Source organism: Chlorocebus sabaeus, chromosome 2, assembly GCF_047675955.1.
Source record: "Chlorocebus sabaeus isolate Y175 chromosome 2, mChlSab1.0.hap1, whole genome shotgun sequence".
NCBI classification, from domain to species: Eukaryota; Metazoa; Chordata; class Mammalia; order Primates; family Cercopithecidae; genus Chlorocebus; species Chlorocebus sabaeus.
In genome coordinates this window covers 54,264,339-54,513,475 of record NC_132905.1, presented here as the reverse complement: position 1 = coordinate 54,513,475, position 249,137 = coordinate 54,264,339, and the positions used below count along the sequence as shown (strand labels likewise).

The following is a 249,137-nucleotide window of genomic DNA, read 5'->3' as shown; positions in this document are numbered from 1 at the left end:
ATGAAAATCACCCATCTGAAGTATTTAATTCACTGATGGTAAATTTACAGTCTTAAAGTTTTTAAAAAATGATTTTACAACCATCCTCACAATCTAATTTTAGGATGCTTTTATTACCCCTGTCTCTGAATTATGATACAGAAATTGAATATATAGTGTGTTTCTATTGAAATTAGTTTTTTTTCACTGAGCGTAATTCACCTCAGGCTCATTGGACTTGTTGCGTGTATCAGTAGCTCCTTTTTATTGCTGAGCATTAAATATTCTATGAACATACCACCTGTTTATCTCATCATCACTTGATGATTCTGTTGTTTTCATTTTTTGCTGTTATGAATAATACTGCAGTGACCATACTTGAGCAAGTTCTTGTCTGGACATATACCTGAATATCTCTTGTATGTATACCTAGGAGTATAATTACCAGGAATAGGGTACATTTGCACTGAACTTTTGAGAAGCTGACTAGTTGTTTTCCCAGGTGGCTGTACCATTTTATATTCCAGCAGCACATTATGAGCGTTCAGATTCTCCACGTCACTGCCAACTTACTGTCTTCTTGATGTTAGCCATCGTAATAGGTGTGAAGTGGTATCTCATTTTGGTATTTTTTTCTTTTGTTTTATATTTCTCCAGTGACTCTTGATGTTGTGTTACCTTTCACTTTTTCTTTTTTAAACAGGGTCTCACTCTGTCACTCAGGTTAGAGTCCAGTGGCATGATCTGGGCTCAGTGCAGCCTCAACCTTCCCGGCTCAGGTGATCCCCCTGCCTCAGGTCTTGAGTAGCTGGGACTACAGATGTGTGCCATCATACCTGGCTAATTTTTGAAAAAAAAATTTTTTTTTTTTAGAGATGGGGTTTCCTCAACGTTGCCCAGGCTGGTGTCATACTCCTGGGCTCAAGCAATCCACCTGCCTAGGCTTCCCAAAGTGCTTGGATTACAGGTTTGTGTTATCTTTCAGTGTGCTTATTGGTCATTTACGTATATTTTTTGGAGTAATGTCTATTTAGATCCTCTTCCCATTTTAAAATTGGGTATATCTTTTTATTATTGAGTCAGAAGAGTGTTTTACATGGTCTCGATATAAGTCCCTAATTGATTGATGATTTAAAAAAAAAAAAATGTGTGTGTGAGACAGGATGTCACTCTTTCATGCAGGCTGTGGTGTAGGATTTGGGAATATTTTCTCCAATTCTAATAATTCTACATTATTCTTAATATATAAGTTGTCTTCTCTCTTTCTTGGTAGTATCGTTTTGAGGCAGAAAAGTTTTTAATTTTGAGAGAAACCAGATTATTCTCTTGGCACTTGTGCCTTTGACTTCACTTTTTTTTTTTTTTTTTTTTTCCTGAGACGGATCTCGCTCTGTCACCCAGGCTGGAGTGCAGTGGCGTGATCTTGGCTCACTGCAACCTCCGCCTCCTGGGTTCAAGCAATTCTCCTGCCTCATCCTCCCAAGTGTCTGGGACTACAGGCACGTGTCTCTATGCCCGGCTAAATTTTTGTATTTTTAGTAGAGATGGGGTTTCACTCTCCTGACATCGTGATCCACCTGCCTTGGCCTCCCAAAGTGCTGGGATTACAGGCATGAGCCACCGAATCCAGCCTTGACTTCCTATTTAAGACACCATTGCCTAACCCAAAAGCATGAAGATTTTATTTTGTTTTACTTTTATTGTGTGTGACATGTCTATATAAGTGTCTGCCCATTTAAAAACTGTGTTCTTCTTTTACAAGTTATAGGAGTCCTCGATATATTCTGGATGCAAGTCTTTTATCAGAAATAAGAGTCTGCACATATTGTTGCTGTCTGGCTAGTTGTTTCATTTTCTTGGTGGTATCCCTTATAGCTCAAAAGCTTTTGCTTTGGTGAAATTCAGTTTTTCAAGTTTTCCTTTTATTACTACGCTCTTGGTGTTGTATCTAGATATGGTGAGAATCTTTGTCCAACCTAAGGTCACAAATGTTTAAACTCAGATTTTTTTCCTGAAATGTATAGTTTGATCTGTTATGTTTAGGGTAAGATCCATTGTAAGTTATTTTTTGCACATATTGTGAGGTAAGAGTTTAAAGTCATCATTTTGCACGTGATGTACCAGCAGCATCTGTTGAAAAGACCATTCCTTTTCCACTTACTTACCATAAAACCCTTTTCAGAAATCAACTCGTGGGCTCAAATAATCCACTCAGCTTGGCCTCCCAAAGTGCTAGAATTACAAGCATGCAGCACCGTGCCTGGCACTAGTTTGTATATTAAGGGATTTATAGCTTATATGTTCCTTTAAGCGCTTTAACCTGTCTTTAGGTTATATGTGGGGCCCAAAAATTTTAATCTATGAAACACAATTTTACATTGTTGAAAAATAGTTGATGTCTCTGGGCTTAACCTCTTGCAGAGGATGAGAGCCAGTTGTTGGTTGTGTTCTATCTGAATTTTCACTGTTGCAGATCCTGGCATCGTGGGGCTTTTAACTGTGCTTTCACATGAGTTCAAAAAATATCTTCCGGCTCAGTGTGATGACTCATGCCTGTAGTCTCAGCACTTTGGCAGCCTGTGGCATGTGGATGGCTGGAGCCAAGGAGTTAGAGACCAGCCTGGGCAATATAGCAATACTCCACCACTATAAAAAATACAAAAATTAGACAGGTGTGGTGGTGCATGTCGGTCACCTCAGCTACTCAGGAAGCTGAGATAAGAGGGTCACTTGGGTTCAGGAATTGGAGACTGAAGTGAGCTAGGATTACACTATTGCATTCCAGCCTGGGCAACAGAGCAAGATTCTCTCTTTAAAAAATAAAAATGTATATTCTACAGTGAATTTCAGGTTTAAGATTTATCCAGAAACACAGGATAATTTTATAAAAAATCTTAATTCATTTTCTCATATTATTGAACTAACTAGAAATAATGTATCATCTGGGTATCTCATGAAAAAGCAGCAGAAATCCTTAATATAATTGGTTGCAATATTATTATTGCAAATGCCAACCCATTATTGTCTAATAGTGAACCACTAGAAGCATGCTTCATATGAAAAAGATACACATTCCCCTCAGGTACTCATCAGTTTCCTAGATGTTTAAACCAGTGCAGATTACTTGTAAATAATTAGAAAGTAAAGGGCACATCTTCTTTTGCAGGTTATATGATTATATATGTAGGAAACCAGTCAGAATCATTTAGAAAATAAATAAAATCCAAACATTTATAATCTGACATTACTACAAGAAATGTTAAAATCCAGATATAATAAGACTTTAGGTTAAAAACAGGTGAAAAAAAAATACACTTCAGTTTCTTTAAATGTATTCTATGCACACATTTGACCAAAAATCTAAATGTTTTGTATGGCAAAACCAACTAAAATGTGTCAAAGGCCATGTAAGAGAAAGGGTAGGCTATTTGCAAGAAGATGACAAAGGGTTCGATTTACAAAGAACGAATCCAGGCTGGGCACAGTGGCTTACACCAGTAATCCCAGTGCTTTGAGGGGCCAAGATGGGAGGATTGCTTGCACTCAGGAGTTTGAACCCAGCCTGGGCAACAAAGGAAGACCCCCTCTGTATAGTCTTTTAAAAGAAGCAATCCACAAAATAAATGAGAAGAGACTCAAGAAATTCTCAATCTAGTTAAAGAAGTGGAGCTAAAAATCTAAGAATTAAAATGTTTGACACCTAGTAGGTTGGCAGACGGTAAATTTTGCTTATGCTCAGTCTTGGCAAAGGGTTTGGATAAAAGGCAGGTGAAGACATTGTTTATGTGCATGTGGACTATAACTATCTTGTGGATGGTACTTTGATGAAATCTGTTATTTTCAAGATACATATATTCTTTAACCCATTGCTGCTTTATAAAAAAGATAATTAACCTATAGTTCCATTCTGGAAATTCTATTCATGTTGCCAGTAAACACGAAGTGATGGCTCTGTTTATATTCATATGGAAATACCTGTAAGATAGACTACAAGAGAAAAGCTTGATATAGAAGAGAGAAATAATATTGTAATTCTTTTACATTTTTGTTGTAAAATCAGTTACAGTTTGAAACAATTTCAAGCAAACAGAAAGCCCCCAGAAAGCATCTATGTACATGGTGCAATAAACTTTTTCCTGTACTATTTGACAGTAAGCTGCCAGCACAATGCCCTATCTCTCAGCTACCTCCATGTGTAATTTTTATAAACAAGGACATTGGCCTGTGTAACCACAATACAGTCAGCACAATAAGGAAAATCATCTCGTGCATGCACACGTTTACATCTGTATTTATCTGTATTCTTACACAGGTTGAAGGCCAAAAGCTCATACTTGTATCTTCACTTCTGTTCTTAACATCCAGGGCTTGTTTTTTGTTTGTTTGTTTCTTTCTTTTCCTATTTATAATTCTTTCTTTCATAGAACCATACCACCCAGATATTCTCAACCTGTTGATTTATTCCATCATTTCCGCAGTGTTTATCTTGTGTACTAGTGCCACCATCAAGCCTCCCGCTGCTTGACCTATGTCCTTTACTCACATGGAACACTCCTTGGTGGGCGGTTACCACCTTGCCTGCCCCTCATCTGCCTCTGTCTGCCCAGGGCCTTGGCAACTTCTCCTGCTCCTCCTGAACCTTCTCATCCTGCTGTGCTTCCTGGGGCAACCACCTGCCACACTTAGCACCATGTAATGGCATCTGGAATGAATTGCTGGGGAGAGGGGAAGGACTGTGATAACATGAGTGTGTGCATGCATGTGAATGAGCTTTTATGTATGTAAGTGTATTTTGGGAGAGCTGCAAGAAACCATAGAAGTATTATTATTTTTTGTTTTGTTTTGAAACAAACTCTCACTTTGTTACCCAGGCTAGAGTGCAGTGGTGCGATCTCAGCTCAGGGCAACCTTCGTCTCCCAGGTCCAAGTGATTCTCCTGCCTCAGCCTCCTGAGTAGGTGGGATTACAGGTGAGTGCCACCATGCCCAGATAAGTTTTATATTTTTAGTAGAGACTGGGTTTCACCATGTTGGCCAGGCTGGACTCATACTTCTGACCTCAAATGATCCACCTGCCCTGTCCTCTTCCAAAAAACTAGAATACTAAGGTGTCTAAGGAACAACTCTAGGCCATGGCTGCCACTGTGCCCACTCTCCTTTTGACTTTGGAGGTGGGATACTGTGTGGCTGGCACTGGCGGCTTTGGGGCATAGTGAAGCTGTCGGTAGTGTCAGAGGCATTGCCAATCAGATGCATATCTTGTTATTGGAGGGCCTTCCTTCACCAGGCAGAATGAGGGTACCAAGGAGTGACCTTGATGGGATTAGGGTGCAGACAAGGAGACAAAAAGAAGGCACAGATCCCTCTGCCTTCTCTGGCCTGTTGTCTCCACATAGTGTGTTCTTGTGGCAGAGACTCACACAAAGCCAGTTGCTGTGCAGAGCGCAAGCTTCAACAGAAACCCAGAGGATGGGTTTGCAGCTGAGAGACATCAGCTTTGATGGCTAGCCACGGCTACCCTCTTTGGCTACTCAGGAAATATACACACCCTTCCCTGCACATGTGACTTTCTGTACAACACAACTGTTCCATCCAACAAAGTGCAACTTCCTAGAGATAAATCACTTTTTACCATCTACTCAAAATGAGGAGATGTAGTGTTCCAACAGCCACACCCATTTCTGGGAGACTGACTAGTCATGAGGCGTATCACGTACTCTTCAAATTCAATCCTAGCCTATTTGAGTAATCTCTAGTTTAATGGACAAATAGAAAAGAAACCTCCAATAAAACTTCTGTAAAATATTGCACAAAAGAAGGGAATAGTTAATATATGCAAATACATAATCTGCATACAAACACATTCATAACAGGAAAGGAAGAGAATATGTATAGTTGCTACAGCCTATGTTTCTGCAACTTCCAAGACGTTTTTTTGGATTTAACCTTTTTAATTCATACATTTGTACATATTTATAGGGTAACTGTGGTATTTGTTGTATGTATCATCTGTGGCATGATCAAGTCAGAGTAGTTGGGGTGTCTATAACCTTGAGTATTTATGATTTCAAGTTCTGTCTTCTAACTAATTTGGAATGTATAATGCAATGTTGTTAACTATAGTCATTCTAATCGGCTGTCAATTGTCACAAAAATTTATTCCTTATTTAGTTTACTACCTTACATTAACGTTTTTAGTTGTTGTTTTTTTTTTGAGATGGAGCCTCGTTCTGTCACCCAGGCTGGAGTGCAGTGGTGCAATCTTGGCTCACTGTAAACTCCACCTCCCAGGTTCACGCCATTCTCCTGCCTCAGCCTCCCAAGTAGCTGGGACTATAGGCGCCTGCCACCATGCCTGGCTAATCTTTTGTATTTTTAGTAGAGACAGAGTTTCCCTAAGTTAGTGAGGATGGTCTTGATCTCCTGACCTCGTAATCCACCCACCTCAGCCTCCCAAAGTGCTGGATTACAGGCATGAGCCACTGTGCCCGGCTTTTCAGCTTTTTTTTTTTCTTTTGAGACAGTCTTGCTCTGTCACCCAGGCTAGAGTGCAGTGGCACAATCTCTGCTCACTCCAAGCTCCACCTCTGGGGTTCATGCCATTGTCCTGCCTCAGCCTCCCGAGTAGCTGGAACTACAGGTATGTGCCACCATACCCAGCTACATTTTTGTATTTTTAGTAGAGACGGGGTCTCACCATGTTGGCCATGCTGGTCTTGAACTCCTGACCTCAGATGATTTGCTTGCCTCGGCCTCCCAAAGTACTAGAATTGCAGGCATGAGCCACTACACCCAGCCTAGATGTTCAATAACAAGGATTTTGTTTGCCTATTTTGACTTTCATATGAGAGACATTACCCAGTATGTACTCTTTTGTATCTGGCCACAAAAGTCCGTTTCAAATTACCTGTCCTAATTGTGGACAAAGCTTTATGCAGAAAGGTGTGCTTTGTCCTCTTGTTAATAAAAGAGATTTATGAGGAGGAAAAAAAAAGCAACGTATCTCATCATTGAAATTACCAAAAATTATACCATCTCTACTCTGGAATATTGAGTTTTTTGTTTTGTTTTGTTTTTTGTTTTGAGACGGAGTCTCGCTCTGTCGCCCAGGCTGGAGTGCATTGGTGTGTTCTCACTTCAAGCTCTGCTTCCTGGGTTCATGCCATTCATTTTCCTGCCTCAGCCTCCAGCCTCCCTAGTAGCAGGGACTACAGGCACCTGCCACCACGCCCAGCTAATTTTTTGTATTTTTAGTAGAGACGGGGTTTCACCATGTTAGCCAGGATGGTCTCAATCTCCTGACGTCATGATCTGCCCGCCTCAGCCTCCCAAAGTGCTGGGATTACAGGCGTGAGCCACCACGCCTGGCTGAAATATTGAGTTATTAAAACTGATGTATATAAGGGTTTTTCAATGGTTTTAATAATAGTATTTTTAGTATTCAGTGAACGTGGATTGTGACTGAATTTTCTTTAATTCTAAAGATAAGAATTTGCTGGAGAAAAAAAATTAGCAAGTAATTGCAGAATATTAATATGTGGCTAAAACTTTGTCTTGATTGGGACTATAGGCGATTCCTACACTCTGCTACCTAGCAAACTTTTGTCCTTTCTAAGACTTTTAAAGTCTTTATTTAAAATGGGTATACATTGCTGTATTTATAGGGAGCATGGAGAGGTGTTCCCTACACAATCTAGCTGAAAGCCCTGACATGCAATCATATAATTTCATTTGCTTTTATAGGCATTTCCCTGGAAGTGGCAGCAGTGACAGTAAAGGAAGAATCAAGATCCTGATTATGATTTATACCACATTCAAGGTAATAAGGGTTAATGCAATTTTTTTATAAAAAATATTTGTGGTTAAAATTAAAGTTTATCAGTTGCTTTAACTTCTAAAGTAGTATTTTATCGATTAGTTCTTGATTGACATGTGTATTTGAAAATCAGTCACTGGGATAAAATATTTTTAAAATGTGGATATAAAGTCAACTCACACAATTCAGAGGATATGTAAAGTAGTCATTCATGTTTGTAAAAGTGTAAACAGAAGTTGTGGCACAATTTAGAATTCAATCCCAGTCTCTAGTGTTGCAAAATAAACCTATTAGGCAAATGCCGATATAATCAGCTTAATTTTTTGTCAATGCTTAATTATAGTAAATTAAATATTTAAAGTATAAAATCCAGTTAGTTTTGAGATGCACATACCTAATAAACCATCTTCATTGCAACCAAGATACTGAAATATCCATACCCCCAAAAGTTTTCTCATGTCCCCTTGTAATTCATGACCCTGCCCAGTATTCAGGCAACATGCTGATTTTCCATTTAAGCTTAGTTTGCATTTTCTAGAAAGTCATATATATGATATATGATATGACAAAATGTGGACTATTTTCATGGGGTGAGATTATTGTGGCTTCTTTTACTTCACATAGTTGTTATGAAATTCATCCAGTGTTGCATGTATCAATAGGAGATTCCATTTTGTCATTGATTAATACACTGTTGTATACCTGGGTCAAAATTTTTCATCCATTTGTCTGTTGATTGCCATTTGGGTTCTTCCAGTTTGGGGCTAATGCAAATAGAGCTACTATGAACATTTGTGTACAAGTTTTTGTGTGGACATAGGCCTTCATTTCTCTTGAGTAGATATCTGGAAATGGAACAGCTGGGGTCTATGGTAGGTATATAACTTTTGAAGGAAGTGCCAAACTGTTTATTTTACATTTCCATCAGCACGGTATGAGAGTTTTGGTTGACATTCTTGTGAATACTTGTATGGTCAATCTTATTTTTACCATCTTAAGTTGATATGCAGTGATTGCTCATTGTGGTTTTAATTTGCAATTGCCTAATAGGTTTATTTTCTCTCAAAGGATAGATTTATGAGGTCTAGAGAACACTGAAAGTGTTTTGAGTAAATCTGGCTCATAATTATGTGAGTATGTGTATACACATATTAAGCCATGTCCAAGTGAATTTCATGTTTTTAGCAGTTTTCAGTAATTTACTGCTTGTGACATTAGGAATTAATTACGTTCTTTTTTTAATAAGTTGGTAAAATATGCCAGTGAAACCTTCTGGGCCTTGAGGTTTCTCTGATAGTAAGTTTCCTAACTCCCTTTGTTACAAAAATTACCCTCATCTGGGTGTGCACCCTATTGTCCCAGCCACTCCCCAACCTGAGGTGGAAGAATCACTTGAGCCTGGGAGTTCTAGGCCAACCTGGGCAACATAGTGAGACTCCATCTCTTGGGAGGCTGAGGTGGGTGGATCATCTGAGGTCAGGAGTTCAAGACCAGCCTGGCCAACATGGTGAAACCCCATCTCTACTAAAAATACAATAACAACAACAACAAAAAATTAACCCAGCATGGTGGCAGACACCTGTAATCCCAGCTACTCAGGAAACTGAGGCAGGAGAATCACTTGAACCTGGGAGGTGGAGGTTGCAGTGAGCCAAGATCTTGTCATTTCACCCCAGCCCAGGCAACAAGAGCAAAACTCCATCTCAAAAAAAAAAAAAAAAAAAAAAAAAAAAAAAAAAAAGTTTTAATCGATACAGGGCTATCAGTTTTCTCTTCTGTGAATCTTGTAATAAATCTCAAAATGGATACATGACACATTTTCCTATTTAAGGTAAAGTGCACATTTATACCTTAGAATAGTCAGAAGTCAGGTTCTTATTGTATGATTAGTAATGCACATATTGATAAGGTCATGTTGATACTTAGTATTGAGAAGAATTCTGAAATATTCACTTGTTCATCTGTAAGTTTCATGAATTGATTACCTTTTTTGGAATTTTTCCTAGTGTTCCCAAACTTGATACTTACAGGCTATTTGTAACAGCTCTTACTTCGATCTGCTCTGGTTTTTAGCACATGAAATGGATTTTCATTAGGTTCAGCGTATAACATATATTCAGTTGTTTATTTCAGATTTTAAAAGAACAGAAAGGACCTATGGAATCATTGCTTACTTTGAAACCAGCCGGGTAGTCCCATAGAATAAACAGAAATTTAACCCTGCTGTTAAAGCTTGAAACTTGTATTTATCTGCCTTCCCTCAAAAAAAGACCTTCAGGAAGTATCAAAGAGCTGAAACTCACCAGATCACAGTGCCAGATGCTTCCTTGCTCTTCCCTAATTCCTGTTTTCTTATACAATGTTACATTTCTTCCTTCCAAATAGACTCCCAGTTTTAGTCAGTGAAGGAGACGGATTTGAGACTGAGCTTCCCTCTCCTTGGCTGTACCACCCGGGTTACAGCCTTCTTCCTTAGCAATACTTGTCACTGGGTTTCTGTGCGGTGAGAAGCAGGACCCAGACCAAACCCCTTTTGTTTCGATAACAACATGAACGACCATCTTAACTGTTACTCTTTACTGAAAAATTTTACTTTTCAACTGCTGGCTCATTTTTCACTCTCTCTCCTTCCTTTGACCTCACATCTCTTTTTTCTTTTTGATTTTACAGTCCAGAACTTAATGCTCCATAAATTCAAATTTTAAGGTTAAAAAAAGAGGAATAACTAATTTACACTCCCAGAAAATGTAGTGCATATACACCATAGAATACTATGCAGCCGTAAAGAGGATGAGTTCATGTCCTTTGCAGTATGAAGCTGGAAACCATCATTCTCCGCAAACTAACACACAAACAGAAAACCAAACGCTGCATGTTCTCACACATAAGTGGGAGTTGAACAATGATAACACATGGACACAGGGAGGGAAACATCACACACGGGGGGTTGTGCGAGGTGGGGGGCTAGGGGAGGGATAACATTCAGAGAAATACCTAATGTAGGTGACAGGTTGATGGGTGCAGCAAACCACCATGGCACGTGTATACCTATGTAATAAACCTGCATGTTCTGCACATGTATCCGTTTAAAAAAAAAAATCTAACTCAGGAGATTGCTTTGAGGATTATATAAGATAATGCACATTAGAAAGGGAAAGAAAGTGTGTGTAGAGAAAGTATATTTTTTAATGAACTAAAGGTTGATTCATAGGTATATGTTTATAGATTTACCTAGAGTTTTGAGTTCATGTGCAGTTTTACAATGTAAGTGGAAAAGAATCTGAAGGTCATTGTGACATAATAAAGCTAGATATTGAAAGCCAAAAAGATTTGGCCTCAGTATGGCACTTTGAATACTAATCGCTGAATGACAGTTTTTCAGACTAATCATTGCTCTTCAAAAATTAAGAGGAAATATATTTATAACATTTCTATTACTTTTATCACAATTTCTGAATTTAGTTATCAGTAGATAAGACAAAATAGATAAGCATCTGCTTCCCTGCATTCTTACTAAGATGTAATATATTTTTATTCATACCTGAAGGCAATGTTTTTCAATCTTTTCCATGTTTGCAGCTCAGGTCTTTAAGGACAGAGGATGCATATTGGGGCAGCTTGCATTCTGAATCCTAAGTAGCTCTCTAATGTCTTAAGTTCTTTCTTTCCTATTTGTGAGAATTCGGGAGATAATGTATGCAAACTGCATGTTACTAGTATTGTTGGTTGTATTAAGAATCTGCTTTGTAATGTGAAAATCTCCTTTGTATTAAATAGTCCTGGCAGATGATCCTTGACCCTTATGTGGAAAGTACCCATTGTCTAGTGAAAACATGTACTGCGCGTTCCTAGCTGTGAGACTTTGAGAAAGATACTTGACCGTTTTGAGCTCCTACCTCACAGACATTCATGGAGCTCAGTGAGATAATGGCTATAATGTATCTAGCACAACTGATAGGTAATATATGCCATTCCATTTCTCTTTGGTTTTTAGAAAGGATTGACTTAAAATGTGTAAAATTCAGTGGCATTTAATTACATTCACAAGGTTTATAAGCATCATCACTATGTATTTCCAGAATTTTCCATCATCCCAAACAGAAATTCTGTACCCAATAAGCAATAACTTTCCATTCTTTCCTCCCTGACACCCTGGTAACTTCTTAATCTAATTTGCATTTCTGCAAATTTGCTTATTTGGGTACCTCACATAAAAGGAATCATGCAATACTTGCCCTTTTACGTGTGGCTTACTTCACTTAGCCTAATACTTTCGAGGTTCAGCCAGGTTGTAACAATATGTCTGATAGCATTGATCAGAACTTCATTCTTTTTCATGGTTGAGTAATATTCTATTGCATGTATATGTCACATTTTGTTTATCCCTTCATCTATGGATGGACACCTGGGGTGTGTCCACCTTTTGGTAATTGTGATTTAATGCTGCAGTGAATACTGTCCTCAGACTTCCCTTTTTTCTCTTGTCTCCAGCCAGCATCAGCAGTTGCACGTCAGCACTCAGCATGTTTCTGAGTTCATTTTTGCAGTTCTTTTGGGTATACACCTGGAAATGGAATAGCTTAGTCATACGGTAATTCTGTGTTTAACTTTTTGAGAAACTTCCAGACTTTCACAGTGACTGTACCGTTTTACTTTCCTACCAAGAATATTCAGGCGTTCTAATTTCTCCACTTCTTCGAACCAGCACTTGTTATCTTTTAATATTATTATAGCCACCCTAGCAGGTATGATGTGATATCTCATTTTAGGATTGATTGTCTTCCCCTAATAATGAATGATTTTGAACATTTTCTTATATGCTTATTGGCCATTTATATATCTTTGGTGGAATTACTATTTAAGTCTTTTTTTTTTTTTTTTTTTTTTTTTTTTTTTTTTTAGACGAAGTCTTGCTCTGTCACCTGGCTGGAGTGCAGTTGCTTGATCTCGGCTCACTGCAGCCTCCACCTCCTAGGTTCAAGTGATTCTCATGCCTCAGCCTCCCGAGAAGTACTGGGACTACTGGTACACACCACCACGCCCAGCTAATTTTTGTATTTTTAGTAGAGACAGTGTTTCACTATGCTGGCCAGGAATGGCCTCGATCTCTTGACCTCGTGATCCACCTGCCTCGGCCTCCCAAAGTGCTGGAATTACAGGTGTGAGCCACCATGCTTGGCCTACTATTCAAGTATTTTGCCTGTTTTAAAGTTTAAATCATAAACTCTGGTCAGCTATATGATTTCTAAATATTTTATCCCATTCCATAGAGTGTCTGTTCTCTTACATTTTAGAGACAGAGTCTTGCTGTATTGCTCAGGCTGGAGTGCAGTGGCACAATCATAGCTTACTGTAATCTCAAGCTCCTGAGCTCAAACAGTCCTCCCATATCAGCTTCCGGAGTCACTGGACCTACAGGCGCACACTACCCTACATGGCTTAATTTTGTTTGTTTTTGTAGAGACAGAACTGCCTCTTTCTTCATAGGTAGGGGAGTGTTCTGTAGTAAATATGACCTGGTGATGGATGGATCCAGCTCCCTATTGGATGCAGCAAACATTTGAGGGCAGTTGCCATATTGTGTTCTTTCTTCCAGTCTAAAGTGGTCCCAGTTCCTTTAGTCCAAGGGTTAACACATTAAAGGCCCAGATGCTAAATATTTTAGGCTTCAAAGACTAAGAGACAAAACCAAGAATAACATGTAGGTATAATGAGATAAAACAAATTTCCACAAAATTTTAATGAATGAAATTCAAAATATAAATGAGTACAGCGTTTTGTAATATAGCTCCATTATGGAGAAGAATTGGGTTGTTTGTGGGGGATGGGGTAGGAAGTAGGGGGTAGGGAGATCTACAGGAAGATCTTGTGCTAGAAACCTAGGACTAAGACCAAATATTAAAACAAAAGATGCTCCTATCACTTCTATCATTGAGGACTTTATAAGAGCTTTAGAAGCTCTGTGCCAGGACCAGGGGCAGAGACCAAATGTGTCTTCCTCTTCGTTTGTTTTCTGTTTTTGAGACAGAGTCTCACTCTATCACCCAGGCTGGAGTGCAGTGATGTGATCATAGCTTACTGCAGCCTCAAACTCCTGGCCTCCAGCAATCCTCCTGCCTTAGCTTCCTGAGTAGCCAGGACTACAGGTGCATGCCACCTACGCCCAGATCATGTTTGTATTGTTTATAAAGATGCAGTCTTGTCAAGTTGCCTAGACTGGTTTCAAACTCCTGGGCTAAAGCAATTCTCTCATCTCAGCCTCTCATGTAGCTGGGACTGCCTGTGCACATCACAACGACTGGCTAAATTCATTATTACTACCATTTCTGTACAGGTGGAGTCTCACTATGTTGCCCAGGCTGGTCTTGAACTCCAAGCCTCTAGCATTCCTCCCACCTTGGCGTTCCAGAGTGTTGGGATTACAGGTGTGAGCTACCATGCCAAGCAATCACAAGGGTCTTTATGATAGCAAGAGGGAGGTAGAAGAGTCAGAATTGGAGGAGATGTGATAATGGAAGCAGAGGTGAGATGCTCCGCTTCTTGCTTTGAAGATAGAGTTAGGAGCCATGAACCAAGGAATGTGGGTGACTTCATGAAGCTGAAAAAGGCAAGGGAACACATTCTCTCTAGGCCCTCCAGGAGGAATGCAGCCCTGCTGACGCCTTGACTTTAGCCTTGTTATGCCTATTTTGGATTTCTGAGCTTCAGAACTGTCAGATAGTGGACTTGTGATGTTTTAAGCCACTCAATGTAGGGTAGTGTGTGAAAGAAGCAAGAAGAAATGAACACAAAGCCAGGCACAGTGGCTAATGCCTGTGATCCCAGCATTTTAGGAGGCTGAGGTGGGAGGATCAGTTAAGCCCAGGAGTTAAAAACCAGTCTGTGCAACATGGTGAGACCCTGTCTAAAAACAAAAAACAAACAAACAAAAAACAGTCATGGTAGCACACACCTGTAGTTTTAGCTACTAAGGAGGCTGAGGCAGGAGGATTGCTTGAGTATGTGAGTTCAAAGTTGCAGTGAGCTGTGATTGCACCACTTCACTCTAGCCTGGGTGACAGAGGGAGTTCTTGTCTTAAAAAAAAAAAAAGAGGAGAGAAAAGAAAAGAAATGAGTAAGCATGGTGGGAATGGGGACAGATGGCAATATTAAATAGAGTGTTCAGGGTTGTCCTCATAAGTGAAAACTGAACAAAGGCTTGAAGGAGGGAAAGGAGCTGGCCAAGGTGCTTAGGGAAGAGCATTGCAGGCAGAAGCAACAGAATGAAGATGTTAGGAGGGAACTCCTTGGTGTGTCTAAGGCTCAGGATGGAGTCCAGTGCAGCAGAGAGAGGGAGGAAGAGAAGCAGGGGAGGAGGCCAGGGAGGTGTTGGGCTGAGATCACTACAGGTTGTTAAGCCCTGGGAGGTTATTGCTGGGGCTTTGACTTTTACTCTGACTGAGATGGGAACTACAGGAAGGTTCTGAGCAGAGAGGTGACATGATCTGTCTCCCTATTTAAAAGCACCCCCTGGCCGCTGATTTGGGAAAGACTATCGGGAGATTTTGGTAGAAGCAGGGAGGCCAAGCTGTCACAACATCCAGGTGGGAGAAGATAGTGGTTCTGACCAGGGTCGTGGTGGCGGTGAGAGATGGTCAGAACCTGGATACATGTTGAAGACTATCAACAGGATTTCCTGAGAGACTGGACGTGGGGTATAAGAGAAGGCAGGGGTCATGGTTGAGTTTGATTCAAATTGAATTATTAAGTAATTTAAAAAAAACACTACTGCCTTTCCCAACCCTACTAAGTAAAGGATGCTAGATGAAAGAAATCTCATGTCAGGCCAGGTGCAGTGGCTCACACCTGTAGTTCCAACAGTTTGAGAGGCAGAGATGGGAGTCTTTTAAGGCCAAGAGTCAGCAGCCTTGGCAACATAGCAAGACCTCCTCTCTACAAAAATAAAAGAAATAAATTTAGTAAAATAAATGTAGCCAGGCTTGGTGGTATATGCCTATGGTTTCAGTTACTCAGGAGGCTGAAGTGGGCAGATAACTCTTGAGGCTAGGAGTTTGAGGCCAGCTTGGGCAACATAGCAAGACTTCTCTCTCTACAAAAATTAAAAAAAAAAAAATAGCCTGGCATGGTGAAACCTGCCTGCATTCCCAGGTATTAGGGAGGCTTAGGCAGAAGGATCTCTTGGTGTCAGTTGGTCAGGGCTGTAGTGAGCTGTGATTACACCACTGCACTCCAGCCTGGGTGATGGAGCAGAACCTTGTCTCAAAATACAAATACAAATAAAATGAAATCTCAAGTCAGACCAGTCCCATCTAGGCTATGCAGGCCTTTCAACTGCATAGCCACATGATTGGGTTTGTGTGGCTGTGGATGAGAAGACCGCTGCCCAATTATTGTTGACTGTATAATCAGTTTATTTTTAAATGTAGTAGTAATGGTCTTGATGGTCTCAGATATGTGTGGGTTTTGGAATTCTCCTTGGGACAAGTTTTAACATCTAATTGGTTCCATCATTTCATACTTTTTATCGGATCAATTTTTTGTGTTTGTTTTTTTTGAGACAGAGTCTCACTTTGTCACCGAGGCTGGACTACAATCTTGTCTCACTGCAACCTCCACCTCCCAGGTTCATGCGATTCTCCTGCATCAGCCTCCTGAGTAGCTGGGATTACAAATATGCACCACCACTCCCGGCTACTTCTTTGTATTTTGGAGTTTTACCACATTGGCCAGGCTAGTCTCGAATCCCTGCCCTCAAATGATCCACCCACTTTGGCCTCCCAAAGTGCTAGTTTTATAGGAGTGGGCCACCATGCCAGGCACTTAACAATTTTTAATAAAATCAGAGTTGATATTACACTACCTAATCAGTTTAGATTAATGAAAAATGAAATTGTGTTGTTTGCGCTTTATCCAAGATTGGGGTCATATTGGCTAAATCAGATCAACGCTTGAAGAGAGGCAAAATTAGAGCTTCTTTATCACGCAACGTTATGTTGTTCTTGAAGAAGATGCCATTTCTTTTTTGTAGTCTTTATAATAAACAGCTGCTATCATTGCAAACTTGCTGTTTAGGCACTTAGGAATTTTTCACTAGAAGGCATGTGAAGAAAGAGCAAGACCATTTGTAATGAATTTAGCATTCATTGTTTGACTGCATGACTGCCCCGGAGCTGTAACTTTACTAATGAATTTTTCAGAACCCACTTGGCTAGCAACTGAGACTAACCAGTCACTCACCCTCATTATTCAGTGTTCTTTTATTCTTATCTATTCCTTCTCAAACTTGGCTACACTCACAAAGTGATAAAAACTTGCATTTCTTTTCTTTTTTATTTTTATTTATTTATTTATTTTGAGATGGAGTGTTGCTCTTGTTACCCAGGCTGGAGTGCAGAAGCGTGGTCTGGAATCACTGCAACCTCCGCCTCCCGGGTTCAAGCGATTCTCCTGCCTCAGCCCTCCTGAGTAGCTGGGATGACAAGAATCCACCACCACACCTGGCTAATTTTTGTAATTTTTAGCAGAGAAAGGGTTTCACCATGTTGGCCAGGCTGTTCTCAAACTCCTGACCTCAGACGATTCACCTGCCTCAGCTTCCCAAAGTGCTGAGATTACAGGCATGAGCCACCACACCCAGCCCGTTTCTTTTCTTTGTACAGACAGGGTCTTGCTCTGTCACCCAGGCTGCAGTATGGTGACATGATCATGACTTATTGCAGCCTCAAACTCCTGGGCTCGAGCAATCCTCCCACCTCGGTCTCCCAAGTAGCTGGGAATACAGACGTGTGCCACCATGACCAGCTGAATTTTTTAATTTTTTATTGTAGAGGCAAGATTTCGCTAGGTTGCTCAAGCTGATCTCAAACTCCTGACCTCAAGTGATCCTCCTGCCTTACCCTCCCATCGTGCAGGGATTACAGGCGGGCATGACTACCTGTGCCCAGCCCCTTATTATTATTTTTTTAAATAACGGCTTTATAAAAATATAACTCATGTGTCATGCAATTTATTTGCTGAAATCTGCAATTCGGTGGGTTTTAGAGTATTCACAGAGCTGTGCACCAATCACCACAGTCACTTTTAGGACCTTTCCTTACCCTGTAGAGAAATCCGCACTCCTTAGCCACTGCGTCCTACTCCCTGCCACCTGTCTTTGCCCTCAGCCTTAAGCAACCATTGATTGGTTTTCTGTCACTGTATATTTGCCTAATCTGGACAAATAGAATTGTACAATACGTGATCTTTTGTGGCTGGCTTTTTTTCCTTCTTAGTTCAATGTTTTCAAAGTTCCTTCATGTTGTGGCTTTTATCAGTAGTTCATTCGTTCTATGGCTGAATAATATTCCATGGTAGACACACTGCATTTTGTTTATCCATTCATCAGTGGTGGACATTTGGGTTGTTTTCGTGTATTGGCCATTATGAATAATACTGCTATGAAGATTCCTATACAGATTTTTATATGGACATATGTATTTTTTTCCTCTGAGATACATGCCTAGGAGTTAAATTGTTGCATTATGTGATGACTACACATTTAGGCTTTTGAGAAACTGCCAGACGTTTTCTAAAGTGGTTAGACCAGTTGGGTACGATGGCTCACACCTGTAATCCCAGCTATTTAGGAGGCTCAGTTGGGAGGATGACTTGAGCCCACGAGTTCAAGACTAGCCTAGGCAAGATAGGGAGACCCTGTCTTGATTTAAAAAAAAAAGATCAAATTAAAATAACAAGAAAAGAAATTCCCAGTGTGGTTATGCCATTTTATGTTCCCACCAGTAATGTATGTGGCTCCAATTCCTCTGCATCTTCACTGACATTATTTTTTTCTAGACAGAGGATTGCTCTGTCTCAGGCTGGAGTGCAGTGATGTCATTACCGTTCTCTGCAGCCTTGACCTCCCAGGCACAAGTGAACCTCTCATCTCAGCCTCTTGAGTAGCTGGGAATTACAGATACACAGCACCATGCCTGGCTAATTTTTATATACATTTTTGTAGTGATGGGGTTTTACCACGTTGCCCAGGCTGGTTTCATGCTCCTAGCCTCAATGATCTGGTCACCTTAGCCTCCCAAAGTTCTGGAATTACAAGCTGAGCCCCTGTGCCTGGCCTTCACCAACATTTGTTATTATCTGCATTTTTTTCCTTTTATACCTTAAAGCAGTATAAGAACAAGTGTCTTCAATAATAGTAAACAAAAATATAATCCCAGAGCATTGGGAGGCTGAGGCAGGGGGATATCTTGATGCCAGGAGTTTTAGATCAGCATAGGCCACCTAGCAAGACCTTGTCTCTACAGAATATTTAAAAATTAGCTGAATGTGCTGGTGCCTGCCTATAGTAGTCTCTCTCTCTCTCTCTCTCTCTCTCTCTCTCTCTCTGTCTCTCTCTCTGTCTCTCTCTAACTTTTTGAGACATGATCTGCCTGTGTCACACAGGCCAGAATGCAATGGTGCGATCATGGTTCACTGCAGCCTGAAACTCCTGGGATCAAGTGATTAGTCCTCTCACCTCATCCTACCAAGTACTGCGGACCACAGGTGCATGCCACCCGGGTCTTGCTATGTTGCCCAGGCTGGTCTTGAACTCTTGGCCTCATGTGATCCTCTCTCCTAGGCCTCCCAAAGTGCAAAGATTATAAGTATGAGCCACTGTGCCTGGCCCCCACTCTGCCTATTGAGAACCGAAAGAAGGAACTAAATTCTTCTTAGCTCAAGTCCAGCCATTTCCTGATTTCTTCATCAGGAAGGAACTGGTTATGGGGCTGTCCAGGTCTCTCAAGCAGCACGGGAATGAGGTGAGTGCATTTTCCTGCTGCTCCACTCTGCAGAGAGTTGGAGTATGTTTACTCATTTGCAGAGAGAGATGCCGTGTAGGAACCTTAGGATGGAGAAAGCCCTGATTCCAACGTCCTATATGTGTATATATATATATATACACACATACACACACACACACACACTCTTTATGTTCTAGGGTACATGTGCACAACATGCAGGTTTGTTACATATGTATACATGTGCCACGTTGGTGTGCTGCACCCATTGACTCGTCATTTACATTCAGAAACAGGGTCTTGCTGTCACCCAGGATGGAGTTCAGTGGAGCAATCATGGCTCTTTGTAGCCTCAACCCCCCAGGCTAGCAGTCCTTCCTCTGCCATTCGAGTATGTGGGACTACAGGTAAGCGCCATGACGCTCAGTGAATTTTGAATTTTTTGACTGTGTTGCCAGGACTGGCCTTGAACTCCTGCACTCAAGGGATTTTCCTGCCTAGGGTTCCCAAAGTATTGATATTACAAACATGAGCCATTGTGCCCACTCTCTCTGGTTCTTAACTTCCTGCCTCCCTCTTCCATATTTAAAGAACCCTTGCAATTCCATGGGCTCACCCAGATACTCCAGGACAATCTTGTTTCAAGGACAGCTGATTAGCAACATTAATTCCATCTGCACTCTTAATATCCCCCTTCCTCTGTAACTGTGCTATGTAACACAGGACTTGAGCAATTGGTAGGAGGCATTACTTTGGCCACCACAGTGACCAAAGTGATTGGTGTGGGACATGTTAAAGATACAGGGAAGTTTGAGGAAGAACTGACAAGTGAGGTTCCAGAGAGGGTAGGAGAAGAGGATTCCCATAGGGGGATTAGATTAGCACTTTCTTTTCTTTTTTTTCTAAGACAGGGTCTCTCTCTGTCACCACCACTGGAGTGCAGTGGTATGATCTTGGCTCACTGCAGCCTAGAGTTCCCAGGCTTAAGGCATCCTCCCACCCAGACTCCCAAGTTGCTGGTACTACAGTTGTGCACCACCACCATTCCTGGCTAACTTTTTTTCTTTTTTTGGTAGACACAGGGTGTCACCATGTTACCCAAACTGGTCTCCACCTCCTGGTACCAATTGATCTTCCTGCTTTGGCTTCCAAAATTGCTGGGATTATAAGCCTGAGTCACTGTGCCTGGCCTCTGCTAGTTGTATATTCTCTAGAGTTGTCTTTATTTGTGCTATGGTGTCCCTCATCATGCTGATCCCCTGTTACAATTAATATTTCTTTATATTAAATTTTACATATATATTGCATAATTAATTAATTAATTTTGAGACCAGGTCTCACTCTGTTACCCAGGCTGGAGTGCAGTGGCACAGTCCCGGCTCACTGCAACCTCCACTTCCCAGGCTCAAGCAATTCTCTTGCGTCAGCCTCCTGGGTAGCTGGGATTACAGGTATGTCCCACCATGAACGGCTACTTTTTGTGTTTTTTGTAGAGACGGGATGGGGGTGAGTTGCTGTATTTTCCAGGCCAGTCTCAGACTGCTAAGCTCAAAGTGATCCACCCACCTTGGCCTCCCAAAGTGCTGGGATTTCAGGTGTGAGCCACTACACCCATTCCAGTTTAAACATTTGAGAGGTTTATGTCTCCTGATTGAATTTGGGCCTAGGTTTTGTTATCCAAGGAGCAGTGCCCAGCTCCTTCCCAGCGGGATATGGAATGCTGGTGATTTCCAGGAAGTGACCTCACAGTGACTCAAGCTACCATGTGTTGATTGTGATGAAATGCCAGCTGAGGCATATTCCCTGGGAGCTACAGGGTGCTACACTTGACCACTGCAGCAGTAAAGATGACTCCGAAGAATGGCATGGGATGGATCCTTTCAAATGAACTTGAGCAGGGGTCTCCAGCCACAGGGCCACAGAGCTGGAGGTGAGCAGCAGGTGAGTGAGGGGAAACTTCATCTGTATTTACAGCCCCTTGCCATCACTCACATGACCAACTGAGCTCCATGTCCTGTCAGATCATCAGGGACATTAGATTCTCACAGGAGTGTGGGGCCTATAGTGCCCTGCGCATGCAGGGAAGTTAGGTTGCACAGTGTTTATAATAATCTAATGCCTGATGATCTGTCACTGTCTCCCATCACCCCCCCAGATGGGACAATCTAGTTGCAGGAGAACAAGCTCAGGGATCCCACTGATGATACATTGTGATGAGATCTATAATTATTTCATTATATATTACAATGTAATAATAATAGAAATAAAGTATATGATATAGGTAATGCACTTGAATCATCCTGAAACCATTCCCTCCACCCCCAGTCTGTGGAAAAATAGTCTTCCACAAATTCACTCTGGTTTTTTTGGTAGATACAGGGTGTTAATATGTTGCCCAGGCTGATCTGAAGTCACTGGCTTCGAGCAATCCACCTTTCTCTGTTGGGATTCACTCAGGATGGCGGCAGAAATGTTAAAGGGAAATATTAGGGAAAGTTAGAGGAAATGGTCACAAACCTTTAGGAAGGCCGAAAGGTTACCTAGCTTGTAATAATTGAACAGGCTGAAGGCAGCCAGTTCTTACCTTAGAGCATTAGGTCATAGAGTAAATACTAGGGATGGTAGAGGCTTCCCCAGTTAAGGCTGTTTACCCTACCTCCATTAACTAACCTTTGAGCCAAAATGCCCTCTCAGGGGGAGGTCGACCCTGGAGATTGCCCCCTGATGGTATTTACTTTAAACCACTGTACCTGAGCTGTAATCATTCTTAGAACTACTCTCTTAACCATGTTAATTATCCAAAAGTGTGTTGACTCAGAGCTTCTGTTGTTAATTGTATACTAAATAAATGTCTGGAGTGTGAGCTGCTCAAGGCCAGCCACAGTGACAAACCTCTCTTGGTGTACAGGCCGTCAGACACTCAGCTGGACTGGCACAACAGAATATCTGTGTGTTGGTGTACGTTTTATTCATCTGTCGTTTGGGTCTGGGTCTGTGGAGAGAACCCCACAGCTAATACCTTACCTTCTGATGAGGAGCTTTACCTCAGCCGGTGCCCTGTGTGAGGAGAAATACAACACTTCTCAGCCTCCCAAAGTGCTGAAATTACAGGGATAAGCCACCTCACTCAACCAAGGCTGAGTTTCCTAAACCAAAGAAAAATTAGGTGAGATTACTTGAGCCCAGAAGATCGAGGCTGCAGTGAGCCCTGATTGCACCACTGCACTCCAGCCTAGGTGACAGAATGAGACTCTGTCGAAAAACTAAAATAAAATAAAAATTAAACTTCTATGGCATTCTAAGTAGCTCTTTCCCTTTGAAGTGTTCCCCAGAAGCCTTTGAATTTTGTTTCATTTTTACATACCAGTAAAAACTTTCAAGTACTGATGTTTGTCTGTGTCATTCCTTTTTTTTTTTTTTTTTTTTTTTTTTTTTTTAAGAATGTGTTTGTGTCCCTCCAGCTGGATCAACCATGAAATACTTCAGAGTCCAGGAAGAGAGACTGACTGGGCAGCATGTTATTCAGGTATTAAAAGACTTGGACAACAACTCAAAAATGGTCAAATAATAGTGTATGCACCAAATGCAACAGGAAGCTCTTCTGGAGTGTGAGAGAAGCTTCCAGATAAGGGGACATTGAAGCCGAGTCCTGAAAGATGAGGAAGAGTTGTATGAGAGTGGGGAGGGAAAGTGGCGGTAGAGGGTGGGGAATGGGCTGGGATGGAGTGAGCTGCCCAGGTAAGGAAACCAGCACTAGAAAGACCTGGACAATCAAGGTGGCACATTTTGTTCAGGGAATGATGAATTAAATGTTGCAGGAATGCTTTGCAGAGAGATTAATTTGCTTGTATGGAATTTCTCACGAGACCTCATTACAGTTTCTAATCTTTGATGTTATCATCCATCACCGTCCTTGTTAAATAGTTTGAAATAGTTATGATAATCACAATAACATCAAGTGTAATATTTCACTAATCCTCAAAAACACAGGTAGGTATCACAGTTAGCCCCATTGTATGAATGAAGTGATGAAGACTTGGGAGTGAAGAGTGATTTGCCCAAGCTCACATGGATACTAAGACTGAGTCAAACATTGGGTCTTGTCTGACTTTAATGCATGCTTTGTTCATGAGCACCATGTATTGTCTCTACTTTGCAGTTAAGCACGTAGACAGGTAAAAGAAAAGCCTGTATTTCTGTCTGGGCGCACACTTCTGACTGAATGTGTGTTTGGAGTTTCTACACGAAGTTCTCCAATGCTCTGGATATTAAGTGGGTATCCCCCAGTTTTCTTCTGATGCTACCTGGAGTTAGTGCAGACCACACCCATCAGGGGCTCAGTCCCACAAGACCACCCTCACTTCAGATGCCAATGGCAAGTCCTAGGTTGTCACCTGTACTTTTGACCAACCGGTTACAAATCAGGGGTTCCCGTGACTCCCTTTTTGGGTTTCATCATTTGCTAGAACAGCTTACGGAACTCATAAAGCAGTTTATTTTCTTTTTTTTCTGAGGGACAGAGTCTCATTTTCTTGCTCAGGTTGGTATACAGTGGGGCAATCATAGCTCACTGCAGCCTTGACTGCCTGGGTTCAAGTGGTCCTCCCGCCTCAGCCTCCTTAGTAGCTGAGACTGTATGCTTGCATCAATGCATCTGGCTAATTTATTTTTTTTTATAGAGATGGGGTCTTGTTATGTTGCCCAAGTTGGCCTCAGATTCCTGGGCTCAAGCGATCCTCCCACCTTAGCCTCCCAAAGTGCTGGGATTACAGATGTGAGTTACCGCATCTGGCCAGTTCATTTCCTATTACTGGTTCATGGTAAAGGATACATCTCAGAAACAGCCAATGAAAGAGACGTACATGCTGGATGCAGTTGCTCATGCCTGTAATCCCAGCACTTTGGGAGTCTGAGGTGGGCCTTACCTCAGGAGTTTGAGACCAGCCTGGGCAACATGGTGAAACCCTGTCTTTACAATTTTTTTTAAAAAAATTACTGGGCACAGTAGTGTGCACCTGTAGTTCCAGCTACTGGGGAGGCTGAGGTAAGAGGATACCTGCAGCTGGGGAGGCTTAGGTTGCATGAGCTGAGATTGTGCCACTGCACTCTAGGCTGCACAACAGAGCCAGATCCTGTCTTCATAAAAAAGAAAGATGCATAAGGCAAGGCATGTGGGGAGGGGCACAGAGCTTCCATGCCCTCTGTCAGGCTCAGCACCCTCCCAGCACCTTCTTGTGTTCAGTAACCCGGAAGCTCTGCAAACCCTGTTGTTTTGGTTGTTTATGGAGGAACAAATAAATGTGACCTTTTCCAGAGAACTTCAGATGATCCCACTGTAGGCATCAGATCTTGAAAACCCAATGCAAGAGGCTGTATTTTATGTCATTATCCTGGTGCACCCAGCAGGTGTGGGTGGCGTAGCACAGCGGGACAGCCACCCTTTCCATATACTGACAAGCAAGAAATGTTCCTGAGCCACCGTTTCTCTATCTAGAAAACTATTTCACACTATAGTTTACTATAATCAAACTGAAATACTGGGAGAGCTTGTTACCGAAATAAATCATGATGGATTTGGTAAAAATAAATATCCTACTCCTAAAACATTGGGAATCCAAGTGTATATTCATGTGTACAATTTACTTAAAGTGGTATTTACCCATAAACTAATTGTCTTATACTAAATGTTAGGACAAGAACTACCTACTTTCATTTGCTGTGGATATGCTTTGCACTTGATTTTTCCTTTGGTTTGTTTTTTAGGTCTGTAGAAAAACATCCCATAGAGCTATAGTGACGATATGCCTGTGTTGTGGAAATTTTAAGGAATCAGAGAGACCGATGGGGTTCAGGAGGATATTTGTTTAGGTGCACCAGCCCAGTCGGATTAACATCCAAAAGACTGAGCCCCTAACAAAGAGCCAAGCTCCCTTTTAAGTGTTTCGTGGCGGGAGATACATGCAGGGGGAGATAGTGCGCTAAAGAAGCAAGAAACAGGCAGTTAATCAATTGAGGCATGCATTACATCATTTCTTGTTTTCCAAGGAAAACATGTTTTGTGACTGAGGCTTATCTGTCTTGTGACCTTTTAACTGTATAGCGAGGGAAACAGGGTCCTCACAGAATGCCTGGGAAGGGAGGAGAGATAAGGTTCACTAACTACAGAAAAACAGGCAGTTAATTTTTGAAAGACTTTAGCTCTCTCTCTCAGGGGGTTGGTTTCAACATGTAACTGAGTTTCTGCTGAATTTATGATTTAGACACTTTTTAATTTCCTATTTCACCTGTAGTGGAGATCTTAATTCTGTTCTTCTACTGTTTCTATTCCTCTCTTTTTTTTTTTTTTTTTTTTTTGAGATGGAGTCTCGCTCAGTCGCCCAGGCTGGAGTGCATTGGTGCACGGTCTCTGCTCACTGCAAGCTCCGCCTCCCGGGTTCATGCCATTCTCCTGCCTCAGCCTCCCAAGTAGCTGGGACTACAGGCACCCACCACCAGGCCCAGCTAATTTTTTGTACTTTTTTTGGTAGAGACAGGGTTTCACCATGTTAGCCAGGATGGTCTCAATCTCTCCTGACCTCGTGATCCACCCGCCTTGGCCTCCCAAGGTGCTGGGATTACAGGCTTGAGCCACCGCACCTGGCCTCTATTCCTCTCTTTCCCAGTACCTTCCACCAGGTGGATACAGTATGTTCAGTTCAGTGTGTGGGGGGCTGGAGATGCTGGTGTGACTTCATATGTGAATGCTGTCTTCCAGCAGCTGCCTGTGCAACCTGGCCTCCCTGGAGGAATTTCCTTCATCTGTCCTGTTTGGTATGATAGATAATATATGTCTTGCCTGAAAATTGTTTTATGCTTTTTAATTGCTTTCAGAATTGGCTAAAACTAGCCATAACTAGAGGCAATTTAGTAGCTTCTCAAATCTATATAGATGTGTTGTTCATACTCACACATTTTAATAAATCTTCTGTTGTAATAAATTGCCTGTATTACAGATAGACTTGACCTAATGTGATTATTGAACTCCAGAGTTATTCTCAAATTACATTCCATAAAATTGCTAACATACTTGATATTTTAGAAATATGCTCCAGCCTGGGCAACACACTGAGACCTCATCTCTACAAAAAATATAAAAATTAGCCAGGCATGGTTGCCGGTACCTGTAGCCCAAGCTACTCAGGTGGCTGAGGCAAGAGGATTGTTTGAGCCCAGGAGTTCAGGTCTGAAGTGAATAGGGATTGTGCCACTGCACTCCAGCTTGGGTGACAGAGCGACACCCTGTCTCCAAAATATATGTATATTCTATCTCAGAATTTCATAATAATGTGATAGTAGCTTATAATATGGCAGTAATTTTGAGAGTATACCATGTATAATATGTTGTACTTATTTGTTGTAGAGATCCTGGTATTGCTAGGCCAGTTTTTTATAATCAGGTTTAAATAGATGATTTGTTCGTAGTTACACAAACAAGACAGTATTGAAGCTGAGTATCTGTAGAATTGTAGCCATGTTCACACACACACAGTATTCTAAAACAGCAGTGTACACAAGGTGCTCATATGTACATCTGTCGAGGTTTGTGTGAAGCAGTAAAATGTTTCTAACAGTGTGTTTCTTTTCCTTCAGTACCATGCTGTTTTGGTTACTGTGGCCTTGTAGTATAGTTTCAAGTTGGATAACATGATACCTCCAGCTTTGTTCTTTTTGCTTAGGATTGTCTTGGCTATATGGGATCTTTTTTGGTTCCATAGGAATTTTAGAGTTTTTTTTCTGTTTTCTAATTCTCTGATGAGCAGTTTAATGGAAATAGCATTAAATCTATAAATTACTTTGGGCAGTTTGGCCACTTTCCAGGAAATGTCACTTCTGGGCATGGAGTTTCAGAGGCTGTACGTTTGTGTGTTTTGATCGAAGACTGAGAGTACTTCTAAGGAAGGATACTTCACGGTATGGCCAGCTATGTCTCCACTAGTATTTAAGTGTCATGTTTGTGATTGGATGTGAGCTCTGACTCTGTAGTGACCAAATACAGTGGCAGCAGCTGAGGAGTTAAACCTGAATTTTAGGTGAGGTTGAAATTTCACATCCGATCCATTCACAGTGCCTTGCAAGGAGTGCACTGTTGGTCTGCATGGATAGAGAGCCAATTTATGCTTTACCTGTGGCACTTTAAAGAGCACAAATGTCCTAAAATCCCTTCACATTCTTGGAAGAAGCAAATTCACCATCATTGCTGAACATTTCTAGCAGCCTTTGCCCAAGAATTCAAAGTAGAATGAAACCCTTGAGATAGTATTGACCCAATCAGAATGCCGAGTACTGCTTATAAGACAGCCATCATATCTTACCCAGAGCAGGAGTTCCTGATGGGAACTGATTGTAGAAATTGAATTAGGAGGACCCTCGTCAAATAGTGCTCTGTGCTTGAGCTACAATTCTTTAAGCAAAGCACAGTGTGGCATCCCACTCAGTCTCTGCATTGTCTTCATACAGTGTAATGGATCACTTAGCATTTATCAGCCTCTGAAGCTCCATGCCCAGAAGTGACATTTCTCTGGATTCAGAGCCTTTGAAAGCTTCGCGGAGTGCTCGATGAGATGGGTGGGTGATTTGTGAGACCTCTGGGCTATTTGGAGTTTCTCTGACTGTGGAGCAAATGTTACGTGGTGCCCTGGATGAGGAGAAATGATGGTCTCATAGGAGCTTAATCTCAGAGAAAGTCTGTCTCAGTTTGGTGAGCTGTATAAACTCTTTGGTGTTGGGCAAAGTTCTTAATATTTTATTTTTTGAGAGAGAGTCGTGGAACTCTTGAAAATTTGATAAAAGCTTTGGACTCTTGCAGTAGAAAAATGCATTTGCACATAATTTTTCGTATGGTCCCTCATAAACCCTTAAGTCCGTGGGCTCCAGACTAGTAATTGCTAACATCGAACATGAATAATGCATATTGGAGGAACTAGGAGGCATCCTATGCCTAAGAGGCTTGTTGAATAACGCAGTTTCATGCCCTGCTTTTGGCTTTTCTGAGCATACATTCCACTGATACTGGAGAGGTGCCAAAGGCTGTGTATTCATGGTCAAAGCAAGTCAAAGTTTGTGCTCAGGCGAAAGGCCTGAGAATTTTTCTCATCTGTGGCATAGCCACATGGGTGATGTCTGGTGTTTTTCTATTTTATTACAAACATTGCCATGTAGCTTCTTTTTCTGTCACTGCATAGAAACCAGTCTTGTCAGATTTATCCACATCCTCAATATTTCCAAACCTGACATTTTATTCTTCCTCTTCCATGGCAGCTTAGCAGCATCTGACATAGTTCCTTCCTTGAAAGTCTTCTCATTCTTGGCTTCCAGTAGGGTTTCCCGCTGCTTCTCTGCCCTCTTCTCCTCAGTCGTCTTTGTAGGCTCCTCCTAAACTGCCTGCATCATAAAGGTTGGGGTGTCCCAGCCCTTTGACCTGAGATATTACTTCATCTCTATCTTTATTTATTCTTTAAATGGTTCCATTGCTGTGAAAATCTCCTGGATGCTAGTAATTCCAGCCCGGACCACTAAACCGAATTTTAACTCATATGTCCAGCCACTTACTTGAAAACACCACTTGAGTGAATAAGCATCTCAAAATTGATTTGTCCAAATGAAGTTCATGAGTGCCATTTTTGTGAAGTGCCATTTGGGGTTCAAGGAGAGAGGTGACAAGCTACCATCTAAACATTTACAGAACACCCTTGATATATTTTCCTGACTTTGACCATCCGATTTATCTGAAAATGCAGTCAGAGCTTCATCTCCAATATAGATCACCTTTGCATTGGCTTTCTCTGTTTTTGTTTTTGTAGATCACATTGCCTTTTGCTTTTTTTATCTGGTGTAAGGCAGTAGCTTCCTCAAGGGTCTCTCTGCTTCCTCTTTCACCCGTTCGTGTCATTCTTCCACTGGCAACTACAGTGACTTTTCAGGCTTTCATTTCCACCTAAACCCTATCGGGGGATTCTGACTTCAGAATGAATAGGCTCTTTACCATCTGTGGCCCTTCATTGGCTCCCTGTCTCCTACCCTCAGCTTCCACGCTATGTTGTAGCCAGGCTCAGTGGTTTTCTTTCTGTTTTCTAAATATGTGAGGCTCTTTCCTTCTTTGGAACTAGAGGAGGATTATAGAGAAAATATGACACAAATTAATTTTTACATGTAAAAATTATCTGACTCAGATTACAAGCTCCTTGAGAGCAGAGACCCAATTTAATGCATTTTGTCTCCAACATTCCTGCCTTTGTCTCCAGCCTCCTCCTCTGCTGTGTCTGGGACAGCAACTTGTACTAATTCATTTGACACTATCTTCTCTTCTCCTTTACTCCCCTCCCCTCCCCTCCTCTCCTCTCTTTCCCTTCTCCCTCCCCCTCCTTGCCCTCTCCTTTCCTCCCCTCCTCTTCTGTTTCCTTTATCTTTTCTCTGTTGCCCAGGCTGGAGTTCAGTGGCATAATTTCAGTTCACTGCAGCCTCCACCTCCTGGGTTCAAGCGATACTCCTGCTTCAGCCTCCTGAGTAGCTGGAATTACAGGTGCACGTCACCATGCCTGGCTAATTTTTGTATTTTTAGTAGAGACAAGGCTTCACCATGTTGGCTAGGTTGGTCTTGTACCAACTTAGTGATCCACCTGCCTCGGCCTCCCAAAGTGCTAGGATTACAGGCATGAACCACTGCATCTGGCCTGACATTTTGTTTCCTGAGCTTTCTATGTATCAGGTTATGATTAAGTGCTCACAGTTTAATAGATGTTAGATTTTGAGGTTGCTTCTCTCTTAGTTTAGAATACAAGCCATCACCGGATGAGGATGGGAGTAAGGAGACACCTGTGGCGAAAAATGAGAGGTGTGTCTGTGCAGATTTCAACTTGGGTAGAACTTCATTGTTCTAATGAATTTTGAAAACTATTATGGGCTAACATTATTGCTTTGGATTAGTAATTGACTAAATAGTGCCTTCCTTGCTTGTGAGAGTAAATGTAATTTCCCAAAGTGATCAATTCAGTCCTAGTCTGTAGCTGAGAGAATCAAACCTAATGGAAACTAATGATATTCCTAATAGAGTAGACAGCAAGCAAGGTAAACCCCTACTAATCTTCCTCTCCCCGATAAACATCATCTACTAAGAGTTTTGTCTGAAATGCAGTAGAACAGTAAATCAAAGCACATTAAAGAGAGAAATACTACCCTTTTAGCAATAGACTACTTTCAGATTTAAACACAACTACTGCAAAGTGTTAGGTGTGAGGTTACGTCTGTTCAGGTGTTAAACTTAGATGTGGAGAATATACTGTTTATCCTTGCTTCAAGGCTTTGTCTCAAAAAAAAAAGCACCATTTAAAGCAAGTCTTGCTAGGTCATCACCGAAAGCTTCTTTGCTAACGCAAGTGGAATTAGGTACCAGATATAAACATTGCATAGAAGCTTGGCTGTCAGAGTTGAGTAAGCAAGCTTAAACATTTCCTGTAAATTTTAAGTGATAAATTATAAAAGAGCAGAGCAACTTGGCATCTTAGGTGGAGTGAAGATATTGTATTCTGATTAAAAACCGTAAGGGGCTTACAGAAATGAGTGGCATGGTGTTAGTTATTTTGAAAAGTATATGTTTTCGTTTTCTGCTAAAAAATGTAATCAGAGGAGAAAAATATTCAACAAACATGAGTTTTTTGATTTTGTTTTTCCTGTTAGAAGAGTGAAGACTGTATACCCAGGACCTTTTTCCCCCCCTACAATTTTTTAATTGTGGTAAAAATATATATAACATAAAATTTATTATCTTAGCCATTTTAAGTTTCCCATTCAGTGGCAATAAATACATGTATAATGTTGCACAGCCATCACCATCATCTATCTGCATATCTCTCTTCATTTTCTAAAACTGAAACTCTGCACCCGTTAAACAATAACTTTCCATTCCCTTCTCCCCCAGTCCCTGGTAACCACCATTCTACTTTCTGTCTCTGATTTTGACTAATGTTTTAAGTATCTAATATAAATGGAATCATAAAACATTTGTTTTTGTGATTGGTTTATTTTACTCAGCATAATGTCTTCAAGTTTCATCCATATTGTAGATGTGACGGGATTTTCTTTCTTTTTAGGACTGATGATCCATCGTCTGTGAAGACCACGTTTTGCTTATCCATTCGTCTGTCAATGGACACTTGGATTGCTTCCACATTTTGGATATTGGGAGTAATACAGCTGTAAACGCGGGTGTACAAATAATCTCTTGAAGACCCTGTTTTCAGTTCTTTTGAGTATATACTGAGAAGTGCAGTTGCTGGGTCACATGGTAATTCTATTTTTAGTTTATTCGAGAAACAACATACTGTTTTCTACAATGGCTGTACCATTTTACATTCCCACTAACCATGCAAAAGGGTTCCAATTTCTCCACATCCTTGCCAACACTTGTTATTTTCTATTTTTATTTTATTTTATAGATGTCATCCTAATGGGTATGGAGTGGTATCTCATTGCAGTTTTGATTCACGTTTCCCTAATGACTAGTAATAATGAATATCTTCTCATACTTATTGGCCATTTTCTGTCTTCTTTGAAGAAATATTCCTTTTAAGTCCTTTGCTTATTTTTGAATTAAATTGTTGTTTGTTGTTGAGTTTTAGAAGTTCTTTATATATTCTGGATATTAATCACTTTATTTGCGAGTATTTTCTCCCATTCTGTGGGCTGCATTTTTACTTTGTTGATAATGTATTTAGATGCACAAAATTTGTAATTTTCATGAAGTCTAGTTTGTCTGTTTTTAAAATTTTGTTGCCTGTGTTTTTGGTGTTATATTCGAGAAATCATTGCCAAATGCAACGTTGTGAAGTTTTTATCTTATCTTTTCTTCTAAGAGTTTCATACTTTTAGGTTTTACATTTAAGTCTTTGATCCATTTTAACTTTGTATATGGTATTAGATAAGGATCCAATTTTCTTCTTTGTAATGTTGATGTTTAGTTTTCCCAATGCCATGTGTTTAAAAATGACATTTTCCCTATTATATGGTCTTAGCACTCTTGTTGAAAATCATTTTACCATATATGTAAGTATATATTTTGGGCTTTGTGTTCTGTTTCATTTGTCTATATGTCTGTCTTTATGCCAGTGTCACACAGTATTGATTATTATAACTGTAGAAGGTTTTGAAATAAGGAAGTGTGAATCTTCCAGCTTTGTTTTTTGGTGGTTTTGTTTTGTTTTGTTTTTTGTTTTTTGTTTTTTTTCAAGATTGTTGTAGTTATTTGGGGTTCCTTGAAATTCCTTATGAATTTTAGAATAGATACTTCTATTTCTGCAAAAACTCATTGTGATTTTTATGGGAATTGCATAAATCTGTAGATTGCTTTGGATAGTATTGACATCTTAACGATATTGTCTTCCAAGCCATGAATGTGGATTGTGTCTCCATTTACTCATGTCTTCTTTATAGTGTTCATTATACAAGTCTTTCATCTTCTTGGTCAAATTAATTCCTAAATATTTTATTTTATTTTTGGGAAACCCTGTGATGAGGGGTGAACCAGGACTAGAGATCAGATTCCCAACTATTCGTTCCCACACCTTGACTGTTGCTTAGCTCAGTTGATCCACTAGATTCCAGTCACTAGCCACAAGTTTCTGTCAGATGGGTCAATTTTAAATTACAGGCAAAAAGCAGAAAAGAAAATGGGATAACTACTTTGTAGCAAGCAGGATTTTATTCATAGTTAGATTTATCTTTTCTTTGTATTTGCTTCTGTCTGTGAATTCTGTTTCAGTGGAAAGGAGGTGTATTAAGTTTTGACCTAGTGTCAGTATCTGAGTAATTGACCTAATGAGATTTGGATTTGGCTGGGAGATTAGCTGCTGCACTAAATATGATGAACAAATAAAGGCAACTTTTCTCCTCCTGAAATTTCTAAAAACAATTTCCTCGCTCAATTTTTTTTTTTTTTTTTTTGGTTTTCATGTTTCATTCACCATGTGAAAGGCTGTGACTCCAGTGTTATGAGGAACCCCTTGTCCGAAGCAGTTGTTGCTCATGGAACAGGCAGATCTCTATACAGGAGCACTCATTTCTAGAGAGCAGCCTTGTCATTGCTGTGAAGGAAAATCCTAATGCTCAAACCAGGAGCTACTTAGGCTTTCCCAGAATGGCCCTTTCTTAGATTTTGTAATTAAATTGAAGAGGTAGATACTCTGTCCTTAAACTAGGAAATCACATCCTCTGAATTCTGTCTAACTTAATTGAGTCCTGCTGTGTTACTAATCCACGTTAATATGGTCTTTTTCCTTTAACATAGTTTCCCTGGATGCTGAACATGGAGCCTTACGGTTTCTAGAATGGCTTGGCAGAATTTCTCTTTGGGAATTGGTGAAGATGGGTGAAGTATAGATCCAGGAAGGGGAAGGGTCCCCACAAAAAAAAAAAGTGCCCTCATAGAAGACTGTGCACTTCGTGTCCTCATATACAATGGGCAACGCACACAGGCCCCTGCTATTCTTTTATGAGGGACAGGTTGGGAGGGTCTCTGCAGGTGGTGCTTGCTCACTGGCCACCAGCCTCTCCCCTGCTCTCTCTGCCTCCCTTATCATCCACACTCACCTTCATGGTGCAGGACACGTTGACTTTGTTCTTTGACCTCATTTCATTCTGAATTTTTAAAGCTTAATGTAGCTGGCTTTATCCCTTCAATTTGAAAAATTATTTTAGAAATTGAAATAATTATTGCCACATTTTTCTTAGATGTTTAAGAACGTGGTTACCTGCTTTATTTGTAGACATTGTATAGAGATAAATGCTGGGGATGAGGGTGTTTGTTTCTAACCTTAATGTGTTTGTCTGATCTCTGAGTTCTAGGGGTTGTGGAAAAGGAAAGTGGTATAAAGTAAAGGACACAGTGACAGAAGAATTCGACCTAAATAATGAGATTCCGGAGTGTGAATGCTTTGGTGAAGAATATAAACCAAAATTTTATGATCAAGGTAAGGATATACAAATGGATAGCTTACATTAGTTTTGGTTTTTAATTTAATTTTCTACAAAATTGGAAGTAGGATTCTTTAAATTAAAAATAGAATAGACTTTTTCTGGTACTGCTGCTCTAGCTGTAGAACCGTGAGTAGGTGGGGGAGGGGAGGTGTACGGTAAAGTAATGAAATGAGTATCCAAGAGACACTAATAAATAAAGAAATCTAACTTTAAAACTAGTTTCAGAAGTGGTTGTCCACTAAAATCTTCAAATGTCTGTTTCACTTACATAGGAGCATAATTAATTAGAGAATGTATTTTTTAGCACCTGTACTTTTAATACCATATTCATTAGTGTGGCAAAGCAGTCTTTACCTCCAATCTCCCCACTCCCAGGGCAAAAAAATATATATATCAGGAAAAGTACATCAAAAACCCAATCACAGTTAGCTATTTGAAAGCCATTTTGCAGAGATCTTAGCATTTCTTAGCAAATAATTTTGAGATATTCTAGGGGCATTTAGAAATTTCTTCCTGTATTAGATTCACTATATTAGAGTTCTATATTATATTATGCCACTGTAATCATGCATTCAGTGCTAATTTTTAAGGGTTAAATAAAGTATTATTGCCAGAATTCACCCTAATATCAACCTCCAAAGGAGGGATTGATTTTATCACCAGAACTGAGGTCCCCTAACTTCCACTCTAAGCAGTAAACTATAAAAAAAACCCTCCTCGTTTTACTTACACTTTGCATTTAACACATTTAGTGAGTAGTTACTTGCTGGATTCTCGGGCCCTTTGTTTTAGATTGTCAAGACAAGAAAATCTTTTTTATTTAGACTTCTTAGTGCTGTGCTGTAAAGCAAACACATATACTTGTGTATGTCAATGATATAATCCCGCATGCTCTTCCACCAGGAAGGTCTGATGAGAACGCCGGGGGTCACCAAAGAAGACTCGAGTTAGCTGTGTACAGCAGGAAGCTGAGGACTTCTCACTGTAAGTTGCTTTTCAATTGTGAATACAGAATATCGGAGACAGGTCTCAATGAATTTGGAAAGTTTAGTTTGCCAGGGTTATGGACGTGACACAGCCTATGGAGGTCCTGAGGACATGTGCCCAAGATGATTGGGGTACAGCGTGCTTTGATACATTGTTGGGAGTTGTGAGACATCAATCAATATGTGTAAGATGTACATTGGTTTTGTCCAGAAAGGTGGGACAACTCGAAGCATGGGCGGAGGCTTCCGGGTCATAAGTAGACAAGACAAATGGTTGCATTCTTTCGAGTCTCTGATTAGCCTTTTTCTGATTACACAATTTACATGTGAGAGGACGGTAAAAGAATCTTCACGTATGCCTTAGTCTAGCTTAGTGAAGTGATACAGCAGAAGAAGCAGTAAGATGTGCGTTTGTGTCAGGTGAGCAGAGAGATGGCATTGTGCTCTGTTCATCCTTTGCCCACAAGGAAATTCCCTCAGGGCAAATGGTGAGGGAGTTACGGAGCTTCCTTGTCTTTGTAGCATCTTATTTAGTAATATATTGGGAGCAAGTTTGCTGGATGCAGTTCCCAGCTGTCTTCCTTTTGGATTAGTGAAGATTTATTTTATTGCATACCAAAAACTTGCTGTGTGATTTAGTAGGTGTTAGTGTGATATTTGAGAATGTAGTCTTTGGGATTTGAAGATAATTAGCTAAACTAGAGAGAAATTCCTAAACTAATTCTAAAAGGAAAATAAATAAATCCCTTTTCTTTATTATTGCTTCCTGGTCATTATTTCCTTGGCAATAACTTACTTTGTATTTAGAAACATGCACATAAGTTAGTGCCTTCTAGAATTGAGATTTTAAAAAAGTGTACACTTGAGGTTCTTTTAAACATGTTGGCGTCATTTATTGAATTCCACTTCATGTCCAAAACACAGCACTGTGCCGACACTCTCAGAATATTGTCGCTCTTTAAAGACCCTGCTGTCAGTGAATTTGCCTTTTAATATATTGTATCAGGAAAGTATCTGATTTACTTTTTCATGTAAAACTGTGTTTAAGTATGGTTTATTACGTTTGAAAACTTTGTTCAATAATTATTATGAGACTTTGCATGTGTGGCTCTAAAATGAGTTTGTTTCACTGCTCTTGAATGGTCGTAATGGCTGGAAAAGAAACCTCACAATAACATGCAGGAAGAATTGATTTTCCTGCTTCCTAAGTTATGGTACTCAGTTTTAAATCCCACATGCCAGTTAAGTTAAAATTTGTCCTGCAAATTTTTAATTTTTTATAATGTTGCTCGGTTCTCCAAAGTAATCGAAATATATTTTTATTTATTTAATTAAAACATTATTATTCTGTATACTGGATGAGGTGCAGTTTGATGTTTTGACACAAGTAACACATTGTATCATGATCAAACAATTTAAGTCTCATATCCTGTTCATGTGAGTTTGGCAAGTTTTAAAACTACTAAAACAATAGCCACTTTCTGTTAAACAAAGTTTTCTGATCCTATCTAGTCAGCTCCATCTTCAGCAATTTTTGTGTCAGTCGTCTCCTTGGTCCCATGGGCCTGATAATGCCTGGATGTCTGTTCTAACCCAGCTGATTTTAAAAGGCAAGAAGAAATGACTATTTGGAGAAAATGCCTGTTGGAATATACTAGGTAAGAATCCTGTGAAAAATTCTAAAGGGGAGAATTCAGGTAGATGTCAGAGTGTATCTGGTAGATCTAGAGGTACTCCCGCTGGTCTTTTTCTGGATTCGTTGTAGGCTGCAGAGATAGGTGTAGAGCTAGTGCTAAGGACACAGATGCGAATCCACACCAAGATTGGCCAGCACCATCACTGAGCCGCTGTGTGATGTGAGATGACACCAATAAACAGAGGCATGGGGACTAGGCAGTAAGGAAGTACATTGGTGAAACTAACTTATCTGGTGAGAAGAACAATTGAACACTCATAATCATTGGGTAAAGACTAACAGGGTGATGATAGACATTATTTATTGTATACCTCCTCTGAGCCACATGCTTTAAGCAAATCTTCAATTCTGAAAAGACTCGTGGAGTGGTGGGTTGTTATTTCCATTTTTCGGATGGAAAAACTGCAGTTCAGAAAAGAAGTGAACAGCCCGTGTCATAGAGCATGCATTTAAATTCAGAACTAGATCCGGCCACTGTACTCCAGCCTGGACGACAGAGTGAGACTCTGTCTCCCACTGTCGCCCAAGCTGGAGTGCAACGGTGTGATCTCGGCTCACTGCAGCCTCTGCCTCCCAGGTTCAAGCGATTCTCCTGCCTCAGCCTCCCGAGTAGCTGGGATTACAGTTGCCCGCCACCACACCTAGCTAATTTTTTGTATTTTTGGTAGAGACAGGATTTCACTATGTTGATCAGGCTGGTCTCAATCAACATAGTCTGGTCTCAAACTCCCTACCTCAGGTGATCTGCCCACCTCGGCTTCCCAAAGTGCTGGGATTGCAGGCTTGAGCCACCGCGCCCAGCCTATATTTCTTCTTCAAAACTAATTACTCTGCCAGGCATGGCGACTCACACCTGTAATCCCAGCACTTTAGGAGGCCAAGGAGGGCCGATCACTTGAGGCCAGGAGTTTGAGACCAGCTGGGTCGACATGATGAAATCCCCGTATGTACTAACAATACAAAAATTAGCTGGGCCCACTTGGTTGAAATCCACTTGGTTGAAAGCTACTCAGGAGGCTGAGAGACATGAGAATTGCTTGAACCCGGGAGGTGGAGGTTGCAGTGAGCTGAGATCTTGCCACTGCACTGCAGCCTGGGCGACAGAGTGAGACTGTCTCAAAAACACAAACAAAAAACCAGGCTGGGTGTAGTGGCTCACGCCTGTAATCCCAGCACTTTGGGAGGCCAACATGGGCCGATCACCTGTGGTCAGGAGTTCAAGATCAGCCTGGTCAATGTGGTGAAATCCTGTCTCTACTAAAAATACAAATATTAGCCAGGCATGGTGGTGCATACCTATGGTCCCAGCTGCTTTGGGAGGCTGAGGCAGGAGAATCACCTGACCTGGGAGGAGGAGATTGAAGTGAGCTGAGATCAAGCCACTGCACTCCAGCTTGGGTGACTCCGTCTAAAAAAAAAACAAACAAAAGGCCGGGCATGGTGGCTCATGCCCATAATCCCAGCACTTTGGAAGGCCAAGGTGGGCGGATCACCTGAGGTCAGGAGTTCGAAACCAGCCTGGCCAACATGGTGAAATCCCATCTCTACAAAAAAATCAGCTGGGCATGGTGGCAGGTGCCCGTAATCCCAGCTTTTTAGGAGGCTGAGGCAGGAGACTCACTTGAACCCAGGAGGTGGAGGTTGCAGTGAGCCACGGTTGCACTACAGCCTGGGCAACAGAGCAAGACTCTGTCTCAAAAAAAACAAAACAAACAAAAAAAGACCCTAATAATTCACTTTGGGAAGCTAAGCCCAAGAGTTTGAGCTTGCAGTAAACCATGTAAACCATAACTAAGTCTCTGCACTCCAAGCAGCCTGGGAGACAGTGCAAGACCATTTCAAAAAACATGATCCACAAATTTAAGTTACAACCTTGGCTATGTCACTAGAATACCCTTGACATTGTGGCCAATAGACAAGTATGTATTTAAAATAATTCATTTAGTCAGGAGATTGATTAGATAATCAAGTGCAGAAGGAACCTGGGTGGAGAGATACAATTTCATCTGCCTAAATCAGGCAAAGGTCACATGAGTGTTAAAATTAATTACATCTGGGCCGGGCGCGGTGGCTCACGCCTGTAATCCCTGCACTTTGGGAGGCCAAGGCGGGCGGATCACGAGGTCAGGAGATCGAGACCATCCTGGCCAACAGAGTGAAACTCCGCCTCTACTAAAAATACAAAAAACTAGCCGGGCGCGGTGGTGGGCACCTGTAGCCCCAGCTATTCGGGAGGCTGAGCCAGGAGAATGGCGTGAACCCGGGAGGTGAGGCGGAGCTTGCAGTGAGCCAAGATCGCGCCACTGCACTCCAGCCTGGGCGACAGTGTGAGACTCCGCCTCAAAAAAAAAAAAATTAATTACATCTGTATGAAATGGGCTTAAGTTTCCCATTGTCCTAGTGATATGGGGGGGAAAAAAAGGGCCAGGCACGCTGGCTCACGCCTGTAATCCCAGCACTTAGGGAGGCATACAGGAGAGGATCCCTTGAGTCAGGAGTTGGGGACCAGCCTGGACAACATGGCAAAAACCCAACTCTACAAAAAATACTAAAATTAGCTGGGCCTGGTGGCACGTGCTTGTAGTCCTAGCTACTCAGGAGGCTGAGATGGGAGGATCTCTTGAGCTCAGAAGGTCAAGGCTGCAGTGAGCTGTGATTGTGCCACTGCACTCTAGCATGGGTGACAAAGTGAGACTGTTTCAAGAAAGAAAAAGCCCAGGCAAGGTGGCTCATGCCTGTAATCCCAGCACTTTGGGAGGCTGAGGCAGGCAATTCACTTGCGGTCAGGAGTTCGAGACCAGCCTGGGCAACATGGTGAAATCCTATCTCTACCAAAAATATAAAAAATTAGCTGGGTGTGGTGGTGTGCTCCAGTAATCCCAGCTACTTGGGAGGCTGAGGCAGGAGAATTGCTTGAACCTGGGAGGCGGAGGTTGCAGCGAGCCTGATCGTGCCATTGCACTCCAACTTGGGTGACAGAGTGAGACTCCATCTCAAAAAAAAAAAAATATATATATATACACACACATACACACACACATGCACACACACATATATACATACATATATATAGAGAGGGAGAGTGCTGAGAACGCGCCATTGTACTCCAGCCTGGGCAACAAGAGTGAAACTCTGTCTCAAAAAAAAAAAAAAAAAATGGAAATGATAAATGCTTGAGGTGCTGGATTACCCCAATTACTCTGATTTGATTATTACACATAATATGACTTTATCAAAACATCACATTTGAAGCCCCAATCTCTACAAAAAAAAAAAAAAATTTTTTTTTTTTGAGATGGAGTTTTGCTGTTGTTGGAGTGCAATGGTACGATCTCGGCTGACCACAACCTCCACCTCCTGGGTTCAAGCGATTTTCCTGCCTCAGCCTCCCAAATAGATGGGATTATAGGCATGCGCCACCACGCCTAGCTAATTTTGTATTTTTAGTAGAGACGGGGTTTCTCTATGTTGGTCAGGCTGGTCACAAACTCCCAATCTCAGGTGATCTGTCCATCTTGGCCTCCCAAAGTGCTGGGATTATAGGCGTGAGTCACCACACCCAGCCCCCAATTTTTTTTTTTTAATTTAGCTGGGCATGGTGATGTGCACCTGTATTTCTAGCTACTTGGGAGGCTGAGCTGGGAGGATTGCTGGAGCCCAGGACTACAAGGTTACAGTAAGCTATGATGATGCCACTGCAATTCAGCCTGTGGGACAGCATGAGAGCCTGTCTCAATTAAAAAACCAAACAATTCTACTTGCTGTAGATTTTTGGGGACAAAAAACAAAACCAAACCACATGTATCTGATAAACATAGACATTTAAAATGTATCCTTAATAATTAAAAATCCACATTGGTAAAATGCATTCAGTTTTCAGTTTAGTTTTCTAAGTATATTCATTACCTTTTTGGCTCTATTTCAGGCTCTATTCCTCTGTCCTTTGAGAGCAAAATGATGAAAGGGGAATTCATTTACATAGAAAGTTCATGAACCAGAGTTAGTGAAGTTTTGTAAAGTGAATGAAAAGCATATTATGTTTGTGATATTTTCTTTTGTGTTAAGAGATAGGGTCTTGCTCTGTTGCCCAGGCTCGGGTGAAGTGGCACATGATTCTAGCTGACTGCAGTCTTGAACTCCTGGGCTCAAGCTATCCTCTCATCTCAGCCTCCTGAGTAGTTGGAACTACAGACATGCATCACCACGTCTGGCTAATTTTTAAATTTTTTTTAGAGACAGGGTCTTGCTATATTGCCCAGGCCGGTCTCAAACTCCTGGACTCAAGCAATCCTCCTGCCTTGGCCTCCCAAAGTGCTGGGATTAGAGGTCATGAGTCGCCATGCCTGGGGATATTTCCTTTTAAACATAAAAAATACTCATTTCAGGAACCTGATTTCTCCAAACGGTGTTGATGATCTGCTAAGTTGCCATATTGCCTCTGAGCAGAAAACTATTTGAGGGATCTTAAATCATCAAGTGACTTAGAGCTTAAATCCTTTCTCTTTCCAAACAAGAAGTCTAGAGGTTAAGGTCAAATTCTGTCATGTCATGTTCCCAAACAAACGAGAAAAACCAAGTGTCACTTTCATGCTTTCATTTTGCACAAGAAGTCATAATACTGGAATTACCGGGGGGGCAGGAAGAGACAGCAGAGGTTAGCTTGCTTTTTTTCTGACATATTATGCTTCAATTTTCTGTGATGATTTTTTCTTTTTTTGAGATGGAGTCTTGATCTGTCACCCAGGCTAGAGTGCAATGGCATGGTCTCAGCTCACTACAATCTCCACCTCCCGGGTTCAAGTGATTCTCCTGCCTCAGCCTACCGAGTAGCTGGGATTGCAGGCACCTGCCACTATGCCTGGCTAGTTTTTTAATTTTTAGTAGAGACAGGGTTTCACCATGTTGGTTAGGCTGGTCTTGAACTCCTGACCTCAGGCAGTCCACTCCCGCCAGCCTCCCAAAGTGCTGGGATTAGAGGCATAAGCCACTCCGCCCGGCCTCCAGAGCGAGACTCCATCTCAGAAATAAAATAAAATAAAAAGAGGATCTGAATTTTCAGGAAAAGGACTAAGAGAGTATTCTAACTACGAAATAACTGTTGTTAATAATCCTCTAAGATAAACCCTACACCGTCTGCAAAGTTAACCTGAGAGGCAAAACCACTTAACATCTATATTTTCTCTAAATAATTTTGTTTAGCAAGAAGTTAGCTCTTTTGAAGATTAAATATTTGCCAGGCGTTTTACAGACGTTATATCGTTTAATCTTCACTATAGCCCTACTGAGCCTTCATTCATCAATTTACTTAGGGTCCACTTGGGCAGACATGCCCTGCTACCCTCTAAAAATTCAGTAGTGAGCATTATCTACCTTCCTCAGGCTCAAGCAGCTTAGACTAGCTACTAAGTATGTCCTCTTTTAAATCAGGAAATGAAAAATCCGCTCTGAGGTTAATTTGCTTGTTCAAGGTCACACAGTGTTGAAGCACCTAGCTACACTAATCAAGGCGCCTCATTTCGAATCTTTTCTGCCCTCAATCATTAGACCGTTAAGATTAGACGGTAAGATATTTTGCTTTGAAGAGTTCTTTCCAATTTTTTTCCACCATCTAGGAGGAAACCTCTCACAGTACTGACCAAAGAACAGTGGCTAATTCATGCTCTAATTACCAGGCATCTGGAAGACTTCAGGGGAGAGGAGCCAGGTCCCAGGGGGAAGGGGGACTTTTTTTAGTGGGGGGTGTTTTTTTCCCCCCCAAATTCTTCAGTAATATTCAGGAAGGGGAACTTTTTTGAAGGAACGGTAGCAACCCTGACACAAGAGGTGATTAAATTCGGGGCACAAAGCTGATTCCATGCCAAGGGAAGCAGAGTTTATCTTCTCCACCTTTTCTTTGCTTTCCTCCACTATTTCCAAGGTTGTTTCAAAGATCGACAGTGCAGACCGCGCCATTGGCTCCAAATGACTAGGAAACCTATTTTTATTATCTCCCCCTCTCCCCCTACCCCTAAAGGTCTCTTCTGGCCTTCTGATACACTTTTCCACTTCGTCTCCACCCTTAGCGGATAATCTGAAGATCGCCGTTTTAGCCTATCGCCATAACGACTAGGTTGCCTTATGGCGACCTTGACAACCATCCGTGAGGCCGGAGCGGGGGCGGTCGGCTGTGCTGGGGGAATCTTCAGATGGCCTTGAAGAGGCGCCACGAGGGAGAGGCGACCGCGGAGCTCCACTCAGCGAAGAGTTCTCTGAAAGATTGACAGGTAGCCTACCAACTGTCTTTACCCTAGAGACCCGCTCTGTCTCGCGAGATTTAGGTGCTTACGCGAAGTGGGAGTGAAAGGCGCCTCTCTGAATGGGGGATGGGACTGTCTATGGCGCAATCATTGCGCGAGATTGGGCTACAGTCGCTGGAGCTATACTTAGATCTCGCGATACTTCGGCCTCTCCGATTTGCTGCTTGGGGCAGCTTCTCGCGAGAGCCCGTGCTGAGGGCTCTGTGAGGCGCCGTGTGTTTGTGTGTGTGTATGTGTGCTAGTGAATGTGAGTACAGGGAAGCAGCGGCCGCCATTTCAGGGAGCTTGCCGTCACTGTCGCAGGGGTGGATCCTGAGCTGCCGAAGCCGCCGTCCTGCTCTCCCTCGTGGGCTTCTCTAATTCCATTGTTTTTTTAAGATTCGCTCGGGCCTAGCCGTCCTTGGAGCCCGATATTCGGGCTGGGCGGTTCCGCGGCCTGGGCCTAGGGGCTTAACAGTAGCAACAGAAGCGGCGGCGGCGGCGGCAGCAGCAGCAACGGAAGTCTCTTCCCGAAGACGAGCACCACAGGCGTCCGAAAGCCGGAGCAGGTACAGGGGTGTTGCGGACCCGCGTATTATCCCAGCTTTCTCGAGGTTTGGCTCCCTTTTGGGCTGAGGGGCGCTGTTGGCGGTCTTTAGCGACCGGGGTGAGGGGTGGTTTTCGAGAAATCGGCCCTGTTTCAGTGACCGCGCCCTTATTTTCCGGTCGGGTATAGTCTGGATTCTTGGGGTGGCAGGGACCTCTGAGAGGCCTCTGTAGATTGGTGACCTGTCTCCTTCGAGGCCTGGGCCGGCCGCGACCTCCCAACATGGCGCCAGTTGAACGCTGCCATGGCTCATAACCCCTCCCAATGGAGGGAGTTTCCCTTTGCCCCTAAAATGGCAGCGCGGGTTTTTTCGCGGACAGAGGCGCTCTCGTTCGGGTCTCCCAGTTTCTGTTTTTGGAGTTGATAGCAGGGTTTTAAATATTGGACATTGAAGTCTTCATTTTCGTGTCTTTGGTGTAAGAGGCGTTTTGGATTTGCTTACATAAGCCAAACCTGGTTAAAGTGCGTGTCACTTTAGTCATTCATTGTAGGGCTTTTGGAGGTTTTTCTTAACTTTTCCAGTGTGTCGGCTGAGAAAATTCAGTCGATTTGAAAAGCGTTTACCAGGCCGGCCGCGGTGGCTCACGCCTGTAATCGCAGCACTTTGGGAGGTAGAGGCAGGCGGATCACTTGAGGTCAGGAGTTCGAGACTAACCTCATCAACATAGTGAAACCCCGTCTCTATTAAAAATACAAAAATTAGCCGGGTGTGGTGGCAGGCGCCTGTGACCCCAGCTATTCGGGAGGTGAGGTAGGAGGATCGCTTGAACCCGGGAGGCGGAGCTTGCAGTGAGCCGAGATCGCGCCACTGCACTTCAGCCTGGGCAACTAGAGCGAAACTCCGTATCAAAAAAAAAAAAAAAAAGACAAATAAAAATGTTTACTCACCGAATCGTCTTGTTCTTTTCCTAGGCGTTTAGAGAAAATGGCAGACGATATTGATATTGAAGCAATGCTTGAGGCTCCTTACAAGAAGGTAAGAAAAAACATGTCGGTGAGGTTTATAATTTCTTAATTTAGCATTATTCACGAAACTACTGCTGAAATGTAAACTAACCTCCCCGGAACCCTCTTGATTTATCTTATCAGAGATGCATTACGTGTAACTTACAAAAGTAAATATATGCTATTGATGTAATAACATTGTGCAGTAGTTTCACTTCAGCGTGATGAATAAATGCCCATCTCTCTCTCTTTGTAGACTTGCCTAACGATATCTCACCTCTACTCCCATGAATTCACCTTTGATTCCAGTGTGAACTGTCAATCATAAGGTAGTAATTGAGTGACTTATCGCTGTACCGTGGTCCCCTAGGTAAAATGACTCAACTAAGAATTACCAGCTCCAGTTTGGTATAGCAAAAAGGTGAATGTAGTGGTTTGGGAAAAAGCAGGGGTCCAAGAATAAAAAAGCATAACCAGTCTATGGCAAGTTAAATCTTCTAATAGTCTTAGGAGAAGAAATGGGTGAGATTTTAAAATTTATATATCTATGTAAGACTGGTGATAGTAAATCTTAAACAGTCCAGTGGCAATCTGCTACTCAGTTAATAATTACTAAAATTCTTGGATCCCTGAATAGAAATTAAAAAAAAAAAAAAAATACAAGAGGCAGTATCACAGCTTAGAGTCACTTGATAACTGTTTTACTGTTCTCCATATTGTTTTATTTTTAATTAGGCCCTGCCATATAGTATTTCACACTAAAAAACAAAGGAATTATTTTGGCTAATATAGTCTTTGACTCATTTCGGTATCGCAGTAAAAGTAAACTGTCTTTTCATTGTTTCACCAGTTGGTGGTGAAAATAGCAGTATGCATGCATTATCACTGGTGTCACAAACTGTAAGCTTTGTAAGTTAGCACTTTACTCCTATAGCTGATGTAATCAAACTTTAAAATAAACATTTTGCTAAACCTTTTAAAAATAATACATTTGTTTTGGATTGTATAGCACGACCATGTGGTACCAATTTGGATGAATTCTTGATAGATTTAAATAGTGTATGTAATTTTGTAATGCTTAGACTCTTGAAGAGCTACTTTCTGTTTTAATGTTAAGATTCTTGTATCTTAGTTTTTTTAACATGGATGTAATTCCATGTAAACAGGTATGGAAGTAGGAAATGTTTAGGCTGGACTTGGTGGATTATTAATTGACTTTCTTGGGTTCTTGGGAGTCAACATTACTAAAGCAGTGTGAATCCCTGTTTGCTTCAGGGCGAGATGTGTGACAGAGGTGGCATCAAGCTCTTACAGTCCCAACCCTCCAACGGAAATGGACGAAGATCTCAGGAATGGCATCGGTCACAGGAAATCGATAGTGGCTGGCTGCTAGCATGGCCATTTGGGGCTTAGGCAGAAATAGAGCCATGGTACTGACCAAAGGGACCATAGCACATAGAATAAAACTCAAAACAGGACTTCATGTTTTATGGAAATTGTATTTAACCACTTCAACATTGTAAATCTGGATAACTTAATATCTAAACTATATAAGAAAGTAAAATTTAACATGTTAATATGGAAATATTTTTTTATTTTTGTATCTTGATGACTTAAATGTAAGCAACAAAGTGGTTAAACACATACCCATCTAAATTTTTTTATAGCCTTCCATGTTAAACTTTAAATGAATAATTAGTTTTAAAATTGTTTTGTATTTTCTTATTCCTGTTCCCTTTACCCTTTGACAACTTGAAATGTTACCACTTCGTCCTAATGATGTTCTTCTATCAACCCTGCTTAGGATGAGAACAAGTTGAGCAGTGCCAACGGCCATGAAGAACGTAGCAAAAAGTAAGTTTTAAGAAGGGGCCTGGGGGAGGGTGGTGAACTTTTTTGTGGTTTTAGACCTTAAGTTGTGTTCCTGTGGCTGAAGTATACAACGTTCTCTTCGGAAACTTTTTTTTGCTGCTTTTAGAGAATTGGTTCTTTGTCTTTTGGGATAAACTCTTGGAGGAACTGTGGATTTTTGCTTAGATTTCAGAATATAGTTTCAGATGCCTTCCCCTCCAAGTCCATCATGACAATCTGGTGACAAGTTCTGTAGTAGAGGTTGTCTTGTTTTAAATTTGTTAACTTTGGTTTAATATTTGGTTATCTTACTGATAAAACTATTATATCCATTGATCTTAAAAGGGAGAGTTAAATTAGGTGATAACTAGGCCATGGAAAGTATTGTTTGCCCTAAATTGCCAAAGGAGTCAAAGCTGTGAATTATTTCTGCACCTTGCTGCTCAAAGGCCCTTTTGGAAGTGATGCAACAGAATACTTAAGTACTTCTTAAGGTGGCTTTTATTATCTTAGGCCTTTCAAACTCCAGACTTAGCAGGGTGGGGTTTTTGGAAATTATGAATATATCTGTATACTTTATTTGGATAAGATGAGTGACTCTGTAGAACTCTACTATAGTACAGAAAACAGTGTACGAAAAGTCTTAAGTAACAGACATGACGAGATCCACTTTTTTTTTTTTTCTTTTGAGACGGAGTCTTGCTCTGTAGCCCAGGCTGGAGTACAGTGGCACAATTTGGGCTCATTGCAACCTCCGCCTCCTGGGTTCAAGTGATTCTTTGAATTTTTTTTTTTTTCTTTTGAGATGGAGTCTCTCAGTGTCACGCATGCTGGAGTGCAGTGGTGTGATCTCTGCTCACTGCTGCCACTGCCCCCCCCGGATTCAAGCGATTCCCCTGCCTCAGCCTCTCATTAGCTGGGACTACTGGTGCATGCCATCACGCCTGGCTAAATTTTTTTGTATTTTTAGTAGATCTGGGGTTTCACCATGTTAGCCAGCGTGGTCTCGATCTCCTGACCTCATGATCCTCCCTCTGTAGCCTCCCAAAGTGTTGGGATTACACGCGTGAGCCACTGCGCTCGGCCTTTTTTTTTTTTTTTTTTTCTGCGATCTCAGCTCACTGCAAGCTTTGCCTCCCAGGTTCATGCCATTCTCCTACCTCAGCCTCCCGAGTAGCTGGGACTACAGGCGCCCACCACCACGCCTGGCTAATTTTTTTGTATTTTTAGTAGAGACTGAGTTTCACTATGTTAGCCAGGATGGTCTCAATCTCCTGATCTCTTGATCCGCCCACTTCGGCCTCCCAAAGTGCTGGAATTATAGATGTGAGCCTTTTTTTTTTTTTAAAAAAAAGACATAATCTCGCTCTATTGCCCGGGCTGGTGTGCAGTGGGGCAATCTCGACTCATCACAATCTCCGCCCCCACCTGGGTTTAAAAGGTTCTTCTGCCTCAGCTTCCCAAGTAGCTGGGACTATAGGCGTGCACCACCATGCCTGGCTGAGTTTTGTATTTTTAGTAGAGAGGGGGTTTCACTCTGTTGGCCAGGCTGGTCTCGAACTCTTGACCTCATGATCCGCCTGCCTTGACCTCCCAAAGTGCTGGGATTACAAGGGTGAGCCATTGCACCTGGCGCCAAGGGATTCTTCTGCCTCAGCCTCCCAAGTAGCTGGGAATACAGGCACGCGCCACCATGCCTGGCTGATTTTTGTATTTTCAGTAAGAACGGGGTTTCACCATATTGCCCAGGCTGGTCTTGAACTTCTGACTTGGTTACCTGCCTGCCTCGGCTTCCCAGCATGCTGGGGTTACAGGTGTGAGCCACCCGTGCCCGGCCAAGAGATCCACTTTATAAGGTTGGGTTTTATCAGTTTTTGAAGTTTCCTTTTAGCTCTGAGGTTAGTGATTCTAAATATGTGGTCATGTTGCAAACATTAAATTGTTTTATTAGTCTATGGTGCCATTTTAAAACATTTTATCCGCCAAGCTGTGGTGGCTCATGGCTGTAATCCCAGCATGCTGGGATGCCGAGGCAGGCAGATCACTTGAGGCCAGGAGTTTGAGACCAGCCTGGCCAACGTGGTGAGACCCTCTCTCTCCTGAAAATACAAAAAGTAGCTAAATTATGGAGGCTCGTGCCTGTAGTCCTGGCTCCCCAGGAGGCTGTGGCAGGATAATTGCTTGAACCCGAGAGGCAGAGGTTGCAATGAGCCAAGGTTGCACCACTGCACTCCAGCCTAGACCACAGAGTGAGACTCTGTTTTTTTTTTTTTTTTTGAGACAGAGTCTTGCTCTGTCTCCCAGGCTGGAGTGCAGTGGCGCAGTGTCAGCTCACTGCAAGCTCCGCCTCCCGGGTTCACGCCATTCTCCTGCCTCAGCCTCCCCAGTAACTGGGACTACAGGGGCCTGCTACCATGCCCGGCTAATTTTTTTTGTATTTTTTTAATAGAGACGGGATTTCACCGTGTTAGCCAGAATGGTCTTGATCTCCTGACCTCGTGATCCGCCCGCCTCAGCCTCCCCAGCCGCTGGGATTACAGGTGCCTGCCACCGTACCTGGCTAATTTTTGTAGTTTTAGTGGAGATGGGGTTTCACCATCCTGGCCAGGCTGGTCTTCAACTCCTGACCTCGTGATCCACCCTCCTCGGCCTGCCAAAGTGCTGGGATCACAGACATGAGCCACCATGCCCAGCCAAGTTTTGTATTTTTAGTAGAGACAGGGTTTCACCATATTGGCTAGGCTGGTCTTGAACTCCTGACCTCAGTTGATCTACCTGCCTCGGCCTCCCAGAGTGCTGGAATTACAGGCGTGAGCCACGGATCCAACTGAGACTCCGTCTTAACTCTGGGCTGGGCGCGATGGCTCACACATGTAATCCCAGCACTTTAGGAGGCCGAGGCGGGCGGATCACAACGTCAAGAGATCGAGACCATCCTGGCCAACATGGCGAAACCCCGTCTTTACTAAGAGACTGCCTGTGGGATCGTACTTGGCTGTCCTCCACGTAGAAGCACCTAGACCCAGCACTTTGGAATGCTGAGGCAAGATCACCTGAGGTCAGGAATTCGAGACCAGCCTGACCAAAATGGTGAAACCCTGTCTTACTAAAAATACAAAAATTAGCTGAGCATCGTGGTGCACACTTGTAGTCCCAGCTACTTGGGAGGCTGAGGCAGGAGAGTCATTTGAACCTGGAAAGTGGAGGTTGCAGTGAGCCGAGATCGTGCCATTGCACTCCAGCCTGGAGACAGAGCGAGACTCCGTCTCAAACATAAAAATCTGTCATACTTATGACCTTACATAAATGAAAAATGAGAGAAAAATAGCCACTTGATTTCTTTTTGGCTCTTTTCCTCCTAAAATCCCTAAATGCTTCATAGTAAATGCCTCAGTCGTTCTCACTACATTGTGTTAGGTAGGTTGATAAAATTTCATAAAATAGATGAGAAAGTTTTATATAACTTTATTCAGTGCTTGCTAAGCCAATGTTTTTTTGTAGTTCCCCTAAAATAATGTGGTAATAGGTTAAAAATGATGTAATTTGTAGAAGACGTCCTCCTCTTTTCTGGTGTAAGCTTGGATGGGAGTCATTTATAGTTCTTCACCAAACACAAGAAATTGTGGGGATCACATTGGGTTTAGTCTTGATGTGGTCTGAGGCAACCAACCAGAGGCATGGTTTATGTCGTCTGGTTTTAGACCTTCTGCCACAGTAATGGTTTTCTAATGTTTCTATTTTGCAATTCTCTAATCAAAAGAAAACCCGGGAAGATGTATCCATATAAATTGACATAAATTATCCAATCTAGGTGTCAGGCCTAGTGGCTGAAGATATCACTTCAAATGCCAGAAGGATGAAAACATAGACTTTTGGGTACAGACCTTCGTTATTGTACCATTGTCTCGTGTCACCCTTTGCCACTAAGGTCACTTCTGGTTTCTTCTTGTTTTTATTCTGTATATGAGTTGATTAAGGCTACAAGCTTTTATAAGGAAGCTGAGCATCAGGTTCTCCATGTGTGATATTCGGTGGCCTTTATCTAATGTGGAGTCCCACAGGACTAAATAGAAGAATGGACAATTTCTTTAACCGTGAGATTGTCTAAGGGAAGATCCTTTCAAAACACTTTGGTTATCTTAAAATACTTTCCAGTCAGACTTCTCGTCAGTTATAGTTGATAAGTAAATGGCTCCTTTGTTCAATCAGGACTCTTAATTTCTGAAGGAACTTTATGTTTCAAATTAATTTTAAAGTTACCTGGAAGAAAATTTTTGTATTTAAATATAGATATAAAACATTGTGTCTTTGCTTTAACCTTTAACTAAATTAAATTTCTTAACCAAAGGAAAGTGCCACGTTGCATTTTTCATTCTAAAACTTCATTGTCTTAAGCCACATTGAGGTATAGTTTGTTAGGTAGTAGAAAAATGGCGTGTACTGAGAAACAGTTGACTGAGTATACATTTTTTTTTAATTGTGTAATTTTGATTCTCAACATACGCTTCGTTGTATCCTAGAATAGGAATAAAGTTTATTGTGACACAAACTGGTTGTCAACCTATTTTTTGAAGAGCTATGAACCTGAGTTTTTGCATACGTCAAGGTATGCATCTTAAGTGCGTGAGCTTGCTCTCATGGGAATATTATTTGTTAGAGTAACCAGTTTTGCAAACTCTAAATCAGTGTCCATTCCGTTAAGCTCTTTAGAGAATTACTCAATAAAATTTAACATTGAAGTGACACAGTGGAAATATATTGGCTACTGTGGTGTGGATTATCTATAAAGTTTGGAATAAATGACTTCTATTTTTTTTTTTTTTTCCAGAATACTTTGCATTTAAAATTTAGATCTTCTTACATGGAAGAGGTCAAATCCAGTTATAGCAAAACACCTTTACTGCAGAGGCCATATAACCAAAAAGTCCAAAGGCCCAGCCCAGTGGACCATTTACTTCAATGATGTTCAGTACAAAATTTCACTGCCATTAAAGACTTTGGAAAGTCCCTTTTAAGTTGTAACAGGATTTGACTATTAGTGTGGATTTCGATAACCCTTCTTTAGTTCATGTAATAAATGCCCTTTGAAACTGGAAGTATACTGATTTCTTGCACCCATATAGCTTTCTCTGGGCTTTTATGCAAAAGATTGTATTTTCTGAATGTCTTAATATGTTGCTGTCTTTTTACCTGCCTGGGGTTGCCTTCAGATGTGGTTGGGGACTTGTTTATACAAAAAGTCCTAGAAGACCTTAAGTTAAAATTAGCTCTCCAATTTTCAAGTATTTTCTTTTGGCAGAATAAGTTTTGGGTCCTATGAGAGGTAAATAGGTTGGTTGCCTCTCTTGCTATAGCCCATCTATGAGCAGAACAAAAACTTTGTTTTTTAGGGGGATGGAGTTACTTTTTACCTTGTTCCCTAATGGATTATATTTAGGACTTCAGGTTTTAGAAATCTCACAGAATTCTATAATTAGAATAGTGTCACAGAGATAGTGTTAGGTTTTTCAGGCAACAAAATTGGAGTGTTACCTGTTGCCCATCTGGGCGTGGCTTTGATGAGTTCTATATAAATAATGAGTGTAGCCTAATTTTCTGTCATGTGCTACCTAGCATATACATTTCTGACAGTCAGGTGGATTATCTTGAAATTTTAGACAAACTTTCTGCCTCCTTGGAAAGCTCTACATCTCCTTGTGATTGGAGTGTGGGTTTCAAGATTCCAGAAGGTGGGTGTCTTCATTTTCTATTTTCAATGCACTCTAAAGATGACCTGCTTACAGGTTCTCTGAGGCAGACCTCAGTTGCTCTTATGATACGTAACTTTGCTTTGAAAAGGAGTAAACAATTACATATCCAAATACAGAATTGTCAAAATGTTTAATCATTAAGCCACTACAAATTGACATTTTAGTGAAATAAATTGATTTTGAAATGTTTTTCAGTTTATATTGAAATATCTGAAGGCACCTCTAAAATTTGGGTGATGACGCAGGTATAGATTAAAAGATTTAATTATGAATGGGTAGTATACTGTAAAGACTACAGAAGTGAACAGAAAGATATGACTGGTTTTTTTGGTTTTTAGTTTGAGATTTTAAAAAGATCTGTGAAGGTCAAGTTGATCATTGGTTTTGATTGCATCCCACAGGCTTCTATAAACTAGCTTAAAAATGGCATACTCCATTTTCTGGTATATTCTTTGTAACTTCAGGAAGTATTGAAATGGTCATATTCAAGTCTAGGAATGTCAAAATGTATTTTAATGCATTAGTTCTTTTTCTTTTTGTTTTTGGAGACAGTTTTGCTCTGTTGCCCAGGCTGGAGTACAGTGGTATGATACCGGTTTGCTCCAACCTCTGCCTCCCAGGTTCAAGCAATTCTCCTGCCTCAGCCTACGCAGTAGCTGGGACTACAGGCCTGTGCCACCACGACCCGCTACTTTTTGCATTTTTTTAGTAGAGATGGGATTTCACCATGTTGACCAGGCTGGTCTTGAACTCCTGACCTCAGGTGATCCCTACCTCAACCTCCCAAAGTGCTGAGATTACAGGTGTGAGCCACTGCACTTGGGTTTTTTTTGTTTTTTTGTTTTTTCAAATGGAGTTTTGCTCTTTTTTGCCCAGGCTGGAGTGCAATGGCGTGGTCTCAGCTCACTGCAACTTCCATCTCCTGGGTTCAAGCGGTTCTCCTGCCTCAGCCTCCCAAGTAGCTGCGATTACCAGCATGTACCACCAGGCCTGGCTAATTTTTATATTTTTGGTTGAGAGGGGATTTCACCATGTTGACTGGGCTGGTCTCAAACTCCTGACCTCAAGTGATCTGTCCGCCTTGGCCTCCCAAAGGGTTGGGATTACAGGCGTGAGCCACTGCACTGGCCTTCATTAATTCTTACTGTCCTTTGTCATTACGGTTTTGCCCATGAAAACCAAAATGTTGCTGTCTATGTGACCCTTTGAACGTATTAAATATTTCCATATGTAAATGGGGGCAAAATGGACTTAATGGTAAATTACTATATTTGATGAAAATTTTTATAAATGAACCAGTAGTAGTACTTAAATGTGAACATATTGTATTGTAAGTTTGTTTTATTAATGTATCTTGCAGATTACAGTAATGCTTTTGTTGGCCTTTTATATGACAAACTACATTTAAAGGTTCACATTTTGATTTGTATTGCCAACAAGCCCTTTTCCTTGTTGAAGCTGTAGCTAACTCAGGAGATCGTTGCAGTTCCTAGTCGTAGAGGATGGTGTCTTTCAAGTAATGTCTTGTCTGCTGATTTTCAGTAATGTTAATATAAGGCAAAAGGGATATTGCTTACCATACGTAGCAATTTTTTTTTTTTTTTGGACAGAGTCTTACTCTGTCGCCCAGGCTGGAGTGCAGTGTCAGAATCTTGGCTCATTGCAACCTCCGCCTCCCGGCTTCGAGCAGTTCTCCTGCCTTAGCCTCCCAGTTCTCCTGCCTTAGCCTCCCTAGTAGCTGGGACTCAGGTGCACGGTACCATGCCCGGCTAATTTTTATATTTTTGTTAGGGACAGAGTTTCACCACATTGGCCAGGCTGGTCTTCAGCTCCTGACCTTGTGATCCACCTGCCTTGGCCTACCAGGGTGCTGGGATTACAGATTTTTTTTTTTTTAAGTGTAATTATGTAGCATTGTATCATAGTAAAACTAGCCAAAAATATGAAAGGATAAAAATATGATTCTGACCATAAAAGGTAGTATATTATGGTGGGTTCTTAAGCAAGCATGATAATGGCGAATTTGTTAACTTCTCAGGAGGAAAAAAAGCAAGAGCAGAAGTCGTAGTCATGAACGAAAGAGAAGCAAAAGTAAGGAACGGAAGCGAAGTAGAGATAGAGAAAGGAAAAAGAGTAAAAGCCGTGAAAGAAAGCGAAGTAGAAGCAAAGAGAGGCGACGGAGCCGCTCAAGAAGTCGAGATCGAAGATTTAGAGGCCGCTACAGAAGTCCTTAGTATGTAACTATAGTTACGATTTTGGTTTGAGGGTTATTCTCTGGGTATTCATATAGCAATTAACTTCAGTGATTTGAATTGTGAAATTTTTTTTAATGATTGGTTAAAAAGTATTGAATTAAGGATATTGGCATTGAATGCTAGTAAAGTGAAAAGTACAGTGCATAGACAAGTAAAAATTTGCTTTTACTAGTCATACCAATTATTTTCTGTTAAACTATCAAAGTTTCTAAATTGTATGCTAATCAGCGCAAACTGGATGAAAGCACTAGAGTGCTTGAAAAAGATGACATTGTAGTGCCCAAATACTTGAGAAAGCTTAACAGTGTCTGGGCTGTTACAGTATTTGCTAAATACATATTTACTTAAAATTGTAAAGTTCTGATGAATACAAAGTTACACATGTATAGTTAACAGTAAGTAAAAAATCTTGTCACTGTGGCTGTTTTTAGCTGAAATGTCAGGCCAGTTGTGAATTTGTTGTGTATGCTCCTTGATAAAGATTCTTTTTTGGGCTCATCTGTATTTAAGGTTTGTTAATAGTAAAAGGTATTCTAAATTAAAAGTGTTTTGAAGATTAGGTCACTAGAAATTTGGATGTGGATATTTAAAGTTGGAAATAAATTTATTACAGTTATTAAATATATTAATCACCTACAGTTCTAAGGATTGAATAGCAATCTTTAATGCTTTGTGAGGTTAATTCATCTTAATAAACACACTGCTGTAAACTCTGGGATATATTAAAAATAGCCGTTCTAACTTTAAGATTTGAATGGTTAAGGATGGAATTCAAAGACAGACAGACTTGAATCACTTGGGCAAGGTACTTAACCCCCTAAGCTAAGCATTTGTTTTCTAACATTTTAAGGAGATAACAAGTTTCAGATAAGCTATTAATGAGTAATGAATGAGAAGAAAATGAAAGTGCTCAGAGGACTTAATGGATTCATGAAATGTTTTGGCATTACATGAATTCTGATTCTGGCTCTTTTATCTTTAAAATAAAAAGAATTAAACTGCATGATGCTGGATTCCTCCAAGCTGCTTATTTCATTAACTTTTTAATAGCCGAAAATGGGACCACAATGCTATTTTAATTCTGAATGCTGTGCAGCATTAGGAAATTCTCTGCTTTTGTCCCATTTATCAAGATTCTGAGCATTCTTAAAATGGGATTATGTTAAATCTTTTTACCTGTATGAACTAAATGAGGGGAAAGGAATTAGCTTAATTCCTTTTGAGTGATGAATACTTTCTGTTTACTGGGATCCTGGCCTAACTTTAATAGAAAATTACTTAGTTCTTATGTTGGGTTTGAGGCTGTAACTGAGAATATTTTATAATTAAAGGGGAAAGAAAATAGCTTATAACTAATTACTTGAGAACTTTAATACATCCAGTAAATGATTCTCAGTCATCACCATTAGTCTGAATTGCAAAGGACCAATTTAATATAAAGTGTTTTATTTGGAAATACTTGCATGTTGTAGGTAGGCATAGTGTTCATGAAAACTAATTCAAATGTGTGGATCACAGGCCGCTACATATTTATTTATTTTGCTGTTCTTCTGGAATAAGATAGCAGGATGAGCACTAAGGGACAACTGGCTAGTCCCTTTAAGTTAGCCTGGTCTTTAAAGAGTCACAAAAACTGTTATTACAGAATAATTACCTTTGTGATCTTTTTGAAAACACTCTGTTAGTCATGACAAGTCCTTAAAATTTTTCAATAGAATTCGTAAATTACCTTCAGATCTTCACGATGGAATATTTTGCAACAAACAACTGAAGTATAGTGTGTTAAGTGGTGTCATGCTGTCCAAGAGTTACTGGTGAATGGGAGAATACCTAAGTTGCATGACTAAAGAATTCACTTTAGTTTTTAAAAGCCTTTCAAAAAGAAGACTTGTATGAAAATTGTGTACATACATGTACACACATACATTTCCAGGAGAGGATACACACCAAATTGTTAACCATAGTTACTGCTGGTGTGAGGAAAGTTCAGAGGGATTTATTTTTTATATGTGTGTGTGTTTTTTGTTTTTGTTTTTTGTTTTTTTTTTAAATTCTCAAGACTGTATATATATATACATATATATATAGCTTACAAAGATATTTATAGTCTGAAAATGGGTGTGTTCATTTTCAGAATCTAAAAATTTTGAGGCTGTAACCTTTGGTCTTGGCACCTCTCAGTGGTCCAGGATGGATAAATACAAGGGCAGCTTGCCTGGGATAAAGTTAAGAGACATCTAAGTATTTTTGTTTCCTCTTCATAACTGAGGTGGAAAAGCAGCAGCCTAAACAATGTTAGTCTTGCTGGAGAGCGCATGAATGCGATCTTAGCAAGACCCTAAACCTGTAACTAGTGTAATTTTGTGTTTCCTTTTTAGCTCCGGACCAAAATTTAACAGTGCCATCCGAGGAAAGATTGGGTTGCCTCATAGCATCAAATTAAGGTTTTTAAACATACTTCTGAATTGTTTAAATTGTTTTTCAAGGAAGTAACATGCTGTACTTGTTTGGATAACTTCTGAAACTTTTTAACTTTGCAGTAGACGACGTTCCCAAAGCAAAAGTCCATTCAGAAAAGACAAGAGCCCTGTGAGGTAGTTTTCTTCTTTAAAGCCTTTAGCTCTTAAAAAGCTTTTGCAGCTTATGGTACTGTTAACTTTGATGGTATTTAGTAATTTGGACCATATTAAATCTTGCTTTTGCTTCCTTTTACAGTTCTAGTACTTTAAAGTCAAGTGAATTTCTACTGAGTTTTTAGTAGTTTTCACTTTAATTTCATATAATTAAAAAGAAGCAAAAGTTATTTATTTATTTATTTATTTATTTTGAGATAAGAGTCTCACTCAGTCACCCAGACTGGAGTGCAGTAGTGCAATCTTGGCTTACTGCAACCTCCGCCTCCTGGGTTCAAGTGATTCTCCTGCTTCAGCCTACCAAGTGTACCTGGGATTATACAGGCATGTGCCACCATGCCCGGCAAATTTTTGTGTTTTTAGTAGAGACAGGGTTTCACCATGTTGGTCAGGCTAGTGTTGAATGCCTGACCTACCTCATGATCTGCCTGCCTCAGCCTCCCAAAGTGCTGGGATTACAAGCAGGAGCCACCACGTCCAACCTAAAGTTATTTTAATGTGATCTTATTTTCCTATTTTGATTAAAATAAGCTTTTTTTGCATTTCTTATTTTTAATGGACATATGATTGTGTATATTTATGGGATACAGTTGTATTTTGATACATGTATGCAGTGTAATGATCAAATCTGGGTAATTAGCATATTCGTGTCATACATTTCTTTGTGTTGGCAACGTAGCAGTTACAGAACACTTTACACTTATTTATCTTTGGTATTAATAAATAATGAGTTATTTGAAATACCTCATGTGGAGAAGTAGTTGTAAGAGTAAGTTTTACTGTTTGGCTGTCCTGAGGAAAACTGTTTCATCTCAAAAGTCTTAGTGATTTGAATTGTTACTCCTAGGTTCTTAAATGTTTACATGGATTATTTTATTCTTTAAAAATAAGAATTGTAGGCTGAGCGTGGTGGCTCACGCCTGTAATCCCAGCCCTTTGGGAGGCTGAGGTGGGTGGATGACACGGGGTCAGGAGATCGAGACCAGTCTGGCCAACATGGTGAAATCCTGTCTCTACTGAAAATACAAAATTTAACTGGGCATGGTGGTGCACACCTGTAGTCCCAGCTCCTTGGGATGCTGAAGCGAGAGAATCACTTGAACCTGGGAGGCGAAGGTGCAGTGAACTGAGATCGCGCCACTGCACTCTAGCCTGGTGACAGAGCGAGACTTGTATTTGTTCAGTCTACCATTTTGGTTCAAGGAATATTTTGTCAGGTGGTAGCATTGTGGTTATTTATTTGTTCTTTTTTGAGACGCCCGGCCAAAAAGCTTTTACTTTTTTATTTTGAGGCGGGATTTCACTTTGTCACCCAGGCTAGAGTGCAGTGACGAAATCATGGCTCACTGCAGTTTCTAACGGCTGGTCATAAGCTATCCCACCCAACTTAGCCTCCTGAGTAGCTGGGACTATACAGGTGCAGCCACCATGCCCTGCTAATTTTTCTATTTTTTTTTTTTTTGAAGAGACAAGGTTTTGCCATGTTGTTCAGTTTGGTCTGAAATCCAGGGCCAAGCAATCTGCACACTACTCCCGGCCTTAAAAGCTTTGTGCCTGGCGTGGTGGCTCACACCTGTAGCAATAAGGTCAGGATATTGAAACCAGCCTGACGAACATGGTGAAACCCCATCTCTACTAAAAGTACAAAAATTAGCCAGATGTGGTGGTACGTGCCTGTAATCCCAGTTACTCGGGAGGAGAGGCAGGATAATTGCTTGAATCCAGGAGCTGGAGGTTGCAATGAGCCAAGATCACACCACTACACTCCAGCCTGGGTGACAGAGTGAGACTGCGTCTCAAAAAGCTTTTGTGACAAATCTTACAGGTGAAGTGACCACCCCTCATCCTCCATACATCCTGAGAGTGTCCAAAAAATGGAAAAGAACATGTTTAGGCTTACATCTTAAAGGATTGGCTTAAAATATTAATTGATATTTTGCAACAGAGATGATCTTAATAGACACTGTATCTCAATTTGTAAAGTAGAATTCTTAGAATCATTGAGGGTTTCACTTCAAGTTTGCCATTTGTGATTGTCAAACTTAATTTCACTTTACAATTACATGGTTTTGTTGTAAATGATCATCCATTACACTGATTTTGGATCAGTCTGGCATTTGTGATTGGTCTGGTGATATGTTTTATGACTGTGGTTAAACTGTCAGGCTTCTGGTTGACCCTTGCTTTAGAAAAATTACCCCTTTTGGGCCAGGCGTGGTGGCTGAAGCCTGCAATCCCAGTACTTTGGGAGGCTGAGGTAGGCAGATCATCAAGGTCAGGAGATCGAGACCATCCTAGCTAACACATTGAAATCCTATCTCTACTAAAAATACAGAAGATTAGCCAGGCTTGGTGGCACATGCCTGTAGTGCCAGCTACTTGGGAGTCTGAGGCAGGAGAATTGCTCGAGCCCTGGAGGTAGAGGTTGCAGTTAGCCGAGATTGCACCACTGCACTCCAGCCTGGGCGACGGTGAGATTCCATTTCAAAAAGAAAAAAAGAAAAGAAAAATTTTACCCTTTGTGAGATTGTAAGGCCAGTAGACTTCTGTACTAACATGTAAGATGTGATTACAAGAAACAGTAAACCTTATTCTTTAGAAGGATTTGAGTTACATTGAGCTTTATGGACGTTTTTGGTCAATAGATCTTACTGCAAATGGGCTTGGGCTGACTGGGTGTGGTGCCTCACGCCTGTAATCCCAGTACTTTGGGAGGCTGAGGCGGGCAGATCACCTGAGGTCAGAAGTTTGAAACCAGCCTGGCCAACATAGTGTCTTCATCTGGAAAAAAATAAAAGAAAAGAAAGGAAAATGTTCTTGGGTATATGACAAACTAGTTTCATAGCCTATTCTGGTTTTTTTTTTTTTTTTTTTGAGACGGAGTCTTGCACTGTCGCCCAGGCTGGGGTGCAGTGGTTGGATCTCAGCTCACTGCAAGCTCCGCCTCCCGGGTTTACGCCATTCTCCTGCCTCAGCCTCCCGAGTAGCTGGGACTACAGGCGCCCGCCACCTCGCCCGGCTAGTTTTTTGTATTTTTTTAGTAGAGACGGGGTTTCACCATGTTAGCCAGGATGATCTCGATCTCCTGACCTCATGATCAGCCTGTCTTGGCCTCCTAAAGTGCTGGGATTACAGGCTTGAGCCGCTGCGCCCGGCCAGCTTATTCTGTTTGCTGAACATGTTTGAGAATTATTTTAGGCCAGGCGTGGTGGCTCACACCTGTTATCCCACCACTTTGGGAGGCCAAGGCAGGTGGATAATCTGAGGTCAGGAGTTTGAGACCAGCCTAGCTAACATGGTGAAACCCCTTCTCTATGGGGGTGTTTAGGACAAAGGGATTGCTTGAGCTCAGTAGTTCAAGACCAACCTGTGCAACATAGCAAGACCCGATTTCTAAAGATGAAAATATTGGTGTGGAGTTGGGAAAGGAGTTGAGGGTACAGTGTATACTGCTCAGGTGACAGGTACACTCAGAATTTACCACTAAAGAACTCATCTATGTAACCAAAAACCACCTGAAAAACTGTTGAACTATATGAAGAAATAAAAAAGACAAAAATTATTTTAAAATCTGTTACGAAGTTAATTTTATATTTTTTACTTCTATTAGGGAACCTATTGATAATTTAACTCCTGAGGAAAGAGATGCAAGGACAGTCTTCTGTATGCAGCTGGCGGCAAGAATTCGACCAAGGGATTTGGAAGAGTTTTTCTCTACAGTAGGAAAGGTAATCTTAACCTGTTTAGGGAGTTCAAGTAGGTAGAAATTACAAGAGAAAACATCTAAACATCAAATATTTCATTTGATTTAGTACCAGTATTTATTTATGGTAATGTTTCCACAAACAAATTTTGCATCTTATAGTATTGAAGTTGATAAATGTTACTACAAATTGGTTCAAAGATATAGATAGGATATAGGAATTGTCCCACAGATTTACTTTTTCAATGAAATTTTTTTTTTTTTTTTTTTTTTTGAGACGGAGTCTTGCTTTGTCGCCCAGGCTGGAGTGCAGTGGCACCATCTCGGCTCACTGCAAGCTCTGCCTCCTGGGTTCACACCATTCTCCTGCCTCAGCCTCCGAGTAGCTGGGACTACAGGCACGCACCACCATGCCCAGCTAATTTTTTGTATTTTTAGTAGAGATGGGGTTTCACTGTGTTAGCCAGGATGGTCTCGATCTCCTGACCTCGTGATCCGCCTGCCTTGGCCTCCCAAAGTGCTAGGATTGCAGGCGTGAGCCACCGTGCCTGGCCTCAATTAAATTTTTAAAAATGCCTTCATCCTTCAACATTAATGTCTACTTGAAATATATCTACATGGCTTACAGTGGATGATTGCACAAACAGAACTGTGTTTTCTTCGTAGGTTTGAGATGTGAGAATGATATCTGACAGAAATTCAAGACGTTCCAAAGGAATTGCTTATGTGGAGTTCGTTGATGTTAGCTCAGTGCCTCTAGCAATAGGATTAACGGGCCAACGAGTTTTAGGAGTGCCAATCATAGTACAGGCATCACAGGTAATTTTTTTGTTGGTTAAGAGTTTGATTATTGATGGTGTTTAAAGCCTCTTGTTGCATGGCATACTGCTGTTGTGTTCTGTGACTGCTACTTACTACGTTGAGTCAGATGTTCTCAGGACCTTTTTTTTAACTTTGCCTTCATTAACATTGGTACAGTTTTCTCAAGACTGTCATCCTATCTTTTCTTCTTGTGTTTGAAATGTAATGATTTTGCCTTTTGTTTTGTTTTGTTTTTGAGATGGAGTCTCTATCACCAGGCTGGAGTGCAATGGCATGATCTCGGCTCACTGCAGACTCCACCTCCCAGGTTCAAGTGATTCTCCTGCCTCAGCCTCCTGAGTAGCTGGGATTACAGGAGCCTGCCAGCACACTCAGCTACTTTTTATATTTTTGGTAGAGATGGGGTTTCATCATGTTGGCCAGGCTAGTCTTGAACTCCTGACCTCAGGTGATCCTCCTACCTCAGCCTTCCAAAGTGCTGAGATTACAGTCGTGAGCCACCACACCCGGCCTTGTTTTTGAGATAAGGTCTCACTCTGTTGCCAGGGCTGGAGTGCAGTGAGATAATCACAGATCACTGTAGCCTTGACCTGCTGTGCTCAAGCAGTCTTTTCTCCCCAGTTTCCTGAGTAGCTAGGACTACAGGTGCATGCCACCACTCCCAGCTAATTTTTAAATTTTTTGAAGAAACAGGGTCTTGCCATGTTGCTCAGGCTGGTTTCAAACTTTTGGGCTCAAGTGATCCTCTGGCCTGGGCCTCCTGACGTGTTTGGATCATTTGAACCACACTGCACTTTGACAGCATTTCATATTTTAGTTTTTTGGCCAGGCGCGATGGCTCACACCTGTAATCCCAGCACTTTGGGAGGTTGAGGTCAGCGGATCACCTGAGGTCAGGAGTTCAAGACCAGCCTGGCCAACATGGTGTGAAACCTTGTCTCTACTAAAGTAAGAAAATTAGCTGGGCATGGTGGCAGGCACCTGTAATCCCAGCTTCTTGGAAGGCTGAGGCAGGAGAATTGCTTGAACCTAGGAGGCAGAGGTTGCAGTGAGCCGAGATCACGCCATTGCACCACAGCCTGGGCGACAAGAACAAGACTCTGTCTCAAAAAAAAGAAAAAAGAAAAAAAATTACTCAAATTATTTCCTATGTTGGAAGACAAACTTAGTAGCTGGGTATGGATTGGCCGGACCCAGGGCTGAGAAGTAGCATATTAAATGAAGTTTTTAATATGCTCTATAACAGGTTGTTACCTGTTGTAGAGCAGTACTACCCAGTGTACTCTAGTTTGTTACAAGAGAAGCCTGTGTTAGAATGCAAATGGACAACCTTTTTTTTTTTTTTGAGATCTTGGTTATGGAGGGATGACAGCTGACTCAAAATGTTGACTTGGTGATACAGTTTACGTTATGGCATATGCCCCTTATTTTATCACAAACAACTGTCGCTTGGTTATACCAATCTCAAGAGTATTTTAACGAATATTGATTGTGTCTAACAATTCCAGGAAACATTCTTCTCTGTATTTAGTATGTGTGATATCAGAATGCATCTTAAGATTGTTGTCAGAATGTAGGTTCATGATACATTTTAGGTGTTAAATGAATCATGAACTGGCATATGCCCTGAAAACATTCTAAAATAAGCAGGGTGTGATGGGGTGTACTGTAGTCGCTGGCAGTCTCTAGTGGCTGAGAAGGAAGGATGATCACTTAAGTTTAGGCGTTCAAGACCAGCCTGGGAAACATAGCGTGAGACTCTGTCTCAAAAAAAAAAAAAATTTTCATTGTGGTTTTATACACATATATTTGGCGTTTCAACCATTTTTTTTAACCATTTTTAAAGGGTACAGTTCAGTGCTATTAATTACATTTATAATGATGGAGTAATCATCCCCACTAATCATTTCCAGAAGTATTCATTGTCTTGTATAGAAACTGTACTCTGAGGGGGAGGGATTGCATTGGGAGTTATACCTGATGTAAATGACGAGTTGATAGGTGCTGACGAGTTGATGGGTGCAGCACGCCAACATGGCACAAGAATACATATGTAACAAACCTGCACGTTATGCACATGTACCCTAGAACTTAAAGTATAATAATAATTAAAAAAAAAAAAAAAACTGTACTCTGAGATGGACTCTCGCTCAGTTGCCCAGGCTGGAGTGCAGTGGCACAGTCTCGGCTCACTGCAAGCTCTGCCTCCTGGGTTCATGCCATTCTCCTGCCTCAGCCTACCAAGTAGCTGGGACTGTAGGCGCCCGCTACCATGCCTGGCTAATTTTTTGTATGTTTAGTGGCGGGGTTTCACCGTGTTAGCCAGGATGGTCTCAATCTCCTGACTTTGTGATCTGCCCGCCTCGACCTCCCAAAGTGCTGGGATTACAGGCATGAGCCACTGCGCCCAAGACTCTTGGCGCACAAGAGTCACAGGTTCCAGGGATCAGGATGTGGACATCTTTGGGAGCCATTATTCTGCCCACCACACCTAAAATTTAGGAAATTAAGAAAAAAGGAACAATCACCAATAACCTATAACTTATTTTTTCTTCCGGTCTTTACCAAAAGAATCAGTGGCTAGGTACCATGGCTCATGTCTCTAATTCCAGCACTTTGGGAGGCCGAGTCAGGAGGATCACTTGAACCTGGGAGTTTGAGACCAGCCCAGACAAACATAACAAGACCGTGTCTCTACCAAAGAACAAATTAGCTGGGTGTGGTGGCTTGCACCTGTAGTCCCAGGTGCTTGGGAGGCTGAGTAGGCAGGATCACATGAGCCAAGGAAGTCGAGGCTACAGTGATCCAGGTTTGTGCCACTGTAGACCAGCCTGAGTGACAGAGTGAGCAAGACCTTTTCTCCAAAAAAAAAAAAAAAAAAATTAATAATAATTAATGAGTTTCTTTTTTCTTTTCTTTTTTTTTTCCTTTTTTTTTGAGACACAGTTTCACTCTTGTTGCCCAGGCTGGAGTTTAATAGCGTGATCTTGGCTCACTGGAACCTCCACCTCCTGGGTTCAAGTGATTCTCCTGCCTCAGCCTCCCGAGTAGCTGGAATTACTGGCATGCGCTACCACACCTGGCTAATTTTGTATTTTTAGTAGAGGCAGGATTTCTCCATGTTGGTTAGGCTGGTCTCAAACTCCCGACCTCAGGTGATCCAGCAGCCTCAGCCTCCCAAAGTTCTGGGATTATAGGAATGAGCCACCACGCCTGGCCTTTTTTTTTTTTTTTTTTTTTTTTTAAAGAGACAGGTTCTTGCTGTGTCACTCAGGCTGGAGTACAATGGCAGAATCATAGCTCACTGCAGTCTTGACCTCCTGGGCTCAAGCGATCCTCCTGCCTCAGCCTTTTCAGTAGCTGGGATTATAAGCCTAAGCCACCTCATCTGGCTGTGTGAGAGTTATAATGTGAGCTCCATGTGGTACAATTTTGCATCCCACCTTTTTATGTAATATATTGCAAGCAAATCTTCATAAAATGTGCTGCTATTACACGTTAGATATGAGTATCGCTTCTGTGATTTTTTTCCATATTCATTTATTGCAAAGAAAATGTTCCTGGTAGGAGGCAGGCATTGCTGTGGCAGTGCTCTGGCATTGCTTGGGCAGTGTGGGCTGTCAAAAGCCAATGTATCGGGCTGGATGCAGTGGCTTGTGCCTATAATCCTGTAATCCCAGTACTTTGGGAGGCCCAGGCAGGAGGATTGCTTGAACCCAGGAGTTTGAGACTAGCCTGGGTAACGTAGATGCTGTCTCTGCAAAAAAAAAAAAAAAAAACCAAAAAAAAAAAACCTGGGTGTGCTGATGCATACTTTTGATTCTAGCTACTTGGGAGGCTGAGGCAGGAGTATCGCATGAACCCAGGAGTTTGAGGCTATAGTGAGCTATGATAGCGCCACTGCATTCCAGCCTGGACAACAGAATGAGACCCTGTCTAAAAAAATTTTTAAAAAGTCCAGAGTTTAGTGGGAGGAAGGAGTTAGGCTGGAGTTAGTCTGCTGTAGAGAGGTGGTCTGTTCAAGTGCCCTTAGAGCTCAGAGTGGCTGCATGTCCATCAGAACCACCACTAGCTCCTCTGATAGCATTCAGGACTCTGCAGATTAGTAGATTAATTACCTCAGTGATGCCAAGAAGTGTTCTTCTTTTTTTTTTTTCTTTCTTTTTCGAGATGGAGTCTTGCTCTGTCACCTAGGCTGGAGTACAGCGGCGTGATCTCAGCTCACTCCAACCTCTGCGTCCCGGGTTCAAGCTATTCTCCTGCCTCAGCCTCCCAAGTAGCTGGAATTACAGGCACCCACCACCGCACCCGGCTAATTTTGTATTTTTAGTAGAGATGGAGTTTCACTATGTTGGCCAGGCTGGTCTCGAACTCCTGACCCCGTGATCCGCCCGCCTTGGGCTCCCAAAGTGTTGGGATTACAGGCTTGAACCACCGCACCTGGCCAGAAGTGTTCTTTTATGGGGGCCACTTTTCCTGTAAATAGCCTAATCCAGTACACTGTTTTTCCCCTCAAAAGGAAATTGGCTTTACTGTTTGGTTCTCTGATCATAAATATACATTTTATTCTTTAGAGCACAAGTACACAAGACAGGATTGAGAAAGGAGAGATTCAAATTGTGACTTCAGATTCAAAGGCAATTAAAGGAATTAAACGATAATATTTTGTACTGTTTAATTGTTTTATAATAAAGAAAATCTGGGTAAAACTTATAGGAAAATACAAATGATCAGAAGGGACTCAAGAAGTAGGAAATATAGCTGGGCATGGTGGCAGGTGCCTGTAATCCCAGCTACTTGGGAGGCTGAGGCAGGAGAATCGCTTAAACCCGAGAAGTGGAGGTTGCAGTGAGCCGAAATCGTGCCATTGCACTCTAGCCTGGGCGACAAGAGCGAGACTCCTTCTCAAAAAAACAAACCAATAAACAAAAAAAGAAGTGGAAATATACATAGATCAAAGAAAGTATAAACAATTCCGGGCACAGTGGCTCATGCCTGTAATACCATCACTTTGGGAGGCTTATGTGGGCGGATCACTTGAGGTCAGGTGTTTGAGACCAGCCTGGCCAACATGGTGAAACCCCATCTCTGCTAAAAATACAAAAATAAGCTGGGGCGGGGGGGGGAGGTGGTGGCGTGCACCTGTAGTCCCAGCTACTCAGGAAGCCAAGGCTCCAGAATTGCTTGAACCTTGGAGGCAGAGGATGCGGTGAGCCACCACATGGCGCCACCACATTCAGTCTGGGTGACAGAGTATGACTCCATCTCAAAAAAAAAAAAAAGAAAAGAAAATATAAACAGACCTTGTACAGCCTTCCAAAAGTAGGACCAAGTATTAGTATCTCAGCTTTTGTTTGCTTCCTTTGTTTTTAATTTTTTTGTTTTTAAGAGGCGAAGGTTTGCTGTGTTTCCCAGGCTGGTCTCGAACTCCCGGGCTCAAAGAAACAACCTGGCTCTGCCTTGCAAGTAGCTGGGACTATAGGCATACATTACTGTGCCTGGCGTTTGTTTGCTTCCTTTGTAACTCTTAAATTTCATTGCAATTACAGTTTGCAGTTATTTTATTCATCAGTTTACTGGCTAAATTTTTGTGTTTCCCTGGTAGACTGAAGGGTTCTTGAGGGCAGGAACTGTGTCTCTTTTGGTCTTGACTGTTTCTTAAATAGTCACTGAGCAAATATTTGTTGAATAATGCATCAGCAGATGACTGAATTTAACTGCGAAAGCAGTTGTTTTTTTGTAGTTCTGAGGGGTGGCCCTTGTAGGTGAGTCTTTGGTAAGCAGTGTTGAGGGAGGGTCTTCTCAGTTCCGGAAACTACAGGAAGCTGCACGATGGAGGAGTAGGAACCAGTGGAAGGCACACCTGTGTTAGAATGAGGGCACCAACAGGGTTTCATGGAGCTTTGTGTTTTGAATAATGTCTGTTTGGTTTTTATGTGTAGTGAACGATGCTACACTCTGGGCAGACTTTGCCTAAGTTTCATAAATATTTAATTGGCTTTTTCAGGAGAATAAAGGCAGCCCCGTTGATGACTGAAAATGACAAAGCATCCACCTAACAGACGAGGAATCAGCTTTGAAGTGGGAGCCCAGTTGGAAGCCCGGGACCGTTTAAAAAACTGGTACTTTTACATTTTTCTGTTAATTAAAGCCCTTCAGTAAAGGATTTTTGCCAGCACTGATAGAGTGGTAGCTTAGGCTTTTTTTGTGGTGTTTTTCTACTCCCTGACTCTTGGAAGATGCGAGGAAACTTCAGTCTTTTCTCTTTGATGTAGGGATCCTGGTGTCAGGGTGACTGTCCTGTAATCTCCTGTTCGTATTTGTTTCCCCCTTTTGCCTGTTCATCTGAAAGAGTTCTGGGAAAAAGAAGCATGAATGGCCACAGGGAAGGGAAGGGTTAATAGTGGCAGCTCTCTTGCTCTTGGCTGCCTGTCTGAAAAAAGAGGAGAGATAGATCAGGGATGGAATAGTGAAGAAAAAGGGGTTTGATTGGAGCAGCTCATGTGTTGTGAACACCCCATCCTGTTTTCTGGGCATGATGACTGTATGTTGAAATAGAGTCATCACATAAGGGCATACTGTCAGGGTGATTAGGTTCAGAAGCTGAGGCGTTATAGTCCCAACTGTGTCATTGACTTGTGACCTCTGGCTGGTAATTAGCTGCTTTGTGCGTTGGCTTATCTATAAATGTGGGTATTGGTAATATTGACCTCATAGGGTTATTCTGAGAATCAAATGATGGAATATTTAGGGAAAGACCTTATAGTCTGTGAAGTGATTGTTGTGGTTGAGGGCATCCTAGAATTTGGTCATTTGTTGGTGCTCAATGTGAGGGGTGTTTTCAGAACCTACACCTCTCTAAGGGGTTTTTTTTTTTTTTTAAACAGAGTCTCGCTCTGTCACCAGACAGATATTGGCTCACTGCAACCTCTGCCTCTCAGGTTCAAGCATTTCTCATGCCTATGCCTGCCGAGTAGCTGGTATTGCAGATGTGTGCCATCATGCCTTGCTGGTTCCTTTTTTGAGTTAAAGAAGGAAGAGTTTAACCCTTTTTGAGATTCTTTCAAAATAGATTGACCAGCTCTTCAGGTGTAGGAAGATAAGACAGGAGAAGAGAGGAATGGAAGCAGTTGGTGCAGAAAACTGTCTTTGCTATTAGAATTAGGTACACTTGGCCGGGCATGGTGGCTCACGCCTGTAATCTCAGCACTTTGGGAGGCTGAGGTGGGCGAATCATGAGGTCAGGAGTTCAAGACCAGCCTGGCCAACATAGTGAAACCCTGTCTTTACTAAAAATATAAAAATTAGCTGGGCATGATGGCGCACGCATGTAGTCCTAGCTACTTGGGAGGCTGAAGCAGGAGAATCACTTGAACCTGGGAGGTGGAGGCTGCAGTGCACCAAGATCACGCCACTGCACTCTAGCCTAGGTGACTGAGCGAGACTCCATCTCGAAAAAAAGAAAAAATAATTTTTTTTATTATTGAAAGTGTAGTTAGGTACACTTTCAACACAGTTGTTTTTGGGCTATTTTTTTTTTTGTTCGACACAAGAGTCTTGCTCTTTCATTCAGGCTGGAGTGCAGTGGTGTGATCTCGGCTCACTGCAGCCTTCGCCTCCTGGGTTCAAGCAATTCTCCTGCCTCAGCTTCCTGAGTAGCTGAGATTATAGGCACGCACCACGACGCCCGGCCAATTTTTTGTATTTTTAGTAAAGACAGGGTTTCACTATATTGGCCAGACTGGTCTCCAACTCCTGACCTCAGATGATTTGCCCACCTTGGCCTCCCAAAGTGCTGGGATTACAGATGTGAGCCACCAAGCCTGGCCTGTTTTTGGGCTGTTTGTATTATCTATAATTAGTTCCTTTTTTGGTTTTAGTATATATATGTGTGTGTGTGTATATTATATACTGTGTGTATGTATATATTATGTAAGTAGTATCATATAGCTTGCTTTTTTTCCTGTGTCTTTGTTTTTTTATATTCAGTATATTTTTGTGATTTACCCATACTTAACTCCGCACTCACCCCCCTGACCCCTGAGATAGGGTCTTACTCTATTGCTCAAGCTGGAGTGTAATGGCACAATCATAGTTCACTGTGGCCTCCAACTCCTGGGCTCAAGTGATCCTCCTGCCTTAGCCCTCCATGTAGCTGGGACTACATCTTAACTTCTGTATAGAGTTTTATTGTATGAATATACCACAGTTTGTTTAGTCCCTTACTAATGGGCATTTGTTTATTTGTTTGTTTGTTTATTTATTTATTTATGATGGAATCTAGCTCTGTCACCCAGGCTGGAGTGTGGTGGCACAGTCTTGGCTCATTGCAACATCCACCTCCTGGGTTCAAGCAATTCTCCTGCCTCAGCCTCCCGAGTAGCTGAGATTACAGGTGCCCACCACCTTGCCTGGCTAATTTATGTATTTTTAGTAGAGACGGGGTTTCACCATGTTAGCCAGACTGGTCTCAAATTTGTGACCTCAGGTGATCCACCCACCTTGGCCTCCCAAAGTGCTGGGATTACAGGAGTGAGCCACTGCTCCTGGACCGTTTACTTATTTTTTATTTTTATTGTATTTTTTTTTAATTTTAAATGGATGCTTAAATTCCAGTTTTTCACCTGAGACACAGTGCTGCTGTGAATGTCTCTTTGTGCACATACACAGACTTTTACTTAAGCAGTGGCTTTTGACTACAACCTACAGTAAGAAATATATTTTAAATCCAGTTTGGTACTCACCCATATGTACATAAAAAATTATTTTTATTTTGGTTTTATTATTATTTTTTTTAAACGGTGTTGAGACAGCATCTCACTTTGTTGCCCAGGCTGTAGTGCAGAGGTGTGATCTTCGCTCACTGCAACCTCCGCTTCCCAGGTTCAAGTGATTCTTGCGCCTCAGCCTCCTGAGTATGTGGGATTACAGGTGTGCGCCACCATGCCTATTTTTTTTTTAAATTTTTAGTAGAGCCAGGGTTTCACCATGTTGGCCAAGGCTGGTCTTGAACTCCTGACCTCAGGCGATCTGCCCAACTTGGCCTCCCAAAGTGCTGGGACCACAGGCCAGAGCCATTGCGCCTGGCCTATTTTTATTTTTTGAGACAAGGTCTCACTCTGTTGCTCAGGTTGGAGTGCGGTGGTGGGAACACAGCTCATTGCAGCTTTGACCTCCCTTGGCTTAAGCAGTCCTCCTGCTTCAACTGGGACCACAGGCATGTGCCACCATGCCTGATTAATTTTTAAATTTTTAGTAGAGATGAGGTCTCACTATGTTGCCAAGACTAGTCTCGAATTCCTGGTGATCTCTTTGGCCTCCCAAAATACTGGGGTTACAGGCATGAGTCACCATACCTGACCTATATACATTTAACTGAAATACAAATTTTATGAAGTAGTATTTAACCTTAATACATGCATTATACTCTGGTATTTTTTTCTGTTCTTTTTTTTTTGTTTGGGACAGAGTCTTGCTCTGTTGCCCAGTCTGGAGTGCAGTGGCTCACTGCACTCACTCACGATCTCAGCTCACTGCAACGTCTGCCTCCCAGGTTCAAGCAATTCTGCCTCAGCCTCCCCAGTAACTGGGATTACAGACGCCTGCCACCATACCAGCTAATTTTTGTATTTTTAGTAGAGATGGGGTTTCACTGTGTTGGCCAGGCTGGTCTTGAACTCCTGACCTTGTGATCTACCCCCCACTTGGCCCCCCAAAGTGCTGGGATTACAAGCATGAGCCACCATGCCTAGCCTTTTTTTTTTTTTTTTTTTTTTTTTTTTTTTTTTTTTTTGATATAGTGTCTCACTCTGTTGCCTAGGCTGGAGTTTAGTGGTGCAGTTACAACTCATTGCAGCCTTGACTTCCAGGCTCAGGTGATCCTCTCACTTAGCCTTCTGAACAGATGGGACTACCAGCACATACCATCATGCTAGGCTAATTTTTTGTATCTTTAGCAGAGATGAGGTTTCACTATGTTGGCCAAGCTGGTCTTGAATTCCTGACCTCAAGTGTTCCACCTGCCTTGGCTTCCCAAAGTGCTGGGATTACAAGCGTGAGTCACCATGCCTGGCGCATATTTAGGGTTTTAATCCACCTGGAATTCATTTTATGTATGGTATGAACTTGTATCTAATTATTATTTTTTAATTCAGTGAATAACCAGTTGCCCCAATATCATGTTTAGAATAGTCCATCCTTTCCCCACTGATCTGCAATATCACTTGTAATTTATTAAGCTTCATATATACATAGGCCTGTTCTCAGCTCTTTAGTCTATTACACTGATTTATGTTTACTCCTGTGCTTATAATAACACATTATTTAATTGATATTGCTTTAACATCACTCTTGATATCTGGTAAGACAGGTTTTATTTTATTTGTTGTATTCTTAGACCTTTACCCTTTAATATGAATTTTTGTAGTATTGTTGAGTTTCTTGAAGTGTTTTTGGAGTTTTGAAATACATTGTATTTAAGTGGTATCTTGATAAAAAGTTTTCATTCATGAAAATGTATCTTTATAGTTATTCATGTTTTACTTTATGAACTTTAGTGATGTTTTGTAACTGCCATAAAGATTTTGCATATTATCTGTTAGATTTATTCCTAAGTATTGTCTAGTTTTTGTTGCTTTTATGAATGGATCTTTCTTTTTTTTTTTTTTGAGATGGAGTCTTGCTCTGTTGCCCAGGCTGAAGTGCAGTAAAGCGATTTGGGCTCACTGCAACCTCCGCCTCCCAAATTCAAGCAGTTCTCCCTGCCTCAGCCTCCCGAGTAGCTGGGATTACAGACACCTGCCACCACGCCTGGCTAATTTTTGTATGTTTTAGTAGAGACGGGGTTTCGCCATTTTGGCCAGGCTGGTCGTGAACTCCCGACCTCAGATGATCTGCTCACCTCAGCCTCCCAAAGTGCTGGGATAACAGGCGTGAGCCACTGCACCCGGCTGGATCTTTTTGTATTATGTTTTTTCTCTTTGGTTATTGCTGGCCTGAAGGAATATTGTTGTTAATTCAGTGTTGAATTCAGTGTGTGGATTTTATACAGTTCGAAAACAAAAACAGAGTGCTTAAAAAAGATTTATGACATTAATGAGATTGTTGGAAGTTTGAACATTGATTGGTTATTTGATATTAAAGAATCATTGTTAACATTTTAGAATTGGAAATGATATTGTAATTTTGTGTTTTAAGAGTTCTTGTTTCTTAGAGATTATATACCTACATTTATGAATAAAATGATATGTTGTGATTTGCTTCAAGATAATATGAAGATTCTGGATTATATAGGCAGTAGGAAGGAAAAGGAGATAATATGAAGGGGGAAAAGGGTGGGAAGATAGAGGAAGCAAAAGCAGCCAAACGGCCATGTGTAATGGGTACATGAGTCTTTATCGTTATTGAGTCTTGTATCTGGTCTTAAACAGAAACCTTTCTCCATTTTCATGTTCATCTTAATGGTTCTTTTGGATTTTCTACATAGACCATCATGTATCTGCAAACAACTATTTTGCCTCTTCCTTTCTAATCCTCTGCTTCTCATTTCTTTTCCTTCCTTCCTTACTTTTTTTCTTTCCTTCCCATTTTCCCTTCTGTGTTCATTGACCAGGATCGTAGCAGCAAGATGTTAAATGGTCGTGATGATAGCAGCTTTCCATAGTTTGTTGTTTGACTTTAACGGGAACACATCCGAGATTTCACCATTAAGTATGATGTTTATCATAGGATCATGGTAGATGTGTTTAATCAGATTAAAGAAGTTTCTGCCTAATCCTTGTTTGCTGGAAGTGGTTTTTTTTTTTTTCAGCCTGAGTAATGTTGAATTTAATGCTTTCGAGCATCTAATTAATTGACCATGCCTATTTTCTCCTTTAATCTTTATTATTATTATTATTATTATTATTTTTGAGGTGGGGCCTCACCCTGTCGCCCAGGCTGGAATGCAGTGGCGCATCTCAGCTCACTGCAAGCTCTGCCTCCCGGGTTCATGGCGTTCTCCTGCCATTCTCTTGCCTCAGCCTCCTGAGTAGCTGGGACTACAGGCACCTGCCACCACGCCCAGCTAATTTTTTCTATTTTTAGTAGAGATGGGATTTCACCATGTTAGCCAGGATGGTCTCGGTCTCCTGACCTCATCATCCACCTGCCTTGGCCTCTCAAAGTGCTGGGACCATAGGCATGAGCTACCGTGCCCGGCCTAATCTTTATTTTTAAAAATTTTGCTTCCCCTTTATTAGTATGGTATATGACATTAACAGGTTTTGTAATGTTGAACAATTCTTTCTTGTGTTCCTGGAAAAGCCTTTTAGGTCATTTATATAATAAATTATTAGATTTAGTTTACTAATCTTATTTGGGATTTTGATATCCATGTTCATTATACTTTTGGTTTTTGATCTCTTCTTGTGTAGTCTGTATTCAGTTTTAGTGTAGTATTATTATACTAGTCTTAGAAAATGAGGAGGGTAGTTTTTTCCATTATTTTCTGGAACACTTTCTTTTTTTCTTTTCTTTTTTTTTTTTTTGATACGGAGTCTTGCTCCGTTGCCCAGGCTGGAGTGCAGTGGCACAATCTTGGCTCACTGTAACTTCTGTCTCCCGGGTTCAAGGGATTCTCCTGCCTCAGCCTCCCAAGTTGCTGGGACTACAAGGGCCTGCTACCATGCCTGGCTAATTTTTATATTTTTAGTAGAGACGAGGTTTTACCATATTGGCCAGGCTGGTCTCGAACTCCTGACCTCAGGTAATCCGCCTGCCTCAGCCTCCCAAAGTGCTGGGATTACCAGTGTGAGCCAGTGCACCTGGCCCAATTTTTTTTTTTTCTTAACCATGTCTTTACTGGAAAAGAGGAAAACATTATGGACATCTTGTACAAATTTCTAGGAACAAATTTTAAACTTAACATTTGGCCAGATGTGGTGGCTCACACCTGGAATCCCAGCATTTTGGGAGGCCAAGGCTGGTGAATCACCTGAGGTCAGGAGTTCGAGACCATCCTGGCCAAAATGGTGAAACCCTGTCTCTACTAAAAGTACAAAAATCAGTCAGGCATGGTGGTGTGTGCCTGTAGTCCCAGCTACTTGGGAGGCTGAGGCAGGAGAATCGTTTGAACCTGGGAGGTGGAGGTTGCAGTGAGCTGAGATTGTGCCACTACACTCCAGCCTGGGTGACAGAGCAAAACTTTGTCTCAAAAAAATAAAAAAAGATAATCTAGCTGGGCATGGTGACTCATGCCTGTAATCCCAGCACTTAGGGAGGCTGAAGTGGGAGGATTGCTTGAGTCAAGGATTTCAAGACCAGCCTGGACAATATAATGAGACCCTGTCTGGAAAAAAAAAAAAAAAAATTCTGGGCATAGTGGCACATGCCTGTAGTCCCAGCTACTTGGGAGACAGAGGCAGGAAGACTGCTTGAGCTCAGTAGTTTGAGGTTGTAGTGAGCTGCAATTGAGCTGATAGCTGCAGGTGGCAGTCAGATGCCTAGGCAGATAGGGACAGTTCCCTAGTGAAACCTGACTGTCAAACCAAGGACAGTTTGTTTGTTTATTTTTTGAGATGGACTTTTGCTCTTGTCGCCTAGGCTGGAATGCAGTGGCGTGATCTCGGCTCACTGCAACTTCCGCCTCCTGAGTTCAAGTGATTCTCCTGCCTCAGCCTCCCAAGTAGCTGGGACTACAGGCAGGTCCACCACACCCAGCTAATTTTTGTATTTCTAGTAGAGACGGGGTTTCACTATATTGGCCAGGCTGGTCTCAAACTCATGACCTCAGGTGATCTGCCCACCTCGGCCTCCCAAAGTGCTGGGATTATAGGCATGAGCCACTGTGCCTGGTCTCCAAGGATAGTTTAAAGCCTGAAAGCCAAGCTACAAGTCCCGAGTAAATCCATGTACTGGATTGAGAACCTCTCTTCCCATTTGGCAAGGTTTCCTCTGATTGATCCCCACCCTTCACCTATTTTACATGTACTTACCCTTCCCTGATTGGTTTTTTACAGTGTCATCTCCACCTTTGAGTGATGCCTTTGTTTTAGCCTTTTTGGCATACTCACAAACCAATCAGCATGCATTCCCCATTCCGAGCCCATAAAAGCCCTGCCACACTGAGAGGGAGACTACCCATCTTCAGGTGGGTGAGTACCCTCACGTGGGTGCTCTTATGAGCCTCATTTTAGCAGTAAGAAAAAGGAGACTCAGAGAGGTGAAGTTATTTGCCCAAGGTCACACAGTGGTAGGACTAGGGTTTGAATCAAAGTAGACTGGGTTCATAGCATTTTTGTAATAACCAAATTTTTCCTGAGTGTCTGAATGTTCCTGACTCCTAAATTAAAAAACAAAACAAAACACTGGAAAACACATTCTGATAATGTTCACCTGATTTCCTAATCTAGAGTACTGGACATTGTTTGGTAAAATCTTTGACTTTGAATGCTTTGCCAAAAATAATGGAGAGTTTGTTTTATTATCTCTAGACTGAAAGTGGTTATCTTTTCACCCTGATAAGTGATTTGTTTACATTATAGTAGGTAGTATTGCTGCAAGGTAGAGCCATATTTTTTTATGTGTGTCTGTGTCTCTGTATGTGTATGTGTGTATTTTCAGTCCATCGAAATGAAATGTGTGGGAATTAGGGTCCACTTTTTTTTTTGAGACAGTGTCTTATTCTGTCGCCAGGCTGGAGTGCAGTGGCGTGATCTTGGCTCACTGCAACCTCCGCCTCCAGGGTTCAAGTGATTCTTCTGCCTCAACCTCCCGAGTAGCTGAGACTACAGGTGCACGCCACCACTCCCAGCTAATTTTTGTATTTTTGGTAGACATGGGGTTTCACCATGTTGGCCAGGATGGTCTCGATCTCTTGACCTCATGATCTGCCCGCTTTGGCCTCTCAAAGTGCTGGGATTACAGGCGTGAGCCACTGCGTTGGCCTAGGGCCCACTTTTTAATTACTTATTTCCGTGTGACTTTTTGCTTCTGAATCCTTGAATTGTTTGTTCTTATTTTTGGGCCCTAAAGTAACTAAGTCCCAGCTTTTTTTTTTTTTTTTTTTTTTTTTGAGATGGAGTTTTGCTTTTGTTGCCTAGGTTGGAGTGCAATGGCACAATCTTGGTTCACTGCAACCTCCACCTCCCTGGTACAAGCAATTCTTCTGTCTCAGCCTCCCAAGTAGGTCGGATTACACGCATGCGCCACTACGTCCAGCTCATTTTTTTTGTGTTTAGTAGGGATAGGATTTCATCATGTTAGGTTAGTTGCGAACTCCTGACCTCAGGTGATCCACCCGCCTCGGCCTCCCAAAGTGCTGGGATTACAGGCACGTGCCACTGTGCCCAGCCCAGTCCCTGCTTTTTAATTAAAAAAATTTTCTAACATAATGAAAAATTGAGAGAACATTATACCTTCCCCCTGTATTCACTAATTGTTAACCCATTTGCTTTATATACTTATTTAACTTAGCAATAATTATATAATATCTAATATCCAGAGATATTCAGATGTTCCAAAAATGTCCCTTATAGTGTTTTTCCAGACAAGATCCACATTACTTTTTTATTTTTATGTCTCTTTAGTTGCTTTGATTCTGTGATAATCTTTCTCCCTTCCCACTTTTTTCCCCTTCACAACATTGTTTATTTATTTATTTATTTATTTATTTATTTATTTATTTATTTATTTTTTTGAGACGGAGTCTTGCTCTGTCGCCCAGGCCGGAGTGCAGTGGTGCAATCTCGGCTCACTGCAAGCTCTGCCTCCCGGGTTCATGTCATTCTCCTGCCTCAGCCTCCTGAGTAGCTGGGACTACAGGCGCCCGCCACCGCGCCCGGCTAATTTTTTCTATTTTTTGTAGAGACGGGGTTTCACCATGGTCTCGATCTCCTGACCTTGTGATCCGCCCGCCTCGGCCTCCCAAAGTGCTGGGATTACAGGCGTGAGCCACCGCGCCCGGCCTGTTTATTTAATTTTTAAGAGTTCTGAACAGTTGTTGTTTAGAATGTCCCACATTCTGGTTTGGTCACATTGTTTTATCATGGTGAGTTTAACTTGTTTCTTGTATTCTCTTCTATTTCCTGTAAACTGGAAATGAGGTCTAGACTTCAGATTAAACATTTTTTTTGCAGAGTGTTTCAGTGGTAATGCCGTGTGTTTCATATTGCATCACATCGGGGGACACATAAAGCTAGGTCGTCCCACTGTTCCGTGTATCACTTGGATAAGGTAATGACTTCCATCTCTCACCATTATAAAGGTGTATTTTTTCCTTGTGCAAGTAGTAGATAATCTGTGGGGATTCTGTGGGGATACTGTGGTATGTGTCAGTATCCTATTATCCCCCCACACCATTCACCTAATGATTTAGCATCCATTGATGATCTCTGCCTGAATCCATTATTACACTGGAGATGGAAAAATGGTAATTTTCTAGTTTTGTCATTCTGTTATATTAGCTGATGTTCTTCTGTAAGAAGAACTTTCATTTTTATTCTTTTAAAGTGCACTTAGGGATAAGATTATTCAGTGTGGTGGTGTAGTCACTTCCATTCATTATTAGTGTTATTTTTTGTGCTAAAATTATCCTAAATTTGGCCAGTGGAGGCTGTTTAAACTAGCTCCTTTGTTCTTTTGACACATTCCTGCTAGTCCCTTAGCATTTTCTTGTTTTCTGGCACTATTAGAAACCCCAAATTTACCTTCTATTTTTCCTATTCCAGACCCTGGATGCAGCCGGTTCTCCAAGGCTTGGTTTCTTTAATTAGGAAAGGGTATTTAGAAATTGACCTCTGAGCTGGGCATGGTGGCTCATGCCTGTAATCCCAGCACTTTGGGAGGCCCAGGTGGGTGGATCACAAGATTAGGAGTTCCAGACCAGCCTGACCAACACAGTGAAACCCTGTCTCTACGAAAAATACAAAAATTAGCCACGTGTGGTGTCACGCACTTGTAGTCTCAGCTACTCAGGAGGCTGAGGCAGGAGAATTGCTTGAGCCTGGGAGGCGGAGGTTGCAATGAGCCGAGATAGTGCCATTGCACTCCAGCCTGTGTGTGAGCCAAGATCATGCCGTTGCACTCCAGCCTGGGTGACAGAGACTCTGTCTCAAAAAAAAAAAAAAAGAAAAAAAAAGAAATTGACCTCTGAAGTTGAGGCTGCAGTTAGCTATGATCACACCACTGCTTGGGTGATAAGAGCAAGACTCTCTATCTCCAAATAAATAAAATAAATAAATAAAATAAAACATTGGTTTTAAAAAAAAGGAATTTAGCTCTGGGCACTGGGTGTGTTTACTGCTGCTAGGATGTCATTGTCTTAAAACGACTTTTTAGTAGATGGAGGTAAGAGATCTATTTTTTGAAAAATTGTGAGTTCACTTTGATGTTTCCAATTTATTTATTTATTTTTTTGAGATAGTCTTGCTCTGTCGCCCAGGCTGGAGTGCAGTGGTACAATCTCGGCTCACTGCAACCTCCACCTCCTGAGTTCAAGTGATTCTCCTGCCTCAGCCTCCCAAGTAGCTGGGACTACAGGCACATGCCACCATCCCTGGCCAATTTTGTATTTTTAGTAGAGATGGGGTTTCCACCCTCTTGGCCAGGCTGGTCTCGAACTCCTGACCTCAAGTGATCTGCCTGCCTTGGCCTCCCAAAGTGCTGGGATTACAGGCGTGAACTGCTGCGCCTGGCCTATAATGTTAAATTTAAGTTGGAAATATCAGGCCTGGGTAACAGAGTGAGACACTGTCTCAAAAATAAATAAATAGGCCACGCATAGTAGCTCACGCCTGTAATCCCAGCACTTTGGGAGACCAAGGAGGGTGGATCACCTGAGGTCAGGAGTTTGAGACCAAACTGGCCGACATGATGAAACCCTGTCTCCACTAAAAATACAAAAATTAGCCGGGTGTGGTGGCAGGTGCCTGTAATCCCAGCTGCTTGGGAGGCTGAGGCAGGGAAATCGCTTGAATCAAAGGAGGCAGAGGATGCAGTGAGCTGATCCAGCCTGGGCGACAGAGGGAGACTCCGACCCTCGTCCCCCGAAAAATAATAAGTAGTAAATAAATAGATGAAACAAAAATAACTAACAAACAGAATATGCATAGTGTAACTATGCTAAATGAAACTCAAAATATGGCCAGGCGTGGTGACTCATGCCTATAATCCGGGCACTTTGAGAGGCTGAGGTGGGCAGATCACTTGAGGTCAGGAGTTGGAGACCAGCCTGGCCGTTATGGCGAAACCATGTCTCTACTTAAAATACAAAAAATTAGCTAGACATGGTGGCATGTGCCTGTAATTCTTGTTTTCTTTTTCTTTTTTTGAGACGGAGTCTTGCTGTGTTGCCCAGGCTGGAGTGTAGTGTGAGCGATCTCAGCTCACTGCAACCTCCACCTTCCTGGTTCAAGCAATTCTCCTGCTTCAGCCTCCTGAGTAGCTGGGACTACAGGTGCATGCCACCACGCCTGGCTAATTTTTTGTATTTTTAGTAGAGTCAGGGTTTCACTGTGTTAGCCAGGGTGGTCTCGATCTCTTGACCTCGTGATCTGCCCGCCTTGGCCTCCCAAAGTGCTGGGATTACAGGCGTGAGCCACTGCGCCTGGCCCAGAAATCTTTGTTCCTAATCATACTTTAACCTATTTGCCTTATTCTGTGTTACATGTGAAATAGTTTTAAAGTTACAATATTAATATTACTGTTAACAAGTACACTGAGTGAAGTTTAAGGTTTTTGTGACTTTTGAAAAATGTGTGGTGTTTTTTTTTTGTTTTTTTTTTTTGAGGCGGTGTCTTGCTCTGTCGCCCAGGCTGGGGGGCAGTGGTGCGATTCTGGCTCACTGCAAGCTCCGCCTCAGCCTCCCGAGCAGCTGGGACTACAGGCGCCCGCCATTAAGCCTGGCTAATTTGTTTTTTTTTTTTTTTTTTTTTTTTGAGACGGAGTCTCGCTCTGTCGCCCAGTCTGGAGTGCAGTGGCTGGGTCTCAGCTCACTGCAAGCTCCGCCTCCCGGGTTCACGCCATTCTCCCGCCTCAGCCTCCCGAGTAGCTGGGACTACAGGTGCCCGCCACCTCGCCTGGCTAGTTTTTTGTATTTTTTAGTAGAGACGGGGTTTCCCCGGGTTAGCCAGGATGGTCTCGATCTCCTGACCTTGTGATCCGCCCGTCTCGGCCTCCCAAAGTGCTGGGATTACAGGCTTGAGCCACCGCGCCCGGCCTTTTTTTGTATTTTTATTAGAGACGAGGTTTCACCATGTTAGCCAGGATGATCTACTTCTCCTGACCTTGTGATCCGCCGGCCTTGGCCTCCCAAAGTGCTGGGATTACAGGTGTGAGCCACTGCGCCTGGTGAAAAATGTACATCTTACTCAGGATAAATTATATTTGATTTATGTCACATACTTTTTTTTTTTTTTTTTTTTTTTTTTAGTTTTTTTTTTTTGAGACAGAGTTTCGTTCTTGTCCTCCAGGCTGGAGTGCAATGGTGCGATCTCTGGTCACTGCAACCTCTGCCTCTAGGGTTCAAGTGATTCTCCAGCCTCAGCCTCCCATGTAGCTGGGAATACAGGTGCCTGCCACCACGCCCAGCTAATTTTATTTTGTATTTTTAGTAGAGATGGGATTTCACTATATTGGCCAGGCTGGTTTTGAACTCCTGACCTCATGATCCGACCTCCTCAGCCTCCCAAAGTACTGGAATTATAGGCGTGAGCCACTACGCCCGGCCGATTTATGTCGTAAACTTAATCCAAAATTAAATGAGTTTTTTTTTTTTCTTTGAGATGGAGTCTTGCTCTGTTGCCCAGGCTGGAGTGCAGTGGTGCAATCTTGGCTCACTGCAACCTCTGCCTCCCGGGTTCTAGCGATTCTCCTGTCTCAGCCTTGTAAGTAGCTGGGATTACAGGCGCGTGCCACCATGCCCAGCTAATTTTTTGTATTTTTAGTAGAGACGAGATTTCACCATGTTGTTCAGGCTGGTCTCGAACTCCTGACCTGCCCTCCTCAGCCTCCCAAAGTGATCTGCCCTCCTCAGCCTCCCAAAGTGCTGGGATTACAGCCATGAGCCACTGTGCCTGGCCATGAGTGTTTTTTTTTTTTTAAATCTGTTATATGAACTAACAGTTCTTTAAAAAAACAACAACAACAACAAAAACTCCTGCAGTCTAATTTTATTTCTGCATTTATTTATTTATTTATTTATTTATTTATTTATTTATTTAAGATGGAGTCTCATTCTGTCACCCAGGCTGGAGTGCAATGGTGGATCTCGGCTCACTGCAACCTCTGCCTCCTGGGTTCAAGAGAGTCTCTTGCCTCAGCCTCCCAAATAGCAGGGATTATGGACCCCCACCACTATGCCTAGCTAATTTTTGTATTTTTAGTAAAGACAGGGTTTCAGTAGGTTGGCCAGGCTAGTCTTGAACTCCTGACCTCAGGTGATCCACCCACCTCGTCCTCCCAAAGTACTGGGATTACAGGAGTGAGCCACCGTACCCGGCCTATTTTGCATTTAAATTATTTTTGGGGCCAGGCATGGTGGCCCACACCTATAATCCCAGCACTTTGGAAGGGCAGGGTGGGCATATTGCTTTGAACTCAGGAGTTCAACAACAACGTGGGGCAACATGGCAAAACACTGTCTCTACAAAAAATACAAAAGTTAGCTGGGTGTTGGTAGCTCCTGGCTGTAGTCCCAGCTATTCAGGAGACAGGCTGGAGAATCGTTTGAGCCCGGGAAGCGGAGGTTGCAGTGAGCCTAGATCATGTCACTGCATTGCATCCTGGGTGACAGAGTGAAACCCTGTCTCAAAAAAATTTAAAAAATAAAATTATTTTTGGCTAGGCGTTGTGGCTTATGCCTGTAATCCTAGCATGTTTAGAGGCTGAAGTAGGCAGATCACTTGAGCCCAGGAGTTCAAGATGAGCCTGGGCAACATGACAAAACTCCATCTCTACAAAAAATATAAAAATTATATTTTTATAATTAAAGTGTACATTTAATTATAATTAAATTACAGGCGTGGTGGCTCACACCTGTAATCCCAGCACTTTGGGAGGCCATGGTGGGCAGATCACTTGAGTTCTGGAGTTCGAGACCAGCCTGGCCAACATGGTGAAACTTCGTCTCTACTAAAATTACAAAAAAATTAGCCAGGCACGATGCCGCACACCTGTAATCCTAGCTACTCAGGAGGTTGAGGTGAGAAGCTTGCTTGAACCCAGGAGGTGGAGGTTGCAGTGAGCCGAAATTAAGGCACTGCACTTTAGCCTGGGTGACAGAGCAAGACTCTGTCTCAAAAAACAAAACAAACAAAAAATTAGCCAAGGTGGGAGGATTGCTTGAGCCTTAGAGGTTGAGGCTGCATCGAGCCGTGATCCTCCTACTTCAGCCTCCTGAGTAGCTGGGACTACAGGCATGTGCTACCACCCCTGGCCAAGTTTTGTATTTTTTTGTAGAAATGAGGTTTTGCCATGTTGCCCAGGCTGGTCTTAAACTTCTGGGCTCAAGCAGTGTACCCGCCTCGTCCTCCCAAAGTGCTGGGATTACAGGCGCGTGGCCTAGCATTTTTGAGACAGAGTTTTGCTCTGTCACCTAGGCTGGAGTACAGTGGTGCGATCATAACTATAGCCTTGAACTCTTGGGCTCAAGTGATCCTCCCACCTCAGCCTCCTGAGTAGGCTGGGACTACAGGTGCATGCCACTGCACCTGGCTCATTTTCGTATTTGTTATAGAGACTGAGTCTCGCTGTGTTGCTCAGGCTGGTCTCAAACTCTGGGCTCAGTGATATTCCCACCTTGGGCTCCCAAAGTGTTGGGATTACAGGCATAAGCCACTGCACTTGGCCTATATTCTAATTTTTAATCTACCACTTTGGGGTGAACTTTCAGCATATCCGTTTTCTTCTGTAATCCTGCCTTCCCTGTTCTTGTTTTGCTTTGTTTTGAGGCAGTCCTGCTCTGTTGCCCAGGCTGGAGAGCAGTGGCAGTATCTCAGTTCACTGCAGTCTCCTGGGTTCCAGCGATTCTCCTGCCTCAGTCTCCCGTGTAGCTGGGATTACAGGCATGCACCACTACACCCAGCTAATTTTTGTATTTTTAGTAGAGACATGGTTTCACCATGTTGGACAGACTGGTCTCGAGCTCCTGACCTCAGGTGATCTGCCTGCCCTGGCCTCCCAATGTGCTGGGGTTACAGGCGTGAGCCACTGTGCCCAGCCCTGCCTTCCCTGTTTACTTCCTGGGTTTTATAGATGAACTAAAACCTGAGAAGCTGCAGTTTCCTAGTAGTGATGCTTGGTGGATAGAATAGAATCTGCTTGCTCTGCTGCCTTCGCCTTCTTCCTGTCATCTGTCAGGCATGTGCCATCTGTTCCAAGCAGTAGGCTGGCCTTCCCTGTTCTTGCTCCAAACACAATGAAAAAGCTCCTTCTGTCTGTTGCTTTCCTGACACTCTGGTACCTTTCCACTACTGTGTTTCTATTTAAGTTGATCGTAGTTTACTTTCATGTCTTGTACAGAGGATTTAAAAATTTGAGTTTCATAATGTCCTTAAATCATTTTTTGTTTCTTTTTCATTAGGATTATTTGTACTGATCACATCTGAGTTTCTGGTTCATACCTCTTTACTTCTTACACCATCTGTGTGTGTGTGTGTGTGTGTGTGTGTGTGTGTGTGTGTGTGTGTGTGTGTGTTTTGAGACGGAGTCTCGTTCGGTCCCTCAGGCTGGAGTGCAGTGGCGCGATCTTGGCTCACTGCAAGTTCTGCCTCCCAGGTTCACGCCATTCTCCTGCCTCAGCCTCCCGAGTAGCTGCGACTACAGGTGGCTGCCACCACGCCCGGCTAATTTTTTGTATTTTTTAGTAGAGATGGGGTTTTCCTGTGTTAGTCAGGATAGTCTCGATCTCCTGACCTCGTGATCCACCCGCCTTGGCCTCCCAGAGTGTTGGGATTACAGGCGTAAGCCACTGCGCCCGGCCGGAATAAGTACTTTCAAGTGGTAGAGAGTGCCTCTGTGTGTGTATGTGTTTTGCTTTTTTAATATACAACGTGAACAGAGGAGATCTCTCTGACAGTGAGACATTTAAATAGAGTCCTAATGTAAGTGAGGAAGTGAGTCATGTTAGTATCCAGGGGAGAGAGGGTTGCAGACAGAGGCAGCCAAGGCACAAGCCCTGGCGTAGGAGCAAGCAGGGCATTTAAGCAATAATGGGTAGGAACATGTGGCTGGGAGGGTAGAGAGTGAGAGACCAGAGGTAGGAGGTGAGCCCAGAAAGGTCAGCAGGGGCCAGATTGGCCATAATAAGGAGTTTGAACTTTATTCTAAATGTGATAGTAAGTCATTGAAAGGTCTTAAACAGGGAATCAATGTTATCTGATTTCAGGTATTAAAAGTGGCTGTGGGCCAGGTGCAGTGGCTCACGCCTGTAATCCCAGCAGTTTGGGAGGCCAAGGTGGGTGGATCACTTGAGGCCAGGAGTTTGAGACCAGCCTGGCCAACATGTACTAAAAATACAAAAAATTAGCCTGGCGTGTTGGCACCTGTAATCCCAGGTACTTGGGAGACTGGGGCAGGAGAATTGCTTGAACCCGGGAGGTGGAGGTGGGGGATACAGTGAGCTGAGATTGTGCCACTGCATTCCAGTCTAGGCAACAAGAGTGAAACTCCGTCTCAAAAAAAAAAAAAAAAAAGGTGACCGTGAGCCTGGGCAACATAGCAAAATGCCGTCTCTACCAAAAATACAAAAAAATAGCCAGGCATGGTGGTGTGCACCTGTGATCCCAGCTACTTGGGAGGTTGAGGTTGGAGAATCACTTGAACCTGGGGGGCAGAGTTTGCAGTGAGCTGGGATGGTGCCACTGCCCTCCAACCCAGGTGACAGAGCCAGACCCTGTCTCAAAAAAAAAAAAAGTTGCTGTGGTTATTGTGTGTAGTATATGCAACCATGGGCAGAAACAAGAAGAGCAAGGATCTTTTGTATTAGTCCATATGAAAGATGATAGTTGTTTGAACTAAAAAACAGTGGGGGAGTTGATGAGAAGTGATCAGAGTCTGGATAATTTTTGAAGGTACAGCTGACAGATTTGCTGACAACATTGTAAGAGATAGAGAAGAGTCAAGGATGACTCCAACGGCTTTTTCTCTCGGTACCAGTAGATGGAATTACCACATGTTGAAATGGGGTAGACTTCAGTAGAACCAGGTTCTAGGGAGAAGAAAAGCAGTTTGGTTTTGGGCATGTTAAATATATGAGATTCCTTTGAGATGACTAAGTGGAGATGTTGAATGGATAGTTGAATAACTAAGTCAGATGTTCAAGTGTGAGCCCTAGCTTAGAGATAGACATCTGGGAGTTGGGCTGAGTGCGGTGGCTCACGCCTGTAATCCCAGGACTTTGGGAGGCCAAAACGGAGGATCGCTTGAATCCTGAGATCGAGACTAGCCTGGGCAACATAGTAAGACTGTCTCACAACACATATACACACAAAAAACCCAAGAAACCTAGCTGGGCATGGTGGTGTGAACTTGTGGTCCCAGCTACTGGGGAGGCTGAGGTATAGGAGGATCTCTTGAGCTAGAGAGGTCAAGCCTGCAGTGAGCTATGATTGTGCTACTCTCCTCCAGCCTGGGCAACAGCAAGACCCTGTTTAAAAAAAAAAAAAGTAAAAGAATTTGGGAGTTGGTAATAAGTAAATGGGATTTAAAAAACAGACTATATTTTAGAGTACTTTTAGGTTCACAGCAAAATTGAGCAGAAAGTACAGAGTTCTGACTGAGCACAGTGGTTTATGCCTGTAATCCCAGCACTTTGGGAGGCTGAGGTAGGAGGATTGCTTGAGCCCAGGGGTTTGAGACCAGCCTGGACAACATTGCAAGACCCTGTCTCTACAAAAAAGAAAACAAATTAACTGGGGTTGGGGGGTGGCTTGCACCTGTAGTCCTAGCTACTTGCGAAGCTGAGGTGGGAGGATTGCATGAGCCCAGGAGTTGGAGGCTTCCGTGAGCCATGATTATGCCACTGCATTCCAACGTGGGTGACAGAGCAAGACCCTGCTTCTAAAAAAAAGAATGGACCGAGTTCCCATATTCCTATGTTCTCCCTCCAGCCTCCCCTACTTTCAACATCCTGCACCAGAGTGGTCCGTTTGTTACAGTTGATGAACCTATATTGACACCTCAGTACCATCCAAAGACCATAGTTTACATTAGGGTCTGCTGCTGGTGTTGTATTGTTTATGGATTTTGACAAATGTATAACATATATGTGTACGTTATACATTTGTCAAAATCCGTATGTGTACGTTATACATTTGTCAAAATCCATAAAAGGTACAAAAGTACGAGAAAAGTACAAAATTCATAAAAAGACAACTTGATGCTCAAAAAGTTTTGAATTTTAGGTGTTTGGATTTGAGATGCTCAACCCATAGTAAAATTCGCTGTTTTCAGAATACAGTTGAGTTTTGCCAAATTCAACAGTTCACGCAAGCCCCACCACAATCCAGATATAGGCCAGGAATGGTGGCTCATGCCTAAAATCCCAGCACCTTGGGAGGCCAAGGTGGGAGGATTGCTTGAGCCCAGGAGTTTAAGGCAAGCCTAAGCAACATAATGGGACTTCGTCTCTCAAAAAAATAAAATAAAATAAAATAAAATAAAATAAAAAAATAATAATAGCTGGGTGTGGTGGTGTGTGTCTATAGTTTTAGGTACTCAGGAGGCTGGGGTGGGAGGAAGATTGCTTGAGTCCAGGAGGTCAAGGCTGCAGCAAGCTGTGATTGTACCACTGCACTCTAACTCCAGCCTGTGTGATAGAGCGAGACCCTGTCTCAAAAAAAAAAAAAAAAAAAAAAGAAGGGGGAAGAAAGAAAAGAAACAATATAAAGCACTTCTGTTACCCACAGAATTTTCTCATGTCCCTTTGTAATTAGCCTCTCCTGGCACCTCCAGCTCCTGTCACCCACTGATCTGTCCTTTGTCTATACAGTTTTGCCTTTTCCATACTGTGTTATAATGGAATTATTCAATACATAGCCTTTTGGATTTGGCTTCTTAAACTTAGCATAATGCATTTGAAAGTCACCCGTATGTTTGCATGAGCAAAATACTTGCTCATGCAAGGTTGCTTTTAGAACCAAGTAGTAAGTATTCCATTGGATGGATATACCACAGCTTATCTGTTTACGTGTTCAAAGATTGTTTCCAGTTTTGGGTTAATATAAATAAACATTTGTATATAGGTTTTTGTCAGAATATAAGTTATCATTTCTCTTGGATAAATACCAGTGAGTTGGATTGCTAGGTCATATAAGTGTATGTTTAACCACGTGAAAAACTGCCAAACTTTTTCAGAGTTGCTGTACCATTGTGCATTTCCACCAGCAATGTATGAGAATTCCAGTTGCTCTGCATTGTTGCCAGCACTTGGTGGGATTCTTTTTTTTTGCCTCCTTTTTAAAAATTAATTGTTTTAAAAAATTGAAATTGAAATATGGTTTACATGTTATAAAATTCACCCTTTTAGGATGGGTGCGGTGACTCATGCCTGTAATCGCAGCACTTTGGGAGGCTGAGGCAGTCAGATCACGAGGTCAAGAGATCAAGATCATCCTGGCCAACATGGTTAAACCCCATCTCTACTAAAAATACAACAATTAGCCGAGCATGGTGGCACTTGCCTGTAGTCCCAGCTACTTGGGAGGCTGAGGCAGGAGAATCGCTTGAACCCAGGAGGCAGAGGTTGCAGTGAGCCAAGATCGCGGCATTGCACTCCAACCTGGTGACAGAGTGAGACTCTGTCTCAAAAAAAAAAAAAGAAAAATTACCATTTCAAAGCATACAATTCAATAATTCAATGGTTTTCAGTGTATTTACAAAGTTGTACAATTGTCACCACTGTTTAATTCCAGAATTCTCATTATCCCAAAAAGAAACCTCATATACATTAGCAGTCAGACCCTATTTCCTCCCTACCCTTCCCAGCCCTAGGCAAACACGAATTTACTTTCCCTCTCTGTATATGCCTGTTCTGGACATTTCATAGATATGGAGTCATACAGTAGGCGACTAGCTTCTTTCACTTAGGATGCTATTTTCAAGATTCATCTATGTTGTAGAACATATCAGTACTTTATTCCTTTTTGTGGATGAATAATTCCATTATATGAATATACCATATTTTGTTTTTCCATTCATCAGTCGATGGGTATTTACAATGTTTCCTCTTTTTTGGGTATTACGAGTACACATTAGTGTATAAGCTTTTTTGTGGACCTATGATTTTACATCATATGTGTATATACCTAAGATAGAATTGTTGGATTATATGGTAATTCTGTTTAACCTTTTGAGGAACTGCTAAATTGTTTTTCATAGTAGCTGCACCATTTTACACTCCAACCAGTAATGGGAATCCTGTTTGTTTGTATTTTGAAGAGATGGGAGTCTTGGTATTTGCCCAGACTGGACTCAAACTCCTGGGCTCAAGTGATTGTCCTGCTTCAGGCCTCCTGGGTAGTTGGGACTGCAGGTGCATACCACTGTGCCCAGCTATTTTTTACATTCAATAAGAAGTAAAATTATCAGCTGATACTGAGATCAGGATGGGAAGGGTTAGGTTTGAGGAAAGAAGATAAGGTATGAAATATTTAGGAGTTCGCACACCCTCCTCAGGCTCCGCTGTAGTCAGTAGCTAATGATAGGCCTCAAACTCCTGGTCTCAAGTTATCCTGCCTCGGCCTCCCAAAGCATTGGGGTTACAGATGTAAGCTGCCATGCCTGGCTAAAAACTTTTTTGAAATTAATTTTCCTAGCTTCTTACAAGTGTAGAACATTGAATTAAGAAGAGTGCAAAATTGCTACTCTACAATTAGGTTAATTATTTTTAGAGAGGGGGTCTTGCTTTGTTGCCTAAGCTGGAGAACAGTGGCTATTTAAGAGTGCAATGAAAGCACACTATAGCCTTCAATTCTTTGGCTCAAGGAGCTCTCTTGCCTCAGCCTCCTGTGTAGTTGGGACTATAGGCATGCACTGTAGCACCCAGTTCTTATACTTTTATTTTAAAAATATTCTTTGTTGAGTTTTAATTTATAGTAGAGTGTATAAATATTTTTTTTTTTTTTTTTTTTTTTTGAGATGGAGTCTTGCTCTGTCGCCCAGGCTGGAGTGCAGTGGCGCGATCTCGGCTCACTGCAAGCTCCACTTCCCGGGTTAACGCCATTCTCCTGCCTCAGCTTCCCAAGTAGCTGGAACCACAGACGCCCCGCCACCACGCCCGGCCAATTTTTTTTTGTATTTTTAGTAGAGATGGGATTTCACTGTGTTAGCCAGGATGGTCTTGATCTCCTGACCTCGTGATCCGCCCGCCTGGGACTCCCAAAATGCTGGGATTACAGGCGTGAGCCACCGCGCCCGGCCAAGTGTATAAATCTTAAGTGTGTAGCTTGATGAACTTTTACACATGTATACACTTCTGTAACCACCACCCAAATCAAGAATATGGACCATTATGGGTGCTCAAGAAGCTTTTTCATCCCTCTCCTACCCCCAAAGATAATTACTATTTAATTCTTGTTTGCAGATATGCATTTTATGTATGTATGTATGTATGTTTGAGACAAACTTTTGCTCTTGTCCCCCAGCCTGGATGACAGTGGCGCGATCTCAGCTTACTGCATCCTCTACCTCCTGGGTTCAAGTGATTCTCCTGTCTCAGCCTCCTGAGTAGCTGGGATTACAGGTGCCCACCACCACACTTGAATAATTTTTGTATTTTTAGTAGAGACGGGGTTTCGCCATGTTGGCCAGGCTGGTCTCGAACTCTTGACCGCAGGTGATCCGCCTGCCTCAGCCTCCCAAAGTGCTGGGACTACAGGCGTGAGCCACTGCACCTGGCCTAGACATGCATTTAAAGTGAGACCCATCAGCATGTTGAGTGTTTTCTCTAGCCACATTTAGCTGTCTGGGTACAGAAATGGAGAATGTGGAGTCTGAAATAACCAGGGTTGGGTGGCAGTTATGATGAGGAAGAGAGTTGCCAGTAATTTGAGGGCATATGCAAGGAAGTGAAATTAAAGAATAAGAAGTTTTCCAGGAAGAGAGTGGCAGGGGAAGAAGGCAGAAGGAATAACATCAGCAAAATATTTAGGGCTTGAAAGAACTTGGTGTGTTCTGAGAATCCAGAGAGATAACAGGAGTGGTGGGAGATTGAACTAATGAGTGAGAATTTAAGCAGGGGAGAGACATGTTTTGATCCTTCTTAGTAACAGAAAAGTGGCAGTGTTCATTCTGTCATAAGATATTTGCTGAGTGGCTCTGTGTCAGGCATTCTGCTGGGTTCTGATAGAGGGGGTTTAGGGATCATTTGTATATACTGACTGTTCAGTTGTTGCTGGTGAGAAATGATTGAGATAGAGAGGAAAGATGCATTTAAGACCTTTCTTTTATCAGATGTTGATTAATGGAAGTGGTGAAGGGGTAGGGAAAGAGTTAAGGCATTCAAAACAGCAGTTTTTCTGCAGTTTAATAGTCAGCCTTTTGTTTTTTACTAAATATATCTTCCATCCCCATCTCCTCTCCAGCAAAGGCTGGTGATGGCTTAAAAATGTTACTTTTGTGCATAGAAGTATTTTGCTTCTGGTGTGTGCCCTGGGCCAGGAATAGAGGCAAGCTCTGATTCTTTTTTTTTTTTGAGACAGAGTTTCGCTCTTGTCGCCCAGGCGGGAGTGCAATGGTACGATTTTGGCTCACCACAACCTCTGCCTCCTGGGTTCAAGCGATTCTCCTGCCTCAGCCTCCCAAGTAGCTGGGATTACAGGCATGTGCCACCGTGTCTGGGTAATTTTCTGATTCTTGAAGTAAAATGGATGCTGTATGTCTGCAGACACACTGTTTATATAGCAAAGAATCTGGAAGCAGTCTGAATGCTCAACGTCTGGGGGAAAGTTTAGTCAAATTCTGGGCTAGCCACCAGTTAGGGAGACTATTAGGTGGCTAAGACAAAAGACACCCATGTGGATGTGGTCACTACAGGAATGTTTACATGTGGAGTCCAGTTAAGAGCAGAAGGCTCGTAGTCGGGCGCAGAGGCTCGCGCCTGTAATCCCAGCATTTTGGGAGGCTGAGGCAGGCAGTTCATGAGATCAGGAGATCGAGACCATCCTGGCTAACATGGTGAAACCCTGTCTCTACTAAAATTACAAAAAATTAGCCAGGCGTGGTGGTGGGCACCTGTAGTCCAGCTACTTGGGAGGCTGAGGCAGGAGAATGGCGTGAACCTGGGAGGTGGAGCTTGTGGTGAGCCGAGATCACGCCACTGCATTGCATCCTGGGCGACAGAGCTAGACTCCATCTCAGAAAAAAGAGCAGAAAGTTCTTCACTGGATTTAGAGTTAGATGTAGATATTGATCTTGACTGTGCCTCTTCCTAGTCACTCTCTTTGAGGCTCCATTTCCACAAACGTAAAAAGGGGGCAGTAATAATAATGACTCCTTAAGTCTTCATGGCATGATCAAGTGAGATACTTTAGATAAAGATAGTTTACAAACCCTAGAGTAAGCTGCACTCATTAGTTTTATTTATTTATTTATTTATTTATTTATTTATTTATTTATTTCTGAGACAGAGTTTCGCTCTTGTTGCCCAGGCTGGAGTGCAATGGCATGATCTCGGCCCACCGCAACCTCCACCTCCTAGGTTTAAGCAATTCTCCTGCCTCAGCTTCCCGAGTAGCTGGGATTACAGGCGTGCGCCACCACGCCCGGCTAATTTTGTATTTTTAGTAGAGACGGGGTTTCTCCATGTTTGTCAGGCTGGTCTCAAACTCCAGGCTTCAGGTGATCTGCCCGCCTCGGCCTCTCAAAGTGCTGGGATTACAGGTGTGAGCCACTGCACCCAGCCTCATTAGTTATTAATAGCTATGTGGATGAACGCTGATGAGTTGTAGTGGGAATTCAGAAGGAAATTGTCATCCTTTCTGGTTTTTTCTCCCCTGCCCCATGATGTTTCTTTAGTTAGTATTTCTGGTATGTAGCGGGGGACAAAACAGATTCCTGCCAAGCACTGTCTGGGTGCTCTAGTTTAAACACCTGCACGGTGTGTAGTATAAGGCAGCTTAATTTTACACAGATTCAGCAAGACTCTGAGCGGCAAGCCTTCCTGGGGCTTAAGGGCATATAGTGCAGGCATGTCAACACTGTTTCCCTGAATTAGACCTGCACTATTCTCTGCTTCTGGCCATGCACATGGGGTCATGCCACCAGTGGCAGTGCTTTACTGTCTTACAGCCCTCTCCTTCCCTTGGTGGAGCCCTGGGACATACTGGCTTATCTTGTAGCTTAGAGCAGTGTTTCTTAAACCTGAAATCATGAGGACTGGCACCTCTAACCTATAAACTATTGATAGACTCCATTTCTAGACACCAAAGCAGTGTAGCAAAATGCTACTTTGTTAGCTACTTAGTGCTGTGTAACACATTTTCTCAACATTTAGTTGGTGGCCTAAAACAATAAACATTTATTCTTCTCTAGGTGTCTGTGGGCCAGAAATTCAGGAGTGGTGTAATGGGGGGTCAGGGGGGCTTCTGGCCCAGGGTCTCACAAAGGCTGCATCCAAGGGGGCTCACTCACGGGGCTGGCAAGTTGATGCTGGTTCCTGACAGGTGGCTTCAGTTCCTTGTCATGTGAACCTCTCCATAGACATCTAGAATATTCTCACGATGTAGCACTTGACTTACCCTAGAACAAGGAATCTGAGAGAGTGTGAGGCAGAAGCAGCAGTGCTTTGTGTATATATGCTTGTGGTAAAATACATGTAACATAAGATTTAGTATTTTAATAATTTTTAGGTGTACAGTACAGTTCTGTAGCATTAAATACATTCACACTGTTCTGCAACCATTACCACCATCCTTCTCCAAAACATTTTCTTTCTTTCTTTTTTTTTTTCTTTCTTTTTTTGGTGACAGGTCTCACTCTGTTGCCAGGCTGGAGTGCAGTGGTGTGATCTCGGCTCACTGCAACTTCTGCCTCCTGGCAAAGTTGCCTCAGCCTCCTGAGTAGCTGGGATTATAGGCTTGTGCCACTACGCCTGGCTAATTTTTGTATTTTTAGTAGAGATGATGTTTCACCGTGTTGGCCATGGCTGGTCTCAAACTTCTGACCTCAGGTGATCTGCTGGCCTCAGCCTCCCAAAGTGCTGGGATTACAGGCATGAGCCACTGAGCCCAACCTAAAATTTTTCATAGTGAGAGAAAGTCTCATTATGTTATGTTGGTCTCAGACTCCTGGCCTTAGCCATGTGCCATGGCTCATGCCTGTAATCCCAGCACTTTGGGAGGCTGAGGCAGGCACATTGCATGAGCCCAGGAGTTTGAGACCAGCCTGGGTAACATGGTGAAACCCTGTCTCTCCTGACCTCAAGCAGTCTTCCTCCCTGGGCCTCTCAAAGTATTGGCATTACAGGTGTGAGCCACCATGCCCAGCCCAAGGTTTTTTCTTTTTCTTTTTTTTTTTTTTTTTGAGACGGAGTCTCGCTCTGTCTCCTAGGCTAGAGTACCGTGGCGTGATCTCAGCTCACTGCAACCTCCGCCTCCTGGGTTCAAGCAATTCTTCTGCCTCAGCCTCCCGAGTAGCTGGGACTACAGGTGCCCGCCATCTCGCCTGGCTGGTTTTTTGTATTTTTTAGTAGAGATGGGGTTTCCCCGTGTTAGCCAGGATGGTCTCGATCTCCTGACCTCGTGATCCGCCCGTCTCAGCCTCCCAAAGTGCTGGGATTACAGGCTTGAGCCACCGCACCCGGCCTACTTTTTGTGTTTTAATAGAGACGGAGTTTCACTGTGTTGCCCAGGCTGGTCTCGAACTCCCGAATTCAGGCAGTCCACCTGCCTCAGCCTCCCAGAATGCTGGGATTACAGGTGTGAGCCACCGTGCCTGGCCCAATGTTTTCATCTCTCCACACTGAAACCCTGTATCTATTAATCAACAACTGCCCCCTCCCTTTTCCCCTTAGCTCCTGGTAACCTCTATTCTGCTTTCATTAATCTGGCTACTCTAGATAGCTCATATGAATGGAATCATGCAGCATTTGTCCTTCAAATGGCTTATTTCACTTAGCATAAGTGCTCAAGGTTCATCTGTGTTGTAGCATGTATTAGAGTTTTATTCCTTTTTAAGGGTAAATACTATTCCATTGTATGGATATACCACCTTTTATCTATCCATATGTTAGACACTTGGGTGGCTTTTTGACTATTGTGAATAATGCTGTGTGAATTCTGGAGTACAGACATCTGTTTGAGTCCTTGTGTTCAGTGTTTTTGGATATATACCCAGAAGTGGAATGGCTGCAGTGCTTTTTTTCTTTTTCACATCAACTTGGTAGTTAGATAATCCATCACTTTATTAATTCAAAAGATTGCTTTTTTTGTTTTTTTTTTGCCTTCCACTTTAAGTTCTGGGGTACATGTGCGAGATTTGCAGGTTTGTTACATAGGTAAATGTGTGCCATGGTAGTTTGCTGCACAGATCATCCCATCACCTAGGTATTAAGCCCAGCATCCATTAACTCTTCTTCCTGATATTCTCTCTCCCCCGTCCTGCTGCAGTGCTTTTTATAACCCAGCTTTGGAAGTCCCACGCTATCACTTTTGCCACATTCTGCTTGTTAGAAATGAGGCCATATTCAAGGATAAAACAATTAAAACCTACCTTTTGAAGGAATGAGTGCCAAATTTGCAGACATGTAGTTGTTCCAGCTACTATTTGGGAGTGATTTTATAATGCCAGGTTAGTTACAAATATACACACTAAAGTTATTCCCTCCCTCCCTCCCTTCCTTCCTTCCCATTTATTTATTTTGGGTCTCACTGTATCACCCAGGGTGGAGTTCAGTAGTGTTATCATGGCTCACCACAGCCTCAACCTTCTGGGCTCCGGTGATCCTCTCACCTCCGCCTCTTGAGTAGCTGGGACTACAGGCGTGCATCACCACGTCTGGCTAAGTAAAAATTCTTTTTTTGTCCAGAGAGATGGGGTCTCCCTATGTTTCCCATGCTGATCTCAAACTCCTGGGCTCAGGGGATCCTTCTCCTTCAGCCACCCAAAATGCTGGGATTATAGGCGTAAGCTATTGTGCTGGGCTGATTAAATTTTTTTAAAAATAAGGTCTCACTCTCTTGCCCAGGCTGGAGTGCAGTGGTATTGTGATCATAGCTCACTGCAGCCTCGCACTCCTGGCCTCAAGTGATTCCCCAACTCCAGCCTCTTAAGTAGCTAGGACTACAGGCCTCGCTAATTAAAAAAAATTTTTTTGTAGAGACAGAGTCTTCCTCTGTTGCCCAGGCTGGTCTTGAACTCCTGGCCGCCTGCCTTGGTCTCAGAAAGCACTGGCATTACAAGAATGGGCCACTGCGTCCAGCCTCACACACTAAAATTTTCTAGGAGTTCTTGATTATATGGTGGTTATCTGGCATCTCAACGTTCTTCATGTCATTGCCCACTGGTAACCCATTTGTGGCACCTCAGCTGGGAAGCTTTGATAAAGAGGGTCCAGATTACTGAAAAGCACAATATAATATTCTTCATTCCTCATGGAGACCTTGTGGACCAGCAGCTCTGTGTTCACCAACACGCAGTTGGTGTATTGGTTGCCACGCGTGGACTGCTCTTGGCAAACATTCATTTAGGGCTCAGCAGTCCATCCATAAGATCCTCCATGGCCCCTCAAACGGAGTTGTTGTTTCCTCCATCCCCTTGAATTTCCTTGTCCTCTTTTGTGCTTTCTTTCCTCTGTACTGTGCTGGTTTACTCCTATTACATCCTCTCCCAGAAACTCTCCCCAGCTTCACTGACTCCTTGATCAGCTGGAAAATGCCTACTCATCTTTCAGAATGGAGATCAAGTGTCTCCTTTTCCCCAGGGTTGTCTTGGGCCCTCCTCTCACTTGGTCCTCTTCCTCTCCCTCTCCCCTTTTGCTCCTCTGTATCTTACTCTACCTTAAGGAGTCGTCTGTTGTTGCACCTGGTATACTTTATTACAATTATTTGTACCTATAGACATACTTACATACTTTTATTCCCCCAGACGATACTGTAGTGATTAAGAGACAGATGCCTCTAGCAGTGCCTGTTGTCTCTTGGGGAAGCAGGCCACAAACACAAACAAATGAAATAATAACAGATTGGGGTAAATGCTATGAAGGAAACATGTAGGAAACTGACACAGACTGGAAGGAAATGGGAGCTACTTGAGGTAGTGTAGTCAGAGATTCTGAGGCTATAGGAGGATAAGGATGTTCCCTGGGAAGAGTGGGCAGGGGTTGTTGTTTCAGGTAAAGGGAGTATACTTGGTATGGGAAGGTGTGTGGTGTGTCTGAGGAATTGAAAGTCTACTGTGGCTGGGCGCGGTGGCTCAAGCCTGTAATCCCAGCACTTTGGGAGGCCGAGACGGGAGGATCACGAGGTCAGGAGATCGAGACCATCCTGGCTAACCCGGTGGAACCCCGTCTCTACAAAAAGTACAAAAAAACTAGCCGGACAAAGTGGCGGGCGCCTGTAGTCCCAGCTACTCGGGAGGCTGAGGCAGGAGAATGGTGTAAACCCGGGAGGCGGAGCTTGCAGTGAGCTGAGATCCGGCCACTGCACTCCAGCCCGGGCGACAGAGCAAGACTCCGTCTCAAAAAAAAAAAAAAAAAAAAGAAAGTCTACTATGTCTTGTAACATAGGGCCTGTCATCCTCTGCCAGTTGCTGTGATCACACATCTTAATAGATTTGGTTCTGGCCAGATGTGGTGGCTCATGCCTGTAATCTCAGCACTTTGGGAGGCCAAGGCGGGTGGATCACGAGGTCAGGAGTTCGAGACCAGCCTGGCCAATATAGTAAAACCCTGTCTCTACTAAAAATACAAAAAATGTTAGCTAGGTGTGGTGGTGGGCACTTGTAGTCCCAGCTACTTGGGAGGCTGAGGCAGGAGAAACACTTGAACCCGGGAGGTGGAGGTTGTGGTGAGCTGAGATTGCACCACTGTACTCCAGCCTGGGTGACAGAGTGAGACTCCGTCTCAAAAAAAAAAAAAAAAAAAAAAAAAAAAAATGTGGTTCTGTATTTCTAAACCCTAGTATACTTCCTGGCCCAGAGTAGGTACTCAGAAAATGTTTGTGGAATTATCGTTTAATGAATTTTTCTTCTGCTGATTTCTGTTCATTCTCTTTGTCCTTTTCCATTTGACATTGGCTATACTGGTCTTCTGTGGCTTCTTGGTTGGCTTAGTGACTAGTTATATGACTTGCTTAAATTAAGCTCATTATGGTAACCTTGTTTATTATGAAGTTTTGCTTATCTGTCCTTTCCAAGTTGAATTTTAGATAAGAGTTTTTGATACTTTTTGGCCTTTGGAAAACAGTTTTGTGACTAATTTTGTCATGGTGACCACCATGTGCATGTATCCCCTCCAAATTAACAGTTCTCATGCTGGGGTATGTTTGTCCTCCTGACATCTACAACATGGATATCATTGGTTTATTTTGATGATTCATCTTGGTTTGTTTATATATTCCTATTGCTGTTTTGTGGCTCCAAATCTTTTTAAAAAGTACATCTGGTGAACCTTTATTGGATGTCTAATATATGCAGGATACCCTGCAGATTCAGACTCGATCTCTGAAGGTTTGATCCAAAGGCTAAGTCTTCTCTGAAACCGTTCCCAACCCTCTAGTTAGAAAAAATGGGACTCTGATGAAAAAGTTTATCGTGGGCTCTAGAATGAAGAGTTAAAAAAAATAAAAAATAGTCCCGGATCAGTGACTCATGCCTGTAATCCCAGCACTTGCGAGGGTGAGGCGGGCAGATCACGAAGTCAAGAGTTCAAGACCAGCCTGGCCAACATGGTGAAACCCTGTCTCTACTAAAAATACAAAAACTGGCCAGGCGTGGTGGCACACACCTGTAATCCCAACTACTCAGGAGGCTGAGGCAGGAGACTTGCTTGAACCCGGGATGCAGAGGTTGCAGTGAGCCGAGATCGCACCACTGCACTCCAGCCTGGGTGACAGAGTGAGACTCCGTCTCAAAAAAAAAAAAAACATAAAATAAAAATAAAAAGAGGGGAGGATTTATTCAAGTGCTTTAGAAGGGGGCAGTGAAGAGCAGCAGAAACCCAGACTGTCCAGCCTGGGCTGGACATGGAGGAGAGATAATGCCTCTCTTTCCTCTAGTCCTGGTTATGGGATATAGGCAGGCTGGTTCATTCTAGAGCTATGCTTTTTTTTTTGTTTGTTTGTTTTTTGTTTTTTGGTTTTTTGAGATGGAGTTCCGCTCTTGTTGCCTAGGCTGGAGTGCAATGGTGTGATCTCGGCTCACCACAACCTCCACCTCTCGGGTAAAGTGATTCTCCTGCCTCAGCCTCTCAAGTAGCTGGGATTGCAGGCATGTGGCACCACACCCAGCTAATTTTGTATTTTTAGTAGAGATGGGGGTTTCTCCATGTTGGTCAGGCTGGTCTCGAACTTCCAACCTTGGGTGATCTGCCCGCCTCGGCCTCCCAAAGTGCTGGGATTACAGGTATAAGCCACTGTGCCCGGCCAGCTATGCTTTTTTTCCTCTCCTTTCTTCCTGAGATCCAGAGTGTTCCTGATCTTTTTGCTTGTGGAGAGGAATGGGAAATCCCATAGGCTTAACAAATTTCTCTTTGGGCTCTTGCCACCCTGGGGGCTCTGATGATTGGTCATCTATTCTGTGTCTCCAGGACCTAGCAGTTTGTTTGTCTCATAATACAAACTCAGGAGTGTTTGTTGAATAATGAAGTTCATAGGGCATAGTTCCTGCCCTGTAAAGTGCTTAGCAGCCTTGTGTTTGTATTAGCCATTTAAAAATCTTGTTTGTGACTTGAGTTTGAAACATTTTTGTTGACTCTTGAACTCTTTCTTCCAAGGAAAACTATTGATTTTTGAACATTTAAGTTGTACCTGATTATCATTTCAAACTCTCTTATCAGTGTAGGAAAAATGGACTGAAATGGACTCAAGAAGAGGTAGGAGGCTGGGTGCGATGGCTCATGCCTGTAATCCCAGCACTTTGGGAGGCTAAGGGGGATGGATCACGAGGTAAAGAGATTGAGATCATCCTGGCCAACATGCTGAAACCCCGTCTCTATTAAAAATATAAAAATTAGCAGGGCATGGTGGCGGGCGCCTGTAATCCCAGCTACTCAGGAGGCTGAGGCAGGATAATCACTTGAACCCAGGAGGCGGAGGTTGCAGTGAACTGAGATCATGCCACTGCACTCCAGCCTGGGTGACAGAGCGAGATGCCGTCTCAAAAAAAAAGAAGAGGTAGGAAACTTAATCAGACTAGTGACCATAGAAGTGATGGGAAAGGTAGACAAAGAACTACCTTCTAAGGAGGCCCTCAGAGTAGGTGGTTTCATAGAAAATGAAATAAAGCATTCTAGTTTGTCTGTGAGGTTATCATAGCCTAATAAACTGGGCAGGAAGGGCATAATACAAGGAAACTTGGACAGATCTCATTTATAAAAGAGGTACAATTCTTGTCAATAAAATCCTGAAACACCAAGTAGAGACTTATTAAATGAATGTGCATGAAACCAAATATGATTTATTCTAGCAGAGTAATGATAACCTAAATTTAAGAAATCGATCAGTTCATTATATTTACAGAATAGAAGAGGCTGGGTGCAGTGGCTTACACCTATAATCCCAGCACTTTGAGAAGCCAAGGCAGGTAGATCACTTGAGGTCAGGAGTTTGAGACCAACCTGGCTAACATGATGAAACCTATCTCTACTAAAAATACAAAAAATTAGCCAGGTATGGTAGCATGCACCTGTAGTCCCAGCTACTTGGGAGGCTGAGGTGGGAGAATCACTGGAACCTGGGAGACGGAGGTTGCAGTGAGCCGAGATCACACCACTGCACTCTAGCCTGGGTGACAGCATGAGACTTCATCTCAAAAAAGAAAAAGATAAAATAAAAGAGAAAAGTTTTATAATCTTCTTGACAAAGGCTGAAAATTCTAAAAATGTATTATTATTATCTGTTTTTTAGATGGGGTCTCACTCTGTCCCCAGGGTAGAGTGCAGTGGCACAATTATAGCTCACTGCAGCTTTGAACTCTTGGGCTCAAGTGATCCTCCCACCTCAGCCTTCTGAGTAGCTGGCACGCACCCCTACTCCTAGCGAATTTTTTTTTAACTTTTTTTTTTTTTAGAGATGAGGTCTTGCTGTGTTGCTCAGGCTGGTCTCAAACTCCTGGCTTCAAAGTGATCCTCTCATCTTGGCCTCTCAAAATGCTGGGATTATAGACATGAGCCACCATGTCCAGCCAATATTCTTATTTTCCTCTTCTATAACACAAAAGATGTCATAAGATACACACTATTCTGTAACTTGTTTTTGAAAAACTTAATGTGTCATAGAAATCTTTCCATATCAGCTCTTAGAATGTGTCTTCATTCTTTCTTATGGCTGTATAATATGCCAATTTGTGGGTATGCCATAGCGGTACATAAACATAATATTCATGAAGATATCGGTTGATATCTTTAAAAAAGTTTTTTAAACTTTTAATTTAAAAGTATTTATTTTTGGCTGGGTGCAGTGGCTCATACCTGTAATCCTAGCACTTTCAGAGGCCAAGGCCAGCGATCACTTGAGGCTGAGAATTCGAGACCAGCCTGAGCAACATGGCAAAACCCCGTCTCTACAAAAAACCCCGTCTCTACAAAAAATACCAAAAAAGTAACTTATCCAAGCATGGTGGCGTGAGTCTGTAGTCCCAGTTACTCAGGAGGCTGAGGTGGATCACCTGAGCCTGGTAGGTCGAGGCTGCAGTGAGTGGAGATTGCACCATTGTACTCCATCCTGGGTGACAGAGTAAGACCCTGTCTCAAAAACAAAACAAAAACCAAAAACAAACAAACAAAAAACAAAACCCAAAACCCCAAAAAGTACTTAATTTTTGCTTATAAAGTAATATTTAACTAAATTAAAAAAAAATTCACACTAAAGCAAAAATCTCTTAGCTATTCCTAATCCCTGTCCCCTCCTAAGAGCTAATTTTTGTTATTAGTTTGATTGTCTGCCCCTTTCTGGCTAATATTCCCATTGATTGGAAATGTAACTCCCAGCTGCAATGTTAGTTTGGAAACTAGAGTCTCATCAATGGCTCTTAGTTACACATGGAAGCTAGAAATTCTTTCTTCCTTTTTCTGTCTGTACAAATTCCATTCATATCTCTTTTGTTAACCCTGTCTCATCATCTTCAGCATGCTTTATGGTTGTCCAAATATTTAGATTGAACCAGATAAAATTGCTATTTTGGTAGGTAAAAAGTAGTTGATTATCAGCAATTAAATGTGGTTCAACCTAATAGTTTTTTTTTTGTTTTGTTTTTTTGTTTTTGAGACGGAATCTTGCTCTGTAGCCCGGGCTGGAATGCAGTGGCCGGATCTCAGCTCACTGCAAGCTCCGCCTCCCGGGTTCACGCCATTCTCCTGCCTCAGCCTCCGGAGTAGCTGGGACTACAGGCGCCCGCCACCGCGCCCGGCTAGTTTTTTGTATTTTTAGTAGAGACGGGGTTTCACCGTGTTAGCCAGGATGGTCTCGATCTCCTGACCTCGTGATCCGCCCGTCTCGGCCTCCCTAAGTGCTGGGATTACAGGCTTGACAACGTAATAGTTTTAAAGCCTAATCCATTTATGTGTCTGGTTCTCCTCAAGGGCAGGGGCCAGAACACATGTTTGTATAATCCCTTCCAAGACCTAGAATTGACTGGTCAGATCAAAAGCACTTAGTAAATTCCGGTTGACTGATGAAGCTAAGCTGTCCCCAAGGCAGGCAGAGTTGTGATCTACTAAGTCTTACCAGGTTGATCTCTAAGATGGTTTTTGTAGCCTCCCTCTTCTCTGAAATGTAATTGAGTCCCCACCGCCATAAATGACTTGCATCTTTGTCATACTTTAGGGAAGTGGGGAGGACCACTTAATCTTTGGAAAATTTTGCCCCTTGGCTACTATTGAGCCTCTTGGAGGGGTTTGTTTAGGTCTGCAGAGAGTGGGATACGTGTGCCCAGTAAAGTTTTTTTGAATAAGGGAGAAGCTTTCTTTATATTAGCCGAGGACACAAAGACCCTTCAGAGCAAGTGGAGTTGGTGGCCTAGGAGTTCACACTTGATTCTATGAATCCTGACTTCCGACCAGTGCATATCCAAAATAATTTAAGATTTGCCCTGAGGTTGCCAACTTTTAATTTTGCCAAATAAGTACGTTTAAAATAAGTATGTAATTATGTACTTTTAATAGTTAATATATGTTCATGGTACAGCATTTAAAATGTCCAAAAGGATATACAGCAAATGAAATGAGTCTCATACATCCTCTCTAGTTGCTTAAAACTATTCAGTTCCCCTTCCAGGAGGCAAAAGGAGGTTACTTGATCCTCCTTCCCGAGATAGCCCACGCATTTAAAAACAGGTATGACTGTATTGGCTCTCTCCCTTCCCCCACATAAATGGTAGTGCATTCAAATACTGTTTGACAGCTTGAGTTTACCCCTACATTTCTTAGAGATCTTTTAAAATCAATACATTAAAAAAATTAAAATCAATACATAGAGCTGCCTTATTCTTTTTGAAGGCTGTGTAATATTAGGAAGGGTATTAAAAACAAACAGTTGTTATCTTTTTAACTTAAAAGGTATATTTAAATAGTAAAAGAAAGAATGCAATTTCAAGCAGGGCGTGGTGGCTCATGCTTGTAATCCCAGCAATTTGAGAGGCTGAGGCAGGAGGATACTTGAGCCCAGGTGTTTAAGACCAGCCTGGGCAACATAGTGAGACTGTACCTCTACAAAAAAAATGACAAAAAATTAGCTGGGCGTGATGGTATGAGCCTGCAGTCCCAGCAACTCTGGTGGCTGAGCTGGGGGATCACTTGAGGTAAGGAGTTCAAAGCTGTAGTGTGCCATGGTGGCACCACTGTACTCCAGCCTGGGCAACAGAGCAAGACCCTGTCTCAAAAAAAAAAAAAAAAAAAAATGATTTCCATGTAAAGAAAATTTCCTGCCTTAGTCCAAGGACCCTGTGTGAGAAAACTGTTGCTAGAGATAGTAAACCATTAAAGAAAGTGGTTTAAGGCCAGGCGCAATGACTCATGCCTGTAATCCCAGCACTTTGGGAGGCCGAGGCGGGCGGATCACGAGATCAGGAGATTGAGACCATCCTGGCTAACACGATGAAACCCCGTCTTTACTAAAAATACAAAAAAATTAGCCGGGCATGGTGGTGGGCGCCTGTGGTCCCAGCTACTTGGGAGGCTGAGGCAGGAGAATGGCATGAACCCAGGAGGCGGAGCTTGCAGTGAGCTGAGATCGCTCCACTGCACTCCAGCCTGGGCGACAGAGCGAGACTCCATCTCAAAAAAAAAAAAAAAAGTGGTTTGAATAGGAATGTGTTAGAACAGATTGTGTTGTTTTAGAGAGGTTTACTAGCTTCAGGTAGGCTGAATGAATGAGAGGGTAAGAGATACATAATTGCCATATTGATATCCTTCTCCCCATTTTGCAGAGAGAAGTGGATTTAGGGAATCCTCTCTTGTCTCCTACAGTTGTACTATTTCATTTGTCAGATCAGACAATTAGCCAGTCTGCTGTCAAGATGTCTTGTGTTTATAGCAGCTGTCAGTTGGATTGGAGTAGGAAGACTAGTTTCAGGGCTGTTTATGTCTTTTGTTAATATTTTTGAGCAATTAAGGTATGCATAGTAGCAATTAGGAATTATGGAAAACATACTCTTCCAGTCCTCTGTGAGGATTATACACATGAAGTGATGGGGGCCTGAACTTGAGGAGTGGAATTGGAATAGGTTGCTAAAGTCTGAGAATGTTGGAATTAAAAAAACTGACAGAATACATGACCTTTGGGAAGAATAAGAAGAGTGGAATTCATTTGCTAAACATTTATTGAGTACCTAGTATGTGCAAAGTACTGCGATACGTTAATAACGCCAAGCAAACTGCCTTAGAGGGTGCTAGTGTAGGGCTGAAAAGTACACAGTATACAGACACAAGAAAGCAGGCCTGTTCATTTAGGTAGCATGTGTTTATTAGGACAGCACTGTACTAGGTGCTGGATATAAGAAAGGAAGGAAATGGTACAAACCAGGTTGCAGGGAGAAAATACGGATAGAATGTAAACTTTGTCAGTCTCAAATAGCTATTTGATTAATATAAGTGTTTTCAGAGAAAAACTCCATACAATATTTTTATTTATTTTTAACCCTTTATTTTTTGGAATGAGCAGTACCTTTATATAGTTGAAATAAAAAAGCATTATAAGGTATACTGCAAAAAGTCTCCCTCCTATTTTTGCCCCTCCCCGCCTCTTATCCAGATATCTCTCTTGTGTCAGGAATAAATGCTGGAAAAAGAAACCAGCCTGAGTATTTTAACCACAAAAGGATTTAACGTAGGGAATTGGGTACTACATTGCTGGAAAGGCTGGAAGGGTGGGACTCAAGGAGGCTGCCCTTAGGGTATCATCTTGAAAGGCCCACAATTGTAGCTGTGATCTGGAGGTCAGGAAATCACTACTGGCACTGCCATCTGCACCACTGCTGCCTGACATGCATGAAGCTGATGATTAGACATTAGGCTCTGACTATTGCAGAGCAGCAGCAGCAGCAGCAGCAGCAGCAACATCTGGGAGCTTGTGAGAGCTCTTAGGCCCCAGCTTGGCCTACTGAATCAGAATTTTCATTTCAACAGGATACCCTGATGATTTACATGTATGTGGAAGCTTGACAGGCCTTGTGCTGGACCTGGCCACTAACCCAAGGGTTTTTACGACCTTGGCCACCAATTGTAAGGAAGTCAGGGAAATGTAGTTGTTGATTTTCCCAACTCTCAGTCTAGAAAGAAGGTTAAATGGAGGTTGAAAGAAACTATCTACTGAACTGGCCACACTTTTCCACAAGTAACCTTTGTTGTTTCTTGGGCATCCTTCCAAATACTTTTTGCATATATAAGCATATGTGAATACATATCCTTCTTTCTCTTCTTTAAAAAAATAAGTCAGGTGTGGTGACTCATGCCTGTAATTCCAGCATTTGGGGAGGCTGAAGTGGGCAGATAGCTTGAGCCCTGGAGTTTGAGACCAGCCTGGGCAACATAACAGAACTCTGTCTCTACAATAAATACAAAAATTAGCCTTGTATGGTGGTGTGCGCCTGTAGTTTCAACTACTTGGGAGGCTAAGGCTGGAGGGACACTTGAGCTGGGGAGAGGGAGGTTGTAGTGAGCTGAGATCATGCCACTGCACTTCAGCCTGGGTGACAGAGTGAGACCCTGTCTCAATCAATCAGTCAATCAGTCAATCAATAAAACAAAGCAATAGCTTAACATATACAGTGTTCTGCATCATGTAACTGTATACCTTAGAAAAGCTTTCCATATCTTGACAGATAAAAATCATCTTGTTCTTTTTAATAACTGTGTAGTATAAGGCCAGGCGTGGTGGCTCATGCCTGTAATGCTAGCGCTTTGGGAGGCTGAGGCAGGCAGATCATGTGGTCAAGAGATCAAGACCATCCTGGCCAACATGGTGAAACCCCGTCTACTAAAAATACAAAAATTAGCCGGGCGTGGTGGCGGGTGCCTGTAATCCCAGCTACTCCGGAAGCTGAGGCAGGGGAATCTCTTGAACCAGGGAGGTGGAGGTTGCAGTGAGCAGAGATCGCGCCACTGTACTCCAGCCTAGCGACAGAGCGAGACCCTGTCTCAAACAAACAAAAAAACCCCTGCATAGTATTCCATTATGTTGCTTACAAAATGCTTAAAATTGAGACTGTCAGATACAGTCTGGGTTGCATGGTCATTCTGCTTTATTGGCACACGTAAAATCTAATCTAGTTGTTAAATGTTTTCTTCTTGCCTCTTGGTGTGCTCATGTCTTTTGTGTATGTCATCTTGTTTAATCCACACTACAACCCAGTGTGCTTCTTCCACTTTACATGAGGGAACTCAGGCTCTGAAAGTTTAATTTAATAGTTTATAAGCTGGCCGGGCATGGTGGTTCACCTTTGTAATCTCAGCATTTTGGGAGGCTGAGGCAGGCAGATCACCTAAGGCCAGGAGTTTGAGACCAGCCTGGTCAACATGGTGAAACCCCATCTCTACTAAAAATACAAAAATTAGCCGGACATGGTGGCAGGCGCCTGTGATCCCTGCTACCTGGAAGGCTGAGGCAGGGAGAGTCACTTGAACCCAGGAGGTTGCAGTGAGCCAAGAGCACACCACTGCATTCCAGCCAGGGTGACAGAGCGAGACTCTGTCTCAAAAATAAAATAAAATAAAATAGTTCATAAAATAAGGAATATGCAGGTTGGGATTTGGATCTCAGGTCTATTACCTTCCCTAATTTGTGATTTGACCCAATTACACGGAGTCTCTAAACGGTAGGCCTGGTAACCTTCTCCTTTGGGAAGAGGTTTGGAAATACACCATTATGGATATTTGGATATTTGGGGTGGGTATTAAAGGAATGCCAATTTTTTTTTTTTTTTTTTTTTTTTCTGACTCAGGTATCCAGCTCACATAGAAGACATTGACTATGAGGAGGGAAAAGTACTCATCCATTTCAAGCGCTGGAACCATCGTTATGATGAGTAGTTCTGCTGGGACAGTCCTTATTTACGCCCTTTAGAGAAAATACAGCTGAGGAAAGAGGGCTTGCATGAAGAGGATGGATCTTCTGTGAGTAAGAAATCTGGGAAGTTCTATAGTACGCAAGGTCAGCCATTGGGCTGTTTGTGTTTCAATCTTTGATGTTCAGTAGCAGCTGGGGACCAGTTCTTATTTAGGCCTATAGTTGTAACCCTGAGATCTCAATGACACCTGGGGCTCTTGAAGAATCCCAGTTTTTTTGTTTGTTTGTCTGTTTGTTTTTTGAGACAGAGTCTTGCTCTGTTGCCCAGGCTGGAGTGTAGTGGTGCAATCTCTGCTCACTGCAACCTCCACCTCTCGGTTTCAAGCGATTCTCATGCCTCAGCCTCCCTAGTAGCTGGGATTACAGGTGCCCACCATGGCTAATTTTTGTATTTTTAGTAGATATGGGGTTTTGCCACATTGGCCAGGCTGGTCTCAAACTCCTGACCAATTTTACAGCACTGTATCCCTAACTTCTAGAACACTGCCTGGCACATAGTAGATCTTCTGATCTTTTGTTAAGCTATCTGATCTTTTGTTAAGTGATCATTCCGGCCAGGCGCGGTGGCTCACACCTGTAATCCCAGCACTTTGGGAGGCGGAGGCGAAGGTGGAGGCGGGTGAATCACAAGATCAGGAGTTTGAGACCAGCCTGGGATACCCCGCCTCTACTAAAAACATGAAAAATTAGCTGGGTGTAGTGGAGGGTGCCTGTCATCCCAGCTACTCGGGAGGCTGAGGCAGGAGAATTGCTTGAACCCAGCAGGCAGAGGTTGCAGTGAGCCAAGATGATCACGCCACTGCACTCCAGCCCAGGTGACAGAGTGAGATTCCATCTCAAAAAGAAAATAAAGTGATCATTCCATGTAGAGCATTGTACTAATCTCATATGCAAGGTATTTGTTTTTCTTTTGAGACAGGGTCTCGCTCTGTTGCCCAGACTGGAATGCAGTGGTGCGATCATGGCTCACTGCAGCCTCAATCTCAGGCTGAAGCAATCTTTCCACTTCACCTTCCCGAGTAGCTGGGACCATGGGCCCACCACACCCGGCTAATTTTTAAATTTTTTTTATACAGACAGTGTCTCACATTGTTGCCCAGGCTGGTCTTGAACTCTTGGGCTCAAGCAATCCTCCCACCTTGGTCTCCCAAAGTGCTAGGATTATAGGGGTAAGCTCGTCATGCAAAATCTTTTATAAGCCCTCAAAGAACTTGGAATTGATTGGACTGTATTCCATTTTTCTCAATTTTATCTCTATGCCTGGAGCTTTTATTGACTTCAAAATGCAGTATGAAGTTTCAAGGTTTTTTTGTTTTGTTTTGTTTTGCTTTGTTTTAAGCAATGAAAGCACACATTTACTGAAATGAAAGTACACTCCATAGAGTGGGAGCGGGCTCGAGTAAGTAGCTCAAGAGCCGTGTTTTTGTTTGTTTGTTTTTGAGATGGAGTCTTGCTCTGTCACTCAGGCTGGAGTGCAGTGGCTCGATCTCAGCTCACTGCAACCTCCGTCTTCTGGGTTCAAGCGATTCCCCTGCCTCAGCCTCCCGAGTAGCTGGGACTACAGGTGCATGCCACCATACCTGGCTAATTTTTTGTATTTTTAGTAGAGAGAGGTTTCATTGTTAGCTACGATGGTCTTGATCTCCTGACCTCATGATCCGCCTGCCTCAGCCTCCCAAAGTGCTGGGATTACAGGTGTGAGGCACTGCGCCCAGCCTGTTTTTTTGTTTTTTTAAAGAGACGTTTTCTTGCTCTGTCGCCCTGTCTGTAGTGCGGTGGTACAGTCTTTGCTCAATGTAGCTTTGACCTCTTGGGCTCAAGCAATCCTCCTTCCTCAGCCTCCTGAGTACCTGGGACTATAGGCATATACCACTGTGCCTGGCTAATTAAAAATTTTTTTTTGTAGAGACAAGGTCTCATTATGTTGCCCAGGCTGGTCTTGAACTCCTGGCCTTAAGGGATCTTTCTGCCAAAGAAAGAAGATCCTTCGTACCTCCCAAAGTCCTGGGATTTTAGGCGCATGCCCTTGTGCCTGGCCAGTTTTAAGGTTTTTAAACAGGCATTGAGACATCTATAATAGTCCTGCTACTTTTAGATCTGACTCAGCCCTGCCTTCTATTTTCTTTTTCTTATCTTTTTTTTTTTTTTTTTTTTTGAGACAGTCTTACTCTATTGCCAAGGCTGGAGTGCAGTGGCATGATCTTGGCTCACTGCAACCTCTGTCTTCCAGGTTCAAGTGATTCTCGAGTCTTAGCCTTCTGAGTAGCTGGGACTACAGGTTCATCCAACCACACCTGGCTAATTTTTGTATTTTTAGTAGAGGTGGGATTTCATCATGTTGGCCAGACTCCTGACCTCAGGTGATCCACCTGCCCCAGCCTCCCAAAGTGCTGGGATTACAGGCACAAGCCAGTGTGTCTGGCTTATTTTCTATTTTAACCCTATTAGGGAACTTGAACTCTTACTGGCCTTTTTTTTTCTTTTTCCCAATTAAGGATTATTCAGTATTGTTCCATTTGACTTTTCAGTGTTCATTCTACAATTTTTTTTTTTTTTTTTTTTTGAGACAGAATCTCACTGTGTCACCCAGCCTGGAGTGCAATGGCATGATCTCAGCTCACTGCAACCTCCACCTCCTGGGTTCAAGTGATTCTCCTACCTCAGCCTTCTGAGAAGCTGGGATTACAGGCAGCTGCCACCACACTGGCTAATTTTTGTATTTTTAGTAGAGAGGGGATTTCACCATGTTGGCCAGGCTGTTCTCTACCTCCTGATCTCAGGTGATCTGCTCACCTCGACCTCCCAGAGTGCTGGGATTACAGGTGTGAGCCACTGTGCCTGGCCCGTTGTGCAAAATTTATCAGTGCAAACTGTGTGCTGGGAAAAGTGTATAAAATATTAAAGGTGAATGGTTGCTTTCCCTGGCTAAAGACCCTTTAGAAGTGTAGGTGGCATTAAATGCTGCTTCCCTGAGTATGAAGTAGCCTCATAATCTTCTAACTCCTATACTGGATGTGTATCCTAGTAGTCCTGGCCTCTTAGACTCATTTTCAGAATGTATGTTGATTAGGGTGGAATTATCATCAGTGCTGTGCCGTGCCTGCCCAGACCTCTTGGGCTTATTGAGGTCTTGTGTCCCAGCCCTTTTGTTTTGACTCTTGTCTTAGTCTTTTTTGTGTTGCTATAATAGAATATCTGAGACTAGGTAATTTATGAAGAAAAGAGGTTTGCTTAGCTCACAATTCTGCAGGCCGGGAAGTTCAAGTGCATGGTACTGTCTTCTGGCATCAGCTTTCATGCTGCATCATACATGGTGGAAGGTCAAAGAGGGAGACAAGTGTGAAGAGAGGGAGCTAACAGGAGGAGGAGCCTTGCTTTATAACAACTTGCTTTCTTGGGAATGAATCCATTCCCAGGAGAGTGAGAAGTCACTCCTGTGAGACAGCATTAATCTGTTCATGAGGGATTTGCCACCATGACCCAAACACCTCTCATAGGCCCCATCTCCAACTCTGTTGCCCTGAAAACGTTAACTTTTGGCGAGGACAAATGGCACCGAATTTATAGCAACTCCTGGTGTTGAACAACAGAAATATTTTCCTCCATCCCAATAGCTACTTTCCTTTCTCACTCTCTTATCAATCCCAGCCTCTTTTATGAGATCTGGTACAGTGCATGTCCTGTGAAATTAGGTTGGTAACAGGATCTTTTGTTTTTTTTTTTTTTGTTTTGTTTTGTTTTGTTTTTTTGTTTTTTAGGAATTTCAAATAAATGAGCAGGTCCTTGCTTGCTGGTCTGATTGTCGTTTTTACCCGGCCAGAGTCACTGCTGTTAACAAGGATGGTAAGGCATTTGAGTTGTAGTTGTTTTTACTCATGATTTAGGTGGTGGTGGTTGGCGGGGGGGATGTTTGTAATGTTAGAGCATGATAGTATATTTTCAGTATTTCTTTACTGCCTAGGTATCTGCTTTATTCAAGTTAATCACTATGTCAGGAGTTGGGAAGAAATTATAAGTGTAAAGAAAACTGGACAAAAAAGGTAGTTTGACTTTTTACCCCCTAATTTTCAGGCATTGTTTTCTAAAACAGTCACAGTTCATCTGTCACTCTTCCTGGAAGTATGCAGGTACTTGCTGTCTAGGAGTTCCTAATAAAATTGATGAGATAGCCCTGAATATTTGTGAATAGCCTAGAAATTAAATGAACACTAACAAACTTTTAAAAATGTGCTTTCTTGATGCAAGGTGATTGAGGGTGGTCTGTAACATTGGAGTTGGCTAGTGGAAACTGGGATGCTGGAAGTTAGAGCACTGAGTTGGGTTTCTTTTGCCAGAGCTGAACATGTGGAGACAGAATGGGAAACTTGACTAATAGAGGCTCATTTTGCTAGTAAAAGGGCAGGCAAAGAGTTTTGAGGATAATACGTATGGTCAGAATCCTGACACCTGGAGAACAGAGTCTAGGTCCCAGTGATACCGTTGTAAGCACGTTCCACCAGGGTATGTGTGGTCTCCATGGTCTCTGAAGTGAATGTTTAGGGAAGTCAGGCCTCTTGATGCCACTGTAGGGTTGACTCTTAGGTCAGTCTGAATTTTCATTTGATGAAGTTATTCAGGTATTTATTAATATTCTACTAACTGCTGGGCCTCAGGCTGACTAAGTTTTGTCTGAGAATGATTTTTTTTTTTCTTGTTCTTTTTTGAGACAGAGTCTTGCTCTGTTGCCCAGGCTGGAGTGCAGTGGTGCCAGCTCAGCTCACTGCAGCTTCCATCTCCTGGGTTCAAACAATTCTCCTGCCTCAGCCTCCCGAGTAGCTGGGATTACCAACGTGCACCATGGTCAGCTAAATTTTGTATCTTTAGTAGAGACGAGGTTTTGCTAGGTTGCCCAGGCTGGTCTCATGTGATCTACCCACCTCAGCCTCCCAAAGTGTTGGGATTATAGGTGTGAGCCACCATATCCAGCCGCAACTTTTTAGAGAAGTATTTTTCAGGCCAAACACCATGGTTCGTGCCTATCATCCCGGCAGTTTGGGAGGCCATGGTAGGAGGATCAGTTGAGGCCAGGAATTTGAGACCAGCCTGGGCAACACAGTGAGACCTCATCTCACTATGAAAAAATTAGATGAGGGTGGTGGCATGTTTCTGTAGTCCTAGCGACTCGCATGGCTGAGGTGGGAAGATCCTTTGAGCCCAGGAGTTTGAGGCTGCAGCAGGCTATGAGAGTGTCATTGTACTCCAGCCTGGGCAGCAGAATGAGACGGTCTCTTTAAAAAAAAAGTATTTTCAGTTGTGCTTCCTCCATAAGCTAAAATTATAGGAGGGAGAGTCTCAAGGCTATGGTAGTTCCTAAAATGGTCATTTGCAATGCTAATATATTGTTTCTGAAGCTCCATATTCTGTCCAGTGAAATTTAGTTAATTGAAGGACGTGAAAATGAGTGGAAATTTCTGCCAAAACCTGTTTTCCTGAGGTTCTCGGGTCTGAAGTCCTATATTACGCTGACACACTGACTGGTTTTTGGGACTAACTGGATGAGGGAGGAGAGAATATGGGAGAGGGGCAATCCTGAAACAGAAAGTTAGTGGGACAGGCCAGGTGGTACTATTGGCCACCCAGATTGTGAAGGAAGGCTAGCCTTTGTAGGAGCTCAGATCTATGTCTGATTTGGAGATGAAGATGATTAATGCCTCTAAGAGGGGTGGGAAGATGTGTTGGTGGAGGCAATGAAGGCTTAGTAATCTACTGTTTAGATCTACTACCTGCAGAGCCCAGAGCTTGGCATCATGGAATAAGATAAAAGAAGACCTGCGGTAGAATGAAGTAGGTGCTGAAATAGAGCTACCAGGAGGAGGCAGGGCAGGATGGTGCAGGTTAATCATGGTAGGCACCTGTCTCTATAAGGTTTTGTGTTTGTGTGTGGGATGGGTCAGAACCTCTTTGAAATAATTATTTCAAAAATGTTAGGTTTGGATTAGTGCTAATGATCAGTTTCTGCTTCATCACGATTCACTGTGGGATTACTTGTGGGATTGGGAGCGACAATGCTAGTCTCTCTTTTCTCTCTTTCCCTGGTCTTTTCTGCTGTGCCTTAGGTTCATCCGTAGCAGTGACCACCAGCTTAATGGCCCTGTGAGGAGCAGCTCTGCTGGCAAGGCAGCATGTTTATTTCCTGTAAATGTCACTTATGTCTTGTTGGTGCTGCCAGGAGGAGGCAGGGGATATAGTGAAGTCACGCCTTGTAGATTTATGTTTAGAAGGCTTGGTGTGATTTTCTTGCCACTCTTAATCTCCTTGGATGTTTTGCTAAGGCTGATTGTTGATCTGGCTGGTGGATGGGGACTCTAGCCAGAGTGGAAGTGGCAGCTGCTGGCACTGAGGAGTCTGGCATGATTGAATCAGAACTAAATAACAACTTTAGTTTCTTAAGGGAGTCTGTTAGCACTTGGAAAATAGGGCATTTAATGCCATATTATTTAGCTTTTTTCACTTGGACTGGTTCTTCAGCAGTGGAGATTAAGCATTATTTAGTGTGAAGGCAGTGGCAGTTGGTAGTCTTGTTAGACTCTCAGTCTATGTTGTTGTAAAAGACAGTAAAAGATGGGTGTCTACTTTCAGGGAATCTTTGTTTGGAAGCCATCTCTGGTGAGCTGACCTCACCTCTTTGCTGGGGCTGCCTAGCTTCCCCCTCCCTTTTTTTTTTGTTTGTGACAGAATCTTGTTCTGTTGCCCAGGCTGGAGTGCAATGGCGCAATCTCTGCTCACTGCAACCTCTGCCCCCGGGTTCAAGTGATTCTCCTGCCTCAGCCTCCTGAGCAGCTGGGACTACAGGCACACGCCACACCACACTTGGCTAATTTATGTGTATTTAAGATTTCAAATGTACTTTATTTCTTCAGTAATGCCATATCTTAATGGGTACACAGTGCTTTAACTTGGCATCAATTATGAGCTGTTTTTTAAACAATTCATTATTACACCAGCTGGTATGATTACTGTTCTCTCCATTTTGGGGGGTGACTCTGCCAACAGGGGACAGGCTCCATTCTATTCTGATTTGTGTTGTTACATATGTCCATAGAGCAATACAGAAAGTGGCTCCACTAGCTAATACAGTATTACCATATTTGTCATGAAAATCAGGTGTACGTTTCTGGTGGCTCTGCCATCATTGTTTGCTGAATGCTTCGACCTTGGAGACGACTTAGTTTGTTTTTGACCAAGGGAAACGTCCTGAAGGTGAAGATAGAACTGCAGCAATGAAGCTGCTGCTTTAATTTTTGCATTTTTAGTAGAGACGAAGTTTCACCATATTGGCCAGGCTGGTCTGGAACTCCTGACCTCAAATCATCCACCTGCCTCAGCCTCCTGAAGCTCCTCTTTTTTTCACATGGGGAGTAGCAGAGTCAATTGTCTGTCAGGGCTTTCTGCCCCCAGTAGTGTACAACTCTGCTCTGTGATTTTCTTTAAGGAAACTACTTTGTAGGTTAGCATTTATGACAAAATGGGGAATTGTTCCTTTCTGTTGATCTGTGGTTCTTTAATTTGAATAAGCAGGTAAATCAGCTCCTTCTTCCTAAAAACTATGCATATTTTTGGGTCATGTCCCCTACCTACCCCGCCAGTTTCTCTGGGGCAGCGACTGAAGTCTGCATTTATAACAGGAGATGCTATGGAAGTGATCTTGTTTCTAGAGTCTCTGGCTGAAGCTGCTCTTATTTTTTGTTTTCTTCATGCTGTAACTGATTCTACATTTGAAATGTGGGGAGGTTGATACTATGTGAACAGCTTTGTAGAAAGAGAAAAGGAAGATTTAGGCCCACACATGCAGGTGCTAACTTGGCTGCTGTTTTCTTCTGGGGGAAGAGGGATTGTGCTTCCCGCCACCCCCCACTTTTTTTTTTTTTTTTTGCCTAGATAGCCTTTAAAGATGTCAATGGCTGGCCAGGCGCAGTGGCTCATGCCTGTAATCCCAGCACTTTGTGGGGCCAGGGCAGTGAATCACCTGAGGTCAGGAGTTGGAGACCAGCCTGGCCAACATGGTGAAACCTAATCTCTACTAAAAATACAAAAATTAGCCAGGCATGGTGACACACACCTGTAGTCCTAGCTACTCAGGAGGCTGAAACAGGAGAATCACTTGAACTCAGGAGGCGGAAGTTGCAGTGAGCCAAGATAGTGCTATACTGCACTCTAGCCTGGGCAACAGAGCAAGACTCGTCTCCAAACAAAAAAAGAAAAAAAAGGTTGTCAGTGTGCTGTGCTTCCCTTTTAGGGTGACTTGGTGGTATTGATCCCTTGGTCTGTGACAGACCCTGTGCTAGGTTATTTCCATATCTTATCATATTTAGTCTTTACACAAACATGGAAAGGTTATTGCCATTAACCCCATTCTTATTTTGCAGATGAGGAACTAAGCTCACAGGGGGAAACTGCTTTAGGTTATAAAGCGCTTGGATGGTAGAGCTGAGATCTGCATAGAGGTCTGTGGTTCTCCAGAGTCCCTAAACTGTCGTTCCCATAGTACCAGGCTGCCTCTTTGGAGCAGGGTTGTTCTAAGAGGGCAGGTGTTGTCAATTAGGTCCAGGTGTTCACTGATGGAATGCGAGAGTGGATGTAGTGGTCTGCACTTTCTGGAGCCTGGTGTTGTCTTGAGAACCATGGTTGGGAGACAGGGTCTGGTCCCAGTTCCTGCTCAGTGATTATGGGTGTTCACTGCCTTTGCTCTGGACTCTTTTGAGCAGTTAGAAGTCAAAGAGGGAATGGAAATAGATGAGTGTTGTATTGGCCACAGAACCTAAACCCAATATGTAAAATTGCTGAGAAGAAAATACTTAGAGGGAGGGGAAGGCGTGCCCGCAGACATACGCACATCCTCACTCCTCAACAATCTGTGGAAGCCTAAGGACTTCAAGAAAACTTTTTTTGTTGTTGTTGTTGTTTGAGATGGAGTCTTGCTCTGTTGCCCAGGCTGGAGTACAGTGGCTTGATCTCAGCTCACTGCAACCTCTGCCTCCTGGGTTCAAGTGATTCTCCTGCCTCAGCCTCCCGAGTAGCTGGGATTACAGGTGCGTGCCATCACGCCTGGCTAATTTTTACATTTTTACTAGAGAGGGGGTTTCATCATGTTGGTCAGGCTGGTCTTGAACTCCTGACCTCATGATCTGCCCACCTCGGCCTCCCAAAATGTTGGGATTACAGGCATGAGCCACCGTACCCGACCTGACTAGTCTTTTTTTTTTTTTAAAGGGCCGATCTGGGTATGGTGGCTGACGCCTGTAATCCTAGCACTTTGGGAGGTCAAGGCGGGTGGATCACCTGAGGTCAGGAGTTCAAGACCAGTCTGACCAACATGGTGAAACCCGTCTTTACTAAAAATACAAAAATTAGCCGGGCGTGGTGGTGTGCACCTGTAATCCCAGCTACTCAGGAGGCTGAGGCAGGAGACTCACTTGAACCCAGGAGGTGGAGATTGCAGTGAGTGGAGATCACGCCACTGCCACTGGACTTCAGCCTGGGAGACAGAGTGAGACTCATCTCCAAAAAAAAAAAAAAAAAAAAGACTAGTCGAAAGCAGTCGTGAGAAGGAGGGAAAGAGTAGAATAAGAAGTTGGATCTGTAACTGACTGTGAACAATCAATTGAGATAACTCACTACTTTCAGACCAGCCTGAGAAAACATGTTTGAAAACCCTCTGTTTTTCATCTGTGGCTTTCTGGAATAATCTGACTTCCGAAGAGTGAATGAGATAGAAAAGAAGCCCTGGACGCTGGGCATGATGGCTCACATCTGTAATTCCAGTGCTTTTGGAAGTCGAGGTGGCAGGATTGTTTGAGGCCAAGAGTGTGAGACCAGCCTGGGTAACATAGACCCCCATGCCCTGCTATCTCTACTAAAAATTAAAAAATAAAAAATTGGCTGGACATATTGGTGCTTGCCTATAGTCCCAGCCACTTGTGAGGCAGAGACAGTAGGATTGCTTGAGCCCAGGAGTTTGAGGCTGCAGTGAGCTAGGATCATACCACTACACTTCAGGATGGGTGACGAAGACCCTTTTTTTTTTTTTTTTTTTTTTTTTTTTTTTTTTTTTTTTTTTTTTTTTTGAGACAGTCTTGCTCTGTCGCCCAGGCTGGAGTGCAGTGGCACAATCTTGGCTCGCTACAACCTTTGCCTCCCAGGTTCAAGTGATTCTCCTGCCTCAGCCTCTCGAGTAGCTGGGATTACAGGCACCCACCATCATGCCCGGCTAATTTTTGTATTTTTGTAGAGACGGGGTTTCACCACGTTGGCCAGGCTGGTCTTGAACTCCTGACCTCAGGTGATCCACCGGCCTCGGCCTCCCAAAGTGCTGGGATTACAGGCGTGAGCCACCATGCCCGGCTGATGAAGACCCTGTTTCTAAGAAAAAAAGAGGCCCTGGAATATTAGTTGTGGTAGATTTCATGAGCAACAGAAATCTGTCCAATCCAAAATCACCCTTGTGGTATCCCTATGTCTTTGGTCCTAGAGAACATGAGCTTGTTATGCATCTCTAGTTTTGTTCTTAGAACCTTCTACTATTACTGACTGCTATAGGATTGTCTGCAATGCTCAGTCCTTAAACCTCAGAGGGGCAAGGCCAGGAAGCTTTGTTTCATATTAAAGTCTAAGGACAAAAGCTTCTCAAGGGAGTCTGAGGCAGGTAGCCCTTCTGTCAAGTTAGAGCAGATAGAACAGGATACACTTACTTTGAGTTCCTTCATTTACATGTTTGTTAGATAGTGTTTGTGGCCACAGAAGAACTACTAGTCACCTAGTAGGATTCCATGGGAAGATAATCTTTTAGTAATATACATGAAACCATTAAAGCAAAATTTTGGCCTCTCTGTTGTCCATTATTGTCTCTGAATTATTGAAGCCCAAGTTGGGCTGTGTTTAGCATGGTTAAAGGAGAAAGTTTCAAGATGATCCTTGGTAATCCTTTGGAAGTTAAAAGGATCAAAGACCTAGATATATCTAAGGATAGTCGTCCCTAGCACCTTTGGCCGTAGTTTGGGTCATTTCAGAGTGGCTGGTGCTACTCTGGGTCTGTGGTTTGGAATTAGGTTGAGGAGCCTGAGCAACAGGCAGTGTGGGGTGCTGGGAAAAAATTGGTCAGAGGTCAGTAGACAGGTTTGGATTCCAATGATAGCAGTCTCAGACTTAATCATGGAACTCAGGTTCCTTTTATGTAAGTCCTCCTTCTGGAATCTGCCATCAGGAGTAAGCTTCAAAATTAACTCCAAATAGCTGAAATTGTTGGAACGTTACTTAATATTGACTTTTGGATGTTGGAAATGCCTGTAAAAACGACAGTTTTCATTTTTATGTAACTAATGCTGAACTAACTTTGTTAATAAAATAGTTGAAAATATAGTCTTGGGTGACTTGTCAGCACACATAATATTTAAGATTTCAAGATAACTGGAGTCTTAAAACTCCCATCCCCCCATCTCTGTTCCCAGACTTGCCAGAGTTGCACCATGGTTGCTTGAGAATGGTCTGTTTGGAATTCCATAGCATTGTTTATCATAACTCCTTTGCTTGCCAACACCCTCACAATATAGTCAGGGAAAAACAGGAACCCAGACTTTTGTTGTAAGTACTTGTAAGTCATTGCTGAGCTGCCTGTGTAGATAATTGTTTATGCTCTTATCCTTTTATGCTCTAATCCTTTTATCATAGCCTGTTCATCTAATTGGTGGTGTCATCTAATTGCTGATGTTTTAACCCAACCAGGCATAACTATATATCCTTATATCTTGTTTGCTAGCCAGTTTCTTTTTTTATATTTTAAATTTTTTTTTAATTTTTAATTTTTGTGGGTACATAAGTAGGTGTATGTATTTATGAGTTACATGAGAGATCTTGATACAGGTATGCAATGTGTAATAATCACATCAGGGTTAGTGGGAGTATATATCACTCCAAGCATTTATCCTTTGTTACGAACAATCCAATTATGTAGTTATTTTATTTTTATTATTTATTTTTTTTAGACAGAGTTTCACTCTGTCACCCAGGCTGGAGTGCAGTGGTATGATCTTGGCTCACTGCAACCTCCACTTCCTGGGTTCAGGCGATTCTCTTGCCTCAGCCTCCTGAGTAACTGGGATAACAGGTGCCCACTACCACACCTGGCTAATGTTTTTTGCATTTTTTCAGTAGAGACAGGGTTTCACCATGTTGGCCAGAGTGGTCTTGAACTCCTGACCTCAAGTGATCCACCCGCCTCGGCTTCCCAAAATGCTGGGATTACAGGTGTGAGCCACCACGCCTGGCCAAGTTATTTTAGAATGTACAATTATTTTTTACTATAGTCACCTTGTTGGGCTAGCAACCTAGGTCTTATTCATTCCTTCTAACATTTTTGTACCCCTTAACCATCGACATTCCCCCCCCCCCCCACCTACTACCCTTCCTAGCCTCTGGTAACCATCCTTCTACTCTCTATCTCCATAAGTTCAATTGGTTTAATTTTTAGCTCCTACAAATAAGTGAGAACATCGAATTTTGTCTATGTCTTGCTAGCTAGTTTCGTTCTGTATTGGTGACACCTGTGACAAATAATCACCTTTATTTTGTAAATACCAGGAATAAAGGTCAGTAGGTAATTACTAATTGTCTATGGCAGTGGTTCTCAGATTTTGGTGTACATCAGAATCACCTGGAGGACTTGTTAAAAACGCATATTCCTGTTCCCTGTTCCCAGTTGCTGATTCAGTGTATCTGAGATGGGACTGGTAACTTGCATTTCTAATGAGTTCCCAGGAGTTGCTCATGCTGCTTCTGCTATGGGACCACACTTTGAGAAGCACTGGTCTACTCTGAGGCAGGTACTGTGTGTGGAAGAAAGTGGTCTAAGATGTGGTGTCTGGCCTTGAAGAGCCTGCTTTTGAGTTGCGATCTGTACTTATATGAAGGTAGACCTAAGTTTGAAGCTCTGTAGGCTGGTGCCAAATGAGCCTAAGAAGTTCAGATCAGGAGGTAATCTTTAGTAGCTGAAAAGCCAGGAAGCTATTACAGAACTGTTGTGGGTATTTGAGCCGGGCACTTAAAGATCACGGAATGGCACATTCTCAGAAGGAAAACAGTTTAATACAGATATGGAGATAGAAGTGTCACTGGCAGTTTCAGTGGGTAGCTTGTCACTTTGAGTTGGTGGGTATTGGATGGTGGTAATGAGAAATAAGGTTTGGAAAATTGTTGGACTCAGATTGTGTTGGACGTTGAATACTTTTGGACTTCATTTGGTAGCCGTGATTAGCCATTGACTAGGCCCTGTTGAGGACTGGCGGTGGAGGGGTGTGGGAAGAGAATGTACCAGAAGGAGAAAACCAGTTCTTAACTTTGTTGTTGCAATCTTCGGCTCCCAGACCTCAGGGTTTTTTGCAGGGGTTGGGGGAATTGGTTCTAAACAGAGAAAAACCTGTTAACTAGTGGAAACCATTATGTGATTACCAATGGTTTACTGAATCTTGACAAGATTAACTGTGATTATTATTTTAAATCCCTGGGGCAAAAATGGGTGGGGCATGAATTGGTTCTAAGATGCAAAATTTGAAAGTGTTGTTTGGGTGCGACTAATGAGAACTTCTGTAGTTGGACACCTTATTTGGGAAGATAAGATTATTTGGGTTTCGGCCGGGCGCGGTGGCTCAAGCCTGAAATCCCAGCACTTTGGGAGGCCGAGACGGGCGGATCACGAGGTCAGGAGTTCGAGACCATCCTGGCTAACACGGTGAAACCCCGTCTCTACTAAAAAATACAAAAAGCTAGCCGGGCGAGGTGGCTGGTGCCTGTAGTCCCAGCTACTCGGGAGGCTGAGGCAGGAGAGTGGCGTAAACCCGGGAGGCGGAGCTTGCAGTGAGCTGAGATCCGGCCACTGCACTCCAGCTTGGGCAACAGAGCAAAACTCCGTCTCAAAAAAAAAAAAAAAAGAAAAGAAAAGAAAAAAATAAAAGATTATTTGGGTTTCCAGCTTAAGGTTTTTAGCAGGGAGGGATCTTTTTTGAACAATTTTTTTTCTATTGGGAAAAAACTAACAGTGTAACAAAATAAAACTAACAATGTAGCAGCAAGCATTTTGTGTTTTGGCCAAGTCTCTATTTTAAAACATTGTATCATGAAGATAATTCAAATGGATTTTGAGATGTGGAAATAGAACACATCTCTAGAAACACAATACCTTTAGCAGAATATGATGTTGCTTTTTTTGTTCTTATTGTTGGAGACCGAGTCTTGCTCTGTTGCCCAGGCTGGAGTACAATGGCAGGATCTGGGCTCATCGCAACCTTTGCCTCACAGGTTCAAATGAATCTCCTGCCTTAGCCTCCCAAGTAGCTGGGATTACAGGCACCTGCCACTAAGTGCGGCTAATTTTTTGTATTTTTAGTACAGACAGGTTTCACTATGTTGGCCAGGCTGGTCTTGAACTCCTGACCTCGTGATCCGCCTGCCTCAGCCTCCCAAAGTGCTGGGATTACAGGTGTGAGCCGTGATTTCCTTTTGAAACTTAAGAGCTATTACTGCTCCCGATCCCAGAACATAAAGATTAAATTATAAAAGTGAAAAATTCACCAAGGAGTAAGTCTGCATTTTCCTCACATTCTTAATTGTTTTACTGCTCTTTGTTCTTCACTTAAATTTAGTGCAATTTTTTTTATTTTAATGAAGCATCTAAAAGTGAGTTTATTTTTTTGATGGATTTTAATTTAGGTAGGTAGAAAACTGTGTAATCTTAATTAAGAAATGAAGACAAGCATACTGTTATCTTGGACATAAGTAAGACTGAATATGATACTTAAACAGTTTTAAATGCCTATGAGATTAATGTAGTTGGAGATCCCTTATGTTTATACTTTGAAAAGTTACCACTTTCATGAAATTGTGAGTTAAAATCATGATATCTTCTTGAATTTTAGGTACTTACACTGTGAAATTTTATGATGGAGTAGTTCAGACTGTCAAACATATTCATGTCAAAGCTTTTTCCAAAGATCAGGTGAGAAATGTGGTTTTGTGCTTTGTGTTATGAATAATGATAACATTGTAGTTTTGTTTCCTCAAATAAAGACATTACATTTGTTTATGATGGCAAGTGTTTCTTTCCTCCATCTGACACAATTTCACCAGAAAATAATACACAAGTTTTCAGAAGTTGTAAATATTTGTCTCTTTGCTGTTTCCTATTTATTTATTTAGAGACAGAGTCCCGTTCTGTCACCCAGGCTGGAGTACAATGGTGCAATCTTGGTTCACTGCAACCTCCACCTCCTCGGTTCAAGCAAATCTCCTGTCTCAACCTCCTGAGTTGCTGGAATGATAGGCGCATGCCACCATGCCACCATGCCTGGCTAATTTTTTTTGTATTTTTAGTAGAGACGGGGTTTCACCATATTGGTCAGGCTGGTCTCGAACTCTTGACCTCAGGTGATCCACCCACCTCAGCCTCCCAAAGTGCTGGGATTACACATGTGAGCCACTGTATCCGGCCACTGTTTCCTTTTAACAGAGATTTTTTTTTCAAAAGTGCCAAATACTTGGATACCATTGCCTATATTCTGTTTTCGTCATCTTTTTTCAACAATGTCTAGTCATTCTTGTCTTCTTTCTGTGCCCTGCCCCGCACAAGAGCTGTTAGCCATCACAGGGAACTTATTGAATTGCTTGAGACCTCCAGTATGTTTTCTCTCCATCTAGCTCTGTCTTTTAGCTTAGGACCATTACTTGGTTGTTTACAGAGCTATCATTTGGCACAGATTGGACAGCCACTTGTTCTAGATGTGCCTGGTTTGTGAATTTGGTATCCTGTCGTTCCAGTCACCATGCATGTATTTGCCTGAGCATGGGGCCTCAGTTTTGATACTGGAAATACGGTTTGCATAAATATGGGCCATCTAGAAGTGTTGCCTACTTTCTTCATGATTTTTCCCCTTTTGTCTTTTTTGTGTTTATGTATTAATAGTTGAGGGGAAAATAGAGATCAAAATTTGGATACTGGTATTTTTTAAAATCCTGATTATTACTAATTTCAGCTGTTGAGACAGCTAATTTAGCAATTTTGTAAAGGTTTTACCACTGAGGCATGGTAACTGGTTACTCATCTACTTGGATGACAGTTGATGTGACAATATTTGGTGATGCTATAACCTGTTGTGTTTTTGGTTTTTTTTTGAGACAGAGTCTTGTTCTGTCGCCCAGGCTGGAGTGCAGTGGTGCAATCTTGGCCTAGTGCAACTTCCCTGCCTCCCCAGTTCAAGTGATTCTGCTGCCTCAGCCTCCCAAATAACAGAGACTAGGTGCGTGCTACCATGCCCAGCTCATTTTTTGTATTTTAGTAGAGACAGGATTTCACCATGTTGTCCAGGCTGGTCTCCAACTCCTGAACTCAGGCAATCTGCCCCCCTCGGCCTCCCAAAAGGCTAGGATTACAGGCATGAGCCACTGTGCCTGGCCCTCTGTTGTGTCTTTGTGATGATGAAATGATTCTACTTATCACAGATTCTTAATGAATTCTTCTGTATGTATATTTGTAGGTTTTTTTTTTTTTTTGAGACTGAGTCTCTCTCTGTCACCCAGGCTGGAGTGCAGTGACCTGATCTCCGCTCAGTGCAAACTCCGCCTCCCAAGTTAAAGTGATTCTCCAGTCTAAGCCTCCCAATTTGCTGGGATTACAGGCGTGTGCCCCCACACTTGGCTAATTTTTGTATTTTTAGTAGATGGGGTTTCACTGTGTTGGCCAGGCTGGTCCTGAACTCCTGACCTCAAGTGAGCTGCCCACCTTGGATTCCCAAAGTGCTGGGATTACAGACATGAGCCACCGTGCCCGGCCTAATCGTAAGTTTCTAAAGATTTTTTTTTTTGAGATGCAGTCTTGCTCTGTCACCCAGGCTGGAGTACAGTGGTGCAATCTAGGCTCACTGTAACCTCCATCTCCCGGGTTCAAGCGATTCCCCTTCCTCAGCCTCCCGAGTAGCTGGGACTACAGGCATGTGCCACCATGTCCAGCTAATTTTTGTATTTTTAATAGAGACAGGGGTTTCACCATGTTGGCCAGGCTGGTCTTGAACTCCTCACCTCAGGCGATCTGCCTACCTTGGCCTCCCAAAGTGCTGAGATTACAGGGCATGAGCCACCATGCCTAGCTGCTTCAAAGGATTTTGATACATGATACCTTTGAGGTAACCTCAAAGGTTACCTTTTGCTGATTGGCCTTTTGCTGATTTTCTTCTTCAGAAAATTAACAACATTATTACATAAAGCTTTGGCCCTGATGATGCTTTTTCTTTGATCACTTGCCTCTCGTAAGGAGCCATATAGTAGTCTAAAACATTATTTTGGCCTTAAATTTGGCAATATTTGTGTTAGGTTTGTGGAACGAGTTAATACAGAGGATATAATTATAAACTTGTCCAGAATTGGCAGATTATATCCAGAACCTTCCCAAGTGGAAGTCCAGGGCTCCAGATAACAATTGTTCATCTCTTTACTCTGTGTTTCTCAATAAATTGATGGATAGCATTCACAGTGCTTTGGCTTGGAGGTGGTGCCTTACCCAGTGAGGATTTTTGGGTGCCATGCTTCATTTCTCATTTCCCAGTGGCCTCTGAGTGTCTGACCTTAGCCCAGTAGGCCCTTAAGCACAGGCCCGTGGCTCCTGGACTTGGCTTCTTTTCCAAGAGGGTACAGTGGTTTGGCTACAGTTATCTGTCATGGGCGATTTCAAAGGTTTTTTCATATACTATTAGAATACATGGAGATATTTTTTTTTTTCTGTAGGACTGCACTGTCTTATAAATGTTTTGATAGTCTCTATATTAGCAACACTTATGTTTTTAGCTTACTGTAGAAAATTAGAAAAGTACAAAGCACAAAGAAAATAAAAACTCTATTATTCCATCAAACAGATATAATTGTTCTTAACGCTTTGATGTATAACTTGGCTTAACAATTTGGTGTATATATCTTTCTGTGTTTTTTATTAAACATATATATGTGTGTGTATTTCTTTTCAAAATTGAAGTTGTGGTACATTAATATAGTACTGTTCTTTTCTTTTAACTAACATTTCCTCAAGTTCCTTAATATCCTAAGAATATGATTTTTCACAGCTATGTAGTGTTCTCTAATATGTATGGAACTGTACTTTGTGTAACCAAATCCCAAATGGTCATTAAGGATATTTGTCAGTCCGGGTACACAAGTCTGATTATTCTTTTAGCTAACTTTATTTCTAGGGGTTTATTCTAGTTCAAAGGTATAACGTTTTTAGTTTTGACTCAAATTGCCAACTCCTCCCCGAGCCCCCAACAAGAAGGGCAATTTCAATTTATATTTCTGCTGGCCATTACCGGAATGCCTGTTCTCAAACCTGGCTACTTTCAGAATAATTTGGGGGACTTGAAAAAGTATTTCCTTGTTTATTATTTTTCCCTGTAGAACAAATTAAACTTTTATTTGTTGAGTATTTAGGTACTGCTTCCTGCTTCCAGTGAAAACCTATGTGCCTAGTGTGTGCTAGGTGCTGGGGATCCCATATGAACATAGTATGGTGGTCTCTGGTCTTTTGAGGTCCTAGAAGAGAGATATGCACACAAATAAACTTAATTATAATTTTGGAATCTCCAGAGCTTTCAGACCTGGCATTATTATGAAACAGTCACAGTAGAGGACCTTCGATTTTTAGTGTGAATTTTAAAGAATGTAATGTAGGGAGAACGTAACTAAGAAGCAGTATTTCCTACCAATAGGCAAAAACTCCAAGTAGCTCAGGAACCTGGTAGGTGGTTTGTTAAACTGAGCACAGCCTTTACCTGGTAGAGGAAGCAGAGACCCTGGTTCTGGGTTGGATAATCTTTATAGTTTTCCTATTCAGCTTCCAGTTATCAGTTTTGTGTTTTCTCTAAACAAGACATCAGCACATGCTGGCAAACTGATCAGTTTTGTTATTTCTCTACACAAGACATCAGCACATGCTGGCAAACTGAACCAGGCCTCTGAAAAGCTCTGGGTTAGTATAGTCATGCTGGGGATAAGGACAGAGCATGAAGGCGTTTTCTTCGAACACCTTTGTCAGAAAGATTGCTTTCCAGAATTTTAAGGCCAGGCATGGTGGCTCTTGCCTACAATCCCAATACTTCAGGAGGCTGAGGCAGGAGGATTGCTTGTGCCCCGGAGTTTGAGACCAACCTGGGCAACATAGGGAGATCCTATTGCTACAAAAAATAACAATAAAAAACTTAGCTGGGCATGGTGAAACATGCCTGTGGTTCCAGCTACTCAGAAGGCTGAGATGGGAGGATCGCTTGGGCCTGGGAGGTCGAGGCTGCATGAGCCATGATTGTGCCACTGCACTCCAGCGTGGGCAACAGAGAGAGACTCTGTCTCAGAAACAAAAACAAACAAAAGCCCAGAATTTTATTTTCTAGTGACTTATTCGTCATAATAAGGGAGACTGCACTGTCTCCAGAATAATTGAATTGTTTTAAGGATTGGTTCTCAACTCTTTGTACAGGTGAATATTGTCAGTGGTGCTTTGTGTATGTGACCTGGCATATGTCCTGTTTTAATTTCTTTGTCTTCATACGTTTGTAAGAAATTCCTAATTTTGTATTTACAAGTAATCACGAAGTGTTTCATCGCTATTTTGCTCATTTTAGAATATTGTGGGTAATGCTAGGCCTAAAGAAACAGATCACAAAAGTCTTTCATCATCTCCTGATAAACGAGAGAAGTTTAAAGAACAGAGAAAAGCCACAGTGAATGTGAAGAAAGACAAAGAAGATAAACCCTTAAAGACAGAAAAGCGACCCAAGCAGCTTGATAAAGAAGGAAAGTTAATCTGTTCTGAAAAGGGGAAAGTGTCAGAGAAAAGACTTCCCAAGAATGAGAAGGAAGACAAGGAAAACATTTCAGAAAACGACAGAGAGTATTCTGGAGATGCCCAAGTGGATAAGAAACCTGAAAATGACATTGTGAAGAGTCCACAAGAAAACTTGAAGGAACCCAAAAGAAAACGAGGCAGACCCCCTTCCATAGCTCCTACTGGTGAGTTTTTCAAGTGGGCTCTGCAATGGGCAATGCCAGAGTATTCTTCTGTGGCCCTTTGTGGTTCTTTGTAACTTGTATACTTCAATCCTTTGTTTTTGTGACTGATTTTGAGTTTTCTTATGATCTGGAAACAATTTGTGTTCATGAAGCTGAATTTAAGTGAGGCCTATATCCAAGTTGGGAATCTAAGTTGGGAAGTGTGTTCGTAACTGAGCTTCCTAAAGTAGTGGTTAACTGTTGACTGGATACTTCAGCTTATATGATAAACCAAGGCCTTTTGCTTGTGCTTTTTCAAATGATCTCAGTTTGAGTCAGCTTAATAGAACCTGGAATCAGGAAATAGTGTTCTAATGAGACAGATGTGAAAGAAAAGTAGTAAAAAGGTATGGGCTTCTGAAGGAGACGAGGACAAAGGAACATTGGAGCTAGAAAAGCATGGGTGCATTTTGAAACTGAGCGCTTTGGAGAGTGATTATTGATTAGAAATTTTCACAGTCTAAATAAAAAGCCGAGATAGCTAATTTGTAAGACTCAAGGTTACAGGGTATAGATTTAGGGAAGAATGCAGTTATTAAAAAACTTAAAATTTGGACTTCTTCTAGAATAACCAAGAATGAAACAAGCCCTGATTCCTTCCTAAGTCAAACGCTCGTTCTCCAAATCAATTCAGTGGCATGAAGAGTCCCCTGGGTCTCTAGACTGAGTGTGCCATTGATTAAATATGTGCAGTTATCTTCAGACATTCTTGATTGTGTATTCTTTGTGTGTTCAGTTGAAACTGTGAATCCCCTAGCACGTTTTAAAGCAGTATTTATCTTTTTCTCACAAGTTTAAATAGCTGCAGTGGATATATTTAAAATACAAAACATGAAGGCTGAGTGCGTTGGTGCATGTTTGTTGTCCCAGCTACTCAGGAGGCTGAAGTGGGAGGATTGCTTGAGCCCGAGATTTTCAAACCAGCCTGGGCAATGTAGTGACACCCCATTTCAAAACACACACACACACACATACACACACACGTATTTTCATCAAAACTGTGGAATTACAGAGCAAGCCTTTTCATTATTCCCCAATGATGTAGAGAATGCAAAGCCACTCTTCTCTATAAATCAGACTATCAGACTTAATTTCTGTGGAAAAAATTTTAACTTACGTCACATAAGTATATTAGTACTCATTGTAAGCTGGGAAATTATATAATAGGTTGCTTTGTCTCCATAGGAAATAAGGGATCTTCCTCTCTAGTGCTTGTAACTGGGTTTTGCCCTCAAGAGCTGAGGGTGCTACAACTGTCCCTAGGCCTAACTAGGGCCTATACCTCTGCTGTCTAGTATGGTAGCCACTAGCCGCATCGGGCTATTGACTACTTGAAGTGTAACTAGTCTGAATTGAGATGTGCTGTAAGTATAAGTAAATGCTAGATTTCAAATAGTACAAAAAAGAATGTAACACACCTCAATTTTAAAATATTGATTACAGCCGGGCCTGTAATCCCAGCAATTTGGGAGGTCGAGGTGGCTGGATTACTTGAGGTCAGGAGTTTGAGACCAGCCTAGCCAACATGGTGGAACCCCATCTCTACTGAAAAAATATAAGGAAATATTAGCCAGGCTTGGTGGTGGGTGTCTATAATCCCAGCTACTCAGGACGCTGAGGCAAGAGAATTGCTTGAAACTCAGGAAGTGGAGGTTGCAGTGACTGAGATTGGGCCACTGCACTCCAGCTTGGGCGACAAAACAAACAAAAAAAATTGATTCCATGTTGAAATGTTTTTAGAAGCTGAAGCTGAGTGCAGTGCCTCATCCCTGTAATCATGCCAGCACTTTGAGAGGCTGATGAGAGAGGATCACTTGAGCCCAGGAGTTCGAGACAAGCCTTGGCAACATAGTGAGACCTCATCTCTACAAAAAACGAAAAAATTGTTTGAGACTGGTGGCACGTGCTTGTAGTCCCAGCTATTCCAGAGGCTGAGGCAGGAAGATTGCTGAGCCCAGTTTAAAAAAAAAAAGAAAGAAAAAGCAAATTTAGGAAAGGTATTGGATTAAATAAAATAGTATTTAAATTAACTTTTTAAGTTTTTTTTGACAGGGTCTCACTCTGTTACGTAGACTGGAGTGCAGTGGCGTGATTGTGGCTAACTCCATTCTCCACCTTCTGGGCTCAAGTGATGCTCCTGTCTCAGCCTCCCGAGTAGCTGGGACTACAGGCACATGCCACAATGCCTGGCTAATTTATTTTTTGTAGAGTCAGGGTTTCACTATGTTGCTCAGGTTTGTCTAAATCTCCGGGCCTCAAGCAATCGTCCTGCCTTGGCCTCTGAAAGTGCTGAGATTACAGGCATGAGCCACCATGCCTGGCACTTAAAAACCAAACCCTCTTATGTGATGAGCAAAAAATTTAAAATTTGCTAGGTATGGTGGCTCAGGAATTTGAGACCAGGCTGGCCAACATGGTGAAACCCTGTCTCTACTAAAAATACAAAAATTGGCTGGGCATGGTGGTTCACGCCTATAATCCCAGCATTCTGGGAGACGAAGGTGGGCGGATCACCTGAGGTCAGGAGTTCAAGACCAGCCTGGCCAACATGGTAAAACCCCATCTCTACTAAAAACACAAAAATTAGATGAGCCTGTAATCCCACCTACTTGGGAGGCTGAGGCAGGAGAATCTCTTGAACCCAGGAGGCAGAGGTTGCAGTGAGCCAAGATCACACCACTGCACTCCAGCCTGGGTGACGAAGTGAGACTCCGTCTCAAAAAAAAAAAGAAAATTGCATGTGGCTTGCACTCTTAGCATATTTCTGTTGTACAGCACTGGCTTTATGTTCACTGGCTTTCTCAACTGAGTTCTAGGAGAGAAGCCACAATACCTAAGCCATCCTTGATCTGTGATGGATTGACCTTAGTGCATTGAGAATGGTAATAGCTGTATACCACCCTTACGAAAACAGAGAAAATGTATCTCTGTTCAGATGAGGAAACCCAGTTGAGAAAATCTGGAAATTTTAAACCTCCAGGCAGAGCACCATGTTAAGATGTGGGATGAGTGAGAGGCAGGCCCTTTTATGTAAAGTGGGAGAAGGGCAGTTAAAAGCAGTTATTATACAAGGAGGGGTGGAAAATGTAAACTGGCAGAAATCTGACATGTCCTTAGCTTAGTTTAGGAAAGAGTATGTGTGAGAACTGAGTGTTTTGAAACTGATTCTCCTTTAGCTATTCATGCCCTGGCTTATACCCTCCAGAAAGTACGTACAGGAGTAGTTGTACCCCAATAAGCAGACTGCTCCTTTGAAGCCACATGACTCCATTGAGATAAGAAAAAGGACATTTGGTTTTTATATTTTTATAAGTGTAGGATTTCATAACGAGTAGGATAAATGTAATATAGAAAGGATGTTTTCCAGGTTTACAGTTAATCCTTGCCCAAGGCATTTGTATAAACAGATTCCAGCGATGTCTCAGTTCTTTCCCAGTCAGACTGTCTGGATGGGAACCTGGGAATATGAGTTGTTAACAAGCTTCCCAGATGACTTATACTGTAAGAAGAGTTTGGGAAACACTCAAGTTCTGTATAGTCAGCCCCTGTTTATATACAGTATCAAAGGGAAGAAGACTTGCCAAATATCCTATATATTGTTCAAATCCCCTTAAAACATTACTTGGAATAAGTTCATTGATTTGTAGAGCCTTCCTTTAACACCCTAGATTGTATAGACTTGATTGGGAACAGGATATGAGATATTTAGAGAGGATTGTTTGTATTTTTTTTTTTAATTTTTATTTTTTTGAGATGGAGTCTCTGTCTCCCAGGCTGGAGTACAGTGGCACGATCCCGGCTCACTGTAACCCCTGCCTCCTGGATTCAAGTGATTCTTGTGCATCAGCCTCCCGAGTAGCTGGGACTACAGGAGCATGCCACCATGCCTGGCTAATTTTTTGTATGTTTAGTAGAGACAAGGTTTCATCATGTTGGCTATGCTTGTCTTGAACTCCTGAGCTCAGGTGATCTGCCTGCCTCCGCCTCCCAAAGTGCTGGGATTACAGGCGTGAGCCACCACACCCAGCCAGCCTGTTTGTATTTATGTTTAACATGGAATGTGTGGGATTTCCAAGTTCTGCCAGTTGGAACAAAATAATACTGGCACATTGGGAAGCTTGAACACAGGAAGAACCTTGGAGTTCAACGGTCTTCTGGTTTGCTTCCTCACACTTCAGGCCTGTGTCTTGTTGAGCCATTTGACCTACCTGAAGCTACAGGTCTTAGATGAATCTTTTCTGTCCCTCTTCCCCCTTCTTATCTTTCTCCCTTCCCTTCCTCTTTTCCTTCCATTTACTTCTCTTCCTCCATCTTCCTTTCCTCCTTCCTCTTCTCTCTCCTCATTTTACCCTTCCTGAGACCCCTTAGCCTTGCCTTCCTGCCCAACTTCCCAGTTCCTTCTGCCTGCCTTTTTGATTCTCATCTTTTCTGATTTGGGGAGAGCTTCTTAGGTGGTAGGTTTAAAACTAAATAGTAAGGGCCAGGCTCAGTGGCTCACGCCTGTAATCCTAGCACTTTGGGAGGCCGAGGTGGGCAGATCACCTGAGGTCAGGAGTTGGAGACCAGCCTGACCAACATGGAGAAACCCTGTCTCTACTAAAAATACAAAATTAGCCAGGCGTGGTGGTGCATGCCTGTAAACCCAGCTACTTGGGAGGCTGAGACAGGAGAATCACTTGAACCTGGGAGGCAGAGGTTGCAGTGAGCTGAGATCGCGCCATTGCAGTCCAGCCTGGGCAATGAGAGTGAAACTCCATCTCAAAAAATAATAATAATAATAATAGTAAGTACTATGCCGGGCAGGTGGCTCACGCCTGTAATCTCAGCACTTTGGGAGGCAGATCACTTGAGGTCAAGAGTTCAAGACCAGCCTGGCCAACATAGTGAAACCCCATCTCTATTAAAAATACCAAAAAAAAAAAAAAATTTGCCAGATGTGGCAGGCACCTGTAATCCCAGCTACAGGGAAGGCTGAGGCAGGAGAATCGCTTGAACTCAGGAGGCAGAGGTAGCATTGAGCCAAGATCGCGCCACTGCACTCTAGCCTGGGCAACGGACCAAGACTTCATCTCAAAAAAACAAGCAAGCAAGCAAGCAAGCAAACAAACAAACAGAAAACTAAATAGTAAGTACTCTTCAAAGGCTTAGCGTCTGTACTGCTAAATTATGTCAGAGCTGGGTTTGCTGGGGACCAGCAGGCTTGCCTGGATCATTAACTATTAAGTAGCATAGTCTCCCAATAATTTTTTTAGGATTGTGTTTAAGAAAATACAAATTCTTGGCCAGATCTCATGGCTCATGCCTGTAATCCCAGAACTTCGGGAGGCCGAGGCGGCTGGATCACTTGAGGTCAAGAATTCGAGACCAGCCTGACCAACATGGGGAAACCGTGACTCTACTAAAATTACAAAAATTAGCCGGGTGTGGTGTTGGGTGCCTGTAATCCCAGCTACTCTGGAGGCTGAGGCAGGAGAATCGCTTGCACCTGGGAGGCGGAGGTTGCAGTGAGCAGAGAGCACAATTTTTTTTTTTTTTTTTTTTTTTTTTTTTTTTTTTTTTTGAGACACAGAGTCTCGCTCTGTCGCCCAGACTGGAGTGCAGTGGCACAGTCTCAGTTCTCTGCAACTTCCGCCTCCCAGGTTCAAGCGATTCTCCTGCCTCTGCCTCCTGAGTAGCTGGGATTACAGGCACGCGCCATCATGCCTGGCTAATTTTTGTACTTTTGGTAGACACCAGTTTCACCACGTTGGCTAGGCTGGTCTCAAACTCCTGACCTCAGATGATCCGTCCGCCTTGGCCTCCGAAAGTGCTGGGATTACAGATGTGAGCCACCATACTCGGCCCCCAAATTTAAAAATAAAAAATAAAAGTTCCATCTAGTTTACTGAAATTTTGGAATAAGGCAGGACAAAATCAATGGAGTCTTTCTTTACCCCATCCTCACTGATCTCTATTGAAGATTGTTGCTAATTGGCTGGGCACGGTGGCTCACGCCTGTAATCCTAGCACTTTGGGAGGCTGAGGTGGGTGGATCGCCTCAGCTCAGGAGTTAGAGACCAGCCTGAGCAACAAAGTGAAACCCTGACACTACAAAACGTACAAATTAGCCAGGCGTGGTCGCGTGTGCCTGTGGTCCCAGCTGCTTGGAAGGGTGAAGTGGGAGAATGGCTTGAGCCTGGAAGACAGAGGTTGCAGGTAGCCAAGATCATGCCTATGCACTCTAGTCTGGGTGATAGAGCCAAACTCTGTCTCAAAAAAAAAAAAAAAGATTGTTGCTAATAATAAGCCTTTCAGTTCATCTCCTCACCTCAGATTATCTCCACCTCTCCTCAGTGATGAGGGCACATGTTAGATTTTCATCACTTAAAACTGATTATATCTGAGATCCTAAACAAGATTCTCAGGTAATAGATTTTGAGGCTCACTGTTCTAACAAGCAAGAAATAGCCCTTGCCTCTGAAACTGGTTGCCAAGTAATAGCTAGAACTTCATTTGTCTTTACTCATTCCACATCCTCTATGCCCTTAGTGTCATAACTACTGAGATAGTGAGGGCTCTTGTCCTGGTGTGATGACTCAGAGCTTCATTTCTAAGGTATCTGAGTCATTGTTGGTATGTATAGGATTGCTTTAGGCTTCTTTTACCTCAAGGAGGTGCCACAGGGTGGGTAAAGAGAAAAAAAAACTGGCCGGGCGCGGTGGCTCAAGCCTGTAATCCCAGCACTTTGGGAGGCCGAGACGGGCGGATCACGAGGTCAGGAGATCGAGACTATCCTGGCTAACACGGTGAAACCCCGTCTCTATTAAGAAATACAAAAAACTAGCCGGGCGAGGTGGCGGGCGCCTGTAGTCCCAGCTACTCGGGAGGCTGAGGCCGGAGAATGGCGTGAACCCGGGAGGCGGAGCTTGCAGTGAGCTGAGATCCGGCCACTGCACTCCAGCCTGGGCGACAGAGCGAGACTCCATCTCAAAAAAAAAAAAAAAAAAAAAAAAGAGAGAGAAAAAAAACTTGCTCAGGGTCCTACAATCAGTAGATGGGGCCTGGCACAGACATTATGATATGTGAGTTGAGTATCCCTTATCCAAAATGCCTTGAACAGCCTAGGTGTGGTAGCTCACGCCTATAATCCCAGCACCTTGGGAGGCTGAGGTCGGTGGATCACCTGAGGTCAGGAGTTTGAGACCAGCCTGGTCAACATGGTGAAACCTTGTCTCTACTAAAAATACAAAAATTAGCCGGGCATAGTGGCACAGGCCTATAGTCCCAGCTGCTCGGGAGATGGAGGCAGGAGAACTGCTTGAGCCCAGGAGGCGGAGGTTGCAGTGAGCCAAGATTGAGCCACTGCACTCCAGCCTGGGTGACAGAGTGAGACTGTGTCTCAAACACCCCCCCCCCCCAAAAAAAAAAACCAAAAAAATGCCTTGAACCAAAAGTGTTTCAGATTTTGGATTTTTTCTGATTTTGCAATATTTGCATTATACTTGCTGTTTAAGCATCCCAAATCTGAAAAATGTGAAATCTGAAATGCTCCAAAACCCCAATCTTTTTGAACACGGACTTGATGTTCAAGGGAGATATCCATTGGAGCTTGTTTATGTATGTATGTGTCCATGTATCCATCGACCCATCCATCCATCTATCCATCCATCTGTCCTTTGTCGCTTCTTCCAGGAGCCCATTGGAGCATTTTGGATTTCAGATTTTTGAATTTGGGATGCTCAACCTGTAATGGGAAAGCAAAGGTTTTAAAATCCTTTCCCTATTATTCACTTATTTAGAGGCAGGGTCTTGCTGTGTTGCCCAGGCTGGACTCAAACTCTTGGGCTCAAGCAGTCCTCCTGCATTAGCCTCTCAAGTAGCTGGGACTATAGTTGCTTGCCACCACTCCTGGCTCTTTATTAGATGTGGGGATTTTAGAATAGTTACTTAACTTCTCTGAGCCTAAATTTCTCATCTATAAAGAAATAAAGTCTGGGTGCGGTGGCTCACACCTGTAATCCCACCACTTTGGGAGGCCAAAGCAGGCGGATCACCTGAGGTCAAGAGTTCGAGACCAGCGTGGCCAACATGGTGAAACCCCATCTCTACTAAAAATATAAAAATTAGCCAGTCCTGGTGGCGGGCGCCTGTAATCCCAGCTACTTTGGAGGCTGAGACAGGAGAATCACTTGAACCCAAGAGGTGGAGGTTGCAGTGAGCTGAGATTGCGCCACTGCACTCTAACCTGTGTGATGAGTAAAATTCTGTCTCAAAGAAAAAAATAAATAAATAAAGATATCTAGGCCGGGCGGGGTGGCTCACACTTGTAATCCCAGCACTTTGAGAGGCTGAAGCTGGCAGATTACTTGAGGGCAGGAGTTTGAGACCAGCCTGGCTGACAGGGAAGCCCTGTCTTTACTGAAAAATACAAAAATTAGCTGGGCGTGGAGGCATGTGCCTAATAGTCCCAGCTACTCAGGAGGCTGAGGCAGGAGAATCACTTGAACCTGGGAGGCGGAAGTTGCAGTGAGCTGAGATTGCACCACTGCGCTCCAGCCTGGGCAACAGAGCAAGACTCTTGTCTCAAAAAAAAAAAAAAAGGAAGAAAGAAAGATATCTACCAGAAAGAATTGTTACGAGGATTAAACATAAAGTGCTGAGATTATAATTCCTGACAGAGTAGGTGGCCACCTTTTCTCCTTTCCCTTTCTAGCCATTTGGTATCAGACTCATTTCCTTAATTTGAAGATGGCTAGTTTTTCCTTGTCAATCCTCCCTCCTACTCATATGACTAGGAAAGAGGCAAAAATTATTTACTGCAATTTATAAAATCCCTACTAGCCTTTTGAAAATATTAATAGCTTTTAGTACCAGTATGGGATCTGGCAACCCTACCATTTGTGCAGATGCTGGAACTGCAGGCCTTAGATCCCCAGGAGGGAACCTGTCTGTGTAGCTGAGGGATCTGGAGATGGAGTTTTCCACCAGAATCGTAGTTTTCTTGTATATGTTATACAACTGCTCACTGGCAAGGACTTGAGACATTGAAAGTGGAGCAAAAATGGAGTCTCCAGAAGAATGCATTAGATCCCCTAATACGTGGAAGGTGAATGTCTACTGCCGTGATGCCAAATCCTGAGTCACCCTGGAGCAGCTTACTGTCCTGCACAGCATTATTGCCCGAGCCTGCATTGGGCCTAGCTGATAGGGACAGCCTTCTCATTTAATTTGTGTCTTCGTTCGTTTGTTGGTGTAAAAATTGCGTTTTTCTTCATCTTTAAAAAAATTACATAGGGCTGGGTGTGGTGGCTCACACCTGTAATCCCAGCACTTTGGGAAGCCAAGGCAGGGGGATTGCTTGAGTCTAGGAGTTCAAGACCAGTCTGGACAACATAGTGAAACCCCTGTCTCTAAAAAAAATTTTTTTTTAATTAACAAGGCATGGTGCCACATGCCCGTTGTCCCAGCTACGTGAGAGGCTGGGGTGGGAGAATTGCTTGAGCCTGGGAGGTTGAGAGCCATGATTGTGCCACTGCATTCCAGCCTAGGTGAAAGAGTAAGACCCCATCTCAAAAAAAAAAAAAAAAAAAAAAAGGAACACTAGGTGAACGCCTGTCACTTTGGACTTGAGGGCGCCTTAGGCCTTTCTCTGACCCTTTCACAGGCCCACCCATGTGGAGTCATATTTGAATAATTCCCATCTTGAAGTGCATTGCTTTCTAGTGAGTGAATTAAAGTAGGGAATAAAGTGGGTGAGTTGAAAAAACAATTTCAGGAAATCACCATTTAACTGGGAGAAAAGAACAAGTGGAAATAGGCTAAAATGGCTTTCTTTAGATGGAAAGACTATGAGTAAATTATCTGTTCATTATTCTGTGATTTCTGTATTTTCTTTTTTTTTCTTTTTGAGACAGAGTCTCGTTCTGTCACCCAGGCTGGAATGCAGTGGCTTGATCTTGGCTCACTGCAACCTCTACCTCCCGGACTCAAGTGATTCTCCTGCCTCAGCCTCCCGAGTAGCTGGAATTACAGCACCTGCCACCACACCCAGCTAATTTTTGTACTGTTAGTAGAGACAGGGTTTCACCATGTTGTCCAGGCTGGTCTCGAACTCTGGACCTCAGGTGATCCTCCCACCTCGGCCTCCCAGTGTGCTGGGATTACAGGTGTAAGCCACCGTTCCCAGCTGATTTCCGTATTTTCTTCTTTTTTGTTTTTTGAGACAGGGTCTCACTCTGTCGCCCCAGGCTGGAGTGCAGTTGCGTGATCTTGGCTCACTGCAACCTCCGCCTCCCAGGATCAAGCGATTCTCCTGCCTCAGCCTCCCGTGTAGCTGGGATTACAGGCGTGTACCACCACACCTGTCTAATTTTTTTTATTTTTAGTAGAGATGGGGTTTCTCCATGTTGGCCAGGCTGGTCTTGAACACCTGACCTCAAATGATCCACCTACCTCGGCCTCCCAAAATGCTGGATTATAGGTGTGAGCCACTGTGCCCGTCTGATTTCCATATTTTCTAAAGTGAGCACATATTGCTTTTATAAAAGGGAAAAAGCTGGGTTTGTTTTGTTTTGTTTTTAAATTTTTGAGACAGAGTCTTGTTCTATTGGCTAGGCTGGAGTGCAGTTGCCAGATCGTGGCTCACTGCAACCTCTGTCTCCTGGGTTCAAGTGATTCTCATGCCTCAGCCTGCTGGAGTAGCTAGAATTACAGGTTTGTGCCACCACATCCAGCTAATTTTTGTACTTTTAGTAGAGATGGTGTTTCACCACATTGACCAGGCTGGTCTCGAACTCCTGACCTCAGGTGATCAAGCCTCAGCCTCCCAAAGTGTTGGGATTACAGGCATGAGCCACCATGCCCGGCCAGGAAAAGGTTTTAAGTTGCCATTTTAAATAACTGATAAATAGTAAAGTTCAAATAAAAAGTAGCCACAGTTTATAGTGTTATTAATAAATAAGCAAGGAGTAGATTCCAGTTAGGCCAGTATTTTGAGAGTTAAGTGGGGACCATGAAAGAGAGAATGTAGGTGCTGGCTGAAACTCACTGTGTAAGAGTCAAACTACCTCATCCCCTTTTGAAATGTGACTGGTATAAAAATAAACCAAAAAAATTCAACTTCTGGGCATTAAGTAGCTCATTCAAGTATATGGGTGCTTGGGATCTGACAAAAGAACCACTGTCCTATAGGGAGGTCAAACATCATCAAGCTTGTGGTCTCTAGGTGGTTCATACTTTTAGAATATTCACAGTTAGCGTGTCGGGTTCATAGCCTGAGGAGTGTTCTCAATAGACGTCCCCTGGGTCTCTTGAATAAATGATAAGAGGGCTTTTTTGTTAGTCTGTTCTAACTTAGGCGTAGCTGGGAGCAGGATTTATTTCAGTGAGTTGGCAAATAATAGCTAAAAGGTAGCCTGGGACACATACCCTCTCCATAGGTAATTAAATCAAAATCATGTCATTCTATCTCTAGAAGGTAAACAGAACAGTGGATTAATATAGTACACTAGGCTGGGCGCAGTGGCTCATGCCTGTGATCCCAACACTTTGGGAGGCTGAGGTGGGTGGATCACCTGAGGTCAGGAATTCAAGACCAGCCTGGCTAATATGGTGAAACCCTCTCTCTACTAAAAGTACAAAAATTAGCTGGGCATGGTAGCAGGTGCCCATAATCCCAGCTTCTCAGGAGGCTGAGGCACGAGAATCGCTTGAGCCCAGGAGGTGGAGGTTCCAGTGAACCACGATTGTGCCTGTGCCACTGCACTCCAGCCTGGGCGACAGAGCAAGACTAGGTCTCAAAAAAAAAAAAAAATATATACACACACACACACACACACACACACGTATATATTAGACTGATATCTTTGGAAGGCTTTCTTGATTCCCACCAATCAGACATAATTGCTTCTCCTTTGAATTCCTATGGCCCTTCTTTTTATTTATCAATTTATAGATCAATGTCATCTCTACTCTTTAGAGGCAGGGACCCTTTTTGTATCTTCCACAGTGCAATGGTTACTCAATAAATGGTTATTAAGTGTAAATCCCCAACTCTGAATTAACATTTTTCCTGACTTGATAGGTTTAGGGCCAAGACCAAAGGATGATGCCTGAAGCTGTGAAGTCTAGGTGGGAATCACTTTCCTGCAATATTGAGTATTTGCAGCCTATCTCCATGGCTTCTTGCATGGTGGGATAGAAGAAGAATCTGTAATTCATTACCCTGCTTATCTCTCTCCAACTTGCCTCTTCTCTCTGAACTCCCCATTCTGCTCTCCCTCTGTATTAGTTCTCTATTACTATAGATCACTCTAAAACAAAATTATTCTCTCTCATGGTTTCTGTGGGTCAGAAACTTGGGAGCAGGCTTGGTAGGGTGGTTCTGGCTTAGAGTCTCTCATGTGGTTGCAGTGAGATGTCCCTGGGACTGTAGCCATCCAAACTCTTGACTGGGGCTGGAGGATTCATTTGCAAGGTAAATCATGCATATGGCTAGCAGGTTGGCACTGGCAAGTTGGTTCCTCTCCACATGGGCCTCTCTAGAGGGCTGTTTGAGTGTCCTGATGATACGGTGGCTAGCTTCCCCCAGAACTAGCAGTTTATAGTGTCTTGAAGCAGAAACTGTAATGTGTTTTATGATGTAGCTTCAGAAGTCACCTATTGTTGCTTCCTCCATATTCCATTAGTTACACAAGCCATCCCTGATTTATTTGGGTGGGGGATTATACATATGTGTGAATGAATATTAGGAGTCAGGGATCACTGGGCTTGTTGAAGGCCATCTTGGAGCTGACTACCATACCTTTCATCCACTGCTGTGATTCCCCAAATGAGGATTAGTAAGCTTAGCCTTGGTTCCCACCTCCTTCATTCCCACTGCCATTCCTAATTCAAGGCGTCATCCTGCAGTAATAACCTTCAATTTTTGTCCCCGCTTAATCCGTCTTTCAGTCTGTTCCAAGCATAGCTTTGAGTATGTTGTTTCTTTATCCATCTTCAGTAATTAAAATGTGCGCTCCATGAGAGCAAAGACTATTGTATTAATTGTATTAATCTGTTGCTGCATAAAAATATTACCACAAATGTAGTAGCCTGAAACAACACATATTTATTGTCTCACAATTTCTGTGGTTCAGGAGTCTGGTGTGGGTTGTGTAGGTCCTCTGCAACATGGCGATCAAGGTGTCGTTCAGCTTCTGATCTGACACTCAGCTGGGGAAGGATCTGCTTCCAGGCTCCTGTTGTTGGCAGCATTCAGTTCCTTGCAGATTGTTGAACTGAAGGTTTCAGTTTCTTGCTGTCTTTCTGCTGGAGGCTGCTCTCAGTTCCTTGTTACGTGGCCCTCTCACAGCACATCAGCTTGCCTCTTCAGACCTAGCAGGAGAGAGTGTCCCTCAGCAAGACAGATGTGAAAATACTATATAATGTAATCATGTAAAGTCACTCATATACATTCCATCACTTTTGCCATATTCTAATGGTTAAAAGCAAGCCACAGGCCCTACCCACACTCACTGGGGGGATTATGCAAAGGTGTGAATACCAGGAGGCAAGAATCCTGCAGACCACGTTAGTGTCTGTCTGCCGTGACTATGCGTCTTTAGCACCCTGAGCAGGGCATGGCACAGAGTTAAGTCTCATATTTGAATGAATGGGGGTACTGTGACTATTATGTTTCCAACTTCTGGCTTAAGCCTTTTTCTTCACTTCTTTCTTTTCTGTTTCAGAGTTACGAATGTAGTCTTGAGACTCCTCTACTCTCGTCATCTGACGTCATGGTTGAACTTCAGGATATTCAGCTCACAGAGATCAAACCACTTCTAAATGATAAGGTAAAGACTTCTCTGTTTTCACTAAAATATGGACAAGCCTCTTCTTCTGATAGTATTTCATTTTCCGTATCATCTAAATAGTAACTTAAAACATGTGGCTTGATTTTCAATGAAAGAAATACTTTAAACAATCTATTTCTTTTTTTTTTTTTTTTTTTTTTTTGAGATGGTGTCTCACTCTGTCCCCAGGCTGGAGTGCAGTGGTGCAATCTCGGCTCACTGCAACCTTTGACTCCCTGGTTCAAGCGATTCTCTTGCCTCAGCCTCCTGAGTAGCTGGGATTACAGACACACGTCACCATGCCCAGCTAATTTTTGTATTTTTAGTAGAGACAGGGTTTCATCGTGTTGGCCAGGATGGTGTTGATCTCCTGACCTCGTGATCCACCCGCCACGGCCTCCCAAAGTGCTGGGATTACAGGTGTGAGCCACCATGCCAGGCTAAAAAAATCTATTTCTTAAGCATCTTTTTGATGTTTCCCCCTCTTTTCTTTCTTCCTACTTCTGTTTCCATGAGCCACATTCAGTCAGGTTATCTTTGATATTTTTGTATTTTACAGATAGAGATGTTAAGGGACAAAATAATGTGGCAATGTTAAGCAGAAAGTATGAGGGTGGGGCTGGGCCCAGTGGCTCACACCTGTAATCCTAGCACTTTGGGAGGCCAAGGCAGGTGGATCACTTGAGGTCAGGAGTTCGAGACCAGCCTGGACAACAAGGTGAAACCTTGTCTTTACTAAAAATGGAAAAATTAGCTAGGTGTGGTGGCATGCACCTGTAATCCTAGCTACTTGGGAGGCTGAGGCAGGAGAATTGCTAGAACCCAGGAGGCGGAGGTTGCAGTAAGCCAAGATCACACCACTGCACCCCAGTCTGGGTGACTCAGTGAGACTCCATCTCAAAAAAAAAAAAAAAAAAGAAAGAAAGAAAAAGAAAGTATGAGGGTGGAGTTTGACTCAGAATCCAAGTGTCTTGACTTTCAGTTTCAATAAGGAAAATTTACCATCCATGACTGGTGATGTATGTGGGCTACAGTGTTCTCCCTAAAGTTTGCCAAGTCTATGATGTGATCCTTCTGTCAGTATCAGTTTTTATCAGGGAGGACTGGATGTCAGTCATATACCACATTTTTATGTTAGTGTCAGAGAACTACACAAGGAGCAGATGAGCAGCACAGTTGATGACCGCTAGACACTGGTGTGATATGATTTACCAAAAGGAAGGTGGCCAGGTGCAGTGGCTCACGCCTGTAATCCCAGCACTTTGGGAGGCCAAGGCTGACGGATCACTAGAGGTCAGGAGTTTGAGACCAGCCTCGCCAACATGGTGAAATTCTATCTCTACTAAAAATACAAAAATTAGCTGGGCGTGGTAGTGCAGGCCTATAGTCCCAGCTACTTGGGAGGCTGAGGCAGGAGAATCACTTGAACTCAGAAGGCAGAGGTTGCAGTGAGCTGAGATCATGCGCCTGCACTCCAGCCTGGGTGACAGAGCAAGACTCTGCCTCAGGAAAAAGAAAAGTTTGTTTTCTCTCTTGTTCCTTAGTGTTCAGTAAATGTGCCTGAAATTCCTTCTTTTTTTTTTTGAGACGGAGTCTTACTCTGTCACCCAGGCTGGAGTGCAATGGTACAAATCTTGGCTCACTACAAGCTCTACCTCCCGGTTTCAAGTGATTCTCCTGCCTCAGCCTCCTGAGTGGCTGGGATTACAGGCATGCACCTGGCAAATTTTTGTATTTTTACAAAACTGACCTTGTGATCCACCCGCCTTGTCCTCCTAAAGTGCTGGGATTACAGGCATGAGCCACCGTGCCCAGCTGCTTGAAATTCCTTCCTTTCCACTCTATTGTTTTGGTTTATTTTCATTGTCTCTATTGAAGTACTCCTGTAGCTTTGTGTGAGTGAGGTCATGCCATCCTTTCCTGAGGGAGTGTTGATGGAGTATGAGGATAAAGATGGATGGATGGGGGGGACGGGGAGGGGATGTGCGGGTGACACCAGGAGATAATCTGTTGCTTATTATTTTTATCTGCCCAAGGCAAGGCCCTTCACCTGCAGCCTCTGGAGCTGCTGACGTCTTATGTGTTTGCTAGTTTGCTTTGGAATCCTGCCACCCCCATTTTCATCCCTGTGACCTCTCCATTCCCACTCCCACCCCTTCTTTTATCTTTCACCAGACTTCTCTCTCCCTTGGCAAGCTGCAGGCTTTTTTTTTTTTTTTTTTTTTTTTTTTTGAGACGAAGTCTTGCTTTGTCACCAGGCTGGAGTGCAATGGCATGATCTTGGCTCACTGCAACCTCTGCCTCCTGGGTTCAAGCGATTCTCCTGCCTCAGCCTCCCAAGTAGCTGGGACTACAGGTGCGCACCACCACACCCAGCTAATTTTTGTATTTTGACTAGAGATGGGGTTTCACCGTGTCGGGCAAGATGGTCTCGATCTCTTGACCTCTTGATCTGCCCGCCTCAGCCTCCAAAAGTGCTGGGATTACAGGCGTGAGCCTCTGCGCCCGGCCACCGCATGCTTTTTTAACCTCCATTCGGTTTCTCCTGCTACTTCCCCTCATATTTCCAGAAAACTCTCTCCTTTAAGTACTATTTGTGTATGTGTGTATGTGAGGGCTGTTCCAAAAATGTTGTGCCTAGGAGAGGAGGAAGGAAATAAAATCTGAGCCAGGCACACACCTATAATTCCAGCACTTTGAGAGGCTGATGCGGGAGGATCACCTGAAGCCAGAGGTTCAAGACCAGCGTGGGCAACAAAGGGAGATCCTGTCTACCAAAAAATTAAAAAAATTATCCAGGTGTGGTAGCAGATGCCTGTAGTCTCAGCTACTTGGGAGGCTGAGCTGCGAGGATCACTTGAGCCTGGGAGGTTGAGGCTGCAGTGAGCTGTGATTGTGCCACTGCATTCCAGTCCGGGCAGCAGAGTAAGACCCTGTCTCAAAAAATAAATAAATAGAGAAAGAGGCTCTCTTTCTCTCTCCCTTCCCCTGCCATATGGGGACACAGCAAGAAGGCAGCTGTCCACAAACCAGGAAGAGATTCGTCATGAGAAACTGAACCCTTCTAGAACCTTAATCTTGAACTTTGCAGCCTTCAGAACCGTGAGAAAATAAATTTCTGTTCTTTTAAGCCATCAAGTCTATGTGATTTTGTTATGACAGCCCGAGTAGACTAAGACACGAAGCAGTGTCTCACTTCCTAACATCTATCCGCTCCTCTTCGATAGGCCTATGCTGTTCCTACCCACCTCCCACATTCCACCTTACTCCTCTCTCTCCCTGAGGTGTAAGTGCTCCTGTGCCATCACTATTCATGAGGACTCTCTCGTCTCTTGCCAAGCAGGTAGATAGGCAAGAGGCCCTCTTTAGATCATGGCGCTTCCAAACAAAGACTTCTGTCCCATTAGCCTCCCTCTCCCCCTCCCCAGTACGTGAATGCTTCTGTCTGCCCAGCAGGTGGGTGGTTTTGTGTATGTGGTAAACGGTATAATGATAATAATGCCTCTCATCCATTACTTCATTTGAACCTCCCAATAGCTTGATGAGGAAGAGAGCACAGATAAATTTATTCCCACATTGCTAGTGAGTGAACAAAGGCTAGAAAAGGTGAAGTAGCTTACTCCTATTGAATATCAAAGAATGCCTGCTGTATGGCAGGATTTCTCACTGTTGATGTTTTGGATTGGATCATTGTTTGTTGTGGAACACTGCTCTGTGCATTGTAGAATGTTTAGCAGCATCTTTGGCCTCTACTCACTAGATGCTAATAGTACTCCCCAGTGGACAACTAAAAATGTCTCCAGACATTGCCAGATGTCCCTGGGAGGCAAAATTGCCTTGGTTGAGAACCACTGGTGCAGAGGAAAAGCCTCCAGATTTGCATAGAAGTAGATGGCTTGAGGGTTTTATTGTTGTTGTTTTTGCCTGTCCTGCTGTGATTTATTTATTATCTTTTATGTGCCAAGTGCTTTACATACATTCTCTCTAATTCTCAGAATATCCCTTTGAGGTAGATAGTAGTATTCCTACTTCACAGATTAAAAACCCGAATGAAATGCTGGTTTGCCTAGTAAAGAAGTGGCAAAGCCAGACGGAAACCAAAGTCTTTCCTACTCTTAAAACCTGAGCCGTTTCCACTGTGTTAATCCTATAGATGTTTTGGCATCACCTTTGTGGCTTGCCCTGTCTCTTTTAAGTAGAAGCCTAAAAATGTGCAGTATTTCACCTTATCCTTCTGTCCATTATCCTTATAAATATACTTTTTGCTAAAGACATTGCTGCATCCTCCAGGCTTCAGGAAGCTAAAGGAAGACTAGAACCAACGTTTTACCGTGAAATTTGTCCTGAGATGACTGTAAGGAGGCATTCTCAATATAGTTTTGAGCAAGGCTTATGTTAACTTGTCTCAAGTCATTTGTTGGTACTTTTCCCATTTTATTTTAGTATGCCTGTAATTTTGTCTATGGCTCAGAATTGTCAAGAAGTGGATAATTTTGCCATACTTGTTTTGGCTCCAGTGATGAAAAGAAGCAACCACCAGTACTTTGTTTTGCAGGACAGAAATTCCATGGGCATATGAAATGATTTTTAAAATAGCATTTAACTATTTTCAGAGCACTTTCACAAATAATATCTTATTTTAATCTTCCAGTCTCTTGTAAGTAGTTGAAGATATTTTAACTCCATTTTACAGATGACACTGAGAGGTTATGTGACTTGTTCAGAGCTAGTGTCTGTTAAGTTGGTGAAGCCAGGATAGAAGCTACGTCTTTTGACTTTGACCTGGACCTGGGGGTCTAGGGTTCTTCCCACCATCTGCTGCCTCTTGCTCCACTCTCCTCACCCAAAACACCTTGTAATAAACAGGAGAGTATACTGTTTTGCTTCATTTTCTCTGCCTTCCTCTACCTACTATTGGTTCAGATACTGCTGAACCCTGTGAAAGCAAAAGGTGAGGCTTGAGAAAACAAGTAGAAGGCCACACTTAGCTTCTGAAGAATTGAGGAAATAGCAGAAAGGGGAATAAATGTTTAGTAGAGAGAACAGAAATAAGTTATGTACTTTGTTTTGGTTGTTACAGTAGAAAGTGAGGTAAATCTTTTTTTGTTTTGTTTTGTTTTGTTTTTTGAGATGGAGTCTCGCTCTGTTGCCCAGGCTGGAGTGCAGTGGCATGATCTCGGCTCACTGCAACCTCTGCCTCCTGGATTCAAGTGATTCTCCTGCCTCAGCCTCCCAAGTAGCTGGGATTATAGACACCTGCCACCATGTCCAGCTAGTTTTTGTATTTTTAGTAGAGACGGGGTTTCGCCATGTTGGCCAGGCTGGTCTTGGACTCCTGACCTCAAGTGATCCGCCCGCCTTGGCCTCCGAAAATGCTGGGAATACAGGTGTGAGCCACCGCACCCACCTGAAAGTGGGGTAAATTTTACTGCAATTTAAGTTTTCCTTTTCTACTAATCGCAACATGTAAACAGAGGAGGGAGGAGGGTGTTACAACTAGAGGAGGGAGAACCCTGGGAACAACATTTTGTAACCTCCAGGACAACAGAGATAGCCAAAGCATTTGTGCTCAGGGCTTGCTCTGTTGCCCAGGCTGGAGTACAGTGGCACAATCATGGCTTATTGCAGCCTCCCGGGCTCAAGCGATCCTCCTGCCTCTGCCTCCTGAGTAGCTCTTGCCACCCTGCCTGGCTAAGTTTTATATTTTTTTTAGAGACCAAGCTTTGCCATGTTGAAATTCCTGGGCTCAAGCCATCCACCCATCTTGGCCTCCCAAAGTGCTAGGATTACAGGCATGAACCACTGCCTTTTCTTTTCTTTTCTTTTTTTTTTTTTTTTTTGAGACAGGGTCTCTGTCGTCCAGGTTGGAGTACAGTGGCATGGCCATGGCTTGCTGCAGTCTCTACCACCTGGGTTCAAGCAATTTTCCCACCTTAGCCTCCTAAGTAGGTGGGACCACAGGTGTGCGCCACCATACGTGGCCAATTTTTAAATTATTTGTAGAGAAGAGGTCTCATTATGTTGCCCAGGCTGGTCTCAAACTCCTGGGCTCAAGCAATCCTCCTGCCTCAGCCTCCCAAAGTGCTGCTATTATAGGCATGAGCCGCTGCACCCAGCTCCAAGGTTGTTTAAAAAAAAGAAAAAGAAAAAGCGAGGGGAAGAGAGAGAAAAGAAAAAGCAGCTGTAATTAAAAATAGATTTATTGACATTTTCATCAAAGAATATTCATAAAGTGCTACATCTAGTGTGGACTAGAGAGTGGGTGTCCCTTAATGTACTAAGACATGAGTGTTACATCTGTTGTCATCTGTTGCTGTAGATGGGACTGCGGCAGGAAATGGGTTCCCAAACAAGTTGTCATGCCACCGTTACAGACCAGATGACCCTTAACCAGTTACAGGAGGCAATAGGTGATCCATGTCTTAGCCACACCTTAGCAGAGTGCCCATGGGATTTTTAGAGTGGAAATTCTACTTTTTCAGCAATCTACAGGGGATTATCTGATTGTAGATAGTTTTATCTAAGTATCCAACCTCTTTATAAATTTCTTTATGAAGTCTGTTTCTTAGTATATTTTGAAGGTAATGATTGCTATAGATACTTATATATATATATGTATGCACGTATATATAGAATTTTCATTCTTGTCCCTGGATTATCAGTTTGAACTGATTTCTACTTGAAAATGATTTGCTGGGCCAGGCGCCGTGGCTCATGCCTGTAATCCCAGCACTTTGGAAGGCTGAGGCGGGCGGATCACCTGAGGTCGGGAGTTCGAGACCATCCTGACCAACGTGGAGAAACCCTGTCTCTACTAAAAATATAAAATTAGCCGGGCCTGGTGGCACATGCCACCTCAGCTACTCCAGAGGCTGAGGCAGGAGAGTGGCTTGAACCCGGGAGGTGGAGGTTGCTGGGAGCCGAGATCGTGCTATTGCACTCCAGCCTGGGCAAGAAGAGCAAAACTCCGTCTAAAAAAGAAAGAAAGAAAGAAAATGATTTGCTGATGATTTTTTTTTTTTGAACTGGAGTCTCGCTCTGTCACCCAGGCTGGAGTGCAATGATGCGATCTCGGTTCACTGCAACCTCTGCCTCCCAGGTTCAAGCAATTCTTCTGCCTCAGCCTCCCGAGTAGTTGGGATTATAGGCGCCTGCCACCACACCCTGCTAATTTTTGTACTTTTAGGTAGAGATGACGTTTCACCATATTGGCCAGGCTGGTCTCTTGACCAGGCTGGTCTCGAACTCCTGATCTCGTGATCCACCTGTCGCAGCCCCCCAAAGTGCTAGGATTACAGGCGTGAGCCACCGTGCATGGCCCTGCTGATGATTTTAATACACTGATTTATTATACTAATTGATTATATTAATCTTTATTATTAAAGAAAAACGGAGTATTTTCTGAGCTTATCTAACTCTTTGCTTGTACAATCCCCCATCTTTGTTTCTACTTTTTGTTGGGAAGGATTATCTTTTTTGTGTATGGCTTTTTAATACAAACAGTCATATTTTATTCTCTTTAACAGTTTTTTTTGTTTTGTTTTGTTTTTTGAATCAGCTTATTTCTGAAACCTTTTACTATTGCAACAACTCACTTTCTCCACTTTAGTCCCTAGCATGTCAATTACATATAACCTTTCCTCTTTGGTATTTGTTTCTTCCTCAAATCAAGTATCTCTATTTTGAGATGTTCAAAACCTCTACAAAATGATATTTGTTACACTCATTAAGTGTCAGGACCAGGAATAGAGCGGTGAATCAGACACAGACCTTTCCTTTACATTCACAGAACAGGTAAATTCACCCCAAATCTCTTCCTATTGATAGTTGGTCTAAGGTCTTATCTATCTCTTCTTTCTTTACATTGTGTCTGTTGCTTCTGTCTTTTGAAACTATGCCTGTTGACCAGATCTCATGTTAGGAAACGACATGTCTCTTCTCCCTAGGAATGACTTGTTTTTGAAACATTTCTCCCTTTCACACCCCCCTTTCTTTTTTTCATAATTCACTTTAATCTTTGACCCGTTCTAGTTTATTTTTGCTAATTCTCTAAGCTTGTAACTGTGAGGCTTACTTGCTGTAATTTACCTTTTGGGTTACTTTATTTACCTTCTACATATGGCCACTAGGTTCCATCAGAAAACACCCCTGTTAGCTGGCTTCTACTTTGACTGCAACTTTCAGTAATAATTAATGGCTTTCCTTGACTTTTTTCCTCTTCAAATTATTCTGTTGTTTTAATTTTTTCCTTGAATCCCTTTCTGCTGCTTAAGTCTGCTTAGTGTAGGAATTTCTCAGAATATGGACTTAATGGCATCTTCAAAATGGACAGAAAAAAGAAAGTACCCATAGCCTGAAATTTCTAGAAGTTTTGTTAGAATGGAACCATATACTGTGAACATCAGAAACAAACAAACTGAGGCAGGAGGATTGCTTGAGCCCAGAGGTCAAGGCCACACTGAGCTATGATCATGCCACTGCAACTTCAGCTTGGGTGACAAAGCAAAACTCTGTCTCAAAAAGAAAAAGAAACAGGATAGGTGCAGTGGCTCATGCCTGTAATCCCAACACTTTGGGAGGCCAAGGTAGGAAGATTACTTGAGCCCAGAAGTTGGAGGCCACCTGGGCAACATGGTGAAACCCTGTCCCTGTTAAAAATACAAAAATTAGCCAGTTGTGGTGGCACGTATCTGTAATCCGAGCTACTCTGGAGGCTGAGGCAGGAGAATCGATGGAACCCGGCAGGCGGAGGTTGCAGTGAGTGGAGATTGCGACACTGCACTCCAGCCTGGGCAGCCTGGGCAGCAGATCAAGACTCAGTCTCAAAAAAAAAAGAATTAGCCAAGCAGGGCAGCACACGCCCGTAGTCCCAGCTACTCAAGTGGCTGAAGCAGGGGGATCGCATGAGCCTGGGAGATCAATGCTACAGTGAGTTGTGATCATGTGACTGCATTCCAGGCCGGCTGACAGAGCAAGACCCTATCTCAGGAAAAAAAAAAAAAAGAAAAAGAAAGAAGTCTCTAGGGAAGGTCCCCAGAAGGTATTCAGCCTTTTAGAATGCCCCCATTGACTAGTATTGAACTTTTAATGAGTATAGAGAATAAATAATATGGCCTCAGTTAACCACAGTTGAATCAAGGACCGGCTAATGATCCCCATTCAGAAACTCTGGAGCCAATTACTGTCACATAGACCTAGTCATTCCCATTTTCCAGGGTGATTACTCATGAAACTGGAAGCCTTTCTTCAAGAGGGTTTGGGATCTGTCTCAAAAAAAAAAAAAAAAAAAAAAGCTGGGTGCGATGGCTCACGCCTGTAATCCCAGCACTTTGGGAGACTGAGACAGGCAGATCACGAGGTCAGGAGATCGAGACCATCCTGGCTAACATGGTGAAACCCCATCTCTACTAAAACTACAAAAAAAATTAGCCAGGTGTGGTGGCGGGCACCTGTAGTCCCAGCTACTCGGGAGGCTGCGGCAGGAGAATGGCATGAACCCAGGAGGTGGAGCTTGCAGTGAACCGAGATGGCGCCACTGCACTCCAGCCTGAGCGACAGAGCGAGACTCCATCTCAAAATAAATAAATAAATAAAAAGCCAGGACAACAAGTGCTAAATAGTCTTCCCTCAGTTATTGGTACCTTTTATCTGGGAGTATAGCTATGAAGATGGGATTGAGAACACAGAGTTGTTTTTTGCTAGGTACTCAACAAATAAGACATAGCTTGAGGTTATTGAGGGCATTGCCTTTCTGCTTTTGGCATGCTCCTTTGTGCTCATGTCAGGAACTGAGGGCTTTACAGAATGCCTCATGGTCGTGGTCACATCATTGTAAGAAGGGAGAATTCATGGATACAATGACAGCTGCTTCCCAAGGAGCTAATCAGAATTTGTGGCTCTATATTCTATGACTGAGATTTTAATTCAATCTAGAGTGATTTTTTCTAATCTTTCTAAATAATCGCTAAAGGAACCTCTGGGACTTCTGTTAGATTGAAGTCCTAATATGGTCTGTTTAGACATCATTATAAATCATTCCTCAAAAGGTGAGGTCAATCTTTAAATCTATTTATCTATTATTATTTTTTTGAGATGGAGTCTCGGTCTGTCGCCCAGGCTGGAGTGCAAGTGGCATGATCTGTGCTCACTGCAAGCTCCGCCTCCAGGGTTCACACCATTCTCCTGCCTCAGCCTCCCAAGTAGCTGGGACTACAGGTGCCCGCCACCACACCCAGCTAATTTTTTTGTATTTTTAGTAGAGATGGGGTTTCAGTGTGTTAGGCAGGGTAGTCTTGATCTCCTGACCTCATGATGCGCCCGCCTCAGCCTCCCAAAGTGCTGGGATTACAGGCATGAGCCACTGTGCCCGGCCACCTGTAGTTTATTCATGTGTCCTGCCCCAGCTAGTGGGAAATGGCGGTAAAGCAGGTATTGTAAAACTTTGGCAACCTGGAGGTTCATTCTGCTTTTTCTGAGACCTTACATTATCTTGTTACAGGAACATGACATAGAAACAACTCATGGTGTGGTCCACGTCACTATGAGAGGCTTACCCAAAGGAAACAGACCAGTTATACTAACGTATCATGACATTGGCCTCAACCGTATGTGTTTGATTTTACACCTTCCCTTCTTATCATACTTGATCTTTGTATATTAAAAACCAAACAACAATAATATTCTAATAGAGCAGAGGTTTTCCCCTCTCTGTGGTAACCTTCCCTCCTTGTTCATTTGTTAATGGTATAAAGTTCCTGGGAAGTGTGCAGGGGAATATATTTTGGGGATACTGGAATCATATCTCGCCTTCATGTCTGCTAAAGGATTGAAGATTATACAATGAATTGCTTAAGAAAGTAGAACTCAAATCCATGTTTTCAAGCCTGTACTTTGTTTTTTTTGTTGTTGTTTGTTTGTTTCAGGTTAGAAAATTCAGAGTTGGAACTTAACTTTGTTGTGAGCTCTTCAATGAATTAGTGAAAGAGTTCTTGCTAGAGTCTGTCACCAGTGACTTTAAGTGGACTTTTCTAGATGGTAGTGTAAGATTCTGACCCCAGCCATGGACACACAGAGTCTGCATACATGTGTTTTCTTTCACGCTGCTCTGGCTTTCATAAATGCCCTGCATTTGAGGCTACGGTTGAGTGTTAAAGCTTTTGTAGCTGCCTTGGCATGAGAAGTGATTTAAGCAGGTGTACAAAGAGGGTAGAAGTGGAAGCAGCAGCACCTCCCTGCACCCTGGCAATTTTGCCGAGAGGCAAACTCCCATGAGGTGAATGTGAGCAGCTCAGGACATTCACTCCACCTGTGCTCTTGGGATATAATCAGTGTCTCTTTGTGAGATAGAGGAATAATGTCCATGAGAAATGACAGCATTATGGGTGTAAGATTATTTTGTGCAATAATCGGAAGCCACCAAACATTAACAAAGTAATTTCTACTTTGCAGACATTATTTAGAATTGAGAATTATTTTCAATATGTATCTCAATATGAGATGTCTTATATTCAGCCTTTAGGGCAGCTTGAATCAGACAGATTGTTCAGACACCTCACTTTGGTGGATTGGTGGTTAAAAAGCAGTGAAAGGAGGTGATGATAGGCATTGACTGAGTGGAGGAAAATTGAGGAGATATGGAGAGCCTGTGACTTATGGGTATTTTTATTCTTATAGATAAATCCTGTTTCAGTGCTTTCTTTAACTTTGAGGATATGCACGAGATCACCCAGTACTTTGCTGTCTGTCATGTGGATGCTCCAGGCCAGCAGGAAGGTGCACCCTCTTTCCCAAAAAGGTAAGGCCACAAAAAGATCATCTGGGAGATAAGCACTCAGAGCAACTGGCTGAGCTCCAATGGGAGAAGTGGTTTGTGCTTCCCTTTGATTTTATTACAGTCTATAGGTTATACTTATTGACCATCCATCCTCATATTTTCTCTTCTTGGGCTGAGAGGACTGGTATTTACAGTTTTTTTTGGGGAAACTGTATGTTTTCCCATATCCAGGAGTGGCTCTCCGTAGCAGGTGCCTGCTTTCCTGTAATCTCAAGGCATAAGTGTCTGGAACACCTACTTCTCACTGTCTTTATCTTTCCCTTCCTTATCTATTTGAAAGCTGTCATTTTTTAGCCAGACGTGGTGACTCACACCTATAATCCAAGCACTTTGGGAGGCCAAGGCAGGAGGATTGCTTGAGCCCTGGAGTTCAAGACCAGCCTGGATAGTGGGCCGAGTGCGGTGGCTCATGCCTATAATCCCAGCACTTTGGGAGGCCAAGGCAGGCAGATCATGAGGTCAGGAGATCAAGACCATTCTGGCTAACATGGTGAAACCCCATCTCTACTAAAAATACAAAAAATTAGCTGGGTGTGGTGGTGGGTGCCTGAAGTCCCAACTACTTGGGAGGCTGAGGCAGGAGAATGGCCTGAACCCGGGAGGCAGAGCTTGCAGTGAGCCAAGATCGAGCCACTGTACTCCAGCCTGGGTAATGGAGCAAGAGACTCCGTCTCAAAAAAAAAAAAAAGAAAAGAAAAAAAAAGACCAGCCTGGATAACATAGGAAGACCTTGTCTCTACAAAAAAAATTTAAAAATTAGGCAGCCAGGCATGGTGTCGTTCACCTGTGTTCCCATCTGCTTGGGAGGCTGTGGTGGGAGGATCACTTGAGCCCAGAAGATTGAGGCTGCAGTGCCTGGGTGACTGAACAAAACCCTGTCCCCAGAAACAAAACAAAACAAAACAAAACTGTCATTTTTGTGTCCTTCCTCGAAACTCCCAACTACCTAGGTCCAAATTCAGGTCCTCCTGAGCTTTCCTGGGAGCATCTCCCCATCCTGATAATGGAAATTTGACTATCTGTGTAACTATTTATTCTGAGAGGCTGTCCTGGCAGATAGAGGTGTGGGCCGATTGATTGGCTTTGGCACTCTCAGCTTCCTCCTACGTCTGCTTTGCAGGGCAGAGTTACAGGCTCCCTACCTGTTTGTTCCCTGGACGGTGTGCTTATCGAGAAGACCTTAGGAGGAGTGAGCGCACACACTGTGGAATGCTAATTCTTCTCCTCTCCTTTCACTCATCTCCAGAGCTGCCTTTGGCCAGTGACTGCTGGGAAATAGACAATTGCAGACAAATAATAGCTAATACTTAAATAGTACTCAAACCATGTTCCAGACACTGCTTTAAATGCTTTACATTTGTTAACTCATTTACTCCTCATAACCTTATGGGATAAGTTTACTATTATTCCCATTTTATAAGTGAGGAAACTGAGGCCCAGAAAAATTAAGTAACATGGCTAACATTACATAGCAAATAAGTGGCAGAACTAAGATTTGAACCCAGACAGTCTGGTGCCAGAATCTGTGCTGTTCTGACTCTATAATGCAAATTGGCCATTGGTCAGTTTATATCCAGCAAGATTTGGATCCAGTTCCTTTTTTCTATTTTGTGCACAAATGGTTCCACAGCACACCATCCCTTAAGTGTTCAGGCAGAGGCAGGCTGACTTCCCTGTCAGCTGTAGAACAGATACTGCCTCATATATAAGTGGTCATCTTAGGATCAATTCCATCTTCAATTCTGTAATCGCTTTTTTTTTTTTTTTTTTTGAGATAGGATATTGCTTTGTTTCCCAGGCTGGAGTACAGTGGTGTGATCATGGCTCACTGCAGCCTCAACCTCCTGGGCTCAAGTGATCCTCTCATCGCAGCCTCCCTACTAGCTGGAACTACAAGTGTGCACCAACACGCCTGGCTAAGTTTTGTATTTTCAACACGTCCAGCTAATTTTTGTATTTTCTTTTTTTTTTTTTTTTTTGAGACGGAGTCCCACTCTCTCACCCAGACTGGAGTGGCGAGATCTCCGCTCATTGCAAGCTCCACATCCCGGGTTCACACCATTCTCCTGCCTCAGCCTCCCAGGTAGCTGGGGGACTACAGGCACCTGCCACCACTCCCAGCTAATTTTTTGTGTTTTTAGTAGAGACGGGGTTTCACCGTGTTAGCCAGGATGGTCTCGATCTCCTGACCTCGTGATCCGCCCTCCTCGGCCTCCCAAAGTGCTGAGATTACAGGCGTGAGCCACCGCGCCCAGCCAATTTTTGTATTTTCTGTAGAGACAGGGTTTTGCCCTGTTGCTCAGGCTGGTCTCGAACTCCTGGGCTCAAGCAATCTGCTTGCCTCAGCCTCCGAAAGTGTTGGGATTACAGGCGTGAGCCAACGCTCCCAGTCAGATGCTTACTACTTTTCTAAGAATTCTGATCTGGGTCTGTTCCTGGGCTTGCTTGAACATCTTAGGATCAGATGGGTCATACTATGAACCAAATTCAAAAACAGTAAAATAACCATGCCAGACACAGTGGCTCACACTTGTAGTTCTAGCACTTTGTTAGGTTGAGGTAGGAGGATCACCTGAGACCGGAAATTCAAGACCAGCCCTGGCAACATAGCGCGACTCCATCTCTACAAAAAATTGAAAAATTAGCCAGGCGTGGTGGCACGCGCCTGTAGTCCCAGCTACACAGGAGACTGAGGCAGGAGGATAGCTTGAGTCCCGGAGTTCAAGGTTATAGTGAGCTGTGATTTCACCACTGCACTCCAGCCTGGGTGACAGAGTGAGACCATGTCTCTTAAAAATTTAATAATAAATTTTAAAAAATAACTATATTATTCTATGCCTAAGTGAAACAAATAGGCATTCATGCTAGGGTTTGTAACTGTGTGCCCATAACTAGAAAACCTTTGTTTATTTTTGCATTTAGTTGTCTAAATATAGCAGTAGACCAAGACCCACTTACTGAGTTGACTCTTACTGCCAGAGGTTTACTGAGCCTGGACTCCAACTGAAGTGATTGTTAGAGGTTTGGAAATACCCTAAGAGAGAACCGTGTTACTTATTCTTTTCATGTGGCACCCTCTGGTCCCAAGGGCTGCTCGTTAGGATATAGAAACAGTGGATTCTTTTACTTTCTCCTTAGCATGGCAGTTGTAGAGATTTACACAATATGCCACAATCATTTTCAGGTACCACATCACCTCCTTTGAGCCTTTGGTAAAAGGAAATGCTTTTATTTTTTTTTTTTTTGGAGGGGGGCAAAATTTCGCTCTTGTTGCCCAGGCTGGAGTGCATTAGCGTGATTTCTGCTCAATGCAACCTCCACCTCCCAGGCTCAAGCGACTCTTCTGCCTCAGCCTCCCGAGTAGCTGGGATCACAGGCACGCACCACCATGCCTGGCTAATTTTGTATTTTTAGTAGAGATGGGGTTTCTCCATGTTGGTCAGGCTGGTCTCGAACTCCTAACTCAGGTGATCTGCCCACCTCGGTATCCCAAAGTGCTGGGATTATAGGCATGAGCCATTGTGCCCAGCCTTTTATCTAAGACTTCTGTACCTTTCCAGCTGTTCTAGTAACTGGGAATTGTGAGTACTTTCTAATTCAGGAGATATCCTTCTGGATTTCAGGTATCAGTACCCCACAATGGATGAGCTGGCCGAAATGCTGCCTCCTGTTCTTACCCACCTAAGGTAGGTTCATTCTGTAGTCTTTCGTGCAGTTTTTATTGACTTTCTATGGTGAATTCTTTAGTGTCTGTTTCAGAGGATACGATGGTTAGGAAAACAATAGTCACTGTCCTTCTAGAGCTTAGTGGGGTAACAAGTAAGCAAACAAATAATAAAGTTTTATAAAATAAGTCAGTGGGGGTGTTGTGATAGAGAATAAGGGCAGGATCTACATTAGTAAGGCTAGTGAGGGAATTCCTCTCTAGGAAGGTGGCACATACGCTGAGACCTAGAAGATTTAGAAATCTACCTTGAGCTGGGCCCAGTGGTGGGAAGATCACTTAACGACAGGAGTTTGAGGCTACAGTGAGTTGTGATCCCACCCCTGCACTCCAGCCTGAGTAACAGTGACACCCTGTATCTAAAAAATAAAAATAAAGCTGTTTAAATTTTTTCTAAAGGGTTCATCTCACTATGAAGAGAATGCTTTGGAGAGGAATCAGAGAGAGAAAGCAGGGAGAACAGTTAAACTTAACAATAGTCCAGGCAAGAGATAATGAAAGCATAGTATTGGATGCTGCTGTTGGGGATGATTGAAGTAGATAGTAGTAGATAGATGGATATATTCTGGAGGTGGACTCCACTGACTTGCTGATGGGTTGGATACTGACAGTAAGCTACCAAGGATAACTCCCAGGTTTCAGTTTTATATATATGTATGTGTGTGTGTGTGTGTATAAATATATATATACACACACACTACTTTTTTTTTTTTTGAGATGGAGTCTGATTCTGTTGCCCAGGCTGGAGTGTAGTGGTGTGATGTTGGCTCACTGCAACCTCTGCCTCCCAGGTTCAAACGATTTTCCTGCCTCAGCCTCCCATTTAGCTGGGATTATAGGCGCAGGCCACCATACCTGGCTAATTTTTTTTGTACTTTTAGTAGAGACAGGGTTTCATCATGTTGGCCAGGCTGGTCTTGAACTCCTGACCTTCAGTGATCCACCCGCCTTGGCCTCTCAGTCCTGGGATTATAGGCGTGAACCACCGCCCCCAGCCTTAGTTATATTTTATTTAACCATTAAAACCAACTTGAAAGTAGGTTGTGGGATCGTTGTTGTTGTTGTTTTTGAGACGGAGTCTCACTCTGTCACCAGGTTGGAGTGCAGTGGCGTGCTCTTGGCTCACTGCAGCCTCTGCCTCCCGGGTTCAAACGAATCTCCTGCCTCAGCCTCCTGTTTAGCTGGGACTACAGGCGCACACCACCATGCCTGGCTAATTTTTTGTATTTTAGTAGAGACGGGGTTTCACCATGTTGGCCAGGATAGTCTTGATCTCCCGACCTCGTGATCCACCTGCCTCAGCCTCCCAAAGTGCTAGGATTACAGGCAGGAGGATTACAGGCATGAACCACTGCACCTAGATGGGATCCTTGTTTTTTTTTTTTTTTTTTTGGAGACGGAGTCTCGCTCTGTCGCCCAGGCTGGAGTGCAGTGGCCGGATCTCAGCTCACTGCAAGCTCTGCCTCCCAGGTTTATGCCATTCTCCTGCCTCAGCCTCCCGAGTAACTGGGACTACAGGCGCCCGCCACCTCGTCCAGCTAGTTTTTTTTGTATTTTGTAGTAGAGACGGGGTTTCACCATGTTAGCCAGGATGGTCTTGATCTCCTGACCTCGTGATCCGCCCGTCTCGGCCTCCCAAAGTGCTGGGATTACAGGCTTGAGCCACCGCGCCCGGCCGGGATCCTTGTTTTATAGATAGGAAAGGAACCGAGGCTCAGAAAGTTAGGGAAAAAGAAAAAAGCACTTGCCCAAATTCTCACGTCTAGTAAATATCAGAGCCAGGATTTCAACCCAGGTTGTATGCTTTCAATTATGCAGTGCTGCCTCCAAGTGAAATTGACTCTGTCATTTGTCATTATGTCCTATTCACAGCCTGAAAAGCATCGTTGGAATTGGAGTTGGAGCTGGAGCTTACATCCTCAGCAGATTTGCAGTAAGTATATAGAGGATTAGCCTCAACATGCTGGAGGCACTGCCTGGGTCACAGCTATTATGCTGTGTTAAATGACCAGGCAGTATTCTGGGACTTATGTCAATTTTTCTGTAACTTCTGTCAGCTTTAGATGCAGGTTGTATAAAGCCTTGCTTTGTACTTATAATACTTGAAAAATCACAAATGGAGACAGTACGTCATCAATAAAAAGCCATTCCTAGATGCTGCTTATAATGGAATTTTGTACAGCCATTAAAATTAAGTTTACAAAAAGCTTTATAATGATATATGGTTTGCATACATTATAATGTTGACAAAATGTTAGAATAGAATAGAATATGACAAAACGTAAAGTTTGTCATAACTGTAGGAAAGGACTGGAAGAAAATGTACCAAAAAATAGTAATGGATTGATGTGTGGTAAGATAATGCGAAATTTTATTTTCTGCTTTTTATAATTTCTCTGCTTATCAAATTTTCTACAGTGAATGTAATCACTGTAGTAAGAGAAAAAAAGTAGGGTAGGGGCTGGGCGCAGTGGCCCACGCTTGTAATTCTGGCACTTTGGGAGTTTGACGTGGGCAGATCACCTGAGGTTGGGAGTTCGGACCAGCCTGGCCAACATAGTGAAACCCCATCTCCACTAAAAATACAAAAATGAGCCAGGCGTGGTGACGGGTGCCTGTAATTCTAGCTACTTGGGAGGCTGAGGCAGGAGAATTGCATGAATCCTGGAAGCCAAGGTTGTAGTGAGCTGAGATTGCATCACTGCACCAGCCTGGGCAGCAAGAGTGAAACTTTGTCTCAAAATAAATAAATTAATTAATTAAATAAGCTAGAGAGCTAGAACTCGTTTTAAAGAAATTTTTTTTTTTTGAGACAGAGTCTTGCTCTGTCACCCAGTCTGGAGTGCAATGGCACAATCTTGGCTCTCTGCAACCTCTGCCTCCCGAATTTAAGTGATTCTCCTGCCTCAGCCTCCTGAGTAGCTGGGATTACTGGCGCCCGCCAATGCTCCTGGCTAATTTTTGTATTTTTAGTAGAGATGGGGTTTCACCATGTTGGTCAGGCTGGTCCCTAACTCCTGACATCATGATCCTCCCCTCTCACCCTCCCAAAGTACTGAGATTACAGGCGCAAGCCACTGTGCCCGGCCAGAAATTATTATCATTATTTTTTTCAATACCTCCTCAGTGATAGGAGAGTCTTCTGAGGATGATATAAACTGTTCACGTGGTTTTGGGGGAAAAAAAAAAAAACAACTTTGGAAGCCCCTGTTGAGAACAAAGATATATGAGTGTGGAGCAGCTGCTTGTGCCAACGACACTTTCCCAATGAGACAGATCCACCATGAGTTGAACAACTGCATATAGATCTTTGCAAGGCAAGATAATTTGATAGTAAAATAAGTAATTTGATAGTAAAACCAGAAACTGGTTTCCAGATGCTAAGTCAGATTTCAAGAGCTATTTTTCCACATGTTCTCCTTCTTTGTAGTTTTACTTTCAAATGTGAGGCATTAAGGCATGTAAGAAAGAATTGATCAATCATGTTCCAACTATTTAGAAGAACTGTGGAAGTGTAGCTTTCATTCTGTCGTCTTTGCCTCATCTTTCAGCTCAACCATCCAGAGCTTGTGGAAGGCCTTGTGCTCATTAATGTTGACCCTTGCGCAAAAGGCTTGATTGACTGGGCAGCTTCCAAAGTAAGTACCACATGAAGGTGTCCATCGGCTCATCTTCGCCCATATCAAAACAGCTTACCACTTTTTCATTGAGGTATATATACAGTTAAGGGTAAAAATGTTAAGTATACAGCTTGAAGACTGTTTACATATAAAATCACCATCCAATCAAGATACTTCAGAATGTTCCCAGCTCACTAGGGGATTCCTTTGTATCTTTTCCTAATTGATACTTCTTCTCCTTCCCAGAAATTACCTGTTCTAACTGTTGCCACCAGAGATAAGTTTTATCTGTTTTTAAGCAGTTTCATCTGTTAAATTGGAATCGTAGCTTTTTTTTTTTTTTTTTTTTTTTTTTTGAGACGGAGTCTCACTCTGTCGCCTAGGCTGGAGTGCAGTGGTGCGATCTCAGCTCACTGCAACCTCCGCCTCTTGGTTCAAGCGATTTCTCTGCCTCATCCTCCCGAGTAGCTGGGACTACAGGTGTGTGCCACCACGCCCAGCTAATTTTTGTATTTTTAGTAGAGATGGGGTTTCACCATTTTGGCCAGGCTGGTCTCAAACTCCTGACCTCGTGATTCGCCCACGTTGGCCTCCCAAAGTGCTGGGATTACAGGCGTGAGTCACTGTGCCCGGCCAAAAATGTATTCTCTGTCTGGTTTCTTTCGTTCATCACGGTGTTTGTGAAACTCATCCAAGTTGTGTGTAGCAGTAGTTCTAAATTACAATTTGGGCCAGGCGCAGTGGCTCATGCCTGTAATCCCAGCACTTTGGGAGGCTGAGGTGGGCGGATCACTTGAGGTCGGGAGTTCGAGACCAGCCTGACCAACATGGAGAAACCCCATCTCTACTAAAAATACAAAAATGAGCCAGGCGTGGTGACGGGTGCCTGTAATCCCAGCTACTCGGGAGGCTGAGGCAGGAGAATCACTTGAACCTACGAGGCGGAGGTTGCAGTGAGTCAAGATCGTGCCACTGTACTCCAAGCCTGGGCAGCAGACAAGACTGTCTCAAAAAAAAAAAGCCAGTTGTGGTGGAACACGTCTGTGGTTCCAGCTACTCGGTAAGCTGAGGTGGGAAGAATGCTTGAACCCAGCAGGTCGAGGCTGTAGTGAGCCATGATCATGCCATTGGACTCCAGCCTGGGTGACAGAGGCAGACCCTGTCTCGAAAAAAAAAAAGAATCTGGCTGGGCATGGTGGCTCATGCCTGTAGTCATAGTACTTTGGGAGGCCAAGGCAGGAGGATCGCTTGAGTCCAGGAGTTTAAGACCAGCCTCGTCAACAGAACAAGACTTTGTCTCTACAAAAATGTAAAAGGTGGTACGTGCTTGTAGTCCCAGCTACTGGGTAGGCTGAAGGGAAAGGATTTCTTGTACCCAGGTGTTCAAGGCTGCAGTGAGCCATGATCATGCTACTGCAGTCCTACCTGGGCGACAGAGAGAGACCTTATCTAAAAAAAAAAAAAAAAGCTTTATTGATACTCAAACCATGAGATTCAATAAGTCGATATCTAGGAACTTATTTGAAAGGTATTTAGTGATCTTTAAAAAGATTTAAAGAGGGCAAAGTATGGTGGCTCACGTCTATAATCCCAGCACTTTGGGAGGTGGAGGTGGGCAGATCACCTGAGGTCAGGAGTTCGAGACCAGCCTGACAAACATGGTGAAACCCTGTCTCTACTAAAAATACAAAAATGAGCCGGACGTGGTGGCACACACCTGTATTCCCAGCTACTGGGGAGGCTGAGGCAGGAGAATCACTTGAACCCAGGAGGCAAAGGTTGCAGTGAGCCGAGATTGTACCACTGCACTCCATCCAACCTGGGTGACACAATGAGACTCCATCTCAAAAAAAAAACAAACAAACAAAAAAAGGATTTAAAGAGATGGATAATAATTTTTTTTTTTTTAATGTAACACCTATATTGTTCTTACTATGTACCAGGTACTGTTCTTAAATGTCTTTTTTGTTTCTTGTTTTTTGTTTTTTGAGACAGAGTTTCGCTCTTGTTGCCCAGGCTGGAGTGTGCAATGGCATGATCTCAGCTCACTGTACCCTCCGTCTCCCGCATTCAAGTGGTTCTCCTGCCTCAGCCTCCTGCGTAGCCAGGATTACAGATGCATGCCACCATGCCCAGCTAGTTTTTGTATTTTTAGTAGAGACGGGGTTTCACCACGTTAGTCAGGCTGGTCTCTAACTCCTGACTTCATGATCTGCCCATCTTAGCCTCCCAAAGTGCTGGGATTACAGGCGTGAGCCCCCGCGCCCAGCCAAATGTTTTAGATATACTTAACCTTTTCATCCTCAGAACAATCCATTGGTACTATTACTATCCTACAGAGAAATTATTTACTTAAAATTACATTGCTAGTAAGGGGGTTGCAGACCCAGAATATTCATTAAAGCATTGTTTTAATGCTTTAAAGCATTCATTAAAGTGGGCGGATCACTTGAGGTCAGGAGTTCAAGACCAGCCTGGCCACCTGGCCAACATGGTGAAGCCCATCTCTACTAAAAATACAGAAACGTAGCCAGGTGTGGTGGCGCACACCTGTGGTCCCAGCTACTCGGGAGCTGAGGTTGGAGAACCACTTGAACCTGGGAGGTGAAGGTTGCAGTGAGCCTGGATTGCGCCACTTCACTCCAGCCTGGGTGACAGAACAAGAGAACAAGACCCGGTCTCAAAAAAAAGAAAAAAAGAAAAGAAAAGAAAACAAACAAATGATGTCTTTTGTATTGTTTTTTCGTAATTTTCTGTGATAAGCATACTTTTATTGAAACTGTTAAAATATTCTAGTCACCAGCAAACTGCAATCTAAATATCCATTTCTTCCTATGTTTACATTTTTGAGAAATGAGGTATTTCTTAGCTGAAACACATTAACAGTGCTATTGTCAGATGCTGTGGAAATTCCTTCTCACAGCCTGGCTTATTTAAAATTTGTCCTGGCTGGGTGCAGTGTTTCACACTGCTAATCCTAGCACTTTGGGAGTGTGAGGCAGGAGGATTGCTTGAGCTCAGGAGTTCAAGACTACCCTGGGCAACATAGTGAGACCTTGTCTCTATAAAAAATTTAAAAATTAGCCTGGTGTGGTGGTGCACACCTGTAGTCCCAGCTACTTGGTGGCTGAGGCCAGAAGACACTTGAGCCTGGGAGGTCAAGGCTGCAGTGAGCTATGATGGCGCCACTGCACTCCAGCCTGGGTGACAGAGCAAGACCCTGTCAGTCAATCAACCAAACGTGTCCTAATTCTTACTATGTGGGTACAATTCTTTTTTTTTTTTTTTTTTGAGACGGAGTCTTGCTCTGTTGCTCAGGCTGGAGTGCAGTGGCACAATCTCAGCTTGCTGCAACCTCCACCTCCTGGGTTCAAGTGATTCTCCTGCCTTAGCCTTCCGAGTAGCTGGGACTACAGGCGTGTGCCACCATGCCTGACTAATTTGTATATTTTTAGTAGAGACGGGCTTTCACCATGTTGGTCAGCCTGGTCTCAAACTCCTAACCTCAGGTGATCTGCTGGCCTTGGCCTCCCAAAGTGCTGGGATTACAGGTGTGAGCCACCACGCCCGGCCTGATTTTCTAGTTCATAACCTGTGCATCACTGATAACCTATACAAAGATTTTGGGACTTCTTTCTGGGACTATATGATCCTACTCCAGGCATAGCCATGTCTGTCTCCCTCAGTGCCTCTTCTCCATGCCTACCCCTAATTCAGTACTTCACCCCTGATCAGCAGTACGAGTTCAGCATAAAACCAAGGAAGAAGGCTTAACAGGAATCAGCAACATAATTTGAGTTGGAAATTTTTCTGAAAATAGACTACAGTATGTGGATTTACACAGATTGCTGCATTTATTAGACGATGAGATGCATCATTTTGAAATGGGAAAAATTAGGAGAAAAATGTTTAAAACTCAAGAACATTCTGTAAACAACTCATTTCCTCCTACTTCCTGAAATGAAGATAGCAAAAATGAGAAGAAAGAGAAAAAAATTGTTTTTGTCTCTTGGAAGTCATGGGAGTGATTGTTAGTCCTTATCAACCAGTGTAAATACGGAAATACAGACAGGAATAAAATATCAAACAGCCATGAGGTCTAGGTCTCAGGCTTTCAAAGAAGGAATGTTCAGTGTCTCTTCCAGTCCCCTGTTTCACAGCAGGCTTTATTATAACCCTGGAAAGGAGACAGCATTTTCTGATTTGTTTCTCATCTCTGTGTTTCTTTGAAACCATGAAAATGTATAACAACGAATTGTGGGGTTTTTCTCTTTTTTTTTGAGACGGAGTCTCACTGTGTTGCCCAGGCTGGAGTGCAGTGGCACAATCTCGGCTCACTGCAAGCTCCGCCTCCCGGGTTCACACCGTTCTCCTGCTTCAGCCTCCAAAGTAGCTGGAACTACAGGCACCTGCCACCACGCCCAGCTAACTTTTTTGTATTTTTAGTAGAGATGGGGTTTCACCATGTTAGCCAGGATGGTCTCGATCTCCTGACCATGGTCCGCCCATCTTAGCCTCCCAAAGTGCTGGGATTACAGGTGTGAGCCACCGTGCCCGGCCAAGGGTTTTTCATTTGTTTTTTAAGAGATAACATATATAATAAAGTGCATTCATTTTAATTGGGTAGCTTGATAAATTTTTGCATATGCTTACATTCTTAACACAGAGTTTTTATCTTTTCAGCTCTCTGGCCTGACAACCAATATTGTGGACATTATTTTGGCTCATCACTTTGGGCGGGTAAGTACCTGTTCCACCCAGAAGAGCTGTGTTTATTGGTTTGCATGCAAATTCTTATTTTACCTCAGGAAAGAAGGGTTACCTTAGAATTTACCTGACCCTAGTAAATAACAGTTCCAATGTAGTCTGAAAAGCATGTGGCCCTGCAAAGGTGACTGTTGACATGTGGAGCTATGAGAGAAGACAGCATCTCCTGCTACCTGTTCCTGTAAGTAGCATGCCATCTGTTAATGTTTGACATCATGTGCCTCCCCAGACATCTTTAGAGCCATTAGGAGGTCTGGGAAAGGCTTCACAGAAATAGACATTTCAGGGGGGGAAACCGTGAAATAATAGTGCTGAAAGAAGCTTAGAGATTATCTTGTTCAAGCCCCGTGTTTTTCAACTGGTGAGGAAAACGAAGTCTTCACAGAAAGTGGCAGTTATCGTGTACATAATTGCTGGGTAGGGGAGGGAGCTTAACTGGTAGGTGAGGGGGACCCTTCAAAGGGAAAAGTGAGTTGGGTGACTGACAAAGGAGTGATGGAGTAAATGAGCAGTGAGGTCAGAGAGCTGTGAGGTGTCTGGAATGAGGAGACGAGCGTGGGTGCTCCATTGTAATCTGCTTAATTTAAAATACTATCTGAAGGAAAATGGCAGATGGGAAGAAAACTGCTAGTTTTTTTCCTTTCTGAGTACTGATTATTTATAAGTACTTTAGATTTGCAAACCAAGTTGCTTTTTACATGGTTCTATTAGTCTGATTTTAAGATAGGGAAACCAAAGACCAGAGAGGCCACATAACTTGCCACCACTGTCTAGATGGTAAGTGTGGAGCTGACATTTGAATCCAGGTCAGGCTAAGTCCGAAGTCCATAGTCTTTTATTTCATCATATTTTTATCAAAGTTACAAATTCACATATATTTTAGAGTAGAGAAGTTCTACAGGGCTTATTACAAAGAATCTGTCACCTATCCCATATTCTGCTTTTTAGTGGCAACCACTTTAATTCTTCCAGCTGACTCCTTTGGGTTTTGCCTCCATCTTGCCCTCTCTTTAATTGAGGTAATTCTTATACATAGTGTAATGCACACATCCTAAGTGCATCTCAGTGACCACTTACTGATGTATAGTTTCTTGTAACTACCACCCAGAACACAAATAAAACATTTTCATCACCCCACAAAGGTTTACTCATTATCCTTTCCCACTCAATAATTCCCCACCCCAAACAAGGTTTTCACTATTCTATTACCTCCATAGATTAATTTTGACTGTTCTTAAACTTCATATAAATGGAATAACAGAGTGTTTACTTCTCTGAGTCTGGCTTCTTTTGCTCAACATACTATCTTGAGATTCATCCATGTCATTCCATGTGTCAGTAGTTCATTCTTTTTTATTACTGTGTAGCAGCAGTTCATTGTATTAATATACTACAAATTAGGGGTCGGGCGCAGTGGCTCCACATCTGTAATCCAGCACTTTGGGAGGCCGAGGTGGGCAGATCACTTGAGGTCAGGTGTTTGAGACCAGCCTGGCCAACATGGTGAAACTCCGTCTCTACTAAAAATACAAAAATTAGCGGGGCGTGGTGGCATATGCCTATAGTGCCAGCTACCTGGGAGGCTGAGGCAGGTGCCCCATAGTGGGACCCTGTCTTTATAAAAATTCAAAAATTGGCTGGGTGCCATGGCTCATACCTCTAATCCCAGCATTTTGGGAGGCCAAGGCAGGTGGATCACCTGAGGTCAGGAGTTTGAGTTCAGCCTGACCAACATGGAGAAACCCTGCCTCTACTAAAAATACAAAATTAGGCTGGGCATGGTGGCTCACACCTGTAATCCCAGCACTTTGGGAGGCCCAGGCAGGTGGATCACAAGGTCAGGAGTTCAAGACCAGCCTGGCCAACATGGTGAAACCCTACCTCTACTAAAAATACAAAAAAATTAGCCAGGTGTGGTGGCACACGCCTGTAGTACCAGCTACTCGGAAGGCTGAGGCAGGAGAATTGCTTGAACCCAGGAGGCAGAGGTTGCAGTGAGCCGAGATTGCACCATTACACCCCAGCTCTGGGCGACAGAGCAAGACTCCATCTCAGGAAAAACAAACAAACAAAAAATTAGCCTAGTGTGATGGTACATGCCTGTAATCCCAGCTACTCAGGAGGCTGAGGCAGGAGAATTGCTTGAACCCAGGAGGCGAAGGTTGCATTGAGCCAAGATCGTGCCATTGCACTCCAGCATGGGCAACAAGAGCAAAACTCTGTCTCAAAAAAAAATTTTTTTCAAAAATCAGCCGGGCTTAGTAGCACATGCCTGTGGTCCCAGCTACTTGGGAGGCTGTGATGGGAGGATCACTTGAGCCCAGAGTTCGAGACCGGCCTGGGCAACATAGCAAAAAGAAATACTACTTCATATAGGCCTCTGAGGGGAAAGCTAAGGCCAGTATTTAATAATTTCCAAAAAGCAAGAACCTCCTCACTATATATAGAGAGTTATATATATATAGAGAGAGAGAGAGAGAGAGAGAGAGAAATATATATATATAATATATATATTTTTAGTTTATAACATATATATAAATTAAACATATATATATGTTTAATTTAAAACATATGAGGTCACAGTGGATTTTCATAAGTCTTATTTTCGTAAGACTGAAGAGTTCATTAACATTTAAGCATCCAGGCTGGTCTGAAGGTAGGGAATTATCTGAATTGATTGTTCACAGTTAGTTACAGATAGAATTCCCTGTTCTACTCTTTCCCCTTTCTCACTACTGCTCTTGACCAGTCAAAAAGATAATAAAAATTAAAAATAAATTTTAAAACCTGTAAGCAAGTTAATGCTTGTATTACTTTGAAATGGAAACAAACATGGTTTTTAAACATGAATAATGTTCAATTCACCAATAAGAGAAATAAATTAAAAATACGTTTGTACTAGCAAGGATGTGGGAAGACAGGTAGTGTAAATAAATGAGATAGCTCTATATATCCGGATAAGGAATGATCTTTACCATACTTTACAAGGAAAAGCAAGTGTAGAACAATGTCTAGAGGACTATAATTTGTGTTTTTAAAAACATGGGAGTCTGTTTATTTGTTTGTTTGTTGAGACAGGGTCTTGCTCTGTTGTTTGGGCTGGAGTGCAGTGGTGCCATCTTAGTTTACTACAGCCTCGACCTCCTAGGCTCAAGCCATCCTCCTCCTTCAGCCTCCTGAGTAGCTAGTATTACAGGCATGTACCACCACACTAAGCTAGTTTTAAAATTTTTTGTTGAGATGGGGGTCTCGCTATGTTAACCCACGCTGGTCTCAAACTCCTGGCCTCAAGAGATCCTCCTGCCTCAGCCTCCTAAAGTGCTGGGATTACAGGCATGAGCCACCACACCTGGCCTATCATTTGGTATTAACTTTTCTTATAATATCTTTAGAATGAGACTGGGGCTCTCACAAAGTTTTCTAGTAGTGATTCACGTACCCTTCAGTTTCAGGTAGACTCTTGTCAGTTTCCAACTGTATTCTGGGTTCATTTCATCCACATGGTTGTGAAAATGTGAAGAAAGTTTTTCCATATCTCTATTTCTCTAACAAGTCTTGGTCACCAGTAAACTTTACACATTGCCCTGGATTAACAGATTTCTTAATTATCCCTGATATTATTTCTTTCCTCCAATGCAAGAATTTTCCTTTCTGCTTAAAACTGCTTAATGATGTATGTGTGTATGCACACACGTATTTACATGTATGCTTATGTACTCAAGAATCTGGCAACTAGCTCTGATGACATCTGAGAAGGCCAGCAACAGAGTGACCATTAAACAGTGGGTGGTGGAGAGGGAGACTTTTCACTATATAGACCATTTTGTTTCTCTCGTATTTTATACCTTCAAAAGTATTGGTAATAAGATTAAAATAAATGAGCCAGGCACAGTTGAGTGTGCCTGTTGTCTCAGCTCCCCAGGAGGCTGAAGCAGGAGGATCGCTTGAGCCCAGGAGTTCCAAGCTGCAGTACATTATGATAGTGCCTGTGAATCTCCACTGCACTCCAGCCTGAGCAGCATAGTGAGTCCCCATCTCTGAAATAAAATTTGAAAGATTAAAATAAATAATGAATTACTAAATCGATAAAGTGTCATAAACGCAATGGAATATATAATTATACAGTGTATAATATTAAATGGTGGTACATATAGATAGGTAATATGCTGATTATATCATTGAATATATAGATAAGTTAATTGCACAGATTTATGGTTATTAGAAGAAATGCAGCCAGGTGCAGCAGATCACTTGAGGTCAAGAGTTCAAGACCAGTGTGGCCAACATGGTGAGACCCTATCTCTACTAAAAATACAAAAAAATTAGCTGAGCATGGTGGTGCATGTCCCTCATCCCAGCTACTCAGGAGGCTGAGGCAGGAGAATTGCTTGAACCCGGGAAGTGAAGGTTGCAGTGAGCTGAGACTGCACCATTGCTCAGCCTGGGTAACTGAGCAAGACTCTGTCTCATAAAAAAAGAAAAGAAATGTTATGCTCCATTCGTTTTACACTTTGTGGTTTATATGTTTCTATAACTTTTCTTACTTAATCTTTAAAACAGCCTTGTCAGATAGCTGGTTATTGTCTTCATTTTATAGTATCTCCGTTTTTGTGAAGAATGGCAGAACATTAAAAAAACACACAAAGAAATCAGGGTTCAGAGTGATGAGGTGACCCTAAGTTCCACAACTAGTACTTGAATCCTTTGCTGCCCTCATCTGACACAGAATATGGCACTGAACCAGTCTGATGCAAATCATCAGCCATTCAGCCTACGAGCACATCAGTAGTCCCCAGGCTCTGCCCCAGTTCCCATCATGAGCTGCACGATTTGACTCGTGGTAATGAAAATGCAAACCAAACAAGATGGACTTATTCTGGAGCTCAAAAGCTTGCCCACGTCTTCTTTAAATTGTTCTAGGAGGAGTTACGGGCCAACCGGGACCTGATCCAAACCTACAGAAAGCATATTGCCCAAGACATCAACCAACACAACCTGCGGCTCTTCTTGAATTCCTACAATGGGTATAGTTTTTTCCCATTTCTTCACTTAAATGTAAACAGCTCTAAAAAGAGGAGGGCGGGAGAAGGAGAGAGGACTGTATCTAATATTGGGACGAACTTCTCTGAGGTGAAAATGTGAGCCCCTTCTGGCTTTCTAGAAACATGGACAAAGATTGAGGAAATGGATCAGCTGTAACTTAACCAAAGTTATACAGCCAGTAAGGAGTGAAGCCAGATTTTGAACCTTGTCTCTCTAGCTCTTTCCTCTATATAACAGAGCCTCCCTATTTTTAGTTGAAATCAGAAAGATTAAGCCCTGTGCTAAACCCAGTTACAAGGAAAACACCCCTCCCTCCTCCTCAAAGTGTAAGTCATTCTCTTAAGGAATTTATTCCTGTAAATTAAACACTTAGGGCCGGGCGCGGTGGCTCACGCCTATAATCCCAGCACTTTGGGAGGCCGAGGCAGGTGGATCTCAAGGTCAGGAGTTCAAGACCAGCCAGGCCAACATAGTGAAACCCCATCTCTACAAAAATACAAAAATTAGCCAGGCATAGTGGTGGGCGCCTGTAGTCTCACCTACTTGGGAGGCTGAGGCAGGAGAGTCACTTGAACCCGGGAGGCGGAGATTGCAGTGAGCTGAGATCGCGCCACTGCACTCCAGCCTGCGTGACAGACTGAGACTCTGTCTCAAAAAAATAAATTAATTAAACACTTAGGACTTGAGAGTTTCAGTGGTGTTGCTGTTGAGTGTTGGGGCTATCTCCTTGTAGCATCCCAAAGAGTCCTTCAGGGTTAAGCCAGGAGCCTCCTTCCTGCTCCGTACCAGATGCCACTGAAGTGGCGACTCAAGAACCAAGTCACAGGCCTCTTCCCTTCTCAGGTGTGAAGAAAAGATAGTTTCACCTTCCTTGATAAATTTTGGTGTTTATGACCAGAAAATAACCTGAGTTGCTATGACTTTACCCAAAAAGGGCATTGCTTCTGCTTTGTTTTTCTAGACGCAGAGACCTGAAGATTAAAAGACCCAAACCGGGCCAAAATGATAACAAATCAGAAACATTAAGGTAAGTTCCTCAGTTTCCTCAGCTGACTTGCCAAATATCTTTGCCTTTCATAGACTAATTTGGTGTTCAGTGGAATTTATGTGCCTATTTGCTGAGTGACACCTCTTACTTTGCCTACCTAGGTGTTTTGCGTTACTGGTGGTAGGGGACAATTCGCCTGCAGTTGAGGCTGTGGTAAGTATGTCCTCATGCTGTGAAGATGAATGAGATCAAAATGTAATAAGACATATAGGCCGGGTGCAGGGGCTCACGCCTGTATTCCCAACACTTTGGGAGGCTGAGGCAGGAAGATCACTTGAGCCCAAGAGTTTGAGATTAGCCTGGGCAACACAGTGGGACCCTAACTCTACAATTTTTTTAAAAAAATTAGCTGGCGTGGCCGGGCGCGGTGGCTCACACCTCTAATCCCAGCACTTTGGGAGGCCAAGGTGGGCGGATCATGAGGTCAGGAGATCGAGACCACCCTGGTTGACACGGTGAAACCCCATCTCTACTAAAAATACAAAAAATTAGCCAGGCATGGTGGCGGGCACCTATAGTCCCAGCTACTCGGGAGGCTAAGGCAGGAGAATGGTGTGAACCCAGGAGGCAGAGCTTGCAGTGAGCCAAGATGGTGCCACTGCACTCCAGCCTGGGCAACAGAGCGAGACTCCATCTCAAAAAATAAAATAAAAAAAAAATTAGCTGGCATGGTGACAGCCTGTAGTCCTAGCTACTCTGGAGGCTGAGGTAGGAGGTTTGCTTGAGCTCAGGAGGTCAAGGCTGCAGTGAGCCATGATTGTGCCACTGCACTCCAGCCTGGGTGACAGAGTGAGACCCTGTCTCAAAAAAAAAGTATGTAGCACACTGCTGACACACTAGAAACAGTCGGTAAATACTAGTTTTTGTTCTTTCTGATTGCACATATCAGGGTTTGCTCTTTGTCATACATTTTGGAAAATTAATTCATCATTAGATTTCATTAGATGGGATCAGTTTTTTTCTTGATTGCTTTGTGTTGTGTAGTTCACTTTGTGGCAAGTAGTACAACTAAACACCGTTTACTTATTGTCAGATTTCTGACAGCCTCAGCCTTTAATCTGGAATAGATTACCACCATAAATCCAGCAGGCTGGAAGGCCACCTCTGCCTCCTTCTGAAGGACATAGCACATGGATAAAAATGATATATGCTCATTGTAGAAAATATGAAAAAAATTTAAAAATAGAAGGATGAGGGGAAAATCATGATCCTATTACCTAAAGACAGAGTATTATTTTTTGCCTTACGTAGACCTGATTATATTAAATATACAAGATTTGGGGGCCTGACTTAACACTATTGATAGCATTTTTCCATTACAGAATCAGTATCTCTGTAGGTTTACCATTATTTAACTTTGTTCTCATGTTGATTAATTCCGATTTTGCACTATTAATGTTACTGTTGGCCAGGTGCGGTGGCTCACGCCTATAGTCCCAGCACTTTGGGAGGCTGAGGTGGGTGAATCACCTGAGGTCAGGAGTTCAAGACCAGCCTGGGCAACATGGTGAAACCCCGTCTCTACTAAAAATACAAAAAATTAGCTGGGTGTGGTGGCATGCCCCTGTATTCCCAGCTACTTGGGAGGCTGAGACAGGAGAATCGCTCAAACCTGGGAGTCAGAGGCTGCGGTGAGCCAAGATCGCACCACTGCACTCCAGCCTGGGTGAGACAGAGAGACACTCTGTCTCAAAAAAATAAATAAAAATAAAAATAATGATACTGTTGGACATCCTTAGAAAATCTTTGAATCTTTTATTATTTCCTTGGGATGGATTTCCAGAAGTGGGATTAATGTGTCCAAAATTATAAATCTTTACAAAGTCTTTCATACATTTTGCCAGGTTCCTTTCCAGAAATAATACACCAGTATATTGCCACCAGCACTGTATAAGCATGCCTGTTTCACTGCACACTATCTAGCATCGAATCTTTTTTTTATTAGTAGTTAATTCGATAGGTTAAAAATAGTATCTCACTGTTTTAATTTGCATTTATTTGATTACAAATGAAGTTGATAGTTTTTCATATGTCTTATTATGTGTTTCCTACAGCATATATAACTTAACTAAATATCTCTGTGAAATTACTTGATTTCTTTGCCCTAAATAGAGCAAAATATTATGGAGTAAAGCTTTTTGGAAAGGAAGTCTAACAAATAATCAGAGGTGTAGACATAGTTGAGAAGGTTTTTAGAGTGGGGAAATGTTTGTAGGGTGAGAACATGCAGATGTGAAAGGATACATTCGCATCTCCCTGAACTGTCCTGTAAAACACTCCATGTCTGGTGTGAAATACATGGCATGACTTCCCATAGAGGCCAACAATGCTCAGTTCCCCTTCCTCAAAAAACATTCCCCAGAGGTAAAAAGGTTATAGAGGTGACCCCAATTTATCAAGAAGGAACTTTATAAAGGTCACTGTTTGCTGGCTAAAAAGGTGGAGATACATGCTTCTAAACTATCAAAAACATTTTTAAATGAACATATATACTTAATATAGGAAAATATTTTTAGAAAATATCCTTAATCAGAATTTCCTTACAATGCTAAATATTTCTGTTCATCTTGTATCTAGTTATTTGCCTTTTTAAAATTTTGTGGACTTAAAGCAACCTCTGCAGTTATTTTTCAAGACTGTATTAATTTGACCATATAGATAAGGGCTCTTCCTCTTTCTGATTTCCACACCTTCAGTGTTTATGAGAATTCTGCAGCCCTGTCTATACCACAAGTAGATGCTCTTTCATATGCAGTCAAACCTAGTTCCTCTGCCAGAGCATTTTATCCCACAAGTGTGTAGGGATTAAGAGGAATATCCATGCATTGAAGAGCAAAAAGAAACTCTACAAATTCTAGTCATTGTCAGTAACTATTCTTGCTTACTTATTCATTCAACATCATATTTTGAGCATCTCCTGTTTACTCTGCTATGAAGAATATGAAAATGAGTAAGACTGAGTGCATTCAGGCAGCCGGGGAGAGAGTAGATGTCAAAAAACAGTGGTTGTGGCTCATGCCTGTAATCCCAGCACTTTGGGAGGCCGAGATGGGCGGATCACCTGAGGTCAGGAGTTCAAGACCAGCCTGGCCAACATGGCAAAACCCTGTCTCTACTAAAAATACAAAAACGAGCTGGGCGTGATGGCACACACCTGTAATCCCAGCTCCTTGGTGGGAGAATTGCTTGAACCCAGGAGGCGGAGGTTTCAGGGAGCTGAGATCGTGCCGCTGCACCCCAGCCTGGGTGAGAGAACAAGACTCCATCTCAAAGAAAACAAAACAAAACAACAACAACAACAAAAACCCACAGTGATTGTGGTTGGTCTACTAGGTATCAAGACTTCTTATATAATGTAGAAATTGCAAAGTAGTGAACCAAGGAAAGCATGATTGATTATATTAAATCCAGATTTGAGAGTTCATTCTTCCAGAAAATATTTATAGTCTATCTACTATATTCTAAGCACCGTACCTAGCAGTTAGGGATCCAGTTTTTAAATTCTACGTTTTAGAGTTAATGCACATTCTGTAGTGAACGGGTACATTCGTTTGTCACTGTCTGCATTGTCCTTTGTATAGAGCAAATCAAAACTCCGATTTGGTGATCCTGACTTTTATATTTTCCCTGATTTTAGAAGAGTTTTGTATACCCCCCACCCGCAATCCCCAGAGTAAAAGTTCATCTGGATTACTGGGTCTTGCTTAGGTAATTTTAACCACTGCTTGCTGCTACTGCAGTCTATCATGTAGGCCACTGCTCTCCTAAAACAACTCAAATCCTGTCACTTCAGACACCTTCTGAGGCATCCTGCCTTCCACAGTCAGCTCCAGCCTGTGCCCCAGCCTCACCTTCAGTCAACCTCACCTCACACTTGCCTCGGTAGCTGTTCCGTTCCCACCCCTGGGGCTTTGCGTATGCTTTCGCCTTGATTCTGGAAGCCCTCAAGCACTCACCCTTTCCCTTTATCTACCTGTAGAAATCCCACTTCTTTCTGTGTTCACTCAGCTCAGTTGCGAAGCATTTGCAGTGGTTTCATTTTGCTTTGTATTACATATTTCACCCTGCTGGTTCCAGATTCTAAGCACAGGTTTTACATGTATGTTCTTAGCAAACATATAAATGGAGAGATCCAGTTGATCAAAATAGCTGTAAAACAATGCGGAACGGAGAGATTGTCTCCCCAGAACATTTTCTTTGAGATCTCTGCCTTCATGAACACAAGGGTGCAGGATATCAGACATGTGAATGCACAGGGCCACGATTCTTAATTAAATGACTCCGTGAGAGAAAAATGAGAAGAGTTCAACATTGGACTGGATAGCCAAAGACCTTGAGATGGAAAAGAGTGAGGATATAAAGAATGGCAAACCCACTAAGGAAAGAGGTGAAAAGTGAGGCAAGGGAGGTGCCCAGGGCTTAGCCGTTAGAACTAGTTGTGCTCAGAAGCCATTAAAGAGATTCCAGCAGGAGAGGACCCACGGTCCAGTCCATTTTTCAAAGAAGTAAGGTAACCTACTTTCATGTTATATAGCTAGTCAGTAGGAAGACTTAGATTCAGCTTGTAGTTTTTTAAAGACACATAACTGATTCAGAAAATTAGATAAGTTAAATTTTTAGATCTGCTCAGAAATATCAAAGTATATCATATAAATATATCTCCCATTATGTATTTTGGTAATCTCTTTGGCTGGTTCAGCCTTCTGCAAACTGAGCTGTTGATCTTGCAAGATCATTCTCATGCCGAGCTATTTCATTTTTTTTCCCAGCAACTCATAAAATTATTTTCTCCTTTTTTTTAAATTTTAGGTCAAATGCAATTCCCGCCTGAACCCTGTAGTTACAACTTTGCTAAAGGTAATGTGTCTTCTTCCCTCACTTCCAACCCTTATATATGCTTCAGATTAATCATTGGAATAATTGCCGAGAAAGAAGCAAAGCTTCTCTCTCTTTGGTTATCTCATTCTCTTCTTTTTTTTTTTTTTGAGACAGACTCTTGCTCTGTCACCCAGGCTGAAGTGCAGTGGCTCGATCTCGGCTCACTGCAACCTCCACCTCCCGGGTTCAAGCGATTCTCCTGCATCAGCCTCCTGAGTAGCTGGGAATACAGGCGCCCACCACCACCCCCAGCTAATTTTTCGTATTTTCAGTAGAGACGAGGTTTCACCGTGTTGGTCAGGATGGTCTCAGTCTCCTGACCTTGTGATCCATCCACCTTGGCCTCCCAAAGTGCTGGGATTACAGGTGTGAGCCACCACGCCCAGCCTTCATTCTCTTTTTGAAATTATGCTTTTGGCCAGGTGCAGTGGCTCATACCTGTAATCTCAGCACTTTGGGAGGCTGAGGCAGGTGGATCATGAGGTCAGGAGTTTGAGACCAGCCTAGCCAATATGGTGAAACCCCGTCTCTACTAAAAATACAAAAATTAACCGGGCATGGTGGCACATACCTGTAGTCCCAGCTACCTGGGAGGCTGAGGCAGGAGAATCGCTTGAACCCGGGAGGCAGAGGTTGCAGTGAGCTGAGATCACACCACTGCACTCTAGCCTGGGCAACAGAGTGAGACTCCATCTCAAAAATAAATAAACAAGTAAAATAAAATAAAGCTTTTTTCCTGAATATGTTCTCATTGTAAAACATTGCAAAAAAGAGGAAAGGATATGGAATAAAATAAATTTAAATTATTCGTAATCCTACCACCCAAACCTCTGGTAAAATATTGCTTTTTCCGGCCGGGTGTGGTGGCTCAAGCCCGTAATCCCAGCACTTTGGGAGGCCGAGACGGGTGGATCGCGAGGTCAGGAGATCGAGACCATCCTAGCTAACATGGTGAAACCCCGTCTCTACTAAAAAGACAAAAAACTAGCCGGGCGAGGTGGCGGGCGCGTGTAGTCCCAGCTACTTGGGAGGCTGAGGCAGGAGAGTGGCATAAACACGGGAGGCGGAGCTTACGGTGAGCTGAGATCCGGCCACTGCACTCCAGCCTGGGCGACAGCGCGAGACTCCGTCTCAAAAAAAAAAAAAAAATATTGCTTTTTCCTATACATTTTTACATCATTAAAATTAGAGAGGGGCTGGGCACGGTGGCTCATGCCTATAATCCCAACACTTTGGGATGCTGAGGTGGGCGGATCGCTTGAGTCCAGGAGTTTGAGACCAGCCTGGGTGACAGAGTGATACCCTGTCAGAGAGTATTTACAACCCTGTATGTTTTCCTCAGCTTTATGACATAGCCTTTCCCATGTAACTAAAAACTTTGGCTGGGCGCAGTGGCTCACACCTATAATCCCAGCGCTTTGGAAGGCAGAGGTGGGAGGCCAGGAGTTTGAGAGCAGTCTGGGCAACATAGTGAGACTCTGTCTCTACAAAAACAGTCAGAAAATTAGCTGGGCTTGGTGGCACGCATCTGTGGCCCCAGCTACTCAGGAAGCTGAGGCATGAGGATTCCTTGAGCCCAGGAATTTGAGTATTTGTGCTCCTGACACTGCGCTCCAGCCTAGGTGACAGAGTGAAACCCTGTTTCAAAAAAAAAAAAAAGAAAAGGCCAGGCACGGTGGCTCAAGCCTGTAATCCCAGCACTTTGGGAGGCCAAGCGGGGTGGATCACGAGGTCAGGAGATTGAGACCATCCTGGCTAACACGGTGAAACCTCATCTCTACTAAAAAATACAAAAAAAACTAGCCGGGCGAGGTGGCGGGCGCCTGTAGTCCCAGCTACTCGGGAGGCTGAGGCAGGAGAATGGCGTAAACCTGGGAGGCGGAGCTTGCAGTGAGCTGAGATCCGGCCTCTGCACTCCAGCCTGGGCAACAGAGCGAGACTCCGTCTCAAAAAAAAAACAAAAACAAAAATCTTTGTCAACATTATTTAATGTTGTGAGAATTAACATAATGGATGTAAATTCTTTATATGCAAAGTCCTGCTGCTGTATTGGTAAGGAAGCTTTCAGTAACAATTCTCATGATGAGAGTGTATGCATTTTCTTTCTCTTAGGGCAAATACAGACCAACTCTTATGCTAAATATCTAGAGATAGTATCAAGTGTCTCCCACTTTTGAGTATATAGGAGGCAAGAAACCTGTTATTGTTTCAACCTAGCTTTTCCTAGAGCCTCTACTAAAGTGTTTAGGTAGCTGACCTTCTAGTTTGTACTTGGACTACTGTAGATTTCAGTGCTGATCATATGTTGCTTACTGCTACATTTTCAGTCTGAAAGACCTCTGCCATCTTCCTTTTCTCTTTGAAGTGTGTTTGAAAGGGAAGTGCTGTTACCAGAAACAGCCTGTAGTTCCTAGAAATCTAATGTGAGGTTAATGCTCTGAGGTGACCACATTCAAAATGTTCTGCCCTCCAGGCAATTGATGGGCTGGTCTAAAAATTTGGGGGAGGGGCCGGGCATGGTGGCTCATGCCTGTAATCCCAACACTTTGGGAGGCTGAGGCCAGGAGTTCAAGACCAGCCTGCCCAACATGATGAAACCTCATCTCTACTAAAAATAAAAAAATTAGCCGGGCATGATGCCGGGCGCCTGTAATCCCAGCTACTCTGGAGACTGAGGCAGGAGAATCACTTGAACCTGGGAGGCAGAGGTTGCAGTGAGCTGAGATTGTGCCATTGCACTCCAGCCTGGGCAACAAGAGCTAGACTTTATTTCAAAAAAAAAAAAAATTTTTTTTAAGTTTGTAGTTTCAAACTAGTTTCTCACTTCAGGTTTGAATCAATATTCAAAAGCAGAAAACTAAACCCTACAATAACCATAGACATAGTTATTTTTGGGCAAAAATGCCCATCTATAACACCATAGAATAGAGTGGATAACTCCTGTGGCAGATCGAACTGATTCTCAAACCATTTGATAGGTACCCATCTTGGAAATAGTTTCTTCCAGTATTCTCTCTGCATATGGGAACTGTTCTATATTCCAATCAGGTTTCAGCTCCTAAACTTCATGAAAATACAGCCTGTGCTGGTTTGGTTTTTTTGTATATTTGTTAGATTAAATGTTTGTTTATAATCTTATGCTTAGAATTTTCAGAGGCCTCTCCCTTGTTAATCTCAAACTTCTATGCCTTCTGTGGCATTCTCCTCGGTTGTAGTCCCTCCTCATAATAAGTTTTGATGCCAGTGAATTGAAACCATGGGGTTCATGTTCCTTTTTTAAAAAGCCAGTCAGCCTGAATAGGATATCATCTGAGCCCAGAGTGCGTAACAGCTGGAAGAAAGAGCAGGCCTAGGGCCAGCATGCCCTAAAAATGCTTTACTGTGGATAGTAGATTCAAATCACCTGGGAGCTTATTAGAACTGTAAGTTCCTTTTTTTTTTTTTTTTTTTTTTTGGAGATGGACTCTCTGTTGCCCAGGTTGGAGTGCAGTGGCATGATTTTGGCTCACTGCAACCTCCGCCTCCTGAGTTCAAGCAATTCTTCTGTGTCAGCCTCCAGAGTAGCTGAGACTACAGGTGTGTGCCACCATGCCTGGCTAATTTTTTGTTTGTTTGTTTTTTTGAGACAGAGTCTCGCTCTGTCACCCAGGCTAGAGTGCAATGGCGCCATCTCGCCTCACTGCAAGCTCCCCCTCCAGGGTTCATGCCATTCTCCTGCCTCAGCCTCCCGAGTAGCTGGGACCACAGGTGCCTGCCACCACACCCGGCTAATTTTTTGTATTTTTAGTAGAGATGGGGTTTCACCGTGTTAGCCAGGATGGTCTCGATCTCCTGACCTCATGATCCACCCACCTTGGCCTCCCAAAGTGCTGGGATTACAGGCGTGAGCCACCGCGCCCAGCCAATTTTTGTGTTTTTAGTAGAGATGGAGTTTTACCATGTTGGCCAGGCTGGTCTGGAACTCCTGACCTCAAGTGATCCCCCCGCCTCGGCCTCCCAAAGTGCTGGGATTACAGATGTGAGCCACCGCGCCTGGCCAGAAATGCATGATCGTGAACCATACCCCAAACCCATCAAATCAGAATCTCTGGGACAGGAATCCAAGAATCTGAGTTTTAACAAGTCCTTCAGGTAATTCCAGCACACACTAACGAAGCCATATCCTAGAAATCCTTGCACGCATGAGAATAACCAGCTGTAAATGTTTATGAAGTGAAAAGCAGCATTACCAAACCCAGCTATTAGAGGAAAGTAACTGACTGAGCGAGCCGGCTGAATCAGTATCAGCTCTTGATGACTGAGTGTCCTCACTCATGGAGGAAAGATAATGTAGAGTTGAAATGGGACTTGGAAAGCACGATGCACAGAGAAGTTAGGGTCACACTGTTCGAGGGCTCTGAAAGGAACATTCTTCAGGTGCTTTTCATGGTTGAGAATAGTGGTTAACTTCACTATCACCTCGACAGAAAATTCCCACCATGGGCGTGAAAGTCAGGGCTTCAGTCTTATTGATACATAAGTATGTAATAATGATACCAGATTTTCATCCAAGGTTATAAATGTTTGTATGTAGGTGCATTGAGATGTAAACTTGCAGTTAAACATTAAAACCTAGAATTCGATCTTGTTCCGTTTGAAAGGTCTTGGGGTGTTCAGAGCAATTCTCTTAAGGGTAAGTCCCAGCTGACTTGCATATTTTTCCTTTTCTAGATGGCAGACTGTGGGGGACTGCCCCAGGTAGTTCAGGTAAGGAAATTTTTTTTTAAACACCCATTTAATTCTGCCTCTCTGTCTGTGCGAAGATTAATGCCCTCTTGTTTTATCCCCCCAGCCTGGGAGGCTCGCCAAGGACTTCAAGTACTTTTTGCAGGGAATGGGCTACAGTGAGTAGTATACAACTTTCTATCTAGCAACAATTTAGGATTATTGGCGGCCAGTTTCACATCTGGGAGCCCACAATTCCTGAGATATAACCTCTGTGGCAGCTAGCCTTAAGCAAAGTAGAAACTGAAATGGTTATGGAACATTGATTTGTCCATATTTATGAGAAGCTAACACTCAGCACTTACTTTTTTCAGGCACTATATATTCTTTTGTTTTCTGTTTTCTGTTTTTTTTGTTTGTTTGTTTTTGAGATGGAGTGTCATTCTCGCCAGGCTGGAGTGCAGTGGTGTGATCTCGGCTCACTGCAGCCTCTGCCTTCTGGGTTCAAGCGATTCTCCTGCCTCAGCCTCCCAAGTAGCTGGGACTACAGGCACATGCCACCATGCCTGGCTAATTTTTGTATTTTTAGGAGAGACAGAGTTTCACCATGTTGGCCAGGATGGTCTTGTTCTCTTGCCTCAGCCACCCAAGTAGCTGGGACTACAGGCACATGCCACCATGCCCAGCTAATTTTTGTATTTTTAGGAGAGACAGAGTTTCACCATGTTGGCCAGGATGGTCTTGATCTCTTGACCTCGTGATCTGCCTGCCTCCGCTTCCCAAAGTGCTGGGATTACAGGCGTGAGCCACCACACCCAGCCTATATATTCTTAATCTAAGAGGTCATTCTGTTATTAGTGCCATTTTATAGAAGAAGAAACTGAGGCTCAGAGAGACTAAGCACATTGCCAAGGGTAAAAATTCAGCTGCAGGGCCATGATTCAAACCCTGGCAGTCTGACTCCAAAGCCCAATTTTGAACCCCTGCAGCTTAGGCTGTCCTAGGTGTGAATCTGAAATTATGATTTGCATTTAAACTCAGCTGGTTAATAACTCCTGACCAAGAGAAATGAAACAGAGACGCAGGAGAAAAGGGCAGTATCCTTGGGAAAGTCTCCTCCACTCCAGGAGATGAACTTGGAGAGTGTTTTAGAGCAAGTCCAAGGGTGTGTCCATACCATACGCCATTGTCTTGGTCTTTTGTGTTGTAAGACCCCTGAGCTTTCTCATAGTCACAGAATTATCTACACTTGCTCCTTTCTTGGAGTTTTAAGAAAAACTCTTTCACCCAGGTACAGAGCTCCTTACCCAGTAGGGTGATTTTTCTCCTGTCTTTGGTATTAGTGTGGATAATGGTCATTGGAGAGCTGCCTGGTCAGCTGCTCTGGGCAGCTGGGCCCTGGGTGCAGCCCTGTACCTGCCAGGCAGACCATGTATGTCTTGTCTTAAGTGGCTGTGTCATCCTTGCCTGTGAGCCGCTACCAACCGAGCCCACACCCACAGCCTTGTGGCTCACTGGGAGGAGCAGGAGCCCCTCTCCTATCCCATTCTTATCCTTTTCCTATGAAATAGCTGATCTTCCAGCCCACTTCTGATCCAAAGCAAGATGACTGTTTATAGGCGAGGGGAAAACAATTGCCTTTGTCTAGTTGGGGAAAGTAACATTTGAGATGTTATTGAAGTATCTGTCAGCCTCACCTCCTCTCTGGGAGCTTAAAATAAAACTTTATCCCTGGCTTAGAGTATTCTGTCATGTCTACCAGGCAGCTGAGGTTGCCACTTGGCACTCTCGGATCACTAACCTGCCTTTTCCTGTGTCCATCCTGCTTCCAGTCCCATATGTGCAGCTCAGTCACCTGAGCACCGAGTCAGGTACCTTCCTCTGTGCTGGCCCCGCCCCGCCTTCCAGTCTCTCCTGGCTGCACTGGCTGCCTGCAGCATGTCCGCGGTCTTCCTGTGCAGTGAGAGCCCGATAGAACGTGGCTCAGTACGCCCCAAGAGATTTAGCCTGCAGGTCCAGCCCTGGTCTCTCAGGAGGAAGAAAGGATCTGGTTGTAAGGGGCAGGCCTCCTCTTGTCATCCTAAATCCAGGGTCACAGCAGCAGCTGAAACTTGATAGGCAGGTCACATCTTCCACCGCCACCTACTAATCCTTGAATTAACCTCCAGACATAGGAATCCAAGGACAGCCTTGGCTCTAAATAGGAGGGTCAGAGCCTATGCCCAGAGAACTCTGCAGATGATAGCACCTTCTGACCCCAGCATTGAAATACAGCTAGGGGAGTGGCTGCTGCCCAGGAGGATAGGCAGGGAGGCTATATGCCAGGTAAGGCCCAGTCCCAGCCAAGCTGGAAGGACCTTAGAGTCAAGCAGTGGCAGAATAGGAGTCTGAGTTTAACACCTACCCCCAGAGCTCCTCCATCCCTGGCAACCTGTACCTCATCCCTGTGTCGAGGTCAGCTCCAAGCCAACCTGCCCTGCCCTTCACCTGCACTGTCCTACACATCTCCTCCCTGGTAGCAAGGTAGCCTGTGGACACGGATGGTAGTCTCGTTGTATCGGGCTTGCACTGTGTTTGTGAAACACCTTCATACTTGTGTGTTTGTCTTTCTTTTCTTTTGGTTTAGTCTTGCATGCACTGTAGGTTTTGGTTACCTGTTTGGGTTCCCAAAGCCTCCATTCTGTCACTGTCTGAATGGTGTGGGCATAGCTAAGAGGCCATACTCTGGACTTAGGGTTTCCCCTTGTTCTGTGGTGACTACAATCAGCTGAGATTCCAACCAGATCTAAAGGATTAAAGTGGCCTCACATATCACCACTCACCTAGAGCAAATAATACCAAATGGGGATGGCTATATCTTGTCCTGGGTGTCATTGTAAATGAGTCAGAAAAGCTAAACATAAAGCCTTTGGTGAGACTCCTAGGTTAGCTGGGCTTAACTAGGGCTTCATCTTCTAGTCCCCTTGGTTCTCTGTTACAGTACCATTGGCCGGCGTGACTCGACTCGCCCGATCACGAACCCACTCAACCTCGAGTACCCTCGGCTCTGGAGAAAGTCCCTTCAGCCGGTCTGTCACCAGCAATCAGACATATGGAACTCAAGAATCCTGTGAGTCCCCTGATGTCCTGGACAGACACTAGACCATGGAGGTGTCCTGCTAAGCAGATGCTCCTCCCCTGGACCGTTGCAAGTGCATCCTTCTTCAAATGACCACTCCATAATATAACATTTCATCCAAGTAAACTGGCCTCTACTATCTTTAATTCATGCATGGCCACTGAACCTCTCTCTAGTAGCCTGGATTTATCATTCTCTCTGCCTGCCCACCCCCTTTTTTGTATAGCCCAAGAACCACTTCCATGCCATACTGTAACATTCCAACATCTTTAGCTGATCAGATCTCTCCATATCCTCTCTTGCCAGCTTTTTCCCGTGCTCCCCCAACTATGTATCGGATAAGATTCTTTGATCCCAACTCTGTGTGTGTGCGAGCACGTGTGTCTCTGTTTGTGTGTGCATAGTTCTGTGGTTTTAGACACGCTTTCTTGTAGTGCTGCTGCAAAAAAACAAACAAGGGACTTATTTTGCATTCTCAATGGTGTTTTTAAGGGAATTAGGCAGAATAGATTTCTAGGTTGGGTAGGCCACTGCGTTCTCTTTTGTTTGCAAATTGGTCAACAAAATTTGCAGAGTGATTTCAGGAGAGAGCAGCTCTGAGGAATGTGGAAAATCATAATTGCCATCTGGACCATTGATTGATTGTGAGCAATAGTAGAAGGGTGCCTATTACATAGAGAGACTCCTTCTGTCCAAATGAATTTCTGTATACTCTTCTATAAATAAAAGGGAGGAATATATTCTGCTGGAAGCCCATGAACCATCGGTGAGGTTCCGATACAACATAAGAGTTTTTTCCAAGGAGTGAATGTGGCTTAATTACTGGACTCTCTTAGCACAGGAAGGTGGAAACAAAATGCCAGGCCTCTGCTCTGAAGAGCAAAACTGCTGTCGCTGCAGTATCTGATACTGGACATCCACATATCCACAAGAAGTGCCTCTTAGGTCTATGACGGAGAGTGTCTCCATTCCTCAGTTCCCAGAGAGGGGAGAGGTATGGCCTAAAAAGCATGTAGATGGTGGAGAAATGGGTGGGGAGAGAGGAACAACCATTAACATAGTATCATGTTTAATAAGTATGGCCTTGATTTCAGTAGATGTAATGGAAGCCAAATTAAATTGATACAGAACCCATTTCTCAGAATCTTTTTTTTTTTTTTTTTTTTTTTTTTGAGACAGAGTCTCGTTCTGTCACCCAGGCTGGAGTGCAATGGCACAAACTTGGCTCACCCTCTGCCCCCTGGGTTCAAGCGATTCTCCTGCCTCAGCCTCCCGAGTAGCTAGGACTACAGGCACCTGCCACCACGCCCAGCTAAGTTACGTATTTTTAGTAGAGATGGAATATCACCATGTTGGCCAGGCTGGTCTGGAACTCCTGACCTCAAGTGATCTGCCCGCCTCAGCCTCCCAAAGTGCTGGGATTATAGGCATGAGTCATTTTGCCCAGCCATCAGAAAGATTGTTAATCCTATGAACTCCCTTTTGTAGGAGGGAAAGGGCCACTCTGTAGGGGCAGCCCTGTCCAGGTAAAGTTGTTTTCAGCCTCCTGTCTACTGTTAAGTGAGGAAGTCACAGCAAGACAGAGAGTATTGCTGGAGGGTGAGAGAACTGTGGAGACCGACTGCCACATAGCAAGAGCCCAGCTCTTGGGAACGTTGAGATGTAAGCTCAGGGTTACACAGTTCCAAATCTTGGGAAGGGGCTTTTCAGACACACTGTTTGCTTTCTGCTGAGATAAGGAATGCATCACTCTGCCAGAGTATGACTTTTTACAGATTATTAAATAAAGCTGTATATGTCTCATTGTTACCTGATTGCTGGTGGTATTTCTTTCAAGCCATTCACTGGGGTTCAGGGTGGGACGAGTTGCTGTATGCTGGTTCTGTGTTGGCATTTTCACATATGATTGCTTATCCACCAAGCAACACTGTCCATTTATAGGAGGAAATGAAGCCTGATGATAAATCATTTGCCCAAAGTCATACAGCCAATAACTCTAGCCAGGATCAAATCCTAGGGAATTATGCAGAATTCTATCTGATGTGTCTATATTTCCCTGAAGCCAAAAATCGTGAGAAGCCTGACAGTATTGTTTGTGATGGAGAAGCTGAGGTCTTGAGAAGGTGGTCCACGTCACAGCTCTACCACCTGTGTGGGATTGCTGAGTCTCACTTCTCATTTAATAATCTGCAACCACTTGTCTGGGTTCCTCTAAGAGACCAGCCTGTTTCTCTCCAGAAATAGCTATATTTGTACCCATCAAGAATAATTTCAGACCAGGTGCAGGGGCTCACACCTGTAATCCCAGCACTCTGGGAGGCTGAGGTGGGCAGATCACCTGAGGACAGGAGTTAAAGACCAGCCAGGCCAACATGGTGAAGCCCTGTTTCTACTAAAAATACAAAAATTAGCCGGACATGGTGGTGCGTGCCTGTAATCCCAGCTACTTGGAAGGCTGAGGCAGGAGAATCACTTGAACCTAGGAGCTGGAGGTTGCCGTGAGCTAAGACCACACCACTGCACTCTAGCCTGGGCTACAGAGCGAGACTGTGTCTCAAAAAAAAAAAAAAAAAAAAAAAAAAAAGCCAGGTGTGGTGGCTCACACCTGTAATCCCAGCACTTTGGGAGGCCGAGACGGGCAGATCACTGGAGTTCAGGAGTTCAAGACCAGCCTGACCAATATGATGAAACCCCATCTCTACTAAAAGTACAAAAAAAAAAAAAAAAAATTAGCTGAGCATGGTAGCATGTGCCCGTAATCCCATCTACTTGGGAGGCTGAGGCAGGAGAATCACTTGAACCCAGGAGGTGGAGGTTGCAGTGAGCCAAGATTGCACCATCGCACTCCAGCCTGGGCAACAAGAGTGAGACTCCGTCTCAAAAAAATAATAATAATCATTTCAGGAGACCACCATCTCAGATGAGTTTTCAATGACCCAGGGGCAAGTGCCAGCAAAAGTACATGTGGATTGCTACATCTGCGAGAGGCACTCGTAAAAAATGACATGGACCGCAGGGTGCAGTGGCTTACGCCAGTAATCCCAGCACTTTGGGAGGCTGAGGTGGGCAAATCACGAGGTCAGGAGATCGAGACCATCCTGGCTAATACAGTGAAACCCCATCTCTACTAAAAATACAAAAAATTAGTCGGCCGTGGTGGCGGGCACCTGTAGTCCCAGCTACTTGGGAGGCTGAGGCAGGAGAATGGCGTGAACCCGGGAGGCAGAGCTTGCAGACAGCAGAGATAGCACCACTGCACTCCAGCCTGGGCAGCAGAGCGAGACTGTCTCAAAAAAAAAAAAGAAAAAAATGACATGGACCCTGCCCGTTCTTGCAGAGGAGTTGAAACAAATATATGTGAACAGATCAAGATTACCAAGCTGAAGTCTTACAATGCAGGTCAGTGGTCCACAGAATGCTGACATGGGAAGGAATTGATCTGATGGCCTCAGTTGCCCTTTTTTTTGTTTTTTGTTTTGTTATGTTTCGTTTTGACATGAAGTCTCGCTCTATCGCCCAGGCTGGACTGCAGTGGCACGATATCTACTCACTGCAACCTCTGCCTCCTAGGTTCAAGCAATTCTCCTGTCTCAGCCTCCCGAGTCCTGGGACTACAGGCATGTGCTACCACATCCAGCTAATTTTTTGTAGAGATGGGGTTTCGCCATGTTGACCATGCTGGTCTGGAACTCCTGACTTTTAGTGATCTGCCCGCCTCAGCCTCCCAAAGTGCTGAGATTACAGGCATGAGCTACTGCACTGGGACTTTTTTTTTTTTTTTTTAAACAGTATCTTGCTTTGTCAACCAAGCTGGATGGCAGTGGTATAATCATAGCTCACTGCAGCCTCAAACTCCTGGGCTCAAGCCATCCTCCCACTTCAGCCTCTTGAGTAACAGAGACTACAGGCATGCACCACCATGCCTAGCTAATTTTTTATTTTTTGTAGAGACAGGGTATCACTTTGTTGCCCGGGCTGGACTTGAACTCCTGACCTCAAGTGATCTTGCCTTAGCCTCCCAAAATGCTAGGATTACAGGTGTGGGAATCAGCCCTTTATTGAGCATCTATATATAGGCCAGGCCCTTAATGCCTTCCTATAAATTTCCTTCTATTGATCCAGTGAGATACATGCTATTCCCATTTTATGGATGCAGAAACGGGTCCAGAGATAACTAGTTTGTAAATGGTCACAAAACTAGTAAGTGGCTGTATGGGAAACAGTTTCCTCCACTACACTCAACAATTCCAACACTTCTGTGACCAAATGTATGAGCTTTCTTCCCATACCAACCAATTCTCCAACACCCCAGACACGGAGTAGGTGTCTTAAATTATGACTCCAGCTTCCTGGAGTTAGCACAGACCCTACAGGTTAAGGGTTCAGGCCCACAAGACCTGCTTCAGATGCCAGTTGCAAGCAGTGGATCCCCAGGTTATTCATACTTCTGTCCACCCTGGCTACAAATTGGACCCCCTCCCTCAGGTTTGATAGTTTGCTAGGATGGCTCACAGAACTCAAGGAAACACTAAATTGACTGGTTTATTATTCAAAAGGATATGAGGCTGGATGCGGTGGCTCACACCAGTAATACTAGCACTTTGGGAGGAGGAGGATCACTTCCGGGAGTTCAAGACCAGCCTGGGCAATATAGTGATCATAAGGTCAGGAGATCGAAACCATCCTGGCTAACATGGTGAAACCCCATTTCTACTAAAAATACAAAAAATTAGCTGGGCATGGTGGCAGGCACCTGTAGTCCCAGCTACTCGGGAGGCCGAGGCAGGAGAATGGCGTGAACCCAGGAGGCGGAGCTTGCAGTGAGCCAAGATCGTGCCACTGCACTCCAACCTGGGTGACAGAGCAAGACTCCATCTCAGAAAAAAAAAAAAAAAAAAAAAACAGCATACAATAAAGGATACAACAAGTAAATAGCCAGATAAAGAAGTAGATAGGGCTGGGTGTGGTGGCTCACACCTGTAATCCAGCACTTTGGGAGGCCAAGGCAGGTGGATCACAAGATCAAGAGTTTGAGGCTGGTCAACATGGTGAAACCCCGTCTACTAAAAATACAAAAATTAGCCGGGCATGGTGGCAGATGCCTGTAATCCCAGCTACTTGGGAGGCTGAGGCAGAATCGCTTAAACCCGGGAGACTGAGTTTGCCAAGATTGCGCCATTGCACTCCAGCCTGGGCAACAAGAGCAAAACTCCATCTCAAAAAAAAAAAAAAAAAAAATATATATATATATATATATATATATATATATGTAGGAGGCTGGACACAGTGGCTCAAGCCTGTAATCCCAGCAGTTTAGGAAGCCAACGTGGGTGGATCCCCTGAGGTCAGGAGTTTGAGACCAGCCTGGGTAACATGATGAAACTGCCTCTCTACTAAAAATACAAAAATTAACTGGGTACGATGGTGGGCACCTGTAATCCCCGCTACTCGGGAGGCTGAGGCAAGAGGATCGCTTGAACCCAGGAAGCAAAGGATATAGTGAGCCTAAATTGTGTCACTGCACTCCAGTCTGGGCAACACAGCAAGACTCTATCTTTAAAAAAAAAAAAAAAAAAAAGTATGTAGAGCAAGGTCTGGAGGGGTCCCAGGGAGTTGGAGTGTGCCATCCTTCTGGTGTGCTGGATGTGTTCACCAACCTGGAAGCTCTCTGAACCTCGTACTTTAGGGATTTTTATAGAAGCTTCATTACATAAGCATTATCAATCATTAACTCAATCTCCAGCTCCTCTCCCTACTCCAGAGGATGAGGGTGGGACTGAAAGCTCCAAGCTCATAATGATGGCTTTGTCTTTCTAGTGACCAGTCCGCATCCAGGAGCCCACCAAGTGTTGCCTCATTAGAACAGAAAACACTTCTGTCACCGAGAAAATTAGAAGGGTTTTAAGAGCTCTGGCCAGGAGCCAGGGAGGAACACCAGTACATATTTCTTAGTGGAAGACATAGGATTTTAAATTTTGTAATTCTCAGGTGCCTCTCTAGGTAGAAAAGGAGAGTTATGCGGTGGGATTCTTTTCTTAAGAAGAGACCAGAGATTCCCTACTTCCTGCCCCATTCATGAACTGCACCTTGAGGCTTGTTTTGGAAATTTGCCTGTCATAAGAAGATGGACATTAGAGTTGTATGGCAGCAGGAGTGGGAAGGTGGGCTCAAGCCAAGGCCTACGTCCCTGAGTGGCTGTCACCCATTCTAACATCCTGATGAGAACTTTCGTGCAGAAGTGTGCCTCCACTCTGGCTCCTTCAGCTCGCTATGCCGAGTGCCTACAAAGATAAAAATCAAACCAGCCTTCCCCAGGATCAAGGGAGAACCTGAGCAGGAGTGCTGTAGCTGGCAAGGCCCCAGAAAGGGCTGCATGGGCTGAGCTGGAGTCAGGAGTCATTTCAGTGCCGTGGGCCCTTTGTCTCCAGGAGTACTAATCCCCCTAATGGGGAAGCAGCAAGAGGGGTGGTTAAATCTTAATGAAAGGTAGGACTGAAGGTAACACACTGATCAAAGACAATTCAGCCGGAGTCAGATTCTTTATCCGAGACCAGTGACTCTCAAGCTTAGGCATGGACCGTGGCTCATGCTTGTAATCCCAACATTTAGGGAAGCGGAGGCGGGAGGATCAATTGAGGCCGGGAGTTTGAGACCAGCCTGGGCAGCACAGTGAAACCTCATCTCTACAAAAAAATTTTAAAATTAGCCATGAGTGCTGGTGCACACCTGTAGTCCTAGCTACTCAAGGCTGAGAAGGGAGGATTACTTGAGCCTGGGTCAAGGCTGCACTGAGCTATGATTGTGCCACTGCACTCCATCCTGGGTGACAAAGCAAGACCCTGTTAAAAAAGAAATCAAGCCTGGGCATGCATTGGAATCACCTGGAAGCATGAAAACATTGCCAGGCCTACCCCCCAGAGTATGATTCCGTGGATCTGGGATGCAGCCTGAGAATTTGCATGTCTAACAAATTCCCGCTGAGGCTGCTGGTCTAGGGACCACACTTGGAGACCACTGTCCAGATACTGCTATTCAAAGTGTGGTCCCCAGACTGGCAACATGGGGGTCACCTGGGAGCTTATTAGAAATGCAAAATATTGAACTCCGCCCCAGACCTTCTGAATCAGAGCCTGCAGTTTAACAAGATCTGCAGGTGATTCCTATGCACACTAAAGGTTGAGAAGGCACTGCTTCCCAAACTCGGCAGTCAAGGGAATCGCTTGGTTTAAAATTTAGATTCCTGGGCTCCCTGTCTGGTGACTTGGATTTAGAAGGTTTGGGAGATCCCAGAAATTACTACAATTAAGCCCTGTTGAGTGATTGTTATGGTTAGGCCAGCATGGGAACTCCTGCTCATTTTCCTCAGTCCTGTGTTCCTTGGACAAGACCATGCCACAAAGCCAGAGAAAAATCTTTTGCTCCAGGATCATGACAAGGCAGCAGCTGCTCCCCTAGAAACAGGAACTCGGGGAAGGTGGCTCCTCCATGGTCTGTGATGCCGTCAGAGGAAACGGGTGGTTGTGAGAACCACAGAGTCTGCAGTCGGAGCTAGAGCTCCAAGGACCCCACGCCTGTGTCTCTGTGACAGAGCTCAGAGGGCCCTGGGCCTGCCTTCCCTGGCTTGGCTGTGCTTGGGAGGGTTCCCCAATCCAGAATCCCTCAGGAGCATGGGGCAGCTGATCCATCCCTGCTGTACAAAGTGCTGACTGCAGACGGATGCTGAGCTACCCAAACCGACACCTAGCCTCTCACTGAAGATCCTCCCAGGCTGAGAGAGTTCTGGGTGTCCTAGGACCAAGGACACTGGCAGACTTCCAGAAGGGCCCCCAAAGCCCTAACCTGTCCAGCCAGAGCATGCGTCTCAGCAGAGCCGTCTTCCCAAGCCTTTGATGACAAACCAGTAAGTATGCTTGCTTTTGTTCTTGGATGGCCTGGAGCCAGGTGAGGAAGAATGGTCTCCCCGGCTCAGACTGGGTCTGGGCTTTATTTGCCATTGGGAAAAAAAAACAGCTGAAGGAGAAGGGAGAGTGGCTGTAAAGAGGAGTGTTTTCTGGGGGTCCCAGAAGAACCAAGACCCACCTGCTCCACCTTTGACTGCCTCTTGGAGCTTACGCTCTTCCCTGCAGCTTGTCTTCACGCCGGTCCTAGTCCCATCTCAGTTGCACATTTGCTGTGTGACTTTGGGGCTCTCTCTGTGCTGCAGTGAGACTCCAAAGGCAGGAATGTGAGGGCTATCATCTCTCAAGACAGTTCAGCTGGAGAGCCTACAGTGAAATCTCACTCTCAAAAGGGTGATGTTTCTCAGTTGAAAGAAAGGGAGAGATCTCCCTTTAACTCGATCCAAATTCATTTTTATTTTTTGTTGAGCTGGGGTCTCGTTCTGTCACCCAGGCTGGAGTGCGGCGGCGTAATCATGACTATAGACTTGAACCCCTGGGCTCAAGTGTAGTGGTGCAGTCCTAGCTCATTGCACCCTTGAACTCCTGGGTTCAGGGGATCCTCCCACCTTAGCCTCCCAAGTAGCTGAGACTACAGGCATGTACCACCATACCCAGCTAATTTGTTATATTTTTGTAGAGATGGCAGGGGCCGGGGGGAGGTCTCACTATGTTGCCCAGGCTGGTCTCAAACTCCTGGCCTCAAGCAATCCTCCTGTCTCAGCCTCCTGAATTGCTGGGATTATAGGCATGAGCCACCGTGCCTGGTCAAATCCATCACTCTTACACCCACTGCTGAAAAATGATCTTCAGAAGCACAAAATACACATGACAGCAGGCCCAGCCCTGCACGAATGGGCTATGTGACCAGAAGCACAAGGTCGTCCTCTCAGGGAGTTGGTCACTGTATCTGAAATGGGGCCCAAGTGAGACATTGAAAAAAAAAACAACCAATATTCTGGGCAGTGAGCTGATCTCGGCTGCCGTTGACTAACTTTTTCCTTTCACCCGATGCCTCATGTCCTCCGGAAAGTGCCTGGCACATAGTAAGATTTTCAAAAATTTGTGTAGTTAATGATTAGATGCTGTCTTATAAAAGTTGTGGCTAATACTGCCTCCTCCTAGGCTGGCCTATCGCATGGTCTTTATTTTGCCCCCAGGGGCTTATTGGCCTTGACCTGACCAAGTCCTTGACCAGGTGAGGGGAGCTGCAGAGACTCTGGGGAGGCTTCCAGCCTGTGTACAACTCCCCTGTCTCCGTCTGCCTTTGGGCCCAGCCCCCAGCTCCACCTGCGGCAGGAAGGAGTCTCTCGGTCTATTGCAGGTGGTGACTGTGGTCTTCCTGAAGGAGGGGAAAGGAAACTAAGCCTTACTGAGCACCCACTCTGTGCCGGACTCCTGCGACTCTCCCCACAGCCCTGTGGCGCCTGTGGTGCACCTCATTCACAGATGAGACGCAGGAAGCTTGCATGCTTTGCCTGAGGCCACACAGCTCCAACCAGGTTCAAGTGGGCACTCATGCTACCCAAGCCAGAGATTCTCTCCCTGGGGTTTCCTGGTCTTGGGTTTGTAAAATTCCTCCTCAGGAGGATCGTTTGAGCCCAGGAGTTCAAGACCAGCCTGGGCAACACAGCAAGACCCCAATAATGTAAAACAAAACCAAAAAACCTCCTCAAGAAGAGCAGCACCATTTCAATGTACCCAGGCTGCAGGATCCTAAAACTCTGAACAGGAAGTGGCCGTCAGGACTCATTTCCATGCCATATGCCCATTCTGTGTTCAAGAGCTCCCTTCCAGATGAATGCTGAACTCCCCATAGGGAGGCAGCAGCAAGCAGGTATTGGGTGTTTGTTTGTTTGTTTGTTTTGCAGCAGGGCGGGTACAGAGTCTCGCTCTGTCACTCAGGCTGCAGTGCAGTGGCACAATCTCGGCTCACTGCAGCCCCTGTCTCCCAGGTTAAAGCAATTCTTTTGCCTCGGCCTCTCAAGTAGCTGGGATTACAGGCACCCACCACCACACCCAGCTCATTTTTGTATTTTTAGTAAAGACAGGGTTTCACCATGTTGGCCAGGCTGGTCTCAAACTCCTGACCTCATGTGATCTGCTCGTCTCAGCCTCCCAAAGTGCTGGGGATTACAGGAGTGAGCCACCGCACCCGGCCCAGGTATTGTTATTCCCATGTCAATGACATGAGGCTGAAGAACAGAGAGGCTGTTCCATCCGCTAAGGTAGGATCTTGACTCCCCAGACAGGACTGGCCCAGGAGGCCACAGAAATCACTCCATGATATTGATGGACACCCGTCCTCATCCAGGAAGGAGCCCACTCTGTCACTACCCCATTCAGTGAGCTCCTCCAGAGTAAGGAGCATGGGTTCCCCTCCAGGGACTGCCAGCCCTTGGCAGGTGCCTGAGACAGAGCAGGAACTCCATGAATACCAGCTGAACTGGGCCAAATGTGTAATTGTGCCTTGTCCCTACTGAAAAGAATGAAACCATCTGAAAAGAAATACAAAGCTCTGCCTCCCACTCCCCAAACACTTTAATATAGTGTTTGGAAAAGTCAGCACTACCCTGGAAATCTGGGGATTTAAACTATTCTAAGGATAAGACACCTGTCCGAAGAGCTAACGGTCTCATTTAGTTAATGTGTGCTGAGTGCTTCCCTAAATGCTGAGTAATAGGCAAACAAAAGAAGTTCTTGTCCTCATGCAGTTACAGGATAGTGGCAGATTAAAGAAGTAAACTCTAAAATGAATGACGAAAACTTCCCAAGAGGCTGGGTCCCATGGCTCACACCTGTAATCCCAGGACTTTGGGAAGCTGAGGTGGGAGGATTGATGGAGCCCAGGAGTTCAAGAACAGCCTGGGCAAAAAGGCGAGAGCCCATAACTTAAAAGAAAAAGGGCCAGGCACAGTGGCTCATGCCTGTAATCCCAGCACTTTGGGAGGCCGAGGTGGGCGGATCACCTGAGGTCGGGAGTTTGAGACCACCCTGACCAATATGGAGAAACCCTGTCTCTACTAAAAATACAAAATTGGCCGGACGTGGTGGCACATGCCTGTAATCCCAGCTACTCGGGAGGCTGAGGAAGGAGAATCACCTGAAGCCAGGAGGCGGAGGTTGTGGTGAGCCACGATCGCGCTATTGCACTCCAGCTTGGGCAACAAGAGTAAAACTCTGTCTCAAAAAAAAAAAACAACTTGCAAAGAGGCTGGGTGCGGTGGCTAATGCCTGTGATCCCAGCTACTTGGGAGGCTGAGGTGGGAGGATCCCCTGAACCCAGGAGTTCAAGGGTGCAATGAGCTAGGACTGCACCACTACACTGTAGCCTGGGTGACGGAGCGAGACCTCCTGGGGAGGCTCCCAGGAGAGGCCTCTGATGAAGTGACATTCAGGACGTGGTAAAGGAAACAGGGGGCTGGCCAGGGTTTTCATGTGCGTTATCTCTCGGACCTGTATGTTGAGTGTTGTTATCCCCATTCTTCAGATGAGGAAAAGGAGGCACAGAGAGGGGAAGTGGCTCAACAGTCAGTCCCCCGAAGCCTTGCAAGTCATCACTGCATCATACAACCCCTGGTACTTTTTTTTTTTTTTTTTTTTTTTTTTGTGAGACAGCATCTCACTCTGTTGCCCAGGCTGGAGTGCAATAGTATGATCTTGGCTCACTGTGAACTCCACCTCCCAAGCTCAAGCAGTCCTCCCGCCCTCCCACCTCAGCCTCCCAAATAGCTGGGATTACAGGTGTGCACCACCACAGCCAGCTAATTTTTGTGGTTTCTTTTATTGAGACTAGATTTCGCCATGCTGGCCAGGCTGGTCTGGAACTCCTAAGCTCAAGCAATCTACCCTCCTCAGCCTCTTAAAGTGCTGGGATTAAGTACTCGGCCTCTTAAAGTACGGGGTGTGGTGGCTCACGCCTGTAATCCCAGCAACTCAGGAGGCTGAGACAGGTACTCTTACTTGGCCCTGTGACACCAGTAAGTTTATCCGTGTCACCGTGGCTTGCTGTGACACCATCTCTCACGTCTGCTCAGATCCCCCTTGCAGACCTCTTTTTTTTTTTTTTTTTTTTTGAGAGGGAGTCTCGCTCTGTCACCTAGGCTGGAGTGCAGTGACTTGATCTCAGCTCATTGCAACCTCTGTCTCCCAGGTTCAAGCAATTCTATCTCAGCCTCCCTCCTGAGTAGCTGGGACTACAGGTGCATGCCACCACGCCCACCTAATCTTTGTATTTTTAGTAGAGATGAGGTTTCACCATACTGGTCAGGCTGGTCTTGAACTCCTGACCTCAGGTCATGCACCTGCCTCAGCCTCCCAGAGTGCTGGAATTACAGGCATGAGCCACCACACCCAGCCCTCCTTGCAGACCTCTGACCCAAGCCACAGGTCCTGGTATGCCTGGAGGGAGCTCACTGTCCTGTCATTGTCCCCTCCCACCCATAGCAGAGTGTGATCCCTGGTCAGAGAAAGGGTTCTAAGTGAGCCGTAGGAAGTCAAAGGAGTGATCAACAAAGGCTAGGGGCTGGGAAGGCTTCCTGGGGAAGGAAGAATAGGATCCAAACAGGACTGAAAGAGAGGAGAAGGCATAACTGCCCATGGGAGGGACCTAAGCAGAGGCCCAGAAAGAAAAAGTTGAGCCTGTTGCGGCATAAAAAAGATGAGATGTGGAGAAAACAGCGTCCAATGTGCAGGAAGCCTTCAGGGGCTGGAGCCTGGCCCCACAGGAGGGAGGTCATTCACATGCTCTGTGAGGAGGTAGCCAGGGCCGATCTGGGGAGGGAGAGTTATCTGAGATTGGGCCAGAAGCCTGGGCTCTGTCCCCATCACTGTGTCTCTTTCAGATTTCCGTCGATGATGTGCTTCTGAGTGCTCTGCTGAGGAACAATGGGAAGTCTGCCCAGCAGAAGAAAATCCCTGCCAAGCCCAAGCTTGAGTCCCTCTGTGCAAGGCCAGGGACCTGTGACCACGGAAGCAGGTAAGCCTCGGGGCCTGTGACAGCCAGGCCCTTCCCACACAGTACTAGACTTCACTGCCTCTGTGGGCCTTCCTAGCCAGCAGCTCCAACACAGCATAAGCACCACTGAGGTCCTGCTGCATAAAGGGTCCTACTGCCCCTATAGAGCCCACCTTAGCAGTAATAGTAAACAATGGGGTAAATGAGAAAATAGGAGAAAGCAATAGGCACTGACCAGAATATTAAACCAGGAGGCATGATAGACCCCCAGGCATTTCCCAAGGCTTCCCTCCTTCTCAAGAAGTTGTTTATCCAAACACCGAGCTGGCCAGCCCCACCTCTGCAGCCCCCTAGAGCTGCACTGTCCAATGCAGTAGCCACCAGCCACACGCAACTACTTAAATTTAAAATTTTAGGCCGGGGTCAGTCACGGTGGTTCATGCCTGTAATCCCGCACTCTGGGAGGTCAAGGCAGGCAGATCACCTGAGGTCAGGAGTTCAAGACTGACCAGCCTGGCCAACATGGTAAAACCCTATCTTTACTAAAAATACAAAAATTAGCCGGTCATGGTGGCAGGCACCTGTAATCCCAGCTACTTAGGAGGCTGAGGCAGGAGAATCGCTTGAACCCGGGAGGCAGAGGTTGCAGTGAGCCGAGATCATGCCACTGCACTCCAGCCTAGGCAACAGAGTGAGAATCTGTCTCACCAAAAAAAAAAAAAAAAAAAAAATCTTTCATCACCCCAGCCACATTTATTTTAGGTAAGTGCTTGATAGCACATGTAGCGAGTGACCACCTTGTTAGACAGCACAGAATTACAGAACATTTCTATTATTGTAGAAAGTTCTGCTATACTGTTCTAGTGGACCTGACAGGTACTGTGAAATTACCTGAAGTGACAATAGGGCTGTCTTTTTTATTTTTGTGCTTTTTTTTTTTTTTTAATGCATGATCTTGCTTTGTCACCCAGGCTGGAGTGCAGTGGCGTGATCATGGCTTACTGCATTTTGAACCTCTCAGGCTCAAGCGATCCTCCTACCTCAGCCTCCCAAGTAGCTGGGACTACGGGCACATGCCACCATGCCTGGCTCCATTTTAAATGTTTTTGTAGAGATGGAGTCTCCCTATGTTGCCCAGGCTGGTCTTGAACTCTTGGGATCAAGTGATGCTCCTGCCTTGGCCTCCCAAAGTGCTGAGATTTCAGGCATGAGCCACCATGCCTGGCCCTTGCCAGGAGTGTCTTAATGGTAGAAAAATAGCATAGACAATGCATATGCTGAGTCTATAACCATGATTTTCTAATATAGTCTTGACTAAAACTCCCAGTTTCTAGGACAGTTGAACAATAAAAATATCCTAGCAATTCTGGTATTTTGATGTTGGAACTATGGCCCCAGGTCTATTTCTTGTTTCCCCTAACAGGCCACAAATCCTTTCTCAAGTCACACCTTGATTGGGATTTCAATAATGTATTAGGGTTCTCCAGAGAAATAGAACCAATAAGTGGTGTGGGGGGGGATGTGTGTGTGTGTGTGTGTGTGTGTGTGTGTATGTGTGTGTATAGAGATTTTGTTTTGAGGAGCTGGCTCACACGATTGTGGAGGCTGTAAGTCTGAAATCGGCAAGGCAGACTGGAGACCCAGGGAAGAGCTGATGCTGTGGTCCTGAGTCCGACCACAGTCTGGAGGCAGAATTCCCTCTTCCTCAAAGGACATCAGCCTTGTTCTTTTATGACCTTCAGCTGATTGCATGAGGCCCACTCACATTATGGAGGGTCATCTGCATTACTCAGTCTACTGACTTAAATTCAATCTCGGCTGAGCGCAGTGGCTCACGCCTGTAATCCCAGCACTTTGAGAGGCCGAGGTGGGTGGATCACGTGAGGTTGGGAGTTTGAGACCAGCCTGACCAACATGGTGAAACCCCATCTCTACTAAAAATACAAAATTAGCCAAGCATGGTGGCGCACACCTGTAATCCCAGCTACTTGGGAGGCTGAGGCAGGAGAATCACTTGAACCTGGGAGGCAGAGGTTGCAGTGAGCCAAGATCGCACCACTGCACCTGCACTCCAGCCTGGGCAACAAGAGCGAAACTTCGTCTCAAAAAAATAAATAAATTCAATCTCATTCACAGCAACATCTAGACTGGTATTTGGCCACATATCTGGGTTGTGTGGCCTAGCCACAATGACACATAAAATCAACTAGCACAGATAACAAGATCACACTACTTCACAGTGTATTTCCTCGCTCCCCTGGACAGAGCCTAGGGACATGCGCCTTATATGGCTTTTGTGTAAGTTTTGCAACTGGGACTTTAGTTAAATCACCTAAATTGGCTAGGGGTGGTGGCTCATGCCTGTAAATCTCAGCACTTTGGGAGGCTGAGGCAGGTGGATCACCTGAGCTCGGGAATTTGAGACCAGCTCGACCAATATGGTAAAACCCTGTCTCTACTAAAAATACAAAAGTTAACCAGGCATGGTGGCATGTACCTGTAGTCCCAGCTACTCTGGAGGCTGAGACAGGAGAATTTCTTAAACCTGGGAGCCGGAGGTTGCAGTGAGCCGAGATCGCACCACTGCACTCCAGCCTGGGGGACAGAGCAAGACTCTGTCTCAAAAACAAAACAAAACAATAAATCGCCTAAATTCCCTATCTCAAGTTTTTCATTTGTAATGTAGAACTCTCCTCAACCATGTGATAATTAAAGATGTGAAAATCTTAGCACACTGTTTTATGGAGCTGACTAAAAAAAGCAAACTTCAGGCCAGGTGTGGTGGTTCATGCCTGTAATCCCAGCACTTTAAGAGGCCGAGGAGGGCAGATCATGAGGTCAGGAATTCGAGACCAACCTGGCCAACATAGGGAAACTCCATCTCTACTAAAAATACAAAAAGTTAGCTATGCATGGTGGTGGGTATCTGTAATCCCAGCTACTTGGGAGGCTGAGGCAGGAGAATCGCTTGAACCCAGGAGGTGGAGGTTGCAGTGAGCCAAGATCATGCCATTGTAGTCCAGCCCGGGTGACAGTGTGAGACTCTGTCTCAAAAAAAAAAAAAAAAGAGGCCGAGGCAGGCAGACCTGAAGTCAAGAGTTTGAGACCAGCCTGGACAACATGGAGAAACCTGTCTCTACTAAAAGTACAAAAAAAATTAGCCAGGCATGGTGGTATGTGCCTGTAATCCCAGCTACTCAGGAGGCTGAGGGAGGAGAATCGCTTGAACCTGGGAAGTCAAGATTGCAGTGAGCCTAGATCGTGCCACTGCACTCCAGCCTCGGCGACAGAGTGGGACTATCTCAAAAAAAAAAAAGCAAACTTCACAGACTATGAGCCTATATTGAAGAAATAACATCACTGTGCCTACAAATATGTAGCAAAGTTTACAGCTGGACATTTCAAACAAGAGTACTGGGTTCAAAACGATTAAAACCTTAGAGGTAGGCTGGGCACAGTGGTTCACGTCTGTAATCCCAGCACTGTGGGAGGCTGAGGCGGGCAGATCACGAGGTCAGGAGTTCGAGACCAGCCTGACTAACATGGTGAACCCTCATCTCTACAAAAAATACAAAAAGTAGCCAAGTGTGGTGGTGGGTGCCTGTAATTCCAGCTACTCAGGAGGCTGAGGTAGGAGAATCGCTTGAACCTGGAAGGCGGAGGTTGCAGCGAACCAAGATTGCAAAGCGAGACTCCGTCTCAAAAAAAAAAAAAACCAAACAAAAAAAAAACATGCCTTAGAGGTAGATCTTGACTAATAGAACAAGGGTCACCTCACTCCTATTTCAGTTACAGAAAATGCTGACAAGCAAACACTGATGAGCCAAGACAATTCTGAGCAGATTTACTTACCTCAAAGAAAAATTATTTAGAATTGTGAGTAAATTCTGCCAACCAAGCTATTAATCTGTCACTGCAGTAAAACAGATTGAAGCACATTTTCTTTTTTTTTTTTTGGAGACAGAACCTTGCTCTGTCGCCCACGCTGGAGTGCAGTGGCGCAATGTCGGCTCACCGCAACCTCCGCCTCTCCTGTCTCAGCCTCCTAAGTAGCTGGGATTACAGGTGCCCACCACCACGCCTGGCTAATTTTTGTATTTTTATTAGAGACGGGGTTTCTCCATGTGGGCCAGGCTGGTCTGGAACTTCCGACCTCGGACTATCTGCCCGCCTCGGCCTCCCAAAGTGCTGGAATTACAGGTGTGAGTCACCGCGGACGTTCAGTCTTGCAACCTTTTTTTTTTTTTTTTTCTTTTTGAGATGGAGTTTAGCTCTTGTTGCCCAGGCTGGAGTGCAATGGTGTGATCTTGGCTCACTGCAACCTCTGTCTCCCAGGTTCAAGTGATTCTCCTGCCTCAGCCTCTCAAGTAGCTGGGATTACAGTCATGCGCCACCACACTGGACTAATTTTGTATTTTTAGTAGAGATGAGGTTTTACCATGTTGGTCATGCTGGGCTCAAACTCCCAACCTCAGGTGATCCACGTGCCTCGGCCTCCCAAAGTGCTGAGACTGCAGGCGTGAGCCCCTGCGCCCGGCCTCTTGCAACCACTTTAAATCTACCACATGCCAGGCCTTGTGACAGGACCTGGGGACACAGAAGTAGACAAGACAGGCACAGTCCATGCCTTCAGGGACAGTTGAGCCCCAGGGACAGGTGCTAAACCAATCACCAACTAGAACTTAGATTTTGGTGGCAGTATGTTTTAAGGGATTCTGACCAAGAGTGTGTGCAGAAGTGGCTGGTCAGGGAAGGCTTCCTGGAAAAAGGGATGTTTCGGTTGGGAAATGGATGAAGGTAAGTCAGCCAGGCAGAATGAGGCCATTCAGGGGGACAGTGTAGTGTATACAGCTGGGTGGCTGCCCCCAGGGGTGCAAGGCCAGGGCTTCCAGGAGGGAAAGGGGCCCTCCCAGGCCACATTTTCCCATTCTCATCAGAGAGCACGTGTCACAAGATGTGCATCATTTGTCTAAGCATCAGACATTTCCCTGCACTGTGGAATGGCCAGGCCTTATGCTGCAAAGACCTCAGAGGAGAGACCCCTGGGGAGCTCTCCAGGCTGGGTTCACTGCAGGGGTCTCCACATGTGTCTGGGAGGATGTGGAGGAACTAGTCCATTTCCAGAATCAGCCTCACTCTTCCCATGCCCACCTGGAGCACAGGCCCTTCAGCCCACACGGTGCCCCCACCCAACCCCCACATCCTTGTCTGCTCATTTGCGTCCCCTGCCCCACTTCCTGGGGTCCTAGCTCCATCTTAGAGGACCAGAGTCCTCTAAGACCTTGCTTCCTACAGGGTGTCTAGGACGCAGATGGGCCCTTCTTGCTGACTCTGGCTGCTTCTCACACTTAATGCGTTTATGTGCTACAAGTGTCTCAGGAATCCTTACAGAGAAAGGACAAGGGGAAGAAGGGAGGGACACTAGGGTGCAGTGAAGTGGCCTTCAGCAGCTGCTGAAAGCTGGATTTTCAGGCTACAAGGCTTGGTAGTCATAGGGAGTCTGGCTGGCCTGAGCAGGCTGCCCTCTGGGGTGGGTGAGGGCATGCATCCTGTGCTGAGGGTGCCCTTGCCGACTGAGGCCCAGCCTTGAAATTGGGCCTTACGGTTACCACATCCTGAGCCTCATGGCCATCATGTCCTGGGCAACATAGCGAGACCTCATCTCTACTAAACAATGGTTTTAAATTAGCTGAGTGTAGTGGTGCACACCTGTAGTCCCAGCCACTCAGGAGGCTGAGGCTGGAGGATTTGCGCCCAGGAGGTCAAGGCTGCATTGAGCCTAATTTTTAGAGATAGGATCTTGCCCTGTCGCTCAGGCTACGTGCGGTGCTGATGGAGCACGACCCAATTGCAAATATTTTTCTTTCTTTCTTTCTGTCTGGGCACTGTCAGGGCCCTGCAAAGCTCTGCTGGCAAAGCTTGATTCCAGGGTGGCCCTCTTAGGAAGTGGATGGGACTCTGTCAGGGTGCTTGTGGAGGGCTGATGCTGGGAGCCAGACCCAGGCCAGACTCCACTAGACGTCACACATGGAGCAGGGCTAGCTAAGTGGGTGACCATTTCTGTCCCTCCATCTAGAGAGAAGCAAGGCCACAGCCGTGGCCCTGGGCAGTTTCCCAGCAGGTGGCCCAGCTGAGCTGTCGCTGAGACTCGGGCGGGGAGCCATTGACCATCGTCTCTGAGTAAGTCCATGGGCACTGGGTACCTGAATATGCACTAATAGAGCCAGGCATGGTGGTGCCTGCCTGTAGTCCCCGGTGTCACTAATAGAGCCAGGCATGGTGGTGCGTGCCTCTAGTCCCAGCTGTTACTAATAGAGCCAGGCATGGTGGTGAGCGCCTCTAGTCCCAGCTGTTACTAATAGAGCCAGGCATGGCAGTGCGTGCCTGTAGTCCCAGGTGTCACTAATAGAGCCAGGCATGGTGGTGTGTGCCTGTAGTCCCAGCTGTCTGGAAGGCTTAGGTGGGAGAATCGCTTGAACTCGGGAGTTCAAGACTGCAGTGAGCTATGATCAAGCCAGTGCACTTCAGCTTGGGTGACAGCAAGACTCTGTCTTTAAAAATAAATGAATGGGCCACATGTGCTAGCTCACACATGTAATCCCAGCACTTTGGGAGGCCAAGGTAGGCAGATCACCTGAGGTCAGGGGTTTGAGACCAGCCTGGCCAACATGGTGAAACCCTGTCTCTACTAAAAATACAGAAATTAGCCAGGTGTGGTGGCAGGTGCCTGTAATCCCAGCTACTCGGGAGGCCAAGGCAGGAGAATCGCTTGAACCTGGGAGGTGGAGGTTGCAGTGAGCTGAGATCACGCCACTGCACTCCAGCCTGGGTGACAAGAGCAAAACTCTGTCTCAAAAAAATAAAAATAGATGAAGGAAGGAAGGAATAGAGATGCTGTCCTGGGAGAAGGGGCCCTTCCCCAGGTAGAAAAGCATGAGCCTTTGCTGAAGTGCTCACAGAAACCCTGTGGTGGAATTTTAGGCGGCTGGACACCCCCACAGGGAGAGGCAGTGGGTGGGCAGTGCCCTGTAGCAGGGAGCTTGAAGTGCCATCTACCACTGGCCCCAGCCCTGACTCAGGAGCTACCTGGACAGGCTAGTGCAGGGAAGCCTGGGAAACAGGCGGGACAGGTGGCTGCAGGACCCAGCCTGAGAGGCTCCTTGACAACCCTGAATGTGCAGTTCTTGGGGCCTTGGCTCATCTGAAAAAGGTACCCCGACTCTTTTCTCTCTCCAGGGATGGAGACTGGTGGACGGTGCTGTCTGAAGTCTCAGGCAGAGAGTACAACATCCCCAGCGTCCACGTGGCCAAAGTCTCCCATGGGTGAGTTCCCACCCCAGGCCCGCCTTGCGGAGCTTCCTGCTTTCTCTTCCCACAAGAGCTCCCCTTTATGCGCAGCTCTGCGCTGAGCAAAGCTGAGGATAGAGGAGAATTGAACCGAGGCCTTGCCCTCAAGAGGTGCAGATAGCTCATCCTAGCACAGGTTGGCCTGTGAGACGTGGGAGCCAGGGGAGGGGCTTGGGAAGGCCCATAGAGGAGGTGTGGAGCTCTGGGCTTTGGAGGTTGCCAGGATCTCATGGTGGAAAATGCTGAAAAGTCCAAATAGGAGATGGGAGCATGCCCTGTGAGGGCCTGGCACAGTGGTGCGCACCTGTGGTCCCAGCTACTAGGGAGGCTAAGGTGGGAGGATCACTCAAGCCTGGAAGGTCAAGGCTGCAGTGAGCCGTGATTGTGCCACTGCACTCCAGTCTAGGCCACACAGCAGGAGCCTGTCTCAATTAAAAAAGAAAAAATCAGAGGGGCAGCTCTTGGGAAGGTGGGGCTTAGAAAGGTGAGTAGATAGAATCAGGGTGCTAGGGGCACTGAGCAGGGATAGCAGAGAGGCTGGGACCAACCCAGGTTACTTGGGAATGAGGTCTCCAGGCAGAGAAAGCTGAGGCTGTCCCCATGAGTTTGTCCTGCCAGGGCCCTGGAGCCAGGACTAGGAGGACAAAGATGGCGTGGGCCTCCAAGACCCTGAGCCCAGCTCTTTGTGGAACAGGTAGAACTTTGAGGCCCAGAGAGGGAGGGCCTTGTGAGGGTCACTCAGAGGTGGTGGTAAAATCTTGGCTTCCCTCTTCCTCCAGGCTGACCCTGTCCCTTGTCCCTCTCTCTCACTCCTCCAGGTGGCTGTATGAGGGCCTAAGCAGGGAGAAAGCTGAGGAACTGCTGTTGTTACCTGGGAACCCTGGAGGGGCCTTCCTCATCCGGGAGAGCCAAACCAGGAGAGGTGGGTAAGCTCAGCACCAGCCCAGGCCCTCCCTGCGTGGAGGTCTCAGAAAGGAGCCCTGGCCAGGTGCTGTGGCTCAAGCCTGTAATCCCAGCACTTTGGGAGGCCGAGGCGGGTGTATCACGAGGTCAGGAGATTGAGACCTTCCTGGCTAACACAGTGAAACCCCGTCTCTACTAAAAGATACAAAAAACTAGCTGGGTGAGGTGGTGGGCGCCTGTAGTCCCAGCTACTCGGGAGGCTGAGGCAGGAGAATGGCGGAAACCCGGGAGGCGGAGCTTGCAGTGAGTAGAGATCCAGCCATTGCACTCCAGCCTGGGCAACAGAGCGAGACTCCGTCTCAAAAAAAAAAAGAAAGGAGCCCACAGATATATGACTGCAGGTGCGGCCCAGAAAATAGGCTTTGCCTGACTCCTCAGTCAACCAAGATTTCCTGAGCCCCAGCTCCATGTCCTGCCCATATGAGCCATGTGGGGCCCAGGCTTGGGGAGATGGAGACAGGCCATGAAAGCAGAGGAGAGGCAGCTAACTTTCGAGCAATCAAGGGAGGCTTCATAGAGGAGTGGGCCATGAGTGGAAACTTGAAGGATGTTCCCACAGGATCCCGGGCAACAAGACACATTGGTGCTGGGGTGGGCCAGGGGGCTGCACCTCAGGACAATAGGAGGTTAGAAGTGAGCAAGGCTCCAGCATAGAGGCCTTGGATGCCAGGCTGAGAAGCTTGGGTTTTCTCCCAAGGCAGTGGAGCTGCTCCTCAGCAGAGACACGGTGCTGGGCGTGGGCTTTGGGGGAGACGAGAGGACTCATTCCAGGGACTCTCTGAGTGTGTTCTGTGGGCCACCTGCTTAGAAATAGAGGAGATGGGGGGTCAGTTTAGGGGACACCGAAAATCATCCTTCTCTGAGAGGTTCATAATCTGTGTTAACACAAGACTTCTTAAGGCGTCGCGCTTGCCTAACTGGGCATTTCCCAAGTGTTTCTGAAGGCAGGAGCGTTTCATCATGCAGCACCTGTAATATTCACTCTATGTTCGTTCGTTCAGCAAATGCTTCTCCAGCACCCGTGATGTGGGGAGCCTTCAGGGAAGGACAGGACCTACTGTATGTGTCAGGCCTTAGGCATCTCTGCTGAAGGAGGTGGACATGGTCCCTGCTCTCAGAGAGCTCCTAGGTCACTGGAAACCAGTGTTCCATGGCACAGAATCTCTATTTGAGATTCACAGTGATACCAGGGCTTGCCCCTCCAGTGTCGAGAGCCAAGTATGATATGACTTGAGGGTGGGGCAGGCAGAAGGCCAGATGTGAAGGGCTGGAGTTCCTAGCCTTGGTGTCGAGCAGTCTGGCTGTTGTCTGCCATGTTGCTGCCATGAGAGCCTATCAGCAATAGAGCAAAAATCTGCATTTCTAAAAATGAATACAGGCGGGGCACTGTGGCTCACACCTGTAATCCCAGCACTTTGGGAGGCTGAGGTGGGAGAATCACTTGTGCTCAAGAATTTGAGACCAGCCTAGCCAACATAATGAGACAACTTCTCTACAAAAAAATTTAAAATGTAGTGAGGCATGGTGGTGCCTGCCTGTAGTCTGAGCTACTTGGGAGGCTGAGGCAGGAGGATTGCTTGAGCCCAGGAGTTCCAGGATGCAGTGAGCCATGACTGCATCACTGCACTCCAGCCTGGGCAACAGAGCCAGACTCCATCTTAAAAAAATAAAAGTGAATGTGAATGGCCCACAGTAGGGATCTAGGCTCAGCCGATACATTGGCAACTAGGATTTTTAATAGAGTATAGTCACAGAATTTCCTTGCGCTGACTAGGAGGGATTCCTCCCTCCCCAAAACACCACATGATTCTGATCTCTTGGCAAAACGTTAAAACAGTGACAGGATCTCTTGGGTCAGTAGCCAGTCAGAGCTAGAAACCCATTGGAAGTCACCTCATGGATCCTCCTCTCCCCACTGTACAGACTGAAAAACAGGCCCAAAGAGGGGTAGGGACGTGCCACATCACACATTCATGTGGGACGTCTCCCCCCCCGGGTGCAGGGCCTTTTGCAATGAAAACACAAAGTTGATTGATAGTCTCTTTGATGTCCCTGCCTCCCTCTGAGCTGCTGCCCGAGTCCCTTAAGGCAGAGGCAAAGAGGGACGCTGAAGGAGCAGCAGCACCCACATTTGTGTGACTTAAAACAATGTGTGGGGATTGTACTCCCATTGTCTTCATTTTACAGATGGAAAAACTGAGGCTTAGAGAAGAGAAATAGTTTGCCTGGGGAAACACAGCTAGTAAGTGCAGAGCCAGGATTCAAACTCAGCCACAGCTCCTCTCACTCCAGGCCCCCAAGAAAGGGCCACATGGGGCAGTAATGTTGGCACTGCAAGCACAGTGACAGACCAGGAAAGGAGGCATCAGGAGCGGACAGACCTCCTGGCACCCGCCTTGATATGAACCAACTGTGAGAGGCTGTCGGGACCCTTTGTTCTCTGCCTCAGTCTCCCTCCCAGGACCCTCTCCAACTTCTTTACGTCTCCTCCCTTGCCCTTGGGCGCTCCTGGGTTGACCTCTCCGAGGCCCCTCCTGCTATTTTCTAGGCAGCATCAGCACCCCCACCTCACATACATCCATATGCTGGTGGAGGGGCTGGGGAGGCCAGCCCAGCACAGCAGCTGCAAATAGGAAACCACAGCAGCGGTGCGGAGTGGAGCAGGGCCCCACTGCAGACTGTCCCCCGGAGCTTGAGAAGCCACAGGAAGTGCTCAGTGCTCAGCTGCCCCACCCCTGGCCCATTCTCTGGCCTGGTTCAGCCCCAAGAATATAGTGGCCGGCCCTTATGGCCACCACTCTGCCCCTTACCTAAGAAGGCACAGACGCAAAGAGAAAACCATGTGAGTGATAGAGGAGAAAGCCGTATGGATCCATGAATTTTTTTTTTTTTTTTTTTTTTTGAGACAGAGTCTCACTGTGTCACCCAGGCTGGAGTGAAGTGGCACATTTTGGCTCAGTGCAGCCTCCGCCTCCTGGGTTCAAGTGATTCTCATGCCTCAGCCTCCCTGGTAGCTGGGATTACAGGCGTGTGCTACCACACCGGGGTAATTATTATTTTTTTGAGACAGAGTCTCTGTTGCCCAGGCTGGAGTGCAGTGGCGCGATCTCGGCTCACTACAACGTCTACCTCCTGGGTTCAAGTGAGTCTCCTGCCTCAACCTCCTGAGTAGCTGGGATGACAGGCATGTGCCACCATGCCCAACTAATTTTTGTGTTTTTAGTAGAGACAGGGTTTTATCATGTTGGTCAGGCTGGTCTCAAACTCCTGACCTCAGGTGATTGACCCGCCTCAGCCTCCCAAAGTGCTGGGATTATAGGCATGAGGCACCATATCGGGCTATTTTTTTGTTTGTATTTTTAGTAGAAACGGGGTTTTGCCATGTTGGCCAGGCTGGTCTCAAACTCCTGACCTCAGATGATCCGCCCACCTTGGCCTCCCAAAGTGCTGCGATTGCAGGTGTGAGCCGCCACACCCAGCCAGAAATACAGACTTCCAATGAGAAGGCACGGTGAAGCCTCTAACGGGACCGAAGTGCTGGGATTGCAGGCATGAGCCGCCCGCCGTACCCGGCCGGATCCAGGAAGATCTTTAAAGATCCATAAGATCCACATAAGGCCGGGCGCGGTGGCTCATGCCTGCAATCCCAGCACTTTGGGAGGCCAAGGTGGGTGGATCACCTGAGGTCAGGAGTTTGAGACCAGCCTGGCCAACATGGCGAAACCTCATCTCTACTAAAAATACAAAAAAATTAGCCGGGCGTGATGGCGGGTGCCTGTAATCCCAGCTACTCAGGAGGCTGAGGCTGGAGAATTGCTTGAACCTGGGAGGTGGCGGTTGCAGTGAGCCAAGATGGCACCACTACACTCCAGCCTGGGTGACAGAGTGAGACTGTGTCTCCAAAAAAAAAAAAAAAAAAAAATCCAGATGATTACTGGGACTGATTATCCAGGTCCCCATAGTCAACTCCAAAAGGGGATGGATCAATATGCAGCTCTTCTTATCAAAGAGGAAGGCGAAAAACGTGAACAGGGAAAGAAAAAAAGAATTTACCAATTTTTCAGGAAAGGTAAAGTTTTCCTGCAGGTCATGGTCAATTTGTGGGACAAGAATCAGTTTAGGGGCCATGTGCAATGTCTCACACCTGTAATCCCAGCATGTTGTGAGGCCAAGGCAAGAGGACTTGAGCCCAGGAGTTCAAAACCAGCCTGGGCAACAAAGGGAGAGCCCCATCTCTTTAAAAAAAAAAAAATTTAAGTTAGCCGGGTGTGGCGGCATGTGTGTGGCAGCATGTGCCTGTTGTCTCAGCTACTTGGGAAGCTGAGGCAGGAGAATTACTTAAGCCCAAGAGGTCGATGCTGCAGTGAGCTATGATCACACCACTGGACTCCAGCCTGGGTGACAGACCAAGACCCTGTCTCTAAAAAATAAATACATAAATAAATAAATTCAATAAATCAACTACTGATGCCTGTACCCCACCTCCAGGGTTTCTGACTCACTGGTCTGGGATGTGGCCTGCACACTGTAAAAGCTGCCCAGGTGATTCTGATGGGTAGCCAGGGTCAGAACCCACGAATTTAGTGGGTCTGGACCAGTGCGTGTTTGTAGTGAAATTGAGCAGAGAACATGACCATGGTTGGGGGAAATACTGCGTCATAAAACTTTTGTTTCAGATTTTTTATAAGGTGTGTCCTGGGTCACAGTGTAAACTTCTGTACTGTGGTTTGACACCACAGTCACTCTAAGGGCCCAAGTGACCTCAGAGAACAGTGGTTCTCAGACTTGAGTGTACAGAAATCATCAGGGGAACTTGTCGACACTGTCGACTCGTGGGCCCCACCACAGACCTAACTGAATCAGACTTTTGGGGGCAGAGGTCAGAAATCTGCTTCTTGGACAAGCCCTCTGGATGGTTCTACTGTTCTCTTGAGTTTGAAAACAGAGTTCCAATCTAGGGAACCCAGAATGAAGTAATAAGAGATGTCTTTTACAGTATGCTCTTGTCTTATATAATGGGAATTAGCCATTGACCGAGTGAGTGAGTGAGCGATGCCAGGATCAGCTTTTCATTGGCCCAAAGGCACTGATTCCACAGGGGCTTCAAGCCTGTGTGTGGACCAAGGAGGAAGGCCTGGGGCCCTGAGCTACCAGGACGCTACTCAGAGTCCGGAGCGGGAAGACCCCATCTTCCCAAGTCCCTCTGGCATACCTGGCTATATGACAGGCCTCGGGACAGCCATGGCCAGGCTCTACTGAGGCCCCAAATCTTGGTTGGTGAAGGGTGCCTGGAAGACTCTGTGGAGGTCACAGGATTGTGCAGAGGTCAGCACAGGGTTGGGGACAGGCCCCAGCAGCAGCCCCACCTGGCTGTCCTGCTGTATATCTGTTCTGCATCAGGCACTATGAGGGAGATTGATGAGCAAGACGTCATTCCTGCCCCCGTGGGGCTCACCTCTGTCCACTTTCAGTTGAGAAACACTTACTGAGCATCTCCTCTGAGTCAGGCCTGCTAAGTCATGGCTTTTGTCCTCAGGGTGCAGACAGTGGAGGCTGCCAGATTCAGCATCCCCAAAGCTTCTCAGAGGACTCAGCAGAGAAGGTTCGGGAGGGTCCTGCTAGGCCCACTTCCCACACGCAGCTCCTGATCTGATCTCTCATAGCCCCTCCCAGCATCGTCACTGGACCACCTGACCCCAGAGGTCCCAGAGGTGATGTTGCCTACGCCTGCCGGAGCTTTCTGAAACCAGGAACTGTGCCTTTCTTTCTGGTGGGTCCTCCCCTAGGCCCCACATCCAGCCACAGCTTCCAGTGTTCCCTCTGGACCCTCTGCCCACCAGCCACTCTGTAAACATACCTCGTTCTTTCTACCACTGCATCCTTACGCATACCCCTCCCTCCATCTGGAAAGCCTGCCCTCGGCTTCTCCTCATGGCAAACTCACACTCATCCTTTGCCATTCGTTCCAATGGGACCTTCCCAGACCATCGCCTTCCCAGACCATCGCCTTCCCAGATTATCACCTTCCCAGACTATGTCAATCTTTGTTCTCAACTCCCATAGCATCTTGAAAAGACCTCTTCTGTAGCTATAATAGGTTTATTTCTTTTCTTTTTCTCTTTTTTTTTTTAAAGACAGGGTCACCCAAGCTGGAGTGCAGTGGCACTATCTTGGCTCACTGCAACCTCTGCCTCCCAGGTTCAAGCGATTCTCCCACCTTAGCCTCCTGAGTAGCTGGGACTACAGGTATATGCTACCATGCCTGGCTAATTTTTGTGGGGTTTTTTTTGAGACAGAGTCTTGTTCTGTCATCTGGCTGGAATGCAGTGGCACAATCTCGGCTCACTGCAACCTACACCTCCCGGGTTCAAGCAATTATCCTGCCTCAGCCTCCCGAGTAGCTAGGATTACAGGCGCATGCTACCACACCCAGCTAATTATTGTATTTTTAGTAGAGACAGGGTTTCACTATGTTGGCCAGGATGGTCTTGATCTCTTGACCTTGTGATCCACCTGCCTTGGCATTGCAAAGTGCTGGGATTACAGGCATGAGCCACTGTGCCCAGCTGTATTTTTTTTTCTTTTTTTTTTTTTGAGACGGAACCTCTGTCACCCAGGCTGGAGTGCAGTGGCGCAATCTCAGCTCACTGCAAGCTCTGCCTCCCGGGTTCACACCATTCTCCTGCCTCAGCCTCCCTAGTAGCTGGGACTACAGGCACCCACCACCACGCCTGGATAATTTTTTGTATTTTCAGTAGAGATGGGGTTTCACCATGTTAGCCAGGATGATCTCGATTTCCTGACCTCGTGATCTGCCCGCCTCGGCCTCCCAAAGTGCTGGGATTACAGGCATGAGCCACCGTGCCCGGCCTGTATTTTTTTTTTAAAGACGGGGTTTTGCTATCTTGCCTTGGCTGGTCTTGAACTCCTGACCTCAAGTGATTCACCCACCTTGGCCTCCCAAAGTGCTAAGATTACAGGCGTGAGCCACCATGCCTGGCCCAGGTAATTTTTGTATTTTGAATAGAAACAGCATTCTGCTATGTTGCCCAGGCTGGTCTCAAACTCCTGACCTCAGGAGATCACCCACCTTGGCCTCCCAAAGTGCTGGGATTACTGGCATGAGCCACCACATCCAGCTTTTTTTTTTTTTTTGAGACAGGATCTCACTCTGTTGCCCAGCTTGGAGTGCAGTGGCACAATCATGGTTCACTGCAGTCTTGAACTTCTGGGCTCAAGTGATCCTCCCACCTCAGCTTCTTGAGTAGCTGGAACTACGGGGGGGTGCACCACCATGCCTAACTTTAAAATTTTTTTTAGAGACAGGATCTCACTATGTTGCCAGGCTGATCTTGAACTCCTGGGCTCAAGCGATCCTCCCACTCAGACTTCCCAAGTGCTGGGATTACAGGTGTGAGCCACCACAGCTGGCTAAATTTATTTCCTGAAACAAAATCATGGCCAGGCACGGTGGCTCATGCCTGTAATCCCAGTACTTTGAGAGGCCAAGGTGGGTGGATCACCTGAGGTCAGGAGTTCGAGAGCAGCCTGGCTAACATGGTGAAACCCCGTCTCTATTAAAAATACAAAAAAATTAGTCAGGCATGGTGGCAGGTGCCTATAATCCCAGCTACTCAGGAGGCTGAGGCAGGAGAATTGCTTGAACGCAGGAGGTGGAGGGTGCAGTGAGCTGAGATCGTGCAATTGCACTCCAGCCTGAGGAATAAGAGCAAAACTCCGTCTCAAAAAAAAAAAAAAAAAAAAAAAAAAATCTGGGGACATGCTCTGATGAGAATAATACAGGAACTACATACGTGAAATGAGGACCGTTAAGGAAAATCCTAGCTGTGGATGTGCTGACAAGACAGCGCTTATTTCCCCCGAGTGTGATGATTTCATACGTGTGTCTGGGCCCAGAGCAGAGTGTCCAGCATGTAGTGGGTGCTCAGCAGATGTTTACTGAATAAATGAATGAGCTGGTCAGCACACCTATGCATGTTGAGAGGGGGAGAGAGGATGAAGAGCTGGGGGAAGACTGCCCCCCAAACAGGAAGATTCAGGCCGTTTGTAGCATCAGTTCCAAAGACAGAACCAAAGTCACCTCCCCATTACCCCTAGTGACCTGCTCCCCCATCAGTCACCTGGACCTGTGTGCCCCACAGCACTCTGTCTTCAGCTGAGGGCTGGCTCTGGGTGGGCCTTCTGTCCCCAGGGCAGAGTAGGGCTTAGTAAATGCTCAATATGTGTTTGCTGCAAATCGTGCAATGATAGGCCTTCAAGAATCATTCCCAACACCATCTGTGCCCACAGACAGTAGGAGTGCAAACGGTGATGAGCTCTCCTTTAAAACTGCTTGTCATCGTGGCTCCATCCGAGTGTTTATCACAGAGACTCAGTCATTCATTCAACAAACAGATACTGTGTGCTGACTCTGTGCCAGGCACTGTTCAGAAAACCAGAGATTCTGCAGTATGAAAAGCAAGATTCCTGCCCACAATCTAGTTGGCAAGGTGGACAGTAAACAAATAAGAAAATAATGTGAGAGTGATAAGTGCCAAGAGGAAATAAAGCAGCGTTCAGAGGACACGGAGTGCCAGGGTGTGAGTGTGAGCACAGGCCTCAGGGAGGCGCATGCGTCCTCAGCAGGCGGCCACAGGAGACAGGACGAGGGGAGTGGGGAGTTGGGAGTCAGGTCACACAGAGCCTTTCCAGGGAGAGGACTTGGGATTGATTTTAAGTGTGACAGGGAGGATTCTGAGCAGGGGAGTGAGATGACCTGACTCCTCCTGCCTGCTGCGAAGAGAGGAAGCCACGCAGGAAGCTGCAGCAGGCTCTGTCCAGGTGAGAAGTGGTCGGTTCTTAGCTGTGTTCTGACCACACCCAATAGGGCTTTCTGTTGGGCTGGATGTGAGGCTGAGAGAGAGGAAGCAATCAGGGATGGATGACCCCTGACCTCTTTATCCCTGAGACCAGATCCCAGGTGTAGCTACCCTTTCTGATTCTAATAACTGGTGACAGTGGCTGGGGTGGGGTGGTTCAAGAACCATGCAAAAGATATAAGGTCTTGGTCACTAGTTCAGCTGGGCCTATTTTCAAATATTTAGCTAATTGCCAACCACAGAATTTTTTCAGGGTTACAGCACAGCTCAAGAAGAGACTCTTCTCAAAGGTACAGAATATAAGCCGGGCGTGGTGGTGCACACCTAGAGGCCCAGCTACTTGGGAGGCCGAGGCAACAGGATCACTTGAGCCCAGGAGTTTGAAGCCTGCCTGAGCAACATAGTGAAACTGTCTCTAAAAAATAAAAAGAAAAAAAAAATTAAGGGTACAAAGGTCAAAGAGCTCTCAGTCAGGCAAAGAAACCAAAGAAAAGGAAGCAGAGACCCTACTGGGGTCACTACACTTCTCAAAGCATATTGACTCTGGGTCACCTTGCTAAATCTACTTTTAGTTCTAGTAGCTTTTTGGCAGATTCCTTAGGATTATCTGTATATGATTGTGTTATCTGTAAGTAAACGTAGCTGTATTATTTTATTTTCCAATCCATATACTTTACATTTCTTTTTCTTGTCTTACTGCACTTGTTAGGGCCTTTGGTGCAACACTGAGTAGATGTGGTAAGAACATTGTTGCTTCGTTCCCAATCTTAGATGGAAAATAATCCCATGAAGTATGTTATAGATTTTTTTTTTTTTTTCTTTTTGAGATGTAATGTCACTCTGTCACCCAGGCTGGAGTGCCGTGGCCCGATCTTGGCTCACTGCAACCTCTGCCTCCTGGGTTCAAACAATGTTCCTGCCTCAGCCTCTGGAGTACCTGAGATTACAGGCGCCCACCATTATGCCCGGCTAATTTTTCTATTTTTGTAGAGATGGGGTTTCACCATGTTGGCCAAGCTGGTCTTGAACTCCTGGCCTCAGGTGATCCACCTGCCTCGGCCTCCCAAAGTGCTGGGATTACAGGTGTGAGCCACCGCACCAGCCAATGTTCAGTTATTGATTGATTGAGCCAGGGTCTTGCTCTGTTGGCTAGGCTGGAGTGTAGTGGCACAGTCATGGGCCCGGCTAATTTTTCTATTTTTGTAGAGATGGGGTTTCACCATGTTGGCCAAGCTGGTCTTGAACTCCTGGCCTCAGGTGATCCACCTGCCTCGGCCTCCCAAAGTGCTGGGATTACAGGTGTGAGCCACTGCACCAGCCAATGTTCAGTTATTGATTGATTGAGCCAGGGTCTTGCTCTGTTGGCTAGGCTGGAGTGTAGTGGCACAGTCATGGCTCACTGCAGCCTCAATGTCACAGGCTCAAACAATTCTCCTGCCTCAGCCTCTGGGATAGCTGGGACCACAGGCATGCACCACCATGCCTGACTAATTTTTAAATTTTTTGTAAAGACAGACTCTCACCATGTTACCCAGGCTCGTCTCAAATTCCTGGCTGGCCTTAAGTGATTCTCCCACCTCAGCCTCCCAAACTTCTTAGATTACAGGCATTAGCCATTGTCCCTGGCCAATGTTCAGTTCTTATTTTGTAAATAAATTTTAATTTTACATTTATCCTTATTGTTAAGCAAGTGATGTTCAGTTTTTGTTTTTTGTGGGTTTTTTTTTTCCTTTTTTTTTTTCTTTTGAGATGGAGTCCTGCTCTGTCACCCAGGCTGGAGTGCAGTGGCGCAATCACGGCTCACTGCAACCTCTGCCTCCTGGGTTCAAGCGATTCTCCTGCCTCAGCCTCCCGAGTAGCTGTGATTACAGGTGTCCACCACCACGCCTGGCTAATGTTTGTATTTTTAGTAGAGACGGGGTTTCACCATCTTGGCCAGGCTAGTTTCAAACTCCTGACCTCGTCATCCACCTGCCTCGGCCTCCCAAAGTGCTGGGATTATAGGAGTGAGCCACCGCACCCAGCTGTGATGTTCAGTTTTTAAGTCAACTCTGCATTCCTGGGAAAAAGCCAGTTTGGTCATCATGTTATCTTTTTCTTAATTTGAAAAGTTAAAAATTCCTTAATTTTTATTCCTGGTACCACTACCACAATTTACAGGGCAATATACGTGATGTAAAGAAAAGGCTACAACACTATATTATATTAATCAGTCGCTGCACTTTTTGCAAACTGCGGCTCTGACAGTCCTGCACAAGAAGGGTTTCCTATTGAAGCTGCAGTAACTTTTCTGATGATGGACCATCGTTCCTTCTGTGGCGGATTTTTAAAGTTCCTCTAACGCATTTGGAACTACTGTCTCCAAGTAACCTGCAGCTTTCCTGACAACTCCTTGCTCTCTCTCTCCTGCTAAGAACTATAGCCCTGGCTGGGCATGATGGCTCAGGCCTGTAATCCCAGCACTTTGGGAGGCCGAGATGGGTGGATTACCTGAGGTCAGGAGTTGGAGACCAGCCTGGCCAACATGGTGAAAACCCAACTCTACTAAAAATACAAAAAATTGGCCAGCTGCAGTGGCTCACACCTGTAATCCCAGCATTTTGGGAGGCCGAGGTGGGTGGATCATGAGGTCAAGAGATCGAGAACATCCTGGCCAACATGTTGAAACACCCCATCTCTACTAAAAATTAGCTGGGCGTGGTGGCGCATCCTTGTAGTCCCAGCTACTTGGGAGGCTGAGGCAGGAGAATCCCTTGAACCCAGGAGGTTGCAGTGAGCCGAGATCTATAGCCTTTTTCTGCTGTTTTTAGAACCTTCTGCTACTATATTTACCACTTCCACCACCAGATCCGTAAGTACCACCATAGGGACTGCCTGAGCTTCTTCCACCAAAATTACCCCCTTTCATAGGTCCATAATTTGATTGCTGTTGTCCACTATAATTGGTAAAATCATAGTTCCCACCACCACCATAGTTACCATAGTTACCAGCGCCAAAATTTCCTCCTTCATTGTAACCATCATATTCTCTGCCACCGCCACCATATCTACCACCTTGGTTTTCATATCTTGCTCCACCATCACCATAGCCCCCTCTGCTGCTATAAGCAGGCTCACCATCATTGATACCACCATCACCTCCTCCATAACTACCTCTGCCGCCGCCACCTCCACCCCATCACCTCCTCCATAACTACCTCTGCCGCCACCTCCACCCCATCACCTCCTCTATAATTACCTCTGCCGCTGCCACCTCCACCCCATCACCTCCTCCATAACTACCTCTGCCGCCACCTCCACCCCATCACCTCCTCCATAACTACCTCTGCCGCCACCTCCACCCCATCACCTCCTCCATAACTACCTCTGCCGCCACCTCCACCCCATCACCTCCTCCATAACTACCTCTGCCGCCACCTCCACCCCATCACCTCCTCCATAACTACCTCTGCCGCCACCTCCACCCCATCACCTCCTCCATAACTACCTCTGCCGCCACCTCCACCCCATCACCTCCTCCATAACTACCTCTGCTGCCGCCACCTCCACCCCATCACCTCCTCCATAACTACCTCTGCTGCCGCCACCTCTACCCCATTACCTGCTCCATAACTACTTCTGCCGCCACCTCCTCCCACCCATCACCTCCTCCATAACTACCTCTGCCGCCGCCACCTCCACCCCGTCACCTCCTCCATAACTACCTCAGCCGCCACCACCTCCACCCCGTCACCTCCTCCATAACTACCTCTGCCGCCGCCACCTCCACCCCATCACCTCCTCCATAACTACCTCTGCCGCCGCCACTTCCACCCCATCACCTCCTCCATAACTACCTCTGCCGCCACCTCCACCCCATCACCTCCTCCATAACTACCTCTGCCGCCACCTCCACCCCATCACCTCCTCCATAACTACCTCTGCCGCCACCTCCACCCCATCACCTCCTCCATAACTACCTCTGCCGCCACCTCCACCCCATCACCTCCTCCATAACTACCTCTGCCGCCACCTCCACCCCATCACCTCCTCCATAACTACCTCTGCTGCCGCCACCTCCACCCCATCACCTCCTCCATAACTACCTCTGCTGCCGCCACCTCTACCCCATTACCTGCTCCATAACTACTTCTGCCGCCACCTCCTCCCACCCATCACCTCCTCCATAACTACCTCTGCCGCCGCCACCTCCACCCCGTCACCTCCTCCATAACTACCTCAGCCGCCACCACCTCCACCCCATCACCTCCTCCATAACTACCTCTGCCGCCGCCACCTCCACCCCATCACCTCCTCCATAACTACCTCTGCCGCCGCCACCTCCACCCCATCACCTCCTCCATAACTACCTCTGCCGCCGCCACTTCCACCCCATCACCTCCTCCATAACTACCTCTGCCGCCACCTCCACCCCATCACCTCCTCCATAACTACCTCTGCCGCCACCTCCACCCCATCACCTCCTCCATAACTACCTCTGCCGCCACCTCCACCCCATCACCTCCTCCATAACTACCTCTGCCGCCACCTCCACCCCATCACCTCCTCCATAACTACCTCTGCCGCCACCTCCACCCCATCACCTCCTCCATAACTACCTCTGCTGCCGCCACCTCCACCCCATCACCTCCTCCATAACTACCTCTGCTGCCGCCACCTCTACCCCATTACCTGCTCCATAACTACTTCTGCCGCCACCTCCTCCCACCCATCACCTCCTCCATAACTACCTCTGCCGCCGCCACCTCCACCCCGTCACCTCCTCCATAACTACCTCAGCCGCCACCACCTCCACCCCATCACCTCCTCCATAACTACCTCTGCCGCCGCCACCTCCACCCCATCACCTCCTCCATAACTACCTCTGCCGCCGCCACCTCCACCCCATCACCTCCTCCATAACTACCTCTGCCGCCACCTCCACCCCATCACCTCCTCCATAACTACCTCTGCCGCCACCACCTCCACCCCATCACCTCCTCCATAACTACCTCTGCCGCCGCCACCTCCACCCCATCACCTCCTCCATAACTACCTCTGCCGCCACCTCCACCCCATCACCTCCTCCATAACTACCTCTGCCGCCGCCACCTCCACCCCATCACCTCCTCCATAACTACCTCTGCTGCTGCCACCTCCACCACCACAGCCTTCTCTTCCACCAAAGTTTCCACCACGGTTAAAATTACCTCTACCACCTCCGAAGTTTCTTCTGTAACCTATGAAATTGCCAGAACCACCTCCATGACCACTTTGCCATACAGCAGACTACATCTCTTGTTTAGTAAGGACCTTTTTCACTTCACAATTATGCCAATTAACAGTGTAGTATTTTTGGCTGGGTACAGTGGCTCAAACAATAGGGATATAGAAGACTTGAATAATGCAATCAACCAATTTGATTTGACATAAAACATGGCACTGTAATCCCACCATTCTGGGAGGCCTAGGCAGGCGGATCATGAGGTCAGGAGTTCGAGACCAGCATGACCAACACAGTGAAACCCTATCTCTACTAAAAATGCAAAAATTAGCTGGGCGTGGTGGTACGCGCCTGTAATCCCAGCTACTCAGGAGGCTGAGGCAGGAGAATCATTTGAACCTGGGAGGCAGAAGTTGCAGAGAGCCAAGATCTCGCCACTGCACTCCAGCCTGGGCAACAGTCCGAGACTCTGTCTCAAAAAAAAAAAAAAAAAAAAAGGTGATATTTCTGAACAGTTTTATCAACTGTATCTTCATTATCAAAAGTTACAAAAGCAAATCCTTTTTTCCACTCTGCCTGTCTTCCATAACTTCTATGGTTTTAATCTTGCCATACTTTTCAAATGTCTCTCAAATTATATTCTTCTGTATCTTCTTTATTTTATTTATTTTTTTCGAGATGTAGTCTCGCTCTGTTGCCCAAGCTGGAGTGCAGTGGCGAGATCTTGGCTCTCTGCAACTTCTGCCTCCCAGGTTCAAATGATTCTCCTGCCTCAGCTTCCTGAGTAGCTGGGATTACAGGCGCCCACCACCACGCCCAGCTAATTTTTGTACTTTTAGTAGAGATGGGGTTTCACCATGTTAGCCAGGCTGGTCTTGAACTCCTGACCTCGTGATTTGCCCACCTCAGCCTCCCAAAGTACTCAGATTACAGGCATGAGCCACCACGCCCAGCCTTGTTTTTATTTATTTTTTATTGAGGTGGAATCTCGCTCTGTCTCCCAGACTAGAGTGCAGTGGCATGATCTTGGCTCACTGCAACCTCCGCCTCCCAGGTTCAAGCCATTCTCCTGCCTCAGTCTCCCAAGTAGCTGAGATTTACAGGCATGTGCCGCCATACCCAGCTAATTTTATATTTTTAGTAGAGACGGGGTTTTACCTTGTTGGTCAGGCTGGTCTTGAACTCCTGACCTAAGGTCATCCACCTGCTTCAGCCTCCCAAAGTACTGGAATTACAGGCTTGAGCCCCACACCCAGCCTAGATACATTTTCATTATTAATTTCTAATTTAATTCAATTGTGGCCAGACAACATATTTTTAATGATTTAAATCCTTTTAAATTGTTGGTCGGGTGCGGTGGCTCAAGGCTGTAATCCCAGCACTTTGAGAGGCTGAGGTGGGCGGATCACGAGGTCAGGAGTTCAAGGCCAACCTGGCCAACATAGTGAAACCTCGTCTCTACTGAAAAAAAGTCGGGCATGGTGGCATGTGCCTGTAGTCCCAGTTACTTGGGAGGCTGAGGCAGGAGAATTGCTTGAACTCCGGAGGCGGAGGTTGTGGTGAGCTGAGATCAAGCCAATGCACTCCAGCCTGGGCATCAGAGTGAGACTCCGCCTCAAAAAACAAAATTTTGTTACCACCCAAACGAATCCATCTAGAGTAGTCCAGGTGTGCTTGAAAGAAAATATGTATTGCTGTCTCTGGGTGCCATGTTTTATGTCAAATCAAATTGGTTGATTGCATTATTCAAGTCTTCTATATCCCTATTGTTTTTGTCTTATTACTGAAGAGGATTAAAATCTCCATTCATGGATGTCTATTTCTCTAGGCAATTGTTAGGTTTCATTTATTTTGAAACTGTGTAATTAAGGACTTTTTGTCTTCTTGATGTGTACCTTTATTGCTGGTAATACTCTCGTTTTTGAATTCTGCTGTCTGATATTAATATCCCACTAATATTCTCCCATTAATAAGCCATTCTAGCTTACTTATGGTTGTCTGAATATTTTTTTCCATCTTTTTACATTTAGCCTTTAATTTTTAATTTTAATTTTTATTTTTATTTTATTATTATTTTTTTTTTCTGAGACGGAGTCTCGCTCTGTCGCGGAGGCTGGAGTGCAGTGGCCGGATCTCAGCTCACTGCAAGCTCTGCCCCCCGGGTTTGCGCCATTCTCCTGCCTCAGCCTCCCGAGTAGCTGGGACTACAGGCGCCCGCCACCTCACCCGGCTAGTTTTTTTTTTGTATTTTTTAGTAGAGACGGGGTTTCACTGTGTTAGCCAGGATGGTCTCGATCTCCTGACCTCGTGATCCTCCCATCTCGACCTCCCAAAGGGCTGGGCCTTTTTTTTTTTTTTTTTTTTTTTTTTTTTTTTTTTTTTTTTGAGACAAGGTCTCACTCTGTCATCCAGACTGGATGACACAATCTTGGCTCACTGCAACCTTTGCCTCCTGGGCTCAATGATCCCCCTGCCTCAGCCTTCTGAGTAGCTGGGACTACAGGCTTGAGCCACTCTGCCTGCCTGGCCTTGTTTTTATTTTATTTATTTTATTATTTTTATTTATTTATTTATTTAGAGACGGAGTCTTGCTCTCTCACCCAGGCTGGAGTGCAGTGGCATGATCCTGGCTCACTGCAAGCTCCGCCTCCTGGGTTCACGCCATTCTCCTGCCTCAACCTCCCAGCAGCTGGGACTACAGGCGCCCACCACCATGCCCGGCTAATTTTTTGAATTTTTAGTGGAGACGGGGTTTCACCGTGTTAGCCAGGATGGTCTCGATCTCCTGACCTTGTGATCCGCCCACTTCAGCCTCCCAAAGTGCTGGGATTACAGGCATGAGCCACTGCGCCCAGCCTTTTTTTTTTTTTTAATTGAGAGGGAGTCTTGCTGTGTTGCCCAGGCTGAAGTGCAGTGGTGCGATCTCGGCTCACTGCAACCTCTGTCTCCCGGGTTCAAGCAATTCTCCTGCCTCAGCCTCCCAAGTAACTGGGACTACAAGTGCACACCACCACACCTGGCTAATTTTTTTTTTTTTGTATTTTTAGTAGAGACACGGTTTCACCATGTTGACCAGGCTGTTCTCAAACTCCTGACCTCAGGTGATCTGCCCACCTCGACCTCCCAAAGTGTTGGGATTACAGGCGTGAGCCACCGTGCCTGTCACTGGCCTTGGTTTGTTTGTGACAGGCACTTGGTTTGTTTGTTTGTTTATTTATTTATTTATTTGAGATGGAGTCTTGCTCTGTTGCCAAGGCTGGAGTGCAGTGGCACAATCTCAGCTCACTGCAACCTCCACCTCCTGGGTTCAAGTGATTCTCCTGCCTCAGCCTTCCGAGTAGCTGGGACTACAGGTGTGTGCCACCACACCCAGCTATCTTTGGTATTTTAGTAGAGACAGGGTTCACCACGTTGGCCAGGCTGGTCTTGAACGGAGATTACTGGGGTGATCCACCGTGCCCAGCCTGTTTCAGTATTTTAAATGTGCTTATATGGCCAGACACGGTGGCTCATGCCTGTAATCCCAGGTACTCAGGAGGCTGAGGCAGTTGGATTGTTTGAGCCCGGGAGCTGTCATCATGCCACTGCACGCCATCCAGGCAAGAGAGTGGGAGCATGGCTCTAAAAATAAATTAAAATCTGGCTGGGGGCAGTGGCTCACACCTGTAATCTCGAGGCAGGTGGATCACAAGGTCAGGAGTTCCAGACCAGCCTGGCAAATATGGTGAAACCCCGTCACTACTAAGAACAAAAAATTAGCTGGGCATGGTGGCGGGCGCCTGTAGTCCCAGCTACTCGGGAGGCTGAGGCAGGAGAATTGCTTCAACCTGGGAGGCAGAGGTTGCAGTGAGCCGAGATTGTGCCACTGCACTCCAGCCTGGGCGACAGGAGACTCTTGTCTCCACACACACAAAAATAAAAAATGAAAAAATGAAACATGCAAAACTGGCAAAACTCTGTCACATGCATCAGTGTATGTAATGCATACATATAGGTTGAGGAGCAGTAATAAAACTGACATCCATGTGCCTACTTGCCAGCTGAAATTACCTAACAAGCCTTTTGCAGCCCCCTCTCATGCTTCACTGTGTTAATCATACAGTTGCTTTTCTTCAGAGCTTTGACATGTGTGTCTGTGCAACAGATAATGTCAGTTGGCTGTCTTTGAACTTTAAATAGAATCAGGCTGAATGTATGCTCTATAATGTTTTTCTGCTTATTTCCAAGATTTCCTTATGCCTATATATGTAGCAGTTATTAATTTTAACTGCTGTATAGTACTACACTCTATAATCCACAGTTCTACTCTTGAGCATAAATGGGTTGTTTGCAGTTTTTGACTTTTTTTTTTTTTTTTTTTTTTTTTTTTGAGACGGAGTCTCCCTCTGTCGCCCAGGCTGGAGTGCAGTGGTGCGATCTTGGCTTGCTGCAAGCTCCGCCTCCCGGGTTCATGCCATTCTCTGGCTTCATCCTCCTGAGTAGCTGGGACTACAGGCGCCCGCCACCGCGCCTGGCCAATTTTTTGTATTTTTCATAGAGACAGGGTTTCACCGTGTTAGCCAGGATGGTCTCAATCTCCTGACCTTGTGATCCACTTAGGCTCCCTAAGTGCTGGGATTACAGGCGTGAGCCACCACACCTGGCCCGTTTTTGACTTTTACAAACAATGCTGCTGTGCATATTCTTGACTGTGAGCTTCTGAGGTAATGTGCCTGGGTAGAACTGCTGGGTTGTAAGGTACGTGCATGTTCAGCTCATCTAGTTAATGCCAAACTATTTCCAAGGTGGCTTGTACTAATTTCTCTTCCACCAGCAGGGTGGGACATCCTACTTCTCCACTTCCTTGCCAGCATCTTCTTGACAGTGTTTTTGCATCCTAATACATCTGCCACCTGAGTCTTTGTAAGAACAGCCAACACTGAATGTTCATTCACATGGTGCCAGACCCTGTACTGAGGGCTCTGTGTGTGATTTGATTTCACCCTCACAAGACCCCCATCTATTATGAACATGTTATTGATGACCAAGAGAGCAAGTCTTTGTCCTGCTTCTGCCCAAGACACTTCCCTTCTGCCGGGGCCCCATGGCCATGTTGCCTATCTTTGTTTCCCAACCTGGGTGGGGCTGAGTCCCAGCAGGGGCTCAGCGCCACCCCTGGACCCCTTTCTCCTCAGGCTCTTACTCCCTGTCAGTCCGCCTCAGCCGCCCTGCATCCTGGGACCGAATCAGACACTACAGGATCCAGCGCCTTGACAATGGCTGGCTGTACATCTCACCGCGCCTCACCTTCCCCTCACTCCAGGCCCTGGTGGACCATTACTCTGGTATGGCCTTTCCCTGCCCCCAGGAGTAGGCTGGGAGAGTCTGCAGGGAGGAGCAGGCAGTGGTGTCCTCGGATATTTTACCTGCTATGGAGTATTCAGACAGACAGAAGAGAGGCCTCCCCTATTTTCACACCAGTCCCCATGCCAAGAAATGCAGGCTGGGAGCCTTGTCTTCACCTCGTGCCCTAGCAGAAAAGCCACATACCTCCGGTGTAGGCTCCAGTCAGTACCTTGCCTACCACTCTGGTTCTGATTCAAAGCCCCTGGCAGCAGGTGGAGTTCTCTCCACAGGAACCGGACCCAGAGCTGCTGCTGTGTGGGATTCAATCCTGACTCTCCTTAGTACTTCCTGATGCCAGTCCTTCAACAGACACTGGAAGATGCAGTCACTGGGCACAGCCTCAGGGCGCAGAGAGGGAAGAACACTCTCGTGAAAACTCAGGGGTTTTCTGCAGGTCACTCCATGCGGGAGTAGATAGTAGAAGTAGACTGAGCATTCCTTAGCTTTCTTCTTCCCAAAGAAATTTCCTAACCAGAAACTTCAGCTCAAGAGGTCCATGAACTCACCCGAAATCATACAGTGGTTGTCTCCCAAAAGTTAGCCCAGGAAGACTTTTGACTCCATCTGTCTCCATGAAACCAACAGCTTGGGGCTCATGTCCTGTCACTCTTTTGTAACCATGCCCCCTCCTGCCAAGTGTGGAGGACTGTCAGGATGAGGGCTGTTGGGGAGAAGTAGGGTGGAGTCAGCCATATCAGGGATGGAGGTCTCTTCCTCAGAGCTGGCGGATGACATCTGCTGCCTCCTCAAGGAGCCCTGTGTCCTGCAGAGGGCTGGCCTGCTCCCTAGCAAGGATACACCCCTACCTGTGACTGTACAGAGGACACCACTCAACTGGAAAGAGCTGGACAGGTAAAGTCGGGGACTCCTGGAAACATGAAAGCAGGACCAAGAGTTAGAAGGACCCACCCCGGGAACCACAACCCGAATGTACCTGTCACACTCAGGGACACCTGGCAGCTGGAGCCAGCGCACACTGACTCAACTCCTGGAGCACAGCCCAGGCTCGGCAGGTGGGGCTGGGGAAGCTGATCTGATACGGAACAGGGAGCCCCATGAGGTTCTCATCAGGAGTGAGGGGTTTTGAGAACAGTGCATTTTTGTGTGGAGTGAGTGCAGGGAGAAGGAATAGGCTCCTTGACCCAATTCTCTTCCTTTGTCCACAGCTCCCTCCTGTTTTCTGAAGTTGCCACAGGGGAGGAGTCTCTTCTCATTGAGGGTCTCCGGGAGTCCCTCAGCTCCTACATCAGCCTGAATGAGGAGGCTGTCTCTTTGGATGATGCCTAGCCCCAAAAGAGAGGCCGAAAGGGAAACCAAGACTGCACACCTAGAACCCCAATTCAGCCCAGCTACCTGAGCACCCCAGAGGCAAGGCTATGCACTCAGTGAGGGAGGGCTGGGACACAGAGGTGCATCCAGGGTCCCACCTGTACCCTTGCTCTTTCCTTTCTTGGCCCTAAGAAGTCACCTACCTCTTCCCAGTGCCATGATCCCACCTGCGACCTCTAGTCCAAATGCAGAGAAGTTGGGACCAGGGCCAGGGTTCCAAAAAGAGAGTAAGCCTCCTGGGGGTCTGACCTAGTCAGTTCTTGAGTTTGTTTCTAGTACCATCTGGATGCTCTGCCTGCTGAGCCCTGTTCTACATCCCCCCGTTAACCAGGCCCCACCCACAAGGTAGAAACAACCCCTATCTTCTGTGACAAAATCATTTTCGGGAAATTTACAAGTCTCGTTAAGACCACCACCGTACCTCAGAAGATAGGACTGTGGCCTAGAAGGGAAAGGAAAACTGAGGAGATGATGTCTTACCGTAGCAGCAGATCATAGGTGCTCCAGCCTCTACGTGACCTCCAGAGCAAAGAGAAAGACTTCTGACAGTCTAAGTCCTCAAATGTCCCCCATTGAGGACAACAGCCCCAGCTCTTTTTGTTCTGAGACGGAGTCTTGCTCTGTTGCCCAGGCTGGAGTGCAATGGCGCGATCTCAGCTCACTGCAACCTCCGTCTCCTGGATTCATACGATTCTCCTGCCTCAGCCTCCAGAGTAGCTGGGATTACAGGTGCACACCACCATGCCTGGCTAATTTTTTTCTATTTTTAATAGAGATGGGGTTTCACCATGTTGTCCAGGCTGGTTTCGAACTCCTGACCACAGGTGATCCACCCACCTCGGCCTCCCAAAGTGCTGGGATTACAGGTGTAAGCGACCGCACCCAGCCTAGCTTTCAGATCTCTATTTCATTTTGTGGCTTACCATTCCCTAGCACACTGGCCTTGCCATCTTGTGGCCAAATACAAAATAACATCTCTTAAGTCTAGCACACTGCAGTGAGGCCAGGCACCTCAGTGCTGGGCAAGGGCATCAGAAGGTGCTAAGCCCTCTCTCCACAATGCCAAGACTGAGGTCACAGCCTACACCAAATCCAGCACTTGATTTCCCTGCTGCCCCCATAAAGAGAAAGAGGTCTGCTGGATCTGCTAAGGGAGCATGGAGAGGAAGAAAGAGGGATAGGGGTGGGAGGTACCACCTCGAATGTTCCTACTGGGTTCCCAAGCTACAGGTGGGGTGGGAAAGGCTTTATCAGGTATCATCAACAGGTTCTCAATTAAAGATTTGATTTATTCAAGTATCTGAAAACATTCTACAATGGAAACTGTTATTAGATGCTGCCTGTACTGTGATATGGACACATACAGTCATGCTGTTTCAGAAGACTTTAAATGCCACTGATAGTTTAAAAACTGTACACCTGATGGAGAATCGAGGAAGACAATTTAATGTTTCATCTGAATCCAGAGGTGCATCAAATTAAATGACAGCTCCACTTGGCAAACAGCTGTTACTTGATGGTATCCAAGAAGAAATGGTTGGTGACGGATAAATTCAGAAATGCTTCCCCAAAGGTGGGTGGTTTTTAAAAAGTTTCAGGTCACAACCCTTGCAGAAAACACTGATGCCCAACACACTGATTCACGGTCCAGGAAACATGGGTCTTCCAAGTTCCAAGGGGCTGGGGTTCCCCAACGATCAAGTTCCTGTGCTGTAATCAAGAGGATCCTTTGGACTGGATAGGGAGCAGTTGAGAGCTGTACACCATCAGTCATAATGAATGGCAGTGTAAAAGATGATCCAGATGACCTAGTGAGGAGACAAGCACTGTTCATAGGTCACCTGGGTTAACACAGGCCCTGATTCCACAAAACAAAAATGCCAGATGAGAATGTAAACACAGGGCACTCTCCTGGGGCTATCCATTGCACAATCGGCTTGGGGAGTCTACGTTAAAATTTCACTGAAATCACACTGTCAGTCACTAACAGAGCCCAGGACTGCCCACCTGCACTTGCAAAGGAACTCCTGATAAGCTCCTCCCCTACCAAATGGCAACCCCAGGCCCAGGGAATTGACGTACAGAGGTGGAAATGATTCAAGTAAAGCATACTACACTGCTAGCAGGTGCTGCAACTACCAGTGTGAAAATACCATCATAATTTGTCAGCTGCATATCAAAGCAGGGATTCTCAAACCTTGGCTACACATTGTAATCTCCTGGTTCTTTAAAAAACATATAGATGCCCCAGCAATACCACTCAGAAGATTTTATTGGTTTGGATTAGAGTCCGGACATATAAGATTTTTTTTTTTTTTGAATCCTGCTGGGATTCAACAGGTACGCACCACCACTCCTGGCTATTTTTTTTTCCCCCTGTAGAGATGGGTTTCACCATATTGCCCAGGCTGGTCTCGAACTCCTGGACTCAAGCAGTCTGCCTGCCTCAGCCTCCTATAGTGCTGTAATTACGGGCATGAGCCACCATGCCATGCCATGAGTATAATTTTTAAAAAAACGGGCCGGGTGCGGTGGCTCAAGCCCGTAATCCCAGCACTTTGGGAGGCCGAGATGGGCAGATCACGAGGTCAGGAGATCGAGACCATCCTGGCTAACATGGTGAAACCCCGTCTCTACTACAAAATACAAAAAACTAGCCGGGCGAGGTGGCGGGCACCTGTAGTCCCAGCTACTCAGGAGGCTGAGGCAGGAGAATGGCGTAAACCCAGGAGGTGGAGCTTGCAGTGAGCTGAGATCCGGCCACTGGAGTCCAGCCTGGGAGACAGAGCGAGACTTCGTCTCAAAAAAAAAACAAAACAAAACAAAACAAAATAGCTGGGCGAGGTGGCGAGCGCCTGTAGTCCCAGCTACTCAGGAGGCTGAGGCAGGAGAATGGCGTAAACCCGGGAGGCGGAGCTTGCAGCTAGCTGAGATCCGGCCACTGTACTCCAGCCTGGGCGACAGAGCGAGACTCTGTCTCAAAAAAAAAAAAAAAAAACCGGCTGGGCGCGGTGTCTCACACCTGTAATCCCAGTACTTTGGGAGGCGGAAGCGGGCAGATCACTTGAGGTCAGGAGTTTGAGACCAGCCTGGCCAACATGATGAAATCCCATTTCTACTAAAAATACAAAAACTATCCAGGCACGGTGGCTCACGCCTGTAGTCCCAGCTACTGGGGAGACTGAGGTGGGAGGATCACTTGAGCCCAGGAGGCGGAGTCTGCAGTAAGCCAAGATTGTGCCACTGCACTCCAGTCTGGGTGAAAGGGTGAGACCCTATATCAAAAAAATAATAGTATACAGTTCAGAAGTTTTCTGCATGGGCACAGGTATGCAAACATCACCACTGATTTCAAAACATTACTCCAAAAAGAGCCTATTTCCTTTATCAGCTACTCTCCCTCCCCTCCTCCCAGCCACTGGCAAGCACTAATATACTTTTTGCCTCAATGGATTTGCTCACTGGGAGATTTTGCATATAGAATCACATAATATGTGGTCTTTTGTATCTGGATTCTTTCACTTAGCATGTTTCAAGGTTCATCCATGTTATACAGCATGTATCGGTACTTCATTCCTTTTTTTTTTTTTTTTTTTTTTTTGAGATAGTCTTGCTCTGTCTCCCAGGCTGGAGTGCAGTAGCCCAATCTTGGCTCACTGCAAGCTCCGCCTCCCGGGTTCACACCATTCTCCTGTCTCAGCGCCCCCAGTAGCTGGGACTACGGGCGCCCACCACCATGCCCGGCTAAATTTTTTTAGTAGAGACAGGGTTTCACCTTGTTAGCCACGATGGTCTTGATCTCCTGACCTTGTGATCCGCCCACCTCAGCCTCCCAAAGTGCTGGGATTACAGGTGTGAGCCACCGTGCCCGGCCACTTCATTCCTTTTTAAGACCAAATAACATTCTACTGTATGGATATATATTATCCTATCCATTCATCAAGTGATGGTCATTTGGATTGTTTGTACTTTTTAGCTATTATGAAAAATATTTCCTAGTTTCTTTTTTGAGGTGGAGTTTCCCTCTTGTTGCCCAGGCTGGAATGCGATGGCATGATTTCAACTCGCTGCAACCTCTGCCTCCCAGGTTCAAGCGATTCTCATGCCTCAGCCTCCCAAGTAGCTGGGATTACAGGTGCCTGCCACCATGCCCAACTAATTTTTTGTATTTTTAGTAGAGATGGGATTTCACCATGTTGACCAGGCTGATTTTGAACTCCTGACCTCAGGTGATCTGCCTGCCTTGGCCTCCCAGAATGCTGAGATTACAGGCCTGAGCCACCGTGCTCGGCCCTCCTAGTTTCTAATATGTAGCCAGAGTTGAGAATCAGATGTAGAAGCTGATGATGGGCCCTGGATTTACACATTACAGGGGACTGTACAATATTTCATATCACATCTTCTGGGATGTGGCTCAACACAGGCCATGGCCCTGATCCTCAGAAGCCTTTAGAAAAACAGCACCCTGTTCGCATAGTGTAACTCAATCAGTGGGGTCCCCTCCTGTAAGTGACACCTCATGAAATGAACAGTACCTGTTGTAAAACTATCAGCTACACATACCATGAACAAGGCAAAAGAGGTCATAAACCCTTATTTCGTGAGCTCCCACGTGCCGCCATATTCTTCCTCATCAATCTGTAGATAATTGCTGAAGTAGAGGTACAGCACTCCTGCATTGATCAGGCAGAATCTGGAGCAAGAGAGAACAAGTACCAAACATAAACTGTAAGATTAGAAGACTCAGAACTTGGGGCCGGGCGTGGTGGCTCATGCCTGTTATCCCAGCACTTTGGGGGGCTGAGGTAGGTGGATCACTTGTGGTCAGGAGTTCGAGAACAGCCTGGCCAACAGGATGAAACCCTGTCTCTACTAAAAATACAAAAACTAGCAGGGCATTGTGGTGGGCACCTGTAATCCCAGCTGTTCAAGAGGCTGAGGTCGGAGAACTGCTTGAACCCAGAGGCGGAGAGGTTGCAGTGAGCCAAAATTATTCCACTGCACTCCAGCCTGGGCAACAGCGAAACTCCATATATAAGTATATAGTGTGTGTGTGTGTATTATATAGTTCTCCAAAGCCCCTTGAAGTAAGACAGAATGGCTGCTGAGCTGTCCCAAACAGGACCTGACATGGGCCTCCAGGTAGCTCCAGCTAGGGGGAGGCTATGGGAGAAACACACGTGAAGCCGCTGCTTCACAGCCTAGTTGAGCAGGCAACAGCATACCCCTGTACAACTCCCCGTGGGAGACCATTTCTGGATATTCACTGTCTTGTTACTGCCTCAGGATGCAGATGTGAAGATGACTGTTCCTGCCCTCAGCTCACCGTCAATTATGGGGCTAGGAACAGCAATGAGCTAGGCACGGTGGCTCACGCCTGTAATCCCAGCACTTTGGGAGGCCAAGGTAGGCGGATCACCTGAGGTCAGGAGTTCAGGACCAGCCCAGCCAACATGGCGAAACTGTCTCTACTAAAAATACAAAAAAAAAAAAAAAAAAAAATAGGCTCACACCTATAATCCCAGCACTTTGGGAGGCTGAGGCAGGCAGATCACTTGAGGTCAAGAGTCTGAGACCAGCCTGGCCAGCGTGGTGAAACCCCATCTCTACTAAAAATACAAAAATTAGCTGGACATGGTGGTGTGTGCCTGTAATCCCAGCTACTCAGGAGGCTGAGGTGGGAGAATTTCTTGAACCTGGGAGGCAAAAGTTGCAGTGAGCTGAGATAACACCACTGCACTTCAGCCTGGGCAACAGAGTGGGACTCTCTGTCTCAATAAATAAATAAATAAATAAGAAATAAATAAGAAAAAAGAACATAGGAGTAAGAAATAAGTACAGGGAAATGGAAACCTTATAAACTGGGCATCCTGACCCTCCCACTTTTGGGATAGATGCCATAGCAGTAACAGAAGTGACATGAAGTAGACCCAGAGGGTATTAGCAGGAAAGGAAGGTGCTGGCAACATCCTTGCTTCCAGTATTCAGCCAACCTGTATACCCACCAGCAAATAGTTATTTTCAAATATGCATTTTATGTTAAGTACAGTGGAATCTCTAAGCATTAGCATCAGAACAAAGGACTATTTATAAGCAAAACAGTTACAATAATTTGAATGCCTACTGTAGGGTACCTAATAAACATATAGTATCTTCAATACTTAGAGCAATATTACAAGATGGTTTCTTTTTTTCTTTTCTTTTTCTTTTCTTTTCTTTTTTTTTTTTTTTGGAGACAGAGTCTCTCTCAGTCGCCCAGGCTGGAGTGCAGTGGCATGATAACGGCTCACTGCAACCTCCACCTCCTGGATTCAAGCGATTCTCCTGCCTCAGCCTCCCAGTAGCTGGGATTACAGGCACCCACCACCACGCTCAGCTAAATTTTTTGAACTTTTAGTAGAGATGGGGTTTCACCATGTTGGTCAGACTGGTCTCGAACCCCTGACCTCAAGTGATTTGCCCACCTCAGCCTCCCAAGGTGCTGGGATTACAGGCATGAGCCACCACACCTGGCCAAGATGGTTTTTCTTATTTCTGTTTTATAGTCAGAAAATTAAGAATTAAGTTTTATAACTTGCCATTGAGTGGTTGGGATTGAAAAACCCCATTCTTCCTGAATCTGTTGCCCATTCTTTCCCACCTGGACGTATCCAGAGCTGAAATGTAAGGAATTAGTTGTCCTAAAAGCTGAGGTTCCTTGGCAGAACAGATGAGACTCACCTTGGAAGGGTCAGGCTCATAGTATAGTTATAGATTTCTGAATCTCAGTTGCAAACACCTCTTGTAATAACTATTTGGTACTTTGTATATACAACATAATCAGCCTAGTGCTGTTACATTCATTCACTGTAGGCAATGGTTCCTTTCCTCTAAAACAGTAAGTTACATTATTTTTTAATAAATAGTGACAATGAAGTTTGGGTTTGATTGTTTTTAATTTGATCTAACTTCAGTTATGGTTTGGATCCTAGGTTGAACCAGTAGAGCTTGATTACTGTTAATATTTGACATAATTTACCTAGAAGGAAAATATTAGAGAGAGGGTGACAGTAAAATTCAAGGTGAAGAACTCCAGAAATAGTGTATGTATACATGTATACTCCTGCCCCAAAGTGTAGAAGTATTAATTTTCTTCAAATTCAGCACCTCCCCTGAGGTAAGAAAATTAGAATATAGCCAGGTGCGGTGGCTGATACCTGTAATCCCAGCACTTTGGGAGGCTGAGGTCAGGAATTCACGAGGTCAGGAGTTCGAGACCAGCCTGGCCAATATAGTGAAACCCCGCCTCTACTAAAAATACAAAAATTAGCCAGGCATGGTGGTGTGCATCTGTAATCCCAGCTACTCAGGAGGCTGAGGAAGGAGAATTGCTTGAACCCAGAAGGCAGATGCTGCAGTGAGCCGAGATCCTGCCACTGCACTCCAGCCTGGGCAACAGAGCGAGACTCTGTCTCAACGGAAAAAAGGAATAAAAGAGAAAAGAAAATTAGAATATAATAGATTACATACTTGTTGCAAAATAAATGAGAAAACACCAAAAAGTAAATAAATAAAAATCACCTATTATTTCACCAGTGTTAATATTGTTAATATTTTGGCATATGTCATTTGAGATTTTTTTCCATACATATATGTAATTGTAGATATGAAATTGAGTTTTAGAAATTCTCTATGAATCACTTTGTAATATTAAGGCTTAAAAATAGTCTGGCAAAAATTCTTGATACTTTGGGTAAAGCTTTAAAATAGTAACATGTTCTGGCCTTGTGAAATGGAACTTTTAGTTCAGTTCTGATACAAATAGAAAGTCTGGGTGCTGTGGCTCATGCCTGTAATCCCAGAGCTTTGGGAGGCTGATGCAGGAGAATCGCTTGAGCCCAGGAGTTTGAGACCAGCCTGAGCAACATAAGGAGACCCCCTTCTCTACAAAGAATTAAAAAATAAAAAATTAGCTAGGCATGATGTCATACGCCTGTAGTGCCAGCACTTTGGGAGGCTGAGGCAAGTGGATTGCTTGAGCCCAGTTGTTTGACACCAGCCTAGGCAACATAGTGAGACCCCAGTCTTTATATATATGTAATATATATATATTTAGAGATGGAATATTACATATATATATTGAGACGAGGGTCTCACTATGTTCAGTATATATATGTGTGTGGGTATATATACCCCCATTTATGTGTGGGTATATATATGTGTATATATATGTGTATGTGTGGGTATATATACCCCCACACATATATATATGTGTGTGGGTATAGTGCCCCCATTTGTTGCATGTTTATTACTACAATATCAACTCTCACTGGAAAAAACTACAAAGAGTCCTTGAGAACAAGTGTCCTGAGTATTTTTTATGTTCAGTCAATCTTTGCTATCCATATTTTCCGCATCCCCGGATTCAACCAACTGTACATTGAAAATACTCTGGGAAAAAGAAAATAGAAAATAACAATACAACAGTTAAAAACAATACAAATAAAAAATACTGTATGACAACTATTTGCATAAGATTTACACTGTATTAGATTATTATAAGTAGCCTAGAGATTTAAAGTATACAGGAGGATGTATATAGGTTACACGCAAACACTACCTCATTTTATTTAAGAACATTGAGTATGCATGGGTTTTGATATCTGCAGGGTCCTGGAATAAATCCCCCACAGATACCATGAGATATCTGTAGTTTTGCTTAAGTGACGAGATGAAACAAGGTAATACTATAACATCCTACCCATTATGGAGCAAAGGATAGGCTATATTGGGTATACAAAAAAGATAAGGGTCAATGAAAAAAAAATGTATGGGCCTCTATTCTCCCTCATCTCACCGAAAGGGACACTATTCCCGAGAATAGCTACTGCACGTGCAGTAGGTTTGCATTTTAAGAGAGGAACACTGTTCACCTCATTTCTGCCACTCTATCTTCTTATAGTACAAGTGTGAAAGTGTACATATAAATGAGAAGAGAAAAATTTGGAATTTACTCAAGAAAGTGTCTGAATTTACAGAATGTGATAGTTTTCAATATGTTCACTAATTGTCATTCCACTTTTTTTTTCCTTCAAGTGTTATTTTAACTCAGGGGTACATGTGCAGGATGTGCAGGTTTGTTACATAGGTAAACGTGTGCCATGGTGGTTTGTAACACAGTTCATCCTCATCCTGTTACCTGGGTGTTAAGCCCAGCCTCTATTAGCTATTCTTCCTGATGTTCTCCCTCCCCCAACCTCCCAACAGGGAGTGTGTGTTGTTCCCCCTATGTGTCTATGTGTTCTCATAATTCAGCTCACACTTATAAGTGAGAACATGCAGTGTTTCTGCATCAGTTTGCTGATTCTATCCATGTCCCTGCAAAGGACATAACCTCATTCCTTTCTATGGCTGCATAGTGTTCCATGGTGTATATGTACTACATTTTCTTTATTCAGCCTATCATCAATGGGCATTTAGGTTGATTCCAAGTCTTTGCTACTGTGGCTATGTCACTCCCCTCTCCCCCCGCCTTTTTTTTTTGAGATGGAGTCTCACTCTGCCACCCAGGCTGGAGTGCAAGTGGCTGATCTCGGCTCACTTCAAGCTCCACCTCCCGGGTACATGCCATTCTCCTGCCTCAGCCTCCCGAGTAACTGCGACTACAGGCAACCCCCCCCCCCCCCCACCATGCCCAGCTAATTTTTTAAATTTTTAGTAGAGACAGGGTTTCACCGTAATAGCCGGGATAGTCTCGATCTCCTGACCTCGTGATCTGCCCAAAGTGCTGGGATTATAAGCATGAGCCACCATGCCCGGCTGTCACTCTGCTTTTTAAAATGTGAAACCTAATGTCCCTCTTTTTGAATTTCTGGTCTTAGTGACCCACTCCTATAAAATAGAATGTGGTAGATGACTGCAGAGATTAGGTCACAAAAAGCATTTCCTTCTGTGAAATGCTTTTGTGAAAGGCTTGATTGCTTCTGCCGAGATTTTTACCCATTTGGGGATACCAGCTCCCATGTTGTGGGAAAATGCAGGCAGTCTGTGGGAAGGTTCTTATGGAGAGGTACTGAGGCCACCTGCCAACAATCAGGCCCAACCTGCCATCCGTGTGTATCAGCCACTTTGGAAGTGGATCTTCCAGCTTCAGCCAGTCTTAAGATAACTAATAACAAGCCTTCAGATGAACTAATATCTATGACTTCTAGGAAAGATGACTACTTGCTTCTGAAAACCTTTGCACAGTTGCAGCAAATGGGAGGACTCCATAGGAAGCGTGAGAGGTTAGATTTGGGCAAGCTCTGCCGCTGGAGTACAGGTAGCGCCTGGTCCTGCCAAGGCATTGTCAGGCAGTCAGAAAGAGCTCCCGGGGTCATTCTAAAAATCTTGCTTATCACTTCACATATAGCAAGCTTCAGTCCCAAGGCAAACACTACCAAACCCTGCTATTTTGCCTTGAAACCACCTGAACGTGGCATATGGTCTGAAAAGAAAAGAGAAGAAATAGGAAAGTTTAGGAATGTATACTGTGGCTAATTCTCTTTGCTCTTTAATTATAGAGGTATTTTATATATCATGTTTGAAGCAGTTTAAAGCAACAAGCTACAAATGAAAGTAAACAACCAAGCCTTAGTCACTCCAAGGCATCACTTGCATTGCTCACAGCACCTTCTTGGCAAGGACATGCCATGCTAGTGGCTCATCAGTGATGAGATAGAGCACAAGCCATCTGAACATGGAAGATCCACAAGATGGGACGGGCATCCACGAATGTATCCAGAGCAGTGGGAAATTCTCTAGAAATCAGCAATGGTGACACCTTTGATTGACAACAGCTGTTCAACAACACAAAACACAAATGAAAACAAAAAACAATCTGATCAAAAAATAAGCAGAAGACCTGAATAGACATTCTCAAAAGAAGACAGACAAATGGCTGACAGATACAGGAAAATATACTCAATATCACTAATCATCAGGGAAATGCCAATCAAAACCACAGTGGGATATCCTCACATCCCATTTAGAATGGCTATTATCAAAAAAACACAAAAAAAAATACCAAATGATGGTGACTATGTGAAGAACTCCACTTATACACTGTTGTTAGGAATGCAAACTCGTCCAGCCATTATTTAAAACAGTATGGAGCCTCCTCAGAGAAATTGCAAGTAAAACTATTGTATGATCCAGTAATCTCACACTGGGTATCTATTCAAAGGAAATAAAATTGATATGTCCAAAGAGATAACTGCACTCCTACGTTTATTGCAGCAGTGTTTACAATCGCCAGGATGTGGAATCAACCAATAACAAATAAATGAATTTTAAATTTCATATGTACACACAATGAAATATTATTCAGTCATGAAAAGAACGAAATTCTGTCATTTGCAATAGCATGGGTGAACCTAGAAGACATTATGTTAAGTGAAATAAGCCAAGCACAGACAGAAAAATACTGCATGATCTCATTCATATGTTGAATCTAAAAAAGTTGATCACATAAAAGTAGAGAGTAGAATAGTCCTTACTAGAAGCTGAGAAGAGTAAGAAGGAGAAGGAATGGAGAGAAGTTGGTCAATGAGTACAAAATTATAGTTAGGTAGGAGGAATAAGTTCTGGTGTTCTATTGCACAGCAGTGTGACTGTAGTTTACCACAATGTATTGTATATTTCAAAATATCTAGAAGAAAGGATTTTGAATGTTCTCACCACAAAGAAATGACAAGTATTTGAAATGGTGGAAGTATGAATTTCCATGATTTAATTGTTATATAATGTATGGATTATTGAAACTTCATGAAGTACCTTATAAATATGTGCAGTTATGTATCAATTAAAAACAAAATAAAACAAAAATAACCAACTGTCATTTTGAATGTCACAACAGGAGACTTCAACATAGCAATTCAGAAGATAAGATCAATAATCATGCAATTTCAGTCATTGCTTCCCTGAGCCTTCAGAGTAGCTGAGCAAGTCCTGAGGAGGGTGAAGTCCTGAGCTGGTTGACTCTAGTGAGAACCAACCACTTTTATGTACCCCAAACCAAGGGCGTGTTCGCTATCCGTTAGGATAAGCTGGGTAACGCTTTTCAATATTAACAGAGATCAAAACTTTATTGTTTATTTCTTGATTGTGACATATTGGCCGAACATTCTGGTCCACATCATTGGCTTTCGGAGATGCAAGCTTATAAATCCTCCACTACCTTGAAAATTGCTAATTGCTACAGCACAGGTTAGGAAACTTGACAAATCACGCAATGGCTCTGAAAGCTTCAGTCTAGAAGTAACATACTTTCAAAGTAAGGGACATGTGAGGCCTACCTTCAGGAGAACAGAGGATACAATCCTTCAATGTGTGCAGAAGGAGAAAAACCAGAAATATTGACCAGCATGAATGATTACCATGCCTATAAATGTTGACATTTTCTATGTGATGTAAAAAAGCCTAGGAAGTTCTGGTCTGTATCCCTTGATAAGAAGAAGTAACAATTCCGAAAATATATCAGTCATCAGATGGTACCCCCTGGGTGATGGGATATAATTTTAAAATGTTTTCAATATGGGGTTTGCAAATAGAGATATATGAGAATAAGTACATATCTTGGCCTTTACTGATGTGGCCAGATAAAAACAAAACTCATTGACTATCTACAATGACCACTTACATACTTCTTTGTACGTTTTTTTTTTTTTTTTTATCACATTTAGGTAAAGTAAAACATATCAGCTTGTAGGCAATGAATAGTTTAGACATCATAGTTAGGGATAAAACACTTTTTCTTCCCTCCTCTGCTTTCCATGAAGGGGTATTTTCCCTGAACACACCTCAACCCTTGCCCAACTCCTCACTCAGGGAAAGCAGGACGACTTATCAGAATCTGAATTTGGAATGAAGACTGGATGTGCATAGCTCAGCCACCTCCCTTCTCTTCTACCTTATAACCAGATTGTCTGCATAAAATAATAGCCCAATATTCTCCAGAATCTCCTGGATATTTTACAGTGATATATCTGCAATTGTGAAGCTTGTGATAGTTGAGATGCCTGTGGCTGAGTTTGAAATGTGATTTTGTGGTTCAGTAATAGGATGCCCCCTTGTTTCTGGACATTTAGAACAATCTATTATTATCTGAAGTCCTCTTGATATTTGGATTCGTATTTTTTTTTAATTGCTTAGACTATCTCTGAAAGAGTTTCCAGCTAGGGTGAGCAATATTAAGACTCTTATTTACTGGATATCCTCAACAACAAACACTAATAACCTCCCCGCAAACACTAATACTGAATTCCAAGCAGTTCAGAATACTTCTGAAATCATTGTTATAAAATTTTTTTATTGATTTTGATCAGTGATAAACCATTTATTGGTCTACTATTTCCTACTACACATGAGGCAAGAAACAAAGTATAAGACATGAGCCCACCTCATAAAGAATTGGCAATATGGGATATCTCTCCTTGTAAAAAAGCTGCAATTTCATCAACCAAAATGAAAGCATCACGTTTTTTGTTTCCTGTAACTGATTCTATTTGTTCTATAATTCAAATTTTTGCCAGTGCAAACAGAAACTTCCTATTTGACAGTAATGTATTTCCTCGATTAAACAGTCTTTACCCATTTATTAATGGGGTTATTTGTTTTTTCTTGGTGATTTATTTAAGTTCCTTATAGATTCTGGATATTAGGCCTTTGTTGGATGTGTAGTTTGCAAATATTTTCTCCCATTCTGTAAGTTTTCTGTTTACTCTGTTAATAGCTTCTTTTGCAGTGCAAAAACTCTTTAGTTTAATTAGGACCCACTTGTCAATTTTTGTTTTTGTTGAAATTGCTTTTGGGGACTTAGCCAAAAATCCTTTGCCAAGGCCAACACTGAGAAGAGTATTTTCTAGGTTTTCTTCTAGGATTTTTATTCGGCCAACAAACATATGAAAAAGTACTCAGTATCACTAATCATCAGAGAAGTGAAAATCAAAACCACAATGAGATATCATCTCACAACAGTCAGAATAACTATTATTAAAAAGTTAAAAAAATAACAGATGATGGTGAGGCTGCAGAGAAAAAAACTATTATATGCCGTTGCTGGGAATGCAAATTAGCCTCTGTGGAAAGCAATTTGGAGATTTCTCGAATAACTTAAAACAGAACTCCCATGCGACCTAGAATACTATTTCCGGGTATATAGCGAAAGGAAAATAAATCACTCTATCAAAAAGACACAGGCACACATATGTTCATTACCACACCGTTCACAATAGCAAAGATGTGGAATCAACCTAGAAGCTCATCAACAGTGGAATCAACAGTGGATTGGATAAAGCAAATGTGGTACATATACACCATAGAATGCTAGAATGAAATAATGTCCTTTGCAGCAACATGTATGCAGCGGGGGCCCTTATCCTAAGCAAATTAATGCAGGAACCAAACACTGAATACTACATGTTTTCACTTTTAAGTGGGAGCCAAACATTGAGTACACGTGGACATAAAGATGGGAATAACAGCACTGGGGACTACTAACGGGAGGAGGAAGGGAGGGGGCCATGATATGAAAAACTACTTATTGGGTACTATGCTTAATACCTAGGTGATGGGATCCCTACTCTAAATTTCAGCATTGTGCAATATGCCCATGTAGCAAACCTGCACATTTACCCTCTAAATCCAAAATAAAAGTTGAAATTATTTTAAAACATTTAAAAAAATAATCTTTAGTCTTTTCCATGGCAACATTCTATGAATTTAATGTCTACAGCCCCTATAATGACTTTCATTTCCCTCTTCTTTCCTAAGATGGCTTTTCAGTGTAGCAAATGATTCTATGTGTGTCTCATATGCTCTTCTGTGTGTTGTCCTGTGGTCCATATACTCTTGTGTGGATCATCAGAAGCCTCTTATGAGTTGTTTTCCTGCCTGGTGCAGTCTGGGGTTTGGGAATGGTTCCATAGCACCTACTACTGTTAACCATAAATATTACCATTTGCCTTCCATCATGAGGATTGTGCACTTTGCAGCCACACCAATCTTCTTTTCAATGCCACACTGATCTTCAGGTTTCGGGCATGGTGAATGGCCATCAACTCAGACAAGTCAACATGGAGTAACCTCAAGATCTCACTGCAGGTATGATGCTAAATTCATATGGTCCAGGATATCCTTTGTATGAAGTTTCTCAAGACTACAGGTCTTCTGAAAATCCCCATGCTTTCTCACTTTACCCAACTCTTCTTTTTCAATTGTATTCATGGCAAATTCATTCATACCAAAATGTAACGATTATGTTCAACAGTTTTTCATTATGCAAATTACTTTCCAAAAATAATCACTGCAGTTATTTTGGTACCATCTTTTCAGATACCTTTAGTGGCTCTTTATTCATTCAAGAAATCGTATTTATTGCCTGAAAGGGGTGGCAAAGACGGAGTTGAGTTTTTGAAAAACCAAATGAGTTCCTGGTTGGAACTTTATTTTTCATGGATTGTGAAGATACAGTATTCAAAGTAGAGATACTGGATTGTGAGAGCCATGTTTTTGAGAGAAAAGTAGACCTTTGGAGTTTTAAGCCTGGTTTTGGATATTAAGAGCTAAGGAGGCTAGAGGACTCAGAGGACAAGACTGATACCGGAAGCAGTAGCACAGGGAAGAACGCACAAGACTGTCAAAGTAATTTCCGGGGATAGATTTAGTGTAAATTGTGGGAGCAATGAGAACCAAGAAAAGTAAGTACGAGTTGGGTGTTGATAAGAATATTTGAGAGGGCTTTGAGCTTTTCCCCACCAATGGTGGGATTTTGCAGTGGGGCAGAACTCAACTAATTTCTTAGCTCATATAGAACTCCACTGGTGCCCACCCAGACCCCCTTCACCTACAGAGGCCCCATCCCACAGCTGCTCCAAGTTTTGTTTGCTGAGGCCCTTAGCTAGCCCCTTCTCAGAGAATTGCCTTCGCCCAATAGGTATTGCTTCTCCTGCGATAGCACACTTCTCCACCTGTGCTTCCAAGAAGCAGCCTACAGCCAATGATTGACTGATGAAGGGTACTTAAGCCCAGCTCCCTTGCCTCAAGGTGAAAGAAGTCTGTGATGCTATTCACTTTCCACAGTGACTCTTGGAATTGCAGTGAGGCTGGACTTCAGCTAAAACCACACCACTTTTTTTCTAAGTTCTTTCTCTTCTCCTCCTTGCTTCTCTCACTCCCTCATAGTAACACTTCAGGGTTATTATAAATTCAAAAAATTAACTTTATTCCTCTGTAACTAAATTTGGCTTTGCATCACTTTCTACTGTTATCAGAAAACCTAATCTTGCTCAATCAAATTCAGTCACTTCTGGTTTAAATTCCATTAGGATTCCACTTCCATCTCTGCTTCTCCCTATTCTGAGATTGGAGAATGGGGATATTGGATATAAACTTTTGTTGGCTTATATTTTCTTCCATGGACCTACATGGGAAGCAGTACAGAAGTACTGTACCACACAGGGAGTTGGGTGCGTATGATTTAATGGTGCACTGCTTCTCATATGGCTTGGGGTAGAACGGGATGAAGGGGGCTTAGCCTCAACACAAATTCACCCTTTATCTTCTGAATCCCTGAGTGTCACCCAGATTCCATTCCATTGATAACAGCTAAGTTACATGAGTTTCCTAGTCAGCCTCTGCCCATGAAATGCATTCCTATCTCTCTTCCCACCTCTCTGTTGCCTTGAATAAAAATGCTTGTTTAAAATTGGAAAGCTTTGATTTATGAAAATCTATTTATTTGACTCTGCTTGAAAATGCACAAAAGATAATCTCATGTATTTGCATCAAATGCTCCATCTTTTTTCTTTATGAGATCTCTTGCTCATCTTCAGGTGAAAAATTTTGATTGCTTTTTTTTTATTGGTGTGGAAAATAGAAAAGGGAGACATGTTTTCCACACTGTCAGGTTTCAAAACTCTTAGTTATGCTAGTCAGTCATAGAAATAAACAGCTTTAAACTATTTTCATGCATATTTATATCCACACAGCAAAAAGTCAGTCAAGGAAGTGTTTTTTGTGTGAAGGTCAAGTGAATTAATTAGTAGCTTCCTAGATATTGGCAAAATTTCATTTGACTCTTTATTAAAGGTTGTAAATGGATTCCCTGTTATAGTATTGCATTGAATCATGATGATGGATCATCAGCAAAATGCCTGACTGGACCCTGGGATTAGGGGATTGGAAAATTGACAGGAGTTTCAATACTGTATCTCAATGCCTTCTCGGGTAGCTGTTCAGGAAAGCAAGGCAAATCTTTGTTTTTGTCTTGGGTTGTGTGGTTTTCTATTGTTTTAATTATTAAATAAATCAGGCGGACAAAATTTGTAAAGGAAAAAACTAGTGGGCCCTTGTGTGCCCACCAACCAACTTAGACTATAAAGTTTTAAATATTCATCCCTCATCCCATTTCCCATATGTTTTTCTTCTTTCAAAGAAGCTACTAGCTTGTGATGTTTATGATTTCTACTCATAGGTAATAATTCTACTTATGTATGTATCAATCAATAACATATAGGATTCTATTTTATGCTTTTAACCTTAAATGTTATCTACATATGGTGTTTCTTTCCACATTATAATATTGTTTTTTTAAATTCACATCACTAGATCCAACACTCATATTCACTTCTGTGTAGTGTTTCACCGTAAGATGAATCCATCCTCTTTTTAAAATTTTTTTTATTTTTAATTTTTATGAATACATAGTAAATGTGTATATTTATAGGATACATGAGATACTTTGATACAGGCATGCAATGCATAATAATCATATCAGGGCAAGTAAGGTATCCATCACCTCAAGCATTTAGCATTTCTTTGTGTTACAAACAATCCAATTATATACTTTCAGTTATTTCTAAATGTACAATAAATTGTTAACTATAGTCCTCCCGTTGTAATATAAATGATGACCTTATTTATTCTATCTAACTATATTTTTATATCTGTTAACTATCCCCGCACCCCTCACTACCCTTCCCAACCTCTGGTAACCTTTATTCTACTCTCAATCTCCGTGAGTTCAATTGCTTTAATGTTTAGCTCCCCCAAATGAATGAGAACATGCAAAATTTGTCTTTCTGTACCTGACTTATTTCACTTAATATAATGTCATCTAGTTCCATCCATGTTGCAAATGACAGAATATCATTCTTTTATATGACTAAATAGTGCTCCATACATACCACATTTTCTTTATCCATTTGTCTGTCGATGGACATTTAAGTTGCTTGGTAGTGCTTCAATAAATGTGGGAGTGCAGATATCTCTTCAGTGTACTGATTTCCTTTCTTTTGGGTATACCTAGCAATAGGATTGCTGAATCATATGAGAATTCTAGTTTTAGTTTTTTGAGGAACTTCCAAACTGTTCTCTATAGTGGTTGTACTAATTTACATTTCCATGATTGGTGTATGAGGGTTCTCTTTTTTCCACACTGTCTCCAGCATTTGTCGTTGGCTGTTTTTGGATAAAAGTCATTTTAACTGGGGCGAGATTATATCTCACTGTAGTTTTCATTTGCATTTCTCTGATGATCAGTGATGTTTAGCACCTTTTCACGCATCTGGTTGCCATTCGTATGGCTTCTTTTGAAAAATATTCATGTATTCTGTTCATTTTTAAATCAGACTATTAGATTATTTTTCTATTGAGTTGTTTGAGGCTCCTTATATATTCTGGTTATTAATTCCTTGTCAGATAGTTTGCAAATATTTTCTCCCATTCTGTGGGCTGTCTGTTCACTTTGTTGACTATCTGCGGTGCAGAAGCTTTTTAACTTAATGTGATCCCATTTTTCCACTTTTGCTTTTGTTACCTGTGTTTTGGGTTATTACTCAAAAAGTGTTTGTCCATGCCAACATCCTGGACAGTTTCCCCCAACATTTTCTTTTAGTCTTAATAGTTTTAGAGTTTGAAGTCTTAGCTTTCAGTATTTAATTCATTTTAACTTTACTTTTGTATATGTTAAAAGATATGGGTCTAGTTTCATTCTTCTGCATATGGATATTCAGTTTTCCCAGCACTATTTATTGAAGAGACTGTCCTTTCCCCAACGTATATTCTTGGCACCTTGTCAGAAACAGTTTGCTGTGAATGTATGAATTTATTTCTGGTTCTATGTCTGTTCCATTAGTCTATGTGTCTCTTTTTATGCCAGTACTATGCTTTTTTGGTTACTATAGCTGTGTAGTATAATTTGAATTCAGGTAATATGACTCCTCTAGCTTTGTTCTTTTTGCTCAAAATGGCTTTAGCTATTCCGAGTCTTTTGTGGTTGCATATACATTTTAGGATTTTTTCTTCCTACTTCTGTAAAGAATGTCATTGGTATTTTGATAGGAATTGTATTGAATCTGTACATTACTTTGGGTAGTATGGATATTTTAACAACATTGATTCTTTTAATCCATGAACATAAAATATTTTTTCTGTTTTTTGTATTCTTTTCAATGTCTTTCATCATTGTTTTATACTTTACATTGTAAAGATCTTTCAACTTTTTGGTTGAGTTTATTGCCAGTTTTTGTTGTTGTTGTTGTTGTTTTGTAGTTATTGTAAATGGATTGCTTTTTTATTTCTTTTTCAGATTGTTCATTGTTGGCATATATAAATGCCACTAATTTTTGTATGTTGATTTTATATCCTGCAATTTTACTAAATTTGTGTATCAGTTCTAAGGTTTTTTTGGTGGAGTCTTTGTTTTTTTTCCCCAAATATAAGATTGTATTATTTGCAAACAAGGATAATTTGACTTCTTTCTTTCAAATTTGGATGCCCTTTATTTTCTCTTGCCTGATTGCTCTAGCTAGGACATCAAGATTTATTCTCTCAATGATTACATTGAGGCTGTTTCCACTTTTTGCTACTGTAAATAATGCATGAATGATAATTTTACATCTCTCTTCTTATGTTTATTGGCAATAGACTATCTAGAATACGTATTGTCAATTTTACTAGTTACTGCCAAAGTTTTCCAAAATGAGGGCACCAGTTTATTCTATCACAATTAGTGTAGGAGACTCTTATCATTCCATCTTCTTAGCAAAATTTGTCATACACTACTTTTTACTGAACTAATGGGTATATAATTGTTTTTCACAGCTGTTTTAATTTCAATTTCTTGGATTATACCTAATGTTAGGCAACTTTTCGTATATTTATTGGGCATTACTTTCTTCTTGTTTGTGAATTGCTTGTTTATATATTTTCATAATGCTTAATTTAATTTTCTTCTTATTGAGTTGTCATCATTTATATATCTCATATATATATATATACACATATATATATATATCTTTGTAGTAAGCCTGATAACTTATACTGATTCAAATATTTTCTTGATCTCTGGCTTACATTTTACTCGGTGTAGAGTATCTCATGAAGCATTTATCTGTTTTTATTTATGAAGTTTTTATTTATTGTATCAGTTATATATTGCCTTATAACAACACACTCTAAAATTCAGTAGCGTAGATTATTTGTTTGCTCCATTCTGTGGATTGGCAGAGTGGGCAGGAATCATGCCTGCTCTCTGTGGCTTTGGCTGGTCTCACTCGCGTTTATGATCATGTGGCAGGTCTGCTGGGGAACAGCTGGTCCCAGATGGCCTCACGCTTATGTAGCTGTTGGCTGGAACATTTAGATGAGGTACCTTTGTTCTCCTCCATGTGGTTCCTCCCCCTGATTGGCTCAGGTTTTCTCTCTTAGCAATGTGGTTGCCAGAGGGTGGTGGTGCAAGCTTCATTTCTCTTGAGGCCTCAGCTTGGAAGTTGCCCACATCGGCCCCACTGCTTTTGATTTCTCAAAGCAGCCACAAGGCCAGCCCAGATTCAAGACGTAGTAAAGCTACAGATTCCCTCTGCATCTGGATGGGCAAAACTTCAACATCACACTGTGAAAGGAGATATGACAGAATAGAAAGAATTTAAAATGTAACTTAGTTATACTTAGAAGGTATGTATCAATATTATACTTTAAATTCTGTAACTTTTGTATCTTGAATAAAAATCCCCCCACTCTAATTTCATAAAGATCTTACTTACTTTTTTCTAAATTTATTAGAATTTTTTTTTTTTTTTTATCTCTAGGACATTTAATCCAGCTGAAATTGATTTCTGTGTATGATGTGAACTAATCTCATGTTTTCTTAATGAGTAACAAGCTTTGTCAGTAGCATTCATTGACTGGTCCATCATTGCAGTGGTGGTTTGTGATGGCACTTCTGTCATATTTAGCAATAACATTGATTAAGCAGAATTCATGAGGCACCAGAAGGTAAGAAGAACTTTATTATTTTCTTCCAATGTGCTTTCAAACACATTCACTTCCCTACCTGCATTTGGAACCAGCTATGGAAATATCAGGAACTGAAGCAGATAGATGTCAAAATATCAGCCTTCTTGCTGGATAAAAGCAGGATTAAAGGACATGACCTAGATGTTTAACATCAATGGGCTTGTTAACCCCAAGCTCCCAGATAGACTTGCCAACCTACCCAGAGCTGCGCTGAACAGTCACATTTACTCTGAAGGAAAATTGCAATGTACTCTCCTGCTGGACTGGATGGACGAACTACTGAATGGAGACAGTGTGAGAAATAAATGTCTGGAGAAAATTGTAATGCTTGAGTATAAACAAGTAAATGATGAGACTTTCTCAGATTTTTATCCAAGGGACAGGTTAATTTCATTTTGCCCTCCATTATTGGAACTACTGTAACTAATAATCACAATAGCTAACCATTTCGAACACTTACCATGTGGCAGGTACATTAAAAGCTTTTAACCATCAGGTAAAATGTATAGGGTGTATTAGTCCGGGTGCTTTAAGGAGCAGACACTAAAACAAGATTAGGTGTGCAGGAGATTTACTAGGGGAAATTGCTGTGAAGGAAAATTAAGAAGAGTTAGAGGAGGCTGGGAGAGTCATCAGACCCCAGGTAAAGAAAGGAGGAAAGAACTGAAGATTTGGTGAAGAGTCTTTGCAGTGTCCATGCTAAGGTATTTTTCCAAAGCTAATGTGGACTCTATCACTGTTATGTGACCACAAATGTAGTGACTTAAAAGAAAACAAATGTATTATCTTAAAGTTCTGAGGTCAGAATTTCTAAAATCAAAGTACTGGTGAGGTCACATACCTTTTAGGGGTTTAAAGAATCTCTTTCCTTGCCTTTTCCAGAGTCCAAGAGCCACCTGCATTCCTTGGTGTGTGGCTTCTCCATCCTCAAGTCCACCCCTCCCTGTACCATCTCTGACCTCTCTCTGTGATGACATCTCCTTTTTCTGATTCTGACCCTCTTGCCTCCCTCTTAGAAGGACTCTTGTGACCATTTTGGGCCCACTGAGATAATCCAAAGTAATCTTCCTATTTCAAGATCCTTGACTTAGTCATATCTGCAAAATCTCCTTTGCCATGTAAATAGTAACAGGTCCTGGGGAATAAGACATAGGCATCTTTCAGAAACTATTATTTTGTTTGCCACAGAATCTTCAAGCTCAAAATTACTCATCAGAGGAACCTCCACATCTTCCTGAAATGGGCTTCCCTTAACATCCCTGCTGTTCTTACTTTTCTGGGAGCAGCTCAGGGGAGGTGATGCCCTCACTGAACACACAATCAGAAAACTGGGAGACTGATTTTCATGACCACCACGTGAGGTTAGCAGAGGAAACAAAAA

General features: G+C 43.9%; 3 protein-coding genes and 2 long non-coding RNA genes across 10 annotated transcripts; 4 read left to right on the top strand and 1 right to left on the bottom strand.

Annotated features, from left to right (window-relative positions):
• Window positions 1-21,386: 21,386 nt before the first annotated feature.
• On the top strand, window positions 21,387-37,342 carry LOC119622319 (uncharacterized). Its single transcript, XR_012089987.1, has 5 exons — window positions 21,387-21,512; window positions 23,012-23,097; window positions 31,697-34,570; window positions 35,481-35,561; window positions 37,076-37,342. It is a non-coding gene; the product is annotated as an uncharacterized lncRNA (long non-coding RNA).
• Window positions 37,343-43,763: 6,421 nt separating this feature from the next.
• On the top strand, window positions 43,764-62,094 carry LOC103247046 (RNA-binding protein 39-like). Of its 5 annotated transcripts, XM_073008489.1 has the most exons (8): window positions 43,770-44,103; window positions 45,054-45,117; window positions 46,891-46,940; window positions 54,726-54,920; window positions 57,321-57,386; window positions 57,483-57,536; window positions 61,186-61,303; window positions 61,945-62,094. In XM_073008489.1, the coding sequence occupies exons 2-8, from the start codon at window positions 45,067-45,069 to the stop codon at window positions 61,948-61,950; spliced, it is 540 nt and encodes a 179-aa protein (XP_072864590.1). In that variant the 5' UTR covers window positions 43,770-44,103; window positions 45,054-45,066; the 3' UTR covers window positions 61,951-62,094. The 5 variants fall into 5 exon arrangements, with proteins under 5 accessions (XP_072864597.1, XP_072864595.1, XP_072864590.1 ...); XM_073008496.1 differs by lacking the exon at window positions 57,321-57,386 and having other exon boundaries at window positions 43,764-44,103; XM_073008494.1 differs by lacking the exon at window positions 57,483-57,536 and having other exon boundaries at window positions 43,768-44,103.
• Window positions 62,095-68,115: 6,021 nt separating this feature from the next.
• Window positions 68,116-186,250, top strand: LOC119621460 (protein NDRG3-like). Of its 2 annotated transcripts, XM_073008475.1 has the most exons (19): window positions 68,116-68,222; window positions 107,665-107,836; window positions 111,548-111,632; window positions 122,732-122,811; window positions 127,469-127,856; window positions 141,602-141,706; window positions 152,205-152,310; window positions 153,380-153,500; window positions 157,163-157,225; window positions 159,136-159,196; window positions 160,815-160,901; window positions 165,567-165,623; window positions 170,571-170,674; window positions 171,655-171,720; window positions 171,843-171,894; window positions 176,551-176,598; window positions 181,330-181,365; window positions 181,451-181,502; window positions 184,304-186,250. In XM_073008475.1, the coding sequence occupies exons 6-19, from the start codon at window positions 141,650-141,652 to the stop codon at window positions 184,462-184,464; spliced, it is 1,071 nt and encodes a 356-aa protein (XP_072864576.1). In that variant the 5' UTR covers window positions 68,116-68,222; window positions 107,665-107,836; window positions 111,548-111,632; window positions 122,732-122,811; window positions 127,469-127,856; window positions 141,602-141,649; the 3' UTR covers window positions 184,465-186,250. The 2 variants fall into 2 exon arrangements, with proteins under 2 accessions (XP_072864576.1, XP_072864583.1); XM_073008482.1 differs by lacking the exon at window positions 176,551-176,598.
• Window positions 186,251-186,355: 105 nt separating this feature from the next.
• On the top strand, window positions 186,356-228,253 carry LOC119619285 (src-like-adapter 2). The gene is given in 9 exon segments (XM_037984745.2): window positions 186,356-192,341; window positions 197,223-197,356; window positions 203,412-203,488; window positions 203,490-203,515; window positions 204,572-204,658; window positions 205,501-205,604; window positions 224,902-225,051; window positions 225,832-225,964; window positions 226,279-228,253. Coding segments are annotated over 8 exon segments (789 nt in total). The 5' UTR covers window positions 186,356-192,341; window positions 197,223-197,265; the 3' UTR covers window positions 226,400-228,253.
• Window positions 227,867-231,328, bottom strand: LOC119619286 (uncharacterized). The gene is made up of 2 exons (XR_005235668.2): window positions 231,005-231,328; window positions 227,867-228,249 (listed from the first exon to the last, which is right to left on the bottom strand). It is a non-coding gene; the product is annotated as an uncharacterized lncRNA (long non-coding RNA).
• Window positions 231,329-249,137: the final 17,809 nt, after the last annotated feature.

What these genes read in the sequence shown, in the direction of transcription:
- LOC103247046 (XM_073008489.1), top strand. Translation starts at nt 45,067, where the DNA reads ATGGCAGACGATATTGATATTGAAGCAATGCTTGAGGCTCCTTACAAG. An exon ending in CATGAAGAACGTAGCAAAAA is followed by an intron (nt 46,941 to 54,725) that starts GTAAGTTTTAAG and finishes TTAACTTCTCAG; the next exon opens with GAGGAAAAAAAGCAAGAGCA. An exon ending in GGCCGCTACAGAAGTCCTTA is followed by an intron (nt 54,921 to 57,320) that starts GTATGTAACTAT and finishes TTTCCTTTTTAG; the next exon opens with CTCCGGACCAAAATTTAACA.
- LOC119621460 (XM_073008475.1), top strand. Translation starts at nt 141,650, where the DNA reads ATGGTTGAACTTCAGGATATTCAGCTCACAGAGATCAAACCACTTCTA. An exon ending in TCATGACATTGGCCTCAACC is followed by an intron (nt 152,311 to 153,379) that starts GTATGTGTTTGA and finishes TTATTCTTATAG; the next exon opens with ATAAATCCTGTTTCAGTGCT. An exon ending in TTGACTGGGCAGCTTCCAAA is followed by an intron (nt 160,902 to 165,566) that starts GTAAGTACCACA and finishes TTATCTTTTCAG; the next exon opens with CTCTCTGGCCTGACAACCAA.